Genomic DNA, 288,358 nt, shown 5'->3' with positions numbered 1-288,358 from the left:
AAAATCATCTGTTGAACTTCACTATTAATTCAGTCCCCTTACCACTGTCCCTTAGATTTGCATATGAGACAGAGCAACCTTAAATGAGAATGGAAAATAAAATTACTGGGGGTTATAAAAAGAAGATAGCTGCAACAGCAAGCTGGAAGAATTTTTATTCTTGCAAGTTGCAAGTGTGGTTATCAGTGTCTTTTTGTCACAATGAAAGGGATAGAGTCCTGCAGAAAGATACCTTGACCCCAGTGATTATGTATTTTTTATGGACTGTTAATGAATTGAAAGTACATATAAATTTGCTGATGACATGAAGCAGAAAAACGTGTAAGCATCTAGAGGACAGCTTCAAAATTAATCTTGATAAACTAAAAAAGAAAAAATAGACTAAGATCTGAAAGGTAGAATTCTATGAAGAGGAAGGCAAAGTGGTCCATTAAGGGAGACATTAAATGAATGAGTACAAAATGGGAAATGATGTAGCAGGCAGCAGAACCACAGGGTATAATGGATCAGTAAGAAAATAAGAGATAACTACGAAAACCTTCAGGGTAAAAAAGACAACTCTAGATCTTTATTAACAGGAGAGTTACACATGAGACACAGGAAGCAAATCCTCTGCTATATTTGGCCACAGCTGCAATAGTGGGTCCAGTTGTAATCCTTATGCAATAAAGAAATGTAAAATTATTGGAGCTTATAAGAGGGATAAGATCCTTAGAAAACAAGTTTTACAAGGGAAGAGTTGGGTTTGTAGTAGGAGTCTTTGATTATGCAAAAGATTGCCAAGGGATGGTAAAAATTCACTGTTTTGTTTGCTATATTTCTACCAAACAGCTACTGGAGAAGATTTCAGAAGATCTGATTCCTCCCCAATGCAAATAGATGGCCTGTATGATGTTTTTAAGTATCTCTCCTCTACCCTTTCAGAATACGATGAGTTGGACACAACCACAGTACGTTCCAAGGAGTTATCTTGCTAATCCTCTCTGAAATCCCTTAGCCAGTTTTGTAGATAACTGTGTGAGAGCAGTGTGAAGGAAGTAATTAAAAAACCCAGGGCCAGAGGGCAAAGAAAAATTACCAGAAAGCCCTGTTCATATCGATTCTACTGGCTCTATTGAAATCCTTCTGCATTTGACACCTCACCCCAATATCCTGCATCACCCCCAGGACACATCATGTATTTCTGGGAACTGTTTAATTCAAACTGTCTAACTCCCTTCCCCTCACACAAGGAGCACATTTGCTCTCTGATACCCCTCCTACAGGATTCTTTTGCAGATCCTGAGGTGGCCTCAGAAAAAGGCCATGTTTTTGTCTAAAGGTTTCCGCTCTGTTTAATTAGAATTAATTAATGAGTAGCCTTGGGAACGTGGCTTCCATCAACTCTGAGGCTGTATAAATGTACATTGTCATTGTTCCACTTCATCAGCAGTGAGTTATGATTTTGGAGGTAGCACAGAGAGTGAGAAAACTCCAGGGAAAAAGCTCTTTACAATAAAGATATAATCTAAATACTTCCAGAGACTTCATTGCTGTGGTATTTCAGGAACTCAGGGCTTTTACTCCATTTTATACTTGCAGTACCTGCCTTTAAATTCCCCCATCTCAAGAGGGAGGAAGGCATTCTGTCTTTTTGTAGATTGGGATTTGGTTTGAAAAATTGAGCAATTGTTCTAAGAGAAAAAGAAAAAAACTGCAATGCTCTGCTCTGGGGTACTACCAGCCAGTGCCTGCTGGAGATGGATATTCCTTGTGCTGTGTTGAGTAATTCTGACCCCACATAAAGCTTCTTCCTTGACCTATTCTGTACTTACATGAGGCAGTCTCTGGGTGTTGATGGCTGCACATACTGTCTGAATTATGTCATTATGCACCAGATAATGAAGCCAAAAATGTTCTCAAGCTTTGCTAAAAATTTTTTTCTTTTTTTCTTTTTTCTTTTTGCTTTTTTTTTTCCTTTTTTGTTTTCAAGTATGTGACTACAGTTTAAGTACCAAAAATCAGCAGCCCAATTCTAGAACTTTTGAGCTCCCTTTTTACATGCTAATTTTCTCACTGTGAAGCCAATGCTCCACAATGCAAGCTGCAGATTCCAAACTACATGCTCTCAACAGAAACTGACAAACCCAAACGAGTTTCCTCCTTCTTCAGGTGAGTTTTCAGGACCACAGATTTACTGATTCTCTGGCAGGTTTACAGCCATGTGATTAGTGCAGGTCAGTATTTTGGCCAGTTCTGGATTGTCCATTAGTTTACAGATTTTCCAGCAACACCAATGACAAGGATCCTCAGAATTTACTTTTGCTCATGGTAATGTCTGATTTTGTCCAGCATATGAAAGGAGCCAAACTTTAGGATGTAGATCTTCTTCTTTAGGGTGAGCATTAATCATAGAATCATAGAATTGGCTGGGTTGGAAGGGACCTGAGAGATCATCAAGTCCAACCCTTGATCCACTACCGCTGCAGTTACCAGACCATGGCACTGAGTGCCACATCCAGTCTCTTTTTAAATATCTCCAGGGACTGAGAATCCACTACTTCCCTGGGCAGCCCATTCCAATGTCTGATTACCCTCTCCGTGAAGAAATTCTTTCTAATATCCAACCTAAACCTCCCCTAACACAACTTAAGACCGTGCCCTCTTGTCTTGTTGAGAGTTGCCTGGGAAAAGAGACCAAACCCCCCCCTGGCTACCCCCTCCTTTCAGGGAGTTGTAGAGAGTGATGAGGTCTCCCCTGAGCCTCCTCTTCTCCAGGCTGAACAGCCCCAGCTCCCTCAGCCTCTCCTCATAGGATCTGTGCTGGAGTCCCTTCACCAGCCTGGTTGCCCTCCTTTGGACCTGCTCCAGCACCTCAATCTCCTTCCTATCTGGAGGGCCCAGAACTGGACACAGGACTCGAGGTGTGGCCTCACCAGGGCTGAGTACAGGGGCAGAATCCCTTTCCTGGACCTGCTGGCCACACTGTTCCTGATCCAGGTCAGGATGCCATTGGCCTTCTTGGCCACCTGGGCACACTGCTGGCTCATGTTCAGCTTCCTGTCAATCCAAACTCCAAGGTCCCTCTCTGTCTGGCTGCTCTCAGCCACTCTGTCCGAAGCCTGGAGCTCCCCATGGGGTTGTTGTGGCCAAAGTGCAGGACCCGGCACTTGGCCTTGTTGAACCTCATCCCGTTGGAATTAGCCCAGCTCTCCAGTCTGTAGTGCTGTTGCCTTTCTAGATCAAAGTGCTTGGGTTGCCATTGAGACGACCTGATTATTAGAGGAAAAATCCTGACAAAGAAATTGTTTTCCAGCCTGGGAACTAGTCCTGTGCAAGCACACTTGAGAAGCACAGCTGACACTTTTCAAGCGCAGCCAGGTACCTAAAATCCAGAGATATCCTGAGAGACTATTTATAAGCACAAAATCAAGACACCGTAACAGGAACTTATCATCTGGAAAGGTGAAAAATAGTTTGGAAAGGAGGGAAAAGGTCCTGATAAGAATGGCAGCTGCCATTGGCTATTCTAACTGAATTAATAGGAGAACAGTCTGCAAAAATAAAAATTGATCTGCAAGAATAGAAAATGTCATTGTCTATTGGCTCTCCAGGTGAAAAATGGAAATTAGCAGCATCTATTGGCTGCTCCAGGTGGTAGTGTCCTATACCCCTTCTATCCCTGTGGTATAAATTTGACTTGCTTTCTATCCAATATGGAATCTTTTTGTTTGACAACTCCCCCTGCACAAACTTTTCTACCAGATGTCCTGGACAAGTTGGACCATTGCTGGGGATAATAGTCTGACCTGGCTCTGTGATGTGGAAAATTTTTGAATTATATTTCTGTCATTGATTTTGAGGTCCTGCTTCTGGGAGCAGTTTGGTAAGTGCCATACTGGTATAATTTTGAATAATATTTGGGGGGGTGTATATGTGATAAATCATAACTGTATCTGCTGCTTTTCTAGTGATAATTTTCTAATAAGATGTAATATTTAAATATACACTAGCTGCTACTATTGATTAGTGTTATTATTGAAATATATATATGTATGTATACACAAACTTGCTTTGCTGGTAGTAATTTAGTAATAATTTTATATATATTTGCCTTATTACTTGAATAGCTGCTTTACTAATAATAATTTGCAGTAATCTGCAATAAAGATATTTAGAAAATAAGACTTCCATGTCGTTGTCAAAGTCCTGAATGCTCTACAGCTTTTATTACCAATAGCAGCAGGATTGGAATTTTGGCCTTGTTTAAGGTCCAATGTACATCAAAAAGAAGAAGAAAACCATCATGAGATTAAAGAATATGGCTCAACTACTGTAACTCAAGAGTGGCTCCCACTCTCCTGATCATTGGATGTGGTGTAGCCATTACAGGAGAACTCCCTCCCAAGTTAGGATATGAGGGTGAAAAAAAAAAAAAAGAAGAAATGTAATCTGAGGGAAGCAGGGAATTTGTGTGAAAAGGGAAGGAGCTCCGAGAAAAAGCAGCCAGATCTCATAGCTTCAAAACAGATGTCAGCAGCAGAGGAGAGGAAAGTGAAGCAAAGAGGAGAGACAGGAGAAGGTATATATGAAGTAGTAGCTGCTCAAAGAGACATGAGTGGGGAGAACAAAGAGCTTCAGACTGAAGTACCAGAAAATAGGGTGGGCACTTGCAACCAAAGGCAGGAAGAGAATTGCTAGGAGTAGGACTAAGAAAATGGTCTCCTTCAGACCTCCTCTTGTTCCCTCCTCCTTCTAACCTCAAAACACAATGGAAAAGTCTGAGCCACCAGGCCAGTGACTCATTTCATCACATGGAGCAGTGCTGCTCCCTTCCTGGAAGGGCCTGTCCTCCTGGATCTCCACATCTAGCTGAAGTGAAGATATGCATCAGCATTATGGGTCACAACACACTGAGAACTTGAACACCTCTAGGGCTGATGTCAAAGCACTGATTTCCTTACTGTTAAGTACACACTGGAACTGGGTGTCCCACCAACAAGAGAGCAGTTTTTCTTCCCCCCCTACACTGGCTTCTTTCCCTGGGTGTAGTCACATACCTGTGCACGTTGTAGTTCGTTATACTGGGGGGGGGTGTTTCACATAATTGGTCAATTAAACTATTAAAATTAAGTATTTGTGCCTCTTTATTTAGAATAACTCTCACCAACAATGCAAACGAAGGGTTTGTAAAACTAGAGGGAATTGTTGGAGCTGACTTGGATTCCCAAGTTCTTTCTGGATCAGAGGAGTCTAGGTATACATGGGCTCTTTAGTATGGGCACAGCTTTTCATTTAGTCTTCCATGCATTTTGACCCCAACAGCACTCTAATGTTATCCTGGACATATCCTGGGCTTTCCTCTTCTTCAGTGCAGTGGGGTTACTCCCAGAGAGCCAGGGAGAATGATAGTTCCTCATGCTCTAAATGAGTTCACCTGGTAGGGTTCATAATTAGGAAGAATATCCTGACTTGCATTCACAGGGAGCCTTCAGCTGCTGTTTCTTCAAATTATGTCACCAAAACTAATGAAAAGTTGATCTGAATTCCCCAGGCTTCAGCTGACTGCACTTCACTCCCAAATAGCACAAAATCAGCTGCAGGAATTGGTTTAAGCATTAGCATCTCTGGAGGGCAAAACAGTTCTGGTGTGTTGTCACATCATGTTTGCAGGTGAGCAAAGGCATCACCTTGGATGTCTGTCACAGGAGAACACTCGTGGCTCCTCCTTCAGTTCTTTAAGGTGCTGTCCCCTCATCCTTTTTCACATGGCACAGAATTTATAGGCACCACATATTCTGGCATGTTAATCCAGGAAAAAAGCTTCAGAGTTCTTTCTCTCCAGGATCTGTCCTCCCTATACATTCAGTGGCAGGATGATGGTTGGAACAAAGCAATGCACACAAAATGAAGATCTGTACACAACAGCATACACCACCGACTTCTTTCCAGTCCTGTGCTCTGCAGCCCTGGGAAAAAACAGCTTAATAGGTCTCTTGGGCTTAGATTTGGAAGTATATGTTTGGCATCATCACAACAGCCCCAGTTCTCAAGGCAGTCACAAAATGTTTGTTTCTAAAAGGCAACATAGGTCTCAGGTGAACCTCCCAAGATGAAATTGTCTGGTCAAGTTTTTCTCTGTGCACAGGGGAAACTGATGGGGAAGAGCAGCAGAAAATTGTTCAAAGGGGCCCATACTGAAATGCCAGCAGCATTTCAAACACGTTTGCAGAAACTTCAGGTGCACAAATTGGGTTTGTAGAAATATTATGTAACTGTCTGCATTCTTGCTTGGGCAGAGATTTCAGTCATATACCTCAGCCCTGCTTTAAAGTATTTGGGTATGTATTTGCATTTAGATGTTGCCATATCACTATGATAGGCAATGTAAATGATATTTTCAATTCTTACAGCTTCCAGTTTTATTCAAATTGGACTTAGCTGCCTGCTCACACCTCAACAGATATAAATTTTACTGGCAGGAATACATGCAGCTGAAAATTGTGTGATTTGAATTTGGCTTCTGTATTTTTTTAAATCCTTGGTTTAAAAAAAGCCCAACAACAACCCACAGAGTGATCAATAGACATATAGCTCTGCTGATTATTAGGCTCAGCTTTGAAGTTATCTGCAAGGACTCTCAGGTTCATATCAAACGTTCTACCTAGATTAAAGCCAGCTACACAATACCCCTTATCAACATGGAGCTGTACTAGGGCTTTATTTGAAGTTGCCTTTTCTCTCCTGAACAAGAGAGGAACCAAGGTGGGGGCTGGAAAGTTGATGCAGACAATTTCCTTGTGATAAATCTTAGCATAGGAAGTTAAGTTGAACACACCTGTTAGATGATGGCCTACAGTCTGGCCCTCAGTACAGGGACTCTCTGAGATCAGCCTGGATGGCTGATGATGATTTCCATGAGCCCACCTACTTATCTCTGAGCTGGATCCTATTCTATCCCTATGAAGGAAGAGGAGCTGCTCTTCTATGGTCAGAATAGGATCACTGGTCAGGGGAGGATGTTTAAACCCACTTTGTGGGCACACAGGAGACAGTATCTTCTGTCCAAACCAGGAGTTCCTCCTTCAGCCCTTGCAGAGGCTGAATGTCTATTAGCAGGGGAAAATGGATGATGAGAGGAATGTAGATCCAATCCTTATTGTGACTCTTATTATTCCTTCCCTGGATGTCTCAGACGATTCCTGCTGCTGGGACATTAGGCATGTACTGCATTACTCTTTACACTGTGGTGACTCTTCTGGGGATGATTTGCATGGCTATTGATCAGTAATGGAGCCTTCATCTCTGTGTGAAAACCAAACTCATGAGTTTCTGGTTTATAAGCATGATTTCTATGAACCAAAGAACTTCTACTCATCCAGATCACCTGTCCCAAAACCAGGGTTGTGCAAGCAGGATGAACCCTCAGCTCTGGCTACATTAGCTCAGGGAAATATTAGGATTAATTTACTATTGCTGAACCTTTCTGAGCAAATTGGGTTATCGCTTCATTCAGATTAATTGATTGCTTTGCTTCAAACCTACATGTCAGGTTGTATTATATTCTCATATATTTCACATCAGTGATTATTTGAAGGAGGAAAGTACCAAAGATAACATAGAAAAAGTATTTGTTCAGCTTAACACACCACAGTACTACTGTTCCCCATTAACAGAATGGTGTTTAACACACAGCCAAGCAGGGCAGGATTTGGGCTGCAGCCTGGTGCACAAACACAAAACCAAACAGAAAATCTATTTACTGACAGTGTAATAGGTACTCACCTTAGTATTAGACCCAAATTCCTTGTACTTCTCTCACTAGGTAAAATAAATGTAAAAACATTTGTAATAAGACAGCATGAATAATGAATTAAATTATTATTATTGTTATTACTATTATTATTATGGTTGTCTGTTGTCTTTTGATTAAGACTGAAGTACTAAGGACAACATTGGCCTATTCCTGGCTAAATGGTTATGGTTATTATATTAGATATATAATTATTATATGTAATAATTTTTATATAATTATGATTATATATAATTATGGCTATAATTATAGCCAATTGTTCTTGCATTTTGAAAAACTAGGAAATAAAGATCTAAAGGAAGCTGAATGCTGAATCACAATGCTGAATCACATCAGTTTGAGACATAACCACAAAAATTAACCCTCAATTTGGTAAAAGCTCTCCAGTTTTCCTTTGTAACTTTTAAATTCCAAGTAAGTGTTTTACAGGGCCAGAGGTGTTGTGCTGAAGGCAGAGAAGCCAAGCCACAAACGTGTGAAATTTAGATTTTCAATGGGTAATTACTAGAGATGCCATGGGATCCAGGACTTAACTTTTTAAAGGAACAGCATGTTCCTGTCACCTCATGTTCATTCTCTGGTTACTGGCTTGTTTTCTTCATTCCCTCCCACACAGATAAGGTTCCTCTGAGCCTCCTTTTCTCAAGGCTCCCTCAATTTCTCCTCTTACATCAGATGCACCAGACCCTTAATCCCATTTGTGTCATTGCACTGGGGAGCCCAGGACTGGACCCAGCACATCTGGATGTGTCTCACTAGTGCTGAGCAGAGGGCATCACACATGCAGGAAGGAGCAGAACCATCTTTAAAATCATGGCCATCCAAACATCTCTGCACTTCACAAGAACAGGAGAAACCCTGCATTTATAATTATACACTATTAAATTCAGCACTATAAGTCTGGAATGAATTCTCTAAAGCTGTTTATGTCAGAAGGGAATCTTATACTGACTGAATACTTAGAATTGTTTTGGTCAGAAAAGACTTTTAAGATTGAGTCCATCTGTTAACCTGATATTGCCAAGTCCATCACTAAACCATGTCTCTAAGCATCACATCTACACAGCTTTTAAACACCTCCAGGGATGGTGACACAATAACTTCTCTGGGCAGCCAGTTCCAGTGCTTGACAACCCTTTTGGTGAAGAATTTTTTCCTAATATCCCATCTCAACCTCCCCTGGCACAACTTGAGGACATTTTCTCTTGTCTTATTGCTTGTTATTTGGGACAAGAGACTATTATATCACAATTATGTTACCATTATAATATTATAATGAAACTGAAAGGTCAGTTTTGCACTGTCTTCCTTCTTGCATAAACAGGAATTTAAAGATAAATCCACCTAAAATTTAGCTTAAAATGTGACCACCGTTAAAGGAAAGCAGAGGGAGAAAACCAGAAAAACTTCTACATGATTTCCCAAATGTTGCTAAATCTCTAAATGATATTCATCTGACTCATGGTCAATCAATTTCCCACCAGATGGTCCCTGACAATTAACATCCTGTTACCAACAGTATATCCAAAACATTCAATCTCTGTGTTCTACAAAACATAACACACAGAGAAAGTTGCTCCCATATCCTAAGGTATCATCTTTGCTTTTGGCATATAATGTATTTTTCAGCCCACAGGGCAAGAATTTGCTATGGAAGTTTGTGATCTTTCTGTGTTGTGGAGCAAACTAATTCCAGTAAGTGCTTATCTACAGTGAAGGACCATGTTGTAGTGAAAGCATCACTGTAAATAACAGAAAGCTGGGAAACCCATGTCAAGAGGGTTTCATTTTAACCAGGAGTAGGTCAATGTTGTACTTAGTACTTTAATCTTAATCAAAAGACAACAGACATCAGATTTCAATGCTTTTCACCAGGTCAGGAAAGAATTCAGTTCAGATTAGTGGCCAGATACAGGAGGCAGACTTTATAGCCCTGTAAACCACAGGAACACAGATCATAACCCCCACATTAGCACTGAAGTCTGCTTTCCTGAGCCAAGATGTAGTGTCAGGTAGCTCACATCTTCAAGTAATGCATCCTACTGATGTAGCTGAGAAAGACTCAGGCATACTCCTAGATAGCCTCCTGCTAACAAGAGCTAAAAGCAATCCCTCCAACATTATATCTCATTGTGGAGCTTAAAACAGAGGGTAGATAGGTAGGGATTGATCACTTACTGAGAGACTCCTGAGCAGTGCCTGGAATTTCTCTAGGAAGAAACTTTGGCTTACAGGTATAAAGCCCTGTCACACTTTTTTAATCTAAGGTGAAAGAACAACCAGATTAGATGATCATGTGGAATGGACACAGTGCTGCTGACTTAAGTAGCTGCAATGTCACAGAAAGAAGTTCCTAACCATGTTTTTGAAATATTATGAGATATCATAGCATTCTCTTAATGCTGAAAATCCTTTCATACACACTTGCTCAGAAAAGGGCATTCTAAGGTAAATTAAAACTATCTCAGACAAGGCTACTGACTGTTGAAGATCTGATGTCATTAATATCCTTAAAGTAAACAAAATGAGAAATTCTTAGACCCTCAGTTAATCACTATCAGATATATTATAATTATGTGGAAGAAATACTATGCAGGAGGAATTGTTAAACTGCTAATAGAAGAAGTGGATAAAAAAAATTATGTAAAAGAGAGTATTATGGAATCATGAATGCTTCAGTCTATCATAATATGTAATGTATGACAAAGCAGAGATGGTCAGATGCTTCCTAAAAGCATCCTAAAAGGACCAGCTCCTCTTGTCCTCTTCAACAAAGGCAAGAGATGGGGCATATGGCAAAATGCCTTTATGCACTTTGAATTGGTTTTTCTTCCAACATCTCTGTGTGTGTGGCATGTTTTATCCATTATACAAGAATTTTTTTAATACAAGACACAAACATAAATTCCCAACTGTATAATCTGAAATCAAATTCCTCTGACTTAGAGCAATAGTGATGTGATTTTGCCAATATTTCTTTGCCAGTGAGACAAAGACAGATGTGCATTCAGCAAACAGCTGTGTCAGCAGCATGTAGACTGCTCAGGATCTTTCCTCCAGCTGTTCATAACCCTCTCCTGCTGCATCCTGTCTGCCAGCAGAGCTTCTCCCACCTCATTCCACCAGATTTGACAAAGTTTTATGTTTTATTATTTGCATATCAGACTCTTTTGGCATAAAATTCTACAAATATAAGGCTGTGATGGGACAGAGAATAAGGCAGGCACTTCAGACTTCAGTAGACACAACTGCAACCTAAGGAGATGTCTGCCAGCATGGTTTACCTGCCCTTTGGAGCCCTGAGCTTCATCCTTGTACAAGTGTGACAGCCCTTTGCCTGAGGAAATGGGTTACTTTACTGAGAACTGAGCGAAATAATCAGGGTAATTACAAAGTCTCCTCCTTGAAATTAATACACTTAAATGAGGAGACCAACAGAGAGGATGTCTGTTCTGCAGAACACCCTGAAATGTGTTCATTCATGACAAAAACGGCACGTAAATGGCATGTAACTGGAACTCTTAAATATTCCCCCAAAAATGCACACTCTGAAATGCTTAACTTTAGTAATGATTTCTATGTCTTCAAAGTGTTTCCTAGGACCCCAGTCAGCCTTGCAGGTAGCAGATGGGCAGCCCAAAGAAGTTCTGAAGCACTTTCAGAGGGAGCTGAAGATAGGTCCCAAGCTTTCAGGTTGCCAAAGATGTGTGGCACCAAGAAGCCCTCAGGTTCACTACCTCCGTGGGGGTCAGACAGATTTGCTGCCCTCCAGGCCCTGGACATCATAAGATATCTTGACTAAAGTGGAGGATCATCCCCAGAACCTCCTCAACTTAATTCACAGCAGTTCACACCTTGGGTGAATTCTCTGCTCTAGTGTTGATGTTTAATTTGTAGATGACCACTTCAGAGAAACTTCCCCCTTCATAATTAGAGAGAGAAACAGGACTCCTGTGGTGTAATTCAGCTCAGGTATAGTGTATGCAGATGTACTGTGAAATGTACTCTGCCCTAAAAGTGCTTATTTTTCTCCATTGACTGGAAGGAGAACCCAGAGTGTTCAGACATAGTAATAATATGAGATGATTCACCCTGAACATTTAACAGAAGCTAAAATACAGACAGGACAAATCTATTCAGGTATTAACACTTGATGCAATAAAAATGATGTCTTTGACTAAAATGAGGCAAAAAGTCCACCTCACTTCTTTTCCTGAACTACCAGACTCCAGAACAACTTTTCTTTGCTTTCCTTGTGGCCCATAAACCTCATATCCTTTTCAGGTGTGAACCAACTTCAGAGAGGTGAATAAGAGGTTGGAAACACAATATATTATGTCATTGCTAAGTGCTCTTTTTAGTTTTTAGGTTCCATGTATGAAGCTGCATATGCAGGAGGTCCTTTAAAAAATTACCACAGGTGCCTTTGCAAGGAAGCAAGTAGTGGTCTGCAGAAGACAGCCTAACACATCCTATTCTTCCTAGACTCTTGGGTTTTTTTTAAGGCTGCTCTAATCCCCCCCTGCAGTTGCAGAAAAACCTTCCAGATTCAGCAGGGAGGAAACCCTTAGGCTAAAGAAATACTTCATCCCATCAAATCCCATTTAACTTTGGGTGAGTTATAAATTATTAAAAATAACCATCTCCTAAAATTTGAAATCCTCAGGAATAAATATTGCTGAGAAAACGACAAATCAAGTTTAAAGAGAGGGAAGAGGATTTAAACATTTGTTTATCACACTGCCAAGCATCACCAGTGTGTTCTGAAAGGCTGTAAAGAACGACTGAACCTGATCTGGTTGATCTGGCCATGCTTCTCTTTACACCTTTAAATACTTCCATCAGATCCTGGCACATAAAGCAAATTCTGCTCAGCATAACAAGCTCAGGCTTCTTTAACCATCCTCTAAAGATAAGGCATTGGATGCCATCCATCCATCTGCTGTCTGGGATGACAGTCTTCTCTGGCCAACAGCTCATAAATACAGCAACTGGAGCACTGAACCACTTGCCCAACAAGGCTGTAAGTCTCACATGATAACTTGCTCCTGAGGAGAAGATTTTTAAGGATATAGAGACAAAGATTTATTTCAAGATTTAAAGGGAAAAGTTACATTTATAACCACCCGAATAATCCTGGTTCTCTGATTAATTCACTGTATGCATCATGATGCAGTCTTCTGCTCCTCTGTGCTATTTTCCCCCCATTGTGATCCGATTCATCCCACACATTTAATGATATTTCTTGCAGAGGGGAGAGAATAGTGATTGCACATGCAACCATCATATGATTTTTTTCCTTCATTTTTGTGGCCTTAATATGCTGTTTAGGTTTTTTCCCCACATACAGCATGCACAAAATAGTGGTAAACTGCTGTGGATTTGTTTAACATTATTTTTTACTTTCTGACTTTGTTTTCCTCACTCCCTGTTTGTGATGGTGCTACAGAGTTATTTTGTTTGCCTTAGCCTGTGAACTTCATTTGTATCAATTAGTCAGTTTATCATTATAGAAGTGTTATATTACTAAATTTTTGTCTCTATTGGTAGATATAGCATTGTTGCAGCTATTTTAAGGGATGAGCTAAGAGATTTTATTTTGTGAGCTTACTTGGCTTACTCAGATTTACTCATTGAAATTTTTGCCTGACAAAACCAATTTGTTTTCAAATTAAAAAATAAAAATTAAAATCACTTATCATATTTCTTGCTTTTAATTCCAAGCCTCTCTTCCCTAGGTATGTATTTTTTAAACACCTCTACCTGCTTCACTTCTTATAATATTCAAATACTTGCAGGCACTCAAGTTTTCAACTAACCACAATATACACAAGGTAAAAATCTTTAGCTGCCCTTATATTTTCTCCCAAGCATCAGGCATTATGACAGTGGTGTCACAGGGTCTGAGACACAGCTGCTTTCTAATGAACAGTTAACCTGAGCTGCATAATTTAGCTTCAGAGCATACAAAAATCTGAATTAATCTACAGCTGAATACCACTGCAATCTGCTACAACTGTTAAAAATGTAAAGACAGATAAAAGATTATTACAGGCAATTGTGAGATGGTTAGTGAGCCCTTACTTCAGGCCACTTTTTTTCATTTCCTTTCTTTTATGAGTGAAAGGAAGATTGAATCAATCATCAAGGAAACCTGGACAGATCAGCACTAAGTCACTTAGCTATCAATCTAATACTGTTTTCAGAATAGAATTCAGCCTCATAGAATGTAGATTTTTAATGAAAATAACCACAAAGCCTCCCAAATAGAAATTAATATTGTTTCAATACTGCTTTGAAGTGCAAACTTAAAATTAAAAAAAACAAAAATCACAGACAAGACTTTTTGTTTGAGGACGTTTAGAACATTTTTTTGGTATTTATATATATAGTATCCCTTCACTCACTGTTCAGGTGCATTGCCCACAAGTGAGAAACATCTAAGAAAGTAAAAGAAAACTTATTTAAAGAGCAACAGTTACCAGGCATCCATTTTAGCTGATTTTACTGTAAAGATTTAGCATGTGGCCTGTGAAAGGCAGGGCTTTGAACCTGGGAAGGAAAAAAAAAAAAAAGGCCTTGCATTGAAGCTAGAGGTCCTTGGCAGATGTCTTACCAGAAATAATCAGATATTTTGATTAATTTCTTGAGTTTATGAGATCAGGAGGTCTCCAGCTCCATCAGGCTCTGTTTGGTGAGTGCCAGCCTGTCCTTGGTTGATGAAGAGCCTGGAGCCAGGAGAAGAGATGGATTCCCTTCACATCCAGCCTCAAAGCAAAGACTTGCAGAGACAGCTGGGGTGGAAGATGCCACACAGAAGAAAAGGGTTGGAAACTTGTGATCTTGCTGGCAAATCAAGAAACCCACCAAAGGGAAGAGCTGCGGGAAGTATTGTGACCTGAGGACCTTGTGCAACTGGAGTGAAACTATTTTCTCCTGAAGATGGCTCTCAGTCCCCCAGGTGTCAGAAGGGGAGACTGTGGAGAAAATCACAGACATCAGTTTACATCTACAGAGTAGACCTAAAATCAAACAACATACAATTTCCTCATAAATTGCAAAAATTATTCCACCTGCCATGGCGATGCAAAAAGCAAAGAACTGCAGCTAGGGTTATACCACTCTTGGGACATTTTCATATCTGAAGAGGATTTTATCTGAAATGTTTATCAATAGCAGAGCTAAGTATTGGCTGTTTCACATATAGCGTTTATCAGCCCAACACTTTGTGGTTTCAGGCTGGAGTGATTGATCACATCCAAATGTGAATCTGCACATTATTGATTTAGAAGCAGTTGAGTACAATATTTCTCCATGTAGCTGGTGACATAGTAGAGATTGTGATAATAGCATTTTATTAACATATGAAGACACAGTCCTTACTAGGAAACAGAGGAATGAGCATTCTTGGAATAAGTACAGAAATTATTTCCACAGTTCAGCAGAGAAAATTATGGTTCCCATAAGATTTACTGTGCTTCACTGAGACATTTTCTTGGTTGCTTGTGAGCACATAAACAAGCATCATAATTTCTAATATGAGACAAAAGAAAACCTTGGAAGCTTGGAAAAGAAAATGGTTGATACAGCACTCTATCATATATTACACACAATTTTTTAATGCAGATCACTCTAATTTAACAGCCAAATGAATGGTGCTCTTCCAAGATTTCTAAGTGCTAAAATGATTTTTCCTCTTAAGACAACAGCATTAGGCATCATTTGAAAATATTGATTTGTCTTTCAGTTGAGAAAGATGTTAAAGTCCATCTAGAAAAATAATGAGCTTATTTTTGTGACACCATTGATGATGCAAATCATGGAGACACAAAAATGGTTTTGATAACTGTCTGTGACTCCATAGTCAAAAGGGGAACAATCCATTATTTTCAAGACAATGATAAAACTGTTAAGAACTGCTTGCAAATGTCAAGTGTGTACTGCAGTCAATTAGCTTGAGCTTGGCAGTGCATCATTTGTGACAACATATCACTCTAATGCTAATGCTGACTTTGGGACACACCTTTCTGCCCACAAATGAATGGAGAAGAATAATGCATAACTGCTTCTTGCTAATTGTTGTTATACAATACAGTAAGGTGTTGAAGATAGATGAAAAGATAACCTGGAGTACGTATAGCAATAATTTTCTGTACCTTTACAGGTTTCAAAACTACTGAAGATCCTAAATTCTGTCCATCTGAATCGGTGGGGTAGGTATCCTGCACCATTTTTCTTCCTGTCTTTTTATTGAAAGAATCTTAAAGTGGTTTTCTATTGCGAGAAGCTCCTACAGAATGGCTGAGCACCAGTGAAAAGTGAAAGTTCTTAAAAATGATAAATGTTGGGAAGTGGAGACATACTTTGTGTGACCTTTATCTCTCTCAAAAGCTGAAGACTTTTTATGACCCTTTCAAAATTAGAACACTCGTGTCCTGGTTTCAGCTGGGATAGAACTCATTTCCGTCTTAGCAGCTAGAATAGAATTGTTTGAGCTTTATAATGGGATCTGGTATGAGAAGGATGATGATATTCTTAGTTGCTGCCAAGAAATCAAGAACTTCTCAACTACTTTTGCTAATGCACAGGTACAAAAGAAGTGGGGAGGGAGCAAGCTAGAGCAATGGGTCCAAGTTGATCAATGGTATATTCCAGACTGTAGAAGTCATGCTCAGCCTGGCTTCCCTGGAGATGGCTGGACACCTGCCTGCCAATGGGAATTAATTCCTTTGTTTGTTTTGCTTCTTTGTGGATTTTGCTTTAGCTATTAAAGTGACCTTATCTCAATCCATGAGTTTTCATGCTTTTACCCTTCTAATTCTCTCCCCCATACCACTCAAGGGACTGAGCAGAGCAGCTGAGCAGCTGTGTGGGGCTTAATTGCCTGCTGGGGTTAGAATGACAGAAGAATAGAATGGTTTCAGTAGGAAGGGACCTTAAAGGTCATAGAATTTTCAGGGTTGGAAGGGGCCTTTAAGATCATCCAGTTCCAACCCCCCTGCCATGGGCAGGGACACCTCCCACTAGATCAGGTTGCTCAGAGCCCTGTCCAGCCTGGCCTTGAAAACTTCCAGGGATGGGGCTTCCACCACCTCTCTGGGCAACCTGTGCCAGTGTCTCACCACCCTCATGGTGAAGAACTTCTTCCCAACATCTAACCTAAATCTCCCCTCCTCTAGTTCATCTACATTTGAACTAGTTCACCTAGTTCAAATGTCCTTACCATGGGCAGGGACAATGCTGACTAGACAACATTGCTCAAATTCCCATCCAATAGAGCCTTGAACACTTCCAGGGATGAGGCTTCCACAACCTCCCTGGGCAACCTCTTCCAGTATCTCAGCACAGTCTTACTGAAGAATTTCTTCCTAATATCTAATCTAAATCTACACTGTTTCAGTTAAAAAACACTGACCCTTGTCCTGTCACTACATTACCTTATGAAAAGTCCCTCCCCAGCTTTTCTGTAGCTCCCTTCAGGTACTGGGAGGCTGCATTCAAGTCTCCCTAAAGCTTTCTCTTCTCCAGGATAAACAACCCCAACTCTCTCAGCCTGTCCTCTAGAAGAGATGCTCCAACCCTCTGATCATCTTTGTGACCCTCCTCTGCACTCACTCCAACAGCTCCATCTCCTTTGTATGTTTGAGGCTCCAGAACTGAACTCAGTACTTCAAGTGGGGTCTCATGAGAGTGGAGGAAAGCAGGAGCATCACCTCCCTCAGTCTGCTGGCCAGGTTTCTTTTGATGAAGCCAAGGATGTGGTTGGCTTTTTGGGCTGCAAGTGTACATTGCCAACTCATGTTGAGCTTCTCATCAACCAACACCTTCAAGTCCTTTTCCTTAGAGCTGTAAACCTGCTAAACCACAACAGCTCAATATGTGCACGACTTTATGACCCCACTGAAAAATAAAATGCAACAGAAACAACAACAGGTTTGCTGGTCAAGAACAACAGGTTTGTTGGTTAGTAGCTTAACATGACAAACCAGGTAAAAGTGGAAGTGGGAAATTACTCAAAGACATAAAATTCATAAATGTCTGTTTGCATTGCAGAACAACAAGGTCTTTACGTGATCTACCTCTGCTTTCTTTTTTAAAAATTAACTTTTTAAGAAAATCATTATAATAAGTGAAAGGTTGAAACCTGATAAAAGGCTAAATCATATTATAGATGTGTATAAAATATTGTGTACAGAAAATTTTGATAAACTTTTTACGCAAAATTCTGCTCTTTTGTACTAGAAAATAGGTAATATTTTACCTTAATATCTTGCTTATTTCAGTTCATTAAAATATTTGGGTTAAGAAACACTTTATGATGTCCAGTCTCCACTCACATTCAATCCTCAAAATAGTATTTTCTTTATGAAAAAAAGTCTGGGCAGATTGCAGAATCCTGCTATATATTGATACTCTTCTGACAGAGCTTCAAATTAAAGCTAATTCCTATTGTTCATATTAAGACATTAATAAGCTTGTCTCAGAAAGCAAAGAATTATAGAAACATATTAAAATTATTTTACACCCTTTTAATAATAAATTAAGTCTTTCACAATTTATTTGGATATTAAAAAATAGGAAAAATGTACACCCCAGTGAAAAATACATCATTTGCTGAAGGAAAATCATACTTCCAGAAAGTTTCTTCAAACAATAAAATATCATTTATTTCCATGCTGTTGCTCCTTTTTCCCCTCGAAGATGGTATTTAGCATATGCTGGTGCCCTGCATAATTTTCACTGAAAGGACACAGAGAAGAGAAACAGTGTTTATCTGTCACACCTGCCCTCATATCCCCAGGGCTTGGTATTTAATAATGAAGAGCATAATGGCTGATTTGAAGCTTCCTGCAAAAGCAGCAAGGCCAAAGATGCTTAAAAAATAGAAGTGTACTCCTTTTGCTATCCTGGATAAACCCCTAACCTCCAAACCCCATTACTTAGGTTTGTTTGTATCTTAACTTGTTGATCTGTATTTGTTATAGAGAGGATATTTCCATCCCTTTCACAAAGCTGTCTACCCTACTCTGTTTTTTATTAGTCTCATCAGTAACTTTTTCACCAAGATGTCAGTGTCTCCATTGGAAATTATTTTTCCAATTAGCAACTTGTTTAAGAGAAGCTGCTTATTTTCTGTCTCTGCTTTACACGTCTTCAGCAGCTTTTCATTGCAAACAGGGAAAAAGAGGATTTTGAATGCTGACAGATTTCATAGAGGGGACTGACAGGTAATGGAGTGTGAAATGCTCAGGCATAAAAGCAAACAAATGTTAATGGAAAATGGCTCCTAAACACATGCATTTACTTTACCAGCACATGGCTGGGAAAAATATACCTTCATTTGAAATAGCTGTGGACAAAATCACCTGCTTCTGTGCAACTATCTTTTAATCACTGGTTATAGCAACTGAGCTTTGCATTTGCCAGTACCACTGTCATATTATTACTGCAGACACTGCAATGGCCACACAGCTGCAGTGAGGAGAAAGGAGCAGTTTCTGCTGTAGGAAGTAGAGTAAAAAAACAACAAAGAGGATAATTTTCATTATCTCCCCTCCCCTCTTTCCCTCCTCCTTCTTCCCCTAACAAAACCGAGCATATTCCTTGTATATACACATAAAGATGCGTGTATGTACTTCTCAGGAATAAAAATTTTTAAAGGACCTGCCCTTGGATTTCAAATTTCAGTTCACGTGAGGGTATTAGCAAATATCTTGCCTCCAGAAGTAGTAGTTAGAGGGACCCTGATAGGTTTTCAAGGTGGGCTTATGCAAACTGCGTGAATTTTAATTAGGCCAAGTGTAAGGTTCTGCACCTGGGTCAAATACAAACCTGCACAAATACAGAGAGATTGGATCAAAAAATTAGAAACTGATTCCCCAAAACTGATTGCAACTATATCTTGGACTTACTCAGGTACCCAGAGAGGCAGCAGCAGGTCTGTGACTTCAAGTTGAGGCCAGATTTTGTTTAACACTCATTTTCTTGTGCAGCCATGGTTTGGAAAATCAATACCTCACAGACCTTGGGATGCATGTAGTTGTTGTCTCTGTAAACTTATTGACATTCATTTGAACTGAAACACTTGTTTCCTTAAAAGATCCTCTCTAGTTTTACTCCAAACATACTTCATGACAACCTAGGAAATGCTGCTTACTTGAAGAGCAATTAAGAGGTATAACAAAGGACAACAGACATTTCCTATACAAGACAAAAGAAGAGAGAAAAAAAAGAATATGAAAGCTGATGGAGGCAAAGCAGCTGCTGAGGAAAGTACTACCAGCCTCATAGGAACAACTGGGAAAATCATAAAAGTAACCAGAATGAAGGACTTGTGACATCTGGATCAGAGGGTTCAGCTCAATACCCACTTCCCATCCTCTGTACCCCACGTGTCCCCCACTCCCTGGACAACAGAGTGGTCGGATGGCATTAATTAGACTAAATATCACTGCTTAGATTTGTACATTTTTTTTTATTCCCAGGAAGCTTGTTAATTAGATTCGTACCAACTTAACCTTCAATACCAACTCTTTGATTGCTTTTTGGGTTTACCCCTTCTGCTACACTACTAATGGCAGTGAAGAAGAGAAAAAATTGTGAGGGACCAGGAGAACATCTTCATGAGGGCAAAGGTTCTTTCTAAAATGAAAAGCTATAGGTGAGAAAATAGTAGTAGTAGGACAGTGTTCTGTCAGTGAAGTGTAGTTTTAAGTGCAAATTAAAGCTCAGAGGAAAGCCTAACCCGGAAAGTGGGTTTAATGCAAGGCTTGATGCCAATTAAACAGAAATGCAGCCTGAAAGTCTCTGCAGAAGAAACAAGAGTTGCATAGCTCTGTCACAAGTCTGTTTCCTTCACTGGAAGATGCCTTTCTCATGAAAAAAGCCACATTGTCCTGTTCTAGTCTCAAAATAACTCAAAATTTTCTTCCTTTGGTTATGACAGTTCAGTTCCTTGTCATGGCAGGAAACTGAGTTTAACTGATGAGTTGCAGTTGTAATTTTCTGGAGTCAATTTGAGGTTCATGCAAGACCATCAGGGAGAACTATATAGAGCTTCGTATGGGAGATGGGGTATTAACTTTGTATGTGACATCCCCTCTTCCTCATATGTATCCCAAAATAGTGCAGAAACAATTCAAGAACACTGCCAGTACCTACTACTATTGAAGTGATTACTTGGATTTCTCTGGTAATTTACAGATGATTGAGATGTTGTTAAAAACTCAAAAATCCAGTCTCCAAAACCATCACTGCCACTTTTGACCATATGTGTCCTAAATATAACTTGTTATCCTCTCTGAGAAGTATGATTAGGAGACTTGGTGAGCCTTACATTTTTAAAAGGTATTACAGAACAGCAAAAATATAACCTGGAGGTTATAGTAGAGTAGAATCTGAATATGAGTCAAGAACAGGATGCTGAAAGAAACTTGAATGCAATTGTGGCATGTACAAATAGCAGTTTCATAAGTGGCAAAGAATGCAATATTTCTGTCCCACACAGATCTTTTGAAGGCCTGTCTTGAGTACAAAAATGAAAAATACAATGGGAAAATCCCAAAAGAGAACTATTTCTTAGATCCTTAGAGAAAACCAAACCAAGCCAAAAAAAACAAAACAAAACAAAAAAAACAAAAAAACACACACACACAAAAAAACAAAAAACCAAAAAAACCAAAAACTGATGAGAAATTGTTGTCAAAAATTTTCCTTCTTCCATTTAGAATAGAGATACTTGAAGAAGGGCATGACAGTAAACCTCACATTAATGAAAATACTATTAAAAGAGAAACAGAGTTCAGAAGTTTTCCATGCCCACCAGGTGTTTTCCAATACAGAGTTTTCATACAGAGGGTTGCAATCAATGTTTTCATTTTACACCAGATGTGGAACAGAAAGTTCTTTGCCACAAGGTATTATAAACCAAGTATAAGAAAAAAACATATAAAGGTGATATGCAGAAACAGGGATCTTAGGAATAATTGGCACTTTTAGCAAGGCTACAGGATCTGGGAAGGACATACACTTATCCTTCCACAGAGAAGGCGGGTGACTAAAAGGACTTCTTCAAGTCCCTTCCACAATTAATTATACCTGATTCTGATAATTCCTAAACTCATACATGTACAAAAGAGAAATCCTTCCCTGTCACCTTTTAGTCTCCCACCAAGATGTCCCAACACAGCAACAGCATACCCAGTGCAAAGTAAGTTCCTGTCATCATCACAGGCTCCTAAAGAAATCTCACTCGTGAGGTATCTGTTGGTATTAGGTGCCAAGTAGACAGCCATCCTAGTAGTGAAGTTTTCTCTTTCATGATTTCTCTTCTTTTAGTGGAAACATTTCCTGCTTGTCTAATACAGATTATATAAAATCACTGTCATAGAATCATAGAATTGGCTGGGTTGGAAGGGACCTCAGAGATCATCAAGTCCAACCCTTGAACCACTGTTGCGGTTCCTAGACCATGGCACTGAGTGCCACATCCAGTCTCTTCTCTCTCCATCTCTGCTTATAGCAATTTGCTGTCTTCATTGAATTCAAATATGCTCTAATTTTTTTATACTGTATACAATATAAATATATGATCACTATAAACAGTATGTTAAGCTGTTTTTTACAGTGGAACATCTGTCTTGGATTTAGTGGGATGGTTCAAAGAGGTCTCAAGAGCACTTACTCTAAAATCACTGGAGCAGGTTTGTTTTCCTCTGACAGAGTTCCCAGCAAGCACTCAGCAACTGCATGCCAGCTCCTGATGTGATCCAGATTTTCAGAGGAAAGCAGGATGGACATCTGAATGGGGAAGTGATGTCTGAGCTGCTGTGACTCTACCAAAAAAAGTGCTTTTTAAGCAGGAGGTGTTAATTGCTGCTTCAGACCCAGCCTGGATTTTAATAAAAATTGTGTCACATGCACAGTATTTTCCCTGCCTTAGAGTGAAAATAAGATGAAATAGAAGAATAATGTGTGATGTACTGCTAATGATTTACACTGTCAAAGTGTGGTACCCAAGCTCAGCTGAGATCTGTAGTCATGATTGGAAATCCCTTGTCACCTATTGTGTTCCCACACGAATTATAGTCCCTTTAAAGTCTCATAAATCCTAATTAGCTTTAACTCTGATGCCTTAGAGCCTTTGATTAAGAAGAGCAAAGTATCTCACTTTGCTGCAGGATCCCTCAAGAACTAAAGTATAGCATTTGAAGAATAGTCTGATATAAAGTTAATAACCTACCAAGCATCATGTTCAGACCTGATAACTCTAACAAGGAAAATACCACTTGTCCCATCTGGAAGTTCATGGGAAAGAATTAGGTCAGACAAATGGAAGACATTTACAAGAGGAGAGTGGCAATTTAGCTGTGTGTTCTTGTGACTGACTTTGAGAAATATTCTTACCACAAATGTATTTTATACTGCTGTCATTTGTCATAGAATACATTGGGAGTTTGCATTTGAATTATACCCTTCCTGGTTTGCAACTGTGCTTATGTATGGCTGGTATGAAATGTTGCCTGCAACATGGGGACCCCATTCTCCCTCAGCTTATTGCTCATCTCCCTATATCTAATGCTTTCTTAAAAGACACAAAAGCCAGGTTCTTTTCCCACTCAGCAGTTCTTGTCTTTAAACATAATGCTCTCTCATACTCTGAGCTTTCTTTCCTATTCTTCTAGGCTTGTCCTTGTCCCCAGCCTTTATGGCACAGTTATCAATTTGCTTTTTATTTCCTGCCAGCAAACCCACATTCCTTTTTCCTTTCTTCACACATGTAGCCATGCTCTGTTCCTCAGATATACTTTTTGAGTGCTACTTTGCAAATTCAATTTGAGCTTCCCTGAGGTAACCTCAGTTTCACTTCACTGTATATTCCCAAATAGTTTTTGCAGCATTTCAGTGCTCTGCGTTCTTACCTTGAAGAGAGACCTATCTGGTGTCAGCAAGAGTAGCATCCACTTCCACTGACATATCTTGAAGCAAACTTCTTGCCAAATCCATCAGCACAGAAGCAAATCCTTCAGAATGATTTGGTCTTCTTGCAGACACACCAAGTTCCATACGTGCAAACAACAAGGGGTAACAAGCAGAGCTGGGTTTAAAAGTTCTCATCACATTAGAAATGTTGACCAGAATTTTAAAGGCAAATAAAGTTGCCATGTTAAAAAAAAAAGCTGCTGTGTTTGGATTCCTTGCCATCACCTTCCTCACTTTGTTGGTTTTCTTCTCTCTCTCTTTCTTTTTACCAGAAAGAAATAGGGGGAAATGTAAGTAGGAAGAATGGGAGAATTTCACAAATTTTTCTCCTGGACTCTCATCCTCTGTTTGCTTCCTCTTCCTCCCTCCAGCTCTCTCACAAGCACACTCTTTAGACAGAAAACAAGAAGAAACTGAAAATTCCTGAAATTTTCCCTTTACATTTAATCTTCCCTCTCTTTTCCCACTGGGAAAGGGATTAAATCACCAAGGTGCATACCTGAAATTAAGGCTTTTTTCTACCTTTTCAAGACAATGCACTCATAAGTCTTCCCAATGTAAAGCAATTTATTCATTACTGATCATGGATGCCTGTGAGGTGACAAGGCAAAATAAAATGGTTTTCTCTTAGGTCACAGTGAGTAACTTGCAATCCGAGGTTACACCAAAAGTTTTCCTTTGACTTTGCTGCTGGTTGGAGCATCTTCCACTCTCAAAGGTGACAGAGAAACAGCAGCTATGGGCAATTTAATTACAGCTGAGTCTGCAGTAATGTCTTCTGCAGAAATCCCCCTGCCTTACATATTCATGCAGCTTTTGCAGTCTGCTTATGTCTCTTCTCAAACTCATTTTGCCCTCAGCTCTCTGCAGCAAGACACATCTCCCCAGGGAGTTTGCCTCTGCATTTCAGAGGGGTATTTGTCTTCTCTACACACACAGAAATGGCACCTGCTCTGCTGAATCAGAAAATCCATCTGTGTGTGAGACTGGATTTGCTGTGCATTTGGTGGTGGCACTGGGACAGCTTCCGAAGCCAGGGAAGAGCAAAAGTCAACAAAGAGTTCATCTTCAGGAGAGCAGGGAGGAAATTTAACCCCTCTGATTTCAGGATGGGTGGCTAAGGCAGCCACCTGCCCGTGGCCACATCACAAAGCAAGGAATGGCTTGTCAACAGGGCCACATGCAGTCCTTGCCATCCTTTTCTCTATGAAACCTGCACCTCCACCACCTACTCAAATACCAGACAAGCACAGGATGAAGACCTGGAGCATAAAACCACTAAGCAATGAACCCTGGCTGTTTATGTTCCCCATTGACAGCAGCAGTTTTAGTGCTGGGCAATGCAGTTGTTAGGGTACAACACACAGTGGGGTGGGTGGCAGAGGGTTTGTACTGCTTGGCTGGAGGCAGAAGTACAGTTTGAGGTCATCTCTTCACTTTTCCCCTGGGCATCCCACAGGATGACATCTGCCATGTCCCAGCCCAAACACAGGCATATGTTCTGTAAGCCAGTGTCAGCAAATTGAATGGTGATGGCTTCATTTCTGCCTGCACAAACAGAGGACTTTGTCACAGTAAATGACTTCAGTGCTGCATGTAAAAAGGGTCATGAATTGGTTTGACCCTGCTGAAAAAGGAGATCTTAGTTTCTGTTTGTCTTCTTAGTTGTGGGGGGAAAAAAATTAGAAAAATAATGTTATTTCTTTAGCTGTGACAGAAAACAGAACTGAAAAAATATTTTGGAAGCTGAGAGGTTTTCCTTTTTTAAAAAAATATTGTACCAAACCTTCTTAAGCTAAAAATTTTACAGTGAAAATGTAAGGTGCATGTTTCTGCTTAACACATGATAAGGGACAGTAATTTGTCCCAGGAGAAGAAAACATCACTCCCAGAACTTTTACTGTCCTAGATACAATAGGATTTCAGCTATCTACCTCCTGGCACCAGAGATATAGTCAGAAATGTATTCTTTCTTATATTCAGAAAGCTTTTCTGGCAGAGAAAAAAAAGAGCAACCACCTACACATCCCCTGAGCTGCTGTAATCACCTGTTGGGATGAGTTAATAAGAAGAGTTTTTGAGTTTCTGTTCTCCAGTCGATCTGTCTGTGGTTTCCAAAAGCTGGTAGCTTGTCTGCATGGTGAGCTTTGGGTTTATTTTTATTTTCAACCCTATTAGTCTCTTAAGCCTTTTTCTAACAAACTACCTTAGACCACCAGAAGGAGTAACTTCTGTCCCAATAAATACTGTCTGTTTCCAGATGCTAGGATTGCAACCAGGACTTGGGATTTGGGGTCTAAGGCTGAGCAGGTCAGAAGGGAATATCCATGCCCTGAATCAGGCATTACTGTTGCACTTCCTGGGAGTGGGGCACCAGCAAGGAAGCTTGAGATCCTCTGGGACCTGGTGGCAGCCAGGCTGAGGACTGGCTGGAAATAACATCCAGCTCTTCCAAACTGCCTCCAGCATTGGTCTCATTCTCAACTGGACCTGTGACTTGGTGACCCAGGGAACAACTTTTATTTATTTATGAGACAGAACTGCTCAGTTCTTACAGAGCTGTATGCACCTCAAGTAACTTACAGTATCAGGTGCATAAGCTGGTAGAGTCATCTTTCTGCTGAGCTCTATGAAGGCTTCAGTCATTGAAACAGATTAAATATCATCTTCCTAAGTGTCTAGACATTGACCAATGTCTGCATATTGCATGTCTGGTAGTTTTCTATAATCTGCATGGATTCCTAAATTAAGTTCTTTGTAGAATGTACATCAGGGTATTATATTTTCAGAGTAGTATCTCTTAATACAGAAGATGAACTTAATTTCACAGAAAAAGGAATAAATTCTTTACAAAGATAGGGTAAAACCTCCCCAGAGCCAACAGTTCCAAAGTTAACTGCTGAGAAATATTTTTCACATGTATATGAAGTATGCACAAATATGCAATATATAATAGATACATAGTACTATACATAGGATGTAGTAATAATATAACCAGGGTACTAATTTGTTATACAACTAGGAAATGTCAATTTAAATTTGCAATACTTCATAAAATTCAATGTTTGAAGAGGTTTGGCTTACTCATGAATTAAATTTCTAGTCCAGCTTTTTTGTCAGACTTCAGTTATCTTTTTTTCTTTTCCTCCTTTCTCAAAAGATACATAGTGATTAGATAAGGGAGCAGTTTTTGTTGCCACTGCATTTTCCCAGCTTTACCAAAACCTTCTGCTCTTAGATATTATTCTCAGTGACATCCTACATACCTATGCAGCTTATTTTGTAAAAAAAAGAAAAAGAAGGAGGCTTTTTTTTAAAAAAAACAAACACCTCAGAACCCAGACAACCCCACTCCCCTTGTATTCTTTGGTTTCACTAGCAAAACATCAGTACCATAGTCATGATTCATAGCATATTTATAACAGCCCAGTTGGCGTGTAAACACCTGATAAAAGTTAATGTTGCAAAAGAATGGAAAGATGAGATTGCAGAGTAACTGTGCTCTTAAGGGCATTGCAATTGCCCAGCATTATGCAAAGTGTGAATCAGTATAAAGTAGGTAAGAATTATTTTTGTTTTCACTAATACTTGAGCTCTGAATTGTGTTCTTTGTGGTTCTTTGAACAGAGAAAAATACTGTTGCATGGGAGTGCCTCTATTAAATATCAGCTCTTGCCAGACGTTTTAGAAGTCTGCTTATAAAATCTTTGCTTGTTTCTAGTAGAAAAATATTAAAACTGTAAGAGGACACCTCTTTTATCCCCACATGAAATTTTTCTAGTGCCTTCTTGTTGGCAGCCTTCACGGGACACCTTATGCCTGGGAAGAAGGAATGCCAGCAGCAAACCCAGAGCTCTTCATCATCTCTGAAGAGAAACAATGCACCTCAGTGAAGAGAAATCCAGAACTTGGGTGTCTTCAGTTTCATGGGACTCTGTAAGGGAAGGGGGATTTGTTCTTTGAGTGAGGAAAATGTGATACTAACCTAACTTGGGCTTTGCCCATCAAGCTGGGGAGGCATCCAATGAATAATGTGAAGTCAGGAATATTGTTAGGGGATTTGCTGGAGTTGCAGGTTTTCCCTGAGCTTTTGTACAGAGTATCTGTGCCCTCTCTTTGGCAGGGGATGGGTTGCAGGGTGGACTCTGTGAAGAGCAGCCAGGGCTGCCCCAGTTCTAGCCAGATCCAGCTCAGCACCACAGGGCACAGATGAGCCCAGAAGCCAAGATAGCAAAGCATCGAGGAAAGCAAATTTAAGAAAGGGTAAAAATGCCAGAAAGAGGGAGGTGGAGGAAAAAAAAAAAAAAAAGGAAACCAAGGTCAGAAGAAAGAGGGGAGGAGGTACCCCAGGGACCAGAGAGGACCACACCAGAGCAGATATCCACACTGCAGCCCATGGAGGATGACATGCCAAAGGAGACATCCAACCTGTAGCTCATGGAGGACCCCACACCAGATCAAGTAAATGTGCACTAGAGGAAGCTGTAGGTGGTGAAGAGACCACACTGGAGAAGTCTGAGCAGATAGGAGCATCATTGAGGAGCTGTTGTGTACTCACTATAAGCCACTCCCACAATTTCCCATCTCCCTTGCCCACCTGGGGAAGCAGGAGGTGGAAGAGTAGGGAATAAAGGAGTGAAGCTGAACCTGAGAAGAAAGAGAGGAAAGAGTGTTTGTCTATTACTATCTCATTTCATTTTTAATTAGAAAGCAATTCACTTGATTTTCCCCAAGGGGTGTTCGTTTTGCCCATGATGGTAAGTGGCAAGCAGGTTTGCCTGTCTTTGTCCTGAGTCACAAGCTTTTTCACACATTTTGTCTCCCTGTCCTGTTCAGGAGCAAGTGAGTGGCTGGGGGGATGTTTGGCCCTAAGCCCAGGTAAACCCAACCCCAGCATTGCACAGCTGGATGGGGGGACTTGGTGTGTGGCCAGCAGAAAGTCTGCTGGAAACAGAACCTCTCCAAGTATGCAAGATGATTATCAATCCCCATCTGCCTAGAAGCAGTTTGTCCCTGTAGGTAATGGCTGAGGTAATAATGCAAACACAGATGAACCTGTTAAGGAGCTACATGGAAATAGTCAAGTTTATAATTTAATCTGAGCTGAGCACTCAGGTCCCAGTTTACCTCAAAGGCAGAAACTCTGTTTCAGTTTATCCTTTACCCAGTGAAATTTATTTTGCTTTTCTGTCAAAGGCAACAAACTATTTAAGCCTCCATTTTAGTCGAGGGGAAATTTAATTAATTCACTGAGTTATTATTTTAATGGGTTTTGAGTGAACAAGCTTTTCTGAAACTCAAGAAAGAGGGGTTATTGGCTTGGCTTCACAGATGCTGTTTCTCCTTGCATTTCTCCAGCTAGCACTAGAAGCAAGGTTATTTCTCTGAGGATGTCAGTCTGAGACAGTGGCATCCACTGCAGTTTCATCATTTTAGTAACATAAACATACAAGAAAATGGAATGTTAAAATCAAACTCTCCCCTTCTTAACACATTTTTGGATCATGGAAATATTAATCAAACTGACACCAACTCGATCATTAACTGTCAAGAAAAACAAATCAATAAAAGGAAACGAGTCAGGAACCATTCTTCTTGATCATGCAATGTGGCACTTGGTCCACCTGAGATGAAACAGGCTGATAGATGAGACAGAAGTGAAGTCCACAAAAATGTTGTCATTCCCTTTGCTGTGTTAAGGAAAGCAAACTCAGTAAAAGAGTGAAGAACAACCAGACTGGTCTACACTAAAATAACAGGAGGTTTCTCCTGTATTCTGTCAGGACTAGATAGTTGAGGAGACATTCTAAACCAGGACAGAAACAAATTAAAAACTCTCAATAACAACTTTTCAACCTAAAACTGTTGTGTGTTGAGATGGAATCAGCACTCTCTGCACAAGATACGCCAAGGGAAAGATTTTTTTTGTGTCTTTTTTTGTGTCTTTTTTTAGTTGCAGTGAATTCTTGGGTCATTAGGAAGCACATAGCTCTCACAGTCTCAGCTTCAAATAGTAGGAGCTTCTAGATGGTACCTTAATGCACACAACACTCCTGCTTTCTCTCTTTCCTCCCCAATAATGGGCAGACAGGCGTGGGCAGCATGGGTTGTCAGGGATTGTGTTTTTGTATCATATTTAAGCTGAGTCTGGGGCTGAGCACATTGTCCCCTCATAGTATCAGGCACAGTGGAATAGCAGAAAAGGGCACAGTTCTTGCCATTTAATTTCTTGCCACTTAATTTTCTCAAATTTGTATTCCTAAGAGGAATTATACATTCAGTTTACAGAGATTTATTGCACTTAATTGCTTAGCAGCATTTGGTATAATATTAAAAAGGTCAAAAAAGTTTTTAATACCTACTGCGAGGTCCTGAGCCCCTGTGGATTACAGTGATAAAGTCTTCCCCCTAAAGCAAAAAGCAGTCTTGGTGTGAATGCGGGCAAATAAAATGGCTTCAGAAATGGGAGAAAGGAAAAAAGAAAAATAGGTAGATATTGATTTAAGCCACACACATAAAATCACATTTATGTTGGTAAATACTCTCTTCTCTGGTGGGTGGAATTATGTGGTTGCTGTTTCATCTGAAACCCCCAGCTGTGATGTTCTCATCTCCTGTTCCTGAGCATGGGAGGGGTAGCTCATGGTTCTGTTCTCCAGAAGGGTGATAAGATCATCCAATTCCAAGCACTGGAACTCATCTAATGTTTTCTATTTACACTCTGCAGCAATGGGAATATTAGGGGGTTTATTAAAACCATTCTGCAGAAAGCTTTGCTCTCTGCTAAGCACTTTCAGATCCTAGGGAAAAAACTTTTTTCATCTTAGTAAAAAATACCTCTTTCCAACAAAATTTCCATATTTTTCTAAAGAAACTTTTCCATTCCAAAGAGTTCTAGCAGGTCTCTTAGGCCAATGACCAATAATGCAATTGATTATCATTTCAGGTCAAGATATGATCTGGTGTCATTCAGGTTTGTTCTCCTGACATCTGAAGAGTTACGGCCAGGCAGCAAATTTTCCAAGATAGTGTGAAGTCTGTACCACTACATCACACTGTCCTCTTTCTGTCCATATCTGCAAGTGAGCCCACAATGATTACAGAGTTTTATTATTACACTGAGTCTTATTCATCTCCTTCCCCATTCAGATCAGGTCTGAATTCTCCAGTGGCAATGCCATAATTAGCTGAATGAAGGGATGGTCTTCAGTGTATTCCTTTTTCAGTCCTAAATTCCTCTGCATGTTTCCCATGTGCAAAGCTTATGAGGTGCCCACTGTGGCCAAATAAAAAATGGTTTCAATCAAAGAGTTTCACACTGTAACTTCAGTTTATGGCTCCTGCTGCTATTTTAACTTAATATGAACGTTTAACATCATAAAATGATTGGTCAAAAGCAGTGTTAGGATGCCAGTTAGAGCTGTTGCCATGAGATGAAGGTTAGTATAATCTTATAAACCAGGGGATTATATTTTAGCTGGAAATGCTACAAACTGTGAAGAACTTCATCAGAAAAAGAGGGTATGGATTTGTACAAAATACAGGTGATTTAGAGATGTCCATTACCAAACCAATATGACATTACACTAGACATACTGTAGTTTTTAGAAACCATACCTTAATATTGTAATTATTACCTTTATTTTGAATTCAGTACTTCATCTGATCTTGACAGAAGAAGAAATGACAGAAATTGGTATTTTCTGTACTTCTTCAGAACACTATTGTACTGAACAACTTGCACTGGAACTGTACAAGTAAAAATTGCCCCGACATTCAGGGCTTCATTTTTTTCTAGCCTGTCACTAGAGAAGATAAAGAATCCTCTATAGACATTGAGTCTAATCCAGTGCAAAAGTCCTGTCACCTATGTATTTCCTAAAATCCTAGTTCACAAGGTTTTCAGTGGGAATTTCAAGAAAGGGAAGGGGACAAAATGGTGGGAAAAAAATCACTTCTTAACTTCAACCTGTTTCTATTCCTTCCTTATCCTTTCTTAGACTTTGCTACTTCTATTTCTTCTGTGTAGAATTCTACAAATGCTTCCTGTCTCTATCATCCCCTCCTGCATGCCTACACTAATAATCAACTAAAAGGAATCTCTCGTGTTGGCTTTTATATATCTGCAGGGGGTACCCTGTGTTCACTCTACACTGCTTCACAAGGTAGGAATGGAAACCAAACACAGAACCCCAGCTATTTAGAATCAGAGAATCAGAGAGTCATAGGGTCTGCTGAGTTGGAAGAGACCCATCAGGATCATCAAGTCCACCTCCTGCCCCTGTGCAGGGCATGTCCAGGGTCACACCATGTGCCAGAGAGCATCATCCAAATGCTTCTTGAACTCAGACAGGCTTGGTGCTGTGACCACTTCCCTGGGCAGCCTGTTCTACTGCTCAGCTGCTCCCTGGGGGAAAAACTTTTTCCTAATATCTAACCTAAACTTCCTTTGATTCAGCTTCCTACCATTTCACTGAGTCCTGTCTTGAGTCACAGGGATGAAGAAATCCGTGCCAGTCTCATCTCTTCCCCTCCTGAGGCACCCACAGACTGCAATGAGGTCACCCCTCAGCCTCCTTTTTTTCCAAACTAAACAATCCAAGTGACCTCAGCTACTCCTCATAAATCATGCCTTCCAGACCCTTTACCATCCTTGTTGTTCTCCTTTGGATGCTTCCCAGCAGCTTGATGTCTTTTCTATACCACAGTGCCCCAAACTGCACACAGTACTTAAGGTACTGTGAAATTTCAACCATTTTCAACCAATCCACGGTGAAAAAACTCCATCAGCCCTCAAATCTATATACAGTTCCCATCCTGTTTTCATTTCAATAAGAAAAGGCTTTGGGGGACCTGTCTTTTACACATCCCAAAATTCAAGCAGTCCTGGCTAGGTGCTTCATTCCCAACCAGTCCATGCTGGATCTGCCAGGTAAAAAATGCCTCACTGAGCCTTTGCATCAAATACCCAGTAAGGATGAGCCAATCAGCACCTCTCTTCCCAGAGTAAGTCCTCTTTGGATTGCATCCACTCAGCATGTTCTCCCCCAGGGCATGTTTGGGATGACTTGTGTCCTCAGTTCTTCTTCAGCAGCAGCACTGTCAACCCTACTTGGCTTCCAGGGGTTTGCCTGCCATCCTGGGGATAAACTTGGCTCCATTCACCCTTTTCCTTTAAGCTACTGCCTCTAGTCTGGCAGGATTCTTTTTTTAATGATCCTTCTGCAGGATCCGGTGTTGTATTTTACAAGCCACACTGGAACAGCTCAATAGTTTAAGCTTTACCTTAAATAAAATTTAAAAACTTCTTTTTTATTTGAGGAAAAAACTCACCTTTCTCCTTTAAGGTAATTCTGTCTGTGTGGCAACTGGTTGAGCTACAGAGCTCTGATACTAACAGAGAATGGCTTTCTGCATGAAGTTCCTTCTAGTCCTGCTGGGATCAGGGAGTTAGAATCTTTGATCCTTATGGGTCCCCTCTAAGCCAAACTATCCTGTGATCCAATAGAATATTTTACAAAGAAATCTGGAAAGCAAGGATGTGGGACTCCCTGCAATTTCAGATCAGTTTCCAGAAGCAATTTCTCAAGACTCTTCTGTGGCAAGGAACATGTGAGGCCAGAAAACCAGCATGGCAAGTGATGGAATGAAGGAGTCAAAGTTAGGGTGGCCAAATGCAGAGTCTTCTGCAAGGAAAAGACATTCTTTTAAAACAGCTTTTAAAACATACTGATAGGGCTGAGATCAGAAGGTGCATCAAGTAATGGTAAGAACATGCCACTGGCAGGGACCCCTTTGGGTAAAATCTGCCCTGTAAGTCTGCCCAAGCATGGATTTGTTTTTCTTCCCATGAAGCAAGAACAATTCCACATCTCCTGAGGTGATGTGGTACAAGCAAAATGTCAGAATCTCATCCAGGGCTAGTCCTGCCTTTTCTTTTTCTCATTTACTTGTGTGTCTAGGACAGGGTAAGCACCTACAAATATTTTCCTGCCTGGGACAGGATGGAGGATTGCTGGTTTACAGCAATCATTGAATCATAGAATAATTCCAGTTAGTAGGGACCTGAAGGATCATTTGGACACCTCCCACTAGACCAGGTTGCTCAAAACTCCATCCAGCCTGGCCTTAAACACTTCCAGGGATGAGGCATCCACAGCCACCCTGGGCAACTTGTTCCACTGTCAATAGCTCACAGACCCTCGACTTTGACTGGTGAAAATTCACCACTGGATACCATGGAACCTCCGGCTTCACTGTGAACACAAAGCATCTTGCAAAATGAGATGGCTTGCACTGTCTGAAAGCCTGCCCAAAAACATGCAGCTAGAACAAGGGAAAGAGGGGAGGGTGACATCACTATGACTAACGATTTCAGGACAGTGAGTAATATATAAAAATTTAAAAAAAAAAAAAAAAGAGCTTTCAACATTAAAATTCCTTACTGTTAGGTAAATTCTACCATTATTACTATGGGAAATTATGCTTGATTTTTTTTTTTTTTTGCCCTGGATGCTTATGGGTGTGACAGTGCCAAAGACTTAAAATAGGAAGGGTCAAGCTTGATTTACACTTTAATACTTGCTTGCTGGATGTTTCCTGTTTTCCAGCAGGGAAATCTGGATTGCATATTTAAAGAAGAAAAGCAGAAATGTGGTTAAAATCTTATGAGTAACAGGGCTGGTGAAAAAATGTGTAAAAGTACCTGATAAAACAAAACAAAACAAAGCAAGACAAAACAACCATTATTTTTACATGCTAATCTGTTCCAGTGGGTTGCTTGCAAACCTCAGTAAGTTGCTTGATGCTTCTCTGGCTGTCAGCCCCTGAGAAATTCCTGTGGCCATTAAGCATCATGGAGCTAAACCCAAAACCAACTGATGGATATTTATTCAAATATTGTAGCTACTACCCCATTACAGAATATTCCCCTTCTAGTGATAGAAACTAAAAAAAAAACTTGAACAGATCTTTCCCCTACAGTTAGGAGTTCTCCTGCTTGCCTGAGGGGATTTTTATCATTAAAGCTCTTCCCTCTGCCAGTCTTCTTTGTGACAGTGCCCTGCTATGTTAAGCACATGGTGGCTGAAGACCTCTTAATCTTAATGCCTGTTAACTCTGCTGCACATCACCATACCACATCATCCTCTATCCTGACCAGCTCTCAATTCAGAAGGTTTTCCTAGAAAGGCTACAAATCCAGCTTTACCATGTTCTCTGCTGCACCATGAAGTCTGCTTTTCCCACCAGACACATCCAGCAGGCAATAAATTTAGTGGACAATGGTACCAGACCCCTTTCCTCTCCTCCTCTGTTCTTCTGTCCCATCAACACCATTGCCATATCTTTACCTCCTGCCTACTTGGCCTCCCAACTTCAACCTCCCAGTGTAATCCTCACTATGTCCTCTCCACCACTCCTGCTCAGAAGTGTCTTTTTCCTACTGATTCTCATCAGTCCTGCAAAGCCCTTGCTTTTCTTTATCCCTTTTGCCTGTCACCACCTTTTCCCCAAATCTGATTTTTCCCAGATCCTTTTGACACTGACAGGGCTAATGATGGAATGAAACAGATGTGAAATGGGAACTTCAAAAGCTCCTAATTCACTGTCTCTTTTTTCCCCCCATATTTTTCAGGGAAAAAGCTGTGAGCACAATTTCAAGGACTGAATGTGGCTGAAATTGCACTGGAGGGGACAATCTGTTCCAGCCCAGAAGGCAGTGAGAAGAGAGTCCAAGCAAAAGCAAAAACAAACTGCCTATCTTCAATTGTAAAATGGAAGAACAATAGGATTAATTATCTTCCACTTTGGATGTAATGGTTTGGCAAACCTGTCCTGACTGCTGTGTTACCATCACAGCAGAAATGTTAAGATGTATGCACAGTGAGACATGAAAAAAAAAAAGACCAGCAAAAAGGATGCGGGGGCTGCTGGAAGAAAGATTTAAAAGGATAAATATGCATAGGACTGGGCTTAAAGACATTTGCAAAAGAAAAGGGAGGCAGCAATTTTCTTAGCAATATTTGAAGGGCCTGAACTCCAAGAGGAGCTACCTCCTTCAGCAGAAAGGATGCAATTAGGAACAGTGGATGAAATCTCAAGGTGAAATTAAACTGCCCAGTGTGGAGGGGAAAAAATCCCCAAAAACAAAAGCCTTTACGTAGGAAGATATTCTGGGAAGTGAGTGACCCATTGTTTGGGGTGGGGACAACTGGACTGATTCAGCAGAAGAACACTGTTTGCAGAAAGCAGTCCTGCACTGCCAGGAACACACAGTAGATAACCTAATGGCTTTTTCCATCTGTTGACTCCATATTCTGGATTAAATGAGCACAAATCCAAGATTTATATGAGTTTATTGAAACTGTTTAAGATTGCTTCTTTCCACAGGCTGGCATCATTTTGCTTTCCTCTGCTGCCAGCACAAGCACCACTTCAATTATTAATGAAGGAGTGTTTTTTTTAAAGCTTTTCTTATTGCAATATGTTAAATCTGTCTTGGAGTTGTAGTACTGCGTAATTAAGTTTAATGTGCTCGAGCTGGAGCCACAAATAAGGTGGATGCTGTAGTAGCAGTGTAATGATGGGATTTTTTTTCTCCAGCTGATGAGACACTTAAGACCTTTTCACATTTTCAAATTTTGAATCTAATAGCTCATTCCTGTTCTTTACCAGGGAGCATTTGTGAGACAGAGACCCGGGGTGCAAACACTGGGCTGCTTATCTCATAAAAGTCAGTGGCTACACAGTGCATGTGAATCCAGACCAGTGTCTCATCCCAGAAGCTGCAGGGGGAGTTGGGGAGGACACAAAACACAGAAAGCAGACTTCAGGAGGTTATTTGCTAACAGGTTTGGACATTAAAGAACTAATTGTTCTTACTTGCCAGCACACACGGACATTGGGGACATCACAGGGATTTGGAACAAGGTATCTAAAGATCTAAACAGCAATAGCAGAATGGGGAAGTGGGGAGCCCATTCTCAAACAGCTGCAGATAAGGGGGATGCACTTCACATTTGTATTTTCTTGGAGCTCAGGGCCCCCTGGGATGGCTTTCCTAAAGCAATATGCTGTGATCTAATTTCTACTTCTTGCTATAAAAACTTCTTTTCTATAATATCGACAGTGAGATGGGTAGCACTCATTTGTTCATCCTGGAGAACTGCCTACAAGTCCCAGTAAGTATTGTGCCCCCACACCAGAAAGTATTTTGCAGACTGCAGCCTGTAAAATAAGCCTGGATCACTTCTTTCAGTCCTCAGAGGCACTGAGATCATTCATGTATTCTGCTGCAGGAACTTTTGCCCCATATTCCCCAGCTCACATTTTTGTGGGAGCCTGATTCTCCGTGCAGTTTCCATGGGAGGGAACACTGTTGGTTTCAGAGAATTCACTGTTAGGAAAAAGAACTTCTTGCTTTTACGACATCTTCCTTTATTTGTCTTGGATACTGCTGTTTTCTTTGTTCACCTCTCACCAGCACAGGATAGTTTAAACAAGATGCACCATTTCAGCAGCCTGGTATTTAAGCACATATTTACAGGAAAAAGGCATTTGCCTGGCAGCCCTTGACTCAGGACTCTGACCCTGCCAGGCTAACAGGGCCCAGGGGTTTTGGCCATTAGAAAACAATACAAAGCTCATCTCCTCTCAGGAATTTGAGTGGATGTCTGATTTACTTTCAGAGGCAAACTTCTGGCTTGAATCTTGCATTTTAATGCCACACGTTACACTAAACACGACACACAGTGCATCGAAGAAGCCATCTGGGGAAATGCTTGCAGCTCTCCTGTTAAATTTATTGATTCCATAGCATGTGCCAGGTATGCCTTCTAGCCTTGAAATCTGCCAGCACCACAAAAGAGTTTGATTTCTGTTGACCTCTCAGTGTGCTTCCTGAGGACAAGGTGTAAGGCAAAAATGTCAGAAATGACCTCTTTATAGGAGAATTATCTCTCCAAAGTCAACATGCTGTAGCCACTTATGTTCTTTTCACTTCCAAACTACCCTGCATGAAATTCCTGACTATAATAAACAATACATTGCTGGTAAGTGAGTTGTGTTCATGGTAAATCTTCCCACAAGGCAATCAGAAAAGATGTAATTTTCTCACTGCCCTATCTCCCATGAACTGTGCAATCCAAAACCTCCCTATAAATAAAACCAGACACAAATAAACACTTAAGCCTCTAACCTCTGCCAAACACTCCATGGTAGGACATCAAGTAGCACCATGAGCCTGCCTCTGCAAGCAAAGGATCCCAAAACTCTCTTCATAGAACGATATAATCAGAGAATGGTTTGGGTTGGAAGAGACCTTAAAGATCATCTCGTTCCAGACATCCTGCTATGGGCAGCCACAATTCCTGCTAAACCAGGCTGCTCAGAGCCCCATCCAACCTGGCCTTGAACACTTCCAGGGAGGGGGCAGCCACAACTTCCTTGGGCAACCTGTGCCAGTGTCTCACCACCCTCACAGTAAAGAATTTCTTCCAAATAGGCAGATAAGCTCTTTCCCTCCCATCACCTGGAAACATGCTGGAGTGAAACAGAAGATATTCTATTTACATCGATTTGTCAGTGGTTTGAAATATATTGTACTCCCCTGCCAAGCATTCCATTTCTTAGTCCAAACAGGGGCATGGGTCTAAGTTACTTGGAAATTTTTTTCCTTGTAAAGCATGTCTGACAAACACATGGAGATAAAGTAGTCTAAGAAATACTGAAGGATAAAAAGGGCATTAAAATAAAGACTTGACAGTGTGTGAAAGCCACGAAAGGATTAAAATTTTAGAAAGAGCCCTCTAGGACCCTGAAGACCCTTTTGGACAGAGCTATAATCTTGCTTTTTTTTCACTTTGCAATTTTTTGTATTTGAAATAACAAGCTTCAAACCATGGATGTGAGAAAGGGTCATTCCTAGGCTTACGAAGAAATCTATGTGGCCACAGGAGATGGAAAGAGGTTTTTCTCACTTCTTCTTAAGAAGCTGCCTACCATAACTGAGAGAGAAATCTTCCCTCCCTGTCAAACATTAAATCCTTCTCCAACCCCTATAGACCCCTCACTTTCTATCCTGCAGGTCCTGTTATTTTGTAGCAGCCCCTGCTTCCTGGTATCTCTCATCCTCATCACACTGAACATCTGCTTTCACATCTGCATTGAAGATTCCCTCCTTCTTGCCCACACCTCTGCTCACCATGTGAGAGCTGTGGTACTGGGCCCACTTAGTGCCTGCAGGGCTGGAGCTGTCATCTCCCTGTGTCTGCCAGCACATCCCAGGGAATGCCACCAACCCAGAGGGCTCTCCTGGATGCCTCCCACCCATCCCGTGAGCAGCCCTGCATCTTCCCTGCCCTTGATAAAGTAGCACTGGAAAACTTCATGATCATAGAACCATAGAATCATGGAATGTCTAGGGTTGGAAGGGATATTAAAGATCATCAGGTTCCAACCCCCCTGCATGGGCAGGGACACCTCCCACCAGACCAGGTTGCTCCAAGCCCCATCCAGCCTGGCCTTGAACACTTCCAGGAAGGGAGCAGCCAGGACTTCCTTGGGCAACCTGTGCCAGCAGCTCACCACCCTCACAGGAAATTATGTCTTTCCTTGATGGTATCTCACCAGGACACACATAGGATGACTGCCAAAGGCTACATAATATTCCAGCAGCTGCCCCCATGAGGGATATGGATGCTGTGGGAAGTTCTACAATCTGCCCAAGTCCTAGGACTCTTTTATGCACTCATCCTCCTTGCAGTAGGTCATACCAGCATTTCTCTTGGGGCTTTATCATAGAAGACCAGAAAAAACCAGCTTCTAACTGGGATTTATTGGTATTTAAGGGGCTGACCTATGCATTAGTTCAGTGACCCTGTGCATACTACAACAAGCTTCAGTGTCCTACATCATGTTAATAGTTATTAATAATAATTATAAAAACAAATGGCTGAGAGAAAGGCAGTAGCTTCTACCATTCAGCACTAATATTCTTAATGGTAATGACCGTTCCCTCATTCCTGCCTCTCATCAACAGCTTTTAAGAAAGCATCATTAAGAAGGTGTGTTCCAGAACAAGAAAGTCATCACTCTGTGTTCATTTAAGAATACTTCAATAAAGCTAATTTAACATTCAGAGCAGAGGTGCCTTCAGGAATTCCTGTGCATGCCTTCCTTGGCTCTGATGCCAGCTGTAGTCCATGTTTGCTCTACACAGATGTGTGAGCTATGGAGATGCCCAGTGAGTGTGGATTTTCATAAAAGAATATAACATAATAAGTCAATCTTCTATTGGCCTCCACAACACAGTGTTGGACAGCCACATATTAGTGTGGGAGGGCATAAATAGATTTAATTAAAAGTGATCAGGTTCTCCACTAGTACTCCAACTTACAGTACTAGCATCTCTGGTGGAAAACTTGATATATTAATTCTTGGCAGGCTCAGAAAGGAGTAGGAAAAAAACAAAAGTGAAAATGTTTACAGAGATGTCAAATCCTGCTGAAAAAATATTTTATCTTTCAGTAGTATTCCACTTGTTTCCTTAAGTGTTTCAGTGTTTTAAATAAATAGCTTTGAGTGACTTAAGTGCTCTAAAGAAAAATATTTGGATCCCCGTGATATTCAGGAACTACAGAACAAATAAAGCAGAACCTAGTAAGCTAAGCAAAAAATAATATTATTTTTACAAATCAAGTTGTAAGTCTTTGTGATCTCCCCAGGACTTTCACAGAAGAATTCTAAGGGCTCTGTAAAGAGCACCTGTTCCCAAACTGTGTCTGAAAAAGAAGGTAGGAACTGGTTGCACCTTTAAGCCAAAAGGATGTTATATTTCTTCTGGAATACCTTAAATTATGGTAAAATTATTCCACAAGAAATACAATATTTAAAACATGGGAAGCAAGCAGCAAAGTCTCAGCACAGCAGTTGAGCTGAGTCAACTACTTCAGACAGTGACACATGCAGAGGTAAAAACTATTTACATACCTGGGAGTAAAACAGTTCTTTTAATATATTTTTCAGAACTGCCTCAGTTTTCAGTGTTATGAGAACCAGATGCTATGACAATACCATTTGCACCTTGATATGCAAATCACTGTATTACATGAAATAATTATAGGGTAATACAGAATCGTAGAATTAAAGAATGGTTTGGGCTGGAAGGGACCTTAAAGATCACCTCATTCCAACCCCCCTGCCATGGCCAGGGACACCTCCCACCAGACCAGGTTGCTCAAGGTCCCATCCAACCTGGCTTTGAACACCCCAAGGAAGGGGGCAGTCACAACTTCCCTGGGCAACCTGTGCCAGTGTCTCACCACCCTCAAATTAAAGAATTTCTTCCTAATGTCTAACCTAAAGCTACCTCCTTCCAGCTCAAAACCATTACCCCTTGTCATACCCCTACACACCCCTGTAAGGTGCAGATCCAGTGAATGAGGGGTCCTGCATTTACTGATACAGACTCAATGTCAGCTTTTCCATTATCCATGAACGGAGAGACTCATTTGCCTTTTCACTGAGGCAACTGTTTTTCTGTGAGCTAGGCTTTAGGTGGATATCCAGGCTGCTAACTAAAGCCACAGTCACAATATCTTTGCTATTATTTAAGGACCCAGTCAGCCAGTGTGTCTCAACACAAATCTGCACCTTCTTTCCAGTCCACATTGGCCAGACAACCTCGAGTTACTGCTGGACTGTTGTTGCAAAAAGAAAACAACTTTGCCTGATTTCACACAAAATTAGACCTTTTGGAGACTGTCCTTTACAGAACACTTGTATCCATCCAGTAAAGCTGTTCTATTTAGTCAAATATAATTAAAAATAAAACTGGTAGCAAAAATCTTATAATTGCCAATAAATGCATTTTTCTAGGAATAGAGCACATATTCAATAGCATTCATTCTGATGCTAATTTCTGTGCTACATAATGTTTTCCTCTTTGATGGTTATAAATTACATATTGCAAGTTAACAATTTGGAAAATGTGCAATCTGATATAAGAGAGGGAAAACATAACAGTACTCACCTGCCAGTTTTAGCAGAGAACTGCAACAAATGCCAGCTACATTTATTTTTTGAAGTTCATTACTATTTAGTGCTGTGATATTTAAGGAGCAAGAAAGGCATGCAGTGAAAAAATATTTGTACTCTTATCTCCTGCTGACCTGGCATATCCCCATCTATTCCCCAGGTCTCTGGTTCTGTCCACCACAAGCTAGTGAACCCATGATCTTCTGGGAATATGGGAAGTACAAATATATTTAGATTAATCCCTGTCACTGTGTAATGATGCTAAACCTGTAGAGGTGACCTATGTCTTTGGATTCAATATTGATTATTTATTTTTAAGTGCTTCTCCATCCATCACTGTCCAAGTAGAAATGTTTCAAGGTCCTCATGGATTCAGCTTACTCTTGTTTTTCTGCTTATGTTCTACCAGAGAAATAAGAAAAAAAATCCCAGAGAAATACTGACCAATCTGTGTCTGGAACACAAAAAATTGAAACACTTTTTGTTTTGCTTTTGTAGTATTGAAGGAACTCGAGCACAGACCCTATGAGGAGAGGCTGAGAGAGCTGGGGGTGTTCAGCCTGGAGAAGAGAAGGCTCAGGGGAGACCTCATTGCTCTCTACAACTCCCTGAAAGGAGGGGGTAGCCAGGGGGGGGTTGGGCTCTTTTCCCAGGCAACTCTCAGCAAGACAAGAGGGCACGGTCTAAGTTGTGCCAGGAAAGTTAGGTTGGATATTAGACAGAATTTCTTTAGGGAGAGGGTGATCAGACATTGGAATGGGCTGCCCAGGGAAGTAGTGGATTCTCCATCCCTGGAGATATTTAAAAAGAGACTGGATGTGGCACTCATTGCCATGGTCTAGCAACCGCAACGGTGGTTCAAGGGTTGGACTTGATGATCTCTGAGGTCCCTTCCAACCCAGCCAATTCTATGATTCTATGATCATACTGTCCTTGGGAGGGACAAGTTCTCATTTGAATACTGCTAAAATTAGAGGTTACTATCAGCAGTGAATACAGGGGAAAATGAAAAAAAAGAAAAAAGTTGTAATCTTTCACAAAGCTATGGAAATTATTGGAGAAAAGAGAAGGAAGAATGAAGTGCACCCACCTTCTCCTTCAGTGGCTGTCACCTGATGAAAGGATAAAACAGCTTTTAACAGACATGTAAGACTCCCCACAGATGATGCTGTTTTGGCAGAAAGCTCCCCGAATTCCACCTTCACAAGATTGTGTATGGTTTTGATGACCCCATTAAAAAGCCTTTATTTCATTGGCAACAGCTGAGGTGATAAAGACTTTGGATGCTGAGCAGTGTTAACAGTGGCAGCAAGTGCATTTTTAAGCAGTAAACTGAAGCAAAGCAAGTGGCAAATGCTCACTGCTGCCTGGCAATTTAAATTAAGGAAGAAATGAGTGGAAGAGATGCTGGTACTTATGCTGGAATATAGAGCTTCATGTCATGGGATTTGCACTGATGTGTGTATGGATGAAATAAAATTTTACCTACAGAGGATCTGTGCAATTTGTAACTCAGATGATTAGAACATAGCATAATATTGTCTCAGATCAAGCCAGCCTGCCAGCTTCTTCCTAGCAAAGATGAAATGAAAATATCTAAAGCCAAATGAGTTTTGGTAAATCAAACATCTGCAGATTTCTCTGATGATATAAAAGCTGTTGTCAGGTATATCCATATTTAATATTTACAGCTGAGAGAAAGACATGGGAAAGAACATGTCCCTTCAGCTTTCACCAAAATAAAGCATAGATTTTTAGAGGTTTCTTTAAATAAGGCTGCAGGGCTCCTCCTTAAAGCCTGAGAGGCCATTTATAGCTTCAGCACAAAAGCTTAATGGATGCTTCCAAGCAATGTCGCCTCTAGTGGGAAATCAAGTTTCCACAGAATCAACTTTTTATGCAAGAAAAAATTAATTTTGCCCAAAGCATTCAAGTTTCCTTTGGGAAAATCAAAACAAAATATTTCCTTCACTACATGGGTTTCACCCAAATCAAATGTTTCAGATTAATTTTTAACTGAGCAAGAATATTTTATTTCAACTCAGTTCAACTTGAAACTGCCTCTGGGCTCACTGTTATGGTGGATATAAATTGTTCAGAAGAATAAGGGAATAAGACAATTTTCATCTCAGCCAGTTATCTGGCTCATGAGAAAACTTTTAATTCAGCAATATTAAAATGTTACATTTAGATCAAAAAGGCTGAAGCAAAATATTTGGATACTTCCAAATTGAAGTTCTTCCGAACTTTTCTTCCCATTAAAAAAAAAATTGATATGGGAAAACAAATGTTTAAATAGTAAAAATGACTCATGAGGGGGGAAAAAAATCCAACTCAAATTTCCAAGCAACTAATTGTTGCATCAGTTTTATACCACAGCAATTCCTTTGAGTTCCACTGGGGTCATGCTCAATGTGGATCAACTTAGAAGGGGTCAAAAGTGCAATTATACTGATCTCAGTTCACAGAGGGTTAGTGCAGAGAGAGAAGATGTGCTCCAGGTTCTCTCTCATCTTTATGTCCTTGTTGGGACTGTAAGTATGTGGAGGAACCTGCAGATCCTGACAGACTAATGTGGTTAGAAAGGAGGACATCCTACAAATGACCAGGAATACTGCACAACTTTCCAAAACTAATGGATGAATGAGACAATCAGGCTTTAAAAATAAGACATGAACCACAGCTTTGCCTGGGATTGAACAGAGACTAAAACTAGCATTTGCATCTGGGATAGACATGAAAGTTTAAAGAGTCTCAGTTGTTTTTATAAATGATTATGATATGTGTATATGTTTATTACAGATTGCTTAGTATATGCTACACTTAGAAATTACAGTTAAACTGAGCTATTCCAGCTTCTCCTTCAACCTCAACTTCTAATATTCACTTCTCATTCAAAATGAGACCAAACCAATACAGCCAGTTTCATAAGACAGACCCTCACAGCAACACACCAGTTACTTACCACAGGTTTCCAGTCAGCAGGACCCATGGCCACAGGAGGACACAGGGTGCTGGTACTGCAGCACCCAGCTTGCTCAAGATCATCTCCTGTGGACAGCAAGGATGAGGGATGCTACTCCTGCATGGATTTCAGGAAGGTTATGTCAGCCTGCTCACACCTCACTGCAATGGCTTGGATCAAGAAGGTCAAGAGATACAGGATGAGCTCCACTGAGGAGCCTGTGAGGCAAAGAGAGCAGTGCTGGTTAGGTATTTGTTCTGATTTGCAATAAATAGACCCTGAGCCAAGTCTTGAGGCACCACAGTATTAACTGCTTCAACCCCTGATAAATGTAAACAGAGATACCAAACAGTGGTAGTCTCAGCAGACCACAACACAGATTATTCACATTCCACTTGCCTCACTGTTAGATGTCAGAGTGAACAATTAACCTCTGCAGTTTATACATTTGCCAGTTATACAATCCACTCAAAACATCAAGGAGGGCAAACTCAGAAACCAGGGATATTTATACCTGAAATAACCCTGAGAACACCAAATTTGGGTATATAAACTGTGTTGGGTTTTTTGGGTTTTTGGGTTTTTTTACTTCTCTTTCAGATGAAATTGCTGAAAAGCATAATTTCTAGGAAGCAGTTTTGTGCACCATGCCAGCATAGAAACCCTGCCCAAGAGGACAGATTAATGTCTACATTCCAAGCAGCACCAGGGTACAGAGGATGAGCTCTCATTGAATCTGAGAAGTTGGTGCATTCCAGAAAATTAAAAAGCAAACGTAGACTGTTCCAGTGCCAGCTGTGTTCTAAAGAATGCTTTATGTCTAACACAGACCACATTATTGCCATTTTAAGCTAAAACTCAACTTAATTACATAGACTGGGACAGACTGCAGCTGCCTGCTTTTAGTGCAGCCTCTGCCTTGGACTGCAGGTTTGCTGAGTGTGAGGCTCTGCTGCTATCAGAGTGCAAGCTTGGCTGTTTAAAAATGGAAGATCATGGGACATATATAGTTTTCCAGAGCTACTCACCTTCAGGAAAAGCAGTGGTCAAGGCTGACTTTAGACATGACCAGACCCAAGGAGTTGTTCCTCACTGTTCTCTCAAAGCAGAGAACATCTGCAAGGAGATGAGAGCCCCTGTGGAAACCCTGGGTAACCCTCCTTTCACTGGGTTCAGCAAAGGAAGGCTGGATACTTTGTGTTGCTGGACCCCTGTAAAGATACCATAGGGGAGGGAAGCCATCTTCAGGCTCTTTTAAGAAGGCAAGAGGGGTGGCTTTTGCAGTCAATAAAATTCTGAGATAAACAAGACAAAACACTTGTGCTCAGTAGCACATCCAACATGCTTTGCTAGAAAAGTATTTTGCTAGAGATTCTTTCTGACTTAATGGGTGACACAAAGTGGTTTCTGATTCATCCGTGTGTCATGTCCAAACCCTAAAAAAGATATCTAATCTACCTGTGCCTCAGTTTCACGGATGTCAAATAGTTTTCATGGGAGGGAAGGGTGAAGGGAGAGTGAACGAGCAGTGTTCAGAGCACTCAGAGCTGAGGTAATGTGTTTACAGTCGACCAAAGAGAAGGTGTAGTGATGACTGAAAACTTAGAACTATAATGCTCAGGTCTTAGAGAAGGCAACATTCAACCTGCTTGCACTACCTTTTGTTTCTACGTCCAGAGAAGAGTCACAGTCTTAAGTGAGTCATTAGAGCAGAAAAAGGATGAAGTATCTGATGAAAGTCATGGCTTCGCAGTAAAAGAGGACATGAAGCTGCTCTGTAAGGAGCAGGAAGGTCCTTTCGGAATCTGCTCAGTTTTACAGGAGCCTGCAGATGTGAAACAAGATTCACAAGCTTAGATACACAGCCTATTTCTTAGTGTATTTCATTCAGAAAGTAGAAGAGCAGGTCTAAACCTCCTTCTGTCTTGGAGTGGGAGGAAGGGGCAACAGCTCTGCTGTGAAACTGGGCTTGTGGTAGCTACAGCTCGACCCACTGTTTTGAGAACTCAGCTGAAAAAAGTCCCTCACACCCATGACATTACAATAAAGAGTCATTAGAGGCCAGAGGAAGCCATCTAAGAAAAGAAGCACGGTGCTGAAATTCATTGGTGAACACGGTACCTCCCCTGGTTGTGTTTTAAAGAAGGGGGAAGCTCTTCTGGATTTGGACTGCCGGGCTAAACATTCTTGCTGAAATTAGCATTATCAGCCTTTATAAGGGTTTGTTTTCCTAACAGTCTTTTGCCTCATTTGGGACTGAAAAAGGACTAGAAGGACCCTTTCTTGCTCCCAGTAGGCATCAGTAAGGAGCTAAAGCCTGGCTCCTCTCGCTGTGGCATCTGTTGTCGCTCTCTGGGAGCAAAGCAGCCAAGAAACATTATGGTAAAGATTTCAGTAAACAGAGCCTCATAGATTCAGATGGGCTTTGGCAGGTACTCGGGACCGATGTTGAGAAAGTTTGACCTGAAAAATAGCACATGCCAGCTGAGCGTAGTAACTCTCCACTTTTAGCTTCCTGGATCCAAGGTGGGTTTGTGATGCTGGTGCAGACTGAACTACAGGATAACTGCAGCTCCCATGAGGATGCCTGTTGAACTGGAACCTCTCTGAGCTCTCCCTTCAAAATGCCTGAGCCTGCCTACATAAAGCATTGCCCTCCAGCTGAGGGAAATCTGCAAGAGATTTCAGGAGGGGCAGGAGAGCAGCAGACTGCTGGGGATAGGTTTTTTCCCAATTTCTTGGGAAATTTGACAAACCGTAAATATCATAAAATCTGGAGATAAGTTTGTGTTAGGTAGAAAATTGAAAAGTTGGCTACTAAAGTTAGCTATTCCTGGCAGAGGATGAGGAGAAACAGAAGGCTGTTTGTTTCCCCGTCAGCTGCTATAAAGTTCTGCTTTGCTGAACTGCTTATTTGGGACTCCTGCTTGGGACAGGCTGTCAGGGTTAACTGTTACACCCAGCTCTGAAAAAGGAGTGTGACATCAGAGGAGTTCAATTCTTTATAAATATCTACAGCCAATTTGATTAACATGTCAGCACAGTCCTGGGGTTAAAAATGAAAGGGACTGAACAACACTGCTTCCTTTTAAAGCTGTCATTGTATCCCTCTACATGGAAAAAGCTTCACATTAATGTTTTCACTAGTATTTACCATTGTGAGCCTCAGTTTTTGTCTCTTGTAAGGCTGCATCCTGTAAAACACTGTAATTGCATGCAGCTGTTTGCAAGCCATCCTCTGCAAAGGGAAGAGCGTGCAGTGAAAAAGCACCAAGCAGAGGACCTCAGAAACACACACACTGCAAAGCTGCAGAAAAACCTTCTTTTGGTCTGCCCTCCCCTGCCCTCCTCTGCTGTTGCTACCTTGCAGTTTCTGACATACTGGATAGTGGGAGGTCTCACAAAGCGAAGAAGGCAGAGAGCAAGAAATTCCATCCCTGCTGAAATCAGTAATTCCTCCGTGCAGGCTGCTTTTTCATGTGTGCCTGTGCCTGTGCTCTTGCTTTTGTGTCACTTCCAGAAGGGCTCTGCTATTACTACTATTTTAATATAGCTTGCCCTGGGGCGGGAAATGCACAAGGAAAGAGTCAGCGAGCAGCCTATCTCTCAGAAGAAAAGAGCAAGCCTCACAGCACAGGAACTGCCTTTTCACTCAAGTGTGCAGTTTAGAAGTCAAAAAACTCTTCCAAATACCACCATTTTGAAGAGCTGAAGAAAAGGACACAAAAACTGCCGAACACAGTGAAGAATTGGTAAATCAAGGTGCAAAGTGAACCTATCTGAAGTTTGAGAGTGGGCTCTGAAGTACAAAGTAAGTCTTCCTTAAACTGTATTTTTTTTAAGATTATAGTATCTAGTTGTTTAATTTCCATTCTGAAGCCAGGCTGGACCAAAAGGTACAATTAATTATAAAAATTAACTATAAAAATCAGCATGGAGCAGAATGTGTAAGCTCTAATAAGAGATTGAAAATGATACTGAAACACAGCAGAAGTCAGAGACTATCATCTATGTTATGGAAGATGAACTATAAATAAGAGCATATCTAATTATTTCAAGGGAAAGATGCTGGCTGGAATCTTTAATCAACTTTTTAATAGGGAAGCAAGAACTGTGCTGTTTGGTATGGAAAGCTATTTTAATACTGCTGTGTTTAAAATTGTGTGATTACAGTTACCAATAGCAAAAAGATGTAGCTCCAGAGGGGAGTCCTACTGTTGCAAAAGTTTTTTTTTTCTCTTTTATTTTCTCCAACATTTTTTGCTCTCTGAGCCTCACTCAAGTCCACATCCTCTATCCTACAGTTTGGTTTGCTTTTCGGCTGGATTGTCAATATGTGCCAACACTGGACTTCCTATGGAACTGAGAAAACCAAACATTTCCAGCATTGGGAGTAATTCTGGTATGGTTTTTGGCATCACGCTAGTGGCAAAATACAGTGGACAAAGAGTTTGCTCCTTCCACTTCTGGCATGGACAGCTAAGGAATATAAAGCCTGATGGTGACAAAGGGTTGATAATTCCCTATTTTCACTGTTTATTTCTCTGGTTCTGGGACTTAGCAATGGATATTCTTTCCGATGAGGTGAGCTCTGTGAACCCAACTGCAAACTCCTTAATGCAAATAATCATGAGAGAAGACTCTACAGAAATGTTTTATGGAGCTGGAGAGATCAACATATCACATCTCTTTAATGTGACTGAGGACTCTGAAAACCTAACCATCTTTCATGTGAAGGTAACATGGGTCCCCGTGCTACTCTTCCCTGTTTCAGCTTCCCAGAAAAAACTGGCCAGCTTTGCTGACAGTGATAGTGATTGTTTTAACCATTGCTGGAAATATACTTGTCATCATGGCTGTATCACTGGAAGAAAAAACTACAGAATGCCACTAACTATTTTCTAATGTCACTTGCAATAGCTGATATGCTGCTGGGTTCTTTGTTCATGCCTGTGTCAATGTTAACCATACTGTATGTAATATTAAGCTGTGTAACCTACTGCATGTATTGAGGAGTTTTAAACACATGCATGAACATGTTGTTGTTGTTATTATTTCATGCTTTTCTAGAAAAAAATTGTAATCACTCCATATAAATTGAAATATATGTAATGGGTTCATGGATGTCAGGTGAAGAACTTGAACCTTTCCTACTTCATATTTGTAGTGACAGGAATTTTAAAACACAGGCTAGAACATTAGTTTATTACTCAGGTTGCTAGAGGAATCATCTCAAAATGTACATGTAGATGCTTTCTCACTGTTCTTTCAGGTATATTTTCCCCTGGTTCCTAATTTTCAATACTCCTAATGAGAACACAGGGTCCTGCCAGTTAGTTTTCTCTGCAAATATGCTCAGAAGCACTTATGACAACCTTTAGATTCAAAGTAGGCACTCCTTCCATTATTTTTTAATGAAGTAATACAGATGTAAATAATTCTCTTAACACTATTACCCTGCTTAAAACATCTACTTTACCAGCAAATTCTGGAATCAATATTGTGGAAGTTGAAAACAGGCATGGAATTAATTCTGCTGATTTTTTTTAGTAACACTTACTATGAAAAGCTGTAATTTCATAAGATAAGCAAATTAAGAAATTAAGTGAATAATGACTCAATTCATACCCTTGTAGGTGATTAACATTAGACCTTTCTTCTCATTGTCACCAAAATAATTTGCAGCACAGCTCGCAGAGAAAAAAAGCAGCAGCCTATTTGTTCAGTACAAAGAATGTCAGGATTTACAACCCCTAAACTTTGAGGAATTAGTTTTCCAGTGCCACAACTGAATTGCTACAGTTCAAGGAAAATCCAGACACCTCAGGAGGGAAGTGAGGCTGTTTACTAAGATTTCCTGTTGCTTCATTATTTGGAAACTAAAAAGTCGAAGAGTGAGCCTGTTTTTGGAACTTTAAAAATAGGAAAGGAGGGGGTTTTTCCAATTCCCCCAGCAAACTGGAGGTTTATTTCCCAGTTTCAGTATTTTGCACAGCTTGCCCTCGGTAGCATTTGCAAACTGTGTTTGGCATCAGTGGTGGTGTAATGTTGAGATTTTCTTGTATTAGTGATGCGATTACCTTTGGTGGGAGATACAGTGTAAGTGAGAGCCACGGGAGCAGAAATTGACCCCGATGCATGAGATTAGCAAAACCCTTTAAATCCTGTGAGATTCCCTGAGACAAGCAACAGGGACTCCTGCTGGCCAGGCTATGCTGCTGAGGAAAGAGGCACTCAAAATCTGTGGTTCAGGAGTGATTTGGATGTCAGGACACGGGATTTCCTGCGCACAGCAAAGCCGAAATGTTAATCATGGGGGGAAGGCTGCATCATCCTCCTTTGCCATCACCTAAAACCATAGAGAGGGAGGGTGCTGCCTCTGTATCCTTTCTCTCTGCTTTTTCCCTTGCAAGATCAAAAAGGGGGAGACTTTTGCATGGGGGTGATAAGTCATCTGGTGATGCACACAGGTGCATCAGAAGAGTCGTCACAGTGTGATGCACCGTCAACCTCGAGGAGAAGCAGTGATGGTGCAGAGGGTAACCTGCCCTGATGCAGGAGCATTTGTTTGGTCTCAGCAGCCCAGAGAAATGGCAGGATGCAACCAGCATCAGCTACATCATCTATATTTGAGGGTCCCGTGCCCAAACCAGGGACCTCTGCACTTGTCTCGCTCTTTCAGAGTGCCTTCAAACTGTGGATCCAGGGTGCTCCATCACCCATCCCACAACCCCCTGAAGGACAATTGTGACTACTTTGCTCAAAAGAGAGATGATTTCCTCCTTGAGAGCTTTACAGCTACTGCAGGCAATTCCCATTCAAGTGCCCAGCCACACCTGCCCCAGCCTCCACCCTTTGGACTGGGCAGTCTTTCATCCACCACCAGCACCAGCAAGTTCCACCAAGGTGGACAAGCTCACAGAGCAGAAAATTCTCAGAGGTGAACAACAACGTGTGTTCCCACCCAAAATCAGGTGCTGGATGCCTGTTGCTGCTGTCTTGGAGACTTGTCCCATGTCATCTGGTGATGACAGTAACAGTGTGGAGTGACAGCATGGAGCAGCTGTTGGGATTCTTGCTAGATGTTTTGTAATTCCCAGCTGCAGTGGAAGGACCAGGCACTTCAGAGGGGTCCTTATTTAGCCTGGTGCTGACCTCAGGGCTGGCCTTGGCTGCTGTGCTTTCTAGAAGGCAGGATGATGCACAGGGCCTCTTCAATAACTGCCCAAGCCTACAGACTCTCCTCTTTCCTTACATCACTTTCTTAGCCTTTCACTTGAAATGGTTTTTCCGTACCTCCTTTTACCAACAAACAGCAGCCTGCCACCCTCCCAGCTTGGCTTGTTTACCTCCTCATCTGAAAGGCCTGATGAGAAAACATTTGTCCTTTCCTGGAATGCTACCACCTGGCTACACGAGGAAGAAAATATATCAGTCTAGAGGCTACCTGCCCTCCCTCTCAGCCTCTCAGCCTGAAAATGTACAAGTACACAAACATCACTTGCTTGTCTCTTGGATGTGACTCCCTCATAGAAGCTCCTGGACCTCTCATATGAGCTCTCATGGACCACATGGAATCTTGAACTTTTAAAAACTTTTCCTGCCTACCAAGGAAATGCATGAAAATTGCAGCCATGGTTTCTTTTTTTCTATTGTTTCCCTTTCAGTAAGTGGCCAGGGCACAGCACAAAACAAATGTGACATGTGTCACATAAAGTAGCCCAAGGTCTGCCTGGAAGATCTTATCTACACCCTTTTCTAACTATTATGTATCCACAGTTGGATCCTATCATGGTGTTTTTCTAGGCCTTGTATTTTCCAAGGTAGTTTATCTGACAGATGCTGTTTTATCTCTGCCCCATCTATCTTTAGAGCAAGGACAAGAGGTCAAGAAGGATATGACAAATGAATTCCCAAATGCCACTGAAGCAAGAGAGCAGGCAAATATTTTCAAGTGTAAATATACCTTACCATTTTTTCCTGTGTAAACTGTGCTGGCCTGACAGAGAGATGCTGCTGGGAAGACATGAACCTGATAACCAGCCCTCATGAAACATGCTCCAGAGACCAGATTCTCCATTGAAAGACCAGAAAACAAGATAAAACATATCCATAAATTCTTTGTATGGCTTGTCAGGGTCAGGTCATACTACAGCAGCCCAAGAGCACAAAGAAATAGGTCTCCTCAGTGCTTACCAAGACTAAATTTAATTAGGAACAGAACAAGTTCCTCTGTCTCTCATTCTGTTCCTCCTCTTGCAAATCTTGTACTGTATCTCCAAAGGACACAAACACCCCAAAATACTCTGGTGTGTTGTCACTATTGCAACTTTGGCACTGCCCCATGCCACACTGCCATGGGCAGCACTAAATTAAACCTCTGCAAGATAAGGACAGGAATAACTGCAAAAAACTTGCTCCAAGGAGCATTATTAGTTGTTCCCTGCAGGACTAGGAGGGCCTTTGAGTGGGGGTCCTGCAAAGCTCTGCTTAGTTTGGGGTCTGCTCATCTAGTCCCATAGATAGAGTATAAGTTTACACAGCTTTCTAAAAGCACCGAGCTGGGAGATGTTACAAGCACTCAGAGGGAACAGGTTCAGAATCCTCAGCAATCATATGGAGCCCTAAAGAGAAGGTCTGAATAGAATAAATAACATTCAGGGCAGATAAATGCAAAGATATGGACTTGGGAAAAATACAGCAAACCAGCTACCATTGAGGAAATTTGTCCAGGTTTCAGGAATGATGAACAAGATCTGGCTGTCAAAAAGGATCATAAGCTAAGCAGGTGTCACTAGTAAGATATTTTTATACAAAAGGCACTCATCATTCCAGGTTATGTAAGTAAGGATATTCCCTGCAAAACCCATGAAGCAATCCTGTATTTCACTGAGCAGTCACAAGGCCTTTGATCAAGTCCTAAGTTTTGTTTTGGCTATTGAACGATAAGCAAGACATGGATAAATTATATAGATTCCAGGGCAGAGGAACAAGAAGAACAAAAGTTTAAAAAGCACCATCTGTAAGTAAAAAGATAAAGGAATTGCCTTTGCTTAGACTTGATGAGAAAAAGTAAAAAACTAGGTAAGATATGATAGTCATCTTCCAATAGCTTCCAGAAAGGACAGCATTCAATTATTCTTTATGGTTAGTGGGAAGGTCAAGGAAAAATGGAAGGTGTAATTTGTAGCAAAGATGATGTAGGTAAACACTAATATATTTGCTTTGGATTGGTCTCTCTGGAAGAGCCTACTGGTATTCATTGATAAAGAGAATATCCTTATTTAAATCTGTAGGAAGAGACTAAACACAGGTGAGATAAAGATCACTGGCAGGCAATAAAATCAGTTTCTTTCTTCATCTGCTACTAAAGGTAAAGTTTCAGTTTCAGAATTTAGATGGCTTTGCATATCAACAGGTGTTAATAAAGTAATAATCATGTGATGTAAAAATCCCAACACAAAACAGAGAACTTGCAGGTCTACAACAATGAAATATCTCCTATTTCCACAGATTTGCTGTCAGAAATGGTTAATTATAATAGCAAACATTAGCATTATGCAAATAGAATTTAAAAGGAAAAAAATACACTACCTGTAGCCTGAGAAAGAAGTAGAATTTATCCCAAAAGCTACAGAGTTAGAATGTTGCAAGTAAATTAAAAAGTGTCTTAATATAGTGTCAGGCAGCTTCTGTCGAGCACGATTTAACCACCAGCTCCTCCTAGACGGATATGTGGAGTAGGACAAACGTGTCACCCAAAAGATGTTTGCCATGTTCTTAGCTGATGCCAACTTTCTCTTGTGCAGGGTACACGTGGCCTCTGCCTACAAAGCTCTGTGCAGTTTGGATCTACCTGGATGTGCTTTTCTCCACTGCCTCCATCATGCACCTCTGTGCCATCTCCCTGGATCGCTACATTGCCATTCGAAACCCCATCCATCACAGCAGGTTTAACTCAAGAACAAAGGCTTTTGCAAAAATAATTGCTGTTTGGACCATATCAGTAGGTAAGTGAGGCAATATTTCAGCATGTAATTGCAGCTTGCTGGCCTTTGAGAGGATTTGACATATATATTGCAGTTTAAAATGCTATTCTCCGCCTGCAATATTTTGCTTGCCACAGTCTAAAGAAGTGCTGTGGTGTAGTAATTGTGCAATGGAAATCAATAACAGCAATAGGAAACAGAGAACTGAGCAGCACTGCCACTGAAAGAATAGACATCAGCAATAAGACTGCTGGGTTCAAGTTTGTTTTAAAGATGTGTTTATTTCCCATATTGATTATGCATCATTACCTTAACATCTGAACAGAAGAAAAATATCTCAACTGAAAAACAGATTTCTCTGTTTTATGTTAGTGTTCCCCAACCCCTTATTAAGATATTTCCTATGGGCAGATTGTGTCTGCTTTTCTCAGTGCACAGATGTGGGGTATTTATGCATCCTATCTAGCAGGAATTAGATGCTCTGTATACTGCAAATGAAAGAAGTTTCCCCACAGGACAGTTCAGAGTTATAACCTAAAATAGGTGCCCTGAATGATTCCCTGAGCTGAATCTCTCTTTGAGCTGGCAAAACCCAGAGGCTTGCAACTAGGCACAGGGGAGTCACATTTCCATTCCCATGGTGGCAGCTTCCTCAGTCCAGAGCAGTTTGATGGTGAGGAAGATGGAAAGGGTTTGGTGCCTGATGCCACCAGGGATTTTCTGACACACCTGGGGCAATGGTTCTCAAATGTGTTGAAAGCACAGTTCCCTTTCAGCTCATTTGATTTTGCAAACCCCCCAAGCACTGGCAGATCGTTTATTCGTGAGAAAAAAAAAAATTCAGTCTTGTGCCCTGAAAGAGATGAATGCTGCCAGCAATCAAAGGTAATTAGCCGCTTCCCTGGCTAACATAAATTGTTGCAAGTGGTAACTACAATCTGTTACTGTTCTTCCAAGGAGAAGGAAAAAAGATGATGTCTAACACTGCTGCCTGCCTGCTTGCTGCTCTGAATTGCCTCTTGGAGTCCCCCTCCATCTTGGCCCAGAATTTGGGAAAACACACTCTAGGATATCTATGACCTGAATTAGCTGCATCTTCTATAGGGCAGCAAGAAATAGTGGGAGCCAATTCTCAATGGGACAGATCTGCATCCTCCAAGACTTGTCAAGGTTCAGCTCAGCCATCAGATACAGATGTCTAGCACAGGACAGGTGAATTCCACCCAGCTATAAAGGAAGCCTACAACAACTCAGCTGTAGAGGTCTTTATACAGATTAGGTGAATCATACCTTACCTCTCTACAGTCACTTTCTGGATCAGTCCAGTACAAAATATATTACTTAATCTGTTCAGTTTTCCAACTCATGGATGCTGCTAAGTGCCAGCACTTTCATTACATTCTCCATATAACCTAAGTCAAGATTTCCTTATGTTTGTATGTACTGTCTTTGTCTGCATTTGTGTGTCGTGGCTGGGCTTACTGCCTGAAATTACTTTTTAAACACTGATAAATTCACAAAATGCTCTTCCATGCTGCTCAGCATCTTTCCTCAGATAGTGGCTCACTCTTACAAGGAATTAAGACAAAAATATTTAAGCTCTATTAGTTTGAACGTGGTTTATGTCTTCTAATAGGAGGGGTTAGTTCTTGATGCCTTGACATTTAATTTCAAAATTTAGGACTATTCTTTGCAGTAATAACTGACAACTTACACATTGTAAAAATACCTTTTCTGCTCTCTAGAGAATTCATTTTTAACCATTATCAGATGAGACAGAAATGTTGTTATTATTATTGCAAGTGATAGCAACAAAATTCCTATTTATATAACTGAAAAATACAATCCCATATTTTCTTGGAAAGCATGAGAGGACAGAGTCCTGCTTTACTGCAGCTGGATAAAGACACATGTAAGGGAATGGTGAATGTTAGGAAAATAGGTGGGCTGATAGGGTAAACTCATCCTCACTCACCCATCATTTGTCATCACAACACTGAGAAGATTAAACAGAGAGAAATGAATGCAGACAACACGGTGGGTGTGCAGAAATGAAGTGGTGCTGAGCTGGTTTGCCAGTCCTGGCTTCCTCAAGGGCTATGGGGAGATGAGCTGAAGGAAAACAGGTTGTGTCCCAGTCTGATGACTGTGTTGTGAATGAGCTCTGGCAAATGAGATGTGCTCCTGAGGACAGACAGGTAAGCAAACACACAGCAAGCTATAAAAAAGCTGCTGATCTAGTCACTGCCAGCCTGGACTGAGTTTGCACTACAGCATATTGCTATACTAATAGAATAAAGAAAAATGCCAGGACTATAAGAGATCTTGCTAAATCCCAGGTCACCCACACAGCTTGCTATCAGTCCATCACTGACCCTGTCCTCATCCACCACAGTCCAACTCAGAAGTGATAGGAAATGGTTTCTGACGAACATGCTTTCTATACCATTTACTAATGGAAATGGTTTCTGAACAGATATTCTCCATGTCTCATTTACCAGTCTCCAGCTTCTCAGTGATATTTAGAGTGACAGAGCTATAAATTATTTAACTCTTTGCATTTTCACACAGAGGCAGAGCTGGTGTTGGGCACAGCACACTCTCTGGTGTGGCTCCCATCTCACTGACAAATTCAGAGAGGTGAGAGTTTCTCCAGGTTTTGCCCTCCAGCCTCAATTAGTTATCCTTTGGCTTCCCCTTGCTCCTGCAGTTTGCAGCTGAACTGGTGCCCTGTGAATTTTCAAGATGTATGAGGCAAAGGTTAAAAAGCAAGAGAAAGAAATGGAAGGTATCCTTTCATAGAATCACAGAATCATAGAATTGGCTGGGTTGGAAGGGACCTCAGAGATCATCAAGTCCAACCCTTGATCCACTGTTGCGGTTGCTAGACCATGGCACTGAGTGCCACATCCAGTCTCTTTTTAAATATCTCCAGGGATGGAGAATCCACTACTTCCCTGGGCAGCCCATTCCAATGTCTGATCACCCTCTCCCTAAAGAAATTCTTTCTAATATCCAACCTAAACCTCCCCTGGCACAACTTGAGACCATGCCCTCTTGTCTTGCTGAGAGTTGCCTGGGAAAAGAGACCAACCCCCCCCTGGCTACCCCCTCCTTTCAGGGAGTTGTAGAGAGTGATGAGGTCTCCCCTGAGCCTCCTCTTCTCCAGGCTGAACAGCCCCAGCTCCCTCAGCCTCTCCTCATAGGATCTGTGCTGGAGTCCCTTCACCAGCCTGGTTGCCCTCCTTTGGACCTGCTCCAGGACTTCAATCTCCTTCCTAAACTGAGGGGCCCAGAACTGGACACAGGACTCGAGGTGTGGCCTCACCAGGGCTGAGTACAGGGGCAGAATCCCTTCCCTGGACCTGTTGGCACACTGTTCCAGACACAGGCCAGGATGCCATTGGCCTTCTTGGCTATCTGGGCCAAATGATGTTGTCAGAGCATTCTGGAAAGGGCCACATTGTATCAGCTGGATCACCCTTATCCACCTGCTCACTGACTCTGTAAATCCTTCTCACTGATTTGTTGGGCATGGCTTCTGTCTGACTTCTGGGGCATGCAGAAGTTCTCCTAATGCTTCCTGATCTACCCCTGTCTCCTTCATGATGACTTCCAACTTACTTCAGTAAAATCACTTTCCCTCACCAAATTTGTAATTTTCCTTTTGTGCACTGAATTCACAAATTTATTCATGAATTTGATCCAAAGAGCAGTCAATCCATGACCTTCCTCCCACTCGATGGATACATGGAGGATTTTTTTCAAAATAGCATAAAATGGGACAATAATTTGACTTATTTGACTTCTGAAATCTTGATTTTGTTATATGAAAAAAATAATTGTACTAACATTTGGTTTTGCATTTAGTAGAAAAGAGCATTTAGCCAGCAGCCTTTCTTTCACTGGACCATGTAGTGCCACAGGCAATTGGTTTAAAATGAATTCTAAGTACTGTAACAGATTCTAATTGTGTCTTTAATTCTTAAATCATTCAGTACCCAGAGAGGCTAGATAATTAGATTATTTGTAGCTGTTGAAGGCAAAAGCCCATTAAACCTTGAAAATTATTCCATTTGTTTTAAAGCACAGAGGTCATTATTGAGAACAGGTGAAAAAAGCCCAAGCATTTCTCCTTCCTAGCCAAAAACAGAGCTGAATTTTGTATAAAGTTTAACTGGAATCTGTAAAATTGTAAATAAAGACTATGCTGAAAAACATAGGTAAAGCACTTTTGAGCCCAAAGTGGGTGTAAGAAGCATTTTGTTCTGCCAGAGGCCAACAATGTGGCATTCTCTCCTTTAAAAATCCATGAAAAGGCCACATAAAAGAATTACAGTCATGACTGCTAAGCCCCTATAGATATCATTCCTCAGCTCTTATTTCTCTCTGTTCATCTGTTGGTGGCCTAAGTAATGTGAAGTTTGATGCAGCCCAAATCCTCTTAGCTGAGTTTTTTCTTATCTTTTCTCACTCAGCCTACACATCTGTTCACTTCCTTCAGGCAGCCTCTGCTTTCCCCAGTGAGTAACAACACAGATTTATTCAGTACTTTTCATGCAGGGGAAAAAAAAAAAAAAGTCCTAAGTGTCTAAAGTGGAGCTGGATGAATCTGGTGAAATAACTCCCAGTGCATAACTCCTGAAATTTTGCCATTGCTTTCAAGACCTCAAAATACAGAAGTCATGTAGCATGTGAAGCATCAGTCTCCAAAGTGCAAGGTGAATGAAACAAGCCCAATGAAGCTGAGCCCTCTGATAATTTGGCAGTGGAAAGATTTATTATGACACAGAAGCTTACACCCCCTTCTCAGGCAGCCTTCCAGTTCACTGCATGGCTTCTTGACCATAAAGGTCCATGAAGGGCCAGGTAAGCAGCCAAGATTTGAGGAGTACAACTACCGCTGGCTTTGGGTTGTGGTTTGTTGACAGCTTTGGCTTCCTTCAGCTCACACCTCTTCCATTTGGAAGTTTCCTTACTGTTTTCAAAAATCACAACTAGCCAAGGGTTGAGAATCCCCGTTTGGGACCCACCACATCCTCTATTTCTCCCAGATGACATACTTAGAATTTTCCAGTTCAACTCTAATTTAGGGATGGCTTGACATGGGTAAAGACCACTGTTACAAAATGGAATATACTGCCAAAATACATAAAATTGCATATAGTGATGCATAGCAGTGCACTCCAACAATATAGATTTAAAGGTGAGAACCTAAATTTGGCAGTTCTGGAACTAAAAATGTCTGCTACTCTTTCCTCCTTATCATTTAGTTACTCACTTCACTTCCATTTCTTCTTCTGAAAATTTTGCATTCTTAGCAGTATTTATAATAATTTCCTTAGTTAACTCCTTTTTTTTTTTTTTCTCAAGTTCATGAAATAATCTCCCAGATAATAATATTGTTTGCTCTCCCCAGCTGGAGATTCTCATGGGCAAACACTATGGCTTTGTATTTGGGCAATTGCCTGATCTGTTTCCCATTTATGGATGTAGATGGCCCCATAAACATAAAATGCCATAAAGATGTTTTCAAAAACTTTAACACAACATATAGAGAAATTTGCATTAACTATAATGAAGGCCCATGGTGCATAATTTCATGAATGAAATACTGGAATTTTATAACCATCTCATTGAAGTGGGGTCTTCATTGTATTCTTTTTATGAAGATGCGATGTGTGAGGCTCTGTAGTCAGCAATAGCTATGCCAGTAGAAAGTTCATCATCACCCTAATGACCCCAGCAGAAGTGACAGCTAATGACAGCAAAGTGACAGCAAGGCCTTTGACACCGTCTCCCACAGCATCCTCCTGAAAAAGCTGTCAGCCCACAGCTTGGACAGGAGCACCGTGTGCTGGGTTAGGAACTGGCTGGAGGGCCGGGCCCAGAGAGTGGTGGTGAACGGGGCTGCATCCAGTTGGCGGCCGGTCACTAGTGGTGTCCCCCAGGGATCAGTATTGGGCCCAGTTCTGTTTAATATCTTTATCGACGACTTAGACGAAGGGATTGAGTCCATCATCAGCAAATTCGCAGATGACACCAAGCTGGGAGGAAGTGTGGACCAACTCGAAGGCAGGAGGGCTCTGCAGAGGGACCTGGACAGACTAGAGAGCTGGGCCGATTCCAACGGGATGAGGTTCAACAAGGCCAAGTGCCGGGTCCTGCACTTTGGCCACAACAACCCCATGGGGAGCTCCAGGCTTCGGACAGAGTGGCTGGAGAGCAGCCAGGCAGAAAGGGACCTGGGAGTCTGCATTGACAAGAAACTGAACATGAGCCAGCAGTGTGCCCAGGTGGCCAAGAAGGCCAATGGCATCCTGGCCTGTATCAGGAACAGCGTGGCCAGCAGGTCCAGGGAAAGGATTCTTCCCCTGTACTCAGCGCTGGTTAGGCCACACCTCGAGTACTGTGTCCAGTTCTGGACCCCTCAGTTTAAGAAGGATGTAGAGGTCCTGGAACAGGTCCAAAGGAGGGCAACCAGGCTGGTGAAGGGACTCGAGCACAGGCCCTATGAGGAGAGGCTGAGAGAGCTGGGGCTGTTCAGCCTGGAGAAGAGGAGGCTCAGGGGAGACCTCATTGCTGCCTACAACTACCTGAAAGGAGGCTGTAGTGAGGTGGGAACTGGACTCTTTTCACAGACAACCTTCAACAAGACAAGAGGACACAGTCTTAAGTTGTGCCAGGGGAGGTTTAGGTTAGATATTAGGAAGAATTTCTTCACGGAGAGGGTGATTAGGCTATGGAATGGACTTCCCGGTGAGGTGGTAGATTCTCCGTCCCTGGAGACATTTAAAAAAAGACTGGATGTGGCACTCAGTGCCATGGTCTAGCAACTGCTCCGGTGGGTCAAGGGTTGGACTAGATGATCTCTGAGGTCCCTTCCAACCCAGCTAATTCTATGATTCTATGATTCTATGAGGAAATGAGGACTTCATGCACAGGTTGTCAGAGGGAAGTTACCAGCCAGTGTTGTGATGTACATTTCTGACTTGGCTGGCATACACATTCTGGTTCTGAGGCATGACTTAAGAGACATAAATATCATATTTACTTTCCTCTCAGATGTAAATTATCCCCATATTTCCCACACAACAGAATCTTTTACTTGATTTGTTTGTCCCAGAAGAGTGAGCACTTCCCATCCACCAGACCAGCAGCTTACCACACATATCTCACTCCAGGAACTGTGAAGGTTATAAAATGTTACATTTAGAACTATGAGAACTATGTTGTGGGTTTTTTTTTTTATCTTATCTGACAAGGAGGTGTCACTAACCTTATATTTTTTATGAAAAAATGCTCCAAGGAAGGGGATGATTGAATGTGTTTCTAAATTCTCCAGATTTGGAAATGCAGAGATAAAGAAACAACATAAAAATCTATAGAGCTACATTTCCCAACCAGAGACATTGAACAACCTGGCATACTGCTGGATGGAAAAGAGTGCATTAAACCAGCAGATATGTCCTGTCATATGAAGAATAATTAGTATGCATACATTTACCATTTTCTTTGTCATTACTTGATTATCAGGAGGAGATGAAGGTTTTTGTGTATGAAACAAGCACAGACCCATTTCATGAGCTCCTCTTTTGCAAGAAACATTCTGCTTTACAAGTGAAAAAAGGACTCAGAAGTGATGTATAGATTTCTTTCTGCTTTGGTTTAATTTTAAAGGACAAATTTTAAAGGGTAGAGATTTATTTTTAATACTGGAGCTCTATGGGAAGAATATAGCTAGTCAAGGTACTGATGACAGAATTTGTTTATTATCTTTAAAAAAAAAACCAAACAAACAAATATACAAAAAACCTGGAAAGAACCTGGCTAGGGAAGGTACTGATGATAGAATTTGTTTATTATCTCTAAAAAAAACAACAACAAAACCACAAACAAACAAATAGACTGGAAAGAACCTGGCTAGTCAAGGTACTGATGAAAGAATTTATTATCTTTTTTAAAAAAAAACCAACAACAACAAACAAACAACAAACAAACAAAAAAACAAACCACTTGTCTTCACTTTGAAAACCATAAGAACCATATTGTTCTTCCCCTTGAATCTACCAGCAAAAAAGCATTATCAGCCTGGTCAGGTTTCTTTGAATGAATGAGTAACTGTTCCTGGTTGATAATATAATCTATAATCAGCTGGTCTCTCTTTGTAGGATACTTTAGAGACAATGCAATGATTTAAGAAAAAAGGCAGTAACAGTATAGTGTCTATTATAAGTTACTTCTTTGTAGCGGGAGGAGCCATTCTTGCTCCTGAAGCTCGACGAGCTGCTGGTCTCTTCCAGGACTCCAGCCACCACACAGCGCTTCAGGGTAGAAGTGTAGCGGGAAGAGCCTTTCTTGCTCCAGAGGCTCGACGAGCTGCTGATCTCTCCATGCCTCGCACCAGAGTGAGCTGAGGTGCCTCCTGTGGGTGTGTCCCACCTTTATTGGCCCCCTGGTCTTGCTCATGCCCAATAGGGGCCTGTCCTAATCAGGCACAGGTGGACTCACACCCACTCTTTGGCAACTCAAGGCACCTGGTTGACAAGGTCTCTCTACACTTCTTCTCTGAAAGGCTGCATCTTTTAGCCAGTTGGATGCAATATATACAAGAACTCAAAATGGATTCACCATCCAGAAGGGGAAGGATAAATCTAGGTCCCACCACAGGACACCCTTTTTTGCAGAAACTGCCATGTGAAGTGTTGCAAAATGAAAAAAGGACACGTTCACATGCCTGCTCTCATCTTTTCCCAGCTGATCTCTACAATACTCCATTACTTAAAAGGGGATCCTATGTGGACCAAGAAATAGCTTGAGCATCTCTAAACAGAGGAACTGGAATTTCTGCATAGCAGAATCCACATGCAATATAAATGAGCAGAAAAGAAGTGCACAAGGAATCATGTTGGGATTTATAAACTGTCATCTGTACACTGTAATTGCATTTAATCACCTTATAAATTAAAAATAACACACTATTGCATAGAAGAAAATGTCAAGAGCAAAAACATTTTCAGGCATTTTAAACTTATACAAAGCAAGTTCACAGCTTCTTTTATGTATTCTAAAGAAACAAATTTGATTTAAGCCAGGTTTCGTGTTTTATAATGTTAGGGAAGAGAAATGAATCACAGAATCCCCTTTAAAATGAAATCCTCACCCTGATTAATCCTTACCCCAATTAGCAGGGATGTTGCAGACTGTCACACACTCAGGCTGCAATTAACTTTCCCCATGCACATCCTGGCCCATGTTATTGGCACCATTTCTAAGCAGAAGCCCAGCTAATAAAAGCCAGAGCTTTTTTGTCAGAGCTGAGACAACATATTCCTACTTACCTAGAACAAATTTAGAAATACCTGTCAGCTGCTTTTTGCTATGATGTCCTCCAGAGGAACTGACAGGAAACAGCTTGTCAAACTCTTATGATGTCCTGAAAGCAGGATGAGGCAGGCAATAGAGGCTCTTTTCTGTCTGTCAGCTTCAGAGCTGTGTATTTCACAGTATTCAGCCCTGCATTTATGTTGCAAGTAAATCACACCCACTGGGAAGACTTCTTCTTCACAGAACATAACCCTCACTATGATTTCATACTTGACCTGAGCTTTAAAACATCAAATTGATCACTATTGCTGGGACCATAGGCTGAGGTGAACTGTGAGTATCCCAAGAAAGTCTGTGGTTTTGGTTCTCAAGTGCTTTGAATGAGCTCTGTGACTTTCTCCTTACAACTATGTGCTCCTAAGTTTTATGCTGAATGTTCCCTGGGTAAACCAAGCCCTGCCTTGCATACCACTGCAGGGCATGAGGAGGTCCCTCAAGCATCCATTTCTTCTTGCAAGGGCAGGTCACAGATTTATTTTTCATTTTCAAGGCCGTTTGTGACATTTAGCAGAAAAATAAGACTGGGAATGATGCTTCAGCACCTACATAGACACCTATGGATGGGAAATATGGGCAGATATTTTTTTTTATCTGTTCTTCAACTCTGCCATCTTCTAAATGTGACCCAGGCACTGACTGATCTGACAAAAGAGCAGCTCAGTGTGAAGGGCATTCCCCACTGCCTGGGCGACGAAGCATACGGAAGCAGGATCCCAAACCATGGTGTTCAGACTGGTGCAGATCTCTAAGTTGCTTCTCATCCTGTTTCTCCTTTCAAATTATCCATTATACCAGAACATCTATCCCAATAGCTGTCCAAATTGGTGAGGTCTTCTTGTACATTTTCTTCAGTAGGAAGATGACCATTTTCTTAGCCAGCAGCCCCTGCAACAGCCACATAGGAGACATGGGGAGACAAGACCAAGGTCTGGATTAAAGTGGAACATGGTCTCAGCTCTAGAAAATCCATATGAACTACAGACTGGGCCACTAAGCTTAGTGCAAAGTGACTGTTAAAAAAAAAAAAACACATTAAACAATTTACCTGACTGTTACATTCTTTTTCCTGTTAAACTACAGAATACCACTGGAGAAATCTCATAGAGATAACAACAGAAGTCTTTGCTCAGTTCAGTGGGGGATTAAGACAGAGTTAAATAAATTACCAACATTCAACAAATCATACAAAGTAATATAGAGTTTCTTGTCATCTAAACTGCTCTGGGAGCCATCAAATTGGTTGCATATGATACTGGAATATCTAAGATCTCTCCATAATTTCTGGCTTATTGCTGCTATATTATTTTTTAAACATTACTCTGTATATACCATGTATTGCATATAATAAATTAGCCTTGACGAGCCTTCAAGACCATGATAGCTAAAAAGGCAGGCTGATAACTTGTGATTTGGGATGACCCTGGTACAAATGCATGGAATTTGTTTCCTATAGCACAATTATCCCCAAATCTATTCTCTTAGAGGCCTGAACAGTGAACACTGTGAAGCCACATGACTTGAAATACAAAAAGGTCCTCTGCTAAGCAAGAGTGATATCACAAGTGGCTGGACTTGATCCCACTTAAAGGCTATTTTCCTTTTAAAATTAGAGAATCTTCCTAAACCAGCAACAGAGGGGAATTTGTACCTTCATTCGAGTAGAACTGAAATTTTTGCTACAGGAAACTTAAAAGCACCAGTGGAATTTAAACAACAGTAACTGAGTACACAGAAAAGAAAAAGGTTCTTTGACCTCCTCTGCTGCATTTTGCTGAGCCACAGAAGTTTCAGGTTTCTCCATCCAGAAGCTTTAAATAAGTAGCACCTCGTCCCTCTGTGCAGAGCCAGGCTGCAGACCATTGGCACCTCTTGCAGCTTTTCAAACAGAATTTTCAGCTCTTTATCATAAGGTCAGTAATTTCTAAGGGCTTCTAATCATGTGGATGAGATGGTTGTACTTGTGTCCTCTTGAGAACATGAAGCTCAGCTTGTTCCCAGCTCCCATCTGACAGCAGGACTGTAGCTGCCATCTGGCTGCTTGGGATTTGGCTCAGCTGAGCCAGCACCCCCCAGGCAAGCCAATTCCTTGGCCTCCTGTCCACACTTTGACAGACACTGACTGACTTTCTACTCTTTCCAGGCTTGGGGATGGGGACCAGTCCCAATCTCATCACAGACTAGACTTCAAATAAACTGGTACTGTAAATAATAATGTAATTAAATTACAGGGTGGAAGGTCTTAAAAGCCTTTTTTTGTCACATTAGTAACCTACCCCTAGGCCCTCTGAATTTTGCAGCTGCAGTTGGATTTCCACTAGGCACTGAGCAGGGTGAAACTCCATCCTCTCTCCCTCCTGAAAAGTCTTCCTTGGTGGGAGGCAGGGATTAAAGTGCAGGCAGATGTGCAGAGCAAGCTGAAATCCATGTAGAAGGGCCAGGACACAGGGCTATGTGCCCTGTCACCCTCCCCTGTCATTACTGTCCCAGCTGGAATTACTGGGATAGACACCCAGACAATATGCAGGCAGATGGAGCCTCCCAGCAGCCTTCACCAGACCCACTTGAACAAATGAACACTACTGAGCTATGAAAATTGCAGAAATCTCCACTGCTACCCTGTGCCCTTCCTCCTATTCACTTGAGAGCTGCCAGGACATCTCCTTAGAGCAGCACTGATGTGGAACAGCAGACTGAAAGTTTCACAGTCCTGGTCTTCTTGGTCTTCAGGGGATTGTCAATGTTTGTAACAACTCCCCACACTCAGTTAATCAAAACAAAGCTGACATAAGTAGTAAAAAACTTGATGATGACTTCAGATCATGAAAATGTAGCTTGTAACTCAGTCACCTAGAAAAGCTGGCAGTTTCAGTTGGGTATATGCAGATGGGTATATGTCCATGTGAAATTAATGCTTATTTTCAGCCCTGTTTCTTTTAACATGAGCAGTTGTGGTATCCAGACATCTCTGAGCCAGGATGGATATAGAGTACCAGGGGCCTTTCCACTCCTTGTCAAATTTCATGCTCTCAGATTTTAAAACACACCTGAGGTTGCAGGCAGATCTCCCATCAGGAGTGTCCTTTCTTCAGGCACTTGTCTGTGACAATGTAGCAGGAATAGCTGGCCAGAGGGAGGGCTAATGAGGAAGAAAAACCTCCTGCCAGATGCAAATTTAACCTAACTCAGCTCCCAGCAGAAGAAAGTTATGACACCTCTACAGAGGGCCTGTATGAAGTGGGGTTTGCCCTCTGCTAAGTGCTGCTTCAGCATTGTCATTTGGATACCAGTTGTCCATGTGTCCTCAGCATAATTTGGGAACCACGGGACTGAGCAGGGCAAAGGAGAAGAAATTTCATCTTGGACGTGGCACTGTGGTGCCAAACCACTGCTGAATCACCCCCATAAACATTGCTTTGTCCCATCTCTAAGGATGGGCTAAGTTTTCACCTGAGGAGCATCAGGATGGTGCTTTCTCAGGTGCACGAGTTTGCTCTTTGTGAGACAATGGGATCCTTACTGGAGATCAGGTTGAATGGGTTCTTTTGGATCAGGGAAGAGGAAAAGGATTTTTAGGTTGTCTCTGTTGTTGGTTTTTAACCTCCTGGACATCCTGGAGCTAAACATCTCTGTCCTGCCTTCTCTTGCAAAAACAATCCCAGATGTCTTCTTGTCTTCCTCTTCTTTGTAGATGCATTTACAGTTACTTGTATGTTGTCACAGTTTAACACTGGGATGACAATTAACCAAATGAGAGATGCTCTCTATTAATCCCCCTCCCTGATAGAGAAAGGAGAGAGAATAATGGAGAGAGACTTATGAGTTGGAAACTAAACTACACAACTTTAATGGAACAGTAATGATAAAAAAAGAAAAACTAATAATTACATACACAGAAAAGTGATACCACGTTCCTCCCTGCTTCCCCCCAGTAATGCTCCGATCCCCTCTGAGGCTGCAGGGCAGCCCTGGAAAAGTCCAAGCTGGACTCCTGGAGTCAGCAGCAGTTGGGAGCTGGAGGCAGGAACACACAGATTCATGATGGCATGGATTAGGAGCACAGGCAGATGAACAGACAGAATCCTCCCAGGATGCAGAAGAAGGCAGGAAGAGATAAAGAAAGAGAGGTGCTTGACCCTCATGAGCCCTCAGATTTATTCAAAGTATGACATGTATGGGATGGAATACTCTGTTGGTCAATTTTGATCATCTGTCTTGTCTGCCCCTCCACAAAGGAGGGTGCAGGTGTGACCCCTTTACTCCCTTTCTCTTTCCAGAGCATAAGATGTTCCTCAGAACCGAGCAGTGGCCTTGGTTCTGCAGACCATTCTCTTGCCACAGCTATAACCATTATCAGTCTTAGAAGCAGACACTGACTCAGAAACTTACTGTTAATTCCAGCAAGTACAGCCACTTATAAGAGACTTAACTGAAAGCAAAATTACAAGACAAAATTAGTTCTATCCTGGCCCAAACCAGGACATATGTGTACCATAATCTACACAGAGCAAGAAATTTCTTTTTTTTCTAAAAGGTTTACACACTTCCCTAGTCAAGGGTTGGGGTCTTTTAGCATCTTTCTCCTTAAAATCACTAAAATATTCAGAATCAGACTGTGAGATCTAACCAAACACAGTAAAAAGGGAGATTCATCAACCTCATGGGAGACCTGGTGAAGAATCTGTCATGTGGTACACATTATTTTTTCTCTAACCATATTGTGCAAAAATTTATTTACTGGGCAGTCTGGTACTTTTTTTCTTACTTAGGAGAAGATTTGTGCCTCAGTAGATAAAATTTTTACAGTAAATTGCCAACAGGAATTCAAGTGTGCCATCTAAAAAGAATTTTTTCTGTATAAACTGGTAAAGTCTTTTAATTTTCTGAGCTTTCCACAGATCAAGAACACACTTTTTCTATTTGCTGGCCCTTGAGGTGAAAGTTGTGCTCACAGGTGTCATGTGCTGCAAGTCACAAGCGTGCTGACTCTGGAAAGACAGAAGCACTTCAGAGCTCCAGATAAAATCAGAAATGAGGCAACTTGCAGTCAAAGGATAAAAAGGGGATTACCTGGGAATAACTACAAGCACATAGGAAATAACTGAAAAAAATGCAATATTTAAATGGTACCAAGCCTAGCATTGGGAAGTGCAGTTGCCTCCCTCCTTGTGGAAAAGCAGGGAAATGTGTGCCAGTATTAAACCCAGAGGCTTTGGTTGCAATAGCAAGACTTTTATTTCACCCTCTTTGATTGAAACCAGCTGGGGACAGTTCATTCACCATTGCTCCTTGCTGCACACATGAATGGCATAGTCTGAAATCCTCAGTCCCTAAATCCTTTTCCAAAATAAAATTCTGCAGGTCATTTATAAATCTTTCTTTTCCTTCTGGCTATTTGATAAATGCAGACTTCTATATCCCTCTGTTAGTCCCTTTAGTGGCTGGGTAATCATATTACACAGAGGGATAACAACTTTTCTTGATTTGACACAGCTGTGAGAAGCCAGTGAGCACCTTGGCAGAAGCCTCTGCCCAAACCAAAGGTAATGTCACAGGCTGAAAATCAAAGATTCTTTTGGTGGGGAGGCTCCACTGAAGACTGCTCTGAAAAACATCACGCCTTTCTCTTAGACTCTGAGGAGTAGAAGTCCCACAGGGACTAAGAAAGGGGATTTGAGCTGTAGATAGGCAGAAATCAGACTTAGATCTGAGAGTAAAGAAACTCTTTCCTGCTGTTGGATTCTTGCATCCTCAAGGAAATAAAGATGCAACCCCAGTTTGAAAGGGAACAGGATTACATGAAAGCAGCATGAGCATTTTCCTCCCACAGATCATCCCACCCTGGAGCCCTGGGTTTCTCGTCAGTTTGGTCAAAAATGGACAACTGTCCTTCATTTATTGCTCTGTCCTCACTGTAATGCTCCTCTTCATTCTGTTTCTATTTAATTTATTCTCACAGTCCTACAAATTAATTTGGACAGATGTGTCTCTCTACTTGTAAGAAATAGGACTCAGGAAAATACATGAGAAACATATCAGAATGAAACTGAGACTTTTCTGCTTTTGTTTTTCTAAAGTGAAATAGATCATTTCCAGCACTATATTATTATAAATTATCATTTACAATAATTTTCTCACATAAAAAGAACTGATTGTATCTCCTGCTAGGCTAAATAATATGTTTCCTTAGCCATTTTCTGAGCTGCCAAGAACAAAACCACTTCAAAATTTATAGAATAATCCAGGCATTCCCTGGTACCCACTATGAGAAGTCAAATACAAAGCAGTCTTCCTTTCAGTGTTACTAAATTGAACATGTATGACCATATAAAGTGTAGGGAAAGCTACAGAAAACCAGCTGTCTGTGTGTCCTTGAATACAAATACAGATTTGGAACAGTGAGAGGGATAAGAAAGATGCCTAGGCCTACTCTGATGCCAGTCCTTTGAGGATGGCCTCTTGGGATGCAGAAAGGAGACGATGCTCCACCAGCACTGTGACTCATTTAGCTCTCGAGGAAACCCATCTGAAAGCAAACGTTGTGTGGGGATTTGTGACAAAAAACTCTTCCCTCCTGCTGCCACCAGCCTGGGGGTACCTGCCAGTAGGGAAGAGGTCTGTGTTTACTCCACATGTGAGGAGAAATTCTAGCCCAAGACTTTGGGGACACTGCCAAGCTGATTAGGAAAGGAAAAACTTCTTTAATATTCATGCTAACTGGATACAGAGTCAAATAGTGATTCCCAAACCACACAAATCTTTTCAACATTCCCTCTCCCCTGCTGAAATTTTCTGCTTCTGCACTGTCACCCATCACCAAACTGCACAACCCTGCTGTTGGCAATGTGGCTGGCTCTATTTGGGTGGCAGCAAAACTGAACCCTGAAAGGTTTGTCATGACTGGAAATGAGTCAGTTGGGAAATAACATTTTCAGGTGCATGCAGAAATCTAAGCTAAGTGTTTGCAGGTCTGGGGAAAGGATGACAGCCATAACAGTTAATGCCACACACAAGGCAGACACGTGGAGCCAGACAGAATGGCTCTTCTATGGATGTTTAAGTGAAAACTCATAAGTAGTGTCATCAAACTCCACCTCCTGATATGATGTCCAGACACATTTGCATCCTTGATACTCTGAGAAGGACATGGTCCATGCTCCACTGTCCACCCCTCCCACAATTGGCTCTCACAGTGTTCTGTGTTCCTAGAACAAGCAAATATTCACAAAGGGCACCATAATAGCCCAAAGGAATAATTTTTTGTGTCTGTGTGGTTATTTCAGTCCAAAATAATGAAAACAATGTGATGGCCATGTTGCACCACGCAATTTTTATACAACTTAAAAAAAGAGGGGATGCATGGGATGCCTTGGGATGTATTATGTGCCATAGACAGCTGTTTGTTGTTTGAATGTGTAGATTTACCAAAGAACATTTTTTGAGTACAGATACCAGGCATAGACTTTTCTGAAGAAATCAGACAATATTGCCACATTGAGCTGCTTGAAGGAGACACTGGCCTTCTCCTGGCAGCAATCCTTTTAGAGATCCCCAGTGCCAGAGAACATCTCTGTGCTGTGGCCCAGGATTCAGCCCATAACCTGAGTATGTCTGAATCACCATGACTGCTAAAACATGAGTTGGGAAGTTTGGTTTTTTCCTTTTTCATGTGAAGTTGAACAAAGGTACCAGATTTTGCTGAGAAACTGTAATGACATTTCTAAAAGGTATTTCCTGTCTCTTGGACATCTGTTAAGGCACATCTTAATGCTTATTTGTATTCAAATAAATTGAAATAAATATATGTGAAGTGAAATAATACCACTGACAGATTCTGTCTGAAAGAAAAGAAAGAAATTCTTGAAAAGAAACTTGGCCTTATGAGTTCACTCCCCCCCCTTTTTCTTCATCTTAAGTAGCCCAAGTGTGTCATCCTGCAGGGCATATTGTAAATTCTGGCTTTGATTCAGTGACAGTCTCAGCAGCTCAAGGTATCTGCAAACCCTGTTTACCAGTCCAGTTAAAGTGGTTTTATGGCTGCTGTATATCTCTGAAGATTTGCAAGCCAGCAATGTGTACCACTAAATCAACCTGTGTAGGTTTTACTAGACTTTTTGAGGGAATAACAAGAAGGATTCTATTGCTTTACTTCCTAACCTTTGGTGTTTTCAAGAGCTTTTTGTCATTCTGAAGTTGTGCCCAAATGGTTGAGATTTAATGCAGGATTTATTACTCATCTTTATTGTTTGGGTTCTGCTTTGCGGTTTATTAAAGTCCATAGAGTTTGAAACAGCCACCTGTGTACAAATCAAACTATATAAATAAACTACCCTCTACCAGAGGAACATAATATTTAGGGTTTGTTCACAAGGGAAAATGTTCTGATGTAAGTGTGAACATCAACTGGAAATGCAGTGGCTGATGTACATCCAGTGTTTGAACAGATGCTCTCATTCTGCACCAAGTGCTTCATTTGTCTCATCTTATTTTGATTTGGAAGTAAAATACACCATAAAAAAGCAGTCAGGGGTTATCAAGACTATTTACAGACTAATCTTGAGCCAGTGGGAGTCAGTGAGATGGAATAGCTGTTCTGCACTACCCTTAACAAGTTGTTTTCCCCAGATGTACTGCTTGTACATGGTCCATTTCCCAAATACCCACTTGTCTCTACCTGACAGCACTGTGCAATCCTTCCTTGTGAAGCTGATTTTCTTCTCCTGAAATCTGAATACACAGGCACAGCCTGTGCCTTCTTAAACGTCCATGGTCACCAAGACCAGGGAGCTGGAAAGCAAGGACAATAAAACCAGCAAGAAATTACACATCTGAATCATCAAGACCAAATAGATCGGTCAGCTTCAATTTCTAAAAAATTCATTCATTCAGCTGAGGTATTGCTAATACAGCTCAGACTGGGATCTTTTGTTCTGCATCTTCTGTACAAGCTTGATCTTCACCAAACCTGAGAGGCACATGGGTGACATCCTTGGCTCTGTGTGATGCTTCTTAAAAATCAAACAGTTGATGTGAGATGCAGATGAAAGTTCCTTTAATCGCATTTTAAACGTGTCTGCCTTTGAATTAGGTCTCTGTGTCCTCATAAGGGTTTGCTGTCCTCATGCTACAGAAGCCAGAAGCTACCTGTTGAAAAGGGACATACTCTGTTCCTTTGAGGAGAGGAGCAACATGTTTACTCCCTGTAGAGATATGAAAAGAGAGAGTTGGGATGGGAGTTAATTCCATGCAGCAATGCATGGAATCATTTGTGGGATCCCCTACATCAGCTGAACTGGGATGTACACAAAACACAGGATTCAGCTGTCAATGTTTTCTGCTACCAAGTCATGGTACCTCTGGTATTTTCAAAATGTATGCAGGCAAGTTACTTGTGGTTGTAGGAGGAACATGCCTTAAATAGTCATTTAGAAAAACCTCCATGAATAGCAGTACCTGTTACAGCTCTGTTAGGCCCTTGCCAAAGGAATGGCAAGGAAATGTAAAAACTCTAGCTACAAACTGAAGCTCATTTCCATTTTTTAAAGCCAGAAATCTAGATTTAGATGCCAGTCCCCCAAACAAAGCAGGTGGGAATTGCTGCTCTTGTATTTTGGGTGAGGAGTTGTAACTGATTTATCCTTTTACTTGAAAATAAAAGCTGGCAATTTCACTAAAATTTTCCTCTTTCTGGTGCTGCTGACTCTCATCCCCCTGCCTTCTGATGCAACTGAATCATAAGGTCTGTAGTAATGAAAGGCATCTTTTTACTCTGTCTATAGCATTGTTCATTTTATCTCTGCAGCTCACACTTGGTCCCTGAATGAAATGAAAAAACAGCCCTGCTGTTATCAGTACAGGGCAGAAATGAACAGGAAACTTGTGGTATTGCTCTGACTGGTGCTCCATCTTCATGCAGCTGAAATATAATGCTGGGTGCCTTCAGTATCCCTTCAACTCATCCTAAAAAGAAAAGGAACATCAAAGCATTCCCCATTTTTCTGGAGCTGTTGGGCACCCCGGATTACCCAGCCATGGGTAGGAAAAGCAGCTCCTGCAGCCAACATTTTCCCCCACCCCATCAGTTGGAGTGACAACTTTTCTTTTCAGGAAACAGCTTTCCTGGAGTCACTGGAGGTTGCCAATGAAGTCAACCCAGGAGCTGCCACAAACTCCATGAGTTTGCACCTCACCCATTGGCATCTTGTAGCCTAAGTTCAAGCATCCAGAACTTGTGCAGTCCTGGAACAGAAAGAGAAAGGGTGATACCACAGGCTCTCCACCAGCTTCTGCCTTGAGCAGATAAGAATGGTGGTCTTGTAAAGTGGCCCAAGGCATTGGCATGACTCAGTTCAAAACTGTGCAGATAAAATAAGATAGTGTTAGAAAACTAAAGAGTAGTGGTGTTAGAAAAATAAAAAGCTAAGTTCCAGAAGCACCAAAAGAATAGAACATTTGAAGAGAATAATAGTCTAATATTATTACTGTTATTATTATTCATTTATACTGTGCCTGGACTCCACAGCCTCCCTCTAGGACTGGGGCTGTTATGCCAGGTAGTGGAAATGTGTGCAATGAAGAGATAGCCTCTGGTTTGAAAGGGCTTCAGTTTAAGCATCAGCGTGGGAAGAAGGGAAAGGAATGGATGTAGCAGTACCATTTAAGTGCTGATGTTGAAAGGATGAGTTTCATGACTCATCCTGAAGCCTTACTCTGAACCAGTAAGGATAATAGGCACACAGGCCACAAGGTAGGGCACAGAATCATCCAGCACCATAAGAAATTCTTCTCTAATTTTTTTTTTCTTCCTCAGAAGCCAAATACAGAGCCTGGGATTTCTGCTCAAAGATGCAAAGGGGTCTGAAGCTCCTATGTTATGCTAACTTTCCACAGGAGTCAGACTCCTAACTGCTTTTATCCAAACAGGGCTGAATTATCACTCACTGCTTCACAACTCCACATTTTGCTGTCTTCACAGCACATCATTCCTTTTGCTGTCTGAATATTGCTTCTCTTTGAGAGACAACATGACAGCATCCATTTGGGGGAAGGGAAAGAGAAAAATATTGAAAAAAAGCCACCAGCAACCAAAGAAACACAGACTGTTTGAATTTTATAAGGCACTAGCAGCATTTGCATAAGTTCTTGAAGAAAAGGTAGAGTGGGCTTGAATCAAATGGAGCAGTCCAAGGAGAATGAAGTTCATCACCTGGCCTTGCTGTTCATGACAGGTCAAGGACATAGCACATGTTCCTGGGGAAGACAAAGTTTGCACAGCTCCCATTGCCTTCAGGGCTGTGTTTTCAGAGGGCAATACTCTAAAGGGACATTCACAGTCCTGCAGGGTGAACCACAGCTCAGGCTGCCTCATATTGGCATCTCTCAGTGTTAAGTTTGCTCCCACTGTTCCTTCAGCTGTTGCCATGGAAAGGTTTTTAGCATTTTGACTGTGTGGAGACTGCAGGGAGAAAAGATTCTCAGTCCTAAGACAAAAAGTTATCTTTCCTCCTAAGATCAGGATTTCACAACCTAGTCATAAACCAGTACCCAGAACACTTTTAATCCTCTTACAAAAAACCATACCACTCTTGAGCACCCTAGAAAAGGCAGACATGATTTCATCTTTATCATAGTTGATAAAAGCCTCTGCTAAGGTGGCAGGAACCTGCTGGAGATCACTACACCCAAGATCCAAGAACAAAAAGAATTATGCTTTTATTGCTACCAGGTGTTGTGGGGCAATTGGGTGGAAGCAAACGTGTGCTACCTGTGGCTGAGGTTTTTGAAAGTAGAGAAGGAATTCAGATTAGAGCAACTGCAAGAATTGCAGGTAACGTCAGTGCTGGTCTTCCCCTCCATTCTTTGTGGAAAGCCTGTAAAGTGGTGGCAGCACAAACCCCAGAGCCTGGCAGACCAAAGCTTAGTTCATGAAACTCAGCTTCTGCAGGACCAAAGTTTCACACAGGATCCTTTCTTAGTGTGGCCCCAGTTAAATGTCACAACGGGGTCAGCATCGTGCTGCTGCTGGAACATGAGACGTGGTATTTTTCCTTCTCTTGTGTAAATTCAGTTTCCTTTGGGATGTCTGTCAGTCACAGCTCTATCTGTTACGTGCCAGAGATATTTGAGAAATAACTGTGTATAGCTATGAGTGTCGTTTCTTTTTTTTCTTAAAGGATGGAAATGGTGTTTTTTATTATTGTGTTTAACCTCTTCTTCCTCTACTCCACCTTCAGGTATCTCCATGCCTATACCTGTCTTTGGACTACAAGATGACTCCAAAGTGTTTAAGAAAGGCAGCTGCTTACTTGTAGATGACAATTTTGTCCTAGTGGGCTCTTTTGTGGCATTCTTCATCCCTTTGACCATCATGGTGGTCACCTACTTTTTAACTATCAAATCTCTGCAAAAGGAAGCTATGCTGTGTGTGAACGACACTGGCCCAAAGACCAAGTTTGCTTCATTCAGCTTCCTCCCTCAGAGTTCCCTGTCCTCAGACAAACTCTTTCAGCGCTCTTTGAACAGAGAGGTGGGGACTTCGGGGAGGAGAACCATGCAATCCATCAGCAATGAGCAGAAGGCTTCCAAGGTTCTTGGCATAGTCTTCTTTCTGTTTGTTGTGATGTGGTGCCCCTTTTTCATCACCAATGTGATGGCCGTAATTTGCAAGGAGTCGTGCAACCAAGAAGTCATTGGAGGACTACTTAATGTCTTCGTATGGATTGGATACCTGTCTTCAGCTGTCAACCCACTGGTATACACACTCTTCAACAAAACTTATCGCTCAGCTTTCTCTCGTTACATTCAGTGTCGCTACAAGGAGGAGAAGAAACCTTTCCAGCTGATTTTAGTGAACACCATCCCAGCACTTGCATACAATTCCAGCCAGCTCCAGTTAGCCCAAATGAAGAGCTTGAAAAAAGAAGCAAAAATTATGGCAAAGGATTATTCAATGGTCACAATAGGAATACATCATTTGGATGGGACCTCCAAGGGAAGTATCAGCCCAGGGAATGAAAAGGTCAGCGGTGTCTGATGGTTGGCAGCTGCCATGACAACCACCGGTGTGGATGCTGGAAATTTCACCTGGCTGTCAGGAGCTCTGATAGCTTAGGAAAATCAGCCCTGTTCAAGAGACCCATCCTCCAATTAACATCACTTACACCTCATATTATCCTCCGGATGAAAAGCAGGGTTGAAATGGTATCAAATGTGCAATTTTTTTTCATACAGTACTTTGGCTGTTTTAAGCACAGGCTTTATTAAACTTATTTTTTTAATATTCTAAAGGATATATTTCTTAAAGAAGAAAAAATAAATGCAATTTCTGGTATTATAACATGGGCTGTGAAGAAACCTGCACATTTCTTTTCTCTTTGCAAATGAAACCTAAGCTGTCCTTTGATGTCCTCACAGAGTAGGCTCTGGCTAGTTTGTCTTGCTACAATGGAATTTTGTTATCATTAACTGAATGAGCACTTTACAGAATTTTAAATAAAATGATGGTTAATTTGATAATATATATTTAACATAAATCTTAGCGTATTAAAGAAAAATCTATTAAAACGTGTAAAGACTAATTATATGGACATTTTGGTAACTGTTTTTATGCCTATTTTTTTCTTCTGAGTGACCATTCTGAAACGTTACTGGGCTTTTCTGCCATTCTTTCTGTAGTTCACTTTAGCAGTCTTCAGAGGTAAATTATACTTGAATGATCCTTTGTTTCTACCATTGTTCTTAATCTTTATTTCATATCTTGTACTTTATTTCCATTCAAAATTTCCATCTGTTCAGCTGAAAACTTGAAAGTAATTTTTTCAGAAGTAATTACTGGACTTGATTCCCTACTTCTTCCCACTGGTGTTAACAGAGAAGTGAAGTGAGAGAAGAGTGGAAAATCAAGTACAACATTGCTAGATAATTTCAGGAACCATTCCATATCCAGGCCTCTGTTCAACTCAAACAGAGCATGATTTAAATAATGTCAGTGAAAATTTTTCAGGAGTAAATCTTTTAGTAAAAGGTTGCAGCAGGGCCTTTGGTTAAAAAGGGCATTATAAAGATATATTTCTGAGTTTGTTTTTGTGCTCGGAGAGCCAGAATTATTAGAAAACTTGTACTTGCCCAGAATTGTTTTCCCTGGTTTTGCTGTTTTGCTATTATGGTAGATTGCTCAGGAACAGTAGGTAGCTTGCACTATTAGGACTCAGCCTTAATGAAATATGTATGGGCAAATGAAGCCCACTTGAAAAACAACAGGACTTAAAAGTGGCACTGTATTTTACTCACATAGCTCCAAAGGCAGAATACTTCACATAAAAACCATCAAATACATTGCTTGACAGAAATGCCTAGTCATGAAACTCTTTCCTTTTGGGCACCACAGAGAATTCCCCTGGAGCCAGTAGGACTCTGCTGCAGAGCAGAAATACAAATGTTGCATGAATCCACCTGCAAAACCTAAATTGAAACATTTGATTTGTTCCATGAATTTTGCAGCCATAATCATCAAAAGAAGGATGTATTCCAGTTTCAGATCCTGTCCACTTTAAAAAAAAAAAAAAGACATCATCTACCCAGAAGCCAAACAGCAATGCCTTCATCCATCCATCTCTTGAAGCTTTTCAGTTTTCATAGACCAATTCATTTTCTACTAAGGCAAGGGAAGAGACAAAGAGAAACTGAATCTGATTCTAGGCTACCAACTGGGGCGATTGGGGGGTGCAGAGGGGGTTGGAAGAAGCAGACCTTTAGCTTAAAATACTGATCTGTGCTAGAAGAGGACTCCAAAGCTCTTGCTAGTATGATAACTAAATTTTCCAGTGTTATGGGCCAGTTCCTCCTGTGTGGGATAGGTCAGAGCCATTGTACACAGGTCACACAGGAGCTCTGTGTGCACATGGTGACACTAATTCCATAACCCTTGGTCAAAGTGCTGTGCTGTAGCCTCATGGCTAGTGATGGCTAGTAGTGATGCCACTGGCTTGTGGCCACTAATGTTTTCCCCCCAAAACTGTGAATTTAGAGTCAACTGATAATCAAGGATCTGGAGAACAAATCTTATGAGGAGCAGCTGAGGGAACTGGGATTGTTCACTCTGAAAATAAAAAGGCTGAGGGGAGACCTTGGTCTCTAAAACTACCTACAATGTGGTTGTAGCCAGGTGGGTGTTGATCCCTTCTCCCAGGTAACAAGAGATAGAACAAGAAGAAATGCCCTCAAGTTGTGCCAGGGGAGGTTTAGATTCAATATGAGGAAAAATTTCTTTAGTGAAAGAGTTGTCAAACACTGGAATAGGCTGCTCAGTTTGTATCACACAGGCCAGACAGGTAAGGGATGGAGCACTGCTGGAGCACAAGTGGTTTGGGACATCTCATGAAACAAGGTACTGAAGTAACTCCTGGTATCCAGATGTCTCTACTCCACAACTGAAGTGATGGTTTTGAGGATTCACCCATAGGAACAGGCAAGGCAGGGAAGAAGCAGGCAGTAATAAAACCAAAGGTATTATGTGAATAAGAGATCTGAGGCTCAGGACCTGTCATCAAACCAGATTGCCTTTATATGATGAATACTGACACAGGATCAAAGGTCTCAACCTCATGTGTTGGGGGGGAAAGAAAACACGGATGCTCCCACCAGTGGAGAGAATTTCCATGTTGTGTGCAATTCGTGTCCACCTGGATGCAAGCATCTCTGGCCTTGCAAAAAAAAACAAAAAAAAAAGACACTGATGGTATGGACAACTTGGGTCCTATTGCCCAATTGTGCCAGAGAACAGAGCCTTCCAGCATACTGTATGATGTATCTGACACCCTGCAATTCTTCAAAGCTCAGTTTCTCCCAAAATTCCTGAGGATCTGGTTGCTGGTCTGCACCATCTCCTTCACCAGCTTGCACTTGATAAACTGCAATTGTGCATTTAACATTCACTGCTTATGCTTTCTGCTTACTGTCTGCATTTTGCCCACGTGGCAGAGCAAATCAGTCTCCCCTGTTCCTCTTCCATTTCACCTCCTGTTCCTCTTTCACAATGTCATATTGCTCAGGTTGCAAATACTGACAGGGAATTTTTCACTACAAACAGAAAGGGTTTCAATTATTTGCTTGATGTTTCATTAAAAGATGACTCTGACCAGTAATTTTTTTTCCAGCTTCTTAAAGTAAAATCTATGTTTTGGAGCTATGAGATGACAGCTTTTATTTAATTGACAGCTGGAGGTAAAATAACACTTTTTTTTTTTTTTTGCTTAGAAGCAGGGATATCTGATGCCTGATATTTTAATAATGCGAGCACTCAGATAGGAGCTTTTATTGAGTGATCAGCAGCTTTTGTCTAAGAAGCCTCTCAAAGCCAAGAATGCACAGCAGATAAAGACCAATATCTCCAGCTCTTTATAGACATCTTTCACAGTTTGGTAAGGCCTGATTCTGCCACCTTGCACCAAAATGTTAATAGATTTTTGTGTGGTTTGCCTTAGTGAGGATGACAGAGTCAGAGTCTAAATTTGTACTGCCCTCCATGCCAGATCTGCAAGAGGTCATTCATCACTAGATAGCAATTAAAAGAGTCATTATGTTGCAGACAGATGACAAAGTTCAGCTGTTTAAAACCAGAACTTACGGCACTGGGCCCACACTTGGGATGAACACAACAGTTTAGTTTGAGGAGCTTCAGAGCAAAACTTCCATCTTGCAAAAAAAAATTGAGTGTTTTCATTATGCATCAGACTGGAATGGAAACTTTTGTAATTTTCCAGGCAAGAAAAAGAGAAGACATTCACACAGATTAGCTCAGAGGCTAGGGCCTTCCCTTCCCTAACAGGAGAAGCATGCTGACTCAACCTGTTGTATCTGCATCCAAAAAACCTGCTTTGTCTGAAAAAAAAAAAAAAAAAATGTTTCAATCAACAATTTTTCAAGTAGATCAATGTTTTATTACTGTTAAAACTGCATCTGAAAAATGTCCAAAGACATAAAGCTCACCATGTATCTCCTAAGCTGGTGTGCATACTTTATACACTTCAGGGTAAAAAATCCTATGTATCTATCTCATCCAACCAATCATGCACTGTACTTATGTAATTATTGCCAAACCGTGAGATGCATTCTATTTTGAATACCTATCTGTTTGCTTATGTAAATACATCCAGAAAAACATTTGTTGTATTTTGTAAATGTTAATGTAAAATGGTGTTCCAATGCTTTATTGTTTTGTCAGATCCCACTGCTAGTAAAGCAGATTAAACTATTTAAATGCCCTCGGTTGTTTCATAAACTGGAGGTTTGTCTTTAGTTATTTTGGTTTGGTTAAATCTCCCATAGATATCCACAGTACAATGTCTCTTGAAGGATAAAATAATTTTAAATATCTTTCTGGACAAAGACAAAGGCCTTGATGCAGAATTTCACTGTCTCAGTAAACCGGTTCAAAACGAGACATTGCAATCATTCTCTTTTTCTAAGGACAGCCATTCTACTGAAAAATTCTTATTCTTTGGGGAAGTACATGGAGTTTAAAACATTTCAGTCTGAAGAGCAACTTACTTGCAATAGTACTATGTCATTTAAATTAATTTAATTAGAACTTGCACGACAAGATTAAAATTAATAAGCAGCATAAATAAATAGCATTATAGACGCAAATAACACCTGAGTCATGGAATCACAGTGCCATCTATTGGTCAAGTGGATTTTGTTACTTTTTTTTCTTTATTAAAACCAATGTAGATTTATTCTTCCAGTTCATCTCAGAGCATACAAGATCTTGTTACAATTACAATGCATATCAAGCTAAGATCGCTGTTAATAAAACGTCCTCTCAAACTGTGCTGTAGTGTTAAGGTTTCATAGAATCATAGAATGCCTTTAGGGTTGGAAGGAACCTTAAAGATCACCTGGTTCCAACCCCGCTGCATGGGCAGGGACACCTCCCACCAGACCAGGTTGCTCAAGGCCCCATCCAACCTGGCTTTGAACACTGCCAGGGAGGGGGCAGCCACAACTTCCCTGGACAACCTGTGCCAGTGTCTCACCACCCTCAGAGGAAAGGATTTCTTCCTCATGTCCAACCTAAATCTCCTCTCTTCAAGTTTGAAACCATTGCCCTTCTCTCACTACACACCCGTGTAAAAAGCCCAGCCCCAGCTTTCTTCTAGGCCCCCTTCACATTGGAAAGCTGCTTATAATAACAAGCTGTGGGATGTGTGTGGGAAAGCATACAAAGACATATTTTTCAGAAGTTATCAAATAAAGGGAAATAGATAGTTTTACCTACAAACCTGTGAGGCATCATGGGGTGAAATGTGCCAGATGAGATCCTTGAACTGAAAATTCACTCAGTTTTACCTCTGTAGTACCAGACTACTGTACACAGGCTCTAGGATATGGTAATCTCTTACTTTCTTTGGAAAACTTCTTTCAGATTTACCTGTTTTGCCATACTTTGCACTGATCATTGAAAGATAATACGTTTAGCTTATCCATCTGGCACTTCAAGCCATAAAAGCAAAGACATTTGGAGAAGAAGCTTTTCAAATTTATAGTATCATCTTCTGAGGACACTCCTTGAAATATGGCAAAGGGTCCTCAGAAATTTTAGATAGTGCAGTGAAGTTTTTGATATACCTGCAATTTTAATGTATGAGACCTGGCAAATAGGCACACCAGCTCAATAGGCTCCTTGATTGAATCTTATTCTGCCCAATGTAATTTAATGACAAACATATCACATTCCCTGACCCTAAAATTAGCTCAAACAATAGTTCTGCAAACCATAATTTATTATGTCCAAAGTTATTTGACTACACAAAAGTAGTACTTTTCACTCAGATTCAAATTTTCCCTTTAAGGTAAAGAAAAGATGACAAAGTCAAGAGTTTTATTCAAATCTGGTGTATGCAATGTTTACACATCTACATGTGCAAAGTTGCAGATACTCTTAGTGTTTGCAGGATATCAACTGGGAGTAACTGCATCTAAACTGCTTGGGTTATATCACTGTGTAACCAGTACAAAGCCAAGTAAGATGATGGTTGTAGTTGTGCTAATATTTTAGCTACCAAATTCTAATCAGAATGGAAAATTAAAAACTAATGCAAATAAATCTTTTAGGTGGTTGTGGAGAAAAATTACAGTTCATCGTGGCCAGGGATTAGACTTGTTTGGGTTTTACCTAAAGTGTGCAAGTTGATGTATTTTAAATATGACTGTTTTGGCAACTTGGGCATGAAGAGAGTGTTCAGAGACTCAAACCTTCCTTATGAGACTGCAAAATATAAGCAGAATGTTTTGTTTTGTTTTGTTTTTTTAAAAATGTGTTCACAGTGGAGATGCTTTGGAAGGAACCTATGTCAGCAGACTACCTTGCAGTTATGTATCAGAAGATTTGCCTCAAATGAGATTGTCAGTAAAAAGATAATGAAGCTAAAGAGAAAGCTGTAGAGAGATTATGCAAAGGACATAAAGCAACCTATGGATGTATTCTCAGGAGGGAGTCAGCATGTATGTGCATCAGCATGGTCCCTCATCAAAGGCTCAAGAGAAACAAACCAGAAGTTAAGAAAGAAGGTTCTCACCAGGTGAAAGAACCCCTGGGAGATAGGCAGGGCACCAGTGAGTCCCACAAAGGCCACTAGAAAAAAATATATCAAAAGTAACAGTGTACACAGTGAATAACTGATTGCCAAGACCTCCTGATACTCTGTGATGGCTCTGGAAATGGCAAATGAAATTCAATGGAGGAAAAATAAGGTGATGGATTTTGAGGGGGCAGGGGAAATCAACTCTACATACAGAATAATGTGCATTAAACTGATTTACTAGGTGGGAATGAGATCTTTGTGTCATGGTACTGTGAAAAAAAGTGATCAGCAGTGCTCTAAAAAGTATCTGAGGATGACTGTAAAGGGTACAGAGAAAAAGGACGATCACAGTTATAGGATGGCTTCCATACAGGCAAATATATAAGTAGATTAGGACTCTTAAAAGACAGGACAAATTCATGAACCCAAAGAGAGATCTTTACCTCTGGAGCTGCTTGCCAAATGCTTGTGCTCTTTCTGCTACCAGTTTGTGCCACAGCTCATCTTCAAAACAGGGTGTTGGGCTGAAGGAACTTTTGGGCTGCACAACAGCTGCTCTGCTGTTAGATTTCACACTGATAAAAGTGATCTGTATATCAAATCCATTAGGCAAATACTTAGTCTTCTGCTCTTGATCTTCCATAAGTGCTTGAATAAGTACATTTGCAATTGACCTAAAAAATCTCAAGGAATTAATTTGTAAATTCTTGGGTCATAAATCACTTAAAAGACAAATACTAGCATTTTGTTAGTTCACAGTAACTCTTCCTGTCATATGAAAGTGTTCTGTAGCAATAAAAAAATGTGGTAGTCTGAAAATCTCTAAAACACTTCTTCAGTGCTCTCAGGAACCCAGTAATAAAAATCATGTTCATGCAACCACACAAATGCCATAGGAAATGGAAGCAAAACAACCAGTAGTTAAAATTGTGGTTGCTGAGTTTCCAAGCAGATTTATAACCTGCTTGTTTTGTAAAGTCTCTGCTGTTCAATAATTTGAAGTGACAAAGATGTTTAGGCAATTCCTGTCTCTTTGCAGAAAAAGCAAAAGGGATGTGAATTAAAAACTTGTTTTTCACTGAGTCAGTTTTTTAGGCTGGAAACTGCTTGGGGTGTGCTGGTTAAGTGTCCAGGTCTAAATGAGTTGACTCAGCTCCTAAAGGAAACAAGGAAAGAGCAGAAGCATGAGATGAATATTTAAGGCAAGTTGGAAGAATCACCTTTTGGAATGGCCTACTGAAGAAAATCCCATGAGAATAAAACAGTTTGTTTCATGACTAACAGCAGTTATAACAGAGCCACATAACACTGCTTTTCAAGACTAAATATTTGGGGCTGATGGGGCTAAGGTTGGAGATGGGGTACACAGGCTGAATTTCCCACTGTAAAGGATTATTAACAGTCACATTTGGGGTCCTTGAATCATAGAATCATAGAATTGGCTTGGTTGGAAGGGACCTCAGAGATCATCAAGTCCAACCCTTGAACCACCGTTGTGGTTGCTAGACCATGGCACTGAGTGCCACATCCAGTCTCTTTTTAAATATCTCCAGACACGGAGAATCCACTACTTCCCTGGGCAGCCCATTCCAATGCCTGATCACCCTCTCCGTAGAGAAATTCTTTCTAATATCCAACCTAAACCTCCCCTGGCACAACTTGAGACCATTGAGGAACAAGATAGACTGTTTGCTGAATGGGTTCTTTTGAGCAGCAATCACCTGGGAGAAGATGAAAAGATTGATTGATTGATTGATTGATTGAACTGTGCCCTTTCTGATCTGTCCGAGAAGGAAGCAGTTGGCAAAAGAGAACCCTGTGACACTTAAAGTGAGGTTTCACCTGACTGACCTACATCTAAGGAAGAAATGGAAATAAAGAAGCATTTTTAACAGATTACTGCATTCACTGGGAGACTACAATAAAATATATGTATCTTTCCAATACTTCTAAGGAAAATGTAGCTTCTGCTGGGACCTATTTGCTGATGGAAGTACGGCAAGATAAAAATCACCAAAAGAAGACACTCAGAGAGCAGAGCCCAGAAATTAAAATCCATGGGTGAGAGTTCTCTCTCTCTAAGCCTTTACTTCCCAGTGCTGAGGGAACAGAGATTTCCAGAGGACATCAGGGAAAGAGCAATTCTTACTGACACAGGAAAAAAAGTTCCTAAAAATGCAGTTGAGGTTTGTGTGTTTGAAATTAATCAGGTCTACTTACTTTCAGATTTCAGGAATCACTAAAAATAGAAAGCAGTTTATTAAGCCACTTTTTGAGCTGAATTAGAGCAGTCATGAGACTTCAAATAATCCAAAACCAGACAGATTATACCAAAGTTCCTGTTTGATATCTCCCATGAGAGAGAAATGTCAGCCATTTAGGAAGCAGCACACAGGGATCTAAAAATGCTTCGGATGCTTCAGAAATCCACTTGTGAAAGAGAGGGAATTAATTGGGGTCAAACAAAGGTGGAAAATCTCAGGATTTAGAAGTTGAATTGTCTAACAGATGCTCCATTAAAGTATTTTGAATTGTTGCATAAAGTCACTAGTGGAGTTCCCACATGAGCAATGGTTCATCATGGTTAGACTCAGGAAATTTGTATCGCTGTTATTCACAAGTGAAGTGTAGAAAATACCTTTTTTTTTTTCTCCTTTTTGTCTTACAGAGTGTGAACTCTTCAAGTCAGAAGGTTTGCTTCACTAAGTGTTTTGTACCATGCTCTGCACTGTGGGCCTGATGATTGTCAATGATAATGTGCTCTTTCCTTCTTTTTAGATTACCTATATTATCAATAGTTAAGAATAGCATCTACCTTCTCTACTGAAACTTTTTTTTTCCTAAGTTCTAAAATATGCTTCCAATGTGAAGCTGCCTCTTTTCTCAAGTATGTATTATTTTTCTCTATCTCTGCTACTGCAGGGAATACAAGATTCTGTTTTTTTCTTAGCTATATATCTCAAAATGCACTCCAGCTCATCATCTAGGTCATTAATAAAGACACTAAACAGTCTTGTCCCTTCTATTGATCCCTGAGGGGTGTCACTTTGCCAACTGGACCCTGTACTGCTAATCAATACCTCCTGAGCAACCCAGACAGCAATTGGCACACCAGCCAATCTTCTTCTCACCTTACTGGCCACAAATCAAGCTCATATTTTGCCAGTCTGGCTAAAAAGAGAGTAGGAGAAGTTGTTCCAAAGTCCTTGGTACAGCTGAGGCATACAAATTGCACTGCTCTCTTTTTATCCCTTGGGGCAGACTTCTCATCAGAAGGCAATGAGACCGGCCAGCCGTGCCATGCACTTGGTAAATCCATGCTGGCTATTCCCAGTCACCTTCTTATTCTTTGCATACCTGGAAATGGATTCTAGGATTTGTTCCATAACATTCCCAAGATTGGTGGTAAGGTGTGCTTGATCCCCCTTCATGTCCTCTTTGAAAGGGGTTGTCATATTTACCTTTTCCCAGACATTAATAAGACTTCCTGAACTGTCCTGACCTTTTGGATGGAAACCTGATGGAAAAAGAGCTTGCAATGACACTGACCAGTTCTGTCAAAACCATCTAATACATCCCATCTGATCCCATAGATTTGTGCATATAGACATGAGTTTAACACTCCCAACTTTGTCCTCTGTTCTGGTGAATACTTAGCTGATAGGTCAACTTTATTAGTGAAAACTGGGAGGAAAAAAAGCCACTGAGTACTTTGTTTTCTCATTCCTTGTCAGTAGCTCCCCGGCCCTGTTGAGCAGTAAGCCCACATTCTCCTTACCCTCCCATTTGCTGTCAATATACCTAAAGAAACATTTCTTGTTGCCTTCCACATCACTTCTAATTTCAGTCCCAGTTGAGCTTTGGCTCTCTTAACTCCATCCTTGCTTTGGAGATGTTTCTATATCCTTCCCAGGTAGCCCATCCCTGCTTCCACATTGGTCAGGCTTCTTTGTTGCATCTGGCAATCAGGAATCTTTTCTTTATCCACGCTAAACTGTTCTGGATTTACTGCAAAACAAATGGACCCTTCTTGTGCTTTGAGGAGCTCAACCAGCTCCCCTGAGTTCTCCTCTGACAAGGGTCAGAGGGATCCCCATGGAATCCTGCCAATAACTGCTATTTGCATGGCTGAGGCAAAGGGGTTTGACTTCATTTATTTTGCTCACTTTTAGACCCTAATTATAACTAAATAATCTCACATATTAGTGAGTATAAACTTGTTCCCTTCAAGGATTATTCTTTCTGTGATTTCAGTTACTCAGCCTGAATCAAATTAAATGAGGACATACCTGGAACTTCAGTATGTTTGCTGGAACTTTTATGCAAATGTGATGAAGCTGATGATAGGTTTTCCTCAGTGCATAAAAGATGTTTAAGATGGGGTGAAAATGCAAAAATCCTTGTGACAGAACACAAAGCCAAGCTTACAGGTGTGAGAAGAAATTTTGAATAGGGAAATTGTACCTCACCACTGGGTAAAATCAGTGATAAAATGGTTGAAAGTACTGTCTGTGAAAGGGGAACATATAGAAAGCCCTCTGGAGAAGTATGTGTTGTACTTGGGATACAATGATAAAGTAATATGCAGGGCAAGAGTCCATAAACCATGAGATTTTCTGAAGTGGCTGTCATTATCTGTTTAATATCCTTGTTTCAAATGTTTGCCATGCTGCACCATATGAGGAGAAGTCATTTAATGATGGACAGGAAGCCCATTTCACATCTGTATTTTTTTTTTCACAGATAATGTGAAATGATATGCAGAATGATACCAAAGTGAATTGACCAGTGCCAGCTGCAGACACTGTCTCAAAGAATACAGAAATATCTTTAAGGTTAAACAAATGTTTGTAAACAAAGATATTGAAAAGATCTAAACCACAACCCAGAAGCAGCTGCACCAGCTTGGCTCCTCACATTGTCCTGACTTCTTTTCCACTTCATACATTCTTTCACTCCACACACTGCTGTGTGTCATGAGAACAGTCCCCCTGGGGGGATGTGACACAGCTCTCACATTATTGACCTGCACCTTTATTTCAGTTATTTTTTAATGAAAAAATGTGTAAAATAATGCTTGTATCTTGATGTCACAGAGATGTCAGGAGGCCAAGTCAGCAGACTGACAGTGGATCCTTCAGAATGTATCACTCTGAAATGCCAGAAAATTGGACAGATTATTTTAGGGGTTTGGAAAAGAAGCACGGGAACACATCAAAATCTTACCACCGTCAGAGCTGATAGGCTGTTTTATACTGGCAAGAAATAAATAGGTAATGGAAAATGAGATGTGGGTAATGACAGCTGACTGTATGTACAAAGAGACTGGCTGAAGTATAGATGAAGCAACTAACAGGGCAACATCTTGCTAGCGAGAGTAGGACATTAAGAGAGCTACAAAATGCACAGAGGTCGAGGTGAAAGGAACAACTTGTCTGAGAAACACTAGTGAAGAAACACACTTTAATTTCCTTAATGGCAAACTAAACCTTCCAAAAGATCTGAGAGAAGCCACTTTACACAGCTCAGAGTATTTGTATTACTTATATCCTGGCAGAGAGGACAGCAAAGGTGCTCCGGAGGGCAGGATGAGTGGCACAGATCCTGACCTGCTGGGCAACAGTAATGGGGGGTGGGGGGCAAAGTTGTCGCTACTGTGCCTCGCTAGAATTAGGGATTAAAATTTGAAGCGAATTATTATCACATCAGCAAAGTAACAGAAGATCAGAGTGCAAAATGTTATGGGCAAAACAAAAAATTACAATTGAAAGCCGCTCCCCTCCGGCTCCGGGGAGGAGGAGCGCCTGAGGAAGAGGAGAGCAGCACCTGCGGCCCCCATAGATTTAGCAGAGCTCTCGTTTCCCCACTCGCTTTCCCCTTCACTTCAGGGGACGCGCAGCCCCGCTCGGCCGCAGCCCCGCACCCCATGACGGGCGGCACGCGGCCTCCCCACGGCCCCGCTGAGGGCCCGATCGGGGGCGGTCTGGAGTGCTGGGAGGCCGCGCCTTCACAGGGGCCGCCCCCTCGGCCGAGCCGACCGCCGCCGGGCCCCGCCGCTCCTTCGCGGTAAGAGAGCAGGGAGAGAGGCGCCGGGGGGGGGGGGATCCGCTGCCGGGCCGGGGCCTCGCTGCGAGGAGAGCGGGGAGGCGGCGGCCCTGCGGGCCCTCGGGCCTCTCCAGCGGGAGGCAGCGGGGGCGGGATCGCTGCCTGCGTGTAGAGGCGGGGGCGGGAGGGTGAACATGGAGGCGCAGGAGTGTGGCGGGCAGGGCTGCTGGGCGTGTGGGAACTCAGTGTGGGAACGGAAAGGGGAGCCGGGCACCCAGTTGGGATCGGGATCGGGATCGGATCGGGTCTGGGTCTGGGTCTGGGTCTGGGTCTGGGTCTGGTTCCGGGTGGGCAGTGATCCCTACGTGCTGGTCCCACAGCCCCAGGTCTGGTGCTGCCCCTGGGGTGGGGATAAGACCCTGTGGTGTGGCTGCTCCTCGCCTCCAGCCCCTGGGGTTTTCTGGTAGGAGGCACCGAGAGTCTTTGTATTTTTCGTCCCGCTTCCCATGGGAATAAGGCTTGTGGTTCTCTGTGAGGCCTGCTGGCCTCCAGGCTTTTAGAACAAGGGAATTAATTTCCATCCAAGGTGATTAGTGGCTGGGTGCTGGCAGCGAAGGGAAGCTTGGAGAGGTGTCTCCTACATGGTCATCATGGAGGTGGCAGCTGCACATGCAGCCCCAGGCTGGAGTTTTCTTGTCTGGTAGGAGAATTGTTAGACAAGGAGGTGTGGTTACTGCAGAGGTAAAGCTGATGGAGATGGGGGTCTGCACAAAAGCAGGAAGGGTTTGTCAGCTAGAGTTCAGCTCCCCCTCCTCCCGTTCATATGGAGAAACAAAATTAATGAACGACCATGAAGTGACTGCAGGAGATTCTTCTGAAAAACTGCAGTGTTAAAGATGCTCAACTTTTATGTTCTCATAACTCACTGTAAGTTAAGTCCAGGCTTTCAAATTTAACTTGCTTTTTTTCTTTACAGTTAAAGCCATGGCACTGAAACAGGTTTCCAGCAACAAATGCTTTGAGGGTTTCCAGAAGGTGTTTGAACATGACAGGTAACACTACAAAAGCAGGTGTTTAGCATGGGGCAGAGAATCCGTACTATCATCACTGTCAGTAGTTTCAGTCTGCAAGAAAATAGTGTGTTATAAGTAATACCTGTGTTTCCATAAAGAATGCTGTCAGATACTGTTTTGGCTGTGTTCTTGTATTTCTGTGTTAATGTTTAACGTGTCTGGTAGGCAGAAAGCCAGTGTTTTACATTGTAAGATGGTGCTTCATTAGTTTGGGTTAAAGTAATACTCTTTAAAAATTGCTGTCAGCTGCCCAATGTAGCAGATTCTTGTTATTTGATGAAGGTGAATAGAAAAGCATACAGAAGGAAAAAAAAATTAGTTATGCTTAGATAAGCTTTTATGGACAATTTTAGGCTTTAGTGTAAGTTGGGCAAAGTTGTTCTAACAGACTGAAGATCTAGCAGACTGAAAACACTTCTCTCTTGGTGGGGTATGCTGTGAAGTGTACATTCTGCAAGCCACATGGATGTGTTTTCCAGTAAAAATTGCTTTCCAATTTAATAAGCAGGGCTCTAGTTAAATATTGCTGGGATTCAAAATTCAAAGTATTGTTTGTTGGTAACACTGCAAAAATGTGGCCTATTTCTAAGTCTGTTCTTTGTCTGTGTTTTAAATATATTCATAATAAGGTAGGAAGATTAGCATTTATCAATTCAAGAGGTTAAGGCTGAGTTTTTAAATAGGTTTTCACTTTATTTAACTTCTTAATCACTGACTAAATTGTTGTTTGAGTGAAATGCATTGATTCAGCATTCTCTTTGTAATGTTAGCCACCTTGTTACTTAAATACTAGTGATAACAAGGACTATTTTGTTATTGCAGTGCAGAACTAAAATGCAAAATGAAATTTGGAATCTACTTGCCTCCAAAAGCAGAAGCTGGAAAGTGTCCTGTGCTGTATTGGCTCTCAGGTAAATAACACTTGTTATAGTAACTTTAAAAAAGATAATTTTATGCGTGTTTAAGCTACTGTGTTTCAGTTACTGAAAACCTGATGCAGAGGTCCTTCGGTGGCAGCTCTTACCTTCACCAAAAGACCCTCTTCTGAAACAGGCATTCATTTGCAGTGCTTTGTGCAGCTGGCCTCAGGGCATAGCATACCAAATTGTGTTCTAAAATGCTCAGCATTCAAAACGTTCTGTCTTTTTGTTCTAAAATGTACATACTTTTTGTTCTAAACCATATATTTTTAAAGGTTTCTGGAAAGGCCCTCCTGTTGGGATCTCCTGCTTCCCTTTGTGACAGGCTGCAAACAGGACAGGGGACAAAATCTAGCCCATGGGAGGCAGCAGATTTGTCCTCTGGACTCTACCTTATGCTGAGTGCCATTTTGCAGGGAGCAGCTGATAAACTGGGAAAGAGAGGTGCTATTACCTGTCTGGGCTCAAGCACATCTAGAGTGAGGTAACCCTCTGGGATCAGAAAGGGCCAGGGGCTCAGGAGGGTTGTGTGGCAGGATTGAAGTTGTCTCATCCACAGCTTTCTTACCTCATTTCTCCAGCTGCTGCAGCGAGTGTCCCATCCAGCTGCTCTCTTGCTGAATGTAAGGCAAACTGGAATGACAGTGTATGGACAACCCTGGGCTCCCGTTTATCCCAGCTTTGTTCCTCTGCCCTCTTCCTGTCATCTCCCCCAGAGCTGGGTGTTGCACCAAAAGTGCATAAATAATTTTTTTAGGCATTGCTTTCAAAATGCTCAGATTTACATTGGTTATGGCTCCAGGATTAATTTTTTTTAATTATTATTTGTTACTTAAAATGAAAAGCAGAAGCCCTTGTCTGTTCTATGATTTTAGGGGTTGCTTTACTGACACTGTTAAGAAAGTTGGACAATTTGCTGGTAGTGTGGAGGTTGTATTTCTTGTATGTGTTCAGTTAACAAACAGCTAGCAGGTCTGATTTGTAGAATGACAATGGACCGGGCAAAAATGCTTGGCCTTGAAGCTGGAAGCATCCAAATAGTCAGAAGAGTCAGAATATGCAGAAGAAGTCATGCAGCACATTTGGTTTTTTAATCTGACCCATGCTGTCTTGGCTACCATCAGTCAAGTTAGGGGGCTGTTTGCTGTGAGAGAAAACCAGAATCCTTAATCTCTCTCAAATGGCCTAATAAAGAAGACTAGAAATAGTGGTGTGCAGCACTGTTTATTTATAATTGGACTTTAGTTGTGCCTGCTGCTGTACAAAAAACATGGATTGCTGTGGGTTGTGGAGCCAGAGTGGCTTATGTGGGCCATAGAGGGAAAAATGTAGTTGCAGGGTTAGATGTCAGAAGTTACCTCTGTTAACAACAGAGTCTGTAATCAGTGGATTTAAATACAGAGTTCTTGAGGAAGCTTTGTGTGACATCAGGACTAAGTGCTCAAGGGAATACTGAGTGCTCATTGACCTGGTTGTGATCAAGTGTTAGTGGGACTTGATGTGGCAGTGCAACTGTGACAGTTTCTGTGGGGTGTTAAGGGCTGCTGAACCTGGTGAGATGTTTTCATGTGCATGGAGATAGGAATCACTCTGATTTTTCAAATCCTTTTCTGCCAAAAAGGTTTCTGAAACTGGTATGCTGTGAGCAATGTTTAACCAATGATGTTTCTATTTCTCTAGGGTTAACTTGCACAGAACAGAATTTTATAACAAAAGCTGGTTTTCATCAAGCTGCAGCTGAACATGGCCTTATTGTAGTTGCACCAGACACAAGCCCACGTAAGTTTTAAGAAGAGATATGGTAACAGTTGTTACACTGTAGTACCCTGTCTGTATCCTCAAAGAATGGAGTGCTGCATGCAGTTTGCTATAGAGTGTGTTGCTCACCTGAGTCAGAAAACCACCTCACCTCTAAATCTTGCATTGTTCACTAGATTATATTGTCCAGATTCTTAATATTGTGGTCTTGAAGGCTTGAGGATTGAAGCTCTTTAGTTGTCATCGTGCTAAAACTAGAACAAAGGGGCCACTGATTACAGCACTCAAAGGAGGAGAGGGAAGAAAAATAAAACAAGATGCATGTGTTGGCTGCTTTCCTGCACTTTACGGCTTGCTGAGACTTTTAAAAACCTGCAAAGCTGGGTTGTCACACAAAGATGTGATGGCTAAAGGACATTCTTTATTAAATTTAATATACTAGGTTATTTTACTGTAAAAAAGTATTGAAGTAAAACTCTGCTTTGTCCTCTTGGGTAAATGACTAACCACAAAACAATCAGCCAGCATCCTGTAGATTGAGATAACAGTAGCCCAGTCCTGCTTGCCCTGGAGACTTTTCTGACACAAAACAATAGGATGCTGATTTGGGCCCATATAGGCTATGTCCAGACCTTCTAAATGGAAATTGGCTAAGATGAGCTAAGACTTCCTGCCCAACATCATGCATGTGTTGCAGAAGGGAGAAGACCATGCAAGTCCCTCCACCCCCCCCAACCAAATGAGAATGCAAATATTTCCTGGAAACTGGATAAATATTACAATTAGTTCTAGGAAATCTGATATTTATTACATTGAATTTTATGCACACAGTATAGGTCATGTCTGTTGTCACTCATGTTATGCATGACTTTGAGAACTCTCTCTCATGCATCCAGCACGGCAATAAGGAATGCCTGCCTCCTAAAACTTCAAAACAAGTGTTAAGAGTGTTCTTTCAGCAACTGATTTTTATGGTATCAGTTTTACAGAGATGTAATGTTTGCTCCATATTGTATTCTGCCTTCTAAAGCCTATGAATTACACATCTCTAGAGGATTCCAATACTTAGAAAAGCAAACCAGGAACCCTTCTGCCCTGCAGCTGCAGCAGAGAGCTGATGAATGACTTCTTAAAATGATGTGCTGTTATTTGTATAAGGCTGAGCTTTATTTGTGGCGTTGGAAACCTGAAAATGGTGAAATTGGAGTTACTGCAAATCCAGTCTTTTGGGGATTCAGTGCAATATGTTTAGTATTTGCTGGATTTTGCTAAAGCCTCATGAGTGCTGTATGCAAAAGTGGCAGTCTTTTAAAGAGTTCCCAAGCTTTAGTGGGTCAGATTTGAACACAGCTAGGAGAAGAATGATGTTCTTTCCAGAAAGTATTTTTCACATGTAAGATTTAAAGTTGTGGCAGATCAAAGAAAGGAAGTGGGTGTTACTAAGGAAGATGAAGAGGAAAATCTGTGTATTAATGAACTTAACACATCATTGTTGCTATCAGCTATAGACTAGATAAGTAACCAGCCCTTGTGTTCATATTATGCCAGGATTAGAACTAGAACTAGAATTAGAATTAGAACTAGAATTAGAATTACTCTTGGGGTGTTACACTGGGACTTTTTTTGAGTGTGCAAGTTGTCTGTGTCAATGTGAAATGGCATTTGCGTAGTTTGTTGCTTTGTCCATTTTCTTTTAAAACCCTCTTTGCAGCTTCTCTCTTGCCTTTTAGTGTATTAACTGAGAAGGACTGCTCCACTAGGTCAATTTTAGTACATAGCATATTATACTCTTAGATTTTAGCTCAGACACCTGAGATGTTCTTAAATCTCTGAGCTGTCTGAAGAAACAAGTAAAGAGCAGTTCAAATATAATCACAAATTAAGAGATCAGAATATATTTAGAGAAAACATTAGTATGTGCTTTTTAACTGTAGTTTTTCCAGAGAGGTGTGCTGAGCAGTACTTTGCAGGTTTCTTTTAAAATTTGTTTTTTCAGGGTTTCCATTAAGTTTCTTTTAGTCAAATCAGTAATGCCTTCATCTCTTGGCAGGACTTTCTGAGGGGGATTTTTTTTTTGTCTGTCTCTGAGGAACAGAAGATAGCAGCCTTTGATATCCCAACATGTTGTGTAAGCACCTCCAGTCCCTGTGACTGCTGGACTGTTCAGTTATAAAATTGCTCAGTGCTGAAGGGCACAGCACTGGAGCAAACTCAGCTTTGATCCTTGTGAAAATCTGATTTCATGTTGTGACAAGGTGACAGGTGTCTGCACACATTGTCAGGGACTGTCACATTACACGTGGGTTTGTAGGGTAACCTGACAGGGGTGGTGACAGCCCATGTAATTTCAGATTGCAGAAACTGGGAACATTTGGGAGAAAAAGAGGCCATTATTTCCTGTCACATAGGCCTTGAAATATTCTGTTCTGTTCTGCAAGCTGGTAAATCATAGGCTAATCAAAGGGAGACAGCAAGGACTGGATGGGATGTATTGAGTTTCAAGGAGACCTCTTCAAGATTAGTTGGAAAGTGTAGCCTTGGAACAGAGGATACAGCCCTGCAGTTATTTGAGGAAGTAAATTTTATGGGGAGTTATAGGTGGGAGCAGTGAAATGAATTGCAGAAAATGTAGGGCTGTTATACTTAAAAGTGGTAGGGACAGTAAGTTACTGTGCTCTTGAATGTTAAAAAGGGAGGTGTAGCAGACAGTATTTGAAGCACATAAAGTGGTCTGGACAAACCATTTGGTGATAGATGGGTCTGGCTTTCTGGGCTAAAGGAAATTTCCTACAGATTCTGCAGGAGTAACTGCAGTTAGCTGTAATAATAACCTTATTATTTGCAGTAATTATTATATGTATGTAATTATTACATGTTATATATTATATATTATATATAACATTATATATTGTATTATTAATAATGTTTTAATTAATATTAATTATTATTACATTATTAAATTTATACATTAAATTATATATAGTATATATAATTTTATATATAATTATAATTATTATGTATATATAATTAAATTATATGCAGTAATAATAACTGCAGTAAGCTGACAGCACCTATTAGCCAGTGCCAGCTTTTGTGTAAGTCCCTGGGTAAACTGGACAAAGCTTTACAGTATTAATTTAAGAGGAATCTGTATGTTATGTTTATGAAAGGATACTGAAGCAACTTAGGGCATTTTGAAAGTTTTGTTGAAATAACACTTGAAAGCACTGTACTAATGAATGGAAGTTTTAATTGCCTCTTAATTGGAAGGCTAGAGATGTGTTAATTGAGAAACTTGTGTCCATAGTCTCTGATTTGTAAAGTGGGTTTTCCAGTTCTGAATATCCACTAAAGGAAAGAGTAACTATGGAAAGAATTTTCTTCTTAGGTGGCTGTAACATTGAAGGAGAAGATGAAAGCTGGGACTTTGGTACTGGTGCTGGTTTTTATGTGGATGCCACTGAAGAGCCTTGGAAAACAAACTACAGGATGTATTCCTACATAAGGGATGAGGTAACTGCTGCTGGATTCTCCTGGAAGGGGCACTGTTCAGTCATGCTCTTTGTTCCTACCACTAAAGGTTGCTTTGTAGTCTGAGGATGTGTGGTTGTGTTCTTGATCTCCTCTCTTATAAAAATGGTTTATTATTTTATTTTTAACCTTTGTTTATTTCAGTGTTTGGATTTACCCAGTTGTTAGGCCCTTCCTCTACCCTTACCATGGTAGAACTGAGGAAGGAGAGAGCTTCAGCACAGAGGCAGTGACATCAGGCTGGGTGTGAGCAGAGCTCCTTGAGTCTGCTTTCCTGCTAGAGATGCCACAGGGCTGGCCTGTGCTTCAGATCTTGATTTGCTGGTTGTTCAGTCTCTGCTCTTAGAAGATCTCTGCTCTGCTGCTTCTGGAGCAATCCACCACATTTCACTACACCACTTTTGACCATGACTTGGGAGAGTGGGGTGGTGGTTTTGGTGGTTTGGTTGATTTTTGCTTTAATTGGATGTAAAGGGAAATCCTAGAAGTGGATATCAGGAAGGTTAAGTGTTCAATTAGCCACTCATGTCACTTACAGGTAAAGCTGATTTTTATGTATCTGATAAAAAGAAACAATGTTTATTAGGAAACAGAGTGTTACAGAGTTATGATAGATTCCTACAGAGATACTGGGAGTTACTTATCATCAGGTGGATTGTTTCCTTCTGCTTTTCTAGTCCTGTTTAGATTCCTTTCAGGCCATGATTTCAAATGTCAGGCTAGAACCAAAGATGTGCCTCTGATTTCAGTGGCTTCTGGCATTACAACACAGTAGTTATTTATGAACCTCTCTGTCCAAACATGCTCAAGTTGATTTAATGTTTTGATGCCATTGTTGTTCCTTTACAGCTGCCTAAACTAATAAATGCCAATTTTCCAACTGACCCTGAACGGATGTCTGTTTTTGGGCATTCCATGGGAGGACATGGAGCTCTTATTCTGGCTTTGAAGAATCCAGGAAAGTACAAAGTAAGATCTTATGAGGCTTCTATGAGGTACACTAAGGTTTGCACAGGTTTCTGTAGAAGGGAAGGAAGAAAACATACACCAAATTCTTATATAACATGAAATTATATATAAATAGTTTTAGCAATGCCAGAAAGGTCACTGTGGAATATTGAGTGTCTGTGAAATGAAAACCAGTCTGCAAATTTCAAAATTAAGAAAAGTTCAGTTTCTTTTGAATGATGCTACAGCTCTTGCAAGACAATTGTTTTATTTAAATGTTAACAGGGTCCTTTTAACTCTGGAGTTGGGTGATTCCCTGGATCTTTTCAAATCTTGTCCTGTTCAGTTTGGAGCCTTTATTACCAGCAGATGTTCTGTAATGTTACCAATTACAATTGGGTTTTCCTAAGAATTTACTACAGTCTGTTAACTCCAAATGGTAGCAAGTGTAACTCTAAGAACATGAACTTCACACAGAATAGTATCTGGAGGACATTCCCACTCCCTCCATTTTCTCTCAACTTTGCATGTCAGCTTTCCTTAAAAATTGATTTTTGGGGTATTTGAGGTACCTGAAGTTGTGTTCATTGGTATTTGCTAGTATTTGTTAGTTGTATTATTTCAAAGAATTAAACTTTGATATTTGGAAAATACCAAAATCCAGGAGAACTGGCAGTGGCTCAGATATTGTCTTGCTTTTCCTTGCAAGAAGGGTGATATTGGCCAAATCCAAAAGAAGAATGTAGGAATATAGGGCCTGAACTTCTGCCAACAGTACCTGGAGCTGTGTTCTGAAATGCAGTTTTCTTGACCCCTGATCCTGGAGGTACCTAAATTTGTGAGAGTGGCTGAGCAGCCTCAGGCCTCAGGCTTTTCTTATGCTCTGCCAAAATCAAGTGGGGGGTGAAATGGCCCCACACTCTGACCATGTTGATCAAACAGTGGACTTGAGATTCTTCTCTGCTGCCTGAGGGGATTCAAGCCAACATCTCCTGACAAGGAAAGGAATGGGGCATCTAGCCCTGCCTTTTGAAGCTTGGCTGACATGCAAAAAGGAAAACAAATCTCTGGAGCTGGAAGGAACAAATGGGAGGGAAGTAGGATAATAGTTTGGGCACATAGCTCAGAGGGTTGGTGGGTGAGTTTTGGGTTCTGGCAGTAACTTCAAAACAATTTTTGAAAAGGCTACTAGTTTGCTTCTTAGTAGAAATAACTTCTCTTAACTCAGTTTTGTTTGGGTTTTTTTTTTCCATGCTTTCTTTCTCAAAGTCTGTATCAGCATTTGCTCCAATCTGCAACCCTATTCAGTGTCAGTGGGGGAAGAAAGCCCTTGGTGGTTATCTGGGATCAGATGTAAGCAAATGGGAGGTATGTGTTGCAACTCAGCCCTTTAATCCCTCAGGAATGAGTGATCTGTAGGTATATCATAGCAAGACTGGAACAAAACTCCGGGGTGCCCCTGAGCTGCTGCTGGTGTTCTACTACACTCCTAAACATGGATAACTTTGTATGTTTTTGAGGGGTATGACTTGCTGTTGCCTGATAGTAGTTGGAACAAATTTGATGAGAGACAAAGCTCTCATAAAACTGACTGAATTCCTCCCTGTTTTATGAAGATCTTAAAATCTGGCCTAAGAAGAACTGTGAGCAGTCTGAGACTTCCTGCAATGCATGAAAGCAGTGAGCACTTTAGAAGAGAGTAAGGCTATGGCCTGTTTCTCAAACACTCAGTTCTCAATACAAAACCCAGCTTCTTTCTGTAGTAGCTTGGCAAGAGAGACTGCAACCAACTGTTCAGAGGCTGCTGAGCCTCATGGCATCTCCAGGGACAGCCTGTTGGAGGCAGCTAGCAGAGGAGCCCACTGGATACTTGGGAAGTGGGATCCTGTAAAAATTGGGCTGAAGCCAAAGTTAAGTTTTAGCTCTGGGACCTTGACTTTGAAATATAAATAGTTGTATATAAGTGGCTATTATAAAAAAATGCTTATGTTATTAAATACTAAGTAATTAATGCTTACTAACTTAGGTCATCCTATTTGCCCTTTTTAAAACCTAGCTACTACTTTTCAGTTGTGTGGAATTTCCCCAGTTTTTCACTCTTCCAAAGTGCACTTTTGCATCCTGATCAGTATCAGCCAGTACTCTACCTGCCATTCTTACCTTGCAGGCAGCACTTTGACTCAGCCTAACAAAGATGTTGTTGCTCTTTCATTCCTGCAGGCATATGATGCTACCCAACTTGTGAAGTCCTACCCAGACTCTCACCTGGACATCCTGATTGATCAAGGCAAAGATGATCAGTTTCTCTCAGCAGGACAGCTGCTGCCTGATAACTTCATTGCTGCCTGCACAGAGCGGAAAATCCCCGTAGTCTTCAGGCTGCAGCAGGCAAGTTGCTTCTGCACTCCAGGATAGTTGGGCTGTTGCTTTGGGATACTTGGGTTTATGTGACAGGTAGCAAAAAAGGCTGTCTCTTCACTAGGCATGTTTTTACTTACCCCTCAGTCTGTCCCTGGCCAAGTGAGAAAAGAGGATGAGAAGTGACATTTTCCTTACCAGCAGCCATCAGTGTAGTATCTGTCAGATTCAGCCTCATCTCACCACTAGGTGGGGTGGTGATTGTAGTTTCAACAAGCAGGTTGTTGGTGGTAGGTTGGCTGAAGCAGCAGCATCAGTGGTTTTTAGTATGACAGTCACTGTACAAGCAGTGAGACATGTTGGAAAAGGACCTGGAGATGTTGGTTGACAGGTGTCTGAATATGAGCCAGCAGTGTGCTCAGTGGCCCAGGAGGCCAGCAGTATCCTGGCTTGTATCAGGAACAGTGTGGCCAGCAGGAGAGGGGAAGTGGTTGTGCCACAATAACTGTTGAGGCCACACCTCGAGTACTGTGTTCAGTTTAGGGCCCCTCACTACAAGGAGAATATTGGGGTTCTGTAGAGTGTCCAGAGAAGCATAGGGAAGCTGGTGAAGGGTCTGGAGCACAAGTCTTATGAGGAGTGTCTGAGGGAATTGGAATTGTTTATCCTGGAGAAAAAGAGGCTGGGGAGAGAACTCATCACTCTTTACCTGAAAGGATGTTTTAGCAAGATGGGGTTTGGTCTCTTCTCCCTGTAGTAAATGATAGGATGAGAGGAAATGGCCTCAAGTTATGCTAGGGGAGGTTTAGATTGGATATTAGGAAAAATTTCTTCACCAAAAGTGTTATCAGGCACTGGAACAGGCTGCCCAGGAAAGTGGTGGAGTCACTATCCCTGGAGGTGTTTAAAAGATGTGTAGAAGTGGCCCTTAGGGACATGGTTTAGTGGTGGGCTTGGCACTGTTAGGTTTGTGGTTGGATCCATGATCTTAAAGTTCTTTTCCAACCTAAATGATCCAATGTGCTATTGCTGGATTCTGTATCTGTACTGTGATTAGTGTGTTCAGCATCAAATTTTGGGATGTAGTTCCTATGTGTTTGTGTGAATCAGGTGAGACTGAAATCAGGTTCACTTGAAATCCTCGTTTCATTCAAACACCCAGGTGGAAAGATTGCTTTTCCCTGTAGTGCAGTAACCCAGAGCAGCAGAGTCCTGGGAGCACTAGAGTCTTTTTAAAGTGACTGACAACTCCAATCCAGACCCAGTGAGGGACCCAGCTGTGGACAATGTGGGATCTTCCTCTCTGTTTTATCATATGCCTGTGCCAAAAGGTATAGTTGGTGCTGACACAGTGGAGCAGTTGAGGGGTTTCCTTCTCATTTTATCATAATGCTGGAGCAGTAATTCAGACCTGGGCTGCCTTCTCCTTATTACCTGTGTTTTACCAGGAACTGTTCTCTCAGATTGCATCCTGCTCCCCAGCTGACACTTGCTGTTTTCCATCACTAAACATGCCCAGATTAGATTTTGTGTGGCTTCCTAGTATTCATACACACTTAACCTGTTAATTCAGGTATACTTCACTATTCATATATATATAGTACAGATAATTTTTCTTTTCTTAAAGCAGATCAAACCAGAAGAGTCATTAACTTTCCTAGAAAAGAGTTTTTAGCATGATGGCTTTATAATGAACAGGATGCATTTGCTGATTTCTTTGTTGCTGTTCTTTTCTAGGGTTATGATCACAGCTATTTTTTCATTGCTACATTTATTAATGACCACATCAAACACCATGCAAAATACCTCAATGCTTGAACCATTTGGAGGGGAGAGAGTTGTCTGCCCAATACAAATCAAGAGAGAAAGGCAAACTCAACACAGATAATTTGGTGAAGTAGTTTTCTTACAATGGAGCTCTTCTGATTGTACTAAGAAAAATAAAAGTCCCATTTAATTTGATGTGTGTGCTTTAGAGTAAGTATTTTGTTTATTCTTGCAGGCTTTGACAACTCTCTTGACACTGTGAAGGTACATGCTGCATTCTAGGTCAAAAGGAAAATCAGCAAATGAGTTCTTTCCAGACCACAACTACGGGTGTGTGGTTGGGACCTCAGGATGGTGTCCAGCACAACCGTGCAGTACTGTGAGTAACAGGGTGCATCTTCAGCTAATGAACTACCAGGGTCACTTCATCACATCGTGCAGAAGGAAGTTGTTAGAGGCACAACTATCAGGCTGCTTAACCTGAAGTGGTTGGTGTATTATCTTGGCCTAAGTACATTTTAAGTACATTTATGAGGAGAGGCTGAGGGAGCTGGGGCTGTTCAGCCTGGAGAAGAGGAGGCTCAGGGGAGACCTCATCACTCTCTACAACTCCCTGAAAGGAGTGGGTAGCCAGGGGGGGGTTGGTCTCTTTTCCCAGGCAACTCTCAGCAAGACAAGAGGGCATGGTCTTAAGTTGTGCCAGGGGAAGTTTAGGTTGGATATTAGAAAGAATTTCTTTAGGGAGAGGGTGATCAGACATTGGAATGGGCTGCCCAGGGAAGTAGTGGATTCTCCATCCCTGGAGATATTTAAAAAGAGACTGGATGTGGCACTCAGTGCCATGGGCTGGTAACTGCAGCGGTAGTGGATCAAGGGTTGGACTCGATGATCTCTGAGGTCCCTTCCAACCCAGCCAATTCTATGATTCTGTGATTCCAAAGCCAAAGTCTGGTGGAGGATGCAGCCAGAATCTTGCTATGCAGGGTGGTTTCCAGTCCTGTTAGTGACATCAAACAAATAATCTGAAGATTCTTCCTGTGAGCTGCCTTGTGTGGGGCAAGAACACAGAGGGTTCGAGTGAGGTGTTTCTCTCGTGTTCAAGCCATCACTTGTAAACTACATTCCCCTGGTTCAGCTGCATCATTGCTCAAACCTGACTCTCTCTTGCCAGAGGAAATACTGGGGTAGATTTAGGAGCAGTTTGCTTTTGTAAGCCATGCTGAATGCCCCCTGTTTCACTGGCCTCTGCTAGATTGGAGGCAGGGTCTGATGCTGGGAACTGAGGTTTCTTGGTAGTCGCTGGCTTAAATGAGGTCCTGACTTTTATCACTGGTGCATCTCCCTACCTCTGAATTAAGCTTAGAAGGCTGGGGAGATAGGACTGTGTATTTCAGGAGTTCCCTGGAATCTGAACACAGGTTTTCTGCACTATGTAGGTGTACAACAGACACTACCTCCACCCTTCTTCTAAAGCAGGGCACTGACACAGAAATTGGAAGCCAATAGTGCTAAATATTTAGATTTTTTTTCCACTCCCACAACAGCAAAATCATCTCAAAGGTTCTTTTACTGTGTGGCAGCTTCTGGTTGTTCCTCCCTGCCAGCAACCAGGCACCTGCTCCTCCATAGCCAGCAAATTAATTACAGGGCTGTGTGTAAGGAGGAGGAGAAGCGTGGTGAGCTCATCCTGCAACCTTCTGCCTGGTACTACAAACAGCAGCAGTAGAGCCAGGGTGATCAGCCTGATGCAGGTACTTCTCAGGATAAACACGTTATGTTGGAGAAGATTTTAAAATCAGGTTCAACCCTGTAATTTACTGTGCTTTTATACAACCATTTTAAAGCTGCCAGGTTAATGGCAAGAGACAGCTTGCCCAGTGTAGGGTGAGGGGGGAAAAAGCCCACTTTCATATTTGTTAAATTTCTATGGAATAATTTACATTTCCCATTATACTGTGGATGGTTGTGGGGAGCTTTATTTCCTGTTATCCTTAATTTACAGTCCAGTGGAAGATCATTAAACAGATCAGTTTTCCCAGACAACTGCCCAGCTACAATTCTGGAGCTGAAAATACTTGTCATATTTTCCACTCAGCACTCCTAGTAGCTGACTGGCCTCCCACACTTTGCTTTCTTGAGAAAACTTGGCAAATATTTAGGTGCAGAGCTCCCACCCCTCTTGAGAGGGACTTCCAGTGCCTCTTGCTTGTGAGCCAGAGCACCTTCATTTAAGTGCCTCTTGTGAGTCCCTGACCTTGCTTTGGGAGTCAGGAACTTCAGGGCTTTACAGAAACTGCCCTCAGCTCTTACAAAAACTGGTGCTCAGGAGCTGGCAAGGACCCAGCCCTTGTCCAGGACAAAGGGTGACTTCTGAGAAGACTTGAGGTGCCTGAATCAACTGGTGCAGATGGCTACAGGCACCCAAGTGTCTCCTCACCATCTGAAGAATGGAGCTCTGGTGCTGGCAGTGCTCCAACGTCAGCTGGACAGGACCCTCAGCTGGTCAGTGTTAAATCACTGCAGGGCTTTTTCCTACTTAAATTACAACAATTTTAACGTAGGGGCCTGGGTGTTGTATTGCCAGAGCCACAAAAAGGCACTCAGCTTCCTTGGTGATCAGAAGCAGGATCTCTCCAGATTACTGCAGAAAGAAACAACTTCCCAAATGAACTATTAAAAGTGAACCAAATACATAAAATCAGTAAAGATTGTTCATTAGAGAATTCACTTCAGAGACCTGCCTGGGCTCTCTGCTACAAGCTAAGCAGTGCTGAGACAGAAAAAGAGCTGCTTGGCACAGAGAGTTAATTCAGCTGCTGCTGGCAGGAGATCTTGAGAGAGATCTGGAGCACTTGGAGTAGCAATTCTATGATTCTATAGTCTAGCAACCGCAACGGTGGTTCAAGGGTTGGACTCGATGATCTCTGAGGTCCCTTCCAACCCAGCCAATTCTATGATTCTATGAAAGCTGCAGGGAGCTCATGTGCAGGATCTGACCCCAAACCCACAGTTACCCACTGAACCCTATTCCTATTTAGCTGCAAAATTCCTCTATTTGTGTCACAGCATCACCCTCTCCCTCCATCGTTCCCAGCTTTAAGCTCTTCAAACACCAAGAAACTTTCAAGTCACAGGGGGAGTCATTAAAGGGTTTCTACAAATAATATAGTTTAATTGTAACTACAGTAAAGATTTCCTATATACATTATGTTCACTGCTTAGGGTATTACAGATTTGCCATGCATGTTTTATTGCACATATAAATAGTGTACAAAGATTCAGGAAGAGTCTCTTTTTAGCCATACAGGTTAAGACCGCATAAAAAAAAAAAAGCTGTATTACAAAATATTTAGAGCTATTTATTTACAGCCAACTTCAAGCAAATACTGAAAGACACTATCAGGAGAAAACCAAAATTTTAATTATGAAAAAAACCCAAGATTTGTCAAAATAATAATTAAAAGCTTCATGTTGCCATATATACATTGTAAAAAAATACTCAGGAAACCTGCATTTTACCCCTCAAGATGCAGAAATCAATATTCCTATTTTTTTATACTTGCTCTTTGAATGCTTTTAAAATTTGATAAACTCTGACTTGAAAACTTATTTTCTTTACATTACTCGTGCTTTTTGACACAAGATACTTGTGCAGCTCTGTAAAATATTAAAATACATTTTAATTTAGTGTTAAAGTGCACAGTACATTATTTTATAGGAAACAATATGCTAGCTGCCAATCAAAATTACAATTTAAGTTGATGTTGCCTCTACAAAATAAACAGTTTTGCTTTGGTTGAAGTAACTGGATGTTCCATGCATACCCTGTGTCTCACTGTCTGCTCTCCTCCTCCTAACACTCCTAACATGTTGCTCCGGATACCTACCAGCACCCTGGCAATCTGTGGGGTTAAAATGTGTTGTCTGTGTTCAATTAAGGAATTAACCATTAAAAATCTGCTACTGGAACACTGGTGAGTTGGAACACAGTGGCCACGTGAACGTGCATGTAACTGCCTAGAGACGTGGTAGTGACAGGCATGCATCTTCCTCCCAAAAAGTCTTTATACAGAGAGTTTTCTCCACCTTGCCTTGCTTGAATATTTAGTCCTCCCCCTACACTTTGCCTCTTTTTTTTTTTTTCTCATTTTCAATGCCCAGCTTGTCTGCCAGGTGGGTTCCCCCTCTCCCCCAGCCAAGCCTCCTCACCACCTGCAGCTTTCCTGTCCTGCTTGCCCAAGTTACATCCCTAACCTCTCATCTGAAAGAGGAATGGATGTTCCAGGTACTCTGAGAATCACTGCACTGGAACTTTTTGGATCAAAAAGTGATGTTTTAATAATACATGATGCTTTTTGGCTTTTTTTTTAAATCATTAAGTATTGGTAAGGAAGAGACCCTTATTTCCCATTGCTGATGTGGGATTAGAGGTCTGATCCTGCAAACATTCACTACACACAGAGCACTGTGCTTAGTTCTGTGGGGAAGTGATGGAGACACAAAGGAGAAGCACTGTACCCAGCAGGTTGTATCTGGAAGATCATCAGGTCTCTGAGGCTGCCTGTGGCAATTTTAATCATTTTCTCTCTTGTCAAAGGAATCATTGATGAAAACGAGTGTTTGGCTGCCTGGTAAATATTCTTGCTGATATTCTTGTGCTGGTTTCTTTGATTATTTGTTCTATAGTGCTGCAGTCTTTAAAAGAAATCAATTTACAGTGCAAAATTATATTTCAAGACACATGATCCTAATGCACATCACTCATTTTGTTGTGGCAAAAGTTAAATGTCTTGTGCATAGTAAAAATAAGCAATCAAAAATAGTTGTTCACATTTATTTTTCAAGTTTACATCTTTCCTATTTTTTTTCCCCAACATCTATATACAAATAAAACGGGTGTGCTCTCAGTTTCAGCCAATTTAGTCTAGTGGGGGGGAAAGTGCTACTGGAATGTAGGAAACTCAATGGAATGCAGACAAATTTTTACCAATGTTCCACCAATTCAAGAATTAAAGAATGTCATTCCAGCTAGCTGTTCTCTTAATAAAAGCACCTGTTTTGTTTGCTTTTTATTTTACATGTTAGAAAATACAATTTATGGAGATCAAGAGCTACTGCACACCAAGTAGAATAAAAAATAACTAAATATTTATATTAAAATAAAGTGTTTAACCACAAAAAAGCAGTAATAAAATACAGTTTCCTAATTTACATTTTGCATCCAAAGGATGAATAACAACTCACTAATAAATAATATTTATATAAATATCTTATGTCTGGATATTTTTAAAAGGCAATGGCCTGAAGCAACTGCAGAAAAAACTAACGTGGTAGAAGTCTGATTTACTCTCCCCCTCCTCCCACCCCCCAAATGATTACAATGATTCTTAAGGTTAATAGTATGAAGGTATCTTGCTGCAAGACAGCTGTGTACTCCACACATTTTTTAAGTGGCAGAGAGGTGGCTGTTTTAGTAAGTACTGTACAAAGTGAGCTATAAAAGCAGTGAAGCTCTAGAAAATGTTCCTGGTTAGTTTCTGGCTTGTAGCTTGATGCACAGTCTGAAAGATGACTTTAAAATCAGAAGTGTAAGAATACTCTTGGAGCACTGTTGGGTTTTTTTGTTTGGTTTGGTTTGGGTTTTGTTGTTTTTTCAATGCAGTTTGAAAAGATGGGCAGTATTTTGATTCTTTGATGGCACAGTGGAGCTGGTAACAGCAGGGAGGGCAGTTTCATGTGAATAAAGCTTGTTTCACTGTGGTTACATCTAGCAATGCTTGAACTGTTATGCTCACTTTTACCAAGCCCTTTTCTTCTAGGATGTGATGTGGTAGGCAGAGCTTCTCCTAGAAAAAGACAAACAAAGGAGTAAAGATTAGGATATGCAACACTCGCTGCAAAACCTTGCTTTACATGATCACACTTGGAACACAAAACCCAAAAAGCAGGAACCATTTTTTAGTTGAAAAGAACTGATGATTTTGATGAAAGACTCTGCTTTTGCATTTGCTTTTTTTTTTTTTTTTTTTTAATTATACCTATAGATTCTATTAATAGTCTGGGCCTCAGAAACCAACCTGTTCTGTGGTTGTTACAGTATGTAAGCATCTTAACTAAGAGAGAGGGCCAGCAAGTGCACACTGAACTGCCACTTAGAAAGTGAGGTAACGTGGCATTTGCCCCATGTTACGTATCAGTAAGGCTGGGGACAGAAGGCTGCTTTTATCAGTCAAAAAAGTTCTACCACTGAGCCCTTGATAGGCAGGTTTTGGTCCCAGGATATGCACCTAGCCACCTATTAGCACTTACAACAAGTGTGTAAGGTGCATTCAACAGGCAAAGTGTTTCATTCTATGTAATTAGTGTTTTGAAATTTGCAGGAATCAACTTTATTCACCATAGGATGTAGCAGTCGTGGCCAGGAGGAAAGCTACTACTAGCTGTCCACAGAGGCTTTCACAGCAGAAGACAGTCAAACAGACCATAATGTGTCTCCTACAGGTAATCAGACACCCACAGTCAACAATTACAGAAAGCCTTCCTTAGAGACATTGCCTGGTGTCATGACTGGCTGTCCTTTTAAAAAGAAGTTTTTCTTAATGTAATTGGGTATTCTTGTTAATGAAATCCGTGACATTATGACATCAAGCAGCAGGTTTACAAAATAAATAAATGGAAAGGCTAGACTACATCACATAAACCATCATTACAGTGGTGAGACTCATTGCCACAACATGGAAGCCAAAAGTGCAAGTGGAATAACAAAAATATACAGATAGATTAAAACCCTGAACAGCACTATTAAACACGTGGACACAGTGTCTGGCTCATGAAGTCCTTAAACTATGCATGTCAGATTGCTTCAAGTCTGAAGAGGCACCATCTGTGTGATCTGACCTTCTGTTCTTACCCTAAACATCCATCCATCACCATCAGACACAGGATACTGAGTTTTTACACAGTGGTGTTTTGATATTCTCAGTATTTAATCTCTTAGCTGGTCAACAAAACCTTTAACTTCTATTGATGCATTTGTATTTACATAAAATATAAATGAATGGCCTGTCTTTTATTGAATATTATTCTTGCTTATTTTATGTCAACTAAAGGAGCCTTTTAACTTTACACAGTCCATGGTGCTTTGTCACATTTCCTCATATTTTCATAGATTATATCTCCAACTGAAACATCACTAATCTCTTCAATCTTCTTTCTCCTTCTCTGACTCCTCTGAACCCTTAAAACTATATAAAATAATCAGGGTGATGAAACAGGAGGTAGTACATACAGAAACAATTAATACAGTTATAATCATGTTATGCTTCTATGTTTAATTTGTTTTTATCTGCTTCCACTGTTGTTGACTCTTTGCTGAGGAAATCTCCAGTGAGCCACAGCTCCATCAGAATACCACCAGATTAAAAAACTCCTTTTCTTCTTCTAATGTTTATGACTCTTTGGTTAATGAGTATTTCCCTTATGCACAGCTAACACTGAGCTTGCCTGATTTTTTGTGAAGTTCCTCACACCCCACTCCAGCCTCACTGAGAAAAAAACCTGCAAAACTTACTTTTTGGTTCAGTGGTTCATTGGTAAGAGCCAAACTTGACTCACAGTCATGGCTTCTGATACTGGTAGCTGTAATTTATCTATACATTATATCTACATTTTATATTTACTATTTAAGCTGCTTTAATAATTATTAAATTATGTTTAAATTCTAAATTTAATTTGGAATTATTTTCCTAAGTTCATCAAACAAGTTTGGAACACCATGCAAGTACTGCTGATGCTTTCCTGTACATACAGACCCAAGAAACAAGTTCAGACAGGTGATGTTCAAGAAGCCTGGCTGAGCAGGGCTGCAAGAAATGGACAACACACATTCCTCCACATGGACGATACAACAACATCCTGATCACCTCCTAATGCTGGGTTTCCACTTACATTGGGTTACAGGATTCTGATTCACTCTCTGCAGGACCTACTTGCCCAGCCAGCAGTAAGGAACATCCCCATCTTGCAGCCATTCCAGGTCATCCCCCAGATTTCCCTTCCAAACCTTCCCTAAATTGGTCATAAAAGTCAAGACACTGGGTTGTGCAGTTGGCTCTGTCTGGTTTTTGAACTGAGGTATTGACTTGTGAGATGTCAGGGAAAGTTCTCCTTTTATTCCTCAGGAAAAAAAAAAAAAGTCTTTTCCAGAGAAATACATAAATACTTTAGGATGCAAACTCCTAAGATGATACCTGATTAGCAGTGCAGACACTACAAAAGAAGGTAGTGATAGCAAAAAAAAGGGAAAAAAATACCCACAAAAAACCATTTCTACTTCAAATATTGTGCTGGTCTTGGGGCACAGTTCATATAATAATCAACTAAACTCAGATAATTTTTAAAAAATATTACTCTTATTTATTGAACAATACAAATCAGACACATGAGATGAAATGTTATTCTCTTCACTTTGTTCTGCCTCTTTCTGGCACCCTTGCATAACAAGCTTTTGTTTCATAGATTTTGGTGGAACACAACATGCCAATAGTTCATTAACTTCCCATGCTAGGCAAAAGGCATTAAATAGTAATGCTTGCTGAATCAAAAGTCAGAAAACTAAGTGATTAGGGTCACAAGGCTGAAGGATCAGGATTTAATCTAAAAACCCAGGCCCAAAACAACCTACCTTGCTGGGCATTTATGTCTGAGAATATTCTAAATTTTTATACTGAAGCACAATTTGCTGGAGGAAAGTTATGGATGTTTACTTTAGGAAAACTCAAACTTCTAAATTTACCATTTTTGTGGCACCTGTAGCATGCAGAGAGCTATTCTGTCACATTTTCTTGCCAGGAAAGGACTTCTTAATTTGGAAATTGTTTATAAGCACATTTTAACTAGAAGCATAAGGGAGTGCACGCTCCACTTTCTAAAAAAAGTAAAATAATCCAATATATTTTTTCTTCTTTTAAGGTAATTAGATAATGCATTCTCTTTAAATACAGTATAGTATTCCAGTCTTGTAAACAACCTCTCTATTCCTGCTGCATTCATTATTGACTTGTTCTATAAAAAAACAGGACTCTACAACTGTGTGTAAGGAGGAGGAAGTTTCACAGCATTGTTGTTACTTTTCCACATTATGCATCATTCTGCATTGCTTATTGAAACACACACAGTTGATGACCTCTTATTAAGCAGAAGGTGGGACTTGGTTAGTATTTTATAATGCTACAGTTAAATGTGGTTTTTCTGAGCTTTCCAAAACTGACCACGAGATCAATACCATCTCCTGAAAATGGCAAACTTCATCTTAATGTGTCAGGAATCAATTCTCTTTTTAGAGAGCTTAGGTTTTAACCTAATCTCAAAGCCTTGGAAATGGCTTTCATTAACCCCGCCTGATGTACTTTTTCAAATCACAGTTTTAGGGTTAAATATATTTAACTTGTCTCAGAAGAAGAAAACTCAGATCCTGCCAAGGATGGAATCCAGAGCAGTGATACTCAACTCAGCTTTCTGAATAACCAAGATCCCAAATGTCTCAGTCCTGATATTCAGCCACTGTCCCTGCAGCATTGCCCATGCTCTGCCTCACTCTCTAACCCCTACACCTGCCATCTGGGAACCACTCCCAGCAGAGCTGGGAAGCCGCAAAACAAAGATTTCAAAACTTTTCTTAAAACTTGGAATTCTGAAACAATACCTGACCGACCAAAAGAAACACTCACACACGACTCTGTGGAAACCTAAGCCTCCCTTGCTCCTCCTCACCTGAGATTTCTGTTCCTTTTATATAAGCATCAAATCCGTAACACTTCGATGTCTGAATCACCTCTCTAAAAATACCCCTGTTGAGACCATCAATGAACAAATCTCAGACAGAGAGATGGAAAAACTGGCTACTGATTCTCAAGAGCAGACTAAAAATATTGGAAACCAGTTGTGGAGGGAAGGGCTAGTAGTCCACTCATAGCAGCATGAATATCACTCTTCTTTATCTACTACAAAAAATTAAGATCTAAATTTTTCAATGTACTTTTTCTCTCTACAAACAGAGGAAGGTAAACATTTGTTGCAAGTAAACCACTTTCTCCAGATACACGGCCATTCTGAATGCACAAAGATGTTCTCAAACAAATCACAAAGCAGAAAAACAAACTCCAGATGATGAAAAAAAAAAAAAAAAGAAAGAAAACAACCCACAAGCACAAAAAGAAGGCTGCAGCCAGGGGGCTGAGTCACAAAGCAACACAAAAAGACAATACAGCAGGTGTACCCACAAATGGACACAAGTACATGTGCTTGCCAGAACTAGTATCTAATCCTGGAACAAAATGTCTGGAGTAAAAAAACCAAGAATGGGCAAGGACATTAATCCCACAAGGATACTTGACACACTACATATATACATCTATTTTCTTTGAAATCAGATTTCTTCGAAGTCGAGAGAATTGTTTAAATTGCTTTATGTTAGGGCAAAAAGCTTGACAATGCAGATACTGTAATTCACCCTCAAAAAGTAATTGTTGCCATCAGTGAAATGACCACATCATGACATCATGGGCCAGCTGAATTTGTAAGCAAAAACACAGAGAAACTGAATCTACGATTTGGCAAGAGCCTTTCTCTTTCCTCTTTGTATTTGTAGAATACGAGATTTCAGTTCTACAGGGAAAAAAAAAAAACAGAAAATAATGAAATATTGTACAAGTACAAAAAAAAAATTTTAAACCATGCGATGACCATCGTTTAATTTCTGAAGTCAGCTGCTCTGAAATGGAATGTCACTAGAGGAAACATCAGGCCCTTATGTTTAAGCAAACTTATGGCAAATATAGAAAACCCTGACATTTTGATAGGGCCAAATTTCCTTTCTAAAGAGGTGAAAAAAACCCTATAGCAAACATTTACTTTTTATATAACTAAGACAATTTGAAACTATGTCTTTTTATGTATGTTTTACTTAACTACTATTACTGATCGTGCCAGCATTTGCCCAAAAGCTCTGAAGTCACCATCTGAAGTAAAAAAGGAGCAGAAGATCAAAAAGCACAGTAATTCAGGCTAGAGGTATATTTCCTCATTTTTTTTTCTTTTAATTTACAAAGGAAATATTACTATATTCACGGAGTATACACTTAGGACCAGATTTGACAAAGAAAATTTAAAAATCCCAGTATTTCAATACTGAGCTGCAATTCTGTATTTTGAACTACAGTCAGTCAGATATCTGAGTATGTGCATCTTCTGAATATGTAATACATAGCAAATGTTTATAAAACTATTTGCAGATGGTGGACTTTGGACCCTGTTTCAGATTCCAGCCTTGAGCCACAAAATTTAAAAATCACACCACGTATTTTGCCAAAACACCTCAGAGTTTGACCCTACAGACATGCTATAGACAGTGACCTGAAACTTGAGGGAAGAGACAATTTAATGAAAACAGACACCAAACAGTAAGACAAAGTGTATACTTACATTTGAAATAGATATTATACTGTAACCTTATACATGACATTCTGAGAGATAAACTGAAGGAATAAGAATATGGGTGATTCCCTTAAAAACTGCTTATTCTACATAATGCACCTTAAGTGCTAGAAATTAAGGAAATGGCAAATGGTCCACAGGATGTGCTATACCATGTTTTCTGAAGTTGCATATATGACTACTTTAAACTTTTTTCCTGGTAACAGGAGAGAAATGCCAAGAATACTTGGCAAAAAGAAAAAAAACAACAAACAAAAAACCCAAACATGGCATTACGTGGCAATAATCTTGAAACTTATTAATGTCTATGGAGCAGAAAACTGGACTGAATATTTGCTCATGTCTAACTCAGTCCCCATTCACCATAAGCACAGCCTTTCATAAGACTCAGTAGGAATACAAGAAGATGTACATACAGTTTTCAGATGTAAGATCTTGTTAATTTGGAGAAAGGCATTTGAAGGACTACTCCTACACTGCATTACTTTGCACTTGAAAATATTTACTGCTTTCTGGCTGAAATTCTCACAGCAAAATGCCCCATGTAATCCAGTGCAAATGCATTTTACCTGCATCTATATTAAATGAATTCATGAGAATTTCTCTTTATTACTTTCCCACAGTGGGGATGACAGGACTTCCACAGTACAGATCGGAGTGTACCAATTTATGAGGCAATCCCAGTTTGAAAACCTCTGATGACCACTGCAATGGAAAAAATCTGAATGGCCAAACAAATAGGGGAGCAAACACAATTAATGTTATCAAGGAATATATGGGTACATTGCTTTTAAATCAAGGTTATCAACCTGTAATCAAAAATCATGTAAGCAGTACCAGCTGCCTACAACTGAATGTCTCAATGCTGGCATCTCCTCAGATGTTAAGAACCATCAGGCAGTTGAACTGCTGCTTTCCCAAATACTGAAGCCACAGGAACAGCAGCACAGAAACAGGACTCTGAATTAGAGTAGATTAATGAGGTTCACATAGGTTTTAGTTTCCACCTCTCCATTTAGTGGGAGAATTACAGGTTTCAGGAACAGGCAGACATGTATTTGTCACATTGGCATTATGTTTGAAATATATTTTGAGAAACATTATTCACCCTTAGAGTAATGTAAGGGTGTATTTTACTATTCTTTCCCTTGTAATATTTGTGTGTATTTGTAAATGTTATCAATAATAACCCCCAAAAATACAGAAGCAGATAAGCTTCTTGTATGGTAGTAGGGCTGTGTATATTATAAAACAAATATCTTCCTCTTTCACAGCCTGGTTCAAGGTGGCTACGACTCCATAAGTACAAGAATGTCTTTCTAATATAACACTTTAATTATTGTATACTGTCCTAGCTGAGATAGTGAGAAAATGTACTTTAACTAAAAAAAAAAAAAACAACCTAACAACCTCTGTTTGCATGGCATGCATATGGAAAGTTAAAACTTCAGACAAGGATGAGTGTTACTTGTCATTATGACTGGAATGGTCTACACTGGCACAACAGTACTTCAGTTTCTAACCCAGTTGTCTACTCTGATAAAATGCTTAAAACCACTGAAGATACAAACTTCCATGTACAAATTTCCACAAAAAATGCAAAACATGCTCATCTATCAATCCTCCTGCCTCCCTCCAAAAGCCATTTGATCCAGTGGATAATCAGACATAATATTAGACAATGGGACAGATATGTTCCCTAGGATGGTAGCAACAACTTTCACTATCAGATTTTCTAATTGCAAGACACATCAAAATACACTCATAGAGGTTGGTCAGTACCACACAAGGAGTTCACAACACGAAGCACTGACAGAAGACCTCTTAACCACTCATGGGAGTAAAGAGTAAAATCCCAGCCCTACAGAAGACATCCCTTTGGTCTCAAATACAAACACTGGATTATAAAGTATTATACAATTAATAGATTCTGGACTGATTCAAGCTTTATGTTGCTTTCTCAGTTTCACTAGAACAGCAACATTATTAAAACAAGACAACCAAAACCAAGACAAAGACCTGCAGAAACTGGAAGCTTAAACGTCAGGCTCCAACTCTGAGTAAGCAAATGTCCACTGTTGTAATCACTGAAACTAGGAACAGTTAAGAGACAGGTCTGTGCAGGATGAGGGCACAAGCAACAAACCAAAATAACCAGTACCTTTTCCTCAAGTATAAAGAGCCTAGAAGCACTCACTGAACTCATGCCTGGTCACAGCAGACTGTCTTTACAACACAGTTGCTAAACGTATGGATGGGAAGCTGCTACACACTAAACCCTTTTAAAAATTGGATTGACCCATAGTCTGAAAATAATTTTTTAACCTTAAAATCTACATCTCATTGCACATTTAATAATTTGTACATAATTCTGTATACATTTAAGCCATGGGGACCAGGAATAGAACTGCATTTATAAGGTTTTTAATAAAACTTATAAGTATCTGTAGAATGGAGATATATCCAGCACAGCACTAAATCATAACCTTATGACCAGAATACTCAGTAACATACAAGTTCTTATGCTAGTTATCTTCTAAAAGTGTATAGGTGACTTTTTTATAGATTAGGCAGTGAGAAATGAATGTATTTCACAGCCACAAAACTGAGGTCCTTTCGTTAGCTAGCCTGAGACTTAATTACATATTTAGTTAAGATCTCAGCCAATACTTTAAATCAATTTTCATTTGTGTATTTCATGTTACTAAAACCAAAAATTTTGTCTTATTCAAGTTTTACAATAGATTAACAGAACACAGCACCTAAGGGGAAATGGAGGTCACCAGCCCAGCACCCTAACAATAGGCAGGGTTCAAACATACAAAAGTGCTGCCTGGCTAATGTCTGTCTCACCTATTCTGTAAAACCACATAGGGTGGAAAACCTAGATTCTTCTAGAGGGTCTGTTTTCCTAGCTACATTGGTTTTTTTACAGCTGTTACACAAACAAACAAACATTACCTGCATTTTACAGGCGATGAAACAGAGACAAGATAGTGACGTGACTTGCTTGACGTCACAGGTAAGAATGGCAGATACATCTAGGAATCTAACAGCTTATTCTTACTGTATCACACTGTAATCCATGGTCTTCATCCTGAAACACTCTGAAGTCCCTGGTATATTATGGGGTTGCTCATACCTACTACTTATTATTTACAGTCATCCTTAGGGATGTAACATAGCAAGTGTTTAAAAAGAAGTTCAATGCCGCTTTGTGTGGCAGAAGAAAATTTGTTCTATGGAATCTGGAGGAAAATAAAATGTAAGCAGGAAAACATAACTACTCCAGTATGGTATTTAATCAGAATAGTAGACACGACCAACAGTCTTTAAAGTTACAGTACTCTTGTTAACCTAGAGGATTAAAAAATAACAGTAATTTGAAAGATAGTTCTTAGTGCTCCTAATGTGTTAGGATATTTGGCACCAACTCAGAACTTGCTATTGTCTGCTTAAGTGCCACCTCACTTGCTTCAATATCTGCAGCATTCTTAGATTTTCACAGAAAGTAAGAGGCTCAGTTCTGTTTAGCTTGTGATACACATCTAGCCTACACCCAAAAGTGAGATAAGGGTAGCTTCACTGCTTTAACACATTTAGTGTGTAGTCTAGGCAACAGAAAACAAACTATAAATAAAGAGGTATATAAGTTCTTAAACTAGAGGTGGAGAGGGGGGAGAAGAGATGGGACCCGTCTTCAAGATGCTACTGCCTCTCTCCCCCATTTCAAGAGATTAATAAAGATATTACAAGGAAGGGAAGCGAGGGAAAAGGAGAAGTTTCTAAGACAAAGGAAGGAAATTAAGTACCTGTAATTTGTCAGAGACAAAGCAGAAAGTTTGTGTGCACATGCGAACAGGTTATGCTGTTAGCAAATTCCAGTGATAAGTTATAAACATCAAGACTATAAAAAGTATGTGGAAAAGACAAAAGCCTATTAGATCCCAGGAGCGAAAGGTAGAAGTTGATTGTGGGGGTTTCTCCCCGAGGGCCAGCAGAGTGTCAACAGTCTTTCGAATGTGACGAATATCCGACTGCAGGATGTCATACGGAGAGCAGAGGTCAGCCTATCCCGAAGGGCAGCCAGTAGAACAGAAAAAAACAGTGCATAAAATTAAAAATACAAAAATAGAAAGAGATCGATAAATAAATTATCACAATACTCTAGCATGTAACACGTAGGAAGTTTCTTCCTAGTACCGTCTTAGCTGCTAGCTTGCTTTTCTTTCTCTTACTCTCCTTAATATCAAAATATTAAGATGGAAGAGTATTCCAGTCCTTCCAAAAATCATGCCCAGATTCATGAGGGTGAAGAGGTGCACGTGGTTTGCTTATTCTATTGAGCTCTGCACACCTTTGTCCCTCTGGGCCTTACATGGAACCTCCTGTAAAAATCTAACCTATACAATAGCAAACAGTGTGTTAGAAAGCTGTTAAAAGCACAAGCAGCAGCAATATGAAGTCTTAAGAAAAAGTACTTAAAGAAATAGTTATAAGTATGCTAAATTCTCTAACACAATAAATAATCTAAACCTTGGTATTCAAATATCATCTTAAATGAACCCCTGGGAAACTGAAAAAGTCAGAGTAGCACTGACTATACTTAATTTTAATAAGGTTTCTCAACTAATTAAATTGAAACTGAATTCCTTAGGTAGCATTTGAAAAGTTACTAGCAGGATAGATTCCCATCATGGTTTTCTTGGTATGTATCAGTGACTTCATGAAGCAATTTACTGTAGACTAGCTATACAAAACTAAGTATAATAGGTAATAATAATAATAATAATATCAATATGCACACATAATATTTAACATTAAAATCAAACCAAGCAACAACTATTACTTTCAAAGGAAAAACTAAGGTATATGGTTTTACACCACAAATGAGGCCTTATTATCAACAAAAGTGGTAAATATTTACAGAATAAAAACATACTAAGTAGGAAAGAGATCCCCTGTTTCAAACAGAGGAACATTGTGTTTCTTTAGTAACTTTTCAGTTTCACCTAATGAACAGACAGTGCACCCAATAAATGAAAACATGGAAGTTCAGATGTCTGTTTTCTGCTAGTGTGAAGTTTCAAGTTCCAGTTGTCAATAAATTAAAACAATTAAACTTTATAGCATTTAAAAGGCCCTTCTAGCCTGAAAGGTGACTCATGAAACTAGAAGTCAGAGTTCTCATTCATACCCAAAGAAAAAGTGATGCTTTTTTTTTTCCCCAAATTTTAATTTTGGTAATTAGGCCAGCAAGTACATGGAGGGTGAAGACCACACTGCCTAGCAACAACACTGCCATTTTTAGTCATTTTTCAGATTGCTTTTCACTTGAAAATTCTAGCCTGACAAATTTCAGTGCAATTTTATTTGGCTTTTTCTAAAGGATGAACACTCACAGACAGAACAAAACATGTTTAAAAATAGGACTGTTGTATTTGTACTTGTATTGTATTTGAGACCATCTACATCCACAAGCTACTTACTGGAGAAACCAGTTTTGGGGCAAACAACCTACTCACACACAACTATCAACTATGTAATATGTTGCATTTTTATCAAAGACACCAGTAAACCAAGCAAATGCTGAATTTATATTAAAAATTCCCATAAATTTAAAACAAAAAAGTTGGTTTTTTTTTTGAATTGCCAACTGTACCCCCCAACAGTCCCTTCTGCATTCAAATGGAGAGGGGAATAATTTCAGAGCCAGAGAAGAAGAGCTGCTAAAAGGCTGAATATTTTTACAGAGACTGAAGAACTTGCTAACCAGAGATTATCAGACTAGCAGTATACAGGAAAGCCAAGGCATAAAAAAACCAGCCAGCACATGCAGAAGAAACTCCCTATGGGATCTGCCCAGCATTCTGTGCTTTAGTGAAATTCAGTGAAACCTGGGGAAGTCTGATAAATGTCTACTCATTTTTGCTTATTTTTGTGTGTTGCGTGACAATGGATAAACTGGTGTTACATTCACACCTTTATTAAGTAAAAGGTATGCATTTTAAATTGTCTATTGTGACTTTAGATTTAAAATTACTCATCTTCAGTAATGGAGAACATACTTCCACTTATGTTACCAGAATTTTACAGAACGTGTGAAATGAAAATATCAAACTAAAACACAAACATCACAAAATAGTGAAAAAGTATCCGACCCCCATCCTAAGTCTCAAAGACAGCCAAACCAACCCAACTAAACAGCCACCATGGCAAGCACTGCCCTTCTCACTCAGGAGACTGCAATTATTACTAGCAAGATAAAAAAAAGATACTAAAAAGATCCCTATGCTTAACAATTACATTTATGGACTGAGTTGTTATGCCTGTGTGTAATTAAATAATACAGCTGCCAAAATGCATACAGCATGCAGAACAACCACAGTAAAAGAGAAGTGCAATGACAAGAGCATAACAAGCTGTGTGCACCAAGCACCCTGACTCTCTGTGCTTCTGCAGTGGCTGTGGAAACACTGAGCATTCACAAGCAACTTCCTCAGATTTTGTCTCTGGCAAAAAAAGCCAAGAGTATGTTTGCAGAACCTCATTAAAGACTGTGCTCAAAACACAAATAAAAGGAAACTTCAGAATTATGCTTTCAGTACTCTTACTGCCAGCATACTGACCCCCTTAATTCCATACTTGAGGCCAAATAGTGTACATTATTGAGGACAGAACCAAAGGGTGGAGAAAGGAGTCATACCTGATAAAACTTACTGCAGCTTCATGGATGTCTCATGATGAAGTAACTGATTATGTGAACTGATCAGAAAACAAGTTTAAGCGACAACAAAAATATACCTTGTATTAAACTGAGAAACATGATTACCAGTTGAACAGCTAGAAGGTGGACAGAAGATTTAAGTATTTGACACTTTCTGCTTACTTTCTTTTTTCACTTTGCTCTGCAAGGTTTAGAAAAGCCTGCTGGATTTTTTTTCTTCTGCTTGTTTTATAGGAATAGCAATTCCTACTCTTAACACAACTCATCTTGATTTTTAGAGTAATTTTGGCTGATGCTGCAGCAGTGGAATTACTTTTCAGAGGAGGAGGTGAGACACAATACAGCTCCTGTTTGCAGGACTCAAAGAGTCACAGGAAGGGAGCACAGCTAATCTTTTCATCTGAATCTTTATACAATGATTTGAGATCATTTCTTACCATCATTCCTTTCTAATCAGTATGTGTACACCAAGGAGGCACCTGAAAATTTAAGAGACATGGCAGAAGTCTCCCATTCCCACCTGGGAAACAACTTGCTCCACTAAACCTCGCTGCACCACTGCTGACATCCTGGAACACCAAAACTCGATAAAGCTGCTGTAACAATGGACTGACAAATATTTAATTTTATCACTCCCTTTTATCAACAGAAATTACCACTCTAGTATTAACCATGATAATTTCAACCATGATAATTTCAACCTCACTTTTTCAAGATGTATGAAAACTGACAAGGTGTACCTGTGTGTGTGGGGAAAGTCCTTCCTTTTTAAAAAATAACTCTATTTATAATTTCCCTAACCTTAAGGAGCCTCATAAAGGGCTGAAAGATGATCAAGTCTCTAAATTGTTAAGATACTACATTAGTTTAAGTTGCAGATCATAAAAACTAATTTGTGTCTTTGCAAAAAGATAGCTTCTGAATTTTGGCTTAAGAACTCTGGAAATCCTTTGATGAATTTCTTTTTTGATAAAATGCTTGGAAAGCCCTACTTCTGTTATGCCATATTTCTATATAGCTGGGAACTAGAAGAAATGCAGACCAAAACTTGTAACTTTCACCTCTCAAGTAACACATGGCTTTTACAACTTTGTTTTCATCTAAATCTCATTTACTATGAAGCCCACCACAAACGAGGTTTTTTTTTCTTTTGACAGGAATATTTTTTTAATATTACTGAAAGTGACTAAAAAGAAAAAAAAATGCTTAATTACCAAGATTAACAACTAACAAGGAAAAAGGCTAAAGCTTAATTAAGCTACTGATTTGCAGGTTAAAATAAGAAAGTCTTCTACTTTGCTACTGGTATAAATACTGATTCTAAAGTGGTAACAGACATGAAGAAATATGCATGAATATTTTTGTGTTTTCCTTTACATATATTGTTTTTGGTTTTATGAAAGAGCAGTTAAAATAAAAATAATTCCATAATTTTACATACATACTCATGTGGTAATAAATCAGACTCTCCTGATCATTTTCATTAACTCCAGGGTGAGATGTCTCTATGAAGTGTAAAATTGCCTTACAACTGTTCCATCTGACACCTTGGAGATCAGGCTTATTGACAAAATAAATATAAAAATAGCTTTATTTTTAAAACCCAGCAAGTGTGAAAGGGTGGGTGTGATACAGGTGGACAAGCATTATAGGTGATGCCAGTTGTGGCTTCATACAACATTAACAGTCCAGTGAATGGCACCATCAAAGCACTGGATGCCAGTCTGAAAAATGCACCTCTACCTATGTCACACCTACCGTCACTTGTTTATTCAATCTGTATCAGCCAAAACCTAGGAGTGTTTGTTACTCTACAGCTATTATTACCTTCTTTTCTACTTTTCCAAGTGACAAATATAGCACTTTTTCTGTTATTCACCTACTGAGGGGCACAGCAAAGATGTTTCTTGAATCTTCAGGCTTTCAGATGCTCACCTGCCACCATCCCTTTTCTCAATTAAGAAAAAAAAGTTTCCTCTCAAAACATGATCATTTACAAAGATCCCTAGTATCCTGGAATTAAAAAAAAAAAAAAAAAAGGCTGTACAAGTAAAGTTAGTGATAAAACAGGACACAAATTGATTGCTTGTCTAATTAATCTCTCACTTTTGACAGCCTCTTGGTGCAATAGGAGCACTGCTATTTAATCTTTTATTCAAGGGTCAGAACCATAGGCTTCAAAACATCCCTTTTGCTTATGATCCAATAAATCCCTTCTGCATGTTATCAGGAGCACCATATGGCATTAACAGAAAGTGATTTCAACATGCACCCATTGTACTGAAATTCTCATCTGGCCAGCAATGGCTTTTAGTGCCAGCTGGCACACCATTCCAGAATCATCTACATGCCAGGTCACTATAGAGTTGTTCATGTTCCTGAAGTTTGTATTTACAGTTCTTCGGTCAAGGCACCAGCTCCTGACTCTTATTTCAATACCTGGGGATTTGCATACCAACTGCATTTTTCTGCACACGGATGACGTTTCCCAGGATCATTCCAGGGAAAGCAATTTTCATGCAAGAATTGATTGCTGAAAGTCACAGAAGAGACCCTGCATATCAGCACAAACCAGTAATTACTTAGTTATTATCTTGTTTTTGTTTTACATTACTTCATAGGTTATTATTCTAAACCTGTGGAGTTCAGGTAATAGCATATACTCTATTCCATTCCATAAATAACTGAGAACAAGCCAAGAGAAACTATGACAATTTAAAATCCTTACAAAAATCCCATGCAGTAGAATTCCAAGTTAATTCTCAGGAGCTAATATAAGCATCACAGGAAAGCCTAATAACCATGGGTATTAGGATCCCTGTGTGAAACTTACCACTTTCCTGCAAAGATGCTTGTTTTAAGAAAAAGGAAATAACCCACTGCATTCCTTTCACTGGTTTGCCCAGAGGCAGTTAGGCAATGTACAACTTATCAACCCAAAAAGCAGCATTAAAGACACCCTCTGTAGTTCTTTAACAGATTTGATAGTTAACTATCATACTTGCTTTTATACAACTTTGTATTCCTAATAAATGTCCCTCCAGCAGGCAGCGAAGTTCTATCATGGACCACCTAGCTCTGCAATGTGATGGATTTTCACAATATATGGCAAACATCTGCATTTGCAAATTATAGGCACCTAATAAAAAAGAATATCCTCAGAGTATTTAAATTTTTTTGCCAAATTTACAATTTCAAGCCTTTCATTTAATGTTTAAGTGAATGAGTTTTTCCCCTCAGGAGAAGTTAACGCTTGCTTAGGTTTCTGAGGACAGTGAGTTTATAAATAAGATTGGCAAGATCTGGCCTTGTGCAACTCTGCAACAAATACACTTTTATAAAATAAAGTAAGTCCTAGAAAATTCTACATTAATTTCAGTGGAAGCATTAGAGAGAAAGGGCAATAGATATATCAAAATACCTTTTTGTTTTCTCGGAATAGACATTTTTCCAGAATGTTTACTTAAGGGAATAAAAAATAAAAAGCCCTGAGCTTAAGCCTTAGCTTGCACAACTGTAATATGGCATTGCAAGGACCTTTGTAATTTTTTTCTCTTTGACTTCTGTTTCTGAAAAATCTCTTGACACCAATAAAAGCTGCTTTGGGGCTTTTCTTTTCCAGCAAGCTATATCTAGAAAAAACTGACTTGTGTTCTAATTCACTGAATAATTCATGAAGCATCAGGCAACGAGTTTTGTGGCAGCTGAAGAAACAGTTCATGTCTACAAGTCCACAGCACTGATATTTTGCTCTTCTTTGAACTGAAATTTAAATTCTAACATGATAAATTACATAACTACAGGAACTACAAGAACTAAATCAACCATTACAACCTAGAGGCCCAGCTCGTAGCCCATAAATTCTAACATGATAAAGTACATGACTACAGGGACTAAATCAACCATTACAACTTAGAGGCCCAGCCCATGGCACATAAATCCTCAGATTACTTTTATGATGAACGATTCATTGGCGTTTGAACATCAATCTCCCCCTCAAAATTCCTACACATAGCAAAAATGAACTGTTACTTTTTCTGTCCTCTAAATCAAGAGCTAAAATATAGAGAAAATATAAAGATTTCAAACTGGAATCCTTTCTCAGTGTGAAATCTTTGCATTACCATCTGCTTCCGAAATGTGGGAGAAACACATAAAATATCCTTTTGCTGCAGCATTCTTGAAACATATACTGAAAAGAACTCAGTCATAATTATATTGTCATATGTAGGCAACAACACAGGGAAAACACATGATGCAATTTTCATGTTTTCAGACTAAAATGACCCTTTATAACACTTTCACCATCTTTTAAGGGATATATATATATATATATATATATGAAATTAACTTTCTCTTAATAGGTAGTTCTAGACCGTAAGAGATTCTTTGAAAAACTCCCAATGAAACTCCAGAATTCATTATATTAGTTAAAGATATTTTTCCTTATTAGTATGACAATAAAATACATTACAAATTCTACCATTCTTAAACGGAAACCAGAAAACACCAAGCATTGCAATCTCCCTATTTCCAACTCCTGAAACCCTTAAATCCACATCATACAGGAAGCTTACTCATATGTACACTCTGTACTTAACACACAAAAGTTTTCTTCAGATCGCTGCAGAAATGTCTCAGTACAAGAGATGAGTGTGTTATTAGTCACTTTTACAACACATACTCTAGAATACTTAATATTGGAAAAAAAAGAAAAATCAATAATTAAAAAACCCCAAAGTTCATATTCTAAAAGCACAAGGTAAAAATGCAGTTATGTTGTATAAAAAAACCTGTAACAGTTGCCTAATTACACATTACCTAATTACATATTACTCAGTTATTTTCCATGGCAAAGATAAGGAGGTATTTGGGTTAATTCTGAATTACTAGAATACAAACACTGCAATTCTTAAGTTCTATGACATGAGCCACTTAAATTCACTAAAATAGTATGAAATTGCACTGTTTAAATCAATTTTTTACTTATCATAGAATCATAGATTTTCCAGGGTTGGAAGGGACCTTTAAGATCATCCAGTTCCAACGCCCCTGCCATGGGCAGGGACACCTCCCACTAGATCAGGTTGCTCAGAGCCCTGTCCAGCCTGGCCTTAAAAACTTCCAGGGATGGGGCTTCCACCACCTCTCTGGGCAACCTGTGCCAGTGTCTCATCACCCTCATGGGGTGAAATGCCTAATATATAATCTAAATCTCTGCTCCTCTAGTTTGAAACCATCCCCCCTAGTCTTATCACTACCTGACATCCTAAGAAGTCCATCACCAACTCTGTGTCTTTATGGCTGAAAAATGGTAGTTCATAAAGTTATCCTTCAGCTTTAAAATATAATCATCTAGAAATGACAGAAATAATTAAATTACCTCTGGTATCCCCAATTTTCTACATGCATCCAGAAAGTTTTCTACATTTCTCCTGCATTTGGCCATGCTAAGTTTAGGCTGTAAAAACAAGAAAACACAATTTATGGCAAAAAAGAAGCCAACAGCATTTATTCTATCGATAAATTCATCTATTGCATCATTCTTTTGAACTGGTAATTTTTTTCTTTGGAAAAGAATCCATAAAACACTGCTCAAATTTAAAAAAAATAAAAAAATTCTGATCTGTTGCTATATCACAGAGAGGCAGAATAATTTTATTCACTTACAGAACTGTATACATACACATACTATATATATGTGTGTGTATATATATATGTATTTTAAGTAAATAAATGTTTGAATTCCTAATAATGTAAATTATTATAAATATCATATATTTATATTTTATATATATATACACACATATATAATATAAATTAAAATCTAGCAACAACCTGGTTTATGTAACCAAATATAAATAATAAATAAAACAGTAATTTTTAATATGCCTTCTCTCAGCTGCCATGTAGCAAGAAGCTTTCAACTTACTACTGCTGGTGAAGGTACATGAATGCTTCCCACAGAGCGAGGACGAACGTGATTGACTAAATGGCAGAGAACTACTCCATCCATCAGAGCAGATCCCAAGTCTTCAGGCAAACAAATCTTTAGTCTTGTTTCAATGTTCTGCAAATGAAAAACACATGCTCACTTCAATACAGAAATGGATGAAGGTGAGAAAAGATAATACATAACCTCATCTTCTCCCACGCTGTAGACACACAGTCAGTTTTGGAGTTCTGGTTCACCAAGAAACATACTACCTTTATATAACTAATTATTTAAAAACTAAATACCAAGCCCCTCTACACTATGTTGGTCACTGAATTATGCAAACTTCTCCAAAAGAACTCAGTGCTTCAAATGCTGCTGTCATCATATGCATTTATTTGTATATATGCATATAAAACCACATATGCATGCCATTAGCTGTGTGATTGTGCTACACATGGCTCCTTCCTTTCACCATTCCCTCAAGTCTTCTGCTTATGAATCTCAAATTCTCCTTATCATTAACACTTCAAATTAGAAATACATTGTGTTGATCCCAGTACAAGCACAGAGTAGAAAGCCATCTTTCCCTCATTGCCTAGAAATTACTTAGGGACCTTTAGAATTATCAGAAAGACAGGTAAGGCAAGGCAAAACAGTCAGATTTAAAAGAGGATTTTTGTCTACTTGTCAAGTAAAACTTAAGTCTCTTTTCAATGAGTTTGATGTTGCAAAATAAAATACTTCGAAAATATTTGAGAATTTTCCATAAAAAACCTACACCTTACAATAAGATCATTACATATAATGAGTTTCCTAGATTGTGCTACAATCTTAAAAATATCCCAGTGCTATACTTGGAGATAACTCTCACGTTAACTCTCAGGGATAATTACTTCCATTATCTTAAAATAGATATTTCTTATTCCTAGTTGAACCTCTTTAACATCATTATTCTCTATTAATACATTACCACAATCTGTGCTAGGTGTTTTAGATTAAAATAGAATATTCTCTTCAGGATGTAGGTTGGAAAGGATTTCTGAAGGTCACTTGGCCTAACAAATTTGAAATGAGATCAGAGCCTTGGTTAGTCATGTTCTGCATAACTGAAAGGAAGGAGATTCCACAACATCTCCAGGCAACCTTGATCTGTGCTCCACCACCCTTACTGCAGAGGATTTTCTCCTTATAGCTACCTGAAATTTCTTCTTCTGCAGTTTGTGCCACTGCCCCTCATTCTTTCACTATGAACCTCTGAAAAGCCTGGCTTTTTGTTCTCTATTACTACCCCCCAGGCAGCTGAGGATATACTTGCTGAGGACAGTCATATCTGTAGCACTCTTTTCTCCAAGTGAAAGAAACAGAATTCTTAGCTCTTCTTCACACATCCCTTGTTTGAGTGCCCTCACCATGAAGGAGCCTCCTCTGAACTCACTCTGGGCTTTCACTTCATTCCCCAGTTTTTCTTTTACTCGACACACTACTCAAGTACTCACATGTATCCCCTCACAAGTGACAAATGAGGGAGTGCATCACACATGCTAACATGTTGGGCTTTCAGTTTGAGTTAATTCTTACGTTAGAAATATTTTTAGTATGAGGTACATACAGAAAGTTATCCATTAAAAATACATTGAGACTTCACATCTGTAACAAAGAGGTCTATATAGCTTAATGAATTAAAAACTGCTTCTCTTAAAAAAGAGAATTGCCTGTTGGCACTGAGAGATGATTGAGTGCTTGTCTTTTCTCTTTTCCTTTTTTTTTTTTTTGAGCAAAACCACCTAAAACACACTTTCAATGCCAATTCATGGTTTGAGACTAGATCAAATTAAAATTGAAGACTTTAAAACTGATGTTAGAAACTTTTTTTTAACAAATAGATTTCATTATGGCTTTTACTTGACAAACTGAAGACTTTTCCAGCTGCTCAGTTTCCAGATCCCCCTACCTTTTAAATAAATGACCACTTCATCCTCTCTCATTAAATTAAACAAGTTCTTAATTCAACTAGTGCAAGGCAGGCTGTTTAATTCTATGTCAGTCAGATAAGTCTAATTATTATTTTCCATTTTTACAAGACCCTTTCTGAAGCAGAGATATCTGACCATAACAAAGCACTTCAATTGTCATAACAGTGACTTGCAGAAGTGATATTGCCTCATTTAACCTTTTAAATAGTCTACTTTGAAAACTTTCCCAAATTAAACAGTACATTGCATCAGCACAAATTAATTCTACCAACACATACCTCACGAAGCTGTTCCACGAGTTCTCTCTCTTCTCTCATCTGCTCCATTTTCCTTCGAATTGTAAATTGTGGGTCTATTGATTCCAAATTTCTTTGTGGTCTTAAGAACACTATGATTTTAAAAAAGACAGATTTTAGTTTAAAAACTAGCACTTTGATTTATCAATTTCTAAATGAAGCAAAATCCTTATGCACTGCCTCTGGGAAAACTGTTACAAAATTTTTCTGTCCTCAGGAGGACAGGAAAATCTGATATTGGATTATAACAATAAATGGATATTACCTAGACAATGGATATTACCTAGACATCATGCACCATCAATGGGGTGTATAGTTTTTCAACCAAATCCTAACCTCAACAGGCAACTTTGGGCAGTTTTGATTAAGGAAGCACTGGCAGTGCCCCTTAGATGCTGTGATCTGTACAAAACTTTGTATCTAACATGGCAGGAACCACTTCTTATTCCTCTGAAGTAGAACCCTCTCCTAGAAGATGCTGAATTGTGTAACAAGCTATGACAAGCATCTTCCTACACAGGACAAATTGCTTACTAGATAAGGTTATAAAAAAACCACCCACCCAAGACTGATGTAGGCAGGCTTAGCCATTCAGTAAGTCTGCCTACATTAAGAAGTCACATTGCAAATGTAGCATTGCACAAACTCTTCCCAGTACTCCCTCCCACCAATCCTCATTCTGTTGACTGTATCACTTTGCCCACATACAGTTCCTGGAAAAAAATTACATGGTATGTCTGTATTTATGCACCTCTACACTTCTTTTTCTACTCAATGACTGTTTTGAATGGCTCTGAAGAACAAGATGATCTGTGTTCAAAATGCAACTTATCATCTGTTTGCCACTCAAATCTTAGGCCAACTTGATTGTTGTGGTAAATGGTAGTGCTTAAAATAAAGAACCATTTTGTTTTATTACTTCCAATCTTTCCTCCTGGATGCAACATGGCACCCAAAGTACCAAAGTGGAAAGTACAAAGCCTAGAAACATCAGTTTTCATATACAGCTACTGCTCAGTCTCTCTGTTTAATTTAAGACCATTAAAGAAAGGCAGGATAATGTCTGGGTCAATAAGTAACAAGATAGAAGAGAGAAGCCTTTTGTTTCCTGTAAGGCCCATCAGAAAATTGCAAGTGGATGTATTACTGATAGCACCTACTAGTAGTGAAAAATTATTACTTACTCGTGGCTATAAGGAAGGTATACATGGTATACCTATAAGGAAGGTATACAATCACAGTAATCCCATTAAAGTTCCAGTAAAAATTGTGGCACATCAGTCATTTTATTTAGGCTGTGATTTGGGTAATAGGCTGAAACTTAAAAATAAGTCCTCAAAATATCTAGCAAAATAGAACACTGAGCCCTTGGTAGAAGGAAATTTCATCTAAATTCTGACCAAATTAATGTTAATTGTTAATGAAGTTATTAAATCATACATATAAAACTGTCAACATATAAAACTATATCCTTTGACATGTAGGGTTCAGGTAAACAAGATAAAAGTTTCTGCACAAGAAATGCTTTGAAATATGTGACAAGTCTAGTCACCTGGAATCTCACCTAACTGTAAACAGCTTTGTTAAGCAACAAAAGTCATAAATATAAGTTACTTCTTTAGTCAAAGGGACAGACAGACACCACCTATGGCAGTTTGGCCAATATGAAGTAGTTCTTCCCTTATTTACTAAAAAAAAGAAGTTTAAGGCAACTAACTCATTATATGTACTTAGGCTACTAATCTGAGGCATCAAGATGGAATAAACTATCCAAATTTGCTTCCTTCCACTAAAGTCACACAGCCACAGTTTTAACTTTTCACAAGCAACTGCAATTTGTTACACTGCCATTAAATCAGTGATTTCAAGAAATGGCATACTGAAGGCTATTTGTTAAACAAAATAGAAATAGAACACCTAAATAATATGGTTTTATGTTTGTGAACACTATCTTTTTTAATGTCATCAGAAAACCCACTGGGGCAGACTGGGAGAGCATCCTGTAGAGACTATGAGGGTCTGAGAACTCCAGGTACTCACTGCAGCTCAGTCCCCTTCTCCAGGTGGGCTACTTAACTCATAAATAAAAATATTCGTAATGCCAAACTCCCATACAGCATGCAAAGAGAGGCAGAGCCATAGCTTCACATGCAATATGCCCACAACTGTATTGACATTTAATCTTTACCTTTGCAGAATTAAAAAATGCAAGCCTGGAATAGAACTCTTGTTTCCAAAGCACAGTTTACCAACAGGTATGTGCTGTTTAATATTTTGTAGATAATTGTATGTACAGCTATATGTATAACATTTGTAGATAAAATATGTGTAACTATGACTGCACGTGTCCAAATATACAAAGCCTGTTAACAGATCAACTACTTTTGTTATGGGGTACAATAATCATATATCTGATTTAACTACACCATTCCAAAAGCTTTATCTGATGATTTAGGTAATTTTAAACTAATAAATATATTTGCAAATTTCTGATGAAAGCACTTACACGTTGTGAATATTAAAAAAATCAGAAATATTTCATATGCTATTCAACAGATCATATGGTAAATCATAGTTTAGGATGGCTACAATGACAAAAAAAAATAAAAAATCCTAAGCTTTCAGAGTGCTGAAAATGTTGCCGAGGACTTCTACTGAACTCCAAAGTTTTAATGAATTAAAGTTGCTTTATTAGCAACTCAATTTAACAATTTATTAATTTAAATAAGTTTAACAATTAATTAACAATAAATAAATTTAACAATTTATTAGGGACTGCTGCTAAATTTTTAGGAGGAGAAATAAAAATCTCCTACCACATTTATTAAGGAACATTAGTAGTTTCTAAGAGTTTCATTTGAGAAACAGTTCACTGCACGACATGAAAGACTGAGCTTTGCCATCTCTTGGAGAAGAAATACTAGATAAAACCATGCTTGAAGAGTACTACCATATTTATATGGTATTTAAATGCCACTGTAGCTTTATTAGCAGCAGTAACATTTCAAACAATTCTCCACAAAAGCATTATTTCATATCTATGTTCAGTTTTGCAAACATCAGAGAGAGTATAAATATGGACAACATTCAGTTTGGCCACAGCTATCTTGGTTTACTCCTTGACTATGTCAATCTGAATGTCCCAAGATCTACTTTCTTCCAGTTTCAGGCTACAAATTTGTTAACAAAAAATAAATATCAATGTTATGTATTCAATAGTTTTAATAAATGAGACAGACATTCCACCACAAGTAAAAAGGCAAGCTAATCTCAAGGCAGTGGGAAACTACAATGTAAGGCTTCTAAATAAAGTTTAATTGATAAAAAAGAGCAACTCCCTCCACTCCCCCCCAAAAGCCTTTGTTAAAATAGTCAGTTATACACTGAATTTAAAGAAAAATGTTCTAATGCAGAAGTTTTAGCAGTCCTGAGCATGGCTGGCTTCTCTGCATTACATACATTTTCCAGCAAGGGGAGCCCATATTTCACACATGCCTGAAGATCTATTTTTTACTCTTTCCAAAAGTGAGTTTCTGCTTTCTGAACCCATGTTATTATGTAATGCTTGTTCCTATAATTTTTGTTAAGAAGTATTTTTTGCAAGTCTCAACAACTTAAAAGGGTAACAGTTAATAATATGATATTCAACCACAGTCAAAGACAAATTTCCTTGGGAAAAATTTCATTTTTGTACTGAGTTACAATGCACATTAAGTTCACTGATATTTGCATTTGTCTTAAGATTTGCATGACATGAGACCTCTGCCTGTTCCAAATGCACAGGCACAATCTAGTCTGTACTGCTCCTCTTATTTAGAGGAATATAACACTAACAAATACAGATCAGCATTGGTTGAATTCTACACTGATGGAAGTACCTCTAGCTTTGTCATTTGGAAAATTCATCAGCAAAATATCAAGTTAGCTTCATCCCATCATGAACTAAATTCTGACTTTCAACTTGCCATTACCACAATTCTTTTATTCCATACTCATTTCATTTACAGATCTGATTCCTTGCATATGGTTTTATAATGAAGGACACTGTGGCAGCAGCAAGCATTATCAAGTAATGAAATGAACTAAGAATTTAGGTATTTAAAACACAAATTGGTATTTATCATCCAAGACTTTCAGTTTCAGTTTCAATCTGTTGGTTTTGACAGTTTCAGTGCCTTCTAAAACCTAAAAGCCCTTCTAATTTATGGCAACTGGAAGAAGAAAATTCCTATTTTAAAAGGATCCATCTGTCTATCAAATAACAGCTTAGCTGCCTAGGTTCTGTTCCTTCCATCTATTCACCTGATAGCCAAACGTGGCCACTTTTATACATTAGTGCCAAGACTTAATGTGCTTTGACAGTAACACCCTGGAGAAAAACTGAACAAAAGCAGCAGTAGCAAAGTCCATTAAGGTACCTATCCCACACAATGTACAGAGAAGTTTCACAGCTTACTAACACTTCCTAAGGGACACTAACCACTATTTTTGCTTAACTAATTGTTTCATCTCTTTTCCATTATGGACTCTAATTAATGTAGTTAACTTTATCAATAACTGCAGATGGGAGCAGGATATTTTTAATAAATTTTGTGTCTATCAAAAAGTATTAAATTAAAAATGCAGAAAAGACAGTAACAGAATTAATTGCTTTTATGAACCATCAGAAGAAAATGAAGTAAATAAACCTATATTGGAAATAGTGCTTGGTCTGGACGTCATAGGGGGATTGCTAGACAAGAACAGTGATCCTGTGATCCTTTTCACTCATTTACTTTGATACCACATATTCTGTGACAAATTAACATGCCTCCTCTGAGGTATTTAGTCTTATAAACATCCCCTTAAGAGTACTGTCTTTCATCCTTAGCCACATGGGTTTTGCCACATACTCTAAAAAGACAAAATTAAGTAAATTATATATGGAACACCTACCATTGTCACTGTCTCCTTCAGATGGGATACTGTAGCTAAAGTTGTCCCATGTTTGTGCCTGTGTAAGTGTGTTGAAGGAGATAGGAGGAAGACTGAGGGATGGGTCTGCAGGAAGGGGGTGACAGCCAGTCCAACCACAGTGGTGTAAGGACCAGAGGGGGGATTAAAGGGGGCAGCAACATTTTATATATGGCATTAGGATTTTATGGTAATGACAAAGATGTAATTCAAAGGTGATTAATATAAAATGCATATTTTTGAGAGAAGAATGAAAGATGGTGCAGAATAAAAAGAGCGAAAAGTTAAATGTTAGTACTTGCAAATCATACATTTTATGTGCAGTTAAAGCTGTTAAGCTTAGCAAGATCATTGTAACCATAGCACTTCACACAAAGTCTTTACAATTAAGTTTTAAGAAAAAGTACCCATAGATTTTACACTACAACCTGACAAGAACCTTAACTCTGTGAGTCAGAAGGTAATTACAACATCATCTGTGAATTCCTTCATGTTTAATCCATGTTTATTCCTCCCCCATCACATCTACTCTGCACTTGACTCTTGTCTTGATTACAGCAAGGATTTCTGCCCAGGCTTTCCTCAACCTTCCATTCTAAAGTGTTTCAGAACTGGACACTGACATCCTTAAAATACCTCCTCCATGCTCATTTTCATCATGTCATCCACCTTTTCAAAGCTTCCCACTGGTTTCCTAGTTAATGACACAGGATTTAAATCTCTCCTCCTCTGTCCTTCACAATGATGTCACTCCCTAATGAGCTTTTCCTGTATCTGATCACAATGTTTCTTACCACTTCTGTGTGAAAAACTATGACCTTGCTTATTTCTTCATTCCCTACATATATATTTCCATGTTTTATCTACTTAGTTCCACAAATTAGCAACATTCATGCTCCTCAGCCTGAAATGGAGAAAATAAACTACCTGTACACTAAATGCTAAACCATAAACCAACATCAATTTAGAACTACTGTGTAGACAAAAAAAGCACTTAAAACTATTTAATATGAAAAGAAAGCCCAAGGAAAAGTTTCAGTAAGCACAGAAAATTCCTTATCTTATACCATTCCAAATTAATAATTGTAAGGAACTTAATTACATAGACTTTTTCCTTTGCCCAACACTGGAATCTGTATTAACACAATGATACCTCAAACAGTGTTGTGTAAAACTTCACCTTAAGCTTCCCTTCATACTCAGCTGTTCAGGAGCTCTCTGTCTTTAGCCAGTCCAAAGCCAGTTTACTGCTTCAGGGTACTGGGACACTGGACCAGCTGAACCTGAGAGTCAGCACAACTGACTCTGAGCAGAGTGTAGAAAACAGAAAACTGATTTATGGCAAATGATAAACAGTCTTTAATTATGCTGGCAATTAGGATTCTTGCTATTTCTCTATTTCATTAGGATATTTCTCACGTTCCAAAGAACACAAATCTGTATCCATACAAAATATCCAAAGATAACAAACAAAAGGAATAAATATCCAGAGATCAGAAAAACAGTAAATGACACTCGAAACAGGGAAAAATAATGTCAAGTTCTAATGCTAATTATGGGTTCCAACAAACTTGGCAGGAAGTGAGGGGAACATATCCACAGATACTGTCATTGTGCTTCAAACACTCCACAAGTTACCCAAGTAAGGTTATCCTATGCGAACAGTTGCAAGGGAACAACTTTTCACAATAAAAACTACTTTGTGGTTTTGAGATTTTGTCAGTGCTTCTTTTCTTTCTCTGGAAGTTGTGTTTCCTTTCTCTTAAGTTGTGCCAGGGGAGGTTTAGGTTGGATATTAGAAAGAATTTCTTTATGGAGAGGGTGATCAGACATTGGAATGGGCTGCCCAGGGAAGTAGTGGATTCTCCATCCCTGGAGATATTTAAGAAGAGACTGGATGTGGCACTCAGTGCCATGGGCTGGTAACTGCAGCAGTAGTGGATCAAGGGTTGGACTTGATGATCTCTGAGGTCCCTTCCAACCCAGCCAGTTCTATGATTCTATGATTCTAAGTACAATTTTGTTTGTTTGTCTGTATTGCTGTCACCTTGCTTGGCAGGAACTATGAAATACAGTGACCTCAAAATGACAACAGGACAAAAGCAAAAAAATATTGAGTACTTTAAGATGTATGAGTAGAACTTCAGGCTTCAAGGTCTGGCATATTAAAATAGGTGGCAAGAGCTTTGCAACACAGTTTCAACCATTAGCACTGCTGAGCATTTTAACACATGAATCAACTACAACGAATATAAATTTATTAGCTATTTCAAAAGTGATTCCTTTTTAGAGAGCAGAAGTACCTCCAAAGAGTAAAAATATGATCCTAGGAACACGTGCAATTATTGGTTCTTTTCAGTAGTAATGTTTTAAGGTTTTCAAAATCAATGTGAATTTGAGAAGCCCATTCTCTATGGAATTATTTAAAAATCAGGAGGAAATATTCTGAAATATGAAAAATCCTCTCTCTTTTTCCCTTTTATGTAAACATCTGACCCTTGAAAAGAATCTGTCAGGACAACAAAACACATTCATTATCTTTCAAAATATTTTCTTTGGGTACCATGTCACTCACTAGATAATAATTTTCCCAATGTTTTGCCTAGCTATAAAATGAAAGAATAAAAGGACCTTTAGTCCTGAACATGTATCAATATGTATTAACTCAGTATGTGCTAAAACAGAAGTTTAAGCCACTGTGGTTTCTCCTCTGGGGACAATTCCATTTGTGTGTATACTTTAAAAAACTGGCATCCTTACCAGAAGCCTAGAACAGCCTATTTTCTCCTTTCCAAAAGACACAAATCTTTATGAAACAATGGGAGGAGAGGGGAAGGCAAGGTCAAATATCAAGATTCATTTATTATAGATTAAAATAAACAGTGAAAATAAACAAGATGAACAAAACTTGTACTCAAATTTAAAAGTCTTGTAGAAGCAAGTACTTCAAACGTAAACTCTAATGAAGATAAATGGCTAAAACTCATTTCTAGTAAGTTTTAATTTTTCCCCTAAGGCCATGAAGAATTTAAATGAAAAAAGCTACTAAGATAAAATGCAAACTGAGCTAAAAGTCTTTCCTGGATCACAGAATCACTGGACCCCTTGACTAGTTCAGCTCTGGGGCAATAAATCAGTATATAATTAACAAGCACAAATTCATACAGTGTGAGGATGGTTCAAACTCACACAAAACTTGGACAAAGCTTCACAGTGAAGGAAGTAGAGACATGGTGAGCTAACCAGCTATAAGAGGAACACCTTGCAGGATGATCCACAAACATGCCAGTATTTTCAGTCACATACTCCTATCTGTAAATTATTCTTATGAAAGAAAAAAGCAAAACAAATTTTAATACTACTTTTAGAGTAATTCTATGATGAGAGCAGGAGAGGAAACAATACACAGCTTCACTTAGCAAGGTTTCATATTGCTAGAGAGTGCTACACAGATGATAAACTGTTTAGTTTTTTTTAATGAAGTTTTAATGATATATATTTAACCTAACGTGACTGAAACTGAATGTGGGCAGGTGAAAGATGGTGCAGTAATGGCTCTGGGTTGGTGACTCTGTAGAGTGTGATATGGAAAAGAAAAATTCAGATTATGAAGTTTTTCTGCAACCCATAGCTGTGACCAGAAGACACAACAGTATTATCATACTCAAAGGAATTCAAATATATGAATTTGAATTGGTACAGTGTAAAAAAATTCAATAGATTATAAGCAACAGACTTTGATACTTAGTGAGGCTGTACACAGCTGCAATACAGATAGAGGAAGAAGTGTAGGAGTTGTGCACATCTGGTCATGCCACTTGGAGCATCTGCTGTAAAGGACTGCAACCACTGCAATCAAGTCTTCCTCAAAGAGAGGGAAAAAGAAAGGGAAAAGGAGAAAGGGAAAAGGAAGAAAGGGAAAGGGAAAAGGAGAAAGGGGAAAAGGAGAAAGGGAAAAGGAGAAAGGGAAAAGGAGAAAGGGAAAAGGAGAAAGGGAAAAGGAGAAAGGGAAAAGGAGAAAGGGAAAGGAGAAAAGGGAAAGAGAAAAGAGAAAAGAGAAAAGAGAAAAGAGAAAAAGAGAAAAGAGAAAAAGAGAAAAGAGAAAGAGAAAAGAGAAAAGAGAAAAGAGAAAGAGAAAGAGAAAAGAGAAAAGAGAAAAGAGAAAAGAGAAAAGAGAAAAAGAGAAAGAGAAAGAGAAAAGAGAAAAGAGAAAAGAGAAAAGAGAAAAAGCCGAAAAAGAGAAAGAGAAGGAGAAGGAGAAGGAGAAGGAGAAGGAAGGAAGGAGAAGGAGAAAGGAGAAGGAGAAGGAGAAGGAGAAGGAGAAGGAGAAGGAGAAGGAGAGGAGAAGGAGAAGGAGAAGGAGAAGGAGAAGGAGAAGGAGAAGGAGAAGGAGAAAGGAGAAGGAGAAGGAGAAGGAGAAGGAGAAGGAGAAGGAGAAGGAGAAGGAGAAGGAGAAGGAGAAGGAGAAGGAGAAGGAGAAGGAGAAGGAGAAGGAGAAGGAGAAGGAGAAGGAGAAGGAGAGGAGAAGGAGAAGGAGAAGGAGAAGGAGAAGGAGAAGGAGAAGGAGAAGGAGAAGGGAGAAGGAGAAGGAGAAGGAGAAGAGAAGGGAAGGAAGGAGAAGGAAGAAGGGGAAGGAGAAGGAGGAGAAGGAGAAGGAAGGAGAAAGGAGAAGAAGGAGAAGAAGGAGAAAGGGAAAAGGAAAGAAGGAAAAAGGAGAAAGGAAAAGGAAAGGAAAAGGAAAAGGAAAAAAGGAAAAGGAAAAGGAAAAGGAAAAGGAAAAGGAAAAGGAAAAGGAAAAGGAAAAGGAAAAGGAAAAGGAAAAGGAAAAGAAATTCCTATTTTATTTTGCCCTGACCTACTACAGTCTTTAAGTGTGGGACATCTCAGTGCATTGACACATCAGGATTCAGAAATGCATGTTCACCTAGCACATGAAATAAGAAATCACAATCCTGGATTCTCTCCCACAGTGATGCTTCCAACCCCTGGCAGCAGATTCCCCTGGAAGCTCAGCAGGACACAGGCTGCATCCTGGGAAAGCAATGATGGTGTGGGCCCATTTGCCTTCACACATCTTTCTCCTAATGGTGTTATCACAATGTTGCCACTGGACTGTACAATATTACTGAAAATTTTCTTTTTTTGTAAATCCTGACAGGACCCATTTGCTCATCATTTATCCCATACTTTAAATACACAGAGAAATAACAACATCTCTATAGCATCAGGAACACAGAATACAGCCAGAGCTCAAAAATCCAATGAAAAATGCAACTGAACAGAATTGCTGAAATGTTTAGCATAACTACATGAGAAATTAAAAATACTCTCTCTGCGTAACAAGGTTGCTTCAATACCTTTTCCTTTGCTTTTTAGTTAAAAAAAAAATAAAAAATCTATGGGCACATTTTCTTAAACATTCAAATGTGAAAGTGCTGTTGTTATTGCCAAGACATTGTGTTATGAAAATTACAAGCTTGTAGTGGTTTACCAGCATTTAATTAAAAGCATTTGTGGTGGGTGTGAGAAACCAGCATTAGTTTTAGGACGCTGTAACACACCCTTCTGAGGTGATGTGAGATGACTTAACAATACTCACTACCTCAGCATGTAGAAGACAAAACTGGTTTACTCCTGTACCTAATCCAGTTTAAAGGAAGCTGCTAATCAAGCCCTCAAATATATCAATACGGGGGTTTTGTTGGTTTTTCTGTTTGTTGTGGTTTTTTTGGTTGGTTGGTTTTTGGTTTTTTGTTTGATTTTTTTTAACAAACTTCTCCTTGCTAAAAGATTGATGTTTATGCAGATTTAGTGTATTACAAATTCACTCAACTTAACTGCTGGCTGAAGTAAACATTTTATCTTCCCATAATATTTCATCTTTACAGCAGCATAACTACTGCAAGACTCAGTGCAATGAGCAACTTTTAGAGCAATGAATGATGTTTTCCAAATGAGCCCAATTATTCACATTATTATTTAACAAAATCTAAATTGTATCACTACATACCAATTAAGGAAAAAATGTATTTTAATTAGTATGTCAGTGCAAATGTGTATGTATCTATAAAATATGTGTTTTTATATACACGGACACATATTTTTTAAACATTCACACATACAATTTTTTAAAACACCTGAAGGATGAAAATTGATCCATATATAATGTGCCAATACATAATTGCTACAAATTCAAACCTATGATTAGAGACTCTAATCTTCTCACTGTTGTACAGATAAATATTTCAGAATTTCCTTCTTAAGGCAAAAAACCACAGGCATTTATTAATAACACAGATTTCCCCACAGATGAGGGGGGAAAAAAAAAGTACACACAAATCTGTTAATTTTCCTTCCCACATTACCTGATCGTGGCTTCAGGCCAAAAGGGATTGTGGTGTTTGTAGTAGGAGACATTGTCGGGCTTTTATTCTTGTTCTGTGTAATTTAAGAACACAAATCTAAGAGTAAAATCCAAAACATCTCAGCACAACTGACTGTATAAAATGCAAAAGACAACAATACTGCATGCCACAATTATTCCATCATAATCTGATCACAACATGTAGCCTCAAATCTAAGGTAATTATTTTATTCTATTCCATTTTTTTTCTGGAAAAGGCATTATACATTTAGAAAAACAAAGGGAAAACACTTCCTCTTTCAGAGAATTCATTACTATTCCACACGATACTTTGTATGCTACACTGAATTACAGAGGAAGAGTCCTATAACCAAACCCCTTCATGGGAATCCTATAGACAAAGTGATTCCTTCCTTGGCCATTAGCAAGACTGGTGGAAGGCAGCTGGATGAGCATGGTTTTGCAAGATGCTCATAGGGCAAGGCAGAGGGATAAGCCCTGTGTTTGCATAGAAAAAATGAAGGGAAAAAAATTTCCATAAGGAGCTCCCTACAGTTTCCCTTCTTGACCTTCTGCTGAGATTCTGAAGGCAATAGGATCAATAAAATCAGACTTCTCTCCGAAAACTGATCAAGGATTAGTTCAGGAAGGATATCAAGGTCCTGGAGCAGGTCCAAAGGAGGGCAACCAGGCTGGTGAAGGGACTCAAGCACAGATCCTATGAGGAGAGGCTGAGGGAGCTGGGGCTGTTCAGCCTGGAGAAGAGGAGGCTCAGGGGAGACCTCATCACTCTCTACAACTCCCTGAAAGGAGGGGGTAGCCAGGGGGGGGTTGGTCTCTTTTCCCAGGCAACTCTCAGAAAGACAAGAGGACACGGTCTTAAGTTGTGCCAGGGGAGGTTTAGGTTGGATATTAGAAAGAATTTCTTTACTGAGAGGGTGATCAGGCATTGGAATGGGCTGCCCAGGGAAGTAGTGGATTCTCTGTCCCTGGAGATATTTAAAAAGAGACTGGATGTGGCACTCAGTGCCATGGGCTGGTAACTGCAGTGGTAGTGGATCAAGGGTTGGACTTGATGATCTCTGAGGTCCCTTCCAACCCAGCCAATTCTATGATTCTATGACATGACACAACTGTACAAAAAGGAATTGCAGTGACATCACTGGAAACTCTTGTGAAACAGGAAGAGTCAAAAAAATGAAACTGTGGCAGAACAAAAAGGTAAATAATGTAAATGTTTTATACTGTTCTACGTAACTCATGAACAAGATTATCAGAAAGTGTAATTTTAAACCCCAGCAAATCCTGAAGATGACAAAAATAGACCACAGGCCAAACAGACCACATAGCCACTAGTGACAACCTCTGTTGTTTTTTCTGTGATTCTCAAATCACATTTCATTTACTATATGAACTGTTCATATAAAACATGCAAGAGACAAATGGCACCAGCATCTTACCTCATTGTGAGACGTTTGCCCACTTGTATTCCAAACAATTATATCATTCTGCATGTTTGGAAAGAAAAAAAACAAAAACACAACAAAAAGGCACAACATTTCAGCAACTACATTAGTGATACAAACAGGCTATTTTACTCATGATGCTCATATATATTAGCACTCAAGAATTTTTTCCTTTCATTGAAATAATTATTTTTCATTGGTAATTTTTTATTGCTAGTCAAACAACAGTTTTTTTAAAAAATTTAAATCTTGTGGAAATTACTTACACAGATTTTACCTCTATTTCTTAGTTTTACTCTTAAGTGATTATAGCTGCATTTACAAGATTTTAAAATTTATTGGTTCAAAAGCAGTATTCAATTTTTTGTCACAGATTTTGTAATTAAACTATCACCAAGAGTTTAATATGTAAATATAATTTAATATAAATTTGAAGATATAATATTCCATAAGTGATTCACTTTAAAATCCTATATAACATACCTTTTGTTATTGCTTCTGCTATAGTTAAATTTGGAACATGTAAATCATGTTAATTAATAGGAAATACATTCATTAATTCTGCATCAGTCATAACTCAGTCAGCAGGAACACAGCTGGAATAAGTGAAAACAAATTATAATTCAATTGAAAATAATTCCCTTGGGGCCACTGCTTTTAATGAATAAAAAAACTGAAAGAAAAAATAAAAAAACAGCACTTGGAACACTTGGTCTCAACAGCTACGGAGCTTTCCAAAAACCAGCAAGGCGGGAAGGAGAGTTACACCCTCATTTTACTTCGTGACCTTTCTTGGTTACTTTTCAAGCTTCAAAAAAATAAGATAATTCAGCTTTAGAAATCTTTCATAATATTACCTCAACCACTGTATTACTGACCATAAACAGAAAGAAATCTCACTCATCTGATCCCAGCCTGTTCTACCTGGGGACTTGCACACCTGAGCACTCCTGTGCTCAGGGCTCGTGTTCCTGAGACAGACCTGCTGGTTGTGCCCATGTTGCAGGTCTCATCTCTTCCACAACATGCAGGCTATTAGTCAGAATTTTTAATTTATGCTAAATTGAACTAATTCAGTAGCACAAGGAGTAACACAAGTGCTCACTGTACTACACAGAATGTAGCACTGTTAAAAACTTGCTCTTGCAAGATGAGTTTCCATTTCATGGAACATGCCTACTGCTTTCAGCTGCATATCACAGTGCAGATCAGGCCCTCTACTACTGTTTAGGAAGATTCATTTCTTATTTTTAAAAGGTTCTTAAAAATGAATCAGCAGTGGCCTTGTTTAACAGGTCATCAAAATACAGAGACTACATTCATTTTGACAATGAATTTGCATTATCTGTTAAACAATTTGTAATTTTTTTTTCAGAATCTTCTAGCAAGAGCAGTCACAAAAATCCCTATACAAGCAAGTTATGTAGTATTAATATAAAAACGAAATAAATTAAGTAGATTTTTTCATAGTTCTTCACTTATGGATCATTGCAATGCACAAAAAATCCTGTATTTAGTCTGTTCATAATAATAGACACATGAAAAATACTGCTGTTCAGAAAAACTTAGCAGCTTGTATTGCAAGAGTATCTGGGGTTGGGGGGGGAGGGGAGGGGGGAAATCAGGTGTTTCATTTCATTTAAGACCTAACTTTGAGGTCACTTATGTTTTCCGGGGGAAAGCAGTTATTATAGTGTTTATTGGAATAAAAAAATATCTATTCATTTCAATGTATCAGGTATGTCTTAATTAACTTCACATTTACAGCCAAAGTTTGAGATTCATGCTAAAGCAAAAAAGGTAAAAGAAACTCCAGTGGGCTTAAACCCACTATTAACACACAAATTGATAGAATGCAATGATCTATTCCAAATGCTTCCACACTTCTTGGATCTAGACACCTCCATACCTGACTCAATGACCATTTTTCACCCTGTTCACAAGTTCTCACTTCAGGCTTTGCTTTCTCCATAATCAGCTCCCTCCTCCTCTGAAATTCTAGCTCCTCTTCAGCATTTTCTCTCTGTAAGATAAACAACAACTCTTTAGACTGTGTATCACTGGAAACAGAACTCTACCTTTTTTTGTAAAATTTTCCATCTCAGAAGTATTTCTTACTACTCCTGTGATGAAAAATGAACAAAGTAAGCAGACTATAAATACTTGCAGTTCCAGTGCTATCAGGTAGATAATGTAAATCTAAACAAAGTACGTCAAAGAAAACCACTTCACCAGTCAGGAGAGAGAGATCAAATAATAAGCAGCATTTATTACACAGCAGAACTCCAAATCATACTTATATAGTCTCTCTAGCTATACTGACAGTGTTTTGGGAAATTTTTCATTTACAAAAATATTTTTGGGCTATCCTGAATAAATCTTCCTGCACCAGGGATGGCAGAGTAAGTACACTTAGCTGAAAGATGCACAAGGGGAAAAAAGAATGAAAAGATGAAAAAAACACTGATTCACAGAGGAAATTTTTTATATAAAAATAAAAAAAAAATTAAAAACCAAAACAACAAACAAAAAACACCCCCAAAAAATCCCAGTTCCATAAAGATGCTAAAGAAGATCTAGTTTTGCCTTCCAACCTACTAAATCTTTCCCTTCTCTACTTGGTAAATTAATAATTGAATAAATTATTGGCTCATTTCCTGTCATGTTCCCCCCCAGTATTTTGTAATAATATACTCAACGTACCTGACCAAGGGAAGACATCTCCATCTGTATTTGACCGCTATGTATAAAGATAAACAAATGCAAACATGTAATTCATTGTGTAGAAACTTGATTGTGATGAATCTAACAAATGCATTACTGTTTTCTAAGAAAGGTAGATAAACACACTTTACTGTAGACTCCTGAAACTCTAAAGCTGTTGCGGGTTCCATGGGATACAGATTCACACCACTGCTCTCTGAAATATCCATGCTTAATCTGCAAGGTTTGAAATAAAAACATTGCACTGGGGTATAGCTTTGGTAACCAACCATTCCATTCAAGTATTTAAATTCAAACAAATGGATATAAGAAATAATTTTACAGTCATGGTCCTAACCTGCTCAGTACTACCTCAACTTTCTTTGAAATGCCTCCTGATGTTTCACTATCATCAGCTCAGTCAAAGCAACATTAATGCCTTCTGCAAAATGTCACCCTGAGCAATGGTTGTATCAAACCAAAACATCCTGTTTACTACCAATAACAATGCCATTATCTAGAAGACTGTAGACTTCTATATCCAGCTTCTAGCCCCCTGTGTTCAAACAGAAGCCACAGCCTGCTTAAGAGATCCAAATTTAATTCACAGTGGGTGTAAACAAACCAGTGTAACAATAAATTTAGAACAAACAATGATCTAAAAGCATGAATATGGGAAAGGAAGTGCTGGAATCTGATATACAAACAACTGAAAATACTGAAAAAGCTTGAGTCTAAAATATTTTTCCTTTCCAGAAGTAAAACGCTGCTTGTGTGCACATGTGGCATGTAGATTTGAAACTCTGCAGAAAGAACAGTGGGACAACAGTAACTGGAGAAGCATTTTAAAAGCTTAAGAGCCATATCTGTTAGCAGAAATAGCTCTGATTGGTATGGTCTACACTGAACTCTTGCCAGTGCACATCAGGTGTCAGCATCACTGACTGTTCCAGCCCCTACAGCTGTTTCTCTAACTTCTTATCTCACTTCACTGTGAGATAAGTATAGTTCTGGCTAGAGTCACTTATTTCAACTAGGTTACCCTGACTATGTGATTATAGTTATACAGATGCACAAAGGACATGCTCTGGGTTTAAGTTAAAAGCACACGAAGGCTTTTGAGCATCTTAAACTGAATGGAATGCGCCTCATAGAATGGACACTTTTAAATTCCTTTTTGGATCTGGATAAAGACACAAAAAACATTCAGTGTAGAAACCAACATTTTCTCACACTGTTCCATATAATGCATGCATATGATGAACTGCCATGTAATCCAGTAATTAAAAAAGCAACCCATGATCCAGAGGATTGAAAGTCTACAGTATCATTAGGCACCCAGGTATATCTTGATGAGTAACCCTGTATGTTAACATACAGGAGCAAACACTGAAGAGCTCATGTAGAGCTTAGTAATTTAAAAATAAACACTCATATTTTAAGGTTAGAAAAAGGAAATGCAGACACAAAAACCCCTATGTAAAAAAGCCCAAAACAGTAGAAAACCACAAACATTCTTCACGTGATTAGCCATTTTTAAAAGACACACTTCAAATTTATTAAACTGTTACTAACAATGTACATGGAGAAACAGCTTAATTTTCTGCATTTTATTGCTATTTTTGATTTCTTAGGAAAACCGAAGTATGTAGGAACTATTGGAGCAATATTTGACAAAAAACAAAATTACATAATTCCTAACAACTGGGTAATTTTTAATGGAGCTTTTTTCCACACCAGACTTTTCCCTTTTTTTATTTTAACACTTCTTCTACAAAGTAATAAGGCTGATATGAGGTGAAGAAGCAATGATATACTGTCTCATGGGAACTATGAACTAATTTGTATGACTTTTTCTTAAGCAAAATTACTTGTGATTCAAGTATTAGTCTACGATTGAAGAATTCCAAATACTCCTTATGTGATTCAAGATAAAGCCAGATAATTGTCTGTCTAGAAGTACCAACAGGAGGGCATTTGCATTTCTCTCCTAGAAAGTACAAGGGTTGGCCAGTGGTATCAAAATACACAGTTAAACTAAAGAACAACGTAGTCTCAGGACCACAAGGTTATAGTGACCTAGCCAAGGTAAGAAGGAAAAACTAGGACACTTTAGGCTGGAAGCAACAAGGATGTTCCCAGCCTTCAGACAAATTAAGCTCTATACCAGCTACCTTATAGAAGTAATGAATAAAAACCAGTTACCTAGTTTTGAAATTAATCCATTTCTGTAATCCATTTCTGAAGGTGGTTACACAAAGAAAAGCAATAGCAAGCATCTGGACAGAACTCCCTATACCACTTTTGTCAGTCCTTTTCAATAAGACAAACATTTATTTTAAATATTTATTCCTTTGTTTCTTCACAGATCCAGAGTCATTGCATCTGACTGGCCAGTTAAAAGAGGCACCTAAATTGTAAAACCACTGAAGTGGGATGAAGCTGGGCTTGAAGACTTTCTCCAATTCCCACAAAATACACCAAGTATTAAGTAGTTTGTAGTTGCTAGAAGAAATGTGACCATCCTAGAGAAAACTTCAGAAAGTCACAACAGTGTACATAAGATAAATAGTTAAGAGATGTCTCCATCTCCAAATACAGGTTTCTTTCAAATCTGAAATCCTTCCTGATCTGCTGCCTAGATACCCAGAGAGACAATGCAAGTTTCCTTCTTAAGTTTCTGAAAACCATCAGTAGGCTAACAAAGCTCCTCACAACTCCAGAGAGTTTTCCATTTAAAGAACACCACACCAAAGCCATTCACAAAAAATTTAAATACGTGACATTAAGACACCAGCTACTGTAAGCATACCTGTTGGGATCTTGTAATAAATCTACTGCTTCTCTTAGTTGTTCTATCATTGCTATATCAATAGTTTGCTCTTCTGATAAATTTATTCTGTAACAGAAGACAAAATATTCAGAAAAGAGTTACAACAGCAGTTATAAAGGGTTGTCTGAATTTCACCATGTGAGCTGTATCTTCCAACTGGCATGCAAATACTATAGAGGGAAAAAAAAAACCAGCCTCTGTGTGCAGTAGAAAGTGCTGAATTTATAGGCAGGTTCCTCTAAAACAAATTCTTCAGCACTTTGTCCTTAACAAAGCTCCCCAACCCAACAAATACATACATAAACATATGTGGTGAACTACATCTTAGTAAATGTAGTAAATGTAGTAAATCAGTAAAACTGATTTCTAAAATTAAAATCGTATTTATCAATATTTGACTCATTAACTGCACTGATCCCATACATTTTTTAACACAAATACTAAATACAACTATCTTTTAATGGGCCAGAATGTTTTCTTTTGCTTTTCAATATTTGTGGTTGTTTTGGGGGTTTAGAAACACACCTGTTTCTTAAAGTCACCTGTTCTGCCAATAAGGCTTTTTCAGAAAGTACTTATTCTTTTCTCCAATTTCTGCTCAGAATAGTGACAGCTTCAGAGTAGACTATCACACTCAATCTCCTCTTATACACCCTCACACCAACTGATATTCACTTGCTCTGCTCTTCAATTCATGTCTCTGAATAAGTGACTGTTTCAGGGTTAAAATTGTGACAGAAGAAATAAGGCCAAGGGACTTTTTTCCAATTTTTAAAATTTAGATCTTACAAGTTTCTATAAAATCTTTTTTTACCAGTGCTGTTAACAGACTAAGTATCAAAATACCTAATTGAAAAGCTGGTATTCTATATAGGTAAAAAAAAAATTATATCATTATTGCTTGTGCAGCATTACAGCATTAATTAATTGCTATGTAAGATCTGCTTTACTCCACAGTAATGCATAAAACATTAAGTACACACAAAGTGCAAGGCCGTGCACTTCTGTCATGCGTCCAAGTCTGCAAAATTATTAACTGATAAGAAAATGCCCATTCTGGTCAATCTAATTAAATGACACGGGTAATTATTTATAGAGACATAAAAAAATACTTACAGTTCGTCTGTTTGCCATTGTGTGTCCTCTTCTATTCTCAATAGTTCATCACACTCTGCTGCTCTGCTCTGTAAGTGGACAAAGTGATATTGAGAGCTGAACTTCACAAGAAAGTAGGCAGATAAATTTTGCTTTCAGACTCAGCACTGACCTAATTTATGTAACAGTTTAGCTGGCTAGTTGAAGCGATCCAACACTTCTGCTCCACTCCTCATTCTACCCCTTTTTAAGATACTAATTACAAGATCTTCTATTCACTGTTCAGATTTTATTGAGGTCAACAGCCCTTTACCCTCCTTTTACTCTAAAAACAAAGTCAAGCAGCATGAGAATTCTTACGTCCCAGATTTCATTTGTGCCTTTCTGATGTATGCAAACAATGGTACAGAAAAGCACAACCAGAACCCTCATCTCATTTGCTCTCCTCCCAAAGATAGATTTGTTTACAAAGCAAGCAAATTCCAAATACACAAACATGAGCAATGAAGTACTTCATGACAGGACTCCTACTTCACAGTTTTAACAGCCATGTATAACTATTTTTAAAAGCAATTTAAAAACAATTCACTACAGTCAGCCAGTTATTTTGGATTCCATTTAGGCATAAATTAGAGCCCCCACTGTCCTACCTATAACAGTGAATTGCTACTTCTTTAGGAAATCTGACCATTTGGTGCTTTGCAATTTTCTCTTTCATCTCAGAGAGGCTGAGACATTAAAGTAGTTCAGCTGCCAGTAAAGACAGAAGCTCTCTGAACTGGTGTGCATTTGTACCAGTAGAGAATGAAAAGCAGAGAACAGAGAGGCTTATCCTCTTTTGTGTCATGTGTTTGGTACATCAGTTGCATCACCCCGTACCAATAAAAGCTACCCAATTCTGCCAGATGTGTCTCTGAAGAGTGCACCAGCCTCTCTAAATATTCCCCAAAGATGGCTCATTCCCCAGTAGGATGAATGAAGCTATTCTTTTTTCTTTGTCTTTTCCTTACTGGAATGAAATGTGATTTTTCCTGTAAGAAGGGCGTATTTCATAACATGACAAAAATGCAGCACTTATTCTCCAAGGTGACCCTCAGTCTCTGGGCATAATAAATAAGATAAATAAAGGTATATAAATTGGGACTAACTTTTGAAAAATTACAAAATCCTCCAACCTTAAGCTTTTCCTTTGCACTGCAAGCTGTACTGATTTTATGTTTGGTTTGGTTAACCAGATTTTAATTTTAGATGACCCCTCCATACTGTCCCAAAAGGTATTCTAGTACATGACTAAATATAAAGAAAAGTCTCAGAAATCTGAACAAGAAGGAAAATGCCCTGAGTTAAAAATCCTAAGAATAAAATAGATGTATCACAGAATGTCAGGTTGGAAGGCACCTCAAGGATCATTTGGTCCATATCCTTCTAATATTATTGTTTCTGTGAGATGTCCCAGCACCCCGTCAAGCTGAGACTTAAAACTTTCCTAAGTTGGGGAATCCACCACTTCCCCTGGGAGACCATTCCAATGTCTGACTGTCCTCAGAGTGAAAATTTTTCCTCTTGTGTTCAATCTTCCTCAGGAGCAACCTGAGCCCACTGCCCCTTGTCCATGTGATTCCTTTCAAACAGGGAGCATCCATCTTCTTTGTAGCCTCCCCCTTTAAGTACTGGAACATTGTAATTAGATCCTCCTTAAACCTTCTCTATTCAAGGCTGAACAAACCCACTCTTCTCCAGTCCTCTGAACTACTGCCTGTTCAGTCACCAGCTGCTGATCTCAACTGTTATAACATTAACTACTAAAAAATCTGTGGTGAAGTGAGAAGAAAAAGGACTGGAAATACGAAGCATACAGATAATATAATGTATAATCTGCTTTGAGATGTGTGTATTCCTTTGTCAGAGGAGGATGAAAGTATTCTATCCCCTTCTGCCTAGTTCATTCACCTAAAATGCATGAACTTGCTGAAAATTTGTAGCCAGGAAATCTACCATCATTTGTTAATGTTTTAGCTACCTAGAAATAAGACAGAAGTCACAAAAAAACCAGCAATATAAGATAACCTGTAGGGTCCTTAACTTCTAACAACTGTAATTCTTCCTAATAATCAAGTTTTAGAGAATACACTATTGTTATTTTAAATACTACAGAATTCACATTTGTATTTGTAAATAACAAAAACTAACATAAAATATGTTTAAAAAATAAAGTTTTCTGGTAACTACATCTTCAGCAACTATGAAAAGTGTTGTTTGGGGTTGTTTTTTTCCTCTTTGTTTAAATATAAGTCCTCTGTGCCTGCCACCTCAGAGCCTCTGCAACTAGATCAAGGTGATCTGCTAGAGTTTTGTTGCTAGAGAAAAGCTGCTCAAATAAAGAGAACTTTTGCAGAACCACAAGTCTGTTTCCAAAAGGCTGAAAAGCTACATCTTTTCTCTTTCCACTTTTAGTTCCCAGCATATTTTTCCTGCAAGGGATGGAAGATGGAATTGCTACAATTCCTCTCTCCATCCCTTAAGAATCTCCACAGAATCAGAAAATTAGTCTAAAAATATCCATATTACTTAATCCTTCCTGGCTTGTAAACTGAGACATCACATTCACAGGAATGCTAAAAATGCTACCATTTCTCAAATATCTGCATTAAAAGGGACCTAGCAAAAGTATCCAGAAAATAAATTCTCATGCAAAATATCTCACTTACTCAACATTTCTCTAAGGATCGTTTAAAAGCTGCTCAGCCTAACTACACTTATTTTATCAATTCATTAGGCAATTCTCATGCTATAATAAAGCAAATTAATTTCAGAAGTTACCACACAACAGCAATCACTAATGATTCATAGTTCAGTTCGATTGCAGCTTTCACCACATGTCTACACATACTCCACTAAACCTAATGCTACAAATAGAAAAAAAAATTGTAAATGACAATAAAAGTGGAGAAAATACAACTTTAAACAGAAAATGGTCCTTTGTGCTTTTTTGTCTAAATGGACACTCGTTACGAAAAACAGTTCAAAAAGAAAACACATTTGATAGTTCCCTGACAAGAAGCCTCAGGCTAGGAAGACAACACGTGACTGATAATCAAGTATTCATTAATCATGACAGAAAGATAAAATGGATTTAGCAACTACTTATGACATGTAACCAGCAATCCAGAACACCAGTATTCAATAATGAACATCTTGAGGAAACTAAAGTGGCATCTAGAACTTTTTTTTTTTTTTTTTTTTTTTTTAAAAAAAGACTGATGGGTATTAATCTTGAAGTCTCAACTTGTGGCTAACTTGAGTTTTCTTACATATTTCAGCATATAAACACACATATATGTTTTGTTATATACACAAATATATACACAATTATTCAAATGAAATTTCCTATCAGCTACAAAGTTCACAATAGAGTTGGGGTATGCTCCCAAAATCCATCAAGGAAGCTGCCAAATCTTGTAAGAGGTAAAAGGACCTCTTGAAAGATGTCCCAATTTCCACTTCTTAAAATACTTAAGAAGTGTTTTAATACCACAACATAATTTCATAACTTTAGCCACCACAGCTAACTCTGAAAGTTGTTTTGCATTTTACTAATATAAAAAATGAAAAAACTGTTCAATTCAAAATATAAAGCAAAATGGTATAGAATGCATCTGCCAAAAAGCCTTAAACATAATTAAAGGATAACTTTATATTAGAAAAATGACTTACAGTTAAAATTTACATTCTAGGTTAATTACAATAACTTTAAACCTGTTTATTTTTGTATTCTGTATTTTTCATTATAGTAACAATAGAAATCTCTTATTCATTACAATGTTTGCGTTTTGTCATTCTTGCTTGCTCTATGCTTATGGAAATAGTGAAGATCTCCCCCCCCCCATTTAATATTGTCACAAACTTGCCTTAATGTAACTCATAAATTCAGTAGTAAGAGTATCTGAGTCATCAAACTGGTTTGCAGTTTCTCTTGACTTATCACTGACGATCAAGTGAGAAGATCCTTGATGGAATTCTACTGGTAACAATGGTAAAAAAAAGAAGAATGATTTCTGGTTCTGCTCAATGTTTGTTGCTCAAGGCAATCTAAGTGTATTCAATTACAGAGTCCAAAAAAAAAAGCACAGTTGAAATTCAAAGCATATTAAAAAGCTCAAACAAGTTAAGAATTTTGCAATCCAAGGAATGGTGCCAATTAATTTCAAAGTTGTAATAAATCAATACCTTGGGCTCAGACACTTGTAGATCAGAAGCACCACACCAGGCATTCATGGAGCAAGTTTTGAACAACACCAAATATATCTTTTACTGGCCAGTGCCAGTACAAGAACACAGCTGGACAGCTACAGAATACTTTAAGACACTCAGATGTTTCAGCCAGTGACTTGCAGTTTAATGCAACTTCAGAGTTACTGTACCACAAAAAACACTCAAACTCTCAGCAGAAGTCAAACCAAAAGATTCAGAGTCTATGCAGAACCCCTGCTTACAAATACTACTTCCTGGGGTAAGAGGCAGGAATGATTTTCTTCTCTGCTTGAAGTGGTCTGATCCTATAGCATACCCTCTCCATTGTGCTAATAAACACCCTAGGTAGGATGTGATGCTTTACTAACACTTAGAATTTTACTAAATTCTGATGAGTATCTCAAGTGACATTCGTTTAATCTAATATATAACACTGGGAAAAGGCAGATCTATTTATGTGGTTTCTACAAGCAACCCACTGAGTTCATCCTGCCATTTATTATTAGTATGTGGAGACCCTGGAGAAAAATTGCTTATCAGGATGAAGACAATTTAGAAAACTGCTACTTTAATAAAAAGTTGATAAAATTACACTTTCTCTCAAAATCTGAATAGATGTGTCTTTCCAGGGGAAATGCTGACTTTGAATAACAAAGCCTTATATATGCGTGAAATTGAACTACAAAAAAGGGCTCTGCTTTTGTATAAGGTTGAAGCTTGTTGGGCTGTGACTTTTGCAAACTGAATTTATCCTTATAGATAAATGACAGAATTTCCCTGTTTTTAACTTCCACTTTTTTTACATTCCAACCTTTCCTTGAGTTGGCATGGTGACCTGAATCTTCTTTTACAACCTGATCTTCTTCCACAATGTCCGACATTGGAAGATTAAAACTGAGAGTATCTTCATCAGATGGCTGACAAGAAAGAAGAGAAACACTTGTCTCAGCTTAAATCATGACCAATGAAAACATCTGCATTAAGAAGAGTGCTCACTAACAAGGGGCAAACTAATGTGGGAGAGGATACCAGAGCATCAAACAGGAGCAAATCCTGCTGTAGGAAGCTGCAGTCATGCTGCATACATCCTCTACTACAGAAACTGCTGTAGTAGAGTAGTTTTGGGCCCCAAACTACTAGAGTAGTTTGGACACTGAGTTGCTGGAGTACATTCAAAGTAGGGCAACCAAGCTGGTGGAGGGTCTGGAAAACTTACAAGGAACAGCTGAGGTTGTTTAGTCTGTAGAAGTCTCAGGAGAGACCTTATGGCTTTCTCCAACTATCTGAAAGGGCACTGTCACAAGGTGGGGGTTGGTGTCTCCTCCCAAATTAAAACTAACAGAACAAGATGGAATGGCCTCAATTTGTGTTGGGGTCTGTGTGTGTGTGTGTGTAGGTGTTAGATTGGGTATCGTGAAAAATTTCTTCACCAAAAGGGTTGTTAGGCACTGGAACAAGGTGCCAAGGGAAGTGGTAGAGTCACCATCCCTGAAGGTGTTTAAAAGATACCGAGATGTGGTGCTCAGGGACATGGTTAACTGGTGGACTTGGTAGTGTTCAGCTGATGGTTGGACTTGATAATCTGAAAGGTCCTTTTCAATCTACTTGATCCTATGAAAAACACAGTTTCCAGGAGATGCCAAGTATACTCTTTCATTCAGAGATAGAGAGCTCACCACTAAAACAATCCCTAAGAGCTTTGCAAATCTATTTCCCAACAAACCCAGTGATCCCGCTCATTCTTTAGATGCTCTGTGTTTCTTGTAACTCACTACTTTGTGGCTATATATACATATATATATATACACATATATCTTGTAATTATAACTGCTGTAATACAAGTATAATAGTTTGCTCTGAATTCTAAGAATATTTTTAAAGGAATTTACTTCTCTGTTTATCAGGTCAGCCCATGATCTGATCTGGGCTGATATGACTGGAACACAAGATGTGCAATATTATCAAAGATTATTACATACAGACAATTAGTTCCATAGTCACCAGCTTCTAGTAAAATTATGCCATTCTTGCTACCTTTATATGTTCATATCCATGTGGAAAATGTTTTTTTTAAATCCTGAAGCTATGTCATAAACAATGAAGCAAATCTGCTTTGCTTTAAAAAAAAAATGTATAAAATATACACGTGGTTATTCCTACTTGCCAAAACTACCATGTACTTAACACACTCTGTAAAAGTTGACCATCATAAATGTGCTTATAACTGTATGTTACATAAGTATGTGCTTAAACTGTATGTTATTAACTCTATGAATTCACTGGATGTATTCTGCTGAAAAAGTAAAAAATCAAAAGAATATTCAGGGACTTGATAAAGCTATATACAAATGATGAAACTTTTAATAAGTGAATTAACACTGCAGTACTGTTCCTATCTGTCAATGTTTTTAAGAAGAATATTTTAAAAATAAATTGGGATCTCAAACAGAAAATAAACAAACCACACTCAATATTCGTAACACAAAACTCATTAAACTTCTTCTAGACTTGAAACAGTGACAATCCAACAACTTAAAAAAACCAAACAAGCACAATTTAAATCCATTCAGACAACTAATATAACAGTGAATTCCCTTCTCTTTCTTTCAGGTTGTAACTCATGTGACTTTTAAGCATTAAATACAGTTGTTCTATTTCAAAGACTCATGTTCTCTTTTAAAAAATTTACAACAGATGTTTCTATATGCATTACTACAACTTCTCAATGGTAATAGGAAAGATTATTTTTTTTCTCAGCAGAGTAACACACATAGCTTTTAGGAAAACATTTTGGATTGCTGGTGTAAAAAAGCCACAGGCCATTCTATCTGTAAACAAAATCACTGCTTGAACAGGCTATGCTTCATTTTCAGGGCCTACAGAATTTTGAAATTGATTTTCCAGGTGTTTCCTGCCAGCATACTATGAAATTCAGTCTCATTCCCAATTCAGGCATTGGAATGGCCTGCCCAGGGAAGTGGTGGATTCTCCATCCCTGAAGGCTTTTAAAAAGAGACTGGATGTGGCACTTGGTGCCATGATCTCATGATCTCAGATGTCCTTTCCAACCTGGCTGATTCTATGATTCTGTGAAATAAAAAAGCTATCAAATCCAGCTTTCAGTAACACAAAAGTACTGCTCCTTCATAGGTGAAATACTGTATCTCCTTCCTTTGTCCACAGTTTTATCTTTATTCAGTTGGCAAGAAGATAACAATAAATCTATAAGAGTCAAAAATACCTCACATTACTCCAACACGGAATTCAGATGATGCATTCTGAAAGAATCCTGATATACATTCTTGCTGGTACTCATGCGTCATTGTTAAGGGTAACACAGCAGGGACACCATCTGGATCTTAACATGTACCTGGTTGTTCTAATGAATTTTAACTAAAACAAAATAAGGCCAAAGGGATGTGGAAAATGAATGAAAATGCCACACTGTTCCAGAAAGATGAGGTATACATGAGTATACTACATTAATGCAGAATTTGCCTTCAAGTAGCTGTGATCAATTTTACAGCCACACCACTGGTATCTGTCACTTGAAATGTCCAAGGTGAGTACAGTTCAGAAGAACTGACCCTGTAATGACCCTACCAACCAGTCAGATAGAAGCACCTAAATTTTTCACTCCATTAAGTACTCCTTTCTATGTGTATGGACCCAAAACTAATGAGCAAGCTTCCTAAAAGACACTGCAAATTATTTACTTATTATCATTACTCCACCTAGATTTCATGCCTTGTTCAGCTGAGCAATGCCTTTAGAAAAAAGGTCTAGGGAAGACAGCTGTAACTGCTTAGGACAACAGTGGTCTCAGCAAGCAATCCTTTCTTTTTGCTCAGTCAGATAGCATAGCTCAGAAAAAGCTCTTAAGGTTTATTTCGAGCACTGTTGAACTGCCAGAGCACCTAAGTGCACTGAAATCTGTCAAGTTTCTGAAGTTCCTGCACTACAGCAAACTGCCATAATCATGACACCACACAAAACACCAGGAGTGGGTACAGTGGTCTCCTGTTAATTCCCAACCAGAAAGAGCCATCAATCAGAGATTACATAATGTCTCTGGTTGGAAGAAACCTTCAGGATCACCCAGTCCAACCTTTGACCAACACTGCAAGTTCACCACTAAACCATCTCTCTAAGGACCAGGTCCACAAACCATTTAAATACCACCAGAGTTGGTGACCCCACCACTGCCCTGAGCAGACTATTCCAATGTCTGACAACCCTTTCAGAGAAAAAATGTTTCCTAATATCCAGCCTAAACCTCCCCTGCCATTGCTTGCATCCATAAAAAATAAAAGAATCCATCCAGATAAAGAACTGAGAGGTGGTCAGACCTATAATCTGTTAAAACATTTACACTTCACTGGAAAGAGCAAATCTGGATTCTGGTTTGTTCCTTTTTCTCTAGATTATGTCAATTCACACTATTGGGTTTGTTCCTTCTTCTCTAGATTATGTCAATTCACACTATTGGGAGGTTGCTGACTATTTGTGAGCAAGTATCCCATAGGCCTCATCAGAAAGTGCACAGACAAAAAAAACACCAACAACAACAAAGAATAAAAAACCTCTTATCTCCTTTCATCTTTGTTTCAATCATTTCTTAGAAGAAGATTCATGTCAAGGATGTGGTTGCACAGTTTTGATGGCTAAAAACATATTTATTTTCTTACCCAACTTAAAATACAGTCAAAATATTGGTGCAGAAGGAAGGGGAACTGGACATAAAATTCAGGCAACTTACCTCTGTTGCTGACAAGCGTTTATCACCATTATCACTACCAACACCTGAATCTGAGTCCTTTTTACTTGGGTAGATGTCATCAATGCTAAATAAGAATAATAATAATTAAATTTCAGCCAGTTTTAATAGGAGAGGGTAAAATAGCCTAGCATGGCTAAAGCTTACATATTTGCAGAGTGCTGATCATAAAATAGATGAGATGGAATGGCTGCTTAGCCTAAAAATTAACAAAAGCAACAGAAATAGCTTGCTCTAAAACTTGCTTTTGTCTGTACCCTGTGTTAAAACAGTTACTAGCTAAGTAGCACAGGACTGAAGTCATTTAGTCATGGGAAAAGCAGCTGAACTAGTTGAACTCAAACTTACGTCAACTGATTCAATTGTAACCACGGATGCATTAAAAATGAACTGATATTTCCCTGCAGCTTGAAGTAGTTATTAACACAGAAACCTTATTTTGCTGTTTTAAAATAGACTTTGAAATCTAGTTTTTTTAAGAAAACTACTACAATAATGGCAACTGCTCTCTCTTCTGATTTCTTTACCTAGTACGACCTCTACTCATTTTAAAGAACACTATTAGATTCAATATTCTCATCACCTATTTTTTTTCCAATATGCTTTGTTATCCTCTCATCTGCAATCATTAAAGCTGTAATCCTGGCATTCAGCACACAGCAAGTTAAAAAAATCCCTTTTTCACTCTTCCCATGAATAGGGTATCTGACTAATCCTAATCTCAAATTCTGTATAGAAACTGCACAAGGAAATCATAACCAAGGTATGCTTTTTCTTCACAAGTGTGAAGACATTCTCTAAAATAAAAATGTGTTAATTATTATGTGATAGATCATTAGGCTGTTAGTTACCTACTCTGTACTATCCCCTTGCCCTAAAATGTCATACAGGACATGATATTCCTGTCAATTCTTTGGTATCCTAAGAAAATAAAAGAGAAAACCAGCAGGTGTTTCCCAAAAGGAAAACTTAACTCTTCCCTCCTGGATTCTTCCCACCTTAGGCATTTAACCTATAGAAATACACAAAGGAGTCTCCCAAACATACATCAAGGAAAGCAATTTGCCTGAAACCTTTCCTGACAGATTCCAAAACAGTTCTTTTTTTCCCCCAGGGTATTAGCAGGCAACATGTCTGTTTTTTATTCAAATCAACACATTGTTTTTACTGAGTACACTTTTGCAAATAGAAAGCTTTCTCTACTGTGCTATATTACACTTCCCAAGTTAACAAAGCTGTCTAAAAACTGGTTTCCAATTACCCATGGAGATTCTCATAGAAAGGAACCGCTCTGTATCTGCTTCCTGTCCTTAAATCATGGCACAAGATGACATTACCAATGTTTGATGTAAGACACTAAAGATTTTTATTTTGCCTTTCATTTTGCTAACAACCTGGCACATTTTACTTGAAGAGAATCTTAAGATTCACACAGATCTCTTTGTTGAACGGATAAGCTTCTGAATGAATAAAAAAAGCTTAAAAACACCCATATGACAAATGTATATATATATAAATCACAACAAATGAAAACTTTTTGTTGATAGATTTACAGGAAAGTCCCAACACTTAATGATACCACCATCTCAATTATTTTCAATATATTCCACTAGTGTACCAGCAAGAGGTTAAATTTTAATTAAGGTCTGGGTTCACTTCTAAGCTTTTTCCTAATGAGCTTCTAACATTAATTAGACCTGGTTGTTAAGAATATTTTGTTCTAAATTTACAGGATTTCACTAGAATAAAATGCACTAATGCAAAACAAACCTTTAGTCAAAAAAGTACACTCTAAATCGTATCTAAACAAATTAAACTATGGAAGCTAAAGATATAAATTAATTTATTTTACTTTGTTGGTACATGTGTTACATGAAAAAACTAAGTGAGATTTTCATACATACCTCTCTTCCACAGGCTGTGGCAAATGCTGTTGTTCTATGGCATTAAGATACAGTGAGTCTGCTGTTTTAATCTGACAGGCCTGTACAGTCAGGTATTTGAATATATGCACCTTACCCTTTGTACAAATCTGTTAGACAAGGGAAAAAAGTTAGGTTTATAACTGCAACGAAATAAATAAATAATTTCAAACATTATTTAGTTTAAAATTCCCTGAAAACCAGCTCATATTGTCATAATACATATGGCGAAAAAAATTGCTTTTATTCTTTGTTTTAAATCTCCAAGTACTACTTCAATTACCCAGTCAAACAATTTGTGTGTACTAGCAAAATACCCTTGGAAAATAAGAGAGGAAAAAAAAAATAATGAATTCTACTTAAAAAAAAACAAATGGGCTTTTCAAATAGAATTGTAATAAAATATAGCATATGGCATATTACTAACTGTAAACTGAATAATTATTTTCAAGTTATTTCAATAATGACATTCAGTGAATCAGCATGTTCTTTATACTCATAGTCACATTGTTTTTACTTGTGGCCAAGCATCTTTATGATGCATTTTAGAATTTTTTTACTTTAACTGTATATTTCTAGTTCAAGTGCTACCTACAACTTGCTGTGTATGTTTGTAGTCTGGTAACAGCATCACCATTGGTTAAAAAAAGCATTTCTCCAGTGTAGTAAAACCTCTCAAGTACTTCAACAGATGATGATCTAAAAAAATTGTAGCTTTCAGAGATGTAGTTTAAACCTACTGCACAGTAAGTCAACTGTGAAATTGTCTTTAAGCAGAAAGCACAGGTTCTTTTAATTCATTATCACCATTTTACAGCATGGCCCACAGTTTAGCACAGGAGTTTCATTTCTTTGTGTATCACAGTCTAGAAACTTACACCATAAAGCAAAATTAATTTCACATGGATTACATTCTAGACCATCTGCACGTTTCTTAATAAATATCAAATCACTGTAGAACCTTCCAGAACTGGGTTCTTAGTAAAAGAGAGAAAAACTATTCAGGAAGTCTCTCAGTTCTGTTTTTCAAAATTATGTTCATATTCCAACATCAAGTTGTATATGCAGATAGAAATAACAAAAATTAAAAGGCAGCTAACAAAATGGAATCATAGAATGTTAGGTTGGAAGAGACCTCAAGGATCATCTGGTCCAACCCTTCTAATATTATTGTTTATGTGAGATGTCTCAGCACCCCATCGAGATGAGACTTAAAACTTTCCAAAGTGAGGGAATCCACCACTTTTCCTGGGAGACCATGCCAATGTCTGACTGTCCTCAAGAGTGAAAAATTTTCCACATGTCCAATCTACACTCATGTTGGTTCAAGTGATGCACAGGCCCATACACAGAACATAACATACTTTGTCTTACTTATATATCAGCAACTAATGACTGAGTTGACTGAAGTTCAGAAGACTTCTTCAACTGCAGAAGATGATATTTTATAAGCTATAATTGGTTATCATCCACACAATATTAAGGCACAATTTAAATGACAGATGTTACTTACTTGTGCTGGTGGAGACTGCAAAGGATTGTTCTCAAGCAGTAACACTTGTAACTGCACCATCTTTCTAAAACAAATTGGTATCACAAGCACTTTATTGCAGGAAAAGTCAAACTTTACCAAAGGAAGCTGAACTAGCTCTAAAAATAACAAAAAGAAAAAAAAAAAAAGAGAGGTGTTATATCTGTATTTATTTTTCCCATAGAACAGTATGTCTGAACAAACCTTTTGTATTCAGTAAAATACAAACAAATACAAACTCGTGTAGGAATAGGATCAACATTTACCTGATTCTATACCAGGAAATGAAGAGAGATTTATTGTTATACAAGTGACAATAAATTTTAAAATAAATATTTGGATTTTTTTTTTTGTCCTTGAAATTCAGCTGACAGTTCCTATACTGCATTCACAGGAAAGTCTTTATGTAACTTAGAGATGCTTAGAATCATAAAGATAATTAATGTAAAGAAACTCATATTACTATTTAATGAGTACAGCTGAATGTTACATTCTGCAGATCAAATAATATAAATCTGAACACAAAGCATTTACTACTTTTTAATAATAATTACTTACATAAAAGAAATTATTATTATTTCAAAATACTAAAAAACATTTTAAAAGCTACCATAGGGGTATTAGGAATATTTTTAATCTTTTTTTTTTTTTTTTTTTTTTTTTTTTTTTTACCTTGGGGTAAAACTTCGAGGTAATTTCTTCTGACATTCAATTCTTTTAAGGATTTCAGTTGACCTATCTGCTGTGGTAATGCTGTGATTTCATTACAGCTGACATCCTACAGCAAAAGTTAACAGAAATAATGAACTTTTGTCTCCTAAATATTCAATAATACAGATACAAAATTGTGGCTAATTCACTATTAGTGTTGCAACATTTCATTAACCTGAAAATATTTTATCATCTATGTTCTGTCCTTACAAGTGGAAAAGCAGATACATGAGAAAACATTTACACATTACTTCAAATCCAGAGGAAATACCTATTTGGAGAAAAAGTTAATTTCTACAGAAACATTCAAAACTATTTACTTAAGATGTTCTACCTTTTTGTTTATATGAAGAACCCAGTATCATGATTAAACCACTAAATATGTATGGGTGTGGTGTAAAATTGCTACTGTGTGGATTTGATTTTTTTAAAAAGGTTCCTGTTCTACAGGAATTTTTAATTAGAGTAAAAAACATAACAAAACAAACAAACAAAAAACCCAACAAAACCCCACACAAACAAAAACCCACTAAACAGGAGGACATAATAAAGCAAGACAAGTCTTGCTTAGTACTATACAGATATCCAACAAATATGTGTAAATGGAATTCCCTGAAAGCCTAGACTGGTTCTGAGCAACTTCGATGGCTAAATTCATCTGGTTTTATAATCTAGGTAATATCAGAGTATCTAAACTCATTTTAGCATTCCCATAACTGTGACTGCTGTAAAGCTGAGTTGAAAGCATAGTGTCTGGCTATAACAAGCAAAATTTCAAGCAAGAAGTTTATATATACTGTAATAAATGTTGTACTTAACACTGCTGCTAACATGACACTGCTATAAGGCACGCTAAAGACCAACCTCTTGGGTTACATCAGTTTAAACTGACAGGAGTTTTCAGGTACTAGCTCTCATTTTTACCTGTCTGTACTGTCATTTACCTGTCATTTAAACTGTCTATACTCAAGGTGAAATAAATAACACCTTGAAAACACTGCTTACATCCCAGGCTGTGATATACATGTGGAACCGAAAATATAAATATGTCTCTTGAATCAGTTTTTTTCTTTTTCCTTCACCCGGCTTGTAATATACCATATGTTTACCTCAATGTATGCCTGACAGACACCTAGAGATAAAGGTTACTTATCAGGTCGCCCAAACCTAGCAAGACTCCAGGAAACAAAGATAAGAGATGACTCATCCCAAGAAGCCTGGAGATTTGTATGTATCAGGGTCATCTTCAATGAAGGGAACTCTCTTTCTTTTTGGGGTATAAAAAAACCCTAGGAAAAGACGGAAAAGGGGGCTTCTTCGTCCAGACGCCCCCCCAGCTCGGCACCTCGGCTTCCAGCTACGAGAAGACAGAGCAGAGGCTCGAACGCCGGAGAACCAGGAGCAGCCCCCAGCCCGGAGAACCAGGAGCAGCCCCCAGCCCGAGGCCAGGTCGCAGGGATGGTGACAATTTCTCTCTTTTGTTTCTCCCTTTGCTATTCTTAACGACTCTCAAGTTAAGGTGATTACTTTATACGAAGACCTTGTTTCCAGTAAACCGGCTTTCCCTGTTTTTAGAAATAAACTCTTGTAACTAATTTTAAATCCAACAGTCTGGTTACTTCCTAGTTCAAGCGTCGTCTCTGGGTAGTGGCTGATCTATCCTCATAATCAATATATAAAATAATAAGCGGATCACAACACAGGCAACCTGGAAATCTGAGCAACACCCCAACTATGTTTCCATTTCTGTATTAAAAAAAAAAAAAAAAAAAAAAAAAAAAAAAGAAAGGAAAGGAAAGGAAAGGAAAGGAAAGGAAAGGAAAGGAAAGGAAAGGAAAGGAAAGGAAAGGAAAGGAAAGGAAAGGAAAGGAAAGGAAAGGAAAGGAAAGGAAAGGAAAGGAAAGGAAAGGAAAGGAAAGGAAAGGAAAGGAAAGGAAAGGAAAGGAAAGGAAAGGAAAGGAAAGGAAAGGAAAGGAAAGGAAAGGAAAGGAAAGGAAAGGAAAGGAAAGGAAAGGAAAGGAAAGGAAAGGAAAGGAAAGGAAAGGAAAGGAAGGCAACAGTGCTTCACTGTATGAGAGCTAAGAGGAGAATTTTCCTGAAGAGCCAAAGGAATACTTTTAGGATGTTCACTCCTACTCGACTGTCTCAAATGATGGATTTATACAGTATTTGGGAGCTTTTGGATTGCAAAAATTCCAAGTTATTTCTTTGAAGACAGTTGCTCTAATGCTGGTCAAAAGTGCTGCAGTAAATCTCTTATGCCTAAAAACTAGTAAATGAAAAATTATAATTAAAGGAAAATCTGATCTGGCAGTGCTGCTGTCTGTATCAGGAAAGTTTCTTCTCATACCGGAATTTCACTGCTGCCAAAGCTTCCTTTCCTTGCCAAAACAGAGTCAGGAGATTATTTTAGCTTTTAGATGAGGAAATTAAAAATCCCAGTTAATGAATGAATCTTTTGCTCAAATTGCCATGAAGTATGATTAATCACACTGTTTCCAGATGATTTATTTTTAAAACCTTACTGTCCTATTTTTAATTTACACACTTGAAACAACTTCATAATTAGATGCTCCGTTTTTGGAGCACAGAACTTCAATTTAAAGTCACCTTGTGGCAGAGAAACTCTTGATCAAGAGTATTTATGCACATACACCAGAACGAGCCAGGGAAAATGAGAATTTTAAAGGAAAAGGGGGGAACCCCAGCAGTGTGTAGCCTCAAAAACCACTCACAGCCTCAAAGTCCAGTTACAACCTTTCAAAACCTCCTCAGTAAGACTGATCTGTTGTGACAGCACCTCAGCATTTGTAAGACTTCTAGAGACAAAAGAATCCTTTCTTCTACTAAACACTGCAATTCAACCTTTTTTTCCTACTGTTTGAATAGCTGTGGAAAACAAAGACCTGAAACTTTTTTGTAGTTATGGTTACAGTCTTGACTATTATTAGACTTCACGACCACATATGTGACCTAGATGGTATTAATCTTTCCCATTACTTTGGCAGTAATGAAAGCAATATTATCAAAGTTATATGTGTATGGCTTTCAGGCTAAAATTTTTTTAAAGGAACAAGTTAACCAGCAGTTTGGAACCTCACTTCATGGACACCTGCAGACAACTCAAGTCCAAACATCTACTAAGGTTCCAGAGGCTCATGTTTGCTGAAAGTCAGACTTCTTGCATTAATTCCATTTTGTCCTGCCATGGCAACAAAGGCTCAGTTTCTAAAGTTTAGAGGATTCCAAGGTGTATTTAAGTTTAACATTAATTTCTGTGGCATGAAGCTCAACAGCATGAAAACAAAAATAAATATTTTGGTTTGTTTTTTAAAGTTTATAGGTTTAAATGGTCTTAAACCAATAAAATTTAGCACAATATAATAATTGAAAACAAATGCTACTCTTGCTCCAGATCACCCAAATTGAGATAAACTTTCTCCTTACATCCATTTTAAAACCTGGGACCCCTGACTGAGCTGTTGCTCCTAATAAGAAAGTGGATCCTGCCAGAGCTTGTGCCATGCAAGCCATACTGAGCGGTCAGAAGTTACACAAGGCATGAGCACATGGATCCTTTCAGGGAACAGAATGCAGAGATGGCTCCAGAATAAATGACTGAGTTCAGGGACCTAAATCCCTGCTCAGATTTACAGGCTTCCAACGTGAGACAAGAGTGTTCCAGAGAAAAAGAAAGCCATTCTCTGGAGAAAGCAGATGTGTAATACTGCCTGGTAGGATGGAGAATTACTTTGGATCTGATGTTTTGCATGCAATTAATGAGGCATCTCTGCCCAATTACTTTTTTTGACTGAAAGCAAGGTTCAGATTATCTTCAAGTCAGTTTTGCTCTCATCCTCCTGGCTGACAGCAGAGGAATGATCAAATTATGTAGCTGCAAATGAAAGTAAGCTTCCCAACAAAACCTTGGAAATAATTTCAATATAACTGGCAGAGAGAGTAATGTATATTATATTTTTATGCTTTTAAGGTATCTGTCAGACCTACATAACCCAAGACTTTAAATTTAAAAATACCCAAAAATTTACTGTGTATAAAGTTTAAGCTATTCTCTGCCACAAGTATAGCATTTATATAAATGTAAAAGAAGAAGAATTGCCCACCTGCTTTTGGAGGAAAGAGAAGAAAGCAGTTGGAATGGCCTGACCTAATTTGCAGCAAACTATGCCTCTATCATTAAAGAGGGACTACAGAGGTAAAATTTGTTTCAGAAAGCTCGATAACAACTTCCAACAGCAACAAAATCCACTTGCTACATACACCCTGTTCAGTGCACACAGCAGGTGAAAAGATGTGAAACACCAGAGAGAACCTGAGGGTGCTTGGCAAAGTCCTAGTAATACAAGCACTGAGTGCAGTCAGGTGGCATTTGTCACTTCTTGGGACAGATCCCCTGGGCCAGCTCAGCACCAGCACTGTGCATGTCCCCAAACAACCCAACAACCCTGTGCCCTGCCAAAGCCTGGTGTCACTTCAAGGCCACATGCTGTTCAGGCTGGCATTGCTCTCACACAGCTGAATGTTCCTTGCAACAACTGCAGCATGACTTAGGTTGTTTTAGAACAATGATCACCTTATTATCTAAATTGCATCATATTATATATGCCCGTGCAGATACTGGATCTCAATCCTACCACTATTTGCTCCTCCCAGTACATCACAGATTATCAATTTCCAGCTAAATAATGCAACACGTTTCACTGGAAATGTACCAAACACTTAGCGTGGTGTCAAACTAATTACTCAGCTCATTTGAACAGAGCCATGCCCAATTTAACAAAAACCTGTTATTCACTCACTGCTCCTTAAATCACAAGGACCTGAATCATCAGACCTTCTTCAGTTTTTATCATTTTTATATGCTACCAAAGCAACATGTTGCTATCGTCTCTAATTTGAAATATTTTTAGAAACAGGAATTGTTAATGTTCTTCATGACAGAGTTACACTGAAATTACACTGTAAATGGAAAGCAGTATGAAAATCCAGTATCTCAGAAGTTAATTTAAGCATATGCTCTGTTTTAAAAAAACAAATTAACTCCATCCCCTTTGAGTATAATCCACACTGATTTTCAACCTTTTAGTTTTTCATTTTTCCAAGTTCTAAAATAAGGTTATGGGCTACCATTAAGCTAAGAAAAAGAATCATAGAATCATAGAATTATAGAATTGGCTGGGTTGGAAGGGACCTCAGAGATCATCGAGTCCAACCCTTGAACCACCGTTGCGGTTGCTAGACTATGGCACTGAGTGCCACATCCAGTCTCTTTTTAAATATCTCCAGGGATGGAGAATCCACTACTTCCCTGGGCAGCCCATTCCAATGCCGGATCACTCTCTCGGTAAAGAAATTCTTTCTAATATCCAACTTAAATTTCCCCTGGCACAACTTAAGACCGTGCCCTCTTGTCTTGTTGAAAGGCGTCTGGCAAAAGAGCCCAACCCCCCCTGGCTACCCCCTCCTTTCAGGGAGTTGTAGAGAGTGATGAGGTCTCCCCTGAGCCTCCTCTTCTCCAGGCTGAACACCCCCAGCTCCCTCAGCCTCTCCTCATAGGGTCTGTGCTCGAGTCCCTTCACCAGCCTGGTTGCTCTCCTTTGGACCTGCTCCAGGACCTCAATATCCTTCCTGAACTGGGGGGCCCAGAACTGGACACAGTACTCGAGGTGTGGCCTCACCAGCGCTGAATACAGGGGCAGAATCACTTCCTTGAAACGAAAACACTCCCAGCATCACCAATGCTAGTTCACCTTACTGGTAGGGCTTAAACTTGACACTGGAGGGGGAATTCTTTATAAAAGTACTTCAGCAGCTCTTTACTGGAATTATTATCACAGAGCTCAGTTAATGCAAATAAAATAGGTGATTCTGACATGACATAATCAGACCAAGTCTTTTAATTATTTCACATGAGCCCCCAACACTAAGCTAGGCTACACTTAAACCAGAAGCAATGAAGAGCTAACAGGTTCCAGTCTTTGTTTATTATCAATTCAGACATCCTATCCACTAAATTAGGGCATGTTTAATACTGTTCAACTTTATATATATAAACTGGGACCATAATTTTTTATTTAATCCATTCTAAGCACAACAGAAAAAATACTATAGCCCGACACATTTTTTGAAGGTTACTTAAATCAAAACCACTTCAGTAATCTAATGAAACCCATTACATAGATAAAAAAACCCTAATTTGATAGGATAAATTAATAACGTACAACAAACAAAATGAAACAAACTCTGTAGTCTTTAGCTCAGGTATAACTGGTATAACTGAGAAAGGAAAAGGAAACTACCACACCCCCCCACTCCTCAGCAACAGCCAAGATTAACTATGATAAATAGCAGAAGCCTGATACCACAAGATGCTGGACAAAAAGAACACTAAAAGGCAAAAAAGTCCAAGAGTTGCCATTTCACTTCACAAAGTACCAGCTGCAGAACTGGGGCCTAAAGTAAGGTCAATTTAATTTCTGTAACATAATTTTGCAGAGCAAATACTGTTATAAAAATAGTAGTATGATAAGCAGACACTTGAAGATCTCAAAAAGCTGAGCAAGCCAAATGCAGTCAAGGGAGAGAGCAGCAGTTGGGAAAACGTCTGAGTATCTTTGTTTTCCTATGCACAAATTAGCAGTGCCAAAGTTTCATTTATTTGTCAATTTGTATCTTAAGGGGTCTCAGTGAACAGAAATAACCAGAAGACACAACACATATGCCACAGACAATTCAGAGCCTCAGCCTGCAGTACATAAAATAGGAATATAAAGGGAGAGAAAGGGATGTATTCTCATATTTTCCACATTAAATAGTTTTAAAAAACCATGAGGAATTAAATTAATTTTAAGTTAAGGCACCACGTAATCTTTGCCTTTTCAGATTCTCATTTATTAGATAATATATTACATATTATCTTTTGCTTGCAAAAAATTACAGTCATGTGGACAGCTCTGAAAATAAGAAGAATACAGTTATTTTGTAGAACTGATTTAGATGGGTGTTCTAGGAGAGGAAGGTTGTATGACAGAAATATTGAAATAAAGTGAAAATAGACTGAGAAGAACAGTAATTGGAATGCAATGTGATAGGCAGATAGTAATGAGGGAGAGAAAGGAAGTTGAAAGGGAGGGTGCTACAGGAGGGGATCTGACTTCGCAGATCCTGGAGCCAGAACTATGGACTTGATACAGCAGAACAGGGAGCCAGTGGAGGCAGAGAGTAATGATAATGATAACTGATAATGATGATGAACTTAGAAGCTGAGTCTTGAAGGAACCAAGGGCAGTGAAGTTGATTAGAAGGGTCCTGAAGAACATAAAACTATTGTTATGTTACTACCCAACACGCTTAAGAAGTTCAGAAGTTATTTTTTTTAACCTGCATAACCTGCTGGAGTTTTAGGCATTTGTTCAAATATATTTCCAAAGTGAATTTCACTGTTCCTAGTAAATACAAATTAAAAAGAGGAAAAAAAAAAAGATCAGTAACATACCAGTTCCATTAACTGTTTTAGCTGACCTATTTCTTCTGGAAGTGAACCTAGCTTATTGTTACTTGCAATTAAGACTTTTAGTGGAAGACCACACAGGCAAGCTGGCAAAGAAGAAAGCTGATTTCGACTGCAACAAAACAAAAAAAAACCAACCATTAAAAACAACAGTGACATTCTACTGTATACTCAAAGCCTGTGAGTTGTAAAATTCCTTCATTTTAGTACATCAGATTTTAGTACATCAGATTTTATGCAGAAAAAATTCTAATTTTCATATGGCAATCATTAAGAAAATGCATATCAAAAATAGCTGCACAATATTGTGGAATATTAATGCTCAGGAAAAAATGCATATCAGAGATTAGTAATATTGTAGTAAGTCTTGTTTACACCTAAACAGCTGTTTGCCTTTCCTAATGAATACAAGAAAGTCAACTGTGACAGCATTTTGCAAGAATTTAAACTTTCCTATGGGTTTTATGTGGCAGTACAGTGGATGTCCTTGGTTCCAACTAAGAGAAAAATACATTAAAGAAAAAATGGTTATTTTATCCATTACTTTCACCTGCAATTTTCATTTAAAGATTACTTACTGTTCCATGATTCTGTGATATTAAACCATATAAATACAGAGAAAAATGAGACTATCAATGGTTCATTTCTTTCCAAGATTCATCTCAAGCCATTTTGTCTCAGTATCTTTTTTCCTAAAATTAGTTAAACAGGTTTTTTTAATTGACTTCATACTGTATTTTGGGGAGCATAGGTGGGGGTGGGGGGGGAGCATAGGGGGGGTTGGGAGGAAGCAAGCAGAGGATTTGCATGAAGAGGAGTTGTAAGGAGGGCAGAATTTGCTAAAAAACTTTAAAAATATTTAGGCTGTCATTCTAGTAACAATGAGTCAGGAAGCTAGCACTTATAGATAACAAATGTCATGATCCCTTGTGATCCAGGTGATTTAAATAATAATTTATTATGATTTGTGCATCAATTCCCAGAAGAAACATTAAGCTCAAGAGAATAATATATTAACTGTGTTTCCTAAAATGTTTGAAGGTTTTCTTAAAATATAACTTTTTCTTTTATGAGTATTAGCCTAAAGGAAAATAATGAACAGTAACTGAAAGTGGCACCCCAGCAAGAACCATTTTAGTTTGATTCTGCATGACTGTTAAGGCTCCAGAGAAAAAATGCAAGTGCCTGAAGTCTGAAAACAGATGGCAAAAATTGTCTTGGATAATTTCAGTATGAGCTGCAACACTGAATAGAAACACAGGGCAGGGGGAAAAAAAAAAAGTACAAATTCCACAGGTCTCAAAACTTCAATTCTTCAACTGCCAAGCCAGCAGCCTGCTACAAAACTGCACATAATGCCATGTATTCATGCTCCACACAGCAGTCTCAAACTATCATATCTGTTACTCAGGCTGGGAGAAGGGCATCAAATAAAAAACCCAAGGATATTAAAAATGAGACATCCAACGACTACTCAGCAATATTTGGAAAAAAAAAATAATAATTTTTTTTTAAAGTCAGTGCTTATTGTTAAGTCAGGATTCTCAATCCCTGTGTCTTTACAGAAGATCAGACATAACTTATTCTAAAAAAGAAGTAGAAATATTTTTTAAGTTCTAAAGAACTCAAATTGACTAAGCCTAGAATATAAAAATAATCAGAGTTAAAAAAAAAAAAAAGAGTAAAAATAATTTTTAAGTTTAACAGAACTCAGAAGCAACCCACTACGAGATAAAGATCAGCACGTTGCCAGGGCAAGTGAGTAATAAATCATCATTAGCTTAAAAGGAAGCTCTATATGTAAAAATATTAAAAGTATCCACCAAGGCCCAAAGGCTATATCTCTTGGCATCAGTTTCTATTCATATTTAGCATATGGGCTCTGTTGGTAACAGGCAGAAAAATATTAATTTTACATCTATAATATTTTTCTTCCCCAAAAGCAACATACTTAACAAGTCAAGAACATCTTTCCTTATTCTACAGACTGCTCACTGTGCTCAGCTAACATGGGGGAAGGATACTTCCAAGCAGAGAAGTTTTACACTGAGGAAAATTACCTCACTTAATAAAACTTGAAAAATTTCTTTTTGTTTTGATTGCCTAATTTATGTGATACGTGATATTAACTCTCTAACTATTTAGGGTTTGTCATGATTCACACAAATTCCATCATTAGATTAAGTTCTAAATGAGTTCGTTCTAATTCCTAAATATATTAAGATGTAAACTTAATGATTTTATCCAGTCTTAATTTCTCTGTGTATCTCTAACAATTTCAAAATTTCACATCCTATTCCTTACATATGTGCATATATTCAAGACACATTCTGTTCCAGTTTAGAGAGCCAACAATAGTGTTCCACACTGACAAAAACTGCAGTACAACAATACAGGAAGTCTTGAGAAACATTCTCAGTGTTTAAATAACTGAGATGATCAAGCCTCCATATCTTTAATTTAAAAATCCAGGAGCCACTTTGTTCCCTGCCCAAACTTCACTATTATAAAGACCAGGTTATTGCATCTTCACTATTACAGTTTTTACAGGCTCCACTGCAAATAAAGCTCCACACATTGTTCCAGCTGAAAAAGTGTTGACATTCCCTCTCTGAAAAGCCAATATGCATTCAGCTGCACTTTAGCCAGCACCAATTCTCTGTATTGATTAGTATTCATGCACATTTTTCATGGAAAAGAGACAAAGGGGCCTAATTCTTGGCTCTTTCCTCCTAAAATGACATTTTCTTCTACAGTAAGAGGATACTAGTGATACAGTGCAATGCTTTTCCTTGTGATTCCCCACAAAATGCCATTAATCCTCTGTCTCTTCAGCCTCTTAACTACAAAAAGTATGTCAAGTTTTACGAAATTTATCATCAGAAGGGAATTAAAATAATATCACTGTGCTGATGTGATTAGCATTCTGAATTTGCTAGAAGTATAAGGGAAAGAGATTAATATTACTTGGTCTCTTTTTAAATAATTAGTTTTCCATTTTGGCCTTTACAGTGACTTCACACAGAGCTGTATCTACAGCCAATGAGTTTTTACATCGCAGCTTCCAATAAAACAAAAAATTTAGCCATTTGTTCCAGAACACAAAGTGCAGACACATTTGCAAATAAACAAAAAATGTGGCAAAGAGAAACTTACCTCAAATTTAAGTATGTCAGCATTTGCAAGTTTACTATGGCATCTGGTATAATTTTAATACAATTGTGGTATAGATTTAGTGTTTCCAAGGACACAAAATGGCACAACTCTGTAGGAACCTCGGTTAATCTATTCTTGGATAAATCTGAGAAGAGAAAAAGAGAAGGTACATTTATTTTTTTTTTAACCATTAGAAACAAATCTTTTGAACAGCTATGCTTCGTTATTAAAATAAATTAAAAATGTAATCCTACAGTGAAACAGTAATTTAAGCCAATGTTTTTATAATGCAAAATGGAACTAGTGCTAACTTTCACAATCTTGAAATGGAACAGACTGTGTGTAAAAGAGCAAACATTCAATTAAAATTTATTTGGTCTAATAAAAAGTAATTATTTGCAGGACTCAATATGCTGAGGAAATACTTGCAAACAGAACCAAGTATAGATTCCAAAGCTCATACAATAAATGTAGTGATCTAGCCAATACACAACTAGTCATCTGCAAATTACAGTGCAGAAAACAAACAACAAGATTTATATCTTTAAGTTCTTTAAATTAAAAAAAAAGTTATTAGGATAGCTCTTCCAAGTGACCTGTATCCTAGATCTCAATCGATTATAAAAGAATATTATCTATAAAAATGGTGTAGACCTTCAGAAGTGGATGTGATACATGGTGTAATTACCTACAAGATAACAATGAAGGATTCCAGTGCCCCAAATGCATGCTTGTACCAACCAAACAGAAGCTTTTGATTTTTAACCATTTATTCATTCTTAATTTCCGATTTAAAGCACACAGACTTAAGGAAAAACCAGTAAAAAGAAACATTACTGAGCTTTGTTGCTTAACTACCACAGCATGACAAATCAGGTCCCATAATCCTGGTGCTATGACTTGAGTCATAAAATAATAATGCATACCAGAATTCAACTGAATTAACTGGGCTCAAAGCAATGATTAAACAGTGTTGCAACAGAGCAAATGTCTTCTATCATCAGAAACCACACAAATGCCACCTACCCATACTACTACAGGATGGGTAACCTGACCCGAAGAGTGGTCATCAGTTTTAAGGGGAAGAAATGGGAATGCACATGGGCAGAAAAAAGTGGAATGTCTGATGGAAAGGATACTGGGGAAAAAATGAAACTTAATGATCTCTTCACTTCTTCACTGCTGTTATTTTAAGCCTCCACCCCGATCCTTCAAAGCTTATTTAGAAGCTTACTTTCTTAAGCTATGCAAAGGAAGAAGCAATGGAAGTATAGCAGATCCATTTCTAGAGTGCTGTTGATTTGACCCCTCTCTTTGTGACAAATAAGGCAATTTCTTTTATTTTGTGAAGAAGAAGGCAGAAGTATCAAGATTTTTTTTAACTTCCTTTACAATTCCAGACTAATCAGGTTGCTGTGCACAAAGCAAAGGCACAGCTTGAGTTCAGAACTATTGTCAGTAGGAAGGTTTTATCATTTTTATTTTTGTTTCTGTCTCCTGCAATGCAAGTTGAAATTCAGAGCACTCCATTCCTCTTGACAGATTCCACTTTGCTTCACTTTGTCACTTCTGACAAAGACCTGGGTTTCCTTATTCCAAGACAACAGCAATGGTCTATGATTGTGAGAACTGAGAGAAGCCCTGCTGGTCCAAATAACAGTATGGTTGAACTGAGCATATCAACCAAAATAAGTTACCATACAACAGCAATGCCTGAGCTGCTCTTCCTTCTCTTATCAGGCTTCGATGCCAGCTAACATCACCTCAGCTTCTCATTTCCTTCCATTTTGTCATCAACTTAAAGCATTCCCTATCTGAATGAATGTAATTACTGTTTTAAAGAGGAAGAAATCTCTTCAATGTTCCTCTGTTTCATGCTTTAATCCTCTACTGTTTTCTATGAGTCAGAGTACTTCTTTACTAACATAGCATTTAAAAAAAATTACCTCTGGTTCCTCTCCTGCTGCTTCCATAGCTCTGTTACCAGATACTAACAAAGGAGTGCCAAGCTTTAACTTATTTAATCACACAGGGGATCATCTTATTTTAAAATTCGATTTCAAAGAAAGCCTTCACTTTTTTTAAAAACCATGCTTTTCTGCAGTGATGTCCCCATGTATAGACTACATTTGTTTCCTCCTTTAAAGGTGAAGGAGCAGCAAGATCCAGAAAAGTGAACTGAACTTCAGGCCTTGGCTAAAACCAACATCCGTGGCACTGGATGGTACATGGAAAGTGAGCTCTTGTCCTTCAGCCAGTCCTTCTCAAGTGATACACAAATCAAAAAGTGTGAACACAACACTTACTGTAGTGTAATGAGGCAACCAGGTGCCACTAATTGCCAGGTAGTGGGTGTGAGCTTGTGTCAAGCCCACCTGTGCCTGGTTAGGGCGGGCCCCCACTGCGCATGAGCAGGACCAGGGGGCCAATAAAAGGTGAGGCCTAAGACACAAGCTCAGCTCAGTCCCAAGCTAGCCAGCAGAGGGGCCAGTGGTGAGGATCTGATGAGTCTCAAACCCGGGGCCTCGGCATTGCAGTACTGTGTCTTAGCCGGCTGCGCCACTCAGGCCTCACCCTGAGGGTGATGAGCGCTAGTGGTGCAATGAAGGTAATACAGTGCTCCAAGAGCGACTGACCTCTCTGTAGACATGCTCAGGACTGAGCTGAGCCTGTGCTTCAGGACTCACCTTTTATTGGCCCCCTGGTCCTGCTCATGCGCAGTGGGGGCCCACCCTAATCAGGCACAGGTGGGCTTGACAAGCTCACACCCACTACCTGGCAATTAGTGGCACCTGGTTGCCTCATTTCACTACAACTTTGTCTCAACTTACTAAAACTTACAGTCTCATCAAATAAAAGGGACATTGCCACAATAGCAGACCAATCCTTAAAAATTTCTTGTACCTAAAAAAAAGTAGAGCAGCACAGCAATATAGAAGCAACTAGATTGACCCTGCTCCTAGAACAGTAAAACAACTTTTTAATTGTATTACTATTCTTGTTCTCAAGGGTCATAACTCTGTGCAGCTGAAGAACAACAAAACACAAAAAACCCCAACAGATAACAGACAAATTCCTCCCTTTCATCCTCAGGACCATGAGGATTGTCCTTATAGGACATGATATGTACACAATAAACTAACTCAAGAATGAAGCTACAACAGAGGAAGTAATTTGTCATGCTGTCACCAATAAAGATTCAGATCATTTCAATGCTTGTATCTCATTGTTCCTTCCTAAACAGTAAAAATCCAGTTCTGTTCACAGCATAAAGAGGAATAAAACTGTGCATTTCATCTAATATCATCTGTAATCTACCTTAAAAGAAAAAAAAGAAGAAAAAGTAGAAGTTTGTTACTATAACTTACTGATAAGAGATGTCATTAAAACCAAATCCAAATGACTTTGAGAAACAGCACTGGAATGGAATCTGACATACAGACTGCTTGTCACATTTTTTTCAAAAGTGGCAATAATTTCTGCCAAAACCAGATTTCCGTGATCATATGGAAGGAAAAGAAAAAAAAAAAGTTTATTTTTATTCAGTCCTAGAACTCATGTGAGCCTCTGAACACGATGCAGCTATGAAAAAAAGCCTGGCAGCTTTCAGATGTGTCTGAAAAACTGAGACAGAGAAGCCCATGTCTTCAGAAAGAAGAGCAAGGAAACAGCCTGCATGACAATTTTACACTGCATCTCAAAAGCCTATCAACATGTGCAGAAACCTCTGATGCTTACATAATTATTTTTTATCTTACTTTATACAACAGTACTTTTGCCTCAAGTGAATGTATCTTACAATTACTCTGTATATATTTCAACTTTACATTGATATTTAAGTTCTGGAATAAAATATAAGGGTTGAGCATTAAGAAAACTGCAGAACCTTCTGAACATGCCAAAAAACTCAGCATGACTGTATCTCATTTCTGTCACAAGTCACAGAACTTGAGAAAGATGTTCTGCAAAGGTTTTCTTGGGTTCATTCTTTAGGAAGAAAGAAACTAAATGCAGAGACCAAAATTTTAAACAACTTCAGAGAACGTTTTAAAAATACAGAAATAATTAGTTGACAAACCTTTGCTTTCTTACTCCGTATTTTTTTTAACTCTACATTTCCCAAAGGGCTAAGCTACACATCCCTCTTGCTTCCTTAATTTGAATAACACTTCAGAGTAATTAAAAATAATGAAGCTACAATAATGAGCTAAAAATAATGAGACTAGCTTTTGCTTAAGAAACGGAAATAAACAGAGAGATGGAATTTGCTGGTATTTAAAGGAATGTTGATTATTTGCTTAGACTGTCTAACACAAAGGATATCACATATTTCAATGCATCTATGATGGCAGAAGTACATTTCATGGTTGCCAAGAAAGTACAAGAAGATTTTACCCAAGGTGACTATTTCCTGTAACTTCTATTATGAAATAGGTGAGACAAATCTAAATAAACATGTAGGGGGGGAGGCTAGGCACTGGAGCAAGCCTTTTGTTTTAAATAAAATACACAATTCATTCATTATTTGTGGCATCAAGACATTTTCAAACTACATCTGGCTTCACTTCATTTTTTCCTGCCAAGAACAAGTTTGTTAAATCTCCAAAATAAAGTAACAGAACAGAAAAAAAATAAGCAAGCCAGTTCAAAAAATATTAAATGGAATCTTGATCTTTAAGAGTCAGCACAATTCTAGCACAATGAGATGGCTTTTGTAAAGGAACTGTTACTATGTTGGAAGCTGGACAGGAACTACACAAAACAAGCACTTCCAAAGCAGGGAGGCAAAGAAGAAAAAGCAAAAACTTCAGATTGGTAAATAAGTATTTAACAGACAACCCCAAGCCTTGTTTGGTGACAGGCACACTGCATAGTCTGGGTCTACACTGCCATCACACCAGTGGTTACTGACTCCATCCTTAGGGCAAAATCTTTCAATCTTTCACATCTTTCAATCAATCCCTGTAGCTCTGAAGGACATCTGCAATGAGTACCCCTGCTGACTGGGACCTTTCTGACTTGCCCCTGTACTCAGCACTGGTGAGGCCACACCTCGAATCCTGTGTCCAGTTCTGGGCCCCTCAGTTTAGGAAGGATATTGAGGTCCTGGAGCAGGTCCAAAGGAGGGCAACCAGGCTGGTGAAGGGACTCCAGCACAGATCCTATGAGGAGAGGCTGAGGGAGCTGGGGGTGTTCAGCCTGGAGAAGAGGAGGCTCAGGGGAGACCTCATCACTCTCTACAACTACCTGAAAGGAGGGGGTGGCCAGGGGGGGTTGGTCTCTTTTCCCAGGCAACTCTCAGCAAGACAAGAGGACACGGTCTTAAGTTGTGCCAGGGGAGGTTTAGGTTGCATATTAGAAAGAATTTCTTTATGGAGAGGATGATCAGACATTGGAATGGGCTGCCCAGGGAATTAGTGGATTCTCCATCCCTGGAGATATTTAAAAAGAGCCTGGATGTGGCACTGAGTGCCATGGTCTGGTAACTGCAGCGGTAGTGGATCAAGGGTTAGACCTGATGATCTCTGAGGTCCCTTCCAACCCAGTCGATTCTATGATTCTATGATATCGTAGAGATATTGAAAAAAAAAAATATATTTTTGAACATATTATGAAGTGACTGCTGTTTCATAAATACTTCCTAGAATTACTTTTTGGAGCACTGTCGGCATATTTTTCTTTTCCATCCTTCTCCCTATGTTAATTTAAGAATTTACAGTGCAAATTTCCCCAAGCCACAGACAAACTGAGATTATACCACAGGTATAGCAAATTTCATCTAACACAAGTGATACACAACACAACGCTTTTCAGTGTCACCAATGGTCAGAATGAACAAAAATATAATAAAAATCACAGATATTCACCATAGTTGTCAGAGGAACCTAGATGGGGGGTTTAGAGGGAGGAAAAATAATAATGACTGAAGGAAAGCAACTCTCGGAGAAAGCATCTGGGAGAGTCTGTCAGGTGTCACCACTAGAGGGAGTCCAGAACTCACAGAATTGACCAAGACCCCGTTACAGTTTATCAGCTGTTTCGTTCTCAGGAGTCCATCCCCAAGGCATGAAAAGGACGTAAATAGGAAGACGCCTTTCAACAACCCCCGCACACCCCTCCCCGCGCTCCCAGGAACCTCTTGCCCACCATACTTGTCAAAATATGACAAATGAAGCTACTCCCTTGCAGCCATTTCTGCAGGAAACAAATTTATAGATTGATCTATACTGAGGTCAAGACCTTAAAAAAAACCAACACAAAAATCTATTCTGAAATAGAATATAAAGAGGCTTTTCCCAACCTTCCCTGAGATGTAGTTATCTGAAGTACCCTTGAGCTCTCTGTAGTTACAGCAACATGTGGCCTATGTCAGACAAAAGTGGCATTAATAGTTAGAAGATGCATGTGACAGACCCTGTTTACAAACTCATTCCTCCCCAATGACTCTCACAGAATGTCAGGTTGGATGGATCATCTGGTCCAACCTTTCCAGTATTATTGTTTATGTGAGATGTCCCAGCACCCCATCAAGCTGAGACTTAAAATTTTCCAAAGTGGGGGAATCCACCACTTCCCCAGGGAGACCATTCCAATGTCTGACTGTCCTCATAGTGAAAAATTTTCCTCTTGTGTTCAATCAGAATCTCCCCAGGAACAACTTGAGCCCACTGCCCCTTGTCTTATCCATGGGATTCCTTCTAAACACCGAGTCTCCATCTGCCACTCAGTGTCCTGTAACCTCCCAATAAAGCAAAGAAAAGTGTAAGAAAGGTGCACCCTATATTTGTTCTCAGGTAGTGTGCTAAATAGCCTGAAGAAATTGAACAGTATAAGCTACCTCTCCCAGACACCAAAACTTTGACCAAATGTCACTTCAGGGTCTTCTGCTTCCTCTGTGTGAAACAACGGTGGGAGAAGGAGGGAGAAAAAGAGTAACAATAACTCATTAAATGGATGTATATTCTTATTATTAGCTCTCTGGCACACTCCAGTTCCAAAGACACAAAGGAAATTTCAATGCAAGAAACATGCTTAAAACAGTATCACAAGCCTGGAAGAATAAAGAGAAGGTTAAAGCAGGAATCTGTCTTGTTACTCCAACTGTCTTCAGGTGGCAAAATAAAACATCTCCTTCTCTCCTTTATCTTCTCATATCTTCTTCTTTAGAAGAACTGTTTGGGTCTAAGACTGGCTGAAAAAATGGTTGCTGAGGGGGCTCTGTTTATATTTTGAAGATGAACCTGGTGTGAAAGTGCATGAGACTTCCTAAAACACTCTGTAAAAATGCCTGGATTCTTCCTGCAGGACTATGTAGGACTGTGGTGGAATGACCTTGGATAGCCACCAGGTGTCCATGCCACCCACACTGGTGGGACGGGGAGAAAACACAATGTAAAAGCTCATAGGTCAAGGACAAGGAGATAACTCACCAGTTAGGGACAGATGCAACACAGACTCAACTTGAGAAAATAAACTTATTTCCAACGAGTAACAGAGTAGGTCAGTGAGAAAATAGACCACTTTCCCCCATCCTCTTTTTCCCAGGCTCAACTTCACTCATGACCCTTCTGCTTCCCCCCCCAGTGTCACAGGGGGGATGTGGGAATGGGTGATGGGGTCTCTGCCACTCCTTCCTCCTCACACTCTTCCCCTCCCATGGGTTACAGCCCTTCAGGAGCCTCTCCAACATGGGCTGTAGCTCTTCAAGAACTGCTCAGGGATGGGTCCTCTCCACAGGGTACTATCCTTGAGAAATGGACTGCTCCAGTGTGGGTTCCTCACAAAGTAACAGGTCCTGCCAGAAAACCTGCTCCTTTCCACAGGTCACAGCTCCTGCCAGGAGCCTGGTCTGTAGTGTGGGTTCTCCACAGGCTGCACTTGAAGCACCTCCTCCCTCTCTTCCTTCACTGCCCCTGGGGTCTGCAGGACTGTTTCTCTCACATTTTTTGCAAGCCTTTCTCCCATGGCTGCCATGGGAGAATGCATTTTTTACCTTCTCTTAACTGTGTTACCACAAAGCCATGACTGGCAGTGCTGGTGGGTTCAGCAATGCAGCACATCAGTCTTGGAGCCAGCTGGAATTGTCCCTGAGATGGGGCACTCAGGTTCTGCTGACTTCCCACAGAATCCACCCTTGCATTTACCCATTACCAAAATTTTGCTACATAAACCCAGTACAGGCACTCAAACATTAGTCCCAGGAGATGGAAAAACATATCAGAAAGCAAACTCCTTCTGTCAACAGAACAACCATTAATAACACGTGGTATGAAACCCAGTTCACAGGCCATGAAGTTTTCCTCCCACGCCTTCCACACAAGAGGGAGGATACAAGTCATTAATTTTCACTCCTTAATAAATAACCAAGCTCAAGAAGGATCAATGGATTGTACAATTCCAGTATTGTACAAGTCAGGTGCAGCAGGACTTAAATATTTATTTCAGGTGTTTCCTCAGAGAAATGATGAGGCACATCTAAAAAACTTGAAAACTGTTCTTCATCAGCTTCAGTCTTGCTAGCAGGCTGATGGAGAGCACTGGAGAAACAACTGAAGGGTTCATATCATGCACTATTGAGCTGCACTTCCTTACTATATCAAACTGTTTCAGTCATCTGCCTGAACTGTTCATACTGAGCACATGAAAGAAAATGTGATAGAGGACATGCACCTATATGAAAGCAGAGCCTTTTCTGGCTTTTTTGGGGAAACAAAAACTAAAAGTTGAACAAAACTAAAAACTGGAACAAAAACTAAAAATTGATTTTTCTTTTCCCCAATATTAAGGCCTCCAACAGATAAGCAGGAGTGTCTGAGGTCATTTATATGCAAACCCTTGATTTTTAACCCAATAAATAACTTTGCAGAAACAGTCAGCTATGACCTATAGAGTTCTTAGTCTTCAGTTGTTTACAGTGTAGTAATTACTCTAATTATACAAAAATCCATGATGAGGTTGGGAAAGAACTGAGACTTCAGAATATTCACATTTCAGTTCAAGTGCGACACATCTGGATACTCAAGGAAATGTAGCTGAGTGGTTCTACATAATCAACAGGTCAACAGAAGTAAAAGTTTGTGTTTTATACATTGATATTGAAAAATCCTCAAGAGTGGCTTCAGCCATCACAGATACACTGTCATCATTTTCATGGAACACTGAGTTTACCTAAACTGTGAGCCATAAGGCGACCTAAAGACCTGTGACAGGACTAAGACATGGAATATTAAATTATTTTCTGAAAGAAGAATAGTGACTACAGCTTTTACCAAGTTAAAAAAAAAAAAAAAAGTTTAAAAGCATGTAAATTGCATAGATATACACACACAGGCACACAATCTTACTTCACTCAAGCAACTTACATCCACCTATTGGAGAACAGGGAAAGATGTGAAACAAAAACATGAATTACATGAAAATGGTGGTGGATCCCTGCAGAGCCATACTCTAGAGTCTTCTATGACAAATCTCTTCTTTCAGTCAGGTATCTCCTTTCTTAAAGCTGCCTACTTCCAAAACCAACAACTTCCACTTCCACAGGGAAATTCCACATGGTGCACTCAAAACCAGCAGGATGTAATCCAGTGGTCTACAACTTTTTCTGTTCACAGACAGTACCACAAGAAGAACTAAGGTGAATGCAATGCCAAGTTTTGTTTTTCACTTCACTCTCTATTTTAATGTCTATTATTATTATTTTTCCACTGCCTGTCAAGAGAGGACACTACTATGTGTTACCTGCTTGAAGTTGCCAAACATTTACCATCTGGTAAAAGCAGCACATAAACCAGTTTCTGTGAAGTATCTTACTTGCCTGCATTCTGAAAATGATTATTTTTCACACCTGGCAGACTAAAATACTAGATTTGTTTATTTTTATAAATTAACTCCCTCTTGATCTGTAAGAAAATCTGCTATAAATAGGGAAATGAACAAAAGTTATTTGGGTATATCCAAGGCATGTAGGCAGAGACATGTAAAAGCTACCTCATGTTAATTTACAGTGACATGAAAGCAGAGTATTACTCATCTAATAATCACTTCCCTTTCTGTCTGCCCATCTCCCACTGATGCCAGGATTAATCTACCTTATCTACATTATTCATGCACTTCTCTTGCAATGTTTCTTGAAGTCAGCACAACATAATTTTAATAGTTTATCAACACAAATCTGTTTTGTACCACATAAGCTGATTTACACTGAGTACCTCCTTGAACAATGAACTGATTACAATGAACTAATGACTACTACAGAAGAGAAGTGTGAAAATATTTGAAGCTTCATTTGAAACTATAAGTGAATTTGAAAGAAATGGCTAAGAAATACTTCAGAATTCTAAACAGAACAGGAACCTGTGAAAACATCACCAGAGACTGAAGTACCAAGAAAGAAAATCCTGGAATAAACAAATAAATTAAATTGTAAAAAACAACTAAAAATCAGATGGCTGTTCCCAGATAAAGAAAAAAAAATCCACATAGAAATAATTCCTTGAACTGAAGGCAAAATAAGCACAGCAGTGTCTCTATTCTTACAAAACCCAAACAAACTGAAAATCACCTAGCTGGAACTACTAGAACTACAGACCTATAAATTTTGCACCAAGATCTCTGTTTTACCTAACTGTTCCCATGGCTCTTTTCTAAGTTCAAGACACACTTTCTCAACCTTCTCATTTTTATTTCATTGAGAATCAAAGAACTTTCCCCTCTCTGCAGAAAACAAAATTCAAAACAGGGATCTCATCCACCATGTTGCTGTTGATCAGGGCAAGAGCTGGGCTTGATGGAAAACACATGCAACATTTTGGGGTGTTTTCTTTCTACTTGTTTTAACAAGTCATAATTTACATCAGGATTTCAATCCAACATCTTGTTAAGTTGAGAGGTATCAGATCCATAGACTGCAAAAAGACCACAGGGGGGTCAGTAAAACACACATATCCTCTACTTACAAATAATTCAGTGCCTGTGACTGGGCAGGAAGAAACCACCTTATGCTTGCCATAATACTTGCTGGGGGACACAGCTGGCAATAAGCCAGCAGGCACTGATAACACTTGTGGGTCAGCCTGCAACCCCAGATAAACATCAGTGCTGTAGGTATGTAGCAACTACAGGGCAATGTGCACTTTGTATGGACAGAAGAGCATCTCCTTCTGGTTTGTTAACTTCATATAGGTTTGAGAGGTTGGTTTTCGTTTGGTTGTTTGTGAGTGGTTTTGTTTTGCCTTTTTGTTGTTGTTGTGGGGCTGGGTTGTTGTTTTGTTGTTTTTTTTTAAGTATACAAAATTACTAATATGCTCACCTATACACCCTATAGAGCCTGGTCTACAATTTCTGCTCTGGTACAGATTAACTTATTTATTTTCTTTTCAGGCTAACTTTTGAGAGGCCTATTTTCCATCTCTCATGAGAAGTATTACAGTGCTATTTTTTTCTGCAAGAACCATTTTGGAATGAGTTCTCTTTCTGAAGGAATAATATTATGCTTTCAAGTGTATTTTACCTTGCAACTTCCTCTTTGCTTGATGGCTGACATGTTCTCAATGTGGTAGCAATGCATTAGCACAGACACAGAACAGGTAGCATATAAAGTAGGAAAAGGACAGGAAAGTGTCCCTTCACTATGTCCATTCACTATACATTCCCCACCAATAATTAAACCAGTAAATAAGGAACTATCTACTCTGAGGTCTAATCCTTAAGAGGCTACAGCTTTATTCAGACCCAAAACTGAGACCTGCAGGTAGACAGTAAGAATTCCTGTGACAGCAGAATTTTGCCCTTAAGTGCCTGACAGGCAGAAAGGTAGAAGGAAAGTGTAAGCCAGATCTATTAAATCTTAGATTTAAGAAGCCCAGTAAGTGAAATGTACAATATTGTTTGTTTTGTTTTGTTTTTTTTAATTTACTCAGTTGGCTTTTTTCCTCTGCTGATAAAACTCAGTAATGCTTTAATGAAATGGCTGGGGTTAAATTACCCTGGTCAGGAGAAAGAATGTCTCTGCTGCACATGCTGTGAACCAAAGATATAATACACGTACTACTGCAATCCAGGTCAGGTTTCCTGAAAACAAGAATCAGGCTAAAAACATCAGGACTAGAAGTTAGGGATTTGGGTAGTAAACCAACTGTGGCAGCAGAAATTTCAAAAGATTTTGTAAAAAAGTTCTTGGCTTGGTTTGTTCGTCCAACATATACATTTTTAAATCTTCACTATAAGAGGAATTGCTCATTTTCGACAGTTTTCTACCTGTGAGGGTGCTAAATCTGACTTTATATTACCACTGCTATTAATCAGTGACTAGACTTCCACTGATATTACGACCTAATTGAACAACTGATACTTTTAACTGTACCCCCTAAACATTTTGACTCAGTAACTCCTATTTTTTAATTGTACTCTCAAAAAGTTCATTAATATACAGGCAGTCAAAGTGATCCATTGGTGATTTAGCCAATGATTTTGCCCATTTTCAGACAACATTAAAACCCTCCTTTCAGGACTTTCACTCTTACCAAATGCATCTTCATGGCTCAGTATCTGAGTGTCAAGTATCATGCCCAATAAGATGTTATACTTATGGTTTTAATTAAACTATGGTTTTAATTAAAAAATTGTATGGCATTATGACCAGATTACAATTTCTTTTCTGTATAAGAAGCAACAGTCTTGCATTCTTACAGGACTAAAAAAAAAGCAAACAACAAAACAGGACATAAAACAACAGCAAAAAAACAAAAAAAGAAACACTCAAGAGTTCACAAGAATCTCTAAAATTTTCATCTGGACTTCTTCCAGAACTGGGTACTCATTGTGACTGACATAGATACTTCCCAGCTCTCACCCCTCCCTCCCTCCCCAAGTCTTCTAAAATTTGGATAGGAAATTCATTTTTTGGGGGAAGAACTCTAAAGAGATACAGCAACTAATACACCATTATAAATAAATCTTAAAACAAAAAATAGGCTGATTATCCAGAAGTTATGAATCATGTAATTTAGCAATTTTGTCTCTGAAGAGATGGCATTACCACATACCCCCCATGTGTTTCCTATGCTTACTTAATGAAAGTCTCATCTCCAAAATGTGTTTGAGATTTACACAGGTAGCAGAAACCCAACTCTTTACACAAAGAGCTTCTAACATGCACACCTGCAGACATACTGAATGTGTTACTCAAAAGACTACATTATCACCAAGTTCTATACACTGGGCAAGATACTACACAACTGTTGTGCTATAAATTATCAGCTGATCTCTTTTTTGTATACAACAGTATTTTATTTCATGGAAAGCTAATTTTAACTGTTGCCTGAGTTTATATATACACACACACATATCTGTTCATAACATCTGTTATATACCATACTAGTTCAACAAATGGAAAAGGTCTAAAGTTCGGTAAATCTTTCTTAAAAGGTTAATTACTGCTTTTAAATCAATTATCTCAAGATTTTAAAATGCCAGAATAACAACAATCTTAATATATTATCTGTCAATGTCTGTTATATCACCTGGAGTCTTTTGCCAGAATACATTTGTACATTTTGTATTCTCCTCTAGTTTTCTCCAGTGCCTTATCTGTAGAGCATTTTTTTCTTACTCTGCAGCTCACTTTCTCCATAACCACTCTCAGACTATGTAAGGCTGAGGAACAAGATTGTCCATTTAATAATTCTCCCCATTTTTTTCCTGTGATACATTATGCAAGCATCTCCCACTCATTTCTCTGTAAGACTTATAAGTAAGACAGATTCTTCTAGTTTACTCTTGTTAAGAATTTTCCTGACCATACAAGCAGACATTTTTTGCACCTGTTTCAGTCTCAAGTCATCTTCCTTGAAGACAAATGGAACATACTCAGAACTCCTAGAGGATAACATGACACCATCACCATATGTAACACCATGGACTCTCTTGAAACTTATCTTCTGATAAAGCCTCAGGACAAAATCAAATATTTAAGATTTGTCATACTGGCAGCTTGTAACCATCTTGAACAGTGTCATACCCAGGTTTTCTTCTTTTACAATGAAATTACAAATTACAAGTGATGAACACATCACTTAAAGCAGACACTTTACTTCTTGACTTCCTACATTTTCACCTGCCTTAATGCTGGACCATTCTTTTTAAGAGCAATTCATGTTTACAGCATTAAATACACCCTGACTGTTGTTAAGTCAGAGTTTTCACCCAAAAGAAGAGTGCTTAAGAAACAGAGCATTGGGTGAAAAAAAACCTGACACTAGAGACCAGTTTTTCTCTGACAGTTTCTTGTCTCAGAAATGATATCTACCTCAGTTGAATTTAAAGAAATTAGAAAAATAACAATAACCACCCAAAGAAAAAATAATCCATGTTCTTGCTCACAAGCAAAACTGTAAGCAGCAGCAATTTCTATTAAAGGTTCATAACAGAATAATGTTGCAGAAGCATAAGCATATCCAGTACTATAGATACCGATCATCATTCCAAAGATAAAAGCTCTGACACTTCAGTAAATTAAGCCAACAACCAAACAACTTTTACCAGTGGATTATTAAGTAACATATGCTTATTGCCATTTGTTACCATGTTTTTCTAGGTCTTCTTTTGGCTACCATCTGAAGACAATCTTGCCCACACCCTTCCTTCTCATTAATACATCAATCACACCTTATGCATGGAAAAAAAAAAATATTTTTAGCTGGCAAAGCTCTTTTTACAGGTTAAATAAGCCTATAAAAAAGGTTATTGAGACCTATTTTAAGGTTTATTTTAGAAGTTTGAGTGGTTAGACTTGAAAGGGACCTCAATGATCATCTTGTTCAATCACCCTACATGGACAGGAACACCTTGCACCAGAGCAGGATGCTGAAAGCCCCAACCAACCTGGCTTTGAAGACTTCCAGGGATGGGGAATTCACAACTCCCCAGGGCAACCTGGGCCAGTGTCTCACCACCCTCACAATAAAGAAGTTTATACTAATGTCTACCCTAAATCTGTCCTCTTCCAGTTTAAAGCCATTACCTCTTGTCCTATTGACATATACCCTGGTAAAAGTCCCTCCCCAGCTTTCCTGTCAGCCGCTTCAGGCACTGAAAGGCCACTTTAAGGTCTCCCTGGAGCCTCCTCTTTTCCAGGCTGAACAACCCCAACTTTCTCAGACTGTCTTCATAGGAGAGGTGCTCCAGCCCTCTGATCATCTTTATGGTCATGCAACAGTTCCATGCCTGTCTTATGTTGGGAGCTCCAGAACTGAACACAGTCATCCAGGGTTGTGATCTCATGAAAATGGAGAAGAAGGGAAGAATCACTTCCCCAAACCTATTGATCACTCTTTTTTTGATGCAGTTGAGGATAATGTTCCAAGAACATTGCTGATTAACAAACCATAAAAAACTGGACTTACAAGGAAATATTTTTCAAAGAGAGGAACAAATAGCTATAACAAGGCTGGTCTGAAATGGGTTTTTTAAATAATTTTAATGATTATATATTTTTTTCTACAGTAGACATTACCATAGCTTAAATGCACAAAAACTGCTTCAGTTTTCTTCAGGAAAATATAATTCAAATCAGGTATTTAATTACACTTATGAGAACAGTTCTACACTGACTGGAATATCAAGAAGGAATCTCAGTCCCTACATATGCAATGCTTATGAGCACAAAACCCTCTAAAAATCACCAGTATCACAAACTTTAGACTGCAATAGTCTAAATATTATTAGTACACAAGTAATATTAAATGTCTAGAATTGATCACATGAAAAAAAATCTCCCTAATACTGAAGTCTCTTAATACATATTAAATTTCTTTTCTTTTGGCATATGAACATAAAGTAACTGATAAAAAGCCTATCACTTAGTTGCCTCAAGCTGCGTCTGCTTGTCGACAAGGAAATTTATTGCCAGCAGGAGCAGTCTACATTTTTTAAATTGTTTCTGCATTCTCTGTATACAGATTGTCAAGTTATTTGCATGTGGCAGACTCATGTAATTTCCAGCTGCTCTTTGGTCCTTACTGTTTTGCACCATCATGTAAAAACTTTCAGTCAAGTTTTCAGTAGGTTTTCACTTATTGAAAAGTGGACACTGAGCACCAGAATCTTCCAAAACCACAACTAAACATGCAAATCCTCTGTCGTAGTCATTAAAAGGTATAAGAAATAAGAAATAGAGCCTTTCACAGCCAAATAATTAAATAACTTTCATTCACTGTTTGTCAGTAGCTTTCGCAGCCTGATTCTGACAGACTCCAAGTCTATTTTAAGCCTGTAAATTCACTTAAAACTAATTAAGTAGTACTGTAAAGTACCTGTTACTATTTCTATGAGTCCTTCTTGTTTTTTTAAGCAAGTCATATACTGATTTTAAAAAGCATTATGATCAAAACCTTGTAATTGATAAATTAATTCCAGTGCCTACACTTTCTATGTTTAAGACTACAGAATTCTTTCCTTCACCACATGCAGCTGGTGAAAGGTTGTCAGATGTCTTCAAAGTTTATTTCCAGACTTTAATATAAACTTTTTAGGTGTTTCTAGAAGCTTTCCAGTCTGAAATACTTCCAAGAAAATCCAGTTGAACAAGGAAGTGTACCCTTTGCTTTCCCATGGATTTCCAACACTGACTTTTCAACAGGAGTAATCTTGCATAGAATTGTGAAAATGGTGTTCAAGTAATTTATATACTGATTTTAAAACATAATTTTTCAGTGTCCTAAATTTAGTGAACTATAGAATTCCTTAACTCCACTGTAATGCTCAGGTAAAAAAAAAAAACATTACAATCTGGGTAATATGAATATGCAAAGGATCACACAGATTTACAGATAACTCACACAGTACTCATTAAGAGTTCAATCAAAAGCCTCATGAAACAAGGAGAAAAATAATCTTTATTTTAGATGAGGCTCTAAATTATTATCCTTTTTTGCATGATAGAACGTGGTGGTATCCTTGTTTGCAGGACATGGATGAGGTAAAAAAAAAACCCATATCTAGGAACATAGAACACTTTTCACGAGTCAGAAAGAAAAATGGTATTGACTTCACACTGTCAGAATTAAAAAAGATTAATACTCAAATTCAGTAATACTGTCCACAGCATCTGCTCATCCAGATTTCTACACAAATGCTCTCCAGTTTGCTTTGGCTAGGTTCCCTGGCAGCACCCTCTTGATCCCTAGTGCTATCCCTGCCATAGCAACTTCCCATATATGCCAAGCCATAGACTTTGGTTCCCTAGGATTTCCTATCCAAACTGGTGTTAATATAAGGAAGCAATTCAATTGAATTCCCATAAAACTTTTAGCCTATTTTCTACTGAGAATTAGCCAGCTTATCATTAATAAAAATTGTACTATAAAATTTATTCAGTTTAAGAGCAAGAAGAACTATTTATTTTTTAGTTTCTTAATGGGAGTTCCAGACATGTGCAACTAAAAAATCTGAACTACTGAATCATTTCAAAAGGTCAAGGAATTGTGAAGATTAATATATCTTCTTTCAGGCCAGTGTGTAGGGCTCACAGGATTTATTTTTCATACTTACTTTGTAATTTGGTATGGATCTCTGATATCCCTTTGTCATGCAGGGACACAGACACTAGGGCAAGAGGTCAGGGGACTTTCATTTCACCCTTGGAATAAGCAAAATCAGCATTTTGATATACAGAAGACTGTAGATTGCAGGACTCTGCTATTTCATGCCAGCCCTGTACTGACAGATTCCTCTCCTGGACAGTTTTCTAACTCACCAGTAATTACCACAACATTTTTATAGAGCAATATACTCCTTTAATATAGGGGATATTATATATATCCTCTATAGCAATGTAGTCCTAGAACACTGTAAACTAGTATAACTCTGAACACCAGAGAAGTTGCCCAAAATAAAAATAAATAAATATATGAAAATTACTTCATCCTGTTCCACCTTTTAGCAGTAAAAATAGAACTTCACAAAGATGCTTTTTTATGGCTTCAGAACAGCTAAGTCATATGCAGAGGAAAGTGACTGCCCACATGAACACAATGTACAAAGTTCAAGAGGAGTTTAATGCCTTCACTTCAGATCCCAATCAACAGATGATACACAGGAATGAAAACAAAACTGTTGTGACATGTATCAACTATGAAACTTCTGAACTTCTTCTGTTAAGTCTGCTTAAAGCGATGAGTTTGAGGGGAAAATATTAACTGTGCTGTTATTAGTAATATTGTAAATATTTATTTATTCACATTAATTCAGAGACAATTGAACCATCTAAGCTGTTGCCCTGAATGCTTAAGCAAATACTCAGAGTGGCCTAGGCTGGAAGGGACCTGAGGGCAGGGATGGCTCCCAACCAGACAAGGTTGTTCAAGGCCTCATCCAGTCTGGTCCTGAACACCTCCAGGGAGGGGGCATCCACAACTTCTCTGGGCAATCTGTTCCAGACCTGTGGCAAACACGTACAGCAAATCAACAGCTCAAGAGAAGTAAAGAAGATATAAAGTTTCTGACACTGCTTAAGCTTAGTATATTTAATAAAACAAACAAACAAAAATAAAACAAGAAAAAAATACCACCTGGAAATTAATACTATGCAACAGAAATTTATCTCTCCTTTTATACCCTTGTTTCCACAGTACTGAAAGTTCATTTAGTAGTGTACTGAGTATATCCAAAATATACTGCTGCTTACTTTACTGTGAAGGAGCAACTTCACATATAATAACTGTGATTTCTTATATATTTATTTATATTTCTTATAGAAAACAAACTTCATTGTCCCTACACTTGCTGACAGGAAGCATTAGGTTGTTCAGACATAGTGCCTGTTACAGTTTAACCCAAGGTAATGAACTTAAATTATATTGGTATCAAAGGTACTCAACCATGTAAACTGCTTTAACTGGGAATCCCAAAAATAATGTTTGAGCTACTGCATTGTCTATATAAAAGTGGAACTTTACTTACAGAGTAGTGAAATTAAAAATATCACAGAAATCTAATAATTTTATGTAGAGGTTTAAGAATCTCAATTAAGAAATAATAAAAACAAACAAGCAAACAAAGTTACGAGAAGAAATTGCTCGTAACATTGATCTTTCTTATAACTGCAGCTCAGTTTAATCTTACAACTGTAAAGTTCTCCCTTACATCATTTCCAGAAATGTCTTTTACCACTATAGTAAAAAGAGTTTGTTCATCCACCATGAATTTAGTTCCAAACCACTGAAAAGTCAGGAGTGCCTCAACATTCCCCTTATTCAAAATCTTTCAAATTGGCAACAGGATTTTGTGTCTGCATGCATGCAAGTCAATAAAACACATCACTAGGCCTTTGGCTTTATTCCTCTGCAACTACAAGCTGAATAAAAGGCATTAGTTGAACGAGAAGAAGGAATGATAAAGTTATTAAGGTTGTGTCCAGGAGCTTTCAGAAGCTTTTATCTTTCTAAATAAGCTCAGTTTTTAATGTTTATTTTGCAAGCTGTAAAGCAGTTCTGCCCTGATCAAAGGGAGAACTTAAGGACAGCTGTTGAATTGGACAACTCACTCTCTCTCTCTCTGTGTATATATATATATAGATAGATATACACACAGAGAGAGCACACAGATCCTTCCTAAGTCAGTAATGCTGTTTGTATTCTTTAAGTCAAATAGTGGCCTGCTGGATCATGACCTAGGTAAGCATTACAGCCACACAGGTGATAATACTACACTTGGTTGTAGTATTACCATGGCTGTAAAGACAAAGGCCAATTTAAGTGTTGTCAAATGACATTGTATCACTGAGCAACCAGTGCTACACAGGAAGATGAATGAAACATTAAAATAATGCATAGGGTGGGTGGGAGGGAATTAACTTAGCATAACAAATAGTGCATTTGGAGGCATGGGAATATAAAACCCTCATCCAACAGTGGAGGATGTGAAAGTCAAATATAAAGTTCCCAGAAAAAAAAAGGAAAGTATTGTTAGAACGTTTGCACTCTTTGCAATATGCTTAATGTTCTTCCATACCCCAGAAAGAGCCATTCAGTAAGAAAATTGGATGATACTTCCACCCATGCCTTTTTCTGAACTGTATTTTACTTCAGAGGATAAAGACCAAGTTATAACAGGTTTATGAAAGAGCAGCACAGTGCTCAATATCAGCTGTAAAAGTATTTCAAACATTCAGGAAAGGAACCAAGGAAAGAAGCATAAACAAACTAAGTAGAAAGCAACAATGCAATTACATTTACCCATGAAGCACTCTATTTTAGACTGCATGTGGTTCTAGTGGCCCCATTCCCAAAAGTATATGGCCAGAACTAAAAAACCCAAAGAGTAAGGAATAATAAAATCTTTGGAACAATTTCAATAAAAAGCAAGATTGAGTTATTTAAGATTTTCCATGCTGAAGATAACCTAGTGGAAGGGATATGAGAGCCAAAGTCATCACTGGAACCAATATAGCCAAGTAGGGAATGATAATTCAAGTGTCTTTGTAATTAGGGGGTAGGTGGGGGGAAACAAACAAAACAAAACATGGAATTCCTTGGAAGAGTTTACTGGGACTGAAAAAGGAGCTACACAAAGTTTCTGAAAGAAATACCAAGGACTTTCAAAGACCTCATGAAGTCCCCTCAGCTGCAAAATTTTGAAAACTGTCCATCTGTTCTGGGGGAGGCAAGAACACATTCCAGGCTCGTCAGTACTCTTCCCTAAGCACATGCTGTGGGGCTCCCAAGACAGGCTGAGGGGCTAACAAAGAGTTACTGCTACAAGCTCTTCTCTTTCATCAGGATAAAAAAGTTTACACAAACTTAAAGCCTGCAAAAATTCAGTTTAATGGCTCTGTTAAAACTTGACAAAATAGTAGATTATAATTACTGACTAAAGTTAATTGATTTACCCTTGATTGATTGTCCCTTACTAGTACAATAATGAAAAGCAAAGCTACTACTTGCCATTTCATTGCAGAAATCATGTTTTACCATTTCACTGTGCCATCTGCACAGCAAATCTGGCATACAGTGCTTTTTAATTCAGTGTCAAAATTACTTAAGGTTAAAGTAGACCTTTAATAGGCCTTGATATTCTTCAAGACTTTTAACACACTAAGTTTTGAATGTATGACAGCTTGGTATTTTAAGATGATGAATAAATGAAAAGTAATAGGACTTCCAAAGGAAAATGGTTGCAGTCAACCTGTCAACATAACGATCACTTTTGGGTTGAATGGAATATATATTCAGTCTTCTAAAAATAGACTGGAAAAAGAACTTCTTTGTATGCCAGCAATACGTTCGTTTAGTAAGATAATAAAATGTATTTTGGGGGATGCACCAGTATAAAAAAAGCTATATCCGTATATAAAAGAATTATTTTCTATTAATAACATAATTAATATATGTGCTACACAAAAACCCAAAATCTGAAACTGAAAACGTTCTTAGACCTACAGATAGACACCTACACATAGCAGATGTGTAACATGGAGAAGTTGACAGGTGCAGTTCTCAAGCAGACCTTACTGAATTTTACATGAACAATGCTTTCCAACAATAAAGCAGAACCATCATCCAGTGCTTCATGAAGAATACCACCAAGTCAGACAATACTGGATTTATGAACAGATACCTAAAACCATACCTAAAGAAAGAAATATGACCCACTTGCTCTTCTTAACAACACTGGCACATCCCACTGAGAATTACTTTTTTTTTCTTCCACCAGGTAAAAAAGGGTAGGCAACAAAAAAAGATGACACCTTTCTGACAGGAATTCTGTTCAAAGCATTTGAAATTAGATGAAATCATATGCTAAAATTTCCAGCTTTGTGGGATTCCAGCACAGGAGTGCAGCTGAAAAACAAACAAACAAACAAACAAACAAAACTTCAATTGCCCTGTTTGAGGCACATTCTCCAAAATTCTTCTTCAATTATATGTGATAGAGCATACTCCATTTTATTTGTTTAATCCACCAGTTACACCTATGAATATGATCAATCTGCATCTTAAACACTGGCTTTCAAGCAGAATACTGAAAGTGAATTTAACAGATGAAATCTGAGTTCCTGTGAAGGAAAGATGCCTGGATTTCATTATGTCTGAGATTTGACCCTCAATGACTGTATTTCACTGTGACCACTTCAGTAGACACATTCACCATTCTGCCAAAATGAGAGGCTCAGCTGTAACTATTGCCATTTGCTTCCTCCTGTCACTTGAACATAATGACAATTTAGCCACACGATGCTCTTCTGTCTCACGGAATTCTGACCTGCATAAGCAAAATTGGTTTGACAGAAGACTACTTGCTTGGCAACACTGAGCAAAGTCCATCAGTCCTCTGTGGCAACTGTTTCAGCAGCAAGTGACAAAACCATAAACCTCACAATACAAAGCCTGAGGACTGGAAACTTTTCAAATAAAAAAAAAAGGTTGGTAAAAATTTAAAGCATTTAAATCAGAAAATGCTTTTAGCAAGGTCATCTACTGACAAGGTTTAAAATAACTTAAATGCAGATGCTGCCAAATTATTTTTAAGTAAAGCGTTGCCTAAAAAATACTTTCTTGTAGAGTGACATAAGAAAATACTTAACAGAGTAAAACTAAGTCTACCTGGCATGCAATTTGATAAATCTGGAAAAAATAACCCCAAAACAGATGTCAATTGTCTTTTTCCTCACTCAGCACATGGTGTTACCTAAGAGATATAAAAAGAAAGCATATCACACATCAAGTCAGTATGAATAAACTGTTTTATAGAAATAAGTAAATTATGGATTTGGGCGAAATACAACCTTTTCAAATTCCCTTACTAATATGCCATAATATTAAACAAAGACAGGATTTCAAATCTATCACAGCCATGTGTTCCATAAAATCAGTATACTAATTTAGATTGGAAAGGACCTCTGCAACCACATGGTCCAAATTCCTGCTTAAAGCAAGGCCAACTCTACCACTGTACCCCTGAGCTACAGAACTGTGAGCATCCCTAAGGATGGAGTATCACTGTCTATTCTCACAGCCACTGGAGTTGCTCCTTACAACTTGTGTTCACACACCTGTTGTCCCCTCTCTGGACATCTCTAAAAAGAGAGTGGTCCTGTCTCTTTGTATCCCATCATTAAGTGCAGATAGACAGCAGTAAGTTCTCCCATGGTAGCCCTCTCTTGTGAAGTCTGCAGAAACCCTCATCTTCTCCTCCTACAGTCACAGACCTAAGCTCACTGGTCATTCTGGTAGCCTTCAAAACTCACTCCAGAATGCCAATATTTCTCTTATACTGATCAAAATACACTATAGTCAATAAGCAATGCAAGTACCACACACTAACACTTCCCTCAACCAAACCAAAAATATGCTTGGCTCTGGGCACAAAAAAATGCATACAGTGGTCAAATCCAAGTAAACATAAAGGATACAAACCTGTTGCCTCTGAAGGATGGAAAAGTCTACCCAAAAAGATAGAATTTAATGACTTCTGAAAAAAAAAATCTCAACAAAAAGAGGTTTATTTATTAAACTACCTTGAAAATGTGGCAGGCTCACAAGTTTCTGAACATTTGCTAAGTCCTGAAAATTTGTTAGACACATAAGCACCTAGCTCACTGATGCCAATCAATGCCAGTACATTTGAAGATGTGCACCTAGGAAATCAAGTACCACTTTCATTTATCTCAAAGCCTAAAGCTACTGGAAAAGGATTTATTGTGCCTTGGAGAAGTCTTTTTACATGTATAAGTAATTACAATATAAATAACAGTCCAAAAGGCTTTCAAATCACAGCAATCTGTATTTAACTCAGCATGTGCAAACACTTTGCACATTAAGCCACGGAGGAAGAGAAACCTCAGTAGTTAACTGCAGTAATTCATTCCCAAACTAGTGTTTAAAGGACACAAAAGCTGTATGCTTAATTTAAAGGTCCCCAAATCAGCTGCTATAAAAGCATTTCTGCAGCAGCAAAGTGAACTAAGCCATTTTAACAGACCCAGTACCATGCCCCAGACTTTACATTACTGAAAAATTTCAGTATAAAATAGCCACAGGAAGTGGCCTGTGAGGGACCTACACTATCCACTAACAACTTGGAATATAGCATCTCCAAAGCCAACACACTAACAAATAGAGTCCCCACAACTGAGCTGTAAATGGGGACATTATTCCTAACTGCAGATGTAAAATTGAGTATGGTTCAATTACCACAGCTATAACTGGCCTAAGGTAAAATTACAAAATCACCTTCTTTCCCTACATGTGCTTTAGACAGAGTTAAATTGTAAGATATACACAAAGAATGATAAAGAATGCACCACAAATTTACAATTTAGAGTATTTAAAACTAAATAATCACTTAAGCAAAGGAGGCTAAACAAGAAAAGACACTGTCAATAATCTAACTGATAAATCAGTGATATAAAAATGGAATGTTCCATGCAGACAAAACTATGCTAAAGTTAGTGAGAAGACACCCATATGACCATCCTTAAGTAAAAGCCAGGATGGCACCACTTGGAAAGCCTGAAGTGTAAACAGCATGCAACTGGAACACCCAAAACTATCTGAGTGTCAAATAACTGATAACACTAAAATGACAAACCTGAAAATGATCAAACTGAACTGGGAAACATTTGAAAAAAAAAACCGGAAGAGTCAGCTTGGAAAGGACAAATACTCATGCTTTGTTTATAACAGAGGAGAGGAACCTCACAATAATAATTGGTGCTGAAAGGGGCTGCATCCAGTTGGCGGCCAGTCACTAGTGGTGTCCCCCAAGGATCAGTGCTGGGCCCAGTTCTGTTTAATATCTTTACAGATGATATAGATGAGGGGATTGAGTTCATCATCATCAAATTAGCAGATGATACTAAGCTGGGGGGAAGTGTGGATCAGCTGGAAGTCAGGAGGGCTCTGCAGAGGGACCTGGACAGCCTGGAGAGTTGGGCTGATTCCAACGGGATGAGGTTCAACAAGGCCAAGTGCCGGGTCCTGTACTTTGGCCACAACAACCCCATGGGGAGCTCCAGGCTGGGCACAGAGTGGCTGGAGAGCAGCCAGGCAGAAAGGGACCTGGGAGTCTGGATTGACAGGAAGCTGAACATGAGCCAGCAGTGTGCCCAGGTAGCCAAGAAGGCCAATGGCATCCTGGCCTGTATCAGGAACAGCATGGCCAGCAGGTCCAAGGAAGTGATTCTGCCCCTGTACTCAGCACTGGTGAGGCCACACCTCGAGTCCTGTGTCCAGTTCTGGGCCCCTCAGTTCAGGAAGGAGATTGAGGTCCTGGAGCAGGTCCAAAGGAGGGCAACAAGGTTCGAGCACAGATCCTATGAGGAGAGGCTGAAGGAGCTGGGGGTGTTCGGCCTGGAGAAGAGGAGGCTCAGAGGAGACCTCATCACTCTCTACAACTCCCTGAAAGGAGGGGGTAGCCAGGGGGGGGTTGATCTCTTTTCCCAGGCAACTCTCAGCAAGACAAGAGGGCATGGTCTTAAGTTGTGCCGGGGAAGGTTTAGGTTGGATATTAGGAAGAATTTCTTTACGGAGAGGGTGATCAGACATTGGAATGGGCTGCCCAGAGAAGTGCTGGATTCTCCATCCCTGGAGATATTTCAAAAGAGACTGGATGTGGCACTCAGTGCCATGGTCTGGTAACTGCAGTGGTAGTGGATCAAGGGTTGGACTTGATGATCTCTGAGGTCCCTTCCAACCCAGCCAATTCTATGATTCTATAATGGCAACAGTGCAGCCATCAAAGTCTGACAGGACAATGGGGAAGTTACACCACAGGCAGTGTCACCTCCTCCATGTCCTGGGGAGCAGCCTCCCCGCCGTGTGACAGAGAGAGCCACACTCCAACCAGTGGAAGTTTGGAGTGTGACAGGCAGGGATATCTGTGGCTTGGGTGGGCTGATGGGGCTTGGTGAGGGAGGACTTCACCACTGGTCTGCAGATCAGCAGATTGCAGGGAGTGGCCCTGGTATAAAGCTGAAGATCACCTCTCCAGGAAGAGGGGTGTGCAATGAGGTAAACTCACAGCCCTGGAATAGCAAGTGCTGCCTGTAACCCAGGCTGCCCATGGAGTTTGTGTGAGGAAAGAGGGAGATTAGAACTTTTCATGATGACTTATGAAAAGCATTTAGTTATCTACAGCCATTCATTAACCTTTTTAATTGTCTGTCACTGTAGTTTATCTGTTGTGCTGCTGGTTCCAATCCCCTATACTGATCCTTGATTACTGCTTAATTACCTCCTCCTAATAAGTCAGTAAATTGCTTTTTGTGCATTAAACTACATGATCTGAGAAGTTTTCCCCTGCAATATTCAACTATGAGTCTCTGAATATAACAATCTTTACATTAATTTCTAATGCTCCTTATCAATTGTGCATAAATAATACATAACAAACATGTTTTTCTGTAGGAAAGAAAATATTAATATTTCTGTGGAAAAGATTCATTATTCAGCTCCCCCCATTTAACTCAAAAGGCACATCTTTTAACAAGACTTAGACTTAGAATATGACCCTGAAGAGCCATTCGGTACCTTCATAAACTCCAACTTCTTTCAGATTTCAAGTGGGCCTCTCCATCAGTTAATTATTTTAAAGACTGAGTATATGAAGTATTAAAAATACTGCTCTCACAGTATGACATTATATCCAGCATAATCAGAAATCCCACAAATATGCATGTTAATTAAAAACAGATCTAAAAGAAAAGAAAGGAAAAAATAAATTGAAAAGTACTAGATAACAGCTGTATAACTTTGCATAACATTGCAGAATAACAGCTCATAGGTACAAATGAAGAAACAGGCAAAGTCAAAAACACTTGCATTTTATTTTAATGAGCTTTTTTTTACAGCCACAAATTTTCAGGTTTGTTCTGCGCTGCTGAATAAGGTAAAAAAATTTTTACCTCTAGGGATATTTAAACACAAGGTCAGTCTCAGTCTTGCCTCAGCAAGTTCACCTCAGCAAAACAGAAATACCTTGTCCTCACTGTTTTGCCAGCACTGCCCACGCACAGTTACCATGGTTAAAAAAAATCTAAACCCATGCCACTCCCACTACTATTTTTCTCCTTAATTGTGAAAACAAAGCCTCAGTCTGGCCAGATGGCTTCAGGTCTCCTTAATCAAAATGTTTCTCCCTTGAAGAACTATTTCTTTTTACATAGATTATCAGAAGAGATTAAAGCATGAAAAAAATTCAATTACATAGAAAAACTATATATGATCCCTAACATCACCTTCATTCAATTATCACCTCCATAAATGTAAATTTGGTGATATGAGCAATGCAGAGTGTTGCACAGTGCACACAAGGCTCTTTCTCACAGTCACCTACATCAGAAGCTTCTGGCAGGAACAGGGAGAGTATAAACTTACACCAAAATTATAGGCAAAAAGACATAATGACTCACATTTAGGGACAAAAGCTCATCAAGTGAAAGAGACTGCAATGACCACCTTATTACAGAAGTCATCAATATGCTCTGCACTTTGTACCACATGGTCCATCTTACAAACAAAGCAGCAGAAGAATTAATAAAGTCAGCTTTACTATTCATTTTTTATCTTCTGGTTCAAGTACAGTGCTCAGCCCTTCCTCCTATCCTATGAAGGCACTTTCTTTGATAAATGTAATTTTTTTCTAATTTTAGAGTCAAATGCCAGACTCTGTTGACAAGAGGCTCTCTAATCATTTCTCTGACACAAAAATTTTAAATGCATGAGACTTGAATAACAGCCCAACTCCCTTCTGAATTCCCTCTTAGTACTTCTAACGTTACAATCCTACAAGTTCAGCTGTTTAAAATTCCTTTCAGAAAAGGCTATACCTGAATTTCTAACATGAAGAGGAACGGACAAGGGGATGCAATCTTAGAAGGCATAAATAAGGATGTATTCTCAAGTTTTATGTTAGATTGGTTAAACTAAAAAAACAAAAATAAAGTGTGCAGCCACTGTAATCTATTAATAGTTTACAATCTGGATTTTCAAGTAATTACTGAAATGAATTATTAGTTGAGAGAAAACACAGCAAGTAGTTTATGCTGCTCAAAAAGTTCAGTATTTGACAATGTATAAACACTTGGTAAATCTGTAAAAAGCACATAAAATATAACTGTGTAATTCATTAATATATATATATGAAGTATGGTAATTAATTTATATATATATATATACACACACACACACACATATATATATGTAGTATGGTATGCTTTAGAGCTGATATAACTAGCACACCTAAAAATCTATAGAGTCTTCCCTTCAACTCCTTCCAACTAGTGCAAATGGGTCTCTGCAAGCTTTGAACTTTAAATAAACAGCCTCAATGCCAGTTCAAAAAACCCAACCAAACAAAACCCATTCCTTCTTGCTCAAATACAGTTGTACAAAACGTACTTAAGGCATTGGAATTCTAGGATTTGTGTGAGGTAAAAGCTGTTGATTAAAGTAATGATTTAGTTCTTTTGTATTTGACCTCATTATAAGATACTCATTTCCTGAGGAATGTAATGAAGTTGTGGAACTTCTGTACCACAGCAGAATGTTAACACAGCTATGAAAAACACATTTTTTTTTTTAAATTTTTAAATTGTAGTACAGAAAGGATTCTTAAGCTTTTTTGAAACTATGGTAAAAACAGCTGCATGCTAAACATTAGACAGGAATCAAATTCAGTAGTGATTTCCATTTTCAGCCCTCGAAGCTAGAGACAAATTTCTCGGCCAGTTGCAGAAGATACAGTGTCCTGAGTTTCCATAGGGAAAAAATAAACATCAAAAAGCAGAAACAAAATCCCTAAGATTTACTGTATAAAGAGCTCTCATACATGGCAAAACAGTCCGGCAGAGTGACTTCCTTTACTGATACAAATGTCTTCAAATTAATTTCCTAAAAATCTGAGACGATTTGTAGTTATTCTGGAAACTATTTTTGCCAATTCCTTGTAAATTCCCTGTTTAAAAAAAAAAAAAAAAAAAAAAAAAAGAATCTGTGGTATGCCATTGAAATGTACTACTTATACAGCACAAAAGATCAAGCCAGTAGTTTCGAGGGTGCTCTGTGGGTTACAGATGATTTTTGTTTTCTTTATTTCTATTGAAAAAGCTGCTATGGTTTTGTTTTGACTTTTAAAATTCTGGGGCATACAAAAATAAAACAAGCTATATTATGACAAAATAAAATTTAGATTTTTGTGCTAGATCACATGGTACCAATGTGACTATTCTAAAAACATGGGGAATTTTGCACAAAGGATCACTGTGGCAGGAAAACCAGAGTCACTCATTCATAAGAATTTTAAGTGTTTTCAGAGTACAAATGAACAAGCTGCAATACACCCACAAAATTGATTTTTAAGAGGTCAGCAGGGTTGCTTCTTCTATTACTGGCTGTCTTTGCACACTATTCAATAAAGAAAACATGTTGGAACAATTAAATGCATAATGTAGACAATAAAATGCAACGTATGTGTTACGGGAGTATCTCTTAACAATATGCAACATACCCACAGGAAATGCCAGTGGGAAACAAACTGCCTCGTTCTTGGTATTATGCAACTATTTCTGCAAACATAATATTAAATCACTAAGACAAAGTAAAACCACCAATCACACCCCCTTAGTTATACGAACAGGCTTGCCTCTCTATACCAGTTCATACTCTCTACATCCATAAGTAGCTGCATTAAGCTCTTCAGGAGTCTCCTAACACAAGCAGCATACCTAGAGGACAAAGAAATCTTACATGTCATGTTCACTTTCTTTGGACTTGTAAGTTTCCTCCCATCTGGTAAACCAACTGACTTTACACTTGGGAAATAAGCATTTCTTTTATTCTGTTTTGCAATTATGAAAAACTTTGGAAGATCAGACAGGACCTTTAGGTAATGCCAGTACTGCAGTTCTGCATACATCAAAAAAAACCCCAAATAAATAAACACACAAGCATAATTTGAGTTTCACCATTTATCTGTAGTTTTATATGACTTACAGTATTATATGAGTATTATATGAGCAGTATTTTCTTCATGGGAAATCTCAAAATGGGGTATTAATGGGATTCTATGACTTGATAGGAAAACATAGTTTTGGAAAAGTTCCAGCCTTTACCTCTCAAGTGGTATAACATAATGAATAAAAATAGTGTCTTCCTTTGAAGCACCAGCACACACTATGCCTCTGATATGCCTACATTCTTTTATTTTTGTTGGCTGCAGTTTCAACAAACCACCAAAAATCAAGATTACTTAATATCAGGAAAAGGATGACCAAATGTAGCACCTACTGCTCTGAAAGCACCAGAGAATATGCAAAACATGTAAAAGTATTATGAAAAATTCATATTGTTATGAACTACTATGAATAATTTCCATTAAGCAAATTTGTTTGGTTGGCTTCTCAACTTGTTTTCAAACTCAGGGAGGAGCAATTTTGTATTTTTCTTTCTTTACCCTAAACCCACAAATAGCCCACAACTGCAAGACAGAACAACTGATAGGATACCATAAGGATAAGCTAAGAATAAACACACAAGGCACAACAATATGTACAGTGGAACTAATGCTGGTCTTTGAACTGGATCCAGAAAAGACCCTTCCAGAGCTCTTACAAGGGATGATGATATTGAGAGAAAAAAACCCTGTGGATCAGACTGGGAAGTATAACCCTACTCTCTAAAAAGTCCAGGATCACCAAAAAAACTTTAAATATTGAACAACTCGTCGCTACATTTTCTGATAGACCACAGACTTAGTGATCTCTAGTCTGGTTTTTCTTCATAAAGTAACTCAAAGCATCCATCCAAACACTAGCTGATTTTAGGTTTCTTTGATAAGAAATATGATTAGACATGTAACAGCCCTAGAGTAAATAATAGATTCAAGCAAATGATCAAGTATAAGGTTTTGTAGCATTCTTACACTACTTTTTTTTATAATTGTTTATTAATAATAGCTATGTTATTACATTAAACTTTATTATTAATAAATCAGTTTTTAATATTTTATTAAAAGCCTTTACAGTCAAAGCACACTAGACGCATGATATTTTAAGTAGATGCAATTGCCATAAACCAAGGGTTGGATTTACATATGAATCTTCCATTATTTTCAGCAAAAATAGTTCAGATGAAACTGCAGAATTTCAACCTTTATAAAAGTCTGTCCTTTGACATGATTAAAAAAGTCAGTACCTACTATGGACTTGGAATACTACATGACCTTTACTGTTCTTTGCTAAGTAAACATGCATCAAATGGATAAAACATTTATGCACTTGTCAAAACATGCAGTAAAAACTAAAAGAGGGTCTCCTGATATTTTTCTTACTTTCTGAAAAACAACTTTTACTTTAAACTTATCCAAAAAAAGAAAAAAAAAAAAAGGAGGAAAACAGTCCTACAAGCATGTTTCTTCAGCTGGCATGCATTCAACTCACCTGAGTGAGCTGAAAAATTAACACTATCTTTGGAATAAACCAACAACATTTTACTGTCATCGAATGAAGTCTAAAAACTGCTTTATACCCAGCAAATGCTACAAGAAGGGTGGCCAAGTATGAGTCAGAAATAAGATAACACTTTGGGTTTCTGTATCTGCTAGAAGATGAGAAATTCCATAGGGAAAAAGCTAATGCACGGCTGAAACTCACAAACTACACACTCATGAAGTGGATTTCATGAACTGCAGTGTAACTGCATGAACTATAGATGCCTAAATTGCAGTCTTGGGTCTTTTTTTGTTCTCACACACACCCCTTAAAATTGCTTCAAGACTACAGAAAGATCCTCCCAAATACAAAATAGAACACAATCATCCATCAAGTATGAGCCAAGAGTAAACCAAGTCCCATGGCTGCAAGCAGCAAGTTATTGGAAAATATACTATTGCTGCTAAATGGAGTCTGGGAAGTGTGGCATTTGACTCTACAAACCAGCAAGGTGCAAGGAAGAGGCAAGGTATCTTGCCAGTCAAATACTTCTACATGTTTACAGATCACATTTACTCACTCTCTTTCAAATCCATAACAAACACTGGTTTATGTCTTGAGCAGAGCTGGCAGAACTCATGTGTCTTGCAATAGTACTTGGAGAAGCTATACCACTTTGGTTTTTAAGGAGTGTCTATAACCAGAGGAAGTAACCTCATGCTATGCATGCAATCCAGTCACTGTATTCAACAAAAACATTATTTCACTTATCTGGAGATGAAAAACCAGTTAATCTTTCCTCATTACTACACGATACCCAACACTCATCAACAAAGAGAAAGTAAACAGTTGAATAGAGCAGGAGAGTTTAAGCTAGAGAAGGAGTAGATGACTAAAATTAAGTATTCTAAGAATTCAGAATAAGCTTTCTAAGAATATTGATTTGCATAAAGCTACTATAAAAAAACTTGTCCAGGCTCCTCAGATAAAAACAATCACATTTTAGGAGATCTCTGCTTCAGCCATTGAGTTTATTAACAAAACTAATCGTGACCTTAAATCTATCAGTCAAGTTTTGTTTAAATAGAACAAGAATGCAATAAGCAGCAATGCATTCTGAAATTCATACTCCACCGTTTCTGATCACATCCTGTAGTGTGGAGACAAGTTTTTCTCACACAGAGAATTTCTCCTACTTTCAGGAATGTTTACAAAAAAAGAAGTATGTAAGAATACTAAACGATCACTGCTATTTCCTCTTCTGACGAAACTGATTTTCAGAGTTGCCCCTAAAGAATCCAACTACAAAACCATAAAAAAAACTTCATATCCAATTACATCTTGCAGATTTTCTTTCCCCTGAAATACACAGTGCTTCATAAATCAGCTGCACAGCAGGTCAGTGCCTATGGATAGCTGAATTCATCAGCTGGCCTCCTTATGGTAAAGGTTCAACTGAACTGGGGCTCCATGGGAGACCCACATACCTGACAGAAAACTTATTTCCTGAAGTTTTCATCAAAAAACAAGTTTTATATTAATAGCACTTCTGGAAACAGTTGAGAAAAAAGGGCTAGGAAAGGGAGTCGTCTTGAAACACACTTATTACCTACTCCCATTTACCAGTGTTTGTGTTAAACCAGCTTTGCCATAGTTCCTCATGCTCTTGCCTAGAAACCAGTCAACCTCTCTCCCCCTCATTATCACTTCCTTTTCGTTGTAATTTTAGGGCAATAACAGAGGACTACTTAAAAAACAAAAAAACAAACAAAAAAACCCCCACCAAACCTCAGAATATTTAGGTATTGTGCTACAAGATACAGTGCACACTTTAATCAGTAACAGTGTTTATTCACTGTTCTGGAGAAAAAGCTGTTGGGACTGTGAACAACTTAAAATCCAAAAGTGAAAGTACCCAAACTTTCAGAGGTGATAACCACCCAAAGGGCGTATCAAATTCTAGCAGAGTTCAGGGTGTTAACTATTTTTCAACCACCAGGCCTCCAATACAGACAATTTTATTCTGTGTTGTTGGTAAGAATCTTGGTACAGGAAATGTGTCTTGAGGGCAGCATCAAACACTGCAAAAGATCCCTCACACTTAACTAACAATGGAAGAAGCAAAAAGCTCATTTCTTAAGCACAAACAAATATGGTACATCCAGGGACTCAGGGATTACCTCCTCTTGCTGCTCTCATCGTTAAGAGCTGCTACTCCCTGACACCTTTTCAAGTCCCACAAAAATACAGGGTGAAGCAGTAATTTCAAAAGGACAGACACACACACTGCAGGTAACACAGCACGCCACAAAACCACAAGTTAATAAAAGGGGACAGCACTGCATTTAACACCCACATGAATAGGTACATCCTGCTCCTAAGGACCAATGCTCAGAGCTAAAAAAGCCTTCATGAGAGTCTCTAATTGCTATCTCAGAATTTCAGCCCTTCTACTTCTTAACTCTCAGACTCTCATCTAGCTTGAAGTCTTCCAGCAGATCAGGCACACATCCTAGAAAGATATTCACGGAAGAGGAAAGAGCTCAGTAGGAAGAGTTCATAATGGTGATCAGGTAACAGGGATTCTCAAGAAAATATACTAACCAGCTCCCTGTTTATAAGCAACTGGTCCATTTTATGCCCTCCCTTCTCTTCTTCTTCCCATACTCACTCTTCCCCACTTCACTTCAATCCTTCTCCACCTCTATCTGGCCCTTGCCTTTAAACATCCCCTAACAGATCTGTACAGTCCCAAAACTCTTTTCTTCAGACCCCAGTTCCACCCCTTCTGAACTCCTTAATAGAACCTATCTGCCTTCATCCAGCAGCTCCCCCTCCCCAGTTAACCTGGCATTCCACAGAGTTTATTCCAGTGAATCACCTCAGCAGGTTTTGCAACAGGGATAACAGCTTCACCAGTGGGTCACCTTTGCTGGCTTTAGGAGCAGCTGATTCAGACAAATCAAGTTCCCTCACTTACCTTGTTACAGTTCCTCTGGTCCTTATTAATTTATTAATACTATTTAATTGTATTTTATTAACGCATTATTATACAGATACATTTAAGTACTTTATAGTCATGACAACAACAAGACAGGAAAAACTTAATGACAGCTTAATGCAGCTGCAAATTATATTGAATTGTTTAAAAAGTTGGTGGTGAGAAGCAATGCTGCTCTCCCCTACTGTAATACAACTCCTCCTTCCCCCACTGCTAGTTTAGAATGGTTTTTTTTTCCACTTTTCCCTATTCATTCCATCAATCCTTCTTCTATCTACCTGACACGATTTCATGAGTCTCAAGACAGCATCACATTCCACTTAATCACATTTGCTCTTAACCATACTTTATTAACAGAAGTAAAAAATTACTGCTATATCCATTTTACAAGACAGGGATTGAAGACAGAGCTACTCTCTGACTGACTTAAAATCAGTTGTTTCAAAGATACCACACATTATTTGCTTCAAGCACAAGAGCTGTATTAACCATATTTAATAAATGAGCCAGCAGAGTAATAGGAGAAAGCCAGATTTCTCAGTCTTACTCCACATGTATGTTCTAAGACATCTTATTTTCCTATGGTAAAATTATCAGGCAGAGAGGCTGTAAAAGGGTTCAGAGGGGAAAAAAAGTGCAGAGAAATACTGCTGAAAGCGGCATGGAAGGGGTGAAAAAGAGACAGACTCCCTGTCTTTAGCTTACACAGTGTTCTAAACATCAGAATAGGAAGCCAGCTTTTGCCTGAAGAATCCAAGGCACTTTTTTTTTCCCCCTACAGGATGAAGAGTTACATTGCCCAGGATTTTCTAAATGTAAACACTAAGACTCAGAAAACAGGCCTACATCAGCCAAGTTCAGATTCCTACTTCCTACTGGTACAGGTCCATTAACAACAGTAACACTGTAGACCATCAAAAGGTTTTGTTGTCTTTTTTTTGTAGGACTTATGAGCTTTTTCCTCTTTCCCCAGTGGTCCAATCTTCATTCATATTCATTTCAGACAACTCTAAGAGGAAACTACAAGCAGTGCCAGTACGGGACCACAGCACAACCTTGAAAACCTGGACTTCTTCCTACCTTCCTTTTGTTCAAAACTTTGCAATGAAAGCATCTTTACTACCAAGGCACAGAACAAGTTCTGAGAAGCCACAATCCTAAAAGAAGGATTTTAAATTTGTTTCCAGTTCTCAAATAAAACATCCATCTGAAATGCTATCAAACCCACTGTAGAGATATACTTACAACTAAATTAACAAAGAGTAATCCTGAACTTAAATACAAGACATGTATTTAAATGAACGATTATCACCAGCCATAAAATGTCTTACAGAGTTCTGAAATCAAGTGTATATTTCTAAGCTTTGCCACCTCAAAAATATATTTTTTAAAAATACCTAGGTTCAGTACAAAATTTATTGAACATAAAAGATTAATGTTTTTTTAAAACCACTTAAACTTTTAAATTAACTGAGGAGGTGCCAGGTAGATATTAATACACTTAGATTACAGAGAGTCAAGCCAATACTAAAATCATTGATCATCTTGTTTAACCATGGGAGGATCCTGTAGGATATTACTCCAGACAAACATCATAACAAATATTCCAAGTTTTGTTCAACATGGCAAAAACTGAAATTAATGATCTGAAAACACATTTAAACAGTTTAATATTTGTAATGATTTACTGCTTTTACACATGTGCTGAGAATTTGAGCAGACAAAACTCCATTACAGGAAAAAATCCACATGTGTAACATTTAAGCACACTAATAAAAAAGCTTATGAGCTGTGAAAAGAAAATATTCAGAACTACAAAAGAAAAATATGTTGCTCTTTTCTTAAAAAACAATAGTGCCTCAGGGTGTAAGATACAAATGCTTCCAATGTGTTTAAATACATATAGGTAAAAGTTCACTCCTGCAATTCAAAAAGCCACTCACAACTCAGTACTCCATCTCACAGTCGTCAGTAACGAGCTGCTTGTTTCTTCTGACACAGAAGGGCTGGACCAGTCTGTTTAATTTGCTTGTCTCCACTTCAAAAACATCATGTATTACCCCTGTTTAAAAGCCACCCTTGGTTAAATTAATCTGGTTTACATTATGCTTCCAAGTTCCTCCTGCTTCTCTCACAAAAGCCATGTGCCTTTCTCCATTTTTTTTGTTGTTTCTTCAAGCTTGATACCAGCTATATAAACAACTCTAAGAAAATTACTGCTGAAATTTTCCTCATCTGTTACTAGGAAAAATTAAAATAAACAGGTCTCATGAGTTCTGAAGTTACCAAATAGTTCGCTCAACTCTCAGGTCCAGCTACGATATAACAATAATCTTCAAATTTTCAATATACACCAAAGGCAGCTATGCTAGAAACTTAAATGAAACAATAACATTATAGCTTAACTTTTATTTAAAAACTAAAGAGTTAACATCTTTCTTATTTGCTCAGCTTTTGTAAAAAAGTCATTCTTCTATACCTCCTCAACTCTATCTGAATAAACTTAATTCCACTTTATCCAGGGTTCATTTACTGCTTTTACAGTCATCTGTGAAGATCATCTGAAATGGGCAAGACTGAGAAAAGAAACTTCTTAAAAATTTTAATTCTAGAGTCTCTAGAGGCAGCCTAGCTCTCCTTTGAAAACAGCTTAGCACTCAGGAGTTTGGTTTTGTTTCTGGCTATTGCTTGTATTTTTAGTAGTCACAAAGGAAAGAGGATGTTCTTTCAGGAAATCCTCAGGTTTCATGTCAAGAATCTGGAAACAGTTGAGTGTAATAACACTTTCAATGTCTTATGTAATTAATATTTTTATTTTGGAAACTACTGTTGTAGAGAAACTGTCCCAAGTAAAATACAAAGCAAGATCTCTTCCACCTCCAATTTCAACATATCCAAAACACTTACAAAGAGTCTCCCTGACATGGAAGGTTCAGGAACACAAATTCAGGGCACGGTTTTCCATACCTTTGCCTCCATAAGAATTTATAAGGAATATCTGAGCAAAATCTGACATACGCTTCAACATTACATATCCAGTAAAACTGTTTAATGTTTTGCATGCCTTACACTACCTGTAAGGCTGTTCTTTGAATATGAATATAAATCTTGATTTTACACAGACAGGGACACACTCTGGCTGTTGCAGTGGTCCCCATTCCTGTGCCTCAGGACTGCCTAAAGAGACCTTAAGTGTCAACAGCCACCATAGTTAGGGACACACCTGCACTGACTCTGTATTACTCCAATTTGCAGTAACACTTGTTATACTTTGCTAAATGGTATTCAAAAACTAGAAACTGAAAGTCACACAGCTAAAACATAGGCCTGGAAAGGTACAGTTCTCTGAAATAGGCTGCTGCAAATACACAATCCCCTTTCAAAGCACTGTAGTGATGTTGGGAAGGATGTCAGATAGTCAAGTGACATTGTTTTTCTCCTGATGTAAAACAAAACAGTGAATTCATGCTCATGCTTCCTTATTAATTGAAAACAGAGCGGTAGTACTGAAGACTCATCCTCACTTTTATACACAAAATTTATCACTTCAAAGTGAATGGGTAACAGAAATCAGCATAATCAAAGTCTCTTCACACTGAGTAATTTCCTATGTCAAGGCATTCACCCACTCCTGAACCTGCATTTTATTAATGTGTTTGGTGTCTATGGAAAACACCTTTCAACTCAGCAATTCCTGCAGAAGATTTGTTTTTCTAAGTAGACACTAATATAGAAGAGGATCCCTCAAATACTTGGTATCTGTAAAAACAAATATTCAATTTCTGTATTAAGATACCTTAAAAAACACTGATATTGAAACATCAAAATTAGTATGGCATAGCTAAAAGGTACAGGGGGAAAACAGGGCAGAAAGGACAGACTGAGAGAGTTGGGGTTATTCAGTCTGGAGAGGAGAAGGCTCTGAGGAGGCCTTATTGTAGCCTTCCAGTATCTGAAGGGGGCTACAGGAAAGCTGGGGAGGGACTTTAGAGGATGTCAGGTAGTGATAGGACTGGGGAATGGATTCAAACTAGAGGAGGGGAGATTTAGATTGGAAGTTAGGAAGAAGTTCTTCACCATGAGGGTGGTGAGACACTGGCACAGGTTGCCCAGAGAGGTGGTGGAAGCCCCATCCCTGGAAGTTTTTAAGGCCAGGCTGGACAGGGCTCTGAGCAACCTGATCTAGTGGGAGGTGTCCCTGCCCATGGCAGGGGGGTTGGAACTAGATGATCTTAAAAGTCCCTTCCAACCCTGAAAATTCCACGAATTCTATTGCAGCCTGAGAGAAGACAAGCTACTGCAGCTCCATGCCTGAGGTCCCACCAGTAGCCAGGTGGAAATGTATTCCCAGTAGGCAGATGGCACACAGAGCACAGAAATGCATCTCTGTATATACAGACAACACTGGCATACACACATCACACTCACAGAAACACAGTCAGCAGTTTTTCTACAGGATGCATAGATTTAAACCTTAATAAGGGATTAACATCTTGAATCAAGTAATAGAGACACTAATCCACTGGCATCTAAGAGAAAGAGTTAGTGGCTGGAGACCAATTTTTAAGGAATGCAATTATGATGCCAAGAGAGCCCAGAGAAGGCACCAGATTTTTTTGTTTGCATTAAAAAAAAAAAAAAAAACCAAACCATTTCAAATCCACTTAAAATACTGAGTTTTAGGATTCTTCACCACACAGAGAACAGAATAAGATCACATATCTGAAACAGACATTTCCTTCCTTCAGAATGGCAAAACATTATGATAATTTAAAAAAGGAATTAGAAAACAGATTACAAGACAGTCATAAGTATCTTAGCACACATCCATAAAACAGGTTAACTCCTCTCAGTGCTCAAGCAATCTGGGAAATCTTGATACATACAGCATTAAAGCTGCCACGGAAATATCAACAGAAACCAGCATATCATAAAATCCTAAGGGAAGAGAAAAGCAAAGTATGTTTTTTCTTGCTAAGCTGTAGTCAGACAGACTTAAAAAACAATTGCATAATGCAAACAAAATAAAAAAAGATGGGGTTAGAATTTTGAAGTGCTTATAATCTGCTAGAGTTCTTTTTTTTCTGTAAAAACCAAGAACATGAATGTTAAACTAGCAGTCAGCTACATACTTCCCAGATCACTACATAACTACACAACACAATAGCTAATACCTAAACATACAAAAGAGAAACAATGTAGAAATTACTGTAGAATAGTACCTTTGTACTCTGAGCAGCAACCAAGTTCAGAATGAAATATATACAGTTCTTTGAATAAATCCTGTGTAAATAACAAATACTATTCTTAAAACTGATCCTGAAACTCTCATGACTGCACTAAAACGACTCGTAATTTTCAAATTATAGATATAAAAATATGCCTTTTTTGTCCCAGCTACAAGAAAATTAAAATCCAAGTTTTAATCTCTATCCCTAAAGTGTCTATATCTGCATACATAATTATCTCACCTGTCTATGCATATGTGCTTGCACACATCCCTGCAAATGAGAATACATTGCACAATGACCAAAACAGTTCTTTATTGAGGTACATACCTGTATGAAAAACTGCTTTATACTGCTGGTAAGCAGTAATTTCAACACCCAATATAATTGATTGCCTGCAAATAATTGCAAAACTAAAAACAAATGTGTTTTTATGCAAATAGTTACCCCAGGGAATAGTCTGTTAGGGAAATACATTCTCATGGTTTAACTGCAGCTTTATCTGGCGAATAAGTGCCCTGTCTTCTCTACAAAAGAGGTCTATAATTGAGTAGTATACACACAGAGAGAAATCAAAGATAAAAAGCAACAGTGATCTATAAATTAAATTTTCCTCAAAGCTTACAAGCAAATATGAAGCACAGACATTGTTCTGATAGTCTCAACCAAAACACAAAGCACTGATCTGGTAACCTTCAGAAATGTTTACTCTACTGGCTGTGTCAGAGGCAAACCAATTAATTCTGAAACCAAAATTAGCATTCTGGGCAATATAATTATACAGTCATATAATCACAGAACAATTTGGGTTGGAATGGATCTCTAAAGGTCATCAAGTCCAACCCCCTCAACTAGATCAAGTTGCTAATGACAATGACTCTTGCCATTTACTAAAAGTACTGATACTGTAAATCACTGGTTGGGAGAGGTGAGTGTTACCTTGGATTAGTTCATCTTCAATTTTAATATTTATCTTATTCACTTAAAGCAAGATACCAGGTAGGCAATTGCACATTATTTGGCTCTCCCTATACAAAAAAGGCACATAAAAGTAGCACAAGAATTTTCCATAGAGTCATAAATTAGTAGATTCAGTTACAAGTAGGAAAGTATTTAAGTGTACAATGCAATGTCCTTCTGTTAGGAGCTTAAAATTCCTGTTTGGGATTAAAAGCTGCTCTTTCAAGTTTCACTTGCAAGTAACACAGGCAATTTAAAATCAAATTGACTAAACCAAGTTAATCATACACTCATCTTAATAAACTTTCCTCTATTAAATAACTATTCTGAATTACACTTTCTTGAACAACTAGGAGAGGAGAAGGTCTTAAAGAAACCCCTTTTTCAAGGCATCAGAACCCAGAACTTGTTTTTCTTCAAAAAGAAAAGGTGGGCTCAACCTTCTGTTCCCTTCATTTTTCCTCACTCTTCTGTGAATTAACTAGTCTCATTACTGTAAAAGAGAGGTTAAAGCAAAAGAAGGGAGAAACAATAATTTCTCACACGTATCCTAAGATTTGGTATCACCTTACTACCCTTTAACACACAGAACAGATGAACTCATTGGGCCATTCCAGATTAATCACTAAAACACTGTGGAAAACAATGGATTCATGCTACATAACTTTAAAATGCTGCTCCAGATTAGTAGACTGTAAATGATGTAAAGATGGCTAAGGGTGTATCTGTAGTTCAGTGTTTACGTAGAAGGTTTATAAGAAAGCAAGAGCCAATGTTGGGTTTCTTTTTTAAGCTAAGGAGAGAAAAAAACCCAACCAAAACACAACCAACCTGTCAAAAAAGTACTCTTGCAAGTAGAATCCCAATGGAAAGTCCCTAGAAACATTTCAGATGATGCAGTCAAATGTTTTTGAAGCACTGACTTCCTCCAGTTAATTTATTGCCAGGTACACTGACTAGCAAACATTTTAAATGAAAATTAAGGAAGATGGTGCAATTCGTGAAGGTAAAGATTTTCATGTTACTGAACTGTACAGATGCAGTACAGTAGCATATAAAGCAAATTACTATCCTCACTGTACTTCATCTTTTAAACTTAGAGCTTATTTTATCTATGAGGACAATACAAGAGACTGTTACATGACATTTAGTCATACCCATGTTCAAAACCATTCAATGCAGCAAATACAATAATACCACAACACTATTTGCTATTATTTTGCCAATGACCTAATATACCACAGTTATTCCTTGTTGCTAATCCTTTAGCCATAAAGGATAATGGAATGCACCAAAAATTCTGCATTTGGAGGGCTAGTATTATTTAAACATTATTTGGAAATCTGTCACCTCCCAGTATACCTACTGCTGCCTCTTCCATTCCTTATCAGTTTCTCCAGTTACAACATGAAGGTTCTCACTAGCTGGAATCTACTATTCAGTCCTTCCTCCAGTACCCCTGCATCTGGTAACAAAGTGTGTCACAATTTATGTCAACACACAACTGGAGCAAAACTCTATGAGTAGGTTTACTATTTAATAATTTTTAATAATAATTTTGTTTGTCAACAAACAAAAGGTGTCTGAGTAGTGTATTTTGAATTAGACCCACAGTGAGGCTTTAAATGAAATTTAGTCACACTTTCACCAAGAAAATGCTGGCAATTTGCAGCAGGAGGAATACCTGGTAGTTCAAGATACTTGGGAATTCCTCAGCTAAATGGAATATGCTTCATCTGGCAAGAACAGACTGAGCAGGTTCATACTTGACCCTGCTTTGCACAGATGGTTGGACTAGAAGAATTCCAGAGGAAACTTCCATTATGAGTTACCCTACAATCCCATAAAACTCACATATAAAGTCTGGATAAGACTTTTATTAAATTGATCCTTGCTTTTTTATTTCCAAACACTCTGTTTAAAGGAGCTGTTTTGTGATGCTGTAATTAGATCTCAACCAAAAGTTTCCAAAGGGAAAAGTTAAAACTAAAATGAAATGCCAGTTGAACCAAAACTATCACAAGTGAAAGAAAACCACAAGTAAGACCCAAAAGAATAACACAGTTTTCTCATCCAAGAGAGGCATCCGAGGGGGTATGTTCCACAAAGATCACAAAATGGTCTAAGTGGAATCATTACTACAAATGTTTTGAGTATTTCAAATGTACAGGTAAAAACCCAAACCACCTCCTACTCTATTTTTCACAGAATCACAGAATGTTGAGGGTTGGAAGGGACCTCTGGAGACCATTTAGACAAAACCCCAGTTTTTAGTGCCTTAGATATGATCACCTGGACATCAGTGTCACCCATTCACCTTAAACAGTAAGGCTGCTTAGCATGCAATTCCTTTTATGTGACTGACTCTTCTAAAGCAGGTCCTTTATACACCAGTTATAGAACCAGTACATAAAAAAAATCTGATGTCATCTGCGTTTCACCAAGGGTAGAGGAACTTTCTCAAAATGAGTTCCCAAGAAATCCACATTTCATAAAATCAAAACATCCTGTTTCTATAAATAGAATTGTCAAGCAATCCATTCTAGAATGGATACTCAAGGAGGAATTTGTAATTAAAAAGCAACCTTTCCTGTGTTTGATATAAAACCTTCTTTAACGTTAGAAATAACCTTTGTTTTTATGTCCGTAACTCATTTAGCAAAGTATCAAAGGAGACACAAGTGTAAAATTATTACAAGGAAAAAAATCATACTTTGATATCTTTTAAAAAGTGTCAGAAGAAAAACTTGTACACTGCTGCAAGAAATCATATTCTATAATCTCATGTGAATAGAGTCTCTACTAGAGAATAACCTACTTTTTTATACCAGAGCATCAGTCATTTTGATTTTGTTGTACAGTGTTAATCTGACATCTACTCAGAGAAACTGAAAAATAAAGAAAATCAAAAAGAGTAAATTTTTAGAATCGTTTCATAGAATCATAGAATTGGCTGGGTTGGAATGGACCTCTGAGATCAAGTCCAACCCTTGAACCACTGTTGCGGTTGCTAGACCATGGCACTGAGTGCCACATCCAGTCTCTTTTTAAATATCTCCAGGGATGGAGAATCCACTACTTCCCTGGGCAGCCCATTCCAATGTCTGATCACCCTCTCCGTAAAGAAATTCTTTCTAATATCCAACCTAAACCTCCCCTGGCACAACTTAAGACCGTGCCCTCTTGTCTTGTTGAAAGTCGGCTGGGAAAAGAGAACAACCCCCCCCTGGCTACCCCCTCCTTTCAGGGAGTTGTAGAGAGTGATGAGGTCTCCCCTGAGCCTCCTCTTCTCCAGGCTGAACAGCCCCAGCTCCCTCAGCCTCTCCTCATAGGATCTGCGCTTGAGTCCCTTCACCAGCCTGGTTGCCCTCCTTTGGACCTGCTCCAGGACCTCGATATCCTTCCTAAACCGAGGGGCCCAGAACTGGACACAGTACTCCAGGTGTGGCCTCACCAGCGCTGAGTACGGGGCAGAATCCCTTCCCTGGACCTGCTGGCCACGCTGTTCCTGTTTTCTTCACAGCCTTACCACGAGGGCCCAGAGTACATGGCAGGTTAGACACAATCAACTCATATCTAACCCTGTCACGCAAATACTTAAAAATACAAAGTGGAAATTGTACTTTCCATGCAGTGCAATTGTACTTTCAGGAAGTGATAGCATAAGCTTGGAATGATAACAATCACTGGACACCACTGACACCAAGGTGTAAAAGACTAACATGAAAGTTGGGTGCATGAAGCTGAACACACATCACCCCACTGACAGACAGTATTTGCAAAACACCTTATGAATTGCCATGCCCAGTTGCCCAGTTGCTGAGTTGTGCTGTTGTGAAAGACAACAAAATGGTTAAGATACCCAAAAAAAAAAAAATGAAGAGACTTAATGAAATTACAAGATTTGGGATCTGGAATCATATTTCACAGTAGGAAACTAAAGGTTTATCTGTTTAGGACTGATTCACAAGCCCTCTAAACATTCACTACACCCATGTAAGATATCAGCAGTCTCAATTCAGCCCTCAAATCATCTCTTGGCAGTTACCTTGCCTATTACAGGGGCAGCAGCCAGAATCATGTGGAAGCTCCTCAACACAACTCAGAGCCTGTCCTCTCAGTTTACATCCACCATTTACATTTGTCACCCCAGTTAGAGAGGCAGTGCTTTTCAGCAGGAAGGCAGATGGACAACCAGTAGCATCAGAGCACCTGACATCATCCACCTGGACCTGTGCAAAGCATTGGACATTGTCCCTCACGACATCCTGGTCTCTAAATTGTAAAGATATGGATTCGATGGATGGACCACTAAGTGAATTATGAACTGGATGCACAAAAAGAGCAGTGATCAACATCTCAGCATCCAAGTGGAGACCAGTGATGAGTGGTGTTCCTCAAGGGTCAGTACTGGGGCCAGTGCTAACATCTCCATCAGATAAATGGACAGTGCAATTGAGTGCACCCTCAGCAAGTTTGCTGCCAACACCAAGCTGTGTGGTGTGGTTGGCATGGTGGAAGAAGGGAAGGTCACCCAGAGGGACCTTGACAGGTTTGAGAAGTGGGCCCACGCCAACCTCATGAAGTTCAATAAGGCCGAGTGCAAGGTCCTGCACATAGGTTGGGGCAATCCCCAACAACAAACACAGGCTGAGAGAAGAACAGATTGAGAACAGCCCTACAGAGAAGGGCTTGGGGCTGTTAGTTGGCAATGAGAAGCTCAATGTGAGTCAGCAATGTGCACTTTCAGCCCAGAAAGACGAACTGGGTCCTGGGCTGCATGAGCAGGACAAGGGAGGTGATTCTCCTCCTCTGCTCTGTGCTCATGAGAGCCACCTGGAGTACTGTGCCCAGTTCTGGGGCCTCCAAAAAAAGAAGGACATGGAGCTCTTGGAGCAAGTCCAACAGACAGACATGAAGGTTATCAGAGGGCTGGAGCACCTCTCCCATGAAGAAAGGCTAAGAAATTGGGGTTCTTGAGCCTGGAGAAGAGAAAGCTCCAGGAAAACCTTAAAGTGACCTTCCAGTACCTGAACGGGTCTACAGGAAAGCTGAGGAGGGACTTTTCACAAGGCCAAGAAGTGACAGGATGAGGGTGAATGGTTTCAAGATGAAACAAGGTAGATTTAGATTAGCTGTTAGGAAGAAATTCTTTACTGTGAGGGTGGTGAGGCACTGGCAGGGATTGCCTAGTGACACTGTGGCTGCCCCCTCCCTAGGAGGTGTTCAAGGCCAGGTTGGATGGGGCTAGGAGTAACTCTGCCTATTGGGAGGTGTCCCTGCTCATGCAGGGGGGTCAGAACTAGATGAGCTTTAAGGTCTGTTCCAACTGAAGCCAATCATCCTATGATTCTGGGATGATTCTGTCATCTTTAATTAGAGTAACAGGAATCACCCCTCATTAATCAAAGCTCTTAGTTTACTAAGGATAAAGGTAAAAAAAAAATTATAAACAACTTCAGAAGAGCGAATGTCTGATATAGTGGATTAGCTGGTCCAGTAGTTAACAAATTTAACTTTTCTTTCCAGTAAAGAAATAACAAATGATCAGGAGTTGAAGCTAATATACAAAAGTGTGTGTAGTTCCTTTTCTTTATTTCCAAAGGAAATATATGATTAATCATACTATTATTATTGGCATACTTTAAAGTTGAGACCATACGTGAGAGCCATAAATTTCAGATCTAGATACAAAGACTCAGTCAGGAAAATTTATGGCCAGTATTAGGCAGAGAGTCAAACTCTATCAACATAAAAGTCTCTTTTAGTATTAAAACGTATCAATTACTCCATGCTTCAACTAGTCCACTAACTCCAGAATGAAAACAGCAACCATGAGGTAAGATACACCTAGTAAAGAATGACAGAAGTGACTAAATATTCTTGAAGTATTAAGAGGAATTCCTCTAAAAGAAAGCAGCTTTTGTTATAAAGCAGAGAATATTAACAGCTTCGTGATCACTACCTTTTCTTTTTTATCACACTGTTTTCCATGGATTTAATTATATTATTTCCCAGGAAAGATATATAGGGGTTATACTCACATAACTTAAATTTAATAACTTAATCATAATAATCACCAATAAAGTAATATATTTCCCCTATGCCCTGACTTCCTTCATACACCTTGATTGGCACCTTGATTCATGCATCAAGAAAGGATTTAGAAACACGTTAAGAAGTAGAATTGTATCATCCATAAAGCAGAGTAGCATAAACTTTATATTTAAATATATGCTATTATATAAAGATAAATGTTTCTTTTTATATAAATTTAATATTTAACATATTAAATACACAATTACATAATGTAAATGCATCAAGACTGAGCACAGAATATACAGTTTTTTCCAAGCTGAATCAACTACAGTCAGAATAATAGCTTCTAACTACATATATTTACTTCCCTATGATGAGAACACTGAGAAATAAAATGATTTTGCTAGAGACAAGAGAAATTTCAGAGAGAGCATAATTTCTTCAAATGCCATTAACTGAGGTGATTTATTTTCAATAAATACCATACCAAAAATAATTTTAAAAAATAGCATTCTATAAATCTATTTGGCCAGAGATTGCAAGGCTGAAGTGCAAACAGCTTAGACTACTTAGCCACCAAAACATGAAACAAAAGACTGCCTTTGAGAAGAACAACTTTATTTAGGACAACTGGCAAGGCTTGTGATTAGTCCAGGTAAGTAACATTCAACCTTTCTGAAGACTGAACATTAGTATCCTATGGTAGTTGATCTGGAATTATTCTTTTTAATAAATGGGTTAGAACAAATTTTGTAGTTTAGAAACAGTAGTTTTGGAGGTAGACAGCTCTCAGGCATTAGCACTGACACAGAATTGAAGCCTTTGCAGTCATGTACTAGTCTGGCCAACTCAAATTTGTATGATGACAAAATTGATGACAACTCATTTTATTTGGACCCTATTTAGACTACTGTGTTAAAAGAAGGCTTATACTGGAAATTTAGAACAAAAAAATCCAATACTGATTTTTCAGGAGGTTTCAGATTGAGTGTTTATGGATGTTTATGTAACCTGTTCAGAGCAACACCTTCGCATGCAAAATTTGTCCACGCTAATTTCACTAGCTCACAAAAAAAAAAAATAATATTAAAGTATTTCTACATAAACTCTAGTTGGAAAATCTTGCTTTTCATGCAGCACGACCTGTTCCAATAAAAAAAAAAAAAAGGGGGGGGGGGGGAAGGGGATCTGGGGAAGTAGAGGAAAGCAATATGCAGCCATTTCATTAGTCTCCTTTTTAGACCTTTTACTGGTGTAAGATTTTTCAGATTTAAATAGTTACCCCCTCATTATTCTCCTGGATATTCCTTAACTCCTGGTTATGTAATCATCCAAACTATTCAGAAATCATTCAAATTCTTACATTTATTATACGTACACATTCACATATAGTAAGTGACAGGTGTACTTGTTTCTTGGGGGAAGAGGAAGATGTCTGGGTGGTTTTCTCTGCTTTTAAAATTAAATCCTACTATACTAGATAGAAGCATGCAGAAACTTCACAAATTCATTCTCTTCCCCATATGTACAGCCTCAACTGCAATGCTCATGCTTCCCAGAGCAATACTGTGATTTATTTCTCCATTTTAGAGCCTTTCCTTTTAAAGGCTAAACTTCACACTCATTCCTACTCCCCTTCAAAGAGCACTTACAGAAAAGCCTCTTTTTTTTTCAGGCTACCATTGCTTCACAGATAAACATGGCTCACATTTTTCTGATAGACTGGATGTTGGAAAGACCACATGGCCAATCTCACAGAACTTAACATTGAAGTGCATAACTAAAATGCTTCACTGAGACTACCAATTACTGCACTTATGTTACTACCACACAGAACTGTTCAACACCAAACTGAGCTGTAAGATTCCAGAAGCCATTTTTAGCCCTGGGCACTAGGCCAAAAATAACCTTTTCAGTTCTCTAGGAAGCCAAATGTACAAAGATATGAAAACTGACAGAGGGAGTAGAGCATTTCTTGCCAAAATACTGATTTTTTTTTTCTTTTTTTGTAAAGTTAATACTCTTTCATATTACCGGATTCCTAACTGACTGCAAATCCAGAATATCAGTGACATTCTGAATATTTTCAACCTGTACCATCATGCTTCTGTGCCAGATACTACTATAAAGTGAGCTCTTTGTTTCTGCATTGTGTTAATACATTTCAAATCATTCCCAGGGCTTACTAACAAAAGCTTCAAGGTCTACATCTTTACTATCCCAACATTTTCCAGACCAAAGCTTCAATTCAAATGCCTCAACCTCCATTCTTCCAGATATGTTACAACCGTTTGATTGAGACATAAAAATAAAAGCTAAAGAACCAAAACTGGGTATCTTTCACAGTTTGGTTGTTGGTGTGATCTAAGATCTGGATTGAATCATTCAGCACTTCTATTCCTCAAGTTTTCTGATCTGCAAAACCTGGGATAAGCTGCACTGCTACAGAGCAAGGAAATAAATCACTGAGAAGAGCAGAGTTTGTAAGGTTATTTTCAACACTAACATACAACAAGGTCTGTGCTGAAAACCAGCTCAGAGCCATTATATTGACACTCTGTATAATTAAGTAAAAGGCTTTTAAATTAATAATAAAATACAAGGAATTCAAAAGACTACTTTCTCTGCCTTTAGAAGTTCCTGACTGGTTTGGCTGAATGCCCAAGTTACACAGAGCACACTTTAACATAGCAGGAATAGCTGCAGCATCACCACAATGCAAAAGAATATAGTAAGAAAGCAGCAGCCTTAGCCTTTGAATTCCTTTACAAAAATTTCGGCAAATTTAAGTTACTGAATATTTTATATTCTCATATTTTCATTCAAATCACAAAATCCATATCACTCACATCGAAGATTTTATTTGAAGAACTTGCCATAGATCACCTGCACTTTTCAGGTTGAATTTGAATAAGAAAAAAAAAAAAAAGGTAGTTCCAAAGATGGGGAAAAAATGTCCATTTTCTGTGCTTTCTTCTCTGGGTTTTTGTTTTGCTTTGTTTTAAGAAAAAGAAGTAATTTGAGACTCAGAAACCTCTTCCACTCTCCAAAAGAGCTCAGAAAATAATGGATGAAACTACACTGTCAGATTAACATGATAGTTTTCCATCACACTTGAAAGTTCAGATGATGAGTGGAAACATTCATTATAATACAGCTATAATTCAGTAAAGCACTCTATTACTCTGTACATTTTCACTAAGAAAATACATAATGTGCTCAAGAGATATTTTTTTTTAAATTATCAAGGACTATACCCAATGACAAACTATCTTATGTTGTATAAATGCTAGGCACCAGAATTTTTCAAAATAAGACCAAGGATGGAAACTTATTTTAGATGGGGCCCACAAACAAATTTTTGGTCGTACATCTTTCTCCAAATAAACCTTCTAAGCAGATGAAAATACCACCTTTGGTAAAACTTGCAAGTGACAGGACACGTGTGAGTGAGAAAAAATAAATCACTAACACAAAGCAATCTGAACTGGCTGGTATACAAAGCACAAGCAAAGAGTAGGCATTCAGCCAGACTGAAATTCAAATCTTGGAACAGGGATGGCAGGCAAAACTTAATGAGTAGGGAAACTTCATACATAGTGGAGAGCAAAAGAACATTTTTCTTGAACTGAAGTGAACTAAAAAAAAGATAATTTAAAAATAAACCCTAGCAACATAACATAGGAATAAGCATGGGAAACCTGGGTTTAAGCTTCTCCCTTTAACCAATCACAGCTGCTGTTCAATAACCAGGGCATCTTCTCCCCACCCCCACATCCCTGCCCCAATGCTTAGAAAGCTCCTTTCATCTCTGACCAGAAATCCCATCCCAGAAATCTTCATCTCTGTATTTTTTAATTATATAAAACATATGAATGACACTACCTTCTTCCTCCTTCCCCACCGGATAAACAGACAGCTTTGTTGTCACTACACTTGTCATACCTTAAAATGACAGAATTCAATATATTCAGCCAGGCCTCACTATTCTCAAGACACAGTAATAGAGCAATGGCAATGGTGCAACCTGTCAAGAATTCAACAACTTTAACCCCTGCTTCTCCTGTTCGAAGTTCAAACAGAAAAAATTATCATTTTAATATAAACTTCACTTAGAGCATTTTCACTGCCTTTAAATTCTGAGCCAATGCTCTTACTATACAGGAACAGCTGCATTTGTGTTCTGGGTATCTTGCCTTAACTCCTGTAAGCCTCACCTAAGGGTGTATTCTGCTCCACTTTTTTCCTTGCATAAATTTCTCATTCAATTTTCTTTCCATTCCCAATTTCTTGCCCATTTTCCAAAATTTCTCTGTCAGTTTCAGTGAACACTAATTTATGTTTGAACAGATTTTTCATGAACCCATTTCTTTCTGATTACCAAGCAACAGATCCAACTTGTCATTCATGCCTTCCTCTTCATATTTAAATTTAGAGATTCTCATCTGAATTTTTTCATTTTTACTTTTTGCCCGTCTAACGTGCTGCCACTGCAAATCACACACCCAAAGACACAGTCTTCAGATGTTAAAAAAAATGACATATCTGTATACACATGATAAAGTGAAATTGTCATTGTAGTTACTTTGCTACATTTGAAACTTGCTACTGCATATTATATTATACAGTATAAAAAAAAAATCAAGGCACCTGCCAGGTTTATATCCAATTCCAAGATTTTTTTTCAAGTTTTTTTTCAAGAATTTAGTTCAAGATAAATACTTTTTAGAGGAAACCTCCACACACATTAATGCCAGCTATCCCAGTCTCCCTCTACAAGAAAGAAGTCTTTATAGGGCTGCATTAGTAGAAAGCACTTTATTTGCATATATAGTTAAATCCAAAAAGTAGAAATTAAATCTGTTACCAATCTTGCATTTCACAGTACTGTAGTTTGGGAAGAAAATAAATGTTATCTTTTTAAAGCAGACTTGCTTCAAGCCTACCTTGATATTGGGAACATACATTTCAAAAAGGAAGGATTATAAAGAAAAGTGCAGAAAAATTCGTAGGAGACACAGAAAACTCAGTCTTTACAACATTTGTAATTTATATAGGCAAGCACTTGGTATACTTCAATAAATTAACCTTTTGAAAAACAGAAAAAGTAACAGACAACAAATATCTTTTGATATTATTTCATATTTGTTCAGTACAACCAATGCCCTCCATCCTACAAAAAGTTTTTTGAAACCAAAAGAAAGCCACCTCTGCAAGTCTGTGTTGTCTAGACCAAGTATTACAATTACTGCAACTCATACCAAGGAATAAAATCACCCAGCTCCAGAAAACCAACATAAAAAATCTTTTCCATTCAGCAGCACAGGTCACTGTTAACTTGGTGCCCAGCTATTCTGCTCACGTTCTGCTTCTCAAAGATCAATCGCAGAACTCTAGTCTGATATTCAAAGCCCCAGCTAATTCCAGTAATTTCTCTAACCATACCTAGAAGAGGTGCCTCATATTGGGATCACAAAACTATCAGCTAGCTTTTGACTAAAGGAGCCAGAATTCCCACAAGCTCAGCTGAACACGAAATATTTCATGCAGTGCATGAAAGTGAGTGCAAACCTCAGGCTCCAAATTAAATGCAAAACTAACCCTCATTTGGCTCTGCCAAGATCGCTGCCTCACTCACAAGTTTTGACTTCTGTATTTTCCTGGAAAAATACTTCTACAGATTGGGATAGAAGTACTAAAGACTGTTACTGTTATTTCTATTTTTAAATAGTTAGGAGGTTTAGAGATATTATGGTGTTCTGCACCATACAAGGAAAGAAAGGGCTAAGAAGGAAAGCTGGCCAGCAAGACACCCTCAGGGGAGAAGCATTAGAATTTTAGAACTGAACTCCTCCCACAAAGACGCATCTACCCACAAAGTAATTATTCCTCCAGAAGCTTAACTGCTCAGTACCTTTCCAAAGAATTACTCTCATGTAAATGATACCTTGCAAAAATACGGTCAGCAGAGAGCAGTCAGAAGGCAGAATACTTAACACCCATTTCCACTTCTGACAAGGATCTGCACACTGAATACAGTAACAATATTTCTGGCTCTTTCAATTTTATACATGGGAGAACAATAAACGGGGAAACTGTTTTCATCATTCTAATCTCTACAGAGCACGTTAAGGATTACTCTCTGGTTTAAGAAATGCCATTTAAATTATACTGATTTTAACTGTGAATTAGGGATTTCACCATGTTTGTAACATTCATAAATCTAGTAGATGGTTACTAACACAGCAAGCAAGAACCTGACAGGCAGAATGAACAGTCTGCTGTCTGGGGAAGTTACTCATCTTTCCTAGAATGGCCATTCTGATACACAGAACATCACTCCCTCCGTCTTGGCTACGCTTGCAGCTCTGAAAGCAGCAAAAAATGTCACTGGCTTTTCTTTCTGCAAGCAAGTGGATGCTAAACCTCCCAAACTTATATTCAACAGCAAACTTTATAAAGTATGAATTTTACACTATCATTTGTAGCACAAAGACTGTAAATGTTATGCTATAGTTGAATACTTTTCTCCATGTTTTTCTAACACCCTGGTTCACAAAATTCTCATTGTCATTAATGTCACTGCTCAAGAAAATAATTTTCCTGTTTTAAACATATCAGAAAAATATTCCAAGACATTACACTCAATCAAGAATTTATAGCTCCCTTGATTAAGCTCCTTACTTAAAATCCTTCCCATCCTTTCACTCCCACCCTACCTATATTTTCACATGCTGCTTCATGAATCCATACTCACTTTACCTTCTGTCTTTCAATAGAATCTTCTTTCTATCAATTTTATTGTTGAAATCTAAATTGCATTGGCTCCTTCTTCCAAGCCACACTTCCAAGTCCACTTCCTGGGCAAGTATTCATTGTCATAGTCGATTCTAGCCTGTTCTCTTCCTCTCAAAAAAGCATGTAGTTTTTTCAAAACTCTGCATATAGTAATTGTATTAGGATTCACACTATCTCTCCTTTTTTCCAGATGTCTAAACCAAGACACCTTCTGTGCCAAGGACACAAAAGAAACAGACCAAGGGAAGGACGAAAAGGTGACACACAAATCATGTAGGAACACTTGGGTTCTACCTCCCTCCTGCAAGGCTGTGACCACATGCAAATGGATCTTCAAAAACAAACTTGTTCTGCTACAAGCATTTAAAAAGAAACCTGTAGCACCTTTACTACCACAATACTACTTTTGGAGCTCTTTTAGTCTCATTTGAAAAAGGCCAAAGGACACAAAGTGACAACGTTTCTAAAAAAGCCATCTTCATGCATTTGAAAGCACAGGTGGCCAAACATGGCTTTGGGAATTCTAGGTACAGTTGTTTAAGAAACAGGCACTGTAAACTGGAACTTCAAGGTAAAGACTCAATAAACAGCTGAGCTTACTTCCTGATGAAATTGATGTTTCACCCTCCTTCCTTCCTATCATGTGATATCTAGGCTGTCATCTCTCCTACTTCTGAGCCCTTGCACTAGTTTCAAAGGCCTCTACCAAAAAAAGCAAAGTAGCAAAAAGAAAGAAACAAAATTAAGAAAAAAACCCAAAGGCCATGCTGGGGAAGAGACAGACATACACACAAAGTCAGTGGTAGAAAACCATTAATCTGCTCAAGCCACACTGTGAAACAATAACCAGGCAACTGAGTACTCCTAATTTGTTTCATGCAAGAAAAGGCACCCTTGAGTTAATTCACACCATTTTGTGCTGAAAAGAGACTAACAGCACCTGCAAAGACACCGACTGCTATTCAGCTGAGGGGGCATAAATCTCCAAGCAAAAGAGGTAACTTTCCAAAGCACAACTGACTAAACTCTCTATGGAAAAAGAACTAATTGACTCCATTCAACAAAGAGTCAATGGCCCGGATGTTTATATGATCTACAAGCAAGGACATACTCAGACTTGGGGAAGGAAAAAAAAAAAGGCCCAAAGGACTTGAAAGGGCATTCTGCTGCTCCAAGTTGCTAAGTGCACCTATGCTTCTAAAAATGCATTTGGTATGATAAAGCTTACCAAAAAAAAAAAAAAAACTATAAAATGGTAACACTGAGATCTGCAAACCTGATCAGATTATGAAGTTACAGTCTGAAACTGCACTTACACTGTTGGACACATAATAATGAGTACAAAATTGACTTAGTTTCATTTTTACCCTTGATATAAAGACACAATTGTACTGTAATCTCATAAAAGAGTTACATCCCATAAGTTTCAGACTGCAGAACAATATCCAATTCATTTGTGAGAATAAACAGATAATGCTTCCTCCTCTCTACCTCTCCTATTAAACTTAGGATATTATTTTTGTAAGAGACAGAATAAGCAAGTTTAGAAATCTTCAGATAAACACAGGAAGACTGCAGTAGGGGACTGACTATTGAACATAAAGAATTAATGATATGAGTGTGGATGAAATGAGGGGGGGAAAAAGGAAAGGTTGTCAATAAGTTTCATCAAAAAAACCCACAATGTCATCAAAATATGTGAGCAAGATCACGAACTATAAGCTATTCAAAGCACTTTTTAGAGAGAATTCCTAAAAAGAGAGGGGCATATCAAATCTCTTTTCTTCCACACTGAGCAAATTAAAACCAAATTCTAAAGGAGAGTCTGGCAGTCGCAGTCATTTTCAGTTCACCAAAGTCTGCAGCTGCAGAAATAAAACAGTCTGTATCTGTGACATCCTTCCCAATACAACCTGCATTTAAAGTAAGTGGAACCAACTGCACGTCTACTGCCATTATTAGAAGAATTCCCAGAAGAGAAGAAAGAATTACATTAATAAAGGATCTGGAAAAAATCAGTGAGAATGAATTAAGGCAATCTTGTGCACACAAAATGTTTAGGGTTTTTTTTAAACAAGGGAACACAGAATTGGGGTTTTTTACTATTATTAGCAAAGAGAACTGAAAGAAACATATTTCACCTGAAGCCGTATCAAAATAAATTTTCAGAAAAATAGCAAGAAAAAAACTTCAAACTGTTGGGTACAACTAAAAGAATTCCTGGACTTAACTGTGAGGGAAGACAACATGTAATTTTGTTATTTTTTTTTCCTTTACATGATTCCATAGGAAACACTTAGATGTCAACACTCAAGTGCCTCAAATCCCAGGTTTGAAGACTTGGGCTCTACAAGTCCTCAGGTAGTTGTTCTGGAGATACTGTGATTTTTGGACCAGCCTGAAACTGAATCTGTAGTTACACAGTCCAAACAATTGATGCTGCCAAGCTAAGGTGGCTTTGGTATAGCACTGTCTATACTGGCAAGCAGAGTACACCTATAAACATTTTTAAAACCAGCAGCTAGGAGTTCTTTTGCCCAGTGAGCACTCCAAAGAGCACAAACAAAAAAATACTACATATTTGTTTCAGAATTTCACACTGTCCAAAACAGCAATCATGTCAATTTGTATTTCTTTTCAAACATTCCTTAATTTAAAAAAAAAAATTGCTTCACTCCCACATCATCAGAAGCAGCAGTAACTAACCCGTTCTCGTGTGCCTAATTCACACACCAGAATGAAGCAGGTATTCAACAGAAAAATGTCAGAGGATTTATCTTCAGAAATACAGCAAAAGCCTACAGTAAGAAGCTGAAGTGATAAAGGCAGCCATGGTTACACATTTCAGTAACAGCTATGAGGCTTTTTCTTCCTCTTTTATAAAGTAATATGCTTCCAGCATTCCCAGTGGTTTTGAGACATATAATTGTATACTATTACTTAAGAACTACGTGATTACTGTGCCACTGCCTTCTGCACAACCCAGCCTGTAATAAAAGTGATAAGAATAGCATTTATTATTTTTGAAATGTTTTTTGCTATGCATCCACACTGATGTGGTTTAAAACATCTGACTATATTCAGTATACTTTACATAGAGGTTTTCTTTTCTTCTAACAGTACTGCATGCCATGCAAACTCCCTTCTGCGTGCAAAGATACTGCTTGAAAGTTCACCTGACTGGATCACTCAGCTCTTGAGCAAAACTTTCAAAGACTGAGACAGAAATGTCCTATCATGTCTTTCTAAGCAATATGTGTTCAATCAAAAGTCATGGAAAAAAGCGTACCAAGAAGCTGCACAAATAACAAGTGACTAGTTAAGCCTCTACAGTTATTATAGAATGTAACTGAAATAAGAACTAGAAAAGTCAAACTATTCAGTTCTAGTTATTAAACTCAACCAAGCTACATCTCTTTCAAAAGTGTATCGATTACTTTAGGGGAAAAAAAAAAAAAACCATGAACAGAATTTAACACTTCTGCCTTCCTCAGACATACTTAGAGCACTCAGAACTTCTACACAAAACAAGCTTGATAACACTTTGTCAGCAGCTGTAGACTATCATTTTCTGAATCTGTATCTAGCACTATCTAATGCTAAAATACTGTAGAGATGCAGTCAAGCTTTCAGTTTTCTGGAAATCCCCTGCTACTCAGAACTCTAAACTCAATCCCCCAGACCAGCCTACTGTAGATCAGGCAGTGTCTGTTATCTTTTAAGTGAGACTGGCCCTCTTTAGCAAAAAATCTTTAATGGTGAAAAGCTACCCCTATCCCACCACCAAGGTTTCAGGGCTTCCGAGGCATGTCAGCACATCAAATCCACAAGTCACTCACTGCAAGGACATATTCCAAGTATGTATTCATAGTATGAGAAAGTACCACTTTTATACTATGCACATTTATGGAGAGGAAGCCAGAGAGAAAATTCCCATCAAGAGCCTGACCCAGGAGCCTGAGAAATCTGGTCTTAAGCCAAGCATCTCTTCTGTTTATATATTCTACTTATGTAATGAAACAAGTGAAAAGAAAAGGGATTTTTCACAAATATATCAACATACAACTTAACTCACAAGGTAAACAACTTCCATTACACAGTTAGAACATGCTACAGTTACAAACAAAAATATAAAATGACTATAGATTAACACCTGGTTATCCTAAAAGGGATGATGAAAAAAGGGATGCATGTTGTGAGACATGGGCTGCTCTACACTGCTGTTTATACCAACCAAAATGAGAATGAAAATCCCATTCTACATTTAATTTCATATGGAAGGTCTTCCATGTAACTCTGAGAAAAGCAAAGCAAAGCTTGAAGGCAAAAACTACTTTTTTCCTTGGTTCTCCTCCAAACAAAAACCTTGCATGAACAAGTAAGGATGTACTACCTACACATACAATACACAGCTCATGCTTATACAGAACATACTTTGACAATATACAAATACTAATACATAATCACTGCCAATTGTGTTGTTTTCCAGCACATAATTTTGTTTTCCAACAGTTTGGATCAATTAGGGCAAACCAAACAAGCTAACTTTCTGGATTTCCAAACTACTTATGTCATGGCATGTCTTCATTAGACTACAACTTTTAAAAAGAATATAAATAAAGCATCTTGCTTGGGGGAGGCAGCTGAAAGCCATTCTAACCACATACAGTTGCACTGTAATGCCTTATCTGCTCACTATCACATCTGTTACTGATGCAATTAATGGTTAACATAGCAATTCTCACTAACAACTCATGGTAGTTTCATTCATCAAGTTTCCTTCATATTTCTCTTTTATTGATATGATGATATAGGTGTTCATACAGACCACTATGTAATCCATTCAGCAACAGCAGACAAATGACAGAGCTAAATAACAATTACATATGGCATCTACCACAGAGACATCAGTCTGTTCCTTGTAGCTGAGAAAGATATATGTATGCAACCAGCACATACATCTCCACTTACAAGAAGGCATAAATACCCTTATGTTTTGGAGTAGTTGAGAATTTAAGTTCATGTTATCACATGTTTGCATGCAGGTATAGCACACGCTGGTTTGTGGGACAACAACAAGTGACTACTTGCCTGCTCCTTTGCTATTACAACACAATTATCTTCAGCAGGCAAATGGGGACACAAAAGGGCACACGGAGGCAGCACACTAAAGATCTTAGGAATACACTAATATTCTTCTAGCGCAGATTTTTGGGTTTATTTTACTCTTCTACCAAGGAAGACTGTGTAAGGAATGAATTAGGTTCCAAGCCTCACCACAAACAGATGCAGGAAAACAAACTCGACCCTTTGCAGGGGGTCTCTGCCTCTGTAGGTGGGAAGCAAGTGTGCCTTTTTATGTTGCAAGGAGGGTGTGATGGCAAAGTAAATAAACAGACTGGATACACAACCCCTCCTGCCTACACGGTTGTCAGGCCTGTCCCCCCCATAGATGTATGCAATGACAATGTCCCTCACAGCAGAACAAGTAGGTGCCTGTGAGGAGGTAAAATTTCTCTCCATATTTGCCTTGGAAGACTGAATTGCATGCAGAGCTGGGAAGATGCCTACATGACTGTAAAGATACAAGGACAGATGTCAAACCCAGTGTCAGACAAGTGGCATTCGTGAAAGGTGGGGGTACCTGCAGAGCAAAAGCATTCCTATGAACACATCCCCACCTGTGGCATGCAAATAGGCAAGATGTTCAGAGGTAGATGAGTGTCCTAATGTGGTTACATAAAGACACACATACCCTCCACCATAGGGTCCACCTACATGCAAGAGAACGGAAGAAGCAGGTATCCAACCTGGCACACATAGGTCTTCCTTATGAACCTGATTCAAAGGTGCACTTGCTGCCACCTCAAACCTCAGCAGTCAGGGAAGGGTGGCACAGAAAATACACATTCCCCAGAGGGAGAAGACAGGTGCGAGCAAGAATCTCTCCCCCCCAAAGTCCACACACATGCTCTCGCAGTGTGCCACGGGAGAGCCAGTTCTGCCTCACCAAATGGAGAGGGGAAGGAGGAGGAGAGGGGAGGAGGGACGGAGGGGGGGGGGGGTGCAGCGATCCAGCCATATGTGATCAAACACCCACCTCATCATACAGCGAGAGGGGGAATGAATAAAATAAAAATAAATAAATAAATAAATAAAATAGAGATAACGAAAGAGGTGGGAGCAGGCTCGGTTTCCGTGTGGGGAAGAGGACAGGCGAACGCCTCATGACACGGAGGTTGAGTGAAAGGGTGGGGAGTGGGTGTCCTCCTCACAGAGAGGTTGGGGGCTACGACGCCTGAGGTGGGCGGGGAGCTGAGGGGGGGAAGGGGGGAAGGTGTCCCCCGGCGATTTAATCCCCTTCCCCCCCCCTCCGTTTCCGCCCACCTCAGGCAGATACCGACGCCGACCTCCCCCTCCCCTCCGCGCCCCCGGTTCCTCTCCTGGCCTCACCTGCCCGCACCGTATCGGAGAGATCGTGGCTGAGGGCGGCAGCGCTGCGCGGGAATTCCTTCAGCTTCCTGCCGCTCAGGTTGAGCCCCCCGGAGTGTGCCGCCTCTTCCAAAGCCCGCTCCAGACCGCGGTTCAGCGGCGCCTGCAAACCCAGCGACCCGCTGCCGCCGCTGCCCACCCCGGCTGTTGCCGCCGCCGCCAGAGCAGCGCTGGGGAAGGGTTGCGATTCGCCTCCCAGCGTCGCCATCTTCCCCCCCCTCCCTTTCCCTCCCCTCTCTCCGCGCCTCGCCGCTGGGGGTACCCCCAGAAGGCCGCCGGACCTGCCTCCCTCTCCTCCCTTCCTCCTCCTCCCGCTCGCTCTGGTGGCGGTGGCACCGCCGCCGACGTGAGGGGGAGCGGCAGCGCAGGGAGGAGGCGGAGGCGAAGGGCCCGGGCGAGGCGCGCAAATTGCGCATGCGCGGATTCACCATTTTTTTTTTTTTCCCCCCCTCCCTTCGCCAAACCCGGTTCCCCCCGGCGGCGCGCGGGGAGGCGCGCGGCGGCGCCACCTAGCGGCGGCGTGAGGTGCTGCCGCCGGTGCGCAGAGTGGGGAGGGAAGGGTGGGGGGCGAGGATGGGAGGGGGTGCGAGGTCACCCCTGGGTTTTGTCGCGACAGTTCAGACAGTGCCGAGTAGGACCGTGCTGCATGTGGGTGATCCCAAGCACGAATAACAGGCTCGGTGGGGGAGGGATTGAGAAGAGATCGGAGGAGAGGGGTTTGGAGGTGTTGGTTGGTGAGAAGCTCAGCGTGAGGCAGCGATCACAGAATTACTGAGGCTGGAAAAGGTCTCTGAGATCATCAAGTCCAGGCTGTGACCTTACTACCACCACACCGGCTAGACCATGGCACTAAGTGCCACATCCAGCCTTGCCTTAAACACCTCTAGGGATGGCAACTCCATCACTTCCCTGGGCAGTCACAGAATCACAGAATCATCTGGGTTGGAAAGGACCTCTGAGATCATCAAGTCCAACCCTTGATCCTCTACCACTGTGGTTGCCAGCCCATGGCACTGAGTGCCACATTCAGTCTCTTCTTAAAAACCTCCAGGGCAATCCATTCCAATGCCTGATCACCCTCTCTGTAAATAATTTTTTCCTAATTTCTAACCTAAACCTCCCCTGGCAGAGCTTAAGTCCATGCCCTCTTGTCTTACTGGTATCTGCCTGGGAGAAGAGACCGAACTCCCCCTGGCTACCCCCTCCTTTCAGGGAGTTGTAGGGGGTGATGAGGTCTCCCCCAAGCCTCCTCTTCTCCAATTCCAATTGGAGCCCATTCCAATGCCTTATCACCCCATGTGTGGTTGCAGTCCAGAAAGCCAACCCTGTCCTGGGCTGCATCAAAAGAAGAATGCCTAGCAGATTAAGGGAAGTGATTCTCCCCGTCTATTCTATTCTATTCTATTCTATTCTATTCTATTCTATTCTATTCTATTCTATTCTATTCATTTCTATTCTATTCATTTCTATTCTATTCTATTCTATTCTATTCTATTCTATTCTATTCTATTCTATGGAGACCCTACCTGGAGTACCATGTCCAGTTCTGAAGGTTCCAAAACAAGGACATGGTCCTGCTGGAGTGAGTCCAGAGGAGGGCCACAAAGATGATCAGAGAGCTGGGGCACCTCTCATATGAAGACAGACTGAGAGAGTTGGGATTGTTCAGCCTGGAGAAGAGAAGGCTCCAAGGAAACCTTAGAACAGCCTTGCAGTACCTGGAGGGAGATACAGGAATGTTGGGGAGGGGCTTTTTAAAAAGGCATCTAGTGATAGGACAAAGAGGCATGGAAATTTAGATTGGATATTAGCAAGAAACTCTACCGTGAGGGTGGTGAGACACTGGCCCAGGTTGCTCGAGGAACTTGTGGCTGCCCCTTCCCTGGAAGTGTTCAATTCCAAGTTGAATGGGGCCTTGAGCATCCTGATCTAATGAGAGGTGTCCCTGACCATAGCACAAGGGTTGCAGATAGATGATCTTTAAGGTCTCTTCTGACCCAATTCATTCTGGGATTTTATGACTTTCTACCAACCCCTTTGGCCCCATCTCCCAGCATCCACTCAACTTGTTCACCACACCTAACTGTGCCGACAGGCTCGGGAGCAAAGCATTTTGTGGTTGCATGGTGTGAACCCATGGTGCATGTGTGCAGGCAAGCATGAATGTGCCCGGGCAGCAGGCCTGATTTGAAAATTAAAAGCTGCAGTGGCTGTTGCCACTGAACACTGAACTGTTGCCCTGGGGAGCATCTGCCCTGCAGAAGGCTTTTCTCTCACTTGTTTCTCCCGCAGGGACTCATCACACATGTGCATGGCACCCAAGGGCCCAGCCTGACAAAGAGAGACCCTCAAAGGTGTGATTTGTAGAGGCAAGCCAAGCACAGGAACCACGATCCATTCAGTTTTCAGTGGAACAATCTTTCTTTTTGTTTTGATTCATGTTGCTCTCTCTTTTTGCAGCTTTGCCAAGCTGAGCCCAGGGGTGGAAGAGGAGCAAGGCCTTGTGTTTCCACAGGGTTTACAGAGTTCAAAGCTAAAAAAGGTCTTGCATGTCATCACCCATGACCTGTACTTTACAGGCTGTTACATTTCACTCAGTTCCCCTGTGTTGTGATCAGTGGCTGGCAGGAGCCTTCCCGGCTCCAGGAAGTTCAGCCACACAGCAATACAGGGAAACAGAACTGCCACAAGGAAATAGCTCTCAGTTTCTGAAAAACAGGAGAAATCAGAGCAAGTTCAGCAGTCACAGCAAGAGACAGCACTGGCTGAAAGGGAGAAAGAATGTTGGAGGTAGATCTTTTCACATAACAGCATCATAATACCCATTAAAAACTTATTCTTTATAATTAAGATAGGCTCTCAGTGTCAGCATATTTCATTTACCTTTTATATACATTGCATCACTGAAGAAGTGTTGCAGGCAGCACAGCAGCATTTTTAAAGAGCCTGCCTTACCTTAAGGAAAGAGCTGTAAGTTTAGGTGGAAAGGAGGGGGAATATTTTACTCTAAGTACATTTATACTACACCTAGAATATAGGCCCTGAGCTTCAACTCCAGTCCAAACACCCCTCACACCTACAGCTGCCAGTTCTTCATGTGTGTTGCAAAAATCTCAAGCTTTCAGCATGACAAATTCAGAGTCCCATGAGTTTGAGAAAACTCTGGCTGTACCAGAGAGCATTTCTTGACACCATTCCTTGGAAAAAGCCCCTAGCCAAAGAGGAAATCAATAGTTACCACATCAACAGTTGTGCCCAGATATCACGTTGCTTTTGGCAAAAATTGTTGGTGAGTTTTTAATGTAGTTTTTCCCACAGATTTCCACTACTCACAGCATGGTTTGGATTTGTTAAAAGTCTTAATTCCAGCTTTGCATTACTGCAGGAAAACATAAAGAAACAGATAAAGAGCTATATCTTCTCAGCAATTTAAAAGAAATATATTGTTGAACAGTAGTTCAAGTTGAATAAAGTATGAATAAGAGCAACTGCTAGACTTTGCCTATAATGGAATTTTATTTAAATACAAGTTTAATTAACTAGGTACTATATTCTTTGCATTTAGAGAAGTTTGAAATATTCTAGATTTTATGACTCAGTAAATCATGGAAGATTTGGTGTGTATTAAATAACCCAACATCATGGAATTTTATTTTTAAACTAGTAATATAGAACTAAAAACTCAGCATATCTGCAAAAATCATCTTCCAGAATCAGCTCCTTACAATCAAGTAACAGGTTTGTCTTTTGGTGAGGTCAGATAAGTTTTCTCACCTGTGGGATACCATGTTCCTTCCTCCCTGACTTGGGAGACAAAATTATTTCTAGTGCTGATTTTGATAAAAAGAGCTCTTTGTTGTCTTCACAGTGCACTGTTAATCCTGGGATTTCACTCACAGCATCTCACATAAGGGAGGTGAGCAGCAATACCTTTCTCAGCCCTGTTTGAAGGACAAATTCTCCTCCTTTCCAGGTGCTGAGGAGCCATCAGGGTCCCCTGTGTGCAGGCAGTGTGTCCTCCTGGGCTGCCCCATTGGGCTGGCAGGGATGGCCCGTGGCTGGCAGAGGCAGACATGTCAGCAGAACACTTCCCCTTAGGACATCCAACACCAAGACAACTAGGATATAGAGAGGCTGGGGCTACCCTGCAACATGGTGCTGCATCCTGTTGGTGGCCAGTCACTAGTGGTGTCCCCCAGGGATCAGTGTTGGGCCCAGTTCTGTTTAATATCTTTACAGATGATATAGATGAGGGGATTGAGTCCATCATCAGCAAATTCGCAGATGACACCAAGCTGGGAGGAAGTGTGGACCAACTCGAAGGCAGGAGGGCTCTGCAGAGGGACCTGGACAGACTGGAGAGTTGGGTTGATTCCAACGGGATGAGGTTCAACAAGGCCAAGTGCCGGGTCCTGCACTTTGTCCACAACCCCATGGGATGCTCCAGGCTGGGCACAGAGTGGCTGAGAGCAGACAGACAGAGAGGGACCTGGGAGTCTGGATTGACAGGAAGCTGAACATGAGCCAGCAGTGTGCACAGGTAGCCAAGAAGGCCAATGGCATCCTGGCCTGGATCAGGAACAGTGTGGCCAGCAGGTCCAAGGAAGTGATTCTGCCCCTGTACTCAGCGCTGGTGAGGCCACACCTCGAGTCCTGTGTCCAGTTCTGGGCCCCTCAGTTCAGGAAGGAGATTGAGGTGCTGGAGCAGGTCCAAAGGAGAGCAACTAGGCTGGTGAAGGGACTCGAGCACAGACCCCATGAGGAGAGGCTGAGGGAGCTGGGGGTGTTCAGGCTGGAGAAGAGGAGGCTTAGAGGAGACCTCATCACTCTCTACAACTCCCTGAAAGGAGGGGGTAGCCAGGTGGGGGTTGGTCTCTTTTCCCAGGCAGCTGTCAGTAAGACAAGAGGGCACAGTCTTAAGTTGTGCCAGGGGAGGTTTAGGTTGGATATTAGAAAGAATTTCTTTACGGAGAGAGTGATCAGACATTGGAATGGGCTGCCCAGGGACGTAGTGGATTCTCCATCCCTGGAGGCTTTTAAGAAGAGACTGGATGTGGCACTCAGTGCCATGGGCTGGTAACTGCAGCGGTCGTGGATCAAGGGTTGGACTTGATCTCAGAGGTCCCTTCCAACCCAGCTGATTCTATGATGGTCCAGCAGGGGTTAAAGATGTAAGTTCCCCCTTATAGAAATACAAGGGCACACACCAATAATCAGTGAGCAAGTCTGTTTTAAATCACTTTTTGATCTGAGTGGCTGAGATGCAATGCAGGCATGAGCTGTGCTTATCAGATACTGTGTAGAAACTCCGGGAAGCAGCACTTTGAAGGCTCCTAACATTATCAAGATCGGGGTGGGGGTGGGGGGAAATGTAACACTGAAGCTGAATCGCCTTGACTTTCTCTCTTTTCTGCCTGAGTGCTGTGGCAGCTCTAACTCCGTTCCTATAGATACAAAGGATCATAAATTGAAAACATTACCAGAGCAAGAAAAGATCAATCACGGCAGCACCGGTTTGCTATCCATGCAGATGTATTCAAAAGGTCTCGCTCCATATATTGACTTTGGTTGAGTCACAAAGTGACAGCCTGGCACGACAACTAAGCTGAGCTAGTGGCAAACTGTCATTGAAAGCAGCCCTTCCATTCCTTGCCCTCAGCTAAGTGATCTCACCAGTTCCCATGCGATGGTATTTGCACTTGTCTGACTCTTGAATGAGTCCTAGACCAGCTTAAAAATTAACTCTAGAAGGAAGGGAAAACAGTGGATGCTCTTCAGCGAGGAGATAAAAGCACAGCAGAGGAGAGAAAGACTGCAGAATGGGTGCTGCTTATGGGTGTAGCGGAAGGAAAAGATTGCAGAGGTGACCCTTCTGCAAACTGGGTTGTACATAATAGCTGCGGCAAGAAAAATCCTATCAGAGACATGCAGAAAGTACCATAGCTGAGGGAGATTGTGAGCCATAGAGTCTCAGAGTGATTCCCTACAACTTTGAATTGGCACAAAAGTGGCAAATTACAAGGCCCATGTGGTTTGTGGAGATCACAGTTGGGTGAGGATGGATGTGCAGGGAGCTGGTGTCCCATGGGGTAGTGTGTGACCTCAGTGTGGAGTTCCCATCCTGTGCTAGATGCAGGACTTTTGCAGTATGGTGCAGGAAAGCCTCACTTTAACATGTAGACATTTACCTTTAACATATAGACATTTACCTCATGATCCATGCACTCTAAAACAGTCCTGAAGAGGCTTTGTCATGGAATTGCTCATGCACAGGGTATGCCACAGCTTTTCTTCATGAGAGTATCTCAGGTGGACAAGCTGTCTGATGGAGAGACAGAAATAACACACAAACTCTCTAAGCCAAAAGCCAAGCAGAAAATGAGCATCACTCAGTCCACACAGCTACATCTGGTGCTACACAAAACCAGACTGTCCCAAACCATTCTACTGTTCTGTGATCCCAAGAAAACAGCAGTCACAACTCAGAAAGGCCACATTAGACATCCTTGTGATGGCACAAGGAAAATTACTAGATGAGCCCCAAGAGAAAAAGCAAGCTTCAGGTGGCACAGATTAAAATGTTTCTTTCAATGAAAACAGAGCCTTCTGAACCTGCTCACAGCATGCCTAAGAGATGCAGTTGTTAGCACACATCAGCAGAACAAGCAGCCTACAAAGAGCAGAGAGTGTGCAGCAGCTTCCTTGCAGCAAACCTGGTGAAGAGAGTCTGAAGGGTGAGGAAGCTGCATCAGGAAATAGCTCAGAAAAATCCATCTATAAAATGCCTGCCTTACTGAATATTCAGGGAAACAAAAGGGGAAAAAAAAAAGAAAGCAATCAATTGACAGAAGGCAGGAGATAAGGGGAAGCTTGTATAGAGAGCAAGAGCTCAGGTCACTTCTCAGAAGACACACTAGGTTCACCATTGCATAGATCTGAGCAAGTTCACTACAAAAGGGGGCAAAAGTATTTCAGAGCTACAAATAAAATTATTTAATTGCTGCACCTGCTCCAAGCACTGCTTGGGCCTGGTGACTCATCCTGTCAGGCATTGGGAGCTGAAGAAAGCATCGTCCTTCCTGTGTCCTGAGAGCCAATGGGGGGGCAGGCTCAAAACACACAGATAATTGCTGGGGGTCAGCTGCTGCAAAATCCATCCTGAATGGCACCCCATACATTAAACATATAGGCAAGGGTCGCTGTCAGGGATAGTGATGCTGCTGGATGCAACAGGATAGGAGCTGCAAGAGATCATGAACAAAAGCTCAGCTCACAGCTAAGAGGTCATGAAAACAGACCTAAGGGTAAACTGAAACCCTCTTTTAGTATGCCTGAAACACTTGACCTGACTAAACATTTAAAGGCAATATAATAGCATGTCCCTACCTGAAATATTAATTTAGTTCAAAGTCTATTAGCATTTGTAAACTAGCAGAGTTTCTTCCAGGTTTCACAGATGACTGTGAAACGTGCAATGTGATAGAGCACTAACTACGTCCAAGCTTACATTGAATCTGCTCCTGAAACACAAATCCAGCAGAGATTTAGGGGATTGTAACCAGGGTGGGAGCCTTGCTCTTCAAACAGGAAGAGCCAGTAGGTGTTTGCATCACAGTCAGTAGAACAAAGACATCCTTAAGATGGGAAAAAAAATTCCTACAGGAGTTTGCCTTAGTGAAAATTTGAAACAGTATCTGGTAGGGGAAAAAAGCCATCAGAGTAAGAAATTAACTGTCTTCTAATAAAAACAGGAGACAATTGATTATTGTCACTAGCAATGAGACAGCATTTACAGATGCTTTTGGCATCTCCACAATGCCTCCAGTGTATGCTGTTGAAATACTACATTTTAAATGCCTGTTGCACATAAAAAAAAAAAAAGAAAAAAAGAAACCTGTGCAAACCTGATTTCCCACTAGCAGCAGACTATTAGCACAGACACATGGAACTGAAAGGCAGAGCTTTCAGTCTATTGCAAAATCCAAAAGATGCAAGAAGGTAGAAGACATCAGCCAAGCAGTTGAATTCTGGTTGGTAGGTGGAGCACATAAGACAAAGATTTTGTAAGACCCATGTTCATGATTATGGGAAAGAAAGCAGGTAAAACCCTTAATAACCCTTTTAAGAACAGCAAAAGACAGGGACCAAAGAGATCAAACTACCCTGAGAAAATTATTTTAAAGCTTTCTTGGCCATAAATACTGCTTGCTAGCACAAAGGGAAATTGGTGTTTAAAATCATAAGCTCTGACTAATTCCATAGGATTTTAGAACCATTCTAATATGGCTGATGTGGTTTCATTTTGAGTTATGTTGTCAGACTTGGTTAATTAAAGATCACTGAAAAGTAGGGGCAGTTGTGAGGACCTCTGAGGCATATGAGGGATCTGGAGGGGTCAGGACAAAGGGCAGGAAGATGAATATCTTCTCAGCTTCAATAGCAGAGGCAAAGCTGTACCCCATTTGCTTAGAATTCAAGATGTTGGATCCTATGCATTTAGTATGTTGCTTATTGAAGTTTTGTTTTATTTTGTTTTAGCTCTGTCTGAATGCAAGCCCAAATATTTTCCTTGCAATCCCCCACAAATCACCTCCCTGGTATAAACCAAGTTGTTGAGACATCTGGGAAATGAGTAAGAGCTGTGAACCAACACCAGCCTGGTGGCTGCAAACCACTCACCTGACTTGAGTCAGGTTACTAATTTTAGGTGACCAGTGCTGTGTTTATGCCTTTTCCCCACACAGCCCAACCATGCTGTTGACACCACTTGACTGGCAGCAAAAAAGGTGAAGGTAAAATTGCAAAGCAGGTGTCTGGATACCTGCCACTGGGGGGAAAAACAATGCACAAGATTTCTGAAGGGGGAATTGTATCCAAGAACATGGTAATAGCCAGATATTATGTATTGATAATGCACACAAATATGGATTCCTGCAATACCAGCTCCTCTTCACCAAAATTTTTCACCCCTAAGGAGTATCTTTGCTTTCCAATATCATCCAGGCCCACCAAAGCTCAGTTTATTTGCAATAACAGCACCAATATTAGCAAAGAATAACCTCTTCTCTTTGGCTCTTTGGGTGTCCTAACAGCTCCCAAATATCAGCAAGGGTGCCAATATACAACATTTTGTTGAAGAACACGTGGACCCTCAGTTGTAATCATTTAGTTTCACTTTTCATGGAAGCTAAAGTGTATTTGTTACAGATGGAGAAGTTTTGACCCATGGGGCAGTGTTGCCTTGGTACACAGCCAAGTGCCCAGTATCCTCCATACTTCAGGTAATCTGGGCTGCATGACTTACAAAGAAAACACATGTGTAAGAGCAGCCTTCAATTATTTTGTGGTTTGTATGTAATGCTAGAGCAGCTGATAGTGTCTTGCAGGTCCTAGAGTGCTTCAAAATAACTTAAATCCACATTTTCCCTTTGTCTGCTATGCTGCAAGCATGCATAGAATCATAGAATTGGCTGGGTTGGAAGGGACCTCAGAGATCATCAAGTCCAACCCTATTATGCCCTTGAAAAAAAGCAATAAAGAATCAAGATCAGAGTTTAAGATCTAAGTGTCCTCACCCCTTCCATAACAACCAAGGCATTCACCAATTCATATTAAACATCCCAACAGTAATTTTGACATAACTACCAAGAAGCATGGCACTTGCTGGTTTATTTTAAAGGAAAACAGACTCAGCTTGCTTCATCATAAGCCACTAACACATCTATAATCAATATAATAACTCTATCCTAACTAAGTTTATAAGCAATATTTTATAGGCATTTTACACCCAGTTAGCTACAGAATACACCACCTGGTTTAGCACAGTCTTTTCTTCTTCCAGCACATAACAAAGCATCTCAGTCCTTTGGCAAAGATACTTGTGAGAACCAAAGTAAATTAACTTTTTGGGGCAATTCCTCTCACTTTTAATCAAAGCAATAAAAACAGGTGAGATCTCTATCAAATTGAGCTATGCTGGGCAAAAATACAACTACTGGCCTGCATGTCTTGAATTATAAGTATGAACTCATTTTTCATACACAGAAGCTTTAATGTTTGACAACATGTGGTGAAGTAAGAGGTATAAGATCAAAGATCACAATGGAAATATTAGGTTCCTCTTGGGAAGAGATAGTATTCAGTGTAAGAATGACTACAAAACCAGCTCAAAAATTGTTAACATGGGGTAAATCTGGGTTCTTGCAGTGCTGGGCAGGCAGCACTCCTCTTATCTCCTCCGGATAAACAATTCCAGGCTGAGCAAGGAAAACCCAGCAAGACATCTTTCCTTCTGGCTGGCAGGTGGAGTTACAGCCTGCTCCTGGCATGGCAAAATAAAGGTGACCCAAGTAGGTGCAGAGCTTCATATCCTGCATACAGTAGGTGCCCAGAGACAGGTGGTGCTCTGACCAACTTCTCCTGCAGTTTGGCTCCTAGGAGATGCAGGGAGCATCCTCCCTTGCTGCAGAAGCTGATGGGACTGGAAGGTGCCCACCTTTCTTCAGAATCCATCACATCCTTATATTCTCCATGTGCATCCATTTAAGGACACCCAGCTGAATGTCCTTTTCTGTTTGACCCTGTTTTGTTTGACCCATCTCCCTCCTCTCCTGCCTTCAAGTGCTTTCTTGGCACAGGCTCTATTTTTATCAATAGGAGCTGAACACTGCAATGGCAGAGTTAAGTGAGGCATACGTGGAGAGAAGGGGAAGGAAAAGCAATTTTCCACCCATCCCCCCTCAGCTGTGATCTCTATATCTCTGTTAATATGTAAAACACAGAGCTGCCTGCACAGCCTACATTACATGCAGTGGTTGGAACACAGGGATAGTTTTTTTTCTTGTATTGCCTACAGCACTAAAAACACTTCTAAACCAACTAAGCAGAAATGCAATTACACGTCCCCAGTGGTTCTAACAAATGAAAGAGAAACAGCAGAAGTCCCTGAGAAAAACTTTCCAGGGATCTTTCTGCCTTTCCCTGATTTTGTTTGGACACACAGATGGCAAAGGTTCATCCTTTATCTCTTTCATGGGAGCATAGAGGGCTGTGTAGAAAGGATAAAAACACCTAGCAAAAATGTTCTTAGTATTCTAAAAAATTATAAACATATAATAATTATATATAAACATATAATATATTGTATTATAAACTATGAAAAATGCTGGTCAGGGGAAGCATTGAAGCCCTTGCATGACAAAAAGACAGGGAACAAAGATTATTTTTACAGGGAAAAAAATGGAAATAGAAAGTAGAGATTGTGACCAGGGCTTTACTGATCTTGTTTTTTCCCAAAAAGTTTTTGCATTTTACTCTTGCAAAAAAGCAATCTAATTTTCTAGTATATTAAGCTGGGAAATTTGTCAATGTGATTACAACCATAATACAAATACCTTCTGCCCTGATGAGATTCCCCTCTCTGTAATTAAAATCCAGATCAGTGAGGCATGTTTTATAAACTGTTTCAGAAGTTTTGTTCTGAAGTCATAAATCACCTTTATTTGTGTACATACTGCACACCTCAAGCTCACACAAACCAGCAGCCAGCTCCTCACACATTTAATTTGTGGCCACTGAGCTGTCCCTCAGGCCAGCAAGTCCCACTGCAGTGGCATCTGGAAGGTGACAAATCCTGTGGCTCCACATCTCCCACAGCCCACCAGGACTGGGGGGTGGGGACCTTTTGGTCCCATCCCTGAGTTGGTTTGGCTTGTATGGGGCAAACCCCTGTAGGACCTCCTTGGGCTGCTGTTGTGTGGATGATTACACCAAGAGTGCCTCATTTCAGCCACTGCTGAAATATATCTGCCACAGTTTATTAGAACTGGGATTAAGGGAGAGGGGAAAATACACAGAAAACTCATAAAATGCCTTTCCTGAACTGTGTCAGAGGCATTTATTTACATATGCTAGGCACGTATTCACAGCAAAGCTCTGTCTTTCATTAACAGCATCTCCAAACTACCTGGTGTCTCACATAGATACTGACTTTGGTCAGATAATTAATCAGATAAGTGAAGCTTGATGTCAAGACAAACATATATTTAAGGGCTAATTACCAGATGCGCTTCACATTGCTGCAATAAAAAATCTGAAAATTGGCCAGTGCTCATGTTTTTAACAGAACACCATCCAGTATTAAGTCAAAAGTCTTAATAAAACAAAATACATTACTTCTATCAGCCAGGTATATAAATTCCTCAGGCTTGGAATAACACTTGCTTTACAATAACTCATTTTCATTAATCTGTTTTGATGGATAACAATGATATTTGTAGATGTCAGTTCCTTTGAAGCCTTTCTGTCATTTTTCCTACAGCTGATGTGAGGCCTATAATTAGTGGCTCATCATACCCTCTGAATCCTGGCCCAGGCTTGGTATCTTCCCAGTCTTCTCTAAGTTATTTCCAGTTCTAAGGTGTTCCCTGAACATCTTCAGTTGCTAATGCACTGAAAGCTGTATATGATTCTGCCAGGACACAAGCACAAATCCTGCTCCTTTCTGAATAACACTTTTTTTTTTTTTTTTTTTTAATATTTCTGCCCATTCTGCATCACTGATGTTGAGTTCTGCCTGCTGTTCCTAGTGATGGGCCTAAAACATCATCATTGTTCCTAGTAATAGAATGATTTCATATTATCCTTGGCTGTCATTTGCAGGGTTTTTTTTTCTGAAATCTTTACTTACCCTTTTTAAACACTTAATAATTTCTTACTTGTATGCACTGTTCTTTTTTCTCACTACAGAAATCATCTCTTTTTAACAGCTGGTTTCCTTCTACCACTGAATCATGACTGATGTTCAGTCCCTCCTTGACAAAGGAGGAATTTCGACATTTTTCCATATAAAGAAACCTCTCTGAATTAAATTACAATATTTATTTCCATTTTTCTACCTACATTTCACATACACTTTTCTCATAATTTACCCCTGCTTAAGGAATTTAATTTTCAGGATAACCAATACACATACACTACTGGGGGCCAGTGTGCAGTGCTTGCTCATATTGAAAGGTAATCAGATCACAATCATTGGACCTGAGGCAACCAAAGCTTTCCATTAATTCTTTTTTATGAACAGAAACTGTAACACAAGGCCTGAGCCAACAGCTAAATTAAAGTCACAGAGATTATATTAACTCCAGAAATTCCTACCTTTTGGATACCTGATTTTGCAATTAAAAAAATGGTTCTTTTCTAAAATAATTCTTAGGGGAGGAGGTAGGAGAGCAGAGAAATAGTGTTTCTCTATTTTTCCCTTTTTAAAAACCCTCAGACTACTGATTCCCTACCCTCTGACTTTGCCATCACTCGAAGTGTCAGCACCAGGGCTGGAAACAACTTGAGCTCCAAGAGACTGAGGGCTGGAGGACATCACAGGGTGCCTGGCAGGAGGTTTTCTCAGTGGCCATGCCCTCTGGAGGAGTGGCCAGAGTCAAAACTATCAGCCAGCTGTACAAAGTCAATGGCCAGTTTCATGGATTTCCCCTGGGCTTTGCATGTGAGCAGCCACGGGTTTTCCTTCCCAGCTCTTCTCTAATTTAACCTCTTCTGCTCCCAGCCCTCCCAGCTTCATCTCTCCCCATTCCTGGCTCCCTGTCCAGTCCCAGTCTCCTGTATTTTCTCACCCAACCCAAATCTCCCCTCGTTTCTCCCGTTCCTTACCCCAAATTGCTCCCACATGTCTCAAAGCTCTAACTCTCATCTTTCCTGTATTTCAACTGAACAACTTCTCTCTCCTCACTACCACCAGCCAGAAAAAGGGGGGATATGGAGAGGCCAGGAAAAACAGGACCCAAGGCCATGGTAGCCCAGAGTTGCACTTACACAATCCAGAAGGAATGGGGTCCAGCTCAAAACAGACTCTCCAAGGTATTTAGCTTACAGCTATGGCAGACCATGTGCTAAGTGCATATTTTTCCCCTAAAAGGTCTATAACTTGGCCATAGTTGGGTTCAGTTTTCTGGAGATACAAAATATACAAAAGTCATCTATGGTTAATTTTCATGTCCCTCCTATAAGGTTTGAGGACCAACCAGAGTTCCTAAATGAAAGACAGATACTAACACCATCAAAACAATACATATTTCCTAGCCACATTCTTGGAAGTGACTGAGCTGTTATATTTGTGCACTTAAATTTCATCTAAGTGAGCAGATGCCCAGCAGGGAAATTTTCATTCCCAATTGTTACCACTTGGCAAAGTTCTAAGCAAGAGAGAACAGAAGCTCATCATGGAAAGCATTGAACAAGCAACAATAGACAGTGCCACTATGTATATGAATCTTTTTATTTTTAGGTTTCCTATAAAATCTTGATTAAACATGCAAAGGATTTGTTCTACTTCTATTTTCCACTGCATTTCCATGGGACTTTTGACTGAAGACTCTGGGGAACTGATGAGAACTAATAGCCCAAATAAAGTGCAAACCAACTGCTGAGATGAATACATGCTGGGGAGCTTTTGAAGGAAGCTTTATAATAACAGAGAGGATTTTATTAAATGGGACTTACTGATTAAAAAATGTTTAAAGAAAAGATAAAATGCACCAGAAAGAAAACTACTAAGAAGAAGAATATTTTAAGAATAGGAACAGGGAATAGGAAACAAAAGAAACTTGTAGAAAATACCAACCTGGGACAAAGCATTGTACCCTAAGATTTATATTAAAGTAATTACACAGATGGACAGAAATCCATCATTGAAAATAAAAGAATTTTGCTTTCTAGGTTCCAGTAATCACTAAATAATAAGAGCATAAAGTTCCTACAGATGTGCTGAAGTGCATCATTTGGGCTCCTGCAAACAACTGAGAACTGCACCAGTTGGGCAGCCCTGGCTCCATTTTGTGCAAACTGAGCACAAGTGGCTGTGGTTTATTTCTGTTGGGTTTGTTTGGTTTAATTTTATTTGGTTTGTTTTTTGTTTTTTTTTCCAGTTGCAGACCCCCTCTTTCCCAAATCCTAAACAAGAGCAATAACAGAAAAATCACACAGTGTCTCTAGTTCTTCTGTGTGTCTTTTTGCAAACACTTTTTACTTCTTTTAAACCTTTTCTTCTCTTAGAATCTTAGTTACTCTTCCAGAGGAGAAAAGGTACTTTTATCAGACCCTTCCAGTATTAAAATCTAAAAGTGGGATATCAGTCAAACTCTATGTTGTACTTTATATCTGAAAACTGATGGATAAACTCATGGAAAAGAGATTCACTAATATTTATGAAGTAGATATTTATTGTAACAGGTTATTATGCATATAATGTACAAAATCTTCCATCCCAGAAAGTCTTGGAGTTGGAAATAGCCAGATTATTGACCAAAAATATCACTTACATTCTCTCCTAGCCATCTGTTGGTAGACACACTGGAGATGGGACAGTGATTTAGATGGGCCTGAGGTCTAAGATGGTAAAGTCAGTGATGCTCTGAGAACAGCTGGGAATCAAGGATCTCTCACTCATCAACAACCTTGCAGCAAGGGTATCTTAGCTCATCAGTTGTAAGCAGAGAGCCTCCTGAGTGCCCCAAGCACCAGGATCTCCTAAGCAAAGAGAGCAAGGGTTATTTGCCAGTGTCTACAGTAGTATTCCCACTATGTTTTACTAGGAATTAGAGCAAAGATGGTTTCTCTTGTTTGGAATGGGTTTCTTTTGGTTGTTGCTGTTTTACACCACCGTATCAAATACAGCTCCCTTTCTCTGGTCTGAGCCACCATGAATATATACCTGTTCTATTCAAAAGTACCATATTCTGTGCATGTTATATCTCCCTTATAAAATTACTTCCTAAATTAAATACAGATCCAGGACTCGAGCTGAAGCATCTTCTCAGACAGCCACAATCTCAGGAATACAGACCAGATTAGTCTTGTCCTTAATTTTCTCATTATATTTATCTACTTTGGAAATCCAGCTACTTTTTTTTGCCTTCACACCACACCATAATATTTGAATTCTTGACAGCAACCCAGTAAGGATGAGAAGTCTCATTTTAAGGACAGAAATCTGGAAGAACAAAACCAAGATCTCACAATAGGAGGCCTTAAACAGGAATTAGGCAAATATTTCTGTATTTTGTTCCATCTGTCCTGAAATGATTCATCCAAAGACACAGAGTAAGTGGCAGAACCCAACTCTGGGATGTTCCACCCTAATGTGGTAGCAACCAGATTCCCTGAAAGCATATGCAGTTTGCAGCATCCTGATGCATACAATGACAGTGAAAACATCCAGTTTCAGGAATGTTTGGGAAGAAACCTCCTGGGAAAGAGTGTCGAGTTGTCAAACTCAGAAACTCAAGATGAGGGCACAGTCCTAAGTTGTGCCAGGGGAGGTTTAGGTTGGACATTAGAATTTCTTTACTAAGAGGGTGATCAAGCATTGGAATGGGCTGCCCAGGGAAGTAGTGGATTCTCCATCCCTGGAGATATTTAAAAAGAGACTGGATGTGGCACTCAGTGCCATGGGCTGGTAACTGCAGAGGTAGTGGATCAAGGGTTGGACTCGATGATCTCTGAGGTCCCTTCCAACCCAGCCAATTCTATGATTCTATGAAAAGGAGTGTGGCAAGAAGAAAACTTGCAATGCAGAATAGCAGAACCAAAGTGGCTGAATAACTCAGTATGGAACAACTCTTGGGACTCTGCTGTGCTTGACTCTCAAGCAAGAGATTGAAGCCTATCTCCCACAACACCAGTGAGAAGATGTGCGATGTTGATGAGCATCTTAAGTTAATGTAGGTTATGTTTGAAAGTAAATTCTCTCCTTCATGGCAGGAGAAAGCTCTTCCCTGCCCTGCTTTACTGCAGCCACCCAGTGGGACCTGCAAATCGCACTCAAAGATCAAAGTTACTTGGCTTGGGCTGTAGCTGTGGCTGTAGCAGGGTGGCTGCAGGCACCTAAGCTATTCTTAGCACTTTGTGTTCAAGGTCAGCTCAGTGCATCTGCATTGCACTCCTGGTTCTTAATGCACTGTAGGCATTTGCTCCAGAAGTGGGTCATAGATGATGAAAGTTAAATCATACAGGAGTTATGCTCGGGATCTAATCTGTTGCACTGAGACTCTCAGTTCCCTTTGGCACTTTAAATGAGAATCTTGAGGCATGAATAGGACACATTCAAGTATAATAGCAAAGACTGTGCAATACTAGTTCAAAAAGATTTGTATTTTATGAAGTCCCAGGTCAGTTACTTTTAGGTAAAACTTGAGGAAACTATTTGATCTACAGCAATTATCAAAGGGCAACTGTCTAGTTTTCTAGTCTGAATACTAACTGGGCCCTGTTTTACTCAAGGTGCCTGTATAGATCAGCCCTCCTCAAGAGTCGCTGCTTACAAGGACTGCAAGATGTTGTCTAGGATCAAGTGATGCTCTTCCACTGCTTGGCCTCTCCAGTTACACAAGGATGTGATCTCTCCCTGCAATAACAACTCCTTTTTCATTGCATTGTCACCTCTGCAGCTCCTAAGGCAGGTGATGTCCCACCCTCTCCCAGCACCATGGGCATCCATGATGAGCTAGATGTCCAGATGAGCTCTCTCCTGGAGAAGAGAGAGGTCAGAGAGCATCACTTTTAACATGAGAGAACTGCAGGGCACAGTTTATAGCAGGGAGACATCTAGAGATATCACTTTAGCTCTGAGTCATTGCTGCCAAAACACATGGAAATAATGTTTAACGTTTGTATTTCCATAATGTTTAATTCCACTGTCTGGGCCTTTTATCAGTAACAGAGATTATGAATACAGATAGAGTCAGAACAATAGAACTGTGAGCCTGGGTCCTGATAATATCTTGTTAATTTTTAACAGAGACAGCAACATAGCATTTAATTCCTCAATGAAAATGACTCAGAACCCATTTATTTCCAATGAGGCAATTTAAAAGAACTAATAGATCTTCCAATGTTCAGCATCTTGCAAAGGCTGGTTTATGCACATGCTTGGTTATAGCTGAATGCATTAGACTTTGAAAATGCTGGCAGAAAGTTGGCAATATAACAGCAGTCATCTTCTGTCATCCTTTGGATGCTTGGAGCTTGTATTTTTAATAAGTGCTGTTACTGCAAAGTTGTGAGGTGGGACTGATTAGGCTCTTCTTTACATGTTGCTATTGAAAAAAAATTTCCTTCAAGTACCAGGTGTCAGGTGCTTTAATAAGGAAAAAAAAATTTTTTTTTTTTTTTTTTGGCTCCAGTGAAATATCAGGTAGACACAAACGAGAAATAGATGGAGAAAAAAATGTCAATGCAGTTGCTGGCCATAATCAACAATATTTCTTCCTTCTCAGAGAGCTAGAACATCGTTTCCAAAAGTGGTTCAAGAAGCCTCACTACGAAAGTATGCAATCCCTTTATCTTATTTTTATCTCCAGCCTATAGGATAAGGAAAATCCATAAAAGGGTTATTTTTATTATTGCTCAGCACATATTTTTTGAGGCCTAAGAGAGCTATAAACTTGCTTTTTGTGATGATCTCCATGTTGCACAAAAAAAATTAGCTTAAAGCCAAAGCTAAAGGCATCCCGGAAAGAACAGTTCATGGATCTTTGAAACTTTAAGACAAGCAGACATGCCAAGCAGATAAAATATCTTCCTACTAGGATCAGATGCAAGTAGTAAAGAGCTTTAAGGAAGGAAATTATAAATTTAAAGAGAACCATAGGACTTAGTCATGAAGGAGAAATTTTGGTGGGATTCCACTGCAACACATGGCTTTGGAAAATTTGCCACACACCACATGAATCAAAGACTGCCAGAAAGGAAAAGAGCAACTTTATGTCCTTTTGCCTCCCTGTATCTTGCAGTTGAACGCAGGCTTCCAATTCTTTGACTTTCTACCTTGCACTTAGAGCAATAGATTGGTGGCTTATATTCACTTTTTGAGTGTCAGAATGCAGGTCAGCTGCAAGGGAAGCAGGATGCTTTGGCCTTCATGGAAATGAGCCCAATCCTCTGGGGATTGGGGTGCTCACAGCAACAGCTACAGGGCTGAGAAGCAAATAAAAAGTTATTGTGAGAAAGTATCCAGTCCACCTTCAGCTTCACAGCAACTCTTATAGTCCTCCAGCAATATAAGAGGTGGCTGGAGCTTAAATGATGTTTTTACCACATCATTCCCCCAGGTATTCCTCATCTGCAGCCTCTCAAGCCTCATTTGATGGTTCATGAGAAGGAAGAGCAGCAAAGTTCAACCCTGAGGTGGACACAGAGCAAAGCTGCAGCCCTGTGGTGCCATCTGCTCCTGTGCTTAATGTAGGGCACAAAAAGCATCACCAAGGGACAAGGGAATTCCAGTTACTTTAGAGGCCTAAAAGCTCTAATGGTTGCTTTTAGCTGCTACAATGAAAAAAGCCATTACAGTGACAAAATCACTTGAAGAGCAATCCCTTCCAGGGTCAGGAACAGCTCACTCAGGCCTATTTATTCTGCCTTCCCCTTGGGGTTGTCTGTGCAGACATATGAAGAAATGGATTGAAATGTAACATAATCTTTTTTTTTTTTTTTTTTTTTTCCTTTCATTTTTGAAGCAAGGCAGTCAGACTGGGTGTTTTGAGCTGTGGGAGAAGACAGAAATAAATGGTTTAGGGAAGAATAAAGCACCAGCAGGCTGAGTGAGAAAGGCAGTGCCTGCTTAACACCTCCACATGCACCGATGCCATGCAAGAGGTCAGCATCACTGGCTGGAATACCTTGTAGCTCCTCTAACAGATTCACTTGGGGACTTTTTAAAATCTGGATTATTATAAAGCATTAAAATTCCCAAACAAGCAGTTAAAACTGAGCGTCGTGCATATAGGATAGAAAGAAAGAGGAATCGTTTGTTTTGATTAACAACTAGTTTAATGTTTCTTGGAGCAAAGGCATTGATCTGCACTAAACATTGCTGCATTTATAATTTATAAGCACAGGGAGTGCCAAGAGCCATTACAAGGACAAGGTGAGATTGATTAGGTGCCTTAGCTGCGAGTTTCCATATGGTACCATGTTTTGTTGAGGTTGTTTTCTGGCAAGTCAATTATTTACAATGAATTTTCTTAGTGTGCTGTGAACCCTTCTGCCATAAGGAAATTAATTCTGTGTTTCATTTTAACCCTTGGTAACCTATTCCTGTTCCCAACCATCACCTCAAATGCATCTCTCCCTTAGTTTTCTGTTTGGCTTCAGTTTTCCAAGCAGTTCTCAACTTAATAAATAATCCTCAAAATAACCCTGCTTAGAACAGCTTCAGCTGGCAGAATTTTGGCTAAGGACTGCCTCTGGCTGAGTGCTGTCCTGTAAACATTTACTAGCAGACAGGAGGGGATGCTTCACCTCCCCTGCAGTAAGGATGCTCAGATGATGTGAGAAAGGCTTTCTGAGCCTTGGTCACCCTTTTTTTTTTGTTTTGTTAAAAAAACAAAACAAAACCAAACCATGCAGAAAGTAGCAAAAGATAATCAGATGCTTTGTTTTATTGAAACATTTCTGAACTCTTGGAGGTTTACAGTTCTGTGTGGGGACTATAGCCAGCTGGTGGCTCTTGGTTTTCCCCAGGGCCTCGTGCCTGGAGCAGAAGTGACCCTTCAAGAGCTCCCATAGTACCCAGTGGGGCTGAAGTGGCTAAATAGCACTGCAGGGAGGCAGGGATATTCTTCAGCCTCAGGGATCTCCCACCAGAACATTTCCTGCCAGGCTCCAGGAGGTTTCCAGCTCCAAGTACCAAGATCACTTCCAGGAGCAGGTTGCCTCTTGAAGGCAATGCATTAGCTGGGAAATCCAAAAAGGCTCTTTGTAATGTGTTGGCACTGGCAAAAAGAGGATATTTCTTGCACTGTGTGCATACATAAATATAATTTTTGATATGATAATGTTATATATATATAAAAATTATATATTGCATAGCAACAAAATCTCAGAACTGGGAAAACTGAGATATAGATTGATCAAAAAAATAGCTTGAGATTTTCTCAAGCTGCATTTGAACCTGATTTACTCTGATTTTTTTTACTGTCTTTTTTGAACCAGAACAGAAACCAGGACTAAAACTCATGTCCAGCTATTGGTTCAAAGCAGTGGTTGAGTGAAGAACAATGTGGCATGGCAGATCACCTTGCCTTCTCCTTGCTCTTTGCCCCTCCTCTCTAAAGCCAACCACAAGTTAATCCAACAGTCTGAGATGTACTACTCTGCTTATCAAGTAATTCTATGCCCATGTGGAAACAACTTCAGGCACAGCTGAAGCTGAATCAAAGCTTCATACCTAAATTTTGCAGGCTGCTATGGGAACATATTATCATCTACTCAACAAACTCATAAAAAGTGAGAATATGCCATGATATTATTATGCCTCTCTCAGATAAAAGGACTATCTAGATGTAGGATATTTAAAGGGCTCCGTGCTCACTTCGTTTCCACTGACTGAGCTCCACTGCCCTCCATGAAGTTTCATTACTGCAAATGCAAACTAAACTGGATGTATTATCAATTTATCAGGGAGGTTGATTGGTTACAATAGGTCATATGTCAGATCACCCCCTGAAAGCCACATTTCTGGCAGCCTGCATTGTTCATCATTATTTCTTCACCCTCAAAAGCTCCCCCACTGAATCATACAAGTTTAGAGGTCACCAAAACCACTCCAGCCTTAATAGATAATACAGTGAAAAATGGTATAAAGAAATGTTACTTCATAAATGATAAAGCTAATTACTGTCCAACCCCTTCTAAAACTCAGTTGTGGCTGTTTTACTTAGAGAACGGCTTATTTTGTACTAAAATGTTCCCAAAGCTCACTTATAAAGAGTTCCCTTTTTTTTCTACAGTTGGTTGCATATGGGCTAAAGCTCAAGAATTTGGGTCTTTATTTACATTCGTGAAGCTGCAAAACAGCACAAATCTAATCTTACCTAATCTTAGCTCAGTACAAACTAGGATTTGCTTGTTGAAAAGCCCTAAATCTTGCAAGCCACTACAGAAACAAATTTTCATCTTCTTGGCAAGCCCACCAAAAATAGTGGAGAAAAGGAGCAGAACACAGAAGTTGGACCCCCTCATATTGCATCATCATCATATATCCAGCAAATGGATCCATATCCAGAGGATACACAGATGCCTAAAACTGGCTTTTGCCAGATTTGCCACCGAAACCCAGAGCAGCAGTGCTGGAAACAACTGGAAACAACACACACTCTGGGAGGACCCAAGCCCAGAGAGATTGTTTGCCATTTCAGATCTTCCTTGGCTCACTGAGGTGTTGCACCTGTACTGGAGCAGCATCAGTCCCTTTTGGCCATGCTGAACACATGATGGAGAATACTCTCCCCCATGGAGCATCTGGGGGGCTGGAAGTCCCCCCTGCACTGTTGCTGACATGAGCTTGTGGGGTGGTTTCCATGCTAAACACAACAGAGATGCTGTTTTCATTAAAACTTGAAAACTCTTTAATGTCCCTTATTGAACTTGAGTGACAACCCTCCTCATTGCACTCACTCCCCACTTCTTCTGCCTGATTGGTGAACTGCCCATGAGACTGTTCCCTAACATCATTCAATCAAAATTAGCTGCATTAGCTTAAAAAAAACTGACATAAATAGGTCTTTCCTATCAAAGCCTTACACATTTCCCCTGAAAGTGGACTGGGACTGGATGCACAATCAACCAAACCACCTGTCCAGGGATGGCAGAGACATGGCAGGGCCACAGCATCAGCAAAAACTCTATGCTAAAAGCAAAGCAGAAGCTTTTGATGGGTCTTTGTTGCCAGACCAGGGCAACATCTACCTCTGTGTCTGGAAGAGTGTGAGAGACGGGACAAATCAGTATCACCTGATCTGACATCTTCATGCAGAGATATCAAGATCTGAAGTGGCATCTCTATAAGCAGAGGAGAAGATAAGGCAATTCAGGGACATTATCTCATTTTATATGCTGCCAGATGCTTTTTTCTACCTTTCACCATCCTTTAGCTCAGCCTAGCAGGGCAGCCAGAGTGTCACACTTTGATTGCACATTGGATCCAATATTGATCATGGTAAAGACCATGAAATACATCCTGACACAATCTCCATATCCCTGCTGTGCATTAGAAAGGCCCAAGTATTTGCTGACAGCTTCCAGTGCCACCTACCCCACCCCTCTATTCGTGCTGTCCTGCATCACTTTGCAGCTTTTTACCTTGCTGGATTTTGTCCCTTCTGCAGCTGCCCATTTCTAGTGCAACCCAGCTGTGTTTTGAGCAGCTGCTGACAACCTGTTTTTCATCTTGTGAGGGTATTTTTAGTTACTCCCCAGATTATCCCTCCCCACCTTACATGTATATTGCCTTGTCTTGAGCAGTGTACTGGATGAAATAGCAAGAAAAGCTCTTGCCTTTGCCTGTCAAGCCCATGGCATCTATTGAGGGTCACTTATAAATGAGAAATGAGGCACTGTGATGGGTTTGGTGCTGTCTCAAGTCCAAAGTACTTTCAGGCTATTCCAAAATGGGCCAGGAAAAATGCATGTGTGCACAGGTATGAAGGGCTTGACCTGTTTCTGTCCCTGCATTGGCTCACTCTTGCCAACTGGCAATTAATTTTAACAGCCCTGTAAAGGTTCTTTGACACAAAGCCCAAACAGAGCCTGTTTTCCTGGTCACGTACTACATTTCTCTCCATATCTGCTCTGCCCTACTAACCCTCCCCACCCTCTCATCACCCCAGCAGCACCTCTCCCCAAACCACCAACCTGGCAATGGTTTTGCCCCCCATATCCCTTCAACCTCACCTCCCCTTGCTCCATCCCATGGCTCCAGGGGCTCTGCACCCACTGCCCCAGGGTTGGTGAAGGAAGAGGAGGGCAACCATAGTGTCAGACAGCTGCTTCCCCTTCCAAGGTGAAGAGGGCATCTAAGAGGAGTTTTCAGCTCCTCTACTTCTTCCCAAACAAGATGATGAAGGGGAAGGGGAGCAGTGAGAACCATGTATCAGAGGAAAAGGAGGAAAGTTGCTTTGGGCTTCTGTGGGGTTTCTGCTCTCCCTCTTCCTGGGGGCCTGGGCTTTCTGGCAGGAGAAGGTAGGGAGGCATGAGGAGAGTGGCAGAAAGCTGGGAGAAGAGTTTTTTTCTCCGACAGGGACAATAATGAATTGACACTATGTGATCCCCAGAGCTATTTAAACATCTTATTTTCCTTTTCCATTGAGCACTGGCACTTCATGGTCTTGGATGAGGTAGAAAAGGTGCCTTTTGCAGACATGGCTGTGAATCTGCAGGAAGAGCTGCTGTCTTCACCAAGGCAATGATGCAGGGCTTGTCCACAAGTGTCCCAGGGCAAGGGGTGGGGGATGTAGCCCTTTCCAGGAACCTTTCAGAGCCAACCCTATGGCCATGACATATCTACCATCAGAGTACTGACTTCAGTGGGGTGATGCCCCACGTTCATTGGTCCTTCACCACCACAAACACCTCTACACAGCCATCCTGAACTTGGAGCTGACATACAACCAGCACAGAGGCCAAGTTTGCCCTGGGGGCAGGCACTGAAATCAAGGCATTCCCCACTTCTCTTGCCTTTATCCTCCATCAGCCATGCACTCCCTCCCAAGTTTCTTCTCCTGTTCTGCAAGCTTGGAGGCTCATGGCTCCCTGGTGCTGGCAGATTTTGATCTGGCTCTTCCAGTTTTGTTACATTCCCTCCAGATGCACAATAATCACAGCAGGCATTCTAGCACAATCTGTCACATAGGTCGGAGAGCTTTGTGTCTTCATGTCCTGCTGGGCAGCTGCTTTGTCTTCAGCAGGGTAGGAGAAAACCATTCTGAGTCTTGAAGATGCTATACAATTCATTTGCATGCAGCTTTCATCTTCTTTGGACCATATCCTGGTGGCTGCATTTAAGCAAAACTCCATCTGAAGCCAATGGAGATTTTCCCTGTAGAAAGTGGCATTTTTTCATAGCTTTCCTACCCATTTCAAAGTCAACTTTTATCCAGTCCTGGCTGAACCAGACTGATCTGGTTAGGGAAATACTGATTCTGTGTGTCCCACTGAAGAACATTCCCATCTACCTTCTCATCCAGGAAAAAAGGTGTTTCCTTCACCCCTAGGGGCATGGGAGCAATCTTATGAAACTAAAGGGAGAGGAAGAAAAAAATAGTTGGCTTTCTCTCCCTTGTTTTTTGGTTTTGTTTTGGGTTTTTCTGTTTTTTTCTCTTCTTAAATAAACAAGTATGAGCTCATTAGCAATCATGGGGTTTCCTGAATGAAAACACAAGCACTCCAAGCATGCTCACTGCCCCATAGTTGCAGAACCTGCTTCCCTGATCAGATTAGGGCTGTGCTGGCTGCTGGGATGGAGGGCAGGATTAGGAGGCACTGGAAGGCTTCCAGCCAATTTTCTCTTCTCAGAGACAGGCCATCCCTACTGCAGTACTGCTCAGTTGTCAGAAAGGATCAGCTCTGCAGGTGTCATCTCTCAGCAGCCACAACCTAGGTCCTCCACCAAAGGAGATGAAGGCAAACTGTCCTGCTAAATCAACCAGAAAGAAACATGCATTGCGAATGGCTGTAGCTGCATTTCCACAACTCCTCCATCTCAGGGAAGAACATGACATTTCAGAAACAGCTCCAATAGACCCAGGTTGCATCCGAACCATAGGACAGTTGGTGTCTGTGGTGTAGCCTTCAGAACTGCCATGGTTCAGCCTGGGAGCCCAGTGGAGCCTGTGTTCCCCTGCACACATGCCCAGCAGAACACAGGGGTGATAGGGACAGCAGATGCCACCTTCACTGCCTCTCACCATGCAGTTGGCAGCACTGGGAAGGGCTGCTGGGTTGCAAGGGCAAAGTCTGAGTGATGGGAATGCCCAGAGAGAGAAAATGACTCTTTGGTAATCTGCTACAAGAATAAACATAATTCCTTCTACCCCTACACAGAACACACATTGCTGGAGGCCTTGCTACCTCCAGTGCTGGGTGAAAGAGGAGGCCAGAACTTCTATAAAACAGAGAATTTTTGATGCTCTGTGCTAATGGCCTCCCAGAACACCTCTTACCATCATTTGCTAAGACTGACAAGGAAAAGAAAGTTTGCTTTGATATGTATTCAATAGCTGGAGATTGCTGAGCTCTCTCCAGGAACCCATCAGTGCCTAGAAGACTACTCCTGTGCAGCTCAGAGGTCCCCAAAACAGCCCCTACACAGCAATCTGGCACAGCCACTTCCCCACCCCCAAGCACACAGCTCCTGATTCACTTGCTCATGAGCAGATTCATGTTTTCCTGCTATTTTTGCATACCACAGTCAGCCTGGCTGAGCACTGGGGTGCATGATGCACACTATCATGACCTGACATCTTTCCCCATCTAGGAGCATACTTGGCTAGACCATGAGTCAAGGCAAGCAAAATCACATGGGATGCTCTTTTGAGTCTCAGGTGTGCATTCAAAACTCTCATCAGGTGGGACCTTCTATTAGGATAAGTTTATCTGTGTATTCACAAGCCTTTATATGATGCTCTATTATATCTGGATGAACCAGACATTCAAATTAAGGTAAATTAATTTATCCCAAACCCAACTGCAGGAAGAAAACAATGAGTATAAAGTTCACATCCACGCTTTTCAGTGGTGACCCCTAATCTTGGGTGGCCTACCATGCAAGTTTTTCTTCTTGTGTTTTCTGTTTCTCTGTTTCCCTCTTCTGCTTGCATTGAGGACTCTGCTGTTTACTGTATTTTGCATATGAAGCTCCAATTAATGTCAGTAGAAGTTCTGCTTGCAGATAAGGGAGGAATATTAAACAGATCTGCAGAGCAGCAAGAGATATTTTAGTTCCTTTCATGCATTTTAGTTAGAAAATGACACTGCAGTTTGTTAGTGCCTTTAGCTTCCAACAGTTTAAAAGTATTCTGCTAAATGCCTGAACTTCCCACCGCTGAAGTGAGGTTCCTCCTGGTGTGGTGATCAGCTAAACAACATCTTGCTTTTCAGAAAAATACATGGGAAAGAAAAATTAGCATGATACAGATGAGATAGAATATTACACATATAAACAACATCTTCCATGTCTGGATGAAACAGGAAGGGCAGCTGGGAGCTGGCAATCCCTGAGCAGAGCGAGAGGGTCCTGATGGACCTGATGAGGGTCCTGATGTGGGGGGCTGAGCTGAGGGCACAGGAGGAGATGACAAGAGTTCATCTCAGGTAGAGGTTTGTAGACTGAAAGCTTTTTGCCAGTATGGGCAAGGAGCATGGAAGCATTTATAACATGTCTTTCTTTAGGTCTCCAGTGTCCTGTACCTCTGTGCCTGGGAAGATGATGGAATAAATCATCTTAGAAGCTATGCTAAGGCACATGGTGGACAAGGAGGTGATTTGAGACAGCCAGCATGGATTCTCCAAGGGCAAAGTACTGCCTGACCAACCTAGTGGCCTTCCAGGATGGAACAACTACATCAGTGGACAAGGGAAGATCTACAGATGTCATCTACCTGGACTTCTGTAAGGCTTTTGACATGGTCTGCCACATCTTTCTCTCTAAACTGGAGGGAAATGGATTTTCTTTGTGGATTGTTTGATGGGTGAGGAATTGGTTGGATGGTCACATCCAGAGGGTAGTGTTTGATGGCTTAATGTACCAATGGAGACTGGTGACAAGTGGTGTTCCTCAGGGGCTACATAAAAAGAAGCATGGCCAGCAGGTTGAGGGAGTTGATACTTGCTCTCTACTCCACTCTTGTGAGACCCCACCTGGAGTACTGTGTCCAGAACTGGAATCCTCAGCACAGCAAAGGCATGGACTGCTTGGAGCAGGTACAGAGGAAGGCCACAAGGATGATGAGAGGTTGTTCAGCCTGAAGAAGAGAAGGATCCAGGGAGATCTTACAGCACCATTCCAGTACCTGAAGGGGGCCTACAGGAAAGCTGGGAGTCAAGCTTTTTAGTAGGACCTGTTGTGACAGGGCAAGGAGTGATGGTTTTAAACTAAATAGGCTTGATTAGTCTAGATGTAAGGAAGAAATCTTTGGCAATTAGGGTGAAGAAACCCTGGCACAGATTGCCTAGAGAGGTGGTAGAGGCCACATCCCTGGAAACATTCAGGGTTAGGTCGGACAGTGCTCTGAGCAACCTGATCTAATTTAAGATGTCTCTTGTTCACTGTAGGAGGCTTACATTAGACAACCTTTAAAGGTTGCTTCTAACCCAAACTATTCTATGACTGTATTAATATACCAGGGAGTAATTCAGATGTCTTTCAAGCACTGAAAGGGAAATAGCAGTGGACTTCCATTTGAACAGAAGATGAATGTGAATTTCCAGCTGCCCTTACTGCTGAGTGCTGGGTTAGTGTAATTTATCTGAACTTTGACTGGAGCAGTGGAGATGGGCTTTTAAACAGCATTGCCTTAATACCACCTTCACCTGGGCCTTATGAAGCTTATTTAAGGAAATCTTATGCCAGGAATTCAGCTCCAGCATAACAAGTAGTCTGATCTGGTTTTGTCCTCAAACCTCATTTCAGGAAGTAATCTGGGGCTTTTCATGCCTGCTCCCACTCACAGCAGGACTGCCTTTCTCTCCTTTGAAAAACAGAAAATCAGAGGAAAGCAGCATTTTGGTGATAAGCTTCTGCTGGCAGGAACACTGCTGTAAAACTTGTAACAAAGGCTAAAGCCAGAACAGAGCCACAGCAATTAGTTTCACAGCATCTATCAAATTATAATTCTGGTAGCACTGAAGGCAAGAGAGCTTTGTCATGAAGGTCCAGCACCTCTTCCCACCACTCTGAACATCTTTTTGCTGGTGCAGTTTGACTGGTTACAGCAAGGGTATACATACCCATACAGCCAGAGCCCCATATACCCCTAGAAGGCCTAAGACAAATATTTCAGTCCTGTCCATCTCAGGGCTTACTTTTAGCACTGTCATAATAGGACATGAAAGCTTGGGAGCCAGGAGGGGAGAGGTGGCACTGCCTGCTGGAGGGACAAAGGAGTGGCCAGGGGGGAAGGCAGCTGTGGAGACAGGATGGACCCTATAACCAGGGTGGATGCAGAAATGGCAACATGAGGGCAGCACTTCTTTTAGGGGGTCTACACCCTGTCCTCTCCAGAAGGGAACAGGAAGGGGCTGACCTCCTTGTCCCTGAGTCCCAGCTGGGCAGGTAATGGTACAAAATGATTAAAAGAAGAGGCAAAAGCTGCAGCAGGAACAGAGAAGCTGCTAAGGGCACCGGGGATTGCCCACAATGCCACAGAATCTCCCTAGGGACTGGTGCCATCCCTTCCCCTTTTGGGCTGCTTTAGCACAGTTCTGCAACCAACTGCTTCATTGCAGCGATGGCCCAGGGAGAAGTCTGAGTGAACAACACTGAAAAGGAAAAAGCAAGAGCAAAACAAATGGGAAGGAGTTAGAAGCAGTGCAAATGCTCAGCATATCACAACAACAACACAGGGAAGGAAGCAAGAGGAGAGGAATTGTGAAGAGCCTGATACTATCACAGGGAGCTGAGACTATTCTGGAAAAAATATGTTACCCAGCATGAGGCAGGCAGGAGCTCAGTGAAGGAATACGTCAGAAGGTTTCTACTTCTCTGAGGAGTTTTTTAAGTTTAGCAACATTCTCAGGCTCAGGATTTTAAACCACGTGTATCAGATCCTTTAGTAGGAAACTGGCTTGAAAACCATGAAAACTTTTTCTTTGTATGTTTGTTTGTTGGGCTTTTTTGTGGGTTTTTTTCTTTCTTTGATTGTTTGTCATTGTTTGTTTGCTTGTTTTGTTTTGCTTTTTAGTAAATGGCAGGCCCTTTCAACCTGCCTTCTGGCTTCTGAGCCTTTAGGGGCTATTTGACTTTCATTTACATGTTTTCTTGCAAGCCCTTTGCTTGAAAAGGTTCAAGCCTTCTCAAATTATCTTTTTAGATAAAAGTTGGCTTTTTTTCAGAAAAAAAATCATTCCAAGTAGTGGCAAAATGCCAAATACTGTGATGGTAGTGACACATCAGCAAGATAAATGATATTTTTCTGATAAAGAGCAAGTAATTAACACAGTGATTACACTGACAACTTTTATATGCTGTTGACCAGGACACTGCTATGTGTGCTGTAGATGTGTAAGTGTGGTCCAGTTATGTTGCAGATATGGCAGTATGCTATCAAGAAAATTGACTGTATTAATGTATGCATAAATCCCTGGTATTCTGAAATTTGGGAGCTAATCATATGCTGAAGAACAGATTTACTGCTCTTCTCACATGGCCTTTTTAAAAATTCATGTATTACAGTTTGAGACTCCCAGTAAGAAGGTATCAGTGGGTAGTTTATATAGGGAATGGTTGTGTGAATTCAGTCTGCATTGCAGACCTATGGGGAATATCATCTGATAAGCAAGCAACCATTCTTGAATGGTTTGGGGTTTTTTTTTATTTTTCAGATGAAACATTCTCCTTTTTTCAAGGCAAAGCAAATTCTTTTGTTCAACTACAGAACAAGCCTCTGCCCTGGTGCAATTATCTGAGGATGCTGAAGAAGTCAGTCAGTTCTAGAATGATGTGGTACTTTAAGGCAACCATGGGCACAGCTCATTGATTTAAGGAAGAACCACAGAGCTAGAAAACAACTGGGGGACAAATGCAGGTTGATGTGATACCTGCTGACCCTATCAGCCTTGAGCAGCTCATTGGTGGTGGAGTTATTGCCTCCCAGCACACAGAATCTTCTGCCTTAACTTGGCTCTGGCCACAGCAACAGATGATGTTGGAATACTTTTTTTGAACTGCAAGTGAATAAAAAAAATAATGCCAAGGAGCAGGGAAGGAAAGGGAGTGAGGTAAAATCCAGTGGAGCCATCAGTGTTGGTGGGAGGATGGCAGAGCAGGAGGGCAAACTGGGGAACACCAAAATCTTTTGGGTAAGGAAGGGTGAGCTCCCTGCCATCACCCTGGGGATGCAGGAGGACTGGTAACATCCAAAAGAAAGGAGACAGCAGGAGACCAGATTTGTGATGCACGTTTTCAGAGGGATGCCTGGGTGTTAGCAGTCAACAGGACTGAATGTCACACCTGGAAGTGTGACAGTCTGCCTGCCCTTCTTTAAACTGGGCTGGCAGTACAGGAGGTAGCTGAGTTCTGTGGCCTCTTTGCAAAATAAGTGAAATGACAAACCTGGGCTGGAGTGGAAAAGAAGGTTTAAATCATTTGTGGTAGGATGGAAGTCTCCCAGAAGCTTGGGACATAAAGGCAGAACAGGAAGCCCATTGCTAAGAGTCTCTGGGCAAGCTGGCCATCCATCCAAGCTGCAGCCCAACAAGGAGTCTTCAACATCAGTAAGAAGAACACTTTCTGCTGTTTTTGTTTGTTTGTTTACAAATAGGGAATTGCTTATGGACTTTGTTCTTTGCTTATGTCTTTCAGTACCATACAGGAACATAACCAGAACCTAATCCAGGGACACTGTAGCTCAAAGTGCTGCCCCAGCTGCTGCATTGTATCAGATACAGCTTTTGTAGCACGGCTCCATTTAGTGTTTCCTTTTTCAATAGTTTTGCTTCCATTAAAACAGATGAAGAAAACTGAAAAAATACAAAAAAATTGAGGAAAGTGTTGTTACTGAGATGGAAACTTCATCTGTAAGCTCACGTGTCAAGAGATCCCCAGCAATCAGCATGAGAGACTGAAGGATCATTTTGCTTTCAGAGAATCAGCAATGCCATCTCTCCTTAGCTAAGAGGGTATCTGAGTAGCTTTGTATCCATGTGACAGTGTCCACACCAATGAGCATAAAATCAAAGGGGACTTTAGAGACCTAAAAACGTGGAGGTAAGAAATGGTCTATACCTCATCTGCTCATGCCACTGCTATGATGCATTTTCGGGCCACTGGGTTGTTTGAAACTTCACTGAGAGCAGCTGTATTTCTCAGATGATGGAGAATGTCTGATAGCTTGGACATTCCTGCAGCTTTCCTGTTTTGCTGCAGCTAGTTTAATTCTGGGTGTTGCTAGGATATATCATCTTACAGAACATAAACCACACAAAGCCCTTGCTGACAAGAGGATTAGAACAGCCTGGCTACCAGTGGATTATGTATATGAATTAAGAATAAAATTAAACATAAAATACTTAATTTCTGGTTGAAATGATGTAATTCTGTGAATGTAGAGATGAACAGATCAGCTTTATCTGTTGTACACCCCCAAACAATACAGCTCTTCCACAGCTGTTCCCTCAAGACACATCAGGAAGGATATTGAGGTCCTGGAGCAGGTCCAAAGGAGGGCAACCAGGCTGGTGAAGGGACTCGAGCACAGATGCTATGAGGAGAGGCTGAGGGAGCTGGGGGTGTTCAGCCTGGAGAAGAGGAGGCTCAGAGGAGACCTCATCACTCTCTACAACTCCCTGAAAGGAGGGGGTAGCCAGGGGGGGGTTGGTCTCTTTTCCCAGGCAACTCTCAGCAAGACAAGAGGGCACGGTCTCAAGTTGTGCCAGGGGAGGTTTAGGTTGGATATGAGAAAGAATTTCTTTACCGAGAGGGTGATCAGGCATTGGAATGGGCTGCCCAGGGAAGTAGTGGATTCTCCATCCCTGGAGATATTTAAGAAGAGACTGGATGTGGCACTCAGTGCCATGGTCTGGTAACTGCAGCGGTAGTGGATCAAGGGTTGGACTTGATGATCTCTGAGGTCCCTTCCAACCCAGCCAATTCTATGATTCTATGATTCTATGATTCTATGATCTCTGCAGAAAGGCAGTGGTTGTTTAGGGAACACCACAGACTTCCCTGTCATCTCATTAAACAACAGCAAATACAAAGAAATGTAAGTAGCCACCCCTTGAGCTACTCATCCTCACTTTCCACTTATCCAGTAGCGAGATCCACATGCTTTTAAAGAGTGAGCCACCTCATTCTAAGATAGGTCAGGAATTTTGCCAAATGCTCTCCAATTGAAAGGAGAGGAAAAAAGTGGGATCCTGGTGGGATATGACTCCAACAGAGATATCTGGCTTTTGCCCCGTGAGATTTTTAGAAGCAGAGACCACTAAGCCCCTCAGATGCTGCAGCTCAGGGCATACCTCACAGACTGAATCTAATAGATGGGGCTTGACCCGCTTGTGCTTGCAGCTGTCCAGCTGCATGCCGAAGCCATGGTTAGCAACTCTGCCAATCCTTCCCAATCCCACAGGGTGGGATGCTGCAGAAGCTGTGCTTGCTCACCAGCCCCTGTCTAACAGCATCAGAAGAACATATATAAACTTCTCCCTACACATATATATATGCTGCTTAGTCTGAAGAAAAAGATCAGTCATGATATCTACCTGAAAGGAGGTTGTAGCCAGGTTGGTACTGGTCTCATCTCCCAAGTTACAAGTCACAGAAAAAGAGGAAACAGCCTCAAGCTGTACCAGGGGAGGTTTAGATTGGATATCAAGAAAAAATTATTCACTGAAAGGGTTGCCAGGAACTGGAACAGGCTGCACAGGAAAGTGGTGGAGTCACCACCCCTGGAGGTGTTTAAGGACATGTAGATGTTGTGCTTAGGGACACTGTTGAGTGGTGGACATAGCAGAGTGGGGCTATTGGTTGCACTTAATGATCTTAAAGGTCTTTTCCAACCAAAAAGGTTCTATGAGTCTATATACACATACATACACACATATACCTATGTACATCTATTTAAACCCCAAATGATATAGGACCTGTATATGTGTGTGTATATAAATATGTGTGCATCTGTACAAACTGGTTCTTTCTTGTTTTATCCACCAGATGCAGGTCTCTCCAATTTTTGACAATTCCCTCTCTAAGCATCAAATATTTCTTTAGAGGAAAACTCTATATTCACTATATGTTCACTATATTCACTGGGCCTTCTACCTATTTCCTAAACATTAAAATACTGGATTACAGCCACCACCTAAGGCTCAAACATTAAAATACTGGATTACTGCAGCTACTTGGGATCTGTGTAGGCACTGATGTGACTCAAGCAATCAGGGTGCAGCAGGAGCTGAAGCAGCTACTCAAGTGCAGTATAAATACACACACAGAGATATGCTCATACCAGAAATGAATAGGATTAAATTAATGGATTGTCACACAGATTTGTCAAAACCCATCATATTTAGTCCATTGAAAGGTCAAGTAAGTTTCTTGTAAACCAAGTAGGAATACTGTGCATATCCAAGTTATGTGTTTAGTCTGGGCTTCACTACAAGTTTTCCTTCCCAGCAAAACTCTGTGGCACCCCTAACATCTGTTGACAAAGTCAGAAAGTGATGTAAACCCTAGCAACAGAGGCCTGATATCATGCTACACATATTTATGTCAACATGCTACACATTTTTTTGTGTCTAAAATACCACGTGCTGGCACAGAGCAAACCTTAGACACGTGAAGAAGTAGAAACCCAGTGGATGTGGTTGACTCAGTACTAACTGAATATACTTTTTTTTTTTTTTTTTCCTTTCTCTCTGTTGTGCACTGCAGTATTTCTTTCTGATCCAAAATGATGTGGTGTCAGATTTGGACTTTGGCCTTCAACCTAGACTTTGACAGCCATCTTTTCCTTTCCATTTACTGTCTTGACCATGATGTGTTTGGGAACTCTAGGAATCACAGACTCTGCCTGAGATTCACCAACTTGCCTGTGCACAGGCACTCTTCTGTAAGAGCACCATGCATTTGTTCCCTGTGAATGTTCAGGATATTTCAGAGTCTCCAAGATCCCAGATGGCAAGTTTTTTTAGCCTGTGCACCAAAAATCCAAATTATAGACATAGAATTCTTCTGAGCTTCCGTTTTATTTCCTAACTCATGTTCCCAAACTCGTTAATGTTGCAAGCTTGGGAACTTACTGGTCATGCAGTTCTCCACCCTTCTGCTTTTATCCTACACAGCTACTCTAGAATTCTACTTAATAACAGCATTAAATAGCAGGAGAACCTCATATTTTTGGGGTTCTTTCCTTCACCCAGTCATTTCTATAGAGTGACCATCTTCTCTTTTACAAGTTCCCAGTTTGGTTCTTCTTGAGGACCGTGTACACTTTAGGCAACCACAAGGAGATAGTGGGGTGATGATAGGGTGCAGCAAAGCCCAGTAGTTTTTGGCAAACCTAAACTCAAGATGAGCTGGCCAAGCTGGAAAAACCGGGTGTGTTTCCTCACACCTAATCCATGAACACTCATGATGTGCATCAGGCTTACCAGCAAAGACCCACATGCAAAAGAGATCTCAGATTAAGTTATCTACAAATCCGTGCTACCCCTGGCAGGCAGGGTGCTTCCTAGAAAGACCAGGTCTTTCCCATCACCACGTGACAGGCTACAAGGATTAGCTAGGAGAGAGCATTCCCAGAGCATCCATCCATGCAGGTTACACACTGGTCCATGATAAAGCTTTGCAAAGTCCAAGCTTTCTCCATCAGACCAAACTGAAGCAGAGATCTGTGCCTGAGTACTACCAAGGTCTCTCTTGGAAAAGAAAATAGCCTGAGGTGAGTCTGGCTCTAGCAAAGATGATTTTCCAAGATTTGCTGGACAGAGAGGTGTTTCTTATCACAGTAACCGGAGTTTTCAGCCAGGACTGAGCAGAAGCAGCTGATGAAATCCTGGGGCAAACAGTTCTCTTTCAGATAAGCCCAGCTGGAGACAAGATGTCTTGCAGCACCCTTGCACCCTCACGGTGGTTAAGGCAAATGAAAAGCTGTCCAGTGTGCTACTGCACAAACTGGCTTGAGGGCTGCTTGTTCTTGTCCATCTAGCTCTGTTCTGCACAGCAAAGGGCAGACTCATTTCAAGCTCATTAGGAGATGTCCTTGAGGTGTTTGAGGCTGAAGCCTCAAGACAAAGGAAGAGGCTTGCAGATCAAAGTAGAGCTTTGATCATCCAGGACATTATTTTTATGAGGTGGGCTAAAAATACCAAGAATTCCACAGATTCAAGCATAATGAATAGGGCACAGGCTACAATTGGTGGCATGGCTTGAGACTCAATTTCTAAATTCAGAGGTGGTTTTCTCAGCTTGGTGGCTGCTGGGTGGCACTATTTAGGGCTTTGCCTGTTGGAGGCAACCCTACTGTCAATAGGAAGTGACCTACTGGTTAAACAGAAGAGCTGGGTGCCTGTGTCCCATCGTCCTACTTCCCACATCCTGGCTTCTGCTGCCAGCATTATGCTTCATATTATGACTTCAAAGTTTAACAGGAAGATCTTGTGTCTGTCTGAAGAGTTATGAGACCAGAACTAGCACATGAGCAACGTGTTGTATTGGGGAGCACCAAGAATCTGACTTTTCCCATGTAGATGAAACCAGTGACACACATAATGGATAAGGAACTGGTCCTCTATGGTCCCCCCTGTGGCGGGGGCTGCCATAGGTGGGAAAAAGACATGGAGGAGGTTGTAAAAAAAGCAAGTATATTTTTCTTTCCTGAGGTGTTTCATCTTACAGAGGATGTAATATGGGTGCATGGTCTCATTTGGGTGACCTCATGGAATGAGCCAGAACAGAAAGCACATAAGGGAATGGAGTATCACTGATGGAAGAACAGATCTGGATGTTGGCATGGAACTACGTTTTCTCAGACTTTCTTTTTTCCTAAAATAATACTGGGCTTTGCTAGGGGAAATGCTGACAAAATTCAGATGTATAGGCTGTGATATACCTGCTGTTATTCTCCAGTATTGCTAGCAGTTAGAGGTATCTCTCCATTAGACAGATAAATACACACACATAGACACACACCCTCATGACTTGTTTGTGCAATTAAGTTGTTGCTGGGCTGACCCTGTCCTTTGGTAGGGTGTTTTTTCTTGTAAGTGTTGCCCATCTTTCCTGGGCTATATTGGGCCCAAAGAGTTTCAAAACAAATTATCACAACCTCAGCTAGCAACTATTACCAGTGCTGGGTAGAAAAACTATTCTTTGTGTTCAGAGAAATATTAGCAAAACCTCTTTGAATCTTAATGTAAATTGCTGTAGTAATTGGACTAAATTGCTGTAGAAGCCTCAAAATACTTCACCAACACACTCCAAAGTCAATGAGCAACAAGATCTGCCAGCATTAAGAGACACCAACATTTTGTTCTGACTGTTTGTTGGGTTCTGTAAGTGCACATCATTCAACATTCATAGCTTTGACTATGTATATTTTTAAATCACCTTGACAGATGTGAAGACCAGAGGCCAAGCTTCCAGCCATGTCTCAGCAACTGCAGAGCAGTAAAAACTGAGTAGTTGTCAAGTCAGTTGTGTTTGAAGTGTGACTGCTGCTGGGAGTGACAGGGCTATCCAGGTCTGATTTGCCACAGTTCTTCTACTTGAAGGCAATGAAAGATGTTGAAAAGTTTGGCAGAAATCCAGAGGCTGCAGACATGTCTTGAAAAGGGTAGGAACAACTGACCCAGTTTTGTGTATATCCAGACCCCCAGGAAAAATTCACACTGAGAACAAGCTCTTTTTTTAAAAAGTTTGAGTTAGTCTGGAAAACAATTAAAAAAAAAAACCAAAGGTTGAGCGGAATGGGATTTCTTTTCCTGACACTCTCAAAAACAATCATTGTTTTCCTTCTTCCTGCACTGCTAAATCACGTTGAGAGTCTTATCACACTTTGGCTTGGCCAGACAAGTCACATGTCAACATCAAGACAAAGTCATACTGAAAACAGCCCTTGCCTCTAGACAGACCTGTGCTTGCAGCAATGCCAACAACAACCCACAGCCTCTGCTAAAATACTTGTAGCAGTTGCTTCCTGCCCCTGCAGCCCAAAGTACATTTCCTAAGTCAGGAAAATCATGTAAGTATTCTCCTATGAATCACAGAACAGTCTTTCAAGTTGTAAAATAGAAGTAATCTGTGCTGCTAACCTCCCTTCTTGTCCCCACATAAAGGAAAAGGAAGGATGTTTTGGTTGTTCCTACACAGCCAATAAATGTGCTTCGGGGCTCATTAACTTGAAATCCATTCTTTTGGAAAAAAGATTAAGAGCGGCACTGTACCTTATCCTGAATCCCCTGCCAAGCTTTGTTTAGAAATACCATTTTACTGATATCTTTTTTTTTTTTTTTCCCCTGCTATGAGAAAAATCTGCTCACACAGAGGGTGGAAGCTGACTACACGCAGCAAAGGACCCGGCTGCATACCAAGTGCCACCCCACGCTTGCATAAGCACTCTAAAAAAGTCTTGCTTCTCTTTTTATTTTAGGATCTGCTCCAGCAGTGGAAAGTGGTTGGATGGCTGCAGCTCGGTGAGCAGTACAGCGTGGGGAGGGAGCTGGCCCTCCTGCCAGCCACTTCAAGGTCCCACATCAGCATCCGGTGGCTTTGGGCCACCCACATCCTGCCAGAAAGGTTCACCCAACCCAACCCTTGCTGCAACCCTTCTCCTCCTTTAACCCTTTCTAATGAGAAACTGCCATCAAAGTGAGGAAGGATTAGGGCTTTGCAGGAGGTTTTGGGGTCAGAGGGGCAAGGCAGGAGGTAGGCAAGGGAAATGGGACCATGGTGGGGCAGGACATCCAGGGCCCATCTGGGAGAGGGCTCTTAAGAAGGGTGGATGAATGCAGGTCATTTATGGCACAGCTCGTCACTTCTTGTAAGCAAACTGTGCCTGACATGGGATGCTCAGGGAGATGATATTTTCCATTTTATCATGGACGTGTGTCTCAAGCATTCATTTCAAATACCCTCCAATATCCAACTAAATTACCATGAGCTTCAGGGCATGATTTTCTTCGTCATAATTGACAGCAACCTATTTTGAGACATTTTAACTTATCCTCTGTGTCTTGAAATCAGTTTAATGCAATCCTTCCCAGAAAAATGCGGATTACTTTGGTTTGAAGCATTATGCTAATGCACTTTTTTAACAGGTTCACAGATGAAAATATTCAGCAAGGCTCTGTGTCTAAAGTCAGAATGGCATAATGAGTTCTGAGAGGTTTAAGACCATGAGAGGAGCAGGATTTAGCCTATTTCCTAATACAAGACTCCTGAAATACATTCAAGCAGCTGTGCTGAGCCTCTTGATGTAAAATAAGTTTTATGCAAATGTGCCATATCCAGCTTTCCATCAGATTGAAGCTACTTGGGAGAACTTAAGGTGTCCTGAAAGTCAGTGCTTTTGACACAAATTTGTCCTGGTAGGACTGAGGACTGAAATTAAAAAGTGCAGTCAAGTATTTGGACATGTGACAGATTTCTTTTTTTCTTCACTTAGAAGTGTTTTAGACAAAAATGCTTATGACTAAGGAACTATGAATTCTGTCTCTTAGTGATTTACCCTTCAGTGAATGCATGATATATTTAACTTCAGTGCATGCATCATAAGATCATTTAACCTTAAGGTTATCATTAAAAAAAAATCTTGTGGCACATTGGGAAAGAAATGTCCAACTTTTGATAATAGTCTTCTGTCAACCCTACCTAAGTGATCCTTCAAGGATTTAAAAGCGCAACTGGGAAATCTTTATCTAACATTCAAAGAGATAAGGAGTTTCTTTATTTGTTTAAAGAGCTAGAAAATATTTTAAAAATTCTTTTAATGCAACTGTATGCAGATAGCTGTCATTGGGAGAGATACCTTGGTATTTCCACATGTCTAAAGTTAGCAAATATGAAATCTCTCCTGTGGTTCTAAAACTCTTGGGAACTAAGAAAAGGTCTTTGCAAGTGTTGCTAAACTGCTTTTAAAATCAGATTACTCTGATGTATAATATTACAAAAGAGGCAGAAATCTGGCATGGTTTCTGGGTGTACAGATTCTTGTCTGGGATACCCACAGGTTTTCAGCCTCCCCCAGAGGTGCCAGGGTGTGCTCTGCTGCCTACCAACACAAAAACTGTGAAAAGCTGCCTCTGGGAAGAACTGTGGGCTCCATCTAGATGTGCACCTCCATCCAGATGTGTGCTGCCTCCGAAAAGGGGGCTTAGGGGATCCCCAGGGTGGAGATGTGAGACACTTTGCAGCCACAGGTGACACAACTAAAAGGGGTTGGAGGGCTGGGTCCGTTCTGGGAGCAAACCAGGCAACTGCCTGGGACAGACAAGTTACAGGGAAGTGTTCCCAGTGCTGCAGGATGACTTGGCTATCTGCCACACACACAGATTCCACCCCAAAAAAATTCAGCACGGACATTTTTGGTTCATCAGTGACTTGTCTGCATGACTTGCTGGCCAAGCAATGTGATGCCTTTCTGGGACATAGCTAAGGGTTAAGTCCCACGGAGGCTGTCTGGGACCACAGAGGAGGTAGGACCAGCCCTGGTTTTGGGACAGATCAGTTGTGCTCAGATCCAAAGCAGCAGTAGCAAGGAAATGTCAGATGCCACCTAACCTGACCACAGGAGAGATGCCACAAACCTGAGATGCTGGAAGGGAAAGGAATGTGGCAATAAGAACAGAAAGCAATTCCTTAATGCAGGGACTCTCATTAGACTGATGGTCATCTACTAAAGGCTGTGAGAAAGAGGAATCTGTGCCTGGTTTTTGTTGCCCTGAATGGCTCTGCAGACCAGGTGATCTCACCAGGTCATTTTTATAATGAGATTATGATCTCTGGTCTGTCCTCAAGGTACATTTATACATTCACATTTCCTTCAGCGGAGTTCTGACTATATAAACTTGGGGCTGAAATCAGCTCGTTTCAAGTGAGTCAAAGCAGAAGAAACTAGTTCTCCCTCTGGGCACAATGTTAAATACATCTGTCATCCTGATGGTTATGCTGGTGAAATATTCCTCCACCCTGAGGCTAATGCCTACCTGTGTATTTACAAACGCCCTTTGCCTTTGTCAGGTTAAATGTTCAAGAGTCCAAACCTAATAAAAGCCCACATCTCACTGATAAAATTTAAAGAAAACCACCATGCCTCATTCCATTTATAATCAATATATTTCTTGCTGTAACTCTGTCCTGTCAGGATGTGGATTTCCTCATATTTTTCCTCAGTTTTGCTTAAATGACATGATGTGTACATAACCAGCATGCTGTGAAAACCAAAGGAGATGTAAATCATTCTAACACTGGCATGCCTGCTTTCTTATTACAATCTGCCAGTAAAATACCTCAGAAACAATGAGAAACTAAAATGCACAGGAAATTCTGTTTCTGTGAAAATCTTCCATTAATCAAGATGATGCTGACACCTTTCACAGGCTTTTTTGTGGCTGCCAATAAGGGGTTAGAACATCCAACATCTTACTGGCTTGTGACTACATGTAATACTGGTATAATTAGCAACACATATAGCTCTGGCACTAAACATACACAAGTTTATAAGTAAGTTATAAACTTGTGGATTTTACAATCAGACACATTACTCAGTTTTATATTTCATTTCAGTGAAAGGGCTGGAGAAGCCTCAAAAAGACTATTTGAATAGATAGTGAGTACACTACTATAAAAAAAAGAAATACCAGATTTTGTGCACTGCAGTGAGCAGAGCTCCAGAAGCTGCTAGGATTGTAAAATACAGTAGGAAAATGTGCAGAGGACTTCTGAGGTGCCCTTGCTTAGTTAAGATACCCTGGTCTTTGGTTACATGTTGAGCTGCCACGTAAAACATAGGTACTGATTTGGGATAGATCAGTTGTGCTCAGAGCCAAAGAAGCAGTAGTTAGGAAATGTCAGCTGACACCCAACCTGACCACAGGAGAGAAGCCACAAACCTGAGATGGTGGAAGGGATTTGGTTTCAGGCAGGTTGCCCAGCCCTCAGTGCAGCTTTTTGCAGCAGTCCATGGTGGGTACATTACTTGCGGTGGTGGGAGATGCTCTACTCCTCCCAACAGAGGCACCTTCCTTGCAAGACAGAGAACATCATTTTCCAGGGGAGACTCTCCACCAGCTGGCTGGGCTCACCAGTGCCCAAAAGGGCACTTCTCTAACTCCAAGTCCAGATAGTTCAACTCGCCAGTGCAGTAGAAAACTAAGCCAGAAGGAAACAGGAAAACCCATCAAAAAGCAGGAATCACTGTGGGAACAGCTTTTGTGGACTTCTGCCATCCCAGGTGTTTAGGATACATAGGTACATTTATATGGATATAAGGTATCACTGTGCAGCCATCTCGAGCAGCACCCTGCCAGGCTCTGGCTTAAGAAAGGCATTTTCAAGAACATTGCCAGGAATCAGAATAAAACGTTGATGGAGGAGCTGGTGCTTCATCTTCTTCTCACTATTCCAACCTGCAGCATCTCCCTCCCATCCAAGAGAAACCTGAGAGGCTTTTCAGTTGATTAATGTGCAGAGGTATTTTGAATATTCTCAGAAAAAAGGTTTTAACCCAGACTGTCTTCCTTCAGCCAGCTAAACGAGGACTGATTTCTTTTTAATTGTTTTCAAAATGAAGAAGAGACCTGTGGAAGAGTTGCCTAGGGAGATCTTCCTGGTTATAGATAAACTCTATCAACATCTGTCAGAAAGGCTGCTCTGCACTAGAAAGCCCACCAGAGAGGATTTATATCTAAGCTTTATAGCTGTTAAGCTACATATTACACATTATGTGCATGTTGCCTGCCCTCAGTCAGGGAGGGCAAATACAATTTGCTTCTGACATTATTGATGTCATATTTCTCCACTTGCTAAAATTATTTGCAGTGATTTAAGCAGAACTGGTATGATTTACAAGTTCCTTTTTTTGCCTTTTTTTTTATACCCCTCATAATTCATAGCCTATTGTTCTGCTTCTTAGTACTGTGTGTACAGGAACACATTTTGGCATTTTCTTAGCTATGCAGACTTAGATTGCTCCATCATAGTAGAGAGGGAGGAGATCCTGGTTTTGGAAGATGCCTGCATAGGATAAGGTCATGCTGCAGCACTACCTTTCCCCCAAAAAACACCACAGACGTGCAGGAGGAGGCACCCACAGACAAACAAGTTATCAACACCTGGCAGAAATGACATTTAAGACACCACCATGACCATTTCTTCTGAATTAATGGTGTTCCCTGGACTCGTTCTTGTTTCACATCCCTAGACCTGTGACTGCACATCTGTAGCTGCCTCGCTCCAGACATTCTTGGATCAAAATGCACTGCACAAGCACTTAAAATGCAAACCCTTCTTGTCACCACAGTAAGTCAGGATAGCCCTAAAGCTGTCTTTGTTTAGACCAACATTTGCTAGCTAGTAAAATCAGTGAGGGACTTGTTGGTTCTCAAAATCAGGACTTTTTTTACAATTTAGTGCCACCTCACTTTCTACCTTGCTGGGCCAAATCAAGCATGGAAATGATCACAGTAGGATCAGCTCAAGGGAAAACAACCTCCCTGCTCCTACACGATGTTGCCCTGAGTGTAGGTACTACCGACATATATCAGGGTTTTTACTCACAGCATCACACTTCAGTTCAGTTGCTTATTCCCCATGGTTCTTTTGGACATTTTCCTACAGACTCCTTGCTCTGTGCTTGCTGGATCTTGGCCTCTGCATGACTGCTGAGGTCAGGGGCTGGTGGGAATCCTTTCCATCTCTGCAGACAAGCTACAGAGTGGGGCTGATCAGTAAGGTCCTGTGGGAAAGGGCCTGTCTGTGAAACCACAACAAGTTGATGGATTACTGCAATTTAAGTCTTCTCCCAGCTGTACATTTTATGTAGCCTTGCCACTGCAGCTGCTGGAGAGCAACACTCCTCTTGTAGGCACTGCTCCATACCTCTTCCAACAAAATTCATCACCTTTCTGCCCCTTAGCATCCCCCTTCCATACTGTCTTTCTGAAGTGGAGGATTTTTTTTTTGTATTCCAGAAAGGTAATAAAAATACTGCATTTTCTTCCTGATTTGGATTCTGCACAAAGGAAAGCGCAGAACTTCAGCTGATATTCCACTCTCATGCACTAGAGAATTAGCAGGAACTTCAAACTTCGGCAAGTTAGAAGAGTCAAGCTGTTGAATATAACTCAGAGACCAAATGTTATACATCAAGATGTCATTTAGACACAAATAATAGTGTATGCCAGTGGGAAAAACACATAAAACATAAATCATGGTAAAATCTACTTTACTGTTAATCTTGACTGAAAATCTGAGGATCATTTCATAGAAATAATGCAACAAAATTGTTTAATTAGAGCTTCTTAAGAACATTTCAATGAACTTTTTGGTTTGTTTTGATTTGAAATTAAAAATGTCAATTTATCTAGTGTTTTAATGAAAACTTTCTGTTTCAGTGAAATGTCAGTCAGAAAGATCCTTCTTCATGGAAAGGTCTTTGTGGGCAAAACAAGAAACAGCTCCCACAGTAAAGTAACTCAGATCTGTGGGTTAGTGCACTTAACACTAAAGCATAATGTTTTATGCTTTATGCACTTAACACAAAACATAATGTTTTAATCCATTTTAAACTTACTGTTTGCAATCCTGGAAAGTGTTTTAACTACCATAAAAGACAAACCATTCAGACTTTTAGACTTTACTTCAAGACCCCATCCACCTCTTTCCTTTGCATTGTGCTGCAATAGTGAGACTCTCATGTAAAAATCCCTTCCTCATAATTATGACTTGTTGCCTTAAATGAGCTAAATTACAGCCATTTGTCTCTGTTAAACATGTGCTCCTAAAGAGTCTGGTATTTTCTCTCAATCAAGGTACTTATACAGTGCAATATTCTCATCTGTTAATTTTACTTTTGAGATCCTAAAAAAGGAAGTCTTCTGTTTGCCTTATGACAGGTACTTTTTTCCAGTTCTTTAAAACTTCTCCAGCTCTTCTCTCCACGGTTTTTAAGACTTTTTCAAACGAGCCAATGCAGATCAGATGCCAGATCAGTTTACTGGGGCCCTCAGCTCTTGGCCCCAGATGCTACTAACTAGCTGACTGTCCCTGGCCATGGTCTGTGCTCTTTGTTCTCACTTGGATGTCCTTTCACACGGCTGGGCCAACACAAATCAAGGACTACAATAAGAGCTTTCAACAATTTTGTTATTAATAAATACTACAGCAGTGCCTGGAGTTGCCAGTTGAGATGGAGACTGTATGTGCTGTCTAGCAAGACATTGTCTCTGTCCTGAAGCAAAGGCAAACCCAGGGTAAAATCTGCCACATACTCCCTGGAGTATCTTGTTTCTCAAAATCACCAGCTTCATGGAATTCAATGGCACTGCCCAAGTAGTGTTTTTCAAGAACAACAGCAGCAGCAAAAAGCCAAGGCAATCTGCTTAAATTTAAAATCACCCTGTTCCCTGGATGTGTGATATGTCTTGAATTCATTGTGAAAGGCAAGGTGAAAGAGAAAGAATGCAAAAATCTCTAGAGCTGCTTGCTAATCCTTTGTGAGAATCTAGTTCCTCTACAAGAGAAGTAGGAGACATTTTAAAAAATATTAAATATTTAAAAAATAGAATCACAGAATCATTAAGGTGGGGAAAAAAACCACAGATAATCAAATACTACAGTCAACCTAACACCACCAAACCAACTAAACCATGTCCTGAAGTGCCATATCTACACGGTTTTTTAACACCTCTAGGGATGGTGACTCCACCACTCCCCTGGGCAGCTTGTTCCAGTGCTTGACAACTCTTTCAGTGAAAAAAAAATTCCTAATATCCAAACTAAACCTCCCCTGGCACAACTTGAGGCCATTTCCTCTCATCCTATCACTGGTTATTTCAAAATGACAGTTCATAAAACTGGTAGACAAGGACACACAGTACATTTCTATGTGTTTGTACCTCATAAGACTTCAAAGGATTAAATTGATAATCTATAAATTAATGGATTAAAAGCTTTACTGGAAGACAGAATGAGCCTTAACTATGCCATTCCTACATTACTAAGCTCCATTATTAATGTGTTCTGGGTATTACTGGGATTGTATCACTGCAGAGGGGCTTGCTGACCTACCAAAGCTTTTGAAGTTTAATGACAATAAACTGCTGCACAGAAGTCTTTCAGAACAGGTAGCTAATTGCATTTGAAACTGTAGTCTGTGCTTGAGCATGAATAAATTACAGGTTGTTTCTTGCCAGTGTTGAAAGGTAGAGGTAACCTAAACCTAAAGGTAAGCCCTTGGTCTATGCTCCTAGGCTGGGCCTTCCAAGTCTTTCTGGACTGCCTCAGAAGCATGGATGGGACCTAAATTGCAAAATAAAAGAAAGACCAGAGGGTGTCCTGTATAAACATCTAGTTTATAGTTCCATTGTTCCCACATTAAGTCTCATTCAAAATGGGTAGATAATAATGAGGATAAATGAGCCACTAAGTTTAATTTATTCTCATTTTCAGAAGGGGCTGAGGGCTTTTTTGAACACTGAAGAATTCCAAACTTACTACAAATCCTAAGCTTTATGAAATTAATTTATACATGAATGTTAAATATAGACAGAATAATAAATAGAGGACAATGAGTCTTTGCCTGTCTTAAGACAGGGGCACACTAAATTCTCCTCTTACGGACTCATTCAGCTTTGTTGTTTTCCTTTTAATTATGATGCACTTTTATTTTTTTTTTTTAACTACAGCTTCAAGCAGAAATCAGCTTGATTCTTTAGCAGATGAAATGGACTCCTGTGTGACTGTGTACTTCAGGGATTAATTCAGAACAGAGAGATGAGGATGCCAAAGCTCCTGTTAACCTGGAGTGAAATCCACACTTTGGCCCCTTTGCGCATCAATGTTCAGTGCTTTGACACCTTGTCTCCAGGAACCTTGGCCTTGAAGAAAAAAGTCTTCCAAGAGGAAGACTCTCCTTCCAAGAGGAGCAGAGCCAAAGGGTTCAGACCCCTTTCTCCCCCACCACACCTTATAGGTAAACCTTGCTTCGCCCTGTCCTACTTTGCAGCAAAGACTAAAAGCTTGAAGGGGACAGCAACAGAGGGCATAAATGAACAAGCACAGCTGTAGTCCGAGGATTAAGGGACTCACCTAGGAGAAAAGAAAGGTGGTTTAACCCCTACTTCAAGGGCTGGTTATGCAGACAAATGCAAAACAGGTAAACTGCCTGTGGGACAAGGACTGGCATGAAAGTACCAGTCTTCATTCAGGCAAGACCTCTGATGGGGCTAGGGGACTGAGGAACTCTGAAGGGAAGGTCCCCCAGTGATGCTGGGCAGCATGAGGTCTCCCTGCAAGACTGATGGACAGTCAGCCATAATTCCAGCACTGACTGCAACAGCAATAAGCTTGAGCCCAGGGATTTTCAAGTGTTTTAGGATAAAAGCTGCTGTGTGCAGTCAAACCACTGTGCAATAATGCATCATTTTAATCCATTAACTCTCCAGTATGGCCTAAGTATGTCCCTTAATTACTGAGGGTGACTTTGCAGAGCGGCCTAACCACATGATTCTCACCAACATGAAAGAAAAGTTTATTGTTGCATCCTAGACTTTGCCTAATATCTTAATTTCACCCTCAGAGCTGTGCCTGCAGGCTGCAAAGTCAGATGAGATCCATTTAAGGAAAAATGTGTTCAGCGTCAGCATTCAGGATTTAGTCCACATAGCCTGATCCTCTCTTTATTTGTAATTCCCTGTCCAGTCATTTCCCCTCTGTGCTATGAAAACATCTTGTAGTGCTCTGAAAAGGCCAGGCTGATGGACAACGTTTGGTGCAATTACAGCAGTTGCTTTTCCTGAATTTAAGGAATGTGAACACCAGGCTTCCTGAGCCTGTCTGTTTTTTAAAATCATATTGTGAAGCATGAAACAGGAGCCAGAGAGGGTTTTACAACCTTTTTCTCCTCCCTTGGGCTGCCTTCAGTGTCACCAGTGCACCAGCTGAAATCTCAGCTCTGCAATGTCTTGAGTTCAGCTGCAGGAAGCATCCCCGCAGCTAGGGAAGCAGCCCCTATCAAGGGCATTGCAACAGCTGAGAATAACAGGAATGCGGCAGCTCAGGTCACTTTCCTCTCACCCCGCCCCTTAAAAATACTCCTCCTCCAGAAAGGAAAGCAATGTCTTGTCATGGTAGCGCTGCACTATCCAGCTACTATCCTCAAATTCACTATTATCAAAGCTGTGGGGGGAAGAGTTGAGAGGTGCCAGTGCAGGGCAGACATTTGACCCCTTGGCAGTCGAGGGTCTTGGTCTGGAAAGCCACCTCTGCCAGCAGGAAACTGGTTTAAAAAGCGGCTCCTCTCTTCATCTCAGACCCTTCCCTCCCACCCGCACACTGCAGCTCACACCCTCCCCAGTTGTGCAGAGCAGCTGTTCTGGGGACTGCGCCGCAAACAGGGTCAGCTCAAAGACGTTAGTTTAAAAATAAACCATTATTATTGTTGTTGTTGTTGTTGTTATTATTATACCTTAAATCATTTCAATAATCTCAGCCACACCAAGATGTTGTGTTACTCAGTGGAGGGGGCAAAGACACAGTGTTGGGAAGGGAAATTGTGGCTGAGGAACTATTTTAAGTACAGTCCTGTTCTCCCAGCTGGTGACTGCAATCCATCCTAGGTATTCCAATGTGTGTGGGGCTTCCTAATCATTAATACTGAGGTGTACACCACTTGGACAGGTAGAAATGTGAGTTTATGCCCAGTGAAATATCAACATACCATTGAATTTGAATTTGTGAGATAATGCACCACGGACTGTGTCATCTTTAAATATTTATGCTCCCTTATCTTACAGGAAGCAAAGCAACGCCTTTCCCCATGTAAAGACTGCAAGGACGAAGTTACCTCATCAACATTCCCACATGTCTGGAATTAAGTTCATTAAGCAGAATTAAGTACCTCAATTAAACTCCTGTTTTGAAAAAGACTCCTAAGACTTTGGAAGGAGACCCTACTGGAAGACCCATGGCAATTTGGCACCGGTGACTTCTATTTTGGTGCATCTAGAAGAGAGGAGGACTTTATGCTTGATTATGCAGTCTTAGGGACCAGAGGTGTTAGTAAGACTTTTTGCTGTATCTGAAGCAGCCTGTGGAAAAGGGAAGGAGGAGAAGAAGGGGAAGGGGGAGAAGGAGAAGGGGGAGAAGGAGAAGGAGGAGGAGAAGGAGAAGGAGAAGGAGAAGGAGAAGGAGAAGGAGAAGGAGAAGGAGAAGGAGAAGGAGAAGGAGAAGGAGAAGGAGAAGGAGAAGGAGAAGGAGAAGGAGAAGGAGGAGGAGAAGGAGGAGGAGGAGAAGGAGAAGGAGAAGGAGAAGGAGAAGGAGAAGGAGAAGGAGAAGGAGAAGAGAAGGAGAAGGAGAAGGAGAAGGAGAAGGAGAAGGAGAAGGAGAAGGAGAAGGAGAAGGAGAAGGAGAAGGAGAAGGAGAAGGAGAAGGAGAAGGAGAAGGAGAAGGAGAAGGAGAAGGAGAAGGAGAAGGAGAAGGAGAAGGAGAAGGAGAAGGAGAAGGAGGAGAAGGAGAAGGAGAAGGAGAAGGAGAAGGAGAAGGAGAAGGAGAAGGAGAAGGAGAAGGAGAAGGAGAAGGAGGAGAAGGAGCTCTCACCCAGCTCTCCTTTATACTGTGCTCAGAAGTACTAAAACAGGATTGATCTCGGATGTTGGGACACAGACGGGAAGAGCAGGGGGAGGCAGGAGCTGCCTGACAGGCTACTGAAAGAGAAGAGTTCATGTAGGTCACAGCTGGAAGGAAATGGTCTGGGGCCCATGTGAGTACATTGGCTGAACAGTAAGTGGTGCAGAAGGCACTGGAGGAGATGAATGCTTGCAGATAAAACTAAGCCTGAACTAAAGAAGTGCAAATATAGCTGGCGGTCTTAATGCTACAAGTCCTCAGTCATTATGCACCCCTGGGTGATTTATCTGGCTCATGGACTAACAGTGCTTGATTGCATGCAGCAACAGTTCAGGTACAGTCAGTTTTAGTGGTTTAGATGTACAATGTCTGCAAATGTAGATGTTCTTGGATCTGGAAGATGTACAGCTGATCTACAGTGTAGAGCAGAGCTGATAAACCAAATTGCAGCCAGGGTAGCTCTGCATAAAAATGGGTTTGGGCACCTTGGCACAACAGAGAGTTCTTGACCAAGCTCATAAAGCCAGTAGGCTGTGTGGACCAGCCTGTCCTGCTCTGCCCAGCTCCCATATGATCAGCAACTTCTCACTGCTCAGCTTCCACTGGAATTAATGAGATCTACAATAATGCAGTGCCTGTGAAAAGTAGGGCAAATGTATCTCCACTTAGGTATCTCACACAGCTTGGCTGTTCTGCAGATGTCAGCTGAGCCATCCCAAAGTTAGCCACTAGAAGGGCACATGAACGTGGGAATAAATGTACTCCAGGCACACATACACCATTCCACGGAAGCACAGGATGGTTTTGGATTTCTCAGTGGTGGAAACAAGCATAACTCAAGGCAATTAAGTGAAACTGAAGAACGAAAAAGACTGATAAAATGTGCTGGATTACACACTATCTTTCATGAGAAAATAGCCTGCTTTTCTTATATTCAGCAAAGATTGAATTAAGTATTAAAAATGCAGCACAGGGAATAAATAATTTGTCCTGGAAGGTGAGCCAAACACAGAGATAAACACACTACCTACTTTCCATGAATCTGGGAATGAATAATGGATTCACTTCTTACAGAACCTGTAAAAAAATGCCTTTTCTACCTGTCAAAATATAACTGAGTTTGTTAAATACTGCATTGAACACAGCTAGCTCTGGTTAATCTTCTGGCTGCCTTCTCGTAAGAACAAAGGATGGCCATTTTCATTTGCCTGAAAATATCATCATAGCCACTGCCTTTCCATCTGTGTCTGAGCCAAGGCAAATTTATAAGCTGGATCGACAGCACAGCCTGCTCTGCACATTGTTTCTATACTGATTTTAACTCTTTTGACTTAAGGTGTGGCTTGCCCTGAGGAAGTTAAGGGACACTGCCCAGAGGCAAATGCTTAAACCATATTACTACTGGAACTTGAAGCTACATTAAGGAGGGTGGGCAACCACAGTCCCATCCAGCCCAAGCAAGGGGCTGAAACGTTGTATGTAAACAATCCTTAAACTATTGATTGCCAATATCTGAAGCTAAACTTTCTCTGCTTTTTATTTCAGCTTAAGGACCTGAGCTTGGTTGCTTTGCCCTGTTGAGTGGGACAACAGCATTAACATAAACATCAGCAGATAACCCTGGGTGCTGCATCTAAGCAGGAAGGGAACTTGTTAAAATGGATGTTTACTCTTCAACTAGTCAGACAACATCCTCAGCCACCATGCTGGATCTCTTTTTTTTTAAGGGGTAAACAATCCTCAAAGGGGTACCAAGACTTAAGTTCTTACACTGCAAAAGGGGGATGTGGTATTTCCTACCAGTTATTAATTTCCTGTGAATTCCCCTGCACTTGCACCTTCTGGATATTGCTTCAGAATTATCTGTTACTCTCCATTAAGAGTAAAAGGGAACCTGTACCTAAATAAGGAGTTCTGGATTTCCCTGCAGAGGACAGGTGCATTATTTTTAAGCTGAATGCAGGGATCAGATCTGGGAGATCTGAATGCTTCTTGAGTTTGTCCTTATAAACCTTCATAAGACAAGGAAATACTCTCTTTATTTGACAAGATTTTTTTTATTACACCATTGTCAGCTCAGAAAACTATTTGTGTGCTATTTACCTATGGATGTCCTCCTTAATTCCATCTGAATTCTGCCCCCAAAAATTCAGAATTGATAACACTGACTTCATAAAGCAGTTTAACATTTCCATGAATGAAACAAAATTTCCTACACATTTTGGTAAGATACAGTGCCTAAATTTGGAGGGACTAACATACTCTGCAAAAATCCCTGCTGTAGATATGAATGGCAGCTTTAACTGAGAGCAGGCAATGATGCCAGCAAGCTGTGCCAGGGCAGGTGAGGCAAGAGAAGCAGATTACTTCATTTCTTTCCTACCTGCCAGTAATATCAGCAAAATGGCTCATTATTCCTCTGCTTATTACATGCTTCTGCATATTCACTTTTGGCAGTCTCAGATCATACCAGTACAGAATCTCCTCACTGTACCTCCTCCTTTGAAATCTGCAAAGGCTGGCCCCTAAAAGCACGGGGATTTTGAGTCTCCCTTTTCTTATCTTGCAGATGGCAGTGCTTGGATTCAAAACTTCTGAAGATTGGTGGCTTCGTGCACATCTTGGTGTATAATGAAATAACCTAAAGTGGAAGGAGATGAGGTGGTCTAAGTAGGGTACAGGCCGGCAAAACTGAACTTCGGCAAACATATCCCTCTTCCACACCGATCAGAAAAGGTTTCCACAATTAATTAAACACATCTCAGGGTCTTCTCAGTCCGCCAGAGGAGGAGGCCAAGTTCAAGACCTCTATTTTGAGGATAGGCTGGTTTGCAGGACGTGAGGGAACATCACCAGCCCTTCTGTGCACTTCCCTTACCCGGCTTACCTTTGAGAGGGGAGAACCTGCTTGAAAACGCTGGAGACATCTGCTGGAAGAGTCCCGTAGGACTGAAGTTCCCGGCCTGGAGCGCAGCCCGGGAGGCGGCGGGGGCGGTTGGGGCGGCCTCTGCTGCCCTCTGCTGGGCGTCCCGCACACACCGCCCGCACAGACCGACCGCCCCTCACAGACCGACCGCCCCTCACAGACCGACCGCCCCCACAGACCGCCCCTCAAACACCGACCCTCACAGATCGACCCTCTCACAGACCAACCCCCAAACACCGCCCGCCCCTCACAGACCGACCGCCCCCTCACAGACCGCCCCTCACACACCACACCCCCCACAGACCACCCCTCACACACCGCCCGCCCCTCACACACCGCTCCCCACAGACCGCCCCTCACAGATCGCCCCCAAAGACCGACCGCCCCTCACACACACCCCCTCCCCACAGACCGCTCCTCACACACCGCCCGCCCCTCACAGCCCGACCCCCCCCACAGACCGCCCCTCACAGACCGCCCCTCACAGACCAACCCTCAAAGACCGCCCGCTTCCCAAAGACCGCCCGCCCCCAAAGACTGCCCCCCAAAGACCGCCCGCCCCTCACAGACCTCCCCTCACAGCCCGACCCCCCCCCCACAGACCGCCCCTCACAGACCGCCCGTCACAGACCAACTCTCAAAGACCGCCCACCCCCCAAAGACCGCCCGCCCCTCACAGACCGACCCCCTCCACAGACCGCCCCCACAGACCGACCGCCCCTCACAGACCGACCCCCTCCACAGACCGCCCCCACAGACCGACCGCCCCTCACACACTGCCCCTTTCACGCCTCCCCCCATAGAACCGCCCCTCACACACCGCCCGCCCCTCACACACCACCCCTCACAGACCTCCCGCCTTCCACATCCCTTTTCACACCCTCCCGGCGCGCCCTCTTCCCGCGCGGTAGCTTTGCTGTGAACCTGTGTGCGAGCACCCTCTGTCAAAGTGTGTCTGTTTTGCGCCACTTTTCAAAGCTTTTGGGTTTACCCGCAGCCAAACGGATGTTGGAAAAGCGGCGGTGGTTGCGCACCGGTTGCGCGTATCTCAGGTTGGCGGGAAAGCACAAGGCAGATCTGCTCTCTCCTAACACAGTGCTGTGGTGCTGTAATCTGTTTGGGTTTTTCACTGCCCGGCCCCTTGTGTCTTCCGGGTGGTATAAAGTTAACGCAGAACTGCAGTCACAGAATCACAGAAAGTTTGGGGTCGGAAGGCACCTCGAAAGATCATGGAGTCCAACCCTCCTGCCAGAGCACGGCTACCCACAGCAGGTCACACAGGAGCATCTTCAGGGTGGTTGTGAATACCTCCAGAGAAGGAGACTCCACAACCTCCCTGGGCAGCCTGTTCCAATGCTCTTTCACCCTCACAGTCTCCAGCATCCCACCTAACACGGGTTCATCCGTGTACCCACCAGCCACGGGTGGCTGTAGGACACTGACTCGAGTACAATTAGGACCTTGATTCCAGCAGTGGCTGTGAGGAAAATGAATATCCAATGTCCATTTTTGAAAAAGCAAGAAACCTATTTTTTTATCAAAACAAAAATTGTCCCAAACCGTATCCTTTAGATACAGTACAGTTTAGATATGTTATAAATGACCAAGACTCAATATTCTGTTAATGGTTTAATTTAATTAATAAAATTGCAGTAAGCAAAACAGCGCTGGGTGCATGGGGAGTCTCCACTCCACTCACATCCCCCCCCCCCCCCCTAAAATTACGGAATCATAGAATCATAGAATCATAGAATTGGCTGGGTTGGAAGGGACCTCAGAGATCATCGAGTCCAACCCTTGAACCACCGTTGCGGTTGCTAGATCATGGCACTGAGTGCCACATCCAATATCTTCTTAAATATCTCCAGGGATGGAGAATCCACTACTTCCCTGGGCAGCCCATTCCAATGTCTGATCACCCTCTCTGTAAAGAAATTCTTTCTCATATCCAACCTAAACCTCCCCTGGCACAACTTGAGACTGTGCCCTCTTGTCTTGCTGAGAGTTGCTTGGGAAAAGAGACCAACCCCCCCCTGGCTACCCCCTCCTTTCAGGGAGTTGTAGAGAGTGATGAGGTCTCCCCTGAGCCTCCTCTTCTTCAGGCTGAACAGCCCCAGCTCCCTCAGCCTCTCCTCATAGGATCTGTGCTCGAGTCCCTTCACCAGCCTGGTTGCCCTCCTTTGGACCTGCTCCAGGACCTTGATATCCTTCCTGAACTGAGGGGCCCAGAACTGGACACAAATTACCTTTTATTGATTACAATTCTATGCATATTCAAAAGGAGGTCGATTTACATACATATTCATAGGATTACATCACACCATTATGATATTGATAGTAGGTGGAGTCTGGGCGGAGACTTCTTTTGGGGAGATATCCAGAGGTTGTCAGGGGGTCTTTGGATGAAGTAAGAGGTCTTCCTCAAGCTTGAACTCTTTGCCTTTCTTGATTTTGCTGGCTTCATTATATTGTTGCAAGGCAATGTCAGACGCTAGACATTTTCCCCTTATCTGCTGGTTGTGACATTTTTATGTTCTTCTTGTGCAGATGTTCACATTCCTTTGGTGCCTAGTTAGGCTTGGCATTGTCTTGTTTTAAGAACAGGATCTACACTTTTAATTGTCTTTGAGACAGAAGTTAGTCTTGTTAGGGCCTTGTATTGTTCACACTGTTTCAGTGGAAAATTACATGTCTCAACTGCTTTGTCTATCCCCATATTCACTTCTTTCTCAGTTTAATTCTTTTCCTGAATTTTACTGGCTTCCTAACCAGTAAATTCATCAACATATATTACAGATACTACTGAGAGTAGTCAGACACTGGAACATGCTGCCCAGGGAGGTGGTGGAGTCACCATCCCTAAATGTATTTTAAAAACCATGTAAATGAGGCACTTCAGGACATGCTTTAGTGGGTGTCGTGATGTAGATTTATTTATTTTATTTTATTTTATTTGGGGGGGGGGAATGCTGATGGTTGGATGTGGTCATCTTACAGGTATTTTCCAACCGTGACAGTTCTGTGATTCTGTATGAAATGCAGTACAACAAACAAAATTCTCTGAAGTACCACAGAGGAGCATTTGCAGACTCTGCTGCTGGAACTGAACACACTTGGCATTATTTAATAACCTGTAAATAAAGCTACCTTCAGGTGTCCCTCCTTTCATGAGGTCTCCATAGGTGTTTCCCCTTTCTCAGTCTTAAAACTCCAATTTTGGGACTTCTGCACCAATGTGCCATGAGGCCAGATCCCACAGCTGTGCACTCCCAGCTACACAACAAAACAAGACAAGACAGCCTGAAATAAAACATAGACATTCTGTCATTACTTAAATCTGTCTTATCTGAGGCTACCATGGTCTGAAGTTATTTCAGCCAGCCTGTTAAATTATAGAAAAAGCTGTGACATACAGCAATTTTACTGTTAGCATTAATTACCTGTTTCTTCCAGAGCCAGAAACTGTTCTTCTTGCTAACATTGAAAGAAATTAGATGACACTGGAAGCTGCACGCTAGCTTTACAAAAGCAGACACAATCCCCTTCTCAAGCCCATGCAAAAGCCTTAAGGACATTTTCTGTGATGTTTTGACAGTGCTTTTTGTACAATTTGGTTTTATGGGATATTTTTACATGGATGGTTCAACTATCTCAAACTAATCCCATGGACATCATGCATTCTGCATTTACAACCAGCTTACCTCCAACTATGGGTAAAGTGTTGCACAATACTCCTTTTATGTGCTTTCTGATTTTTCTGTATTTTTCCTAAATAAAATCAGAACTCTTTCTATTCTCAGGATCCTAATGCATTTTACTGCACAGATTGATTAGACCACTCAAGTCAACTGACCTGTACAAAGTGGACTGTGTCAAAACTAGAACAGAGCACCTTTTGGAGTACTCATTACCCTTTTTCTAGAAAAGCAGTAATTGGAAATCCAATTTTAAATAGATAGCTATCTATTTCATTTTAGTATCCAAAGATTAATTCCTCCTTTCAGTGCTATAAATGCCTAATACACTTTGATTATCAATTCTTTATATCTAGCACATTCTTTCTCAGCCATTAACACCCATCTCACTGCTGCTGAGCAATGCTGAGAATTGATGGGGTACTCTGCACTCATTTACCTCCACAACAAGGTAATAAGACAATAAGAGAATAAGACATTGCTGTTGATGCCTCTTATTAATAATCCTCTGAGTGATTTCTTTCATTCTGGCTCTTATGTGGGAATGCAAACCTTTCCGTTTTGCATGATGGCTTTTCTTCCCACGGAGCCTATG

The 288,358-nt window shown here is 39.9% G+C and overlaps 3 protein-coding genes and 1 long non-coding RNA gene across 6 annotated transcripts; 2 read left to right on the top strand and 2 right to left on the bottom strand.

The window, feature by feature from the left end:
• Positions 1 to 6,606: 6,606 nt before the first annotated feature.
• LOC115600471 lies at positions 6,607 to 14,577 on the bottom strand. The gene is made up of 4 exons (XR_003988995.1): positions 14,409 to 14,577; positions 9,971 to 10,054; positions 7,765 to 7,800; positions 6,607 to 7,284 (listed from the first exon to the last, which is right to left on the bottom strand). It is a non-coding gene; the product is annotated as an uncharacterized LOC115600471 (long non-coding RNA).
• Positions 14,578 to 49,337: 34,760 nt separating this feature from the next.
• On the top strand, positions 49,338 to 77,394 carry HTR2A (5-hydroxytryptamine receptor 2A). Its single transcript, XM_030459979.1, is given in 8 exon segments — positions 49,338 to 49,395; positions 49,398 to 49,429; positions 49,431 to 49,522; positions 49,524 to 49,644; positions 49,646 to 49,750; position 50,097; positions 54,584 to 54,784; positions 76,381 to 77,394. Coding segments are annotated over 8 exon segments (1,410 nt in total). The 3' UTR covers positions 77,181 to 77,394.
• Positions 77,395 to 89,723: 12,329 nt separating this feature from the next.
• ESD (esterase D) lies at positions 89,724 to 102,338 on the top strand. 3 transcript variants are annotated; one of them, XM_030468251.1, is made up of 9 exons: positions 89,724 to 89,796; positions 90,752 to 90,827; positions 91,671 to 91,759; positions 93,449 to 93,547; positions 96,915 to 97,039; positions 97,907 to 98,026; positions 99,275 to 99,373; positions 100,226 to 100,393; positions 102,101 to 102,338. In XM_030468251.1, exons 2-9 carry the CDS (start codon positions 90,760 to 90,762, stop codon positions 102,179 to 102,181), a joined length of 849 nt encoding a protein of 282 aa, XP_030324111.1. In that variant the 5' UTR covers positions 89,724 to 89,796; positions 90,752 to 90,759; the 3' UTR covers positions 102,182 to 102,338. The 3 variants fall into 3 exon arrangements, with proteins under 3 accessions (XP_030324111.1, XP_030324120.1, XP_030324126.1); XM_030468266.1 differs by lacking the exon at positions 89,724 to 89,796 and adding an exon at positions 90,123 to 90,238; XM_030468260.1 differs by lacking the exon at positions 99,275 to 99,373.
• A 2,938-nt stretch (positions 102,339 to 105,276) lies between these two features.
• LRCH1 (leucine rich repeats and calponin homology domain containing 1) lies at positions 105,277 to 231,999 on the bottom strand. The gene is made up of 20 exons (XM_030468989.1): positions 231,753 to 231,999; positions 171,851 to 171,995; positions 168,680 to 168,806; positions 161,125 to 161,230; positions 160,435 to 160,571; positions 158,904 to 159,031; positions 156,982 to 157,066; positions 153,034 to 153,139; positions 151,880 to 151,992; positions 147,993 to 148,060; positions 146,856 to 146,942; positions 144,191 to 144,280; positions 144,044 to 144,080; positions 143,250 to 143,363; positions 141,335 to 141,382; positions 139,876 to 139,948; positions 128,540 to 128,649; positions 126,283 to 126,420; positions 125,734 to 125,811; positions 105,277 to 107,976 (listed from the first exon to the last, which is right to left on the bottom strand). The coding sequence occupies exons 1-20, from the start codon at positions 231,997 to 231,999 to the stop codon at positions 107,863 to 107,865; spliced, it is 2,151 nt and encodes a 716-aa protein (XP_030324849.1). The 3' UTR covers positions 105,277 to 107,862.
• Between the last annotated feature and the right edge of the window lie 56,359 nt (positions 232,000 to 288,358).

The sequence above is a fragment of the Calypte anna genome, chromosome 1 (genome assembly GCF_003957555.1).
Source record: "Calypte anna isolate BGI_N300 chromosome 1, bCalAnn1_v1.p, whole genome shotgun sequence".
Classification (NCBI taxonomy): Eukaryota; Metazoa; Chordata; class Aves; order Apodiformes; family Trochilidae; genus Calypte; species Calypte anna.
This window is presented reverse-complemented; position numbering and strand designations above follow the sequence as displayed.

Excerpts from the sequence above, each read along its gene's own strand:
- LRCH1 (XM_030468989.1), bottom strand. The coding sequence starts at position 231,999 with ATGGCGACGCTGGGAGGCGAATCGCAACCCTTCCCCAGCGCTGCTCTG. Across the intron at positions 144,081-144,190 it reads TTTCAGGAGTCTACAGTAAA|CGGTCAAATACAGATGGAGA; the intron begins GTGTGTTTATCT and ends CTTTATACATAG. Across the intron at positions 128,650-139,875 it reads TGGCCTGAAGCCACGATCAG|TGTTCTTAAGACCACAAAGA; the intron begins GTAATGTGGGAA and ends TTAAAATCATAG.
- ESD (XM_030468251.1), top strand. The coding sequence starts at position 90,760 with ATGGCACTGAAACAGGTTTCCAGCAACAAATGCTTTGAGGGTTTCCAG. Across the intron at positions 98,027-99,274 it reads AGAATCCAGGAAAGTACAAA|TCTGTATCAGCATTTGCTCC; the intron begins GTAAGATCTTAT and ends TCTTTCTCAAAG. Across the intron at positions 100,394-102,100 it reads TAGTCTTCAGGCTGCAGCAG|GGTTATGATCACAGCTATTT; the intron begins GCAAGTTGCTTC and ends GTTCTTTTCTAG.